This window comes from Balearica regulorum, chromosome 21 (genome assembly GCF_011004875.1).
Source record: "Balearica regulorum gibbericeps isolate bBalReg1 chromosome 21, bBalReg1.pri, whole genome shotgun sequence".
In the NCBI taxonomy this organism is placed as follows: domain Eukaryota; kingdom Metazoa; phylum Chordata; class Aves; order Gruiformes; family Gruidae; genus Balearica; species Balearica regulorum.
In genome coordinates, this window is record NC_046204.1 from 9,049,465 (window position 1) to 9,334,416 (window position 284,952).

The 284,952-nt window shown below is 50.1% G+C and overlaps 5 protein-coding genes across 10 annotated transcripts in view; all 5 read left to right on the forward strand.

Annotated features, from left to right (window-relative positions):
- C1QA (complement C1q A chain) overlaps positions 1-453 on the forward strand; it is a 2,282-nt gene extending 1,829 nt beyond the window's left edge. The window contains exon 3 of the mRNA XM_010310733.2: positions 1-453. This exon is cut by the window's left edge and continues 551 nt beyond it. Coding sequence (XP_010309035.2) covers positions 1-18 — 18 coding nt within the window. The 3' untranslated portion in view covers positions 19-453.
- A 1,122-nt stretch (positions 454-1,575) lies between these two features.
- Positions 1,576-3,792, forward strand: C1QC (complement C1q C chain). The gene is made up of 3 exons (XM_010310735.2): positions 1,576-1,712; positions 2,374-2,563; positions 2,792-3,792. Exons 2-3 carry the CDS (start codon positions 2,383-2,385, stop codon positions 3,346-3,348), a joined length of 738 nt encoding a protein of 245 aa, XP_010309037.2. The 5' UTR covers positions 1,576-1,712; positions 2,374-2,382; the 3' UTR covers positions 3,349-3,792.
- A 1,031-nt stretch (positions 3,793-4,823) lies between these two features.
- Positions 4,824-7,385, forward strand: C1QB (complement C1q B chain). Of its 2 annotated transcripts, none has more exons than XM_010310734.2 (3): positions 4,824-4,948; positions 6,196-6,355; positions 6,657-7,385. In XM_010310734.2, exons 2-3 carry the CDS (start codon positions 6,196-6,198, stop codon positions 7,229-7,231), a joined length of 735 nt encoding a protein of 244 aa, XP_010309036.2. In that variant the 5' UTR covers positions 4,824-4,948; the 3' UTR covers positions 7,232-7,385. The 2 variants fall into 2 exon arrangements, with proteins under 2 accessions (XP_010309036.2, XP_075629116.1); XM_075773001.1 differs by having other exon boundaries at positions 4,888-4,948; positions 6,193-6,355.
- Positions 7,386-33,891: 26,506 nt separating this feature from the next.
- On the forward strand, positions 33,892-164,487 carry EPHB2 (EPH receptor B2). Of its 5 annotated transcripts, none has more exons than XM_075773062.1 (16): positions 33,892-34,132; positions 71,633-71,697; positions 75,812-76,496; positions 114,638-114,793; positions 115,443-115,778; positions 137,480-137,604; positions 146,830-146,992; positions 147,662-147,770; positions 147,961-148,076; positions 150,519-150,641; positions 151,063-151,310; positions 151,997-152,212; positions 155,108-155,257; positions 160,125-160,318; positions 161,013-161,168; positions 164,174-164,415. In XM_075773062.1, exons 1-16 carry the CDS (start codon positions 34,048-34,050, stop codon positions 164,280-164,282), a joined length of 3,036 nt encoding a protein of 1,011 aa, XP_075629177.1. In that variant the 5' UTR covers positions 33,892-34,047; the 3' UTR covers positions 164,283-164,415. The 5 variants fall into 5 exon arrangements, with proteins under 5 accessions (XP_075629177.1, XP_075629174.1, XP_075629175.1 ...); XM_075773059.1 differs by having other exon boundaries at positions 33,900-34,132; positions 147,961-148,028; positions 164,174-164,487; XM_075773060.1 differs by having other exon boundaries at positions 33,900-34,132; positions 147,964-148,028; positions 164,174-164,487.
- A 76,269-nt stretch (positions 164,488-240,756) lies between these two features.
- LACTBL1 (lactamase beta like 1) lies at positions 240,757-257,034 on the forward strand. Its single transcript, XM_075773276.1, is given in 7 exon segments — positions 240,757-240,801; positions 244,052-244,196; positions 245,614-245,723; positions 248,485-248,642; positions 250,044-250,291; positions 254,171-254,276; positions 256,055-257,034. Coding segments are annotated over 7 exon segments (1,791 nt in total). The 3' UTR covers position 257,034.
- Positions 257,035-284,952: the final 27,918 nt, after the last annotated feature.

A 284,952-nucleotide genomic window follows, 5' to 3' on the forward strand; every position in this document is an offset into this window, starting at 1 on the left:
TTCCCACAAACGGGCTGATGGACCACCAGTCCAGACCTGCTTAGCACCAGAGCATTGCAGTGTGCGTCTCTGCATGTGTTTTCACCCTGCGAATGCATGGGGTGGCCTTATATTGCATCAAACTGGGACAGCCCCAAACTGAGCCACCAGCTGGATCCTGCACTTCCACCACTGTCACACAGTGGCCAGGTGCTGAGCCTGCCCACTCCGTCCTGGAGGCAGAGGACTCAGCCACGGCAGCCCTTTCTGCTGCTGGGTGCTCAGACCCCACACTGGAGGGGACCAGCTGTCACTGGGGCCGTTCACCAGTTGTTGGTCTTTATTCCTGAGTGGGAAATCACTGCGTGCCACTGCTGCTGCTGCACTAACCATTGCAAACGCCTGTCTTGCGCCAGGCCACTTTGGCCTCTCACATCCTCCCCATCAGTATAAATAAACCCTTCTTCCACAACAGCCGCTTGGGTTTTCTTTCCTATCCATATGTCTTCCCCAAACCATCAATGTCCTGGGACTCTTCCCAAGCTGCCCATGGAAAGAAGTGACCCCAGCTTGACCCTGGCCAAGCACAGACCCCAACTGCAAAGGCAGAAGGACAGGAAGGAACTGAGTGTACAAGCAGAGCTGGCACTTACAGGGAGGAATGGGAAATTGCTGGGACTAGCCTATGTGTGTCCTTTCTCTGATGAGTCCCAGCTAGCTGCCCTGTGTGAGGGTAAACACAGGCGATGGCTCATGCACCTCACCCACACAGTCCTCTGTTGGTGCCCAAACTCTCCCAGGAAGAGGAAAGGCAGCTGTGGTTCTCCAGCCTTTCAGCAAGGAGCGACAGGGACATCAGGGTGGCTGATGGGGTTGTGGGGTGATGGTGGTGGAGTTGTGAGGCGATGCTCTACTCTCTTTGGCTTGGGGTGAGACTAGTGGGCAGTACGGCAGGCTGGGCAGCTGTCAGGCAGCCAGAAAGCATCACGGAAGCCACATAGGTGCCATATCCTGGGACTGCTGCTCGGAGGAGCTGCTACACACATGTTGGGCAGTCAAATGTCTCCATTCCTGGAGCAGTGAGGAGGAGGCCAGGTCACCTGCAAGGAGCAACACCCCAACCAGGGATGCTGGGGCCCCAGCAAATCCAGCACCCAGCAGAGCTGGTGGAACACAGGGCCAGGTGCAGAGAGGACAGCCAGCCAGCAGGTCAGAAACCCTGAAGGAGAAACGTCCTCCAGTCCCATTGCCTAGGGGTGCAGCATCTCCCATCAGAACCAGGAAATGACTTGGCTCCACGGAGCTGGCATGAAGCTCTGCTCCCCATCCACTCCCTGCCTTTCTGCTCAGAAATGAGTTAAGGATGAGAGAAAGGCAGGTGATTTGCAGAGGGCTAGCTCCCATGGTGGTTGGAAGGTTTGCGGCACATCTCTTTGGCAGAGGCTTATCCCACCTCTGTCCTTTCAGCCCCTGCTGCTGCAGTGGCCCAAGTACAGGTCTCGCTGGACAGCCAGGAAAGTGCTTGCTCAGAGGAAACAGGCAGGAGGATGTGAAACTCATCTGGGGGCCAGATGAGGGTTCTGGGTCCCCAAGGGCCCTTTCCTAACTCTGTGACTTCCTCTGGGAGGGTGTCACGGAGAGTCACCCGCACCAGGCTGTGCCGGCAGGCAGTGCCAACAGCAGCCTGAGGGCTCAGCAGCGCAGGGTCCCGTGCCCTGATCCCCTCAACAGAGGTAAGAGGTGCTTCAGGGTCCATGTCTTTGAGGTGGGCTGCATGGGGACTAGGGATCCAGCAGCATGGCGCAGCACTTGGCTACGTGAGAGGAGGAGGAGAAGGAGACAGAGGCACTGCCAAGCTGCACATATGTCATGGGGTGGGGGATGCATGCTTCTCTATGCTGGGGGAAGACCCAGTCCTCTGGGCCAGGCACTGTCCTGGGAGATCCCCACCTGGTGTGGGGCTTGATCCTGATGGTCAGAGCCAGGAAAGTCAGTCTGCTGCTGGAGGAGGGGTGGGATCAGCTGGGTCCAGGGAGCTCCAGCGTCAGTGCAGCATGGTGCAAAGGTCTGCAGCAGCGTATGTGTCTGCAGGGGGTTCAGGACACTGGACTGGGAGAGCTTGGGGATGGCCGTGGGTACTGCAAGACCGCATGGCTGAATCCAGACAGAAAGTCAAACTTCCCTTGTGCCATCAGGGGCTGCCCATGGTCCACATATCCACCTCCCCTCTGCCTGGCAATTAATATGTGGGGGATACTGAGGGCACAGTCATCACAGCCAGGTGCTCCTGGTGCAGTCAGCCTCATAGCACAGGACCTCCTTTGCCCCATTGCCTGGAAGCCTCCCTGCCGTGCCCCCTCACCTCAGCACTTTCTTTCCCTTTCCATGCTCCAGAGCACCAAAATGGGGCAGAGCTTCTGGGAGCAGCTTCATCTGGTCCTCGCCCTCCTACTCCTGATTCAGGGGTCTGCTGTGACTGGAGATGCCCCCAAAAGCTGCTATGGGGTTCCAGGCCTGCCAGGCATGCCGGGTGTGCCAGGCAAGGATGGCCGGGATGGGCTGAAGGGAGCCAAAGGCGAGCCAGGTGAGTGAGCAGGGAGGGGAACCATGTTGAAGGGGGGCCATCGAGTCCTCTGTGGCCAGTCTGCCTTGGTTTGCAGGCCATGGAGAGCATCCTCTGTGGACAGGGCAGGAGGAAAGGAGGCTGGAGAGAGGCAACAACCCTTTTCTGCCCAAGGGAAGGGGCTGGAGGAGCCTCTCCCCATGTCCTGCTGTTGATGCTGAGTCCCTTTCACTCCCCACCGCCCCACAGGCATCCCGGCCACTCCTGCAACACGAGGGCCTAAGGGCATGAAAGGGGAACCGGGCAGCCCAGGCTTGCCAGGCAAGACTGGCCCCATCGGTCCCCCTGGTCCCCCCGGAGACCCTGGGATGATGGGCACGGCTGGAGAGCCAGGTATGCCAGGCAGCTACAAGCAGAAACACCAGTCAGCGTTTTCAGTGACGAGGCAGACGGGCGAGTATCCCTTCAAGAACGTCCCTGTGGTGTTCAACCATGTCATCACCAACACCAACCATGACTACAACACCACCACGGGCAAGTTCACCTGCAAGCTCCCCGGCCTCTACTACTTCATCTTCCACACCTCGCAGACCGCCAACCTCTGCATCATCCTGTACAAGGACGGGAACAAGATGGCCAGCTTCTGTGACCACAAGACCAACGCCATGCAAGTCAGCTCTGGTGGGATCCTCCTCCGCCTGGGTGCTGGGAACCAGGTCTGGCTGGCGGTGAATGACTACAATGGCATGGTGGGCATTGGCAACTCCGACAGCATCTTCTCAGGCTTCCTGCTCTTCCTGGACTAGAGGACCACCAGACCCCACCCCAGCGCGCTGACCTCTTCACTCTGCTCTGCAAACACTGCTGCTCACTGCCAGGCTGTTGCTGATGCTCCAGGTTTCTCTGCTGGATTGGAAGCCCCTGCAAGGGGGTCAGTCCCAACCACCAGACACAACCCCCTGGCCTGCGGTCCGCACACAGGCAGCTGCTGAATGGGGGGAACAAGCACTTCTGGATGCATCTGCGCCCAGAGTGATGGTGCCGAGCCCCTGGGGTCCTGCTGGCACTGCCACGTGCATTCACCCTGATAGACCCACATTATGTGCTGCCAGAGCCAGAGGTCTCTCTGCATCTCTCCCCTTCCCACCTGGGTTGCACCAGGGACAGCCAGGTGTCCTGGAGCAGGCTTGCAGCAGCCCCTTTGCCATAACCCAGCCGTGGAAAGTGTCAATAAAACCTTCCCCATTGTGCATGGCCTCATTTGTTTTTTCCTCTACAACTTGCCTTTCTGCAGGTGGAGCCCAAATGTAGCCGGATGGATGTGGTGTGCATGTGTGGGCTCCACCTGGGTGTCAGCATGGCATCAGAACATCCCCGAGCCCTCGCTGGCTTGGCTGTGCTCAGCATCAGTGAGCATTACACACCATTCACAACCCCGGCTTTGCTTGGTGGGGCAGGACCCCCAGCTGCACTGACTGCAGGAAGGGGACAGTTCCCGTGCCCATGCACAAGGGTCCAACCTTGTAGGGGAGACCAAGACTCCTCCAAGCAGGGGTCCTGATATTCCCCTTCTCCAAGTGGATGGAATTTAGTTGGAGAGGGCTACCGACCACCCAGCAAACCTCATAGCCATGCGTCTGGTGTCTGGCACATCCGCACCTCACCAGGGACAAGGCAGGCAAAGCACTGGCTTCCCAGAGTCAGACCAAAGGAGCTCATGGCTGTGGAGGCTACAGAGCCCACCAAAACCCAGTGGTTCTACATTGTACAGTGAAAAAAGAGGTCATCTCCCCTGAACATCCTGTGCTTCACCTCCACAAGGCATCAGCAGAAAGCAGGACTGGAAATGCTTTTATCGCAGAGTGAAATCATTTCCCACCCACAACATTTAGGAGATCCTGGGGACAGATTCAAGGTTATGGATGCTGAGACCCTGTAGCATCCTCTGGACCTGCCAATACCTCCCAGCAGAGCTGGGTATGTGCGGAGAACCCTGAGGGATGCTAGCTAAGTGCATGCACATTTCTGCAGCCCTGAGGGGTTACCCCATACTTGTCTGGAGCCCACAGCAGCATTTCCCATAGCAAGCACACCTGGGCAGGACCCGGGGTCCCTGCAGGGCAGAGCAGACATCCCTCTGCTCCCCGGGGCCAGAGCTGTATGCTTGAGGGGGCCCTGAGTGCCGTTTGGGGACGGCATGTCCTGCTGACCTGGCAGACAGCATTCATGGTGGATGTGGAAGTGCTACTGAGGAAAGGGCAGGAGCTAAAGATAAAAAAGGGATGTGGCCTAGATCCTTTCACAACAGCCCTTGCAGCAAACTTCTGCTTCCCCCCGTGGTCATTTCCAATCAGGACGCTGGTGTGTCCTGCTCCATCTCCTGGTCCGTGCAACGAGACGTTCAAGGTAAGAGCAAGCTATTGGCAAGGCTGAGACCCAGCTGTCCCCTGCAGGCAGGAGCACACGGGGAACCCAGCAGCACCAGGGTCACAGTCACCCCCTGCATCCCTGGCACTTCACTGTGGCAGAAGAGAAAGGGGGCCGCTGGGCTGGGGGTGGTGGAGATCCCTGGTGGGACCCTGACCCCTCCTGCCCCCCCAGGGGAGGCTGGGGAGGGAAAGGAGAGATGGCAAAGGCCCAGAGGGGTGAACAGGGACTGAGTGTCAGTCTGACAGGTGCCCTGGGGGTGCTTTCCTGCCCGGAGAAGCTTTTGTCATCTGCCTGGGCCTGGGCTGGGAGCCTGTGGATCAGTCCTTGTACCTGACGCATCTGAATCAGAGATGCTGCAGTTGAAGGATCCGGCTCACCGGCCTCTTTTCCTGCTGACACCAGAGTTTCAGTGCTGGGAAAGTCCACCTGAGGCCAGAGAATGTGGCTGGGGTGATGTGATGTCCAGATACAGCCCACAAATGCCCAGTGCTTACCCCACATGCACCTACACCAGGAGGTGGGGGAACGAGCTGAGCCGTGGGATGCAGGGAGGGCAGAAGGAAGATGGGACCCCAGGGACTGGAAGCCCATATGACTGTCCCAGTAAGGCTGGTCAGATACAGAAATGCTCCTGGGATGAAGCAGGCACGCGGCAGGACACAACGAGAAGCCACAGGAGTTAGGAGGGCAAGTTTGGGGATTTCTTTGCCACCTGCAAGGACAAAAGCTGTCCCTCAGATATGCTGGTGGAAAGCAAGAGCTATCCCCTTGCAGATGATGAAACTTCTTTGGCCTGGGGAAGGATTTTACTCTACAGTTGTGGTCCTAAGATGGGATGGAGAATTTCTCCTCCGAGGGCGCAGTGGGGACTCAGAACAGCAGGGGCCAGCAGCACATGTCCGTGGCAGCAGTACAGCCAGGCTGGATATCAGACCTTTGGGACAGGCTAACCTGTCCCCCAACATTCATGTAGCTGAAGCTCTGAGCACTTGTAAACCAGTAATTTAAGAGTGAGAAGAGATTAGCAAGCTCTCCCATGCCCAAAGGGGCTGGTCCCTCCACGGCCATCAGGAAGGTGGATTTGGCTTTGCAGCAGGATGTTTTCCCTCACTGATGGTATTACCCAGAAGTGTTTCTAGGCGTCATCTTCCAGAGCTGCACAGAGTGCCCTCCCCATCCCTCCCACTGCCCAAGTCCCTCAACATCCTTCTGTGCTCCAGCAGATGCAGATCGTGTGGGCAATGCTGATCTGCCTGGCTGGAGGGCAGCTTGCAAGTGCCACGCTTTGCAGGACCTATGGCACCATCCCAGGCATCCCAGGGTCACCAGGACAGCCTGGCAGCAATGGCAGAGACGGGGAGAATGGCCCAAAGGGTGAACAAGGTAAGGAGGAGGCTGCAGGCATATGATTCTGGGAAAGCAATCCATTTTCCACCAGTCCCTTTGGGGTGTTACCAGGTGGGGGTGATGCTCGTGGACAGAAGAGGTTGGACAGACCAGAACACCCCAAGGAAGCTGGGGAGGGAGGGTGCATGAGAGCAAGGGGTGTCATGCCTGCCAGGTGGGCAGGGGTCTCCTCTGACCCACACCCCAGCACAGGTACCAGTGCTTTCCTTCCCAGTGCCCCCCTGCAGACCTGTGGGGCTCAGCTGTAACTGCAATGACTCCTTCTCCTACTTTCTAGGTCCCCCTGGCCAGGTGGAGCACGAAGGAGACATGGGGGAGAAGGGAGAGCCAGGAATGCCGGGGCACCCCGGGAAGATCGGCCCAAGGGGTCCCCCAGGCTCAAAGGGATTACCAGGTCCCATGGGACCCCCTGGTCCTCAGGGGGACTCCGGTGACTACAAGGCCACCCTCAAGTCCGCCTTCTCTGCCGCCAGGACCGTCAGCTCCTACCCACGCCGGGACCTGCCCATCCGCTTCGACCGCATCATCACCAACGAGAAGGGCCACTACGAGAACCGGTACGGCCGCTTCACCTGCCGGGTCCCGGGCATCTACTACTTCACCTACCACGTCACATCCAGGGGCAACCTCTGCCTCAGTGTGAAAAAGGGCCGGGGTGGCAGCAGGGGCGAGAAGATGGTGACCTTCTGTGACTATGTGCACGGCACCTACCAGGTCACCACGGGTGGTGTGGTCCTCAAGATGGCAGTGAACGAGTCCGTCTGGCTGGAGCCAACGGAGAAGAACTCCCTGGTGGGGATTGAAGGGTCTGACAGCATCTTCTCCGGTTTCCTCATCTTCCCTGAGGCTTAGGTGTCTCTCTGCAGCCCTTCTCCTGCTACTGGCTGCCCCTGCAGGGCTGAGGACTCCCCTGGAAATGACTCTTTGCTACAGATTTGGTGCTCTAAGCATGTTGCTGCCAGTCTTGTGCATTAAATGACAGCTCCTTGTGCTGCTGGTTCCTTCCTGCCTAGGATTTGCCTCCTTCCCCTCAAATAATGCTCAGATACCCAGGGCATTGCCTCCCGCACCCCTGGGTGCAATCTGGGCTCATCAGCTCCTCATTACTGCTGAGCAGAGCCCTACAATGCATGCAGTTTTTGCTGCAGACCATGCTGAGTATCTCCTTCCAGAGCCACCTAGAGAAAGTGCCAGCCCAGGGTTAGAAAAACACAGAGATGAAGCCTGGTCTCTAGCAGGGAGTGAGAAACATGATATAGTGGGAAAATTTGGGCCACTGGGTACTGGTGGGAGATGGGGAGATGCTGGAGATGGTGCTGTCCTGGAGAGTCTTGAGGCCGATAGATCTGGGGACACCAACCTCTCTTAGACTTTTTTTTGGAGTGGTGGTGACAGTAATATCCACAGAAGCTTGCCAAAGCTTGTGAAAAGATGAGCCAGGTGTATGTGGGGAAGCCGTGGGGACGCCATGATGGAAGAGGTGTGGGGCACACAGCTATCCCCTGGTCTGGCTGGGCAGGGTCCAGAGCAGCCCATAACCTCAGCAGAGGACACATGTGAGTCCTACACCACAGCCAAGCCCCCCTGGAGATGCAAGGACCCAAGGACCTACAGATGAATAGGAGCTGAGGACCCCAAGGATGTCCCTGCCCCTAGAGCAGGTAACAATCCAGCATTGTACCTGGGTGGGGGTTTGCCTACAGCCCCCAGCCCAGCCGTGGCAGGTGGTACCAAGGGCTGTGGGGTGTGAAGCCGCGAGGAGGTACATGGGGTGCTCAGGATGTAGGAGAGTTTTAGTGGGGATTTGGGGTTTGAAAGGGGCTGGCTGAAGGGGAAGATGATAAAGGGTCTGGGGGGAGGGGGGGAGTTGGATATGGGCTGGCGTTTATGAAGCATCGTTGCTGAGCTCTTAGGGGCTGCTTATGGGTCCAGGGCCCCCCAGCTCTGGGCTGCACAGGATGGTGCCTCCCAGCCTTGCCCGGCACCGGGGCGGCCGGGTCGGAGGCTCCAGCATCTGTCCGGGATGATTTGCCGGCAGGTGGCACTGGAGACTGGGTCAGCCCGAGCATCCTCCTCCCGCAGCCCGGGAGGGCAAAGCTGGCGGGGACCGGGCAGGAGTGCGAGCCTCAGCCCTGCCGTGCCCGTGCGGTCTGGGAGGAGGCACCGGGCAGGATTAGTGCCGCCTGTTGCAGCCCTGCGTTGATGCTTTGTCCTCGTCACCTCACCACTTGGTCCTTCCCCAAGCAAAATCTGTGGCTCCTGTCCCCAGGAGTGCAGCAACGCCATGTCCCCAGGCCTCTACCACCTGTCAGAAAGTCTGTCAGGGCAGAGATGTTCAGTGTTCCATCACTGAACATCAGTTCCATCAGTGCACAGGAGCACTGGGTTGCCTTTAAAAAGCAGCTGCAACGCTCCTGTCACTTTGCAGCTGGACACACAGCATCTCAAGAAAACTCGGGTGGCGGAAGAGAGTAGGTATTTAACCCCCAAACAGGGGCCGGACAGCATACACCAGGTAAGTCTCCTGAACGCTCAGCAGGTCTGCAGGAGACACCGAACCGAGGAGCTGTCGATACACTGGAGGACAGGGCTGCCATTCAAAGAGCCCTGACAGGCTGGAGAAATGAGCTGGCAGGAACCCACTGACATTTAATGGAGACAAATGCAAAGTCCTTCCTCTGGCACAGGATAACCTCAGGCAATAGGACAGGCGGGGGGCAGGAGGAAGCTTTGCAGGAACAGATCTGGGATGCTGGTGGACAGCAAGTTGAAACTTTCTGCCTTTCCCAGTAATTGATATAATCATTTTGGACTTTTAAAAAGGTCTTTGTCAGGACCCCCTCTGGAGTGGAGCTGGTTTTATTTTTAAAACTAATGTCTGACTTAACACCGGCACAAGCCAGAAGGTTTCTAGGGTATTGGCTGTATCTGGAGAGAGTCAGAGGGCAGTGCAGGTACCAACTGTCTCTAAAGTGCAGCTCACTGTGCTCACGCAGCTGGAAAACAGAGGTGCACAGGGCAACACTCCCTCCCGTGGGCCTCAGCCAGCACCCAGCAATGCCACCTCAGGCATTAGCTCCATGGGACGGCAGCTGCCTGCTCCCCTGAAGCTGCCACTGCACAGGCCATGGAGTAGCACACCCGTCAGGTATCCAAAATGGATGAGAAAAGGGGGCCAGAGGGCCATGAGTGGCTGGGGCGGGTGGTGGTCCATGCAGCATCACCATTCCGTTCTTCCAGGGCTGCTCAGCGCGGGTGGTGAGTTCCTGAGCCTGCAGGAAGCCCCGAAGCCCCAGACCTCCAAAGAGAGAGGCACCACCCCAGGGCAGCTGGAGAGGACCCCCTCCTCTTGAGTTATTACAGTACTCCCTGAGGCCAGAGCCAAAATGCAGGTGCCCCCTCCCATGGGACCACCCAAGCCTGGATTGCTGCCCCGCGGGACAAACCCTCTGCAAGATCCTCAGTGGTGCCCAGGGCCACAGCAAGAAAAATTCAAACTGATCTGGGTAGCCAGGTGCTGTGCTGCAAGTCACACATCGCCTGCTTGATGTTTATGCGGGAAAGGCAGGACTGGCGCAGCCCTGCTCTCACCCCACCCTCACCCCGCCCTGCACTGTGGTGCATAATTAATTATTCCATGCAAAACAAAGCGATCTCTGAACAACACAACCATTAACAGGAGAGTTGGCGAGAAACCTGTTGCAGGGTCAGGTGCAGCCTGGTGGTGAGGATGCCAGACAGGGGAAGCTCCACATTTATTCTCAGGGAAAGGACCAATTTGCATCTTTAATTAATTCTTTACATCTTACCCATGAGCACTTGTCACCACCAAATTTTAACCTGGCCGCATCTGAACCATTTGAACAGATTTGCAGGTTTTGTTCTCACCTGGGACCTGACAGAGCTGTCCCAGTGCTCTGTGCACGCTCGCTCTGCACTGCATGTGTTCTCCTGTGCTCACTCACACCAGTCTGTGCATGCTCACACTGTGCACACCTGCATGCTAACCCTGCTCTGTGCATATACTTGCTGCTCTGTACGTGCTCGCACTGTGCACACGTGCACATTCACCCCACCGTGCACATACTTGCTGCTCTGTGCACGCCGGCACTGGGTACACATCCACATTCACCCTGCTCTGTGCACATACTTGCTGCTCTGTGTGCACTCACCCTGCACACTCACCCCACTCTGTGCACACTCACGCTGCTCTGTGGGTACTCTCTGCAGATCTGCCCTGACATGCATGTTCTACTCCTCTTCTCTCCTTTTTCATTTTTATTTTAATGGCATCACAGGTGAAACTGGAGCAGCAGCACTTCCTCGTGGCCAAGCCAGAGCTAAGCCGCAGAGCTTCACCAGGTGATGCTGTGACCCTCGTCTCTGGAGTCAGGCCCCCACCAAGGTCTGGGATATGCCCAGACAGGGGCCCCCAGATGCTCAGCAGATGCTGAGGTGGTGCAGCTAAGAAGCTGTGTGGTGCTTTGGTGTCTCAGTGCTGGAGGTGGCATGGACTCGGTGAGCGGAGTGGGACAGAGCTGTGTCACTCTGCCCCATCATGTACCAGATGAAGGTGTCCCGTGACACCAAAAAGCAGCAGGTGGGAAAGTCATCTTCTGGGGACTTCCTGCACCCAGGAACTGCTTTGGTCCAGCTCAATTGGAGCAAATCCACTGATGTGCAAAGACATTGGTAGAGAGCTGCCAGGATTTTAAAATATAATCTATTTCAAGGCACATAGCATCAGGGATCACAAGAATATCACATGGAGGTTTCCCCTGCATTATCTAGCTGGGGTTTTGGGAGTATTCTCTGTGCTGAAGCTCCAGTCCAGGTGTAAGCAGGAACTCTGGCAGGATTTGATGTGGTGGAGCATGCTAGATGCCTATTCACGGAAAGTGAAGCTGAACTGGAACATCAAAGCATGGTCGTGCTGTTTGTCAGTAAGATCAAGCCAGGGATGTCAGTCCCACAGTCTGGTCTAACACCACTAGCAAATGCCATGGCACTGTCAAAGATGTTGATCCATCAGTGCTGAGCCCAGTGAGTCCCCAGTACCTGCTACCCAAGGAAGAGCCCTTCCTGAGCTGTCCTTGGCTGGACTCGATCCTTGCTGGCATCACACAGCGACAGCCATGCTGCCCAGAGGGTCTTCTAGAGGCCCTGTAGTGCACCCTCCCCTGCAAGCCCCGCTAACAGCCATTCTCCCATGTAGCTCATGACGTTGCTCCTAGACACAGGGATGCTTTTCCCCTGCCAGCAGCTCCCTCCTGAACAGCCTGCGAGCGTTTCCTTCCCTTCAGCCTCCCAGCACCACGGCACAGTCGCTGCTGCCAAGCTGGTGGCTGCTCTCCACCTTCTCCTCTGCCCTTGGGCAGGGCTGTGCAGTGAGAGGTGGCATTTTTTTGGTGTTCTTCCTTCCCTCCCCTTCCCCAAACCGTAATATCAAGCAGGAGACATATGGGAAACCCCGCGTGGGTTCAGTGCTGTGCCGCGGTGCTGGTGTGCTGCGGGCAGAGGTGTCACTGGGGCAGTGTGCTGGGCTGTGCTCGCTGTGACAGTTGTGGACACCCATGGGGCACAGCGGGACCAACTCAGGTGCAGACTGAGGCCACACGGAGCTTCTTCATTGTCAGCAAAGCAGGAGCTCCCTCACGGATCCCCTGGGCACGCTGGTTTTGCTGGAGGGTAGGACTGGTTGCAGCCTCAGTGGGACTCAGGGGGAGTTGGATACAGCAGGAACCAGTCTGAGATGGGGAAATACCGAACCTCAGGGCTTCTGATAAGTTTGTTTCCCCCATCCTCACTCAGGCTCGGATTTGAATTTGAATGGGAAGGAGCAATTGCTCCTTTTGCCTGGAGCAACACAGACTGGCTTGTCTCCCACTTTGAGCTGCACAGGGAATTCCTGCTTCTCCTGGCCCCTCTGCAAGGACTGGGAGCTGCGGAGGCTCTGCTCTGGGCTGGCCACCAAGGGGTTAAGTCCCAGCCCTTTCTTTTCTGCTCTGCCTCCTTATGAGGAACAGCCTTTGCGGGGCTGCAGAAAGGCTCTTTCTTTCCCCAGCAGATCTCTGGGAATGAAAAGTCTGTGTTCCAGATATTAAATTACTCATAAAATAGTTGGCCTGTCCCCGAGGCGGCTCTGCAACCCCCCCAGCCCCCGCCGCCCGCTCTGACGGGCTGCTGATGTGCATCTGCATGTCACCTCCTGCTACAAGGTCAATCTCTCCAATTTAAAGCAGCAACGTTGGAAAGCAAACCAGATTTCAGCCAGAATTAGCTTCAAATGGAGCATTCAGGGGACTCGTGCTGGGAAGGGAGCACAGGAGGGGCAGGACCAGCAGAGCGGGGGTTGTGGGGTGGTGCGACCCTGCTGCTGCAGCACCCCGTGGTGGGGCACCCCACGGAACCGCGGGGCTGACCGAGGAGGCAGTGATGCTGCCAGTGAAGAGGATGCTCCGGCATCCCCAACCCTGCAGTGCGGAGTGCGTGGGGGTAGGGGGCTGGGAAGGGCTCACCCCCTTGCCCCTTTGGGGCTTTTGCAGCCCTGACCCATGGCCCTGGGTGGCGGAGAGCCGCTTCGTCCCCGTGGGAGGTCGCTCGGACCAGCACAGCCATCGCTGACCTACAGTTCGGTGCGGGTGCAAGGCGGGGCGGCGGGGCCGAGGTTTCCATGGGAATGCGCGGGGATGGGGAGCCTGGCCAGCGTTCAGCTCCAGGCACAGCTCGCCTCGACGTCGGGCCTGGCTCCTTCCGCTCCGTTTCCCGCTACCTCCCGCCCTCCTGCCGACCGGCGCCTACCGGCAGTGGAGCAGCATGTCCCCCAGCCTCCGCCCGTGCGTGGAGCCGCAGCGGAAGGGGATGCAGGAGAACCCGGTGGGAGCGTAGCTTGGTCCTGCCTGTCCCAGTGCATGTCCTTAACCCCATGGGGGATGCATCTCAATGAGCTTGGGTTTGCCCCCTCACCCTGTGCACGCAGGCTCCCCTGTGCTCCCAGAGCAGTGAGACCAGCTGCCATGCTGGCATCCTCTCTGACGTGATACAGGACCTGGCTGCTGGCAAAACCCCAAAACCGACACTGGAGATGTGAGTTTGCAGGTCTGGGAGAGCCCCACATAGCCCTGCTCTCCTCTCCAGGGGTTTTCTGTGTTTTGCAAGAAAAAGAAAAAACAGACCTTTTGTTTTTCTTCCACTACTGGCTCCTGGGAGTGACTGGGGACAAATTGGTGACCCCCCCGAATGCCTCAGTTTCCCCACAGGGAGGAACAGACCCTGCTATGTCGCATACCCTGTCCTACCAGCCTCGCTGGAGAGGTATGTGGGTTTCAGCCCTCGTTTTCCCATACACACTGGGAAGACGAGCCGTGATCGCAGCCTGTGTGAGGCTGCGGGACCCCAAGCCCCATCCTTGTCACACATGTAGCCATGTGCCTCACATGACGTGAGCCAGAGGCTCACGGGAATTAATACACAGGGCACGTAGCAGGCATACGCACTGAACGCAAACCACACAAACATCAGGCAAAGCACAACACACTTACAGCATGCAGCGCGAGAGCAACGTACAGGCAGGCTGGGCAGTCAGTACTGAGATGGAAGAGTCCAGGATTGCTCTCGACAGCCTCCCGCTGCCCTGAATCTTGCATTTACATGTAGAGATTAAAAAAAAAAAAAGCAAGCAAGACAGCTCGGAGCCCACAGCACGGCAAGACACAGCCATGTGCAGCCTCGCGAGGGCTGCTGCACTACAGAAGGGTCCCCGGGGAAATGTGTGCAACGCACACGGACACATACCTGAAATACCCATCTGGTTTTTGAACAGGGATTATCTGCGAGTGTGCAGGCTGACTCGGAAAGAGCAGCGGTGGGAGCCCTGGGGTGGGGGCTCAGAGAGCAGCCCCCCAAGGGCTGAATGCCGCTGCCCAGCACTCCCTTCTGTTCCCATTATGTGCCAGGAGAGCTTTTGTCTGGGGATGCTGGCATGTGCAGTCACCAAGGAGACGGGAACAGCAGCGGGTCATCAGCGGCACTTCCAGACGAGCGGGAGGGAGCTGGACAGCCCCGCGCATCCCCGAGCCTGTCGCGCGGGGCTGGGGCTCACACCCGCCATGGCTGCACGGCCTGGTGTCCTCTGCTGTGCGAGGTGACCCGTGTCATGGATCCAGCCCTGCAGCCCGGGGATGCCATGAGGGCTGGGTGGAGAGGCAGACCCTGGGAACATGAGGGATTTGCACAGAGTTTTGGATCCTGGAGACACCCCCCCCCCAGCTAACAGTACCATGCACCAGCAGTGGGAAGCCTCCAGCATCCACCGAGACCTGGACTCTGCTCCTGCGGTGATACCTGAGCTCTGCCCAGCACTAGGGTGGTCCTGCCGCTGCCACCAGCTGCCTGCAGTGGAGCACGGTCCCTTGGGATGCGGGGGGAGAGCATGGACCACTCTGGGTCAGTGCTCTGTGCCTCCTGCCCACTCTGGGTGCTGGCCCTGCAGGTAGAAGAGCTCCCTGGAGAAAGGAGATCCATGGATCAGCTGGCCCTTCCCAGTCCTGGATGGTCTCCTGGGGCAGGCTAGGCGGCCAGGAGTAGGTGGTCTTCTCTCTTTCTAACACCGTGTGAATCTACTACAACTGCTCCAACTCTGTCCCCATGCTCAGGATGAGTCCTGTCAGGTCTTCGGTCCTTCAGTCTCCACCTCCTTCAGACTTGCTGAAAAGCTCAAGCTATAGGCCAGTGTTTTGCTAACAGTATTTCATGCCTATTTTGTTTTGATTCAGAGTAGGACCTGTGTTCTCACTGAGCAGACAAAGAGGGCAAAGAAAAACCTTTTTGAAGGAAAACCAATGCCAGGGGAGTTTGTGAATTGGTGTAGCACCCTTCTGCCTTCACAGCCCCAACATGCAGCCACCAGCGATTGCCCCAGAAGGCAATGGAGACAGATGCTCCTGTCATTTGCCAGGCTGGGACCTCAGGGCAGGATGCAGAGCATGAGTTAGAAGGGAAAAGTGGGGTGGGGGTTGTCCTCCTCCTCCAGGCAGACCTCCTCTTCATCCTGTGGCTCCTATCATTGTTTTGTGTCATTCATTCTCCATTTTCAGCCTTTTCCCTTGTTTTCTTTTTCTCATAGTACAATGGAGGAACATTGGATGTGTCTGAATACTGTGTGTTCATGACCCCAAGGACTTCCACTAGAGCATCCAAGCACCCTGAGCCCAGGCGGACAGAAGCATCACCCATTTATTATTAACGCATTTTGGTTTCTGAATCTGGATCCAACGTATTTAATTTTTAAAGGCAGCTTGTGTTGTTCCGGGTTTTGCTCTTTTTTTTTTTTCCCTGCCGGCATTAAAATGTGGGTGCTGTCAAATAACCACTATTTCTCCAAGTTACATTTCTTATAAAGTGTCCAAGTTTTTTCCTTGACCGTAGTTTTGCTGCAACATCGCTTGTGTCTAGGAGTGCTCAGAGGGACTGAAGTAAATGTCACAGGAGACAGGCAGTGCCCTCCCAGGTTTCCTCTTGCAATTTTCAGCTGTGGAAGAGCAGCCTCCAGAACCATAAGCCGGGTTCAGCTGCATGTCTGGCTGCTCGCAGTGTGGCACAACTACTTGGCATAGCTCCCCAGCATAGCCTGTGAGCTTCAGCAGAGGTTACAGCTGCTCTGCCTCTGTGCAGGACCACCAAAGCACCCTCCTTCATCCTTATAACTGCAGGCGCGTCCTTCCTGCATGCCCTGTTTGCCAAGTCAAGGTGATCTGCTGCAGGAGATAGGCTGTGCGAAAGAGGGCTTAGGCTCCGTGGTCCCTTTTGGCCTGGGACAATGTCCATCAGCTATGGGCACCTGCTCGTGGTCCAGCAATGTGGATCCTCTGGTGTGTAGTAAGTAGTCAGAAATTGCACCGAAACCCTGCAGTGGAGACATTAATGATTAACCTCCTCAGTGTGTGCTCTCCGGAGTGGATTTTCCAGTGTCTGGTGAGGTACTGAAGCTCTTGCCGACACCTTTACACAGTCTGGTTACAGTGAGCAGCCCAGGCTGTTACTGAGCCTCAGCCAGCTCACCACCACGCTGCCAGGACCACGCAACCTCAAGGCCACCTTGGCTGGGGCGAGATGCCCTGTGAGCATCCTTAGAGCCACTGTTCGTGGTGCACGGTCGCTTCGCCTCTGGCTGCTGCAAACGTTTTGCTGCTCTGCAAGACACGGTGCGTGCACTGCACTTGCACTGGAAATTTTCCCGGGCCTGACATATATGTCATATAACTGCCTTTGAGCAGCTGGCAAGCAAACAAGGGGACGTGTTGGAGCACAGACCGGAGTGAGAAGGGCGATAGGTATGCTTGTACGTACTTCCATTTCCAGCCCAGGCATATGCTTCGGGGCCCTGTGGTATGCCCTGAAAATACAAGACAAGGCACAGGGGCAAGCGCACGTTTCAGGGTGGACTGTTTGACATCTCTGAGCTGCTGAGGCTATTGTGCAGCTTGTTTTTGCTTCCCTCTTAACTGGGGACTGTCTGCTGCAATACAAAGGGCAAAATGCCGCAGCAGGAGACGGCTGTGCTCGGGCCAGGAAAATCCAGCCGACATTTTCCTCCTTCCCGGGCTTTACCACTAGATGTCATAGGAAAAGCAACATTGCGGGCCCTGTTCGGCTCTCCCGGATGGGATTTTGGGGGGCTAGCAGGTCCTCCTCCCACCGCTGGACACGCAGCATCTTCCCAGCCTCCGCCTTGGTGGCTTTGTCTGTCTGCACAGTCCCTGGAAAAACTGTCGCCGGAGATTCAGGGTTCAATGGACATTGAAATGCAACTGAAACCTTTTTTCCCAGCGCCTGGCTAAGCCGCCCGCTCGGACCCTCCCAGGAGGGAGCCGCACGTCACCCTTTCTCAAAAGGGTGACGTTGTCACGCTGGGACCCGCGGCACCTACAGCAATATGGTCCCCTCAAACAAGTCGGACAAACAAGGCCTTTATAGGCACTTTCTTTTCTTCTGGAGTGGAAGGGAGAGAAGCCGGGGGAGAACTCGGGGGCGTCCCACCGCAGCGGAGCAGCACACAAAGGCTCGCAATGAAAGGGTCGCCAGCAAATCCTCTTAGGAGCTTCGCTGTGTGCACATTCATATCCCGGCCCCATCTGCCGGGGGGGATCCCCGGGAGCGAGGAGGGGGAGAGGGGCTCTCCCTGCCCCGTGCTGCCAAAGCAAGCAAAGCGCATTCAGGGAGTGAGAAAGGGATGAAAAGGAAGAAAGGCCGTGCCACGCTGGTGCAGAGCCCAGCGGTAAATGCAGCTCTGCCGATGCTGCGGGGAGGGGGTCTCGCTTACGGGGGGGGAGGGGGAGGCAGCTTGGGTGGGGGCTGTGTGAGTGCTGGCTCCCCCCTTGGCCCCCAGGGATGAGAAAGGAGCCGGGGAGCAGGATGGTCAGGCGAGAGCCTGGTGCCTCTGGGCAGAAGAGCGACGCTGGCTCCCCGGGCACAGAGGGACACCCTCCGTGGGTTTAATGGTGCCTTGACTGGTGGGGACCTTGTGGGAACTGGTGTGGCTGCAGGAGGGAGTAGGTGACCTGGCCCCCTCGGAAGCCAACGTGCTCATGATGGTGCTCGGTCCCACGCAAGCTGAGCTGTGCTGTGGCATTGCAGCCCTGCTGCACAACTCCCGGGGAACTGGGGAGGCTCGTGGGGCTCTGGGCAGGCTCACGGGAACCCAGCATCACACAGCCCTCGGAGGCCAGAGTAATGGCACGGTTCATGCAGACACGGTTAGAAGGATGCGATCCTATCCGCCATCCTACCATCAGAGTGCGAGCAGCTGCCTGACATTTCTTTGAAGCCAGCAGTTGTCAGGACCGGAGGAACCACGCGTGGGGCCACAGCAGACGGCAGGCAGCAGCTTCCAGTGCCTGGAGCCAGGCACCCAGGCAGGGGAAGGAAATCCCCATGTCTGTCAAGGCAGCACTTGAGCTCACTGGGGATTTCAGCTCCTATGGAGATTGAGCAAAGCTAACAGGACTTGAGTTTCTCACCAAGACAGGGGAAAGTCAGGGATACTTTTGTTCCGGTCTGGAGAAACCATCTGTCACCCCTCTAGAAGCAGACGATGAAGGTGATTCAGTAAATAACACACATTGACACCCACTTCTAGGTGCTGGGTTTGCACTCATTGGACCTCTTCTTTTTCCTGTCTGTCCTGCAGCCTCAACTCTCTTTGCATTGTGCATTCGTGAGTACAAGAATGTATCTAAACCAGGTCAGTCTACATCAGGGATTTGCCTTCTGCTTCCCCAGGCTCAGGGCAGCCACTCTGTGGTGCTCAGACATGGGTGAGCAGATCAGAAAGGTTAGGCCAACACGGGTGTTTTTGGAAAGCCAAACCGGAGGAGCTGGGAGCCCTGCCTAGGCTTGGACACGGCAAGGAACGGAGCCCAAGCGACCTAAGCCCAGCCTAAGTCTTCCGCCTCTCTTGGGGACAACTGATGTGCTGGTCTAGTGATGCCAGTGACTTGCACATACTGCAGCAGCACAGAGAGATTGGGGAAGATGTGATGTTCTCTCTCGTACGGGCTGAGGATTTGCTTACTGCAGCTAAGACAGCTTGTGTCTCTTTCTAGCCTGGCGCCAGTCCAGTCCAGGGAGTGGTCCTTCCTCGCTGGTGGCCTGGAGCCAGTGCTCCAGGAGCCCTTCCAATTCTGCTGTGATGTGGTTGGGTCATGCACTGGGAGAACATCTCTTTCCTGCAGCTGGGTGGGGATGTCAGGGAAGGAGGACAAAGTGCTGGAGAAGCAAAGAGGACCAGGGTGCCCCAGGCTGGGTTACGTCTCGTTGGGAGGCAGTGGATCAGAGACATGAGCAAGAGTGGGGCTGAGGTTGGGATGTGGCTGCTTTGGGCAGTCCCTCAGCGTCCCCGAGGCTTTCAAGCATGTGGCTGAGGAAAGTGTGCAGGGGTGAAACGGTGGCAGCTACTTCCCACCTGGGGAACTCCAAATCCCTGTGATCAGAGGTGGATAGCAATGGGTATGTCCGTCACCTGGAGGATGCTGTTCTCTACTGCATGCAGAGATGACTCATGAGCAAGTCAGGTAACTCCTACTGCCAAGCTGGTGATGAAGGTCAGACAGTCTGTGTGTGGCTCTCCAGGGTGAGACAGTACGAGACACAAACAGTGACGGACTGAAGGAGATAAGGAAGATGAAGGATAAACAGCCTCTCTGGAGGGCATCACATGCCACCCACACTGGTCTGATGAGTGATGCTGATGCGAAGGGCTGCACAACGCATAACCTGAGTTTGTAGTGTAACCGCTCAGACCCTGGGGACTACCTATGTGTCCATACAGCTGTCCAGCTGGTTCACTGGCACAGCCTGTTCCATTCAAATTGTGGAAGGAAAGGTCTGTGAGAAGGAGTCATGGGTAGGCTCAATTTAGCTGCTGAACATGACCATCAGATAACTTTTTGCTGTGGCTGGCCTGGATGCATTTGGAAGAGCCAGCTGGAGCAGTTCTACCACAGGTGGGAGAACGAGTTGCGTTTGTCCCGCCTGGCTATTCCAAAAATTGTGTGAGGTGTGTGGGAGGAAGGAAGGGTGCAAGAACATCGTTGGTGACTCTACTGGGGATCCAGCGTCAGTGCAATGGGACCAGTAAAGTGAAGTGGGTGAAGTCAGAGAGCAAAACCCTCAGCTTGTGCACAACGTCTCCTCCCCACGCACCAAACACGACCTGTGGAAGGTGTCCACCTGGCTGGGGATGCTGTCTGAACACACAACAACACTGCTCACCCAAAGGAAGAGGCTGGAGCCTCCCAGCTTGCTCCCCGGCCATTGCTCTCGGAAAGGAGCTGACTTAGCCCTAGGCGGTTCCTCTTGTCCCAGCTAAACCTGCACTCTGCAAGGCTAAATAAGCCAGCGAAGGCTGTACATTCCCATCTATGGCACCAGACCTCCTTTCTCCCCACAAGTGGCCCAAAAGCCCCTAAAGCTGAGAAACACACAGGCTATTTCACTTCAGCTCAACTTGCTTAACTTCCCATGCATTTCATTCCTCCTGCAGACGAGACTGTCTTCTGGCAGTGGAAGAGTGCTTCCCCAGTCATACAGCAATGCATCTCCTCTCCAAGAGCTGGCTTCACTACGTTTCTCCCCCTGCCCTGCACACACCCCGTTCTGCTCTATCCCATGGAGATGTGGCTATGACCGATGCGTTCAACCATAACAAGGTCACTGAGAGCTGCAGACAGAGAAAGGAAGTGTTTTCTCTTTGCCAGCTCTCGGAGAAGATGAGAGAGACCTAGCAGATAAATGTCCATTGAACCAGGAGTCCTGGGGGATGAACAGGGAGGGAAAGCCTCCACTGCCTCTGCTGCCCTTTTGCATTCCCATCGCTCTGCTGAAGCTCAGGCAGCTTATGCGAGTGGAGAACCGTGCTGAAAGACTGAGGAGGACAGAGCTCTGGATATCATGCAGCTGCTGTTTAAGTGCCAGCAAGTGGCTTTAGAGCCCTCCATGTGCACATACCACAGCACCCAGCTCTGATGTTAATGAACTGTTGGGCTGCGCTAACCCCTTGATGGTCAGACAGTTCATGAGGGTTCAAGATAGGTCGGCACTGGCCACCCCACAGCTCTACACTCCTCCTCCTTCCCCCACTGCTGCTGTCCAGCCCCTGGGCTTCCCTCTGTATTTACAACTGCTTCTCCTGATCCCCTGGCCAGTACAGGAGGGACTTTCTCCACCCCACCTGCTGAGCCTGCACTTGCCTTAAGTTCAAGAACATTTAGGCAGACCACCTTGACTTGCTGGTCTGCATGGTGCAAGCAGGTCTTGGAGGGGAGCTCTTCTTTGATGACCAGAGCTGCTGGAAGTCACTGAACATGAGGGAAAATTTATGATTCCTCAAGATTTAGGCTCAAAGTGAGGAAACCAGGTCCGCAGGCAGGGGCCGCATCATCCCATGGGCTCACAAACGCCAACACTTGTGACCACTGCCCAGGCAAGGTTCATGTGAAGGTGCTGACCGTCTGCTGGACCAGGTCAACAAATGTTGATCAGGGACGGAATGTTGAAAAAAGAGAAGAGGAACATGTGGATGTGGCTCTACCTCACTGTGTCTGACTGACCATTTCTGCCTTCAGTGATCTACCACCCTTGTCCCCTTCACCACTGCCTCCTCAGCAGGAAGGACTTGTGATGCCCCATGAAATGCAACCAACACGCTCATGAAAAGTGCTGTCAGGACTTATTTTCCAACACACGTAGGTGTCTACCTGCATCATGCCCTCAGCTTCCAGGGAAGCTTCCTCATAGCAGAGCTGCAGGACTGTGAGTACTTTGCTGGTGCTCATCCCCTGGAGAACATGTTGGTCAGATGCAGGAGTGCCTAATGCACACTGGAGCAGTGCTTTATGCACCAGGAGACCCTCTCTGAGAAGGACAGTGTTAGGTACTTCACAGTGAGATACAGTTTTTGGCATAATGCATTGCCAAGGAAAGTTTCCTGCCCATCAGCCTAGGTAGGAGCCCTTAAGACATGGGAAAAAGGGTTCAACACTCATCAAGAGTCAGGGTTGGGTTTTTTTGCCTGAGGTAGAAGGCAGCATATGGTTGTGGTTTTTTACTTCTGTTATTCTGAATAGAGCGCTTTGACTGTCTTCAGCCTCCACCAATGCAGACACACTTTTGTAGATCCTATGGAGCTCATATCCCATGGCAGCAAGCTCTCTGGGCAATCGCACAGGGTGTGAAGGTATATCCCTGACAAACAGGATCAGAGATTGCATCAGAAGGCCTGCAAACGTCCCCTCCTGGAGGCCAGCAAAGCCTCTACGAGAGCAAAAAACACTGCTGATTTTTTGCTGTATTTGATTCCAGCAGGACGTGGGAGGTTGAGCAAGGGACGGCGTGCCAGGTGCTGTGCTTGCTGACACACACGTGGCAGGCACCGCTTCCCCCGGTCAGGATCCGAGCAGGACGTTTAAATCTGCGCCAGCTGCTGAATATGAAGTGCCTCATGTTTTTCGACAGCCCTCCTTGCTCCTCTCGTTGTTGCAGGAAGTCTCTGGCTCACCCTTCACTCGGCAGCTCTTGCAGCCTCGTTTCTCGCAGTTGCATGTATTTCTCTTCCTGGCTCTCCTCCCCTTCCTCCTCCAGGCCTGGATCTGCTGGGAGGAGCAGCTCCTTCCCGGAGCCCCTGGAAGGCCGGTGGGCTGCGCTTCTGCAAGCAAGCACCAGGATCTCTCGGGGCTGAGTGATGTTCTCTTTCCACTCATGCACGTGTGCAGAGCTGGGGTGACAAGCGACAGGACCCACCAACCTGCCCGCTGCACGACCGGAGCCCTGACCAGGGGCTGGGAGGGTTGCAATTGCAATCCCACTGGTTTCCACGCCGCATTCGCACTGGACTCGCAGCAGCTCCTGGAGATTTCTGGCACCGGCCAACTCCCTCTTGGCACTCCTCCCCGCTCCGGGGCTGTGCTGTTTGCTTATCTAGTGCCGTGATTTAACACAGACACAGGAACTCACACACTCTCTCCCAGTCTCCTTCAAATTACTTTATTGCTTCCTGTCAACTAGCCGAGCATATCCTGTTAATATACAATCCCCAACGAGCAGTTTTCACAGCATAATCCCCCTTCACCAGATAACATAGCTCAACTCCTGAAGGATGCCCAGTTCTGTCAGTTAGGCACCTAGGGATGCAGGATCCGAGCAGTGGGCAGGTATTTTCCAGAAAAGCGGGGTTGCTGTGGTTGTTATTTTTAAAGATAAACCCCAGTGCTGCAAGAGACGCTGGCTTTCTGCCAGTTCTGTGCTATTTCCAGGGCTCCATCCACTGGCGACCTCTCTCAACCGATGCCAAGTGCTCTCCCGTGCCGCAGTGAGGATCCTGCTGCTGGAGCCTTTTTCCCAGCTCTTGTCTCCCTGCTGCACGGGGGCACTGCCCTGCCTGGGGGAAATGTCTTCATCCACCTGCAGCAGCTGGACAGCAATAGCTTCAAGCACCATGAGAATAGCTGTTCCCTTTCCTGCTGCAAAGCCGGCATCTGTGTCCCAGAGAGGGTTCATGTTTATGTTGGTACACATAAATCCTAGAGGTGGTGGTGTGAACCCATGCGGGGGCTCTGGTCCAGCCTCCCACTTGCAGCAGATCTATTGTCAATGCTAGATCAGGACAGACATGGCTGTGTCTGGCCAAGTCTTGGAAACCCTCCAGGGTATTTCCTGCAACCCTCAGTTTCCTTACGTTGCTGCAGCCCTTGAGCAAGTCTTGGACCTGACAGTGTCCCACCATCTGCCCTGAGGTTACTGTGGACCTCTCAGCATCACTCAGTGATGTCCAGCCAGCAGGATATCTGCCAAAGGTTGTTCTTTTGAGGGAACCTGCTGTGTTTCTCCCACACATTTCTGATCTTCCATCCACCATGCTTGGGTCCCATGCTAAGACATCCCCGTGTCCTGACGTTGCATTTGTAGGACATTCACACTGCTCTGCCCCACCTGGTGTTCTTCAGCCTCCTTGTGGGCTTTCTCCCTAACCTTGATGGCCAGCTGACATGCCAGCTGACTGTCTCCATGATGTAAGACTAAGGAGATCCCTTTCTCAAAATACCCTTGTAATTTTTGATTGATGTGGAAGTGTCTTGAAGACCAGGTCACTGCAAAGCCCAGCGTGTCACATCTGCATTCCCCTTGCCTGTGCATCCCCCTGTCCTTGGGTCAGGTTCTGTGTCCTGCTGCTCCTGGGCTGCCCATTCTGCACAGAGGTGAACAAACAGCTCTGTTGCAACATGGAGAGGACAGATGGCGATGCTGGGCCCTCCGCTGTTGAGGGACAAAGTACAGTGCTATTGAGCGTGGGTACGGGTACAGCTGAGCTTTTGGGTTGCTCCAAAGGCAAACAAAGTGGGCAGATGATAAATTTGGCTTCAAGGCTAGCCCTGAAGGTATTCCTCTGTGGCATTGCAGACACTGCTAAGGACTCCTGGTTAAGGACAAAGCAAGCTATGTAGCTCAAGCCCAAACAGCGTCTCTTCTCCCTGGGGAGCAGATATCTGTGCTAAAGCTCCCTGACATAATCCACTACAACTTCTGTGGCCATTTCTTCAGCAAGCTGTGGTATTTCAGGGCTCTGGAGGCTGCTCCCAGTAGGTCTCTTGTGCTCTGCAAGCTAAAAGCTGCTGTTTGTGTCTGTTCCAAGCATGCCCCTTGTCATCAGACTCCTCTGTTGGCCTGAGCAAGCGGAACATATGTAGCCACATAATGCAGCTGTAGCATGACATACAGCCATATTTTTGGGGTTGTATTTCCCAATTTTTTATTGATCCTGCCCCTAGGACAGTTTCTTTGTCTGAAGTTGTTCCTCCAAGTTGAGGACAATCTTGGTGTTGGTTGTTGGTTTTACTTGCAGCTGGATCTGCCCTCAAGTACTTGTGATTTTCTCTACACTTATCACCTCATTAGCTGGAACATCCACTTACAGAGCACAATTTTTGCTGGTCTGAAAAGAAGGAAAATCCTGTTTGACTCAAGACCAGCACAGATCACTTATCTCAGAGACATCTGAACAGCCGGTCCTGGAAATTGACTCCAAATTAAAAACCAGTTGAGAAGAAGTATCTGTCCTCCCAAGGTAAATCAGGGGCTGATTTACTTCCTCTCCAGCATGCCTGCTGAGCAATGTATTTAGCACAGACTCAGCCTGACACATCCCTGCCTTTGTATCCCAAGGTTGGAGGCCTCTGTGATTGCTGTGCCTCCTGGGGATGGAGCAGCCATGGTGCCCTTAGAGCTGCCTGCTGCTCCCCTCCTTCTGCTCCCTTGCTCCAGTGCCCTGCACTCACGATCCTGCTAAAGTTCCCAGCCCAGTGCTGACACGGCAGCACTGGCTTTTGGCAATCTCAGCTGTCCAGACAGAATGAAAACCATCTCAAGAAAGGAAAAAACAAAGAATTGTTTTAATTAAAATCAAATCAAAGACCTCTCTGACAGCAGCCTGGAGATGAGTAAGGGGATACAGCAGCCTTTGTCTCAGGAGCGGAGCTTGGCGTGAATGGGGCTGACAGCTGGTCAGCAAGGATGTGCTGGAGGTCCCCATCCATGCACCGGTGCCGTGTTGATGCCAGGGAGCATCTGCAGTGGCTCAGTCCGGAGGTCAGTGTAGCCCATGGGACAAACCTCCAGCATCCACAACAGTTCCCGTGGGCCCAGGAAGGGTTTTAATGGCAGAAAGGAGACAGGCTAGGGGGCTGCATGAGCCCGGAAAGATCTGTATTGAAGACTTCTCAACTATTTTCATTTCCACACGCTTCCCTGTGGGTTATGTATTCCTGGTTCTTTCTTCCAAGAACTTACCCAGTCTCCACTTGAATCTCCCTGAGTTTCGCTTTGCCAAGGAGCTCCACAGTTCACCTCCCATCCATGTGAAGAACCACCTCCTTTACTCATGAACCCCAATCTTTTTGAACCTGGCGCTGAACTTCACACAATTTTTGTTTGATGGCCTTAGTTCATTTATGGGAAAAGACAGAGAGTGGCCAGCTTGTCACTGTGCAAGTGAGGTTATGGTTGTTTTCCCCATGTGCATTGCTTATCCTCTGTCACCCCCTTGCTCATCCCTATTCCTGCCACTTCCTGGGTCTCTTGAAGAAAATGGGCTCCAGTTCAGAGCCTGCAGGACTGACTGGTGAGCTCCCTCTCCTTACAGTGCCTGCTGCTTACTCCTCCCTGCTACCGTCTCTTAAGTGATTAAAAAGACAAGGAACTTCGCTGGTACCCCAGGCTGCTTGCTTTCCTTAAAAAACTTTTGGCAAGGGACTTAATGGGAAGCCTTTGGAAACCCCGGCAGATGATATGAACAGATTGCACTGGTCTGCATGTGTCTGGCCGCTCTGAAGGTCTCCAAGGGGTTGTGGAGCCTGACCGCCCTTTGCAGAAGCCCCATGGACTCTCCCCTAGCAGATAGCACTTACCCAGTTGCCTTTAACTCTGTCCAAAACAGAGTTGTTGTGGTGTTTCTAACTCCACACCCTCTGCCTTGTAGAAGCAGCCTCAGGCTGCAGCTCTGTGGTGCTCTGTGTCTTCCTGGGACAAGAGTCCCCCCAAGGAGCACTTGAGAAGGAGAAGTCTCAGAGACCAGCCAGGATGCTGATGCCAATGGGCCAAGGGTGTCCCAGCAGCTGCAAGGACCAAATCTTGTGCGGAAAAATGCAAAGAGCCCCCTCCATCGGCAACACAAGGGCTCAATGCGAGGACGAAACCATGATCTTTCTGACCATTGTGGCCCCTGTGCATGGTGGGGACCCGTGCAACAGCCTCTCTGCCAGCTCTGCTTCGTCCCAGCAGTGCCGTGGCAGCATGTCAAGGGGACGGGAGTCGCAGGTCGCTTGTATCGCCAGGGCAGCAACCCAGAGAGCAGATGGACAGGCTGTTCCAGGGGCAGCCGTGCTCCATCCGTCTTGGCTAATTGGGCAGCGTTTCCTCCCACCGCCTGCCAGCCCCATCTCCTGCCGGTGGACAAACACGGAGCAGGTCTCTGCTCCTGCACCATGGCCAACACTCCTCAAGCCCTGCAGGGATGCCTCCCCTCCCTCTGCCCAGCCCCAGACTGACCCCCCGGCTCCTGCTCACATTTTCATTGCAAGCCCCTGCCTTGAAGACGTGCTCTGTGTGCCCACCACCTCCTTGGTGCTTGTGCATCGTTAATGCTTCCCTGTCCCATCCTGACACTCTCCTGCCTCTGCACGCTGTGTGCTTCTCCCTGCACACACCTCACGTTCATCCCCCTCTGATCAGTCTTCAACAAAAAAAAGGTAGGTAAGTAAGTATTAGCGTGAAGAGCTTGGGCATGCATTTGCCAGCATCCAGCAGCTCTCGCATTTTGCAGGACTTGTTCCAGCTCAGTCACGTTTAAGCAAAAACCTTGACAGAGTGAATATTCCCACAACCAAAGAGAAAATGTGAAATGCCTATCATACAGCATGCGGCACTGTTCCCACTGGCTCCTGACCTTTTATCTCCAGACCTTGGAGGGTTTTTGTCCGTGCACCACTCTGCTTTCTCCATGCTACCCATCTCCCTTAGCTTGCTCCTCTTTGGAAAGACCCAGACAACCTGTCTCTTTTCCATCCTTCTGCTGTGGAAGGAGATGTGGTTGTCTCCTTCAGGTCTGTCTTTTTATAGTAATCACCTCTTAGGAGAAAAAAGCAATTTCACAACATGCCATTGCCTTTGATCCTATATTTGCCTTCTTGTAAACCTACACCGTCTCAGGGCACTGCAGGATTTTGCTCATGAGTGCTTTGAACATAACACATAATGTTGCGTTTTTTCATAGTGTTCATAAGCATTTGCAAAACTCCTATTTTTAACACCAGCGATGAGAAAAAACAGGTAGTTTTCTCCCCAGTTTCCTATTAAATGCCATTTCAGCATTCTCAATTTCAAGGATGCCACCCTGTAATTTTATAGTATTAAACAAAACTGAGTTTGACTTTTCAGCTTTTCTGGCTTCCTTTGAACAACTTTAAAACTATTTTCCAGAAGACTTCTGGACTGTGGATACCCTGCCACAGAATAGCCTTTTCTTTTACAAATCTTTAAAAATGACAGCAATTAAATTGTGCGTCCTGTTATGTCATTACCTCTGTCCGTATGTAATGCCTGGCGGTTTTTCATCAGAGGTTACCTACTGAGCAGTTTTATTCTCTTACCTTGCTGTTTTCTGGCTAACTGTAAAATAATCAAGGACTAAACCGAAAATATTTTCCAGAATACAAAACCCACCTTCTGCCAGTCATGCCTCACATTTGTAAATTCTTCTGGATTAGATTTACATACATAACATGATATTCTGGTGATCAGTCCACCTATTCTTTGCTGTGTATCTAAATCTTTTTTTTTAAATTTATGTATTTTTTTAAAGCATAGAGTAATAACTTATATTCTTGATTGCTGCATTTCTCTACATTATAGGAAATTGTGAGTTCTTTGTTATTTATATGCTTTTATTTAATTTGGCCTTCTGTTTATCTATTTTTTTTCTTCCTATCTCTGTAAGGTCCTGCTTATTTATATGAACTTTTTCAAGAAAACCTGATACGTTTGCAGACCCAAAGGAGAGACCTTTATAAACTTTACTTTTCCAAAAGTTTCTTTTAACTCCACAGCCAGTTAACACACATCCACAACTAGATAATTTCTGCAGTGTCTAATCTAAGGTTTACCTGTTTCATCTAGGATTTACCTGCCTGAGTTCATCTCCGACTGTCATCATAAGATGGGCTCAAATTAGCTGTTGAAGAAAGTATCCAAAAATTCCTGCCCAATTCTACAGTTCTGAATCTATTTTAAATGCTTCAAAAGTGCCTCTTCTCTTTAATTTGTTCCCATGGATACCATTCAAAAGTTTCATTCATTTTAGGAGTGCGATACTCTTCAAGTCTTTAATGCAATCTACCAGTTGACTTCTGCTTCCTAATTTAGCTGAAGGCTCTAACACCCAAGACTTCAGACATTGCAACAGCAACAGAAATGCAGCTACCTTCCACTCCTCGCTCCTCTCTGCAGCCACCCTTGTCTCCCCGAAGAGATTAAATCCTCTCCTGAAGCTTTTCTGGGGCTCTGCTGTGTTCCTGGGGGTCCCAGCACAGGACGATGCTCGGTCGACCTGTGACATCCTCTTACCTTCCTCCTTTCCTCTCTGTCTCATCCCCACTTCTGGTACCAGGTAGTGTCAGAGTTCATAACACACACGAATCTTTCACTTAGCAATAGACAGCTCAGAAATGCTGGAGGAAAGAGCTGAAGGGGAGAGGGAGCTGCTGGTCCTCTCCTCTGTTAGCTTCCTCCCCCCCTCCCCCCGGCAGGACCCTGCAACAAGCTAAACAGGTTGAGTGAGGACTGCTCTCCAAGTGTCACATTTCAGCACAAGCCATCCAGGGCCAGGTACCCTCACAAAGCGTAAAGGGATGTAAAAGCTTTATCTCGATTTAACTCTGCAGGGAGAGACCTCACCACAACGTCCCCAGTGGGGTGGGCAGGGCAGTGGGTGGCAGCCAGCGCCTGGATGGTGGCTGGAGACCAGTACAACTGGTAAAGATGCTGGTCTGCTCCGGGAGGGGGTGGGGGTGGGATGGAGGGAGAAGTCTGAAGTCCCTGAATAATATCTCTTTACTATATAGATCAGGAACTGGGGATCCTGAGCTGTGATGTGCTGGGCAGAACCCAGGGCTCGGCCCCTGCTCCCACCCTTCCTCTGGAAGGACCAGACCTGCTTCTCCACCAGACTGCAGAGCATTTGGGGTGCGGAGAAAGGCAAGGACGGACAGAGGGAGGCTGCTCTCGGTGACAGGCTGCAATCACATGTATCCATGGGGTCTCTGGCTGTTCACACACCCTCCACAGAGGTTAGAAAAACCTACCATTGGGAACAGTTCCTCCATCCCTGCTGAGCTCGGGAACATTAAGTAGGTGATAATAAGCGGTCCCTGAGCAGGAGGGCCTGCTCTCCTTTGGAAAGTGCTACTCAAGACAATTTATCATTCAGACAAAGAGGGGAAAAAGGGTTAAACGCTGCCCGGCCTCCCCAACCAGCGGTGGCTTTGGTTATCTGCAGCATGGCTGCAGGGCTACATGGTGCCTGTACATGTTCGGGGATCAAGAGTTAAGTGTTTAAATGATAAGTGATATCTTAAAAACATAAGTTTAGCAATGAATCTTTGCCGACAATACTATACTATTAGTTAATAGGCAGAATTAACTCACTGGCCTGGGGCCAAGCCCGTCACAGCCAGAGCCAGAACAGCTGAAGCTGCTTTTCACTTGGGTTTTGCTTTTACGGGATTTGCTGCTGCAGGGAGACTCCGATTTCTGTAAAAATATGCTCATGTTTTACTCCTCCCAACCTGCCCCTGGAAGCTCAAGGCTCCTCGGAGCCTGAGGGATTCAGCCAGGAGCTGAAAAGCTTTCCTTTTGCATGCAGAGATGTGAGCAAGGGTGCCAATTTCCCGCAGGGCATCCCTCCGTAGCCCCAGATCAGCTGCATGCCTGCTCTCCATGGGTCTTCACAGGCTCGAGGTGCCACCAAGGGACTCACTCCCCATCCCTCCCATCCAAAATTAACTGCCCTCTCCCTCGATTTGGGGGATTGAGCTTGACCAAGTAGCTCCAGGGGATGGAGCTGCCCTGGACGCGAAGAAGCAGCAGCCTCTCCTGGACCCTTCTGGTAGCTGGGGCTCCTTGGGTGACGCTCCCTCTCACTCCTGGTCCCGGGGTGGCTGCACTGAGCCTTGAGTCCGCGCACGACAGTTCGATATCCCAAATTGCACGGATGCTGCTTCGTTCATGCTGCTTCCCTTTGTGTCTCCCTTGACTCCTGGCTGTCGCCCGCTGCACCTCTTTAACCTTGCAGAGACAGGAAGCCACCTCCTCCAGGTGTGATGAGCCAAGAGCTTCATGTGCAAATGAAACCTGTTCTTCCTGCACCAGGAACTGAAAATGCTACATTAAATGCATCACCATCAAACCCGTTTTAATGTCCCTGAGATGTCATCTCTCTTGGCTCTGTCTGCCTGGGAACCATCTTTTGATATAAACATGTAGGTGCAACTGAAGTGGTGGCTGTCCCATCTTTTGTAATCCCAGTGATGCTACTTTTCCCAGACAAGGCTTTATCTAACACTCTTTGCAGCAGGGTTTAAGCATCGTCCCAAGACACTGCTGCCCAAGGGTTAGAAGTGGGCAGCAGCTACCAGTATAACCAATATACCTTGCTCCCAAGGTGGGACCAGCTGCCTGATGGTGGTCAGGTCCGTGTGACATAGTGGTGTGGTCACTTGTCACCAGATGGCAGCAAGGAGAGCATCTGCTCACATTCTCATGGCTGGCTGAGGACAGCAGTGAGGATGGTGCTCCCTGGTCCACCACCGTCCTCCACAAAGGCCATTAATTCTGGTGCAGAATGAGAGGAAGGTGCAGAAAAGGACACTGGAGGAGGTTCAGCATCACTCGTCATGGCATGGTGCTTCCTGGCACTTGCTAGTCTGCTTGGAGCTGCTGGTTTGGTGACCAGAGAAGCTTGTGTGCTGCAGGACAGAGGGTGAAGGCTGGTTGCATCCCCTGCACCGACAAGACCAAGCTTGTGTGGGTAGCTGAGGGACCTTGGCAGACCTTCCCGTGGATGCCGAAGGGATGCAACAGCCTTTCCTGGGAGGAAAGTGAAGGTGTGAGGTGGGACCAGTGCTCACAGATCATGACTGACTCTGAAGAGCATCTTCAGGGGGCAAACTGGACTCCAGGAAGTACATAAGATCTTCAAAGTCACTGAGGCAGTCAGACAATAAGTCTCTGTAATCCAAGGTCCCATCTCCAGCAGCAACAGCCTAAGGGGATGCTCAAAGGAGCTGAAGAAGAGGGAAGGTCTCAGTGACAGTTCCCTTGGGAAAAAATCCCTACTGCCTCTGGCAGTGCAGCCCTGGAGAGCTGCAAGAAAATCCTGAGGGTCTGGGTGGACTCTGTCAAACAGACAGGGCTGCTGCTTCTTCCTGGACTCTAGGCTCTCACTTTGGACAACTGGGTGGATCCTCTGGGATATAGCTGTCCAGGGCACTGCAGAACACAAAAAACATCACAATCCCAGAAGGATTGAGATGATGGTTTGAGGAGTTTGGAAATGGTGAGTGCTTTCTAACATCTGATGGGAAGTGCTGGGTGCTCCAGAGCAGCAAGGAGCGAGGGGTCTGTTACAGATCCTGGGAAATGGGGGAGCCCTGGGAGAGCACTGGGATGGTGGGTAACTGCAGGGATGCTTGGGCTCCTTGCCCTGCAGAGGAACACATTTGAAGGCAGGAGCAGCAAGAGCACTGGCTGTCCCTGGCCCTTCTGCCTCCTTCTGTAATGAACTGAGCACTCTCCATGCCAAGAGTGAACCTAATGAGGCACTAAAGGTGAAAGCTTCTCCACGCACTATGGAGGCGGGCCACAGGATTCTCTGGAGGCTGCTGCGTTTAATGTGGAGCCAACCTGTATGACCAGTAACATCTGCAGTGATAGGAGCTCCCAAAGGGGATCAGAGCCTGCAGTTGGCCACACTGAGTTGGGGAAGCCCATTTGTCTCATGCATATGTCAACACCATCAGGGAGCCTTGACCTCCTCCAAACACACCTGTGGTTGGCAAGAAATGAGTCATTTGCGATGGGTCAAGGCAGAGAACCCAAGATGTTCAAGCTGCTGGTGCAGCAGAGGGACAAGGAAGAGCGCAGTGACCCAAGCCTGTTTTTTCAGTGTCTTAGACACTTTGATGAGTTGAGGGGCAGGGATCCATCCTGGCAGCCCAGCGGCTCTTCAGCTCTTGGCCTATGATGAGCCTTGCAAAGCTCGCATACAGCCCCCGTGCAGGGTGTGACCTTCCCTGAGAAGATCCTCCAGGACACACGCGTGCTTTCTGCCGGGATGCATTTGACCCCCCTCCTGGCCAGAAGAAATAGGGGCACAGCTACAGGAGGTGAGCAGAGGGGCACTGCTGGGTACAAAGTGGACGCTAGCAGGCTGGAAGGGGTGAGGAGGAGACGTCAGGGTGGGGGCAGAGGGGCCCCCTGGGGCAAACAGTCCTGGTAACAGTCACACATGTACTGAAGAGGGTTTGGCTCATGAGCGGAGTTGGGCTTCTGCCACCACCCTGCCAAAGGGCAGATTTGGATCCCAGGCATGTGGGGAAGTCGGGCTGTTGGGTGGCGTGATGGAGAGGTGGAGCTGGTCTCAGCTTGCATCTTCTGTGAAAGTCCTGCTTGACCCAATCTGGTGTGAATGGGGCTTGTAACCAGCTCACAACTGCTCCACACGGGAAATGAGGGAACTCCTGCTCCTGCCCGACCTGGGTTGACTCCAGGGGGTCCGGGGGGTGTGGGGTGTGTGCGGGGGTGGGGTGGTCAGGGCTGCCGCAGCCTGCCAGCAACAAGCCACGGATTTTGCCACCCCCCCCCTTTGTTTTTTTTTTTTGGTGGCGCTGGACACGTCCCTTTCTCCTGCCGGGCCCTGCCCGCAGCCCGCACACTCCCCTCCGCCACCTTCGGTCCCCCCCGGGGCTCCCCACGCCCGCCCCGGCGGGCAGCGGCGGGGGGCGAGGGCCGGGCGGGCGCACCCCCGGTCGGAGGGATGCTCAGCCAGGGGCCGCCGGGCCTGAGCGGGGCTGCGGGCGGCGGGAAGGGCGGAGGCGGGGGCATCCCTGCGGGAAACCCCCCCCCTCCCCGGTTTTTGCGGCGCGCAGTCAACCCCGGCGAGGAAGATTTGGGCTGAAATCACGGCTTTCTCTGGATGATCGACAGCTCCGGGAGAAACCATCGGCTGGGCGGGGGGAGCCGCCGCCCGCCGCCCGCCCGTCGCCCCCCGCCGCGCCGCCGGCCCCCCGCCGCCCCCCGCCCCGCCGCCGCCCGCCCCGCTGCCGCCGCCCGCCGCCCGCCGCCCCCGCCGGCAGCACGGCGCCCCGGGGCGGGGCGGGCGGCGCGGGGCGCTCCCCTGCGCGGCGGCGGCGGTGGCTCGGCCCGGCCGCGGCGGCGGGGCCGGCGGTGCGCTCCGTGCCCGCGGCCGTGCCCGCGCCGGCGGCGGCCCCAGCGAGGGGGCTCGGCTCTGCGCTCCGCCGCCGCCGCTCCCCCGCCGCCTCCATGGAGCGCCGGCCGCGCCGCCTCTGATGCCCGGCCCGGCGCGCACCATGGGGCCGCTGTGGCTCTGCTGCGTGCCCCTCGCCCTCCTGCCCCTGCTCGCCGCCGTGGAAGGTAAGGGGGGGGGGGCCGCGGGGGGCGGGGGCCCTTCTGGAGTAGGGCGAGCCCCCCTTCGGGATTTTTTTGCCTTTTTTCTTGGGGGGGGGCGGGGGAGGATGGCACTTTGTCCCCCTTCCCCCCCTCCCCGCCGCACCCCCTCCGCAGCGCTGGAGGGGAGGCGAAGTTTTGGGGAAGTGCTGCCCCAGCTGGAGGTGTTGCCGCCGGAGCCCGGTGCGGAGCTGGGGGCCCCTCATGTGTCGTCTCGCCCCCCCCCCCGCCCTCCGCTCCGTCCCTTCCCCCCCCAGACCCTCCCGATCGCTGCGTTGCCCTTCTCTCCGCCATCCCTTCGCCAAGGTGGGCATCCCCCGCCGGCACCCCGGCACCCCCGCAGCAGGTCCCCGGTGCTGGCTGGGTACCGCGCAGCCTCTCTCCTAGGGATGCCCGGGCTGTGCCACGCCGTGCCCGCTGCTGGGGGCTGGGAGAGGCTTTGGGGCGCACCTCAGCAAGGCCTTGTCGGCATCCTGGAACTCACGGCCGGCTCCCCGCTGACGGCGTGGCTTTCCCGGCGTCCCCGGGAGGAGCTGGGCTCCCCGCCGAGTTCCCCCGGTGCTCAGACAAAGCAGAGCCGGGCGGCAGGTGGGGAGCTCCTGCGGGCTGGGTGTGCGGGGAAGGTGCAGGGCGGGAGCCCGGTGGTGGGGTCTAGGCAAGGGGGGAACTCGTCTTCCCCCTCCCGAGCCCATCCCGGCCATGCCTGCCTGCCGCCAGCCCGCCCGCTGCTCGGGCGCCCCGGGAAGCGCCGGAGAACTGGGCTGGGCAGGGGCGAGAGCAAGGTGTCGGCCCGAAAACTGGCTCATCCCTGCGCGGCGCGGTCCACGGGTGTCTGCCCATCGCGGGAGGGCTGTGTCCGAGCCAGCAAGGGGCCGGGTGGCTCCGTTGTCCCCCCAGCTTCGCCGGGCTGGTGGGCAGGCTGGGCGGCCGGCCTTGGGCGTGGAGGCGCCGGGCGGTGGGAGCTGCACGGACGGTGTTTGTCTGGAACATGGATGAGGCACCGTTTATTAAGTTGGAGTTTTGGGAGATGACTCATGGGTTGGCCAGCTATACATCGTGATATTTACAATATGGGAGCTTGGCATAAATAGGACTATTTACGTTGCAGTGGAGAGCGCTAGCCAGCTATGCTATTCAAATGAGCCCAGTATGTTTTTAATTATGGGGGGGGTTGGGGTGATGAGCGTGTTTGTGGGAGCATATGTGTCCACGTGGGACGTCTGGCCTGAGCAGCCCGCAGCGTTGACACTTGCAACGGGGTTTGTGCTTGGCCCGAGCGGGCTTGGCCGTGCAGAGCCGACGCTGCTGACTACGGCAGGGGAGGGAGCCGGGCACCTTGTGCAGGAGCAGGGTGACACCTCCACCGTGCCCTGCCCTTCCTGCACGCCGAGAGGAGCTGCCGGGCGCTGCTGGGTGGTCGGTGACCAGCTCCCGGGGCTCTTCCATGCTGGCTTGAAGACATGGGTGACCTTCCCACTGTCACGGCAGGAGCAGTGGGGACTGGATGCATGAGTGCCTGGGCTCATGCCGAGGGTTGGGAAATACACATCTGGGGATGAGGGGGCAGCCAGTGCTGGCGGGGGGTTTCGCTTGCCGAAGATGAGATGATCGCCGTGTGGTGTGCTCCTCCATGGATGGGGATGCTCCCGAGGAGATGGTTGATGGGGGCCCTGCACTGTGCTTCCAGCAACTGTCCCCATCTGGGGCTGCATGCATTGATTTGGGTTCAGTGGGGTCCCCCCCGCACTCCCGCTGCTGCCTGCTGCCTTGTCGTGTGCGCGTCGTGGGGCTGCGATGGTGGGTCACACTGCTGGTGTGGGCAGCTGGCTGCCATGTCCCAGCCTTTCCCTCCTTGCAAAGGCTTCTGGAGAGCTGGTGAGGCGAAAGCGTGCAGGACGCAGCTCCCCAGGCGCCTCTGCTCCTTCCTCCCCTTTGGGAGCTGCCTCTTCCCAGGGCTCCTTGGGATGCTTGGACACGGCGTCCCTCTGCGTCTGCAGACGCTCTGGACCCCGTTGGTGTGGGCAGACTGACCCGACAGCGGCCGCTGGCCAAGGAGATGGCGGCCGGACCACACTGCATCCCCGCCAGCCACAGGGCACCTCCGTGGTGGCGGTGCCCCCTGCCCTGCCGTCACCAGCTCCGGCAAATTCCCAGGGCCAACATCGGGGCAAAAAAAGGCTTGTTCAGGGGAAAAACATGTTCTGGTTATTTGTCCAGGGATCCCGCCTCTTGAGTCCTGTTTTCAGCTCTGCTACAGAGCTTTTCTCTAATGCTGGTAATTTCACTTGTCTCCTCTGTGCCTCAGTTTTCCTAATTACAAGGCGTAAAATAATACAATCGTCTTTCCCAAGGGAGCCGCGAGGTTTTGTTAATGAACATGACAAAGTGCTTTGGGATCCGTGGTTGAAAGCGCAGCCTTAGTCAGTGCGTGTGTGTGTGGGGTGTTTATTTATCTACATGCTTTATATTTCTCTGTACGCTATATATTCACTTGCATTTAACAAACCTTAATTAGAAACAAAGCCGATAGGGAAGGAAATATAAACAGGAGTGTGCATGAAAATTGGAAGTTGATTACTCACTGGCCAGCAGAATGCGTGTCTCGGGCTCGGGAGGAAAGGCTGTTTGGTTAAAACCGGCTCTGTTAAAAGGAAATGTGAAAAGAACGTAAAACATAAATCAATATGGAAAACAGGGAGGTGGATGACAACGTACATAAAGCAGAGGTTAAGAATTGCGTACAGTTGTTAAGGCAGTTGCAAGGTAATGTATCTGCAGCTGAGAAAGTTCAGGCTTATAAAAGGAAAGTTTTTTTGTGGGTGTTTTTTTAAAAAAAAAACCCAAACCAGAAAGTCAAGAACAAAGGAGTCCTGGAAGAGTCTGGATCCCACACCGGTTGGTAACAGTGCCGCTATCACTAACGGCTCCTCTTTGTATTCCTGCTGGTGTATGCTGCACGCGTATCTGGAGTACTGATACTTCCAAGGTATTTTTGGGGGGAGCTGGGAAGGGCACTTAGGTATTTTAAAGTCAACAGCCTGGCTAACTCGCATGCGAGGGGGAAAAAAACCCTGAAGGTGCTCTTTACCCCGTTGGAGTTAACTTTTCATAAACCTTACGGCGTTGGCAAGTTTCCCAAGGGCTGGAGGAAAGCCAGCCGTGTGCCAAAAAATGCAAAAGGAGAAACGAGATGGCCCTAATTTCTGTGAGCGTGCAGGCAGCGCCAGAGCCGGCAGCGTGGAGGCAGTGGCGGGCTCCGATGGGCGAGGGAGAATCGCCCGACATGAATTTTGCTGGGAAGCAGCATCACAGGTGGGCAAGGGGACGTGATGTTGAGCATCCTTCTGTGCTGGGCAGCCGTGATCCTGAGCCCGGCCTTGGGCTTGGAGAGGGATGCTGGGATGGGAGGGCCCTTTCCTCTCGCGGGGCATGCCGTGGCCGAGGTGCTGGACACGAACACCCATGCCCATCATGTTTCTGCATAGTTAGTAATGTATTATAATTTACACAATATACTTTATGCATTCATTATCTTGCATACATGTGCATAACATACAGTATATTGTATTTTCTGTATGCTATCATGAATTTCAGTGTTAAAATATGGTCACCTCTCTTGTACACATGGTCGTGATCCGCTGCTGAGCATCTCCGCAGCCTCCTCCAGGCCCGGGGTGGTGCGGGGGGATGCCAGCAAACACGGGGCTCAGTCTGTGCCTTGTTGTGTCTGGCTTCGTGTTCTCAGTGGAGGGAGGCTTTAGCCATCTCACCAAGGTTACGGGTCACACCAGGGCAGTTGCTTTGACCTTGGTGCTCCGGGGCGGTGGCGTGTGCCTGGGGTGTGCCAGGACCGTGAGAGCTGCGGAGCGTCCCAGCGAGCCCAGCACGCTCTGGAGGGATGCGGCAGAGCAGCAGGTCCAGGAAAAATCACAGGATCTGTCAAGGAGCTGATCCATCCTGTGTGTTTGAACTTCAGAGCTGCAAATGCTGTCCCGAGTCCAGGCTGGAAACAAATTCTTGACAAATGGGACTAGAGACCGTGGTTTCAGGTCAGCCCTGTGCTGGCCATCTCACTGCTGCTGCCTGCCCTCCTCATCCCCATTTCCTGGGTTAATTTTTGACACGGTGCATTCCTTGCACCCGCCTGCCCTTTGCATTACTGGGGCAGCAGCAGGGAAAACTCCTTCTGGAGACCAAATAAATCGGTGCCCAATTTAAATGTCCATGTAGCTGCTGTTGCAGCTCTGCTCCTCTGCTTTTCCCAGGTGGAAGCAGCAGTTACTCCTGATCCCTGTTGTATTTCCAGCTTCCCTGGCCGAGAAGAGCTGAGGGAGCAGATGCTGGAGGGAGATGCCAAGGGGACAGGGCTGTAAGAAGCCGGCGGTGACGAGGGCTTGGGGCTGTTGAGGCCACTGATGTCCCCCAGCTCCTCGGGACACCCTGCAGGGGATCTGGGGGTGCGAAGGGGACGTGGCTGTGCCTTGAGGGTGATGTTTGGGGGCTGCCCCCTGCGGATGGGAGCAGCGGTCCCCTTTGCAGACGGACTAAGGATCTGCCTGCACTAGTCGGCGGCCATTTGTGTACACATACCTGAGCTGGCTGTAAAGAGGGGTGGGCACCCGCGGGGCTGCGGAACCTGCCTGAGGAGCTGGGTAAACACTGGGTGCTGAGATACCTCCAGAGGCAGGAGTCCTTTGGAGCGAACCGCTCGTGCCCCAACACGTGCTCTCTCCCGACAGACCGAGATGGTGCTTGTGCGTGGGTCTGTCCGAGAGCAGGTGCGGGTCCCCCATCCCGCAGAAAGTCCTTTTTTTACCGAGAAAGACCCCCGTCAGCTCCCATCCTGGTTTGCAGTCCCTCCCAAATCTGGCTTCTGGTTTGCAGAGACGCCGGAGCGAAGCACGGCTGCCCGCTGGGGATGGGGGTAGCGGGGAGATCCTCGGAGGCAAAAGTTCAGCTGTCAGATAAGGGGGTAACGACGGGGCCTCCTGCGATAAGGCGCTGACATGCGGCGCGGGCAGGAGGGAGAGGCAGCGCCCCGGGGGGCTGGGGAGGGGGCTCTGCCCTGGCCGGTACCCGGGGATGCAGGGAGCACGGGCGGGGGTGTCGCTGGGATGCTGGAGGCAGGCAAGGACCCTCGGGGCTGGGAGGCGGCAGCGAGGAGGGTGCGAGGAAGGAGAGGTGCCGCAGGGTGTTGGGCAGGGATATATCGATGCCGACTTTATATCGATGTTGGGTGTCTCGGGAACGTGCTGGATGGATGGCAGTGTGTGCCAGGTCACAGGCGCAGGGGTGTGCTGGCCCCCCACCCCTGAGAAAAGCTGGATGGAGGCAAAGGAATAAGGGAGGATCGTGCTGTGCCGCCCGCCCGTCTCTGAGTTTCCATGCTCAAGGATGAAGGGAGCAGCGCTGGGTCTCTGCTACCCCTCCGACCCGACTCGCGGCACCAATTGCCAAGCGTTGAGGGAGATGAAATGGGCCGGGAGGGTAGGAAACACAGCTGTAATTGTGGATGGTCTGTGCCTCCATAAATGTCACATAGGGGCGTTATTCAGAAATTACAGTTTGAGCGATGGTGAATAATCGCAGCTCTTTGGAGAGCCCATGAGAGGAGGATCTCTAGATTTAGACCTGAGCATCACGCACGATGCAGTGCAAGGTGTGGGGCTGGCTCCGTGGGAGCAGGTTCAGTCTCCTGGTGGGCACGGGAAGGGGCTGGTGAGCTCCAAAAGTTGGTGAAGCTTTGTCAATTGGTCTGATAAATTAAATAAATTCTTTCCACCTTACCTGTCTTAGAGGCAGACCATCGCATCTGTCAAATGACCAGCACTGGAAAATACTACACAGTATCATTTTGTAAGTCAGGGAAGATGAAGGAGCTAGCTGAAGGGAGCAGCTAAAATGGGGAAATACTTGCATGTGATGTGGGAAATGATATTAAAGCTCAGGATAAATTCACACAGCAGTCTGAGTTTTAAAAAAGAAAATAAATCTTGATTAAATGGCAAATTGAAGGAGGTCACCGGAGGTAAAAAGATGTTCTTCAGAAAGTGGAAGTGGTGTCTAAAAGGGGAAAATAGAAAAAAATCAGAAACTGTGGCATGATGAACATAAAGCCATATATGGCGGGCTGAGAGGAGTTTGAAAAACAACTTGTGGGAAGAAATGAATTATCCTCCCCCCAAACAAATGAGAATCGGGAGGTTAAACCTGACCAGGATGGAGCACTTGGGGAGATGAGGAGCAACTTCAGTGTCCCCCCCACATGGCTGCGGCCAAGGGGACCCTGCCAAGGAGCTTTCCTTCCCAGGGCAGGGCTGAGAGACTGCCCCGAAGTGATGGCAGAAGAGCTTGTATTTTAGAATAAATTCATAAAACAAATATTGGAGCCAGAGCAAATGGGACGAGCATCCTTTAAGAAGAGCTCCCTGGGTGATCCAGCAGACTCCAGACCAGTAATTTTAGAGGAAGGGCTCTCTTATGTATTAAAATCTGCTTAAAGAAGGTGAAACAAAGAGTCAGTTTTCCCACTGGATGGGGGTCAGCGTGAGGCTTGCTTGTGCAACGTATTTATAAACGTGCTAGAAAGGGGTGGGAACTCATAGGCTAGAAAGTTTGCAGATTATACAAAATTATTCAGGAAGATAAAAACAACAGTTGTCTTCAAAATACTGTAAAAGGATCTCATGACACTGGATAACCAGGCTATAAAGTGGCAGATTAAATGTAGTCAGTGATGAATGAAAAGGGATTCACATGGAAAAAATTACCCTAAACCCATGCATGCACAGTGGCAGTCTTTAAATTACTTATTAGCATTTTAAGAAAGAGATCTTAAAGTCATTGTGGATGGCTCTTTGAAAGCATCAACTCAGAACTGGGAAAGGCTGGGAAAGGAGGGTGAAGACACTTGTACAGGAGAGATACAGGAACGGGGGGGCTTCAGGAAAGATGCAGTCTGAGGGGGGCACAGAGGTGCGTCGGGCCGTGGGAGGTGTGAAGAAGAGGGTGATGAAGGGGTGGCGATTCATTATTTTATATTTTTTCACTCACTCTTGAGTTCTCAAGCAGCAGGTTTAAAACCAGGAGCGATGGCGGGTGGAGGCAGGAGTGCGTTGGGCAGGATGAAGCCCGTCCCTGCCCGCCCTGGGGGCATCAAGAAGCCCTTGATGCTGGGCACCCCGCTTTCTGCATCCCCCCGGTGCACTGCTGGAGGTGGGAGGGAAACCAGGAATCCCTTCAGCTCAGCGTCCTGTGGTGGATGCAGTATTTGAGGTCTGTCCCAAAGGAAAAGGTGTCCTCTCCAGGCTCTGATGCTGGATGCCCGTGCTCGGTGGGGGCCCCATTGCCCCCCCCAGCTTCCAGCGGGGCTTTCAAGACCATCTGCAGCTTCTGAGGGGAAGCACCGGGGGGGTCCACGCCGGTCTGGGTGCTCATCGCCTTGGCCGTGACGGTGGACTCTGGGGGTGCAGGAACGCCCTCCAGCCTTACGCAGGCTCCCGGTTTTGGCAGGGTGCGGGTGAGGGTGAGGTTCCCTGGAAAATGCCTGTTGGCAGTCGGCGTTGCCCTGCTCGGCGTTTTGGAGGGTGAGAGCAACTGGCTGGAGCTGGGGGAGGAGAGGAGCCACCCTCAGCCCTGGGTTATTCTGGGGGGCAAAGGCTGGGTTTAGGGGAGGTGCTGGGCCCCTCGCCTGCCGGCTGAGCGGGTCGGGGGGTGGCAAGGGCGGCCGAGCGTGTGAACGTCCCCGCGGCGGAGGGGACGCCTTGAGCCGTGCAGGCTCGTGCTCAAAAGGCCAGACAAAGGGAACAATGGGCTCCGCGGCCGGGCTCCTGGGCAGCCTGCGGCTGGCTGCCGAGCCCCCGGCATGGGAGAGGAGGGGGAGGCGGTTGGGCTGGCCACGAAGGGCTTGGTTCCCCTCTGCTCCCACCCAAGCTTTGGGGGTCATGGGGACACCTGGTTCACAGCGGACTGAAGGACGAACCGTGTCCCAGGCGATGGTTATCACACATTGAGCAGCTCGCTGCCTGCGCTCAGCTGGGCCAGGCTTATTGGGGGTCCGTCTGCCCGGCAGCAGGCTGAAACGAGCCCTACTCTGTGGGAAGCTCAGAGTCACCCTGACTCCCAAAACACATCCCCAAAGTGCGGGGGGTGCTACCAGAGCCTGGTGAGCTCTGGTTGCACATCCTTGCCATGGCTTGCAGGGACTCTTGTTGGGCTGCTGGTGCTGTGCTGCTCTGCTGCGGTCAGGCAGGGGAGGGGGAGAGCCAGGGAGGGCGAGGAGGGTCAAACGGGGTCTGGACCCTCTTTCCAGACCCTCTGTGAGCCTGGACAACTTCAGCAGAGGGATGCAGGAGAAAGAAGGCATCTCCACTCCATCCTCCGCAGCCCCGGTGCACAGGGGTCGAGGGATGCTGTGGATGAGAAGCACCACGTGCATCACGGCATGGCGGTGCAGGTTCTTCCTATCCCAGAGTCTCTCAGGGCAGGGGAGGACCAACTGGAGCACTTTGTCTTGGGACAGGGGACAGGGAGTCCTCGGATGCTCTTCGGTCTCCAGAGCAGATCCTGCTTTTGGGACCCTGCTCCCCATCTGCCTTCCCGAGCCGCCCCCAATGCCACTTGCTCGTACGGGGTGGCCACTGAACCCAAGTGCTTTGGCTTGCGTTGCTCGCTGAGACTAGAGGGTTGGGCATGATGTGTCTGAGGACAAACTGGGCAGGAACAGGCTGTTCAGGTGTGTGGTTTCTTTCACCCCAGAGACTGGTGTGCGTGTCCTACCAGGATCTGTATCTGCTTGCATCCGCTGTTCTCAGTTCTCTCCAGGCACAGGCCGGTGGCCATGGCTGCTACTTCTGGAGGGAGCTGGCAGCATCCTTCCCTGCCACTGGCTCCCGTGAGTCTGCAGCTCATTCTCCCCGGGTATGGACAAGGTGCTACCTCCTGGAGTTTGGCTTCAAGCCTTTCTCTCATGAGTTGCATCTCTTTTTTGCAAGCTCAGCTTTTTTATGTGGCCAGCATTTGAGCTCTTGGGTAGGGGTGATGGGACTCATCAGTCTGACCGAGGAGGAAGGCTTGGTCCGAGGACATACATGGGGATGATGCCTTTATCCCATATCTACCACCTGTTCTGAGGATGTGTCTGAAGAAGCTGTTTGGGGTCTTGAACAAGAGCTAGGAGCGCTCTCGAATGACATACACGTGCAGCTGGTTTGAGGCAAGGTATGCAGAAAGTCTGCTGAAGATCAGGATTGGGCCACCTGAACAAGTTGGGTGCAGCAGAGGGGAGGTTGAAGGAGCCCCGGACCATCGCGGAGCGGTTCGTGCGGTGGCAAGTGGCTGCGAGCTGGCGGGGCGGCTGTCCCAGCCGGTGCACGCCACATGGTTGGGTGTGAGATGGGCTGGAGCACGTGAGGGGTCACGTCTCGCCGTGCAGAGGTTACGGTCGCGTTTCATGATTTGCTTTGCTTGTAATCCTGTTTCCAGGCTCCACAACTGCAACTCGGAAACCTTTACGGTGAGCCTCACTTAATAAATCTTTGCCTTGTTTTACTTTTAAGCCTGTCTGGTATCAGGGGACAAAGCGAGCAGGAGAAATGCATGAACTGGGGGCAGCGTGGATGAAATAAAACAAGGTGTACGAGCTGGCTGGAGTGCATTGCCTGCAGGGAGGGGGCTGGCCAGGCTGCAGAGAGTTAATTGCGGCATGCCAGCTTTGGGGAAAGCATTTCCTGCGGATCTCTCCTGCAGGATCCCCGCCACCTCCAAGGTTGCTTGCGGAGCGCCCTTGCAGGTGGCTGAGTGCTGGTTTTGTGTGCTCGTCCCCAGCCTTTGTATGCACGCCCCGGCGTGCAAGCTGCCTGCGTGCGCACAGAGAGAGCACCTGCGTGTTAAATGCGAGCAGGCACGTGGCTTCCTTGCTGCTCTGGCGTAGAAATGGGCCCAGCTCTGGGAGGGAAAGCAAGCCGGTCATGTTTTTTTTTTTTTCTTTCCCTGGGGAGCAGAGAGCGGCTGGTGCCTGGATGTGGGGAATGGCTGGTGGCAGGGTGTTAATTGCCCGATGCTGGCACATGCCGGGTGGTGGGACGGAGATGTCTGCCCCTCCGAGCTTGCTCCTGCCTGGCACGGGGCGCGATGGTGCGGCAGCGAGGCAGTGGATGGAGGCAGGCTCTAGAGGAGCCCCACCAGCGACAGTTTCCAACCAGGTTGGGCAAATGCATTCCCCGGGCAGAGCCTGGAGCCACCCTGTCCATGCTGAAACTGGGACAAAGCCCTGCTCCTTTTACCGCATTGCAGAAGGATGGGTAGTCCCCCTGTAACAAGGACCCTCCTGGGCTTCGCCAGTCCTCAGCACATGTTAGCACCGCTCCAGAGGCTCGGAAAGGTTAAGCACAGAAGTGTGCATGATGCTGTGTGGAAATCCCCTGACAGCAGACACGTAGCAGAGCAGCGGGGCGCTGGCGTGGGCTGGAGGAGCAGGCTGTGCCAGCTGCTCTGGAGGGGACGGGGTGCTGAGCGACTCTGGGACTTGCCCCCGTTCATCTGCTCTACCTTTGGGGAACCTCACAGAGGGGTGCTTGGACAGATGCAGAGCAGTCGGGAGCAGGGCAGGCACAGGAAAGGTGCTAATTAGGATGTTGGCAGCATTAGTAGGGGTTGGTGTCTGGCTGGTGGGAAGTGTTGAACAGGCAGCGCAGGGTCTGCTCTGTGTCGCGCTCGGTGTAAATCTCCAGGCAGCAGGCAGCTAGCGAGTCTGCGGGTGGGATGAGGCCAGCTCGGGTGTGCCGTAGAGCCGTCCTGGGGCAGGTGGGTGCTGCTGTGGGTCTAGCCATGGCAGCTGGGTGATGGTCGGTGATGTGGCTCTGTCATGGGAGAGGCAGACCCGCTCTGAGCATCGCCTGGTGATGGGGAGATGCCGGCTTCAGCTGGCTGCACTGCTGCTGCACAGAGCCAGCGCCTGCTACGCCTGGTTTCCTCCTCCTTTTGGCTCTTCACCTTTCTTTTTCCAAGGCTGCAGGTGAGATGGAGAGCAGAGAAGTTGCTAACGATGCTTTTTTTTCTTTTTTTTTGGGGGCTGATGTCAAACTCTCGTGCCTTCAGATTGAATCACTGCCACCAGATTTTGCTGTGACTGACACCTGTTCTGGCTGCAGAGCGACAGCTTTTGATAAACACAGATCCTCTGGAAACGCTGAACTTACTGGCAGCTGCTCCCATTTTTTGTCTGGTCTCTGTTCCCGGGTTTGGCTAAACCTTGCACCGCTCCGGGAGGTTGCTGATGCTCCTCCTCGGGTTGAGCAGTGGCTGGGGAGGTCTCCTGGGCTCTGCTGGTTTATGGCGAGGCACAGGACAGGCAGGAGGTGCAGACACGCAAGTAAGGCTTTGCTGGGGAGTGCATCCAGGCTGGTCTCTCTGAGCCGAGCACTGGGGCTGAACAAGTGGCTGTCCCCATCCTGGTGGGACTCGCCTCACGGATGCGTGCCAAGAGCTGAGTGGGCCAGCTTGTCCCCGGCGATTGCTTTCATCCCTCGGCATTGCAGAAGCCCATCCTTGCTTACCTGCAGGGCTGAGGGTGAGGTACAGCCTCTCTGGGCTGGGTCCTGCAGCGCTGCTTTGCTGCTCCCTGTATCCATATGTCTCTATGTAAGAAAAGGTGGGGCTGCGCGGGGCGGGGGGTGGATTGAATTTTGGACTGGAAAGTAAGCGATGTGCAGGGGACGCTGCCAAGGGCTGCGGTAGGTTTGGGAGCGGCACGTTTGGGGACCAAGAGGAGGGACCGGTGGAGCACCCGTGTCCCTGCGGTGTGCTGGACCGGGTGGCAAGGGGCTGCCCACGTGGCCTCATGCTGGGGGAAGCGAAGCAGGTCACCCTCAAGGAGAAGTCTTGCCCTGTAATTTGGGTGGCCTAAATATGACCTGTGCTCCCACTTGTGGGTGCTGAGCCCTTGGAAAGCTGACCCAGTATTTTACCGTGCTGTTGGGAGGTCCTCAGTGTGTGGGCTACAGAGGGAAAAGGGAAAAAAACCTGGGATTTGCGAGGTCAGCCCTGGGTGTGTCGTCCCCCAGCCTGGAATTGCTCGGTGGCCAGCGGGGTGGAGAAGTGCTTGGCCCCTGCTGTGGGTCTCCGGGCGTGCTGGCAGCTCACTGAGCCATGGCGGCGTGCCCGCCCCGTTGTGATTCCATCGCGGTGCCCATCGCCCTCTGCATCGGGGTCTGTGCTACGTGTGCTGGAAGGAGAAACCCCACGGGTGCAGGGGCTCGGGTGATAGCATCCGCTGCGGGGTCTCCATCCCTTCGGTGGCAGGAATGTGCTGTACGCTTGCGCAGGGCTAAAATAAAACTGCTGGCAAAGTCCCATCCCACGTAGAGATCCTGGCTGTGCTCTGAGGGACACATCCCTCTCCTGGCCTCTGTGGCTGGGGATGCTCAGTGCAGGGTTTCTGAGGTGGTGGTGTCTTTTATTTGATGCAGAAGAAGGATTTGAAATCGAAGTAGGCTCTTGTGCTTGATGTGCTCCAGAACTTTAACTCTGAGAGGCCACCTCGCATGGCTGTGGGCTAACGTGAGCGTTGGGAGCCCACCTGGAATGGGCGTGTGGTGGCCATGAAGGAGATGATGCATCATGCCAGGGAGTATCACGAAGGCGACCAAACAAGCTGATGGATGAGTCAACAAAGAAAAAAAAAAAGCAAAAAAAAAAAAAGAAAAGCCTTGGTTCTGTTCCAATTCTGTAACAATAAAATGAAACAAACGTCATATTCAAATTGCCTGGAGAAATCCCACCCACCAGTGGTGCCGAGGGAGACCCCACCAGTCTGACATCGAGCACTCCCTCTCCGAGGATGGGTATCCCACATACAGCCTCCATCGGTGCGTTGCAGCAGAGGGGGTTCCTGCCCCCCAGCCCTCCCACTATTCCCCTTTCCAGCTAAGCTGAGGGTCTGGAGGGGGGGCTTGGCTTTGCTGCACAAGCCTGTCCTCCAGCGTGGGTTTGGTGTGACCCTGTGCCAGGCCTGGGCTTGGAGGTGCCCACTCTTCCGACGTCTCCCCCTCCAAATCTTTATTTCCTTCTCAGACAGTCAAGTTAGAGCACCCTGGGGTGGTTTGTCCCAGTGGGAATGGTTTCCTGGGTCAATTTCTGCTTGGGCCAGGTGGCTGTGTTCGGGTGTCCTCTCCCTGGAGGCTGGCTCCTGGGAGGGCTTTGCCCATGCCAGGGACCACGGTCTCTACTCCAGCCATGGAGCAGCAGTGTGGTAGAGACAGCGGGGACACACAACTTGGATCATCTCAGTGTAGTGAGGTTGGCTCAGAATTAAGTGTTTTAACTGCTTAGAAAATGTTGCCGTGAGATTTATCCAGTGTCTTAGGAGGGTGGCGAAGGGCCCTGTGCTGGTCCTGGGACTGCTTCTAGGAGAGAAGGACATTGGAGCCCACTGCTGAGACCACATTTTTCAAGAGCAGTTCCATCTCCTGCACCCAGGTTCTGGGACCCAGAACAAGTCCTGGAGGAGTGATTGTCCTTTGCCCTGGGCTGCCGCGGGAGTAAATATTCACTGGAGATCAGCACAGCAGCGACTGCTGAGTCGCTTTTATTTCGGTCTCAAGATAGCGAGGCCCGTTGGAGGTGCGAGCGGGGATGGCCCGTGGCGGGGCTCGCCGGCCTTTAATGCTTGGAATAGTTTTGCCGCTTGCATTTGCAGGGCTCTGGCGGGGATGAGACTTGCTGGTCTCCATGGTTTTATGTGCCGTGGGACTGTGCCAGCAGTTTAATCACAGCTGAACCCTCATAGAGCAGCATAAAAAATGTTGTAGTTGGGATTAGGTTACCCATCCTTCCTATAAAAGACTCTATAAACAGTCCATCAAGCCCAAGCATTCCTCTGTTGGCTGTGAGGTCCTTTGCTCTTAATGGGTCTGGCATTTGCTTTGACTAAGTCTTTTTTTTGGGGGGGAGGCACTGCTTTAAAGGAGCCCCCAAAGGATGGCTTTTCTGCTTGCATTAGTGGGGGAACCCAACTGGGCTGGCTTGGCAGAGGCGGTGTTGGATGTCAGAGGATCTGGCTGGGGAGGCAGGGGCTGAGAGCAGCCGTGACAAGCCCAGAAGGCACTGACAACAGCAGCTGCTCCCTCCCCATTGCTGAGGGCTTTTTCCGTATGGATTTGCCGTTTGCTGGGGAGCTGGAGAGTTTTCCCTAACCTTGGGCAGGCGAGGACCTGGACTCTTCCTCTCCCATCTCCTGGCATGCCTCAGACCTGTCTTGTCTCTGCTGCAGCTTGAGCAAGTCCCCAAAAGCTGTTGAAAATCCTAAAGCTTGGGCTGGGCACCAAGTGGTCTCTTTCTAGCTGTGGGTGTGCTCCTGCCTTCATCTTCAGGTGTGATGCCTGCTGTGGAAGAGCCCCTGGTTTAATACTGTCTGTAGGACTTTCTTGGGGTGCTTTGAGTTTTGTTGTTCAGCCTTTGGGGAGCCCCAGGGCAGGGAATGGAGGGATGCGGGTGGTGCTGGGGATGTTCCCTGTCCTGGATGCAGATCCCTGAGGCAGGTCTGCGCACACCTCGGTCGTATCTTGGGACAGCTCATCTACGGGACCTCGCAGATGCTCTTGCCCAGGACGATCATCTCTCTCCTGGAAACCTTAAAACCTTGGTTACGTTCCTGCTCTCCCAGCAATGGAAGGGGAGGAGGAGCAAAGTCAGCATTTGTTTGCACACCCAGACTTAGCCCTAATCCTCCTGGCTCCCCAGGAGGTCCCCAGCTGTGACGGCAGTCCCGTGGTCGACACCTGCCTCCTTAGAAGGGGACTGAAGCTGTCCTGTTGTTTCAGGCACAGGGAGTGTCTGTCGGGTGGGAGCAGCATCCCTGCTGTGGTGCCAGAGCCGGGTGCAGGGGTCTGGCCCCGACCAGTGCCACCGTGTCGCTGGGACCATCTGGAGTTTTTCCTGGCTGGCGCTTACATCTGTGGAGCCACACCAGCTCAGGGGTGTTTGCTGGAGGAGACCAGGCTTTCCAGAGCTTTTCCCAACACAGTTCAAATTATTTTAAGGATTGTGCCCTCCCCCCAACTTCCCTTTGAAGATTATTTGGTCAATTTAATCACCAGCACAAAAGTGAGGTTTCTAATGTAAGCTGTTAGCAAGACCCCCTCCCTTAGTATCCTGCAGAGGGCAATTCAGTCCACCTGCCTGGGATGGCTGGTTTAGATCATCTGCCTTGTCCTCGGAGGCCCTTTTCTCTCTGTCATTACTCTCTGTAGAAAATTAACAACTGCATTAAAGTGGAAGCATTATTTTTTCATATGGCGAACGCCAAGGGAGGTGAATCCCATGTCCTTTACCTGAGGATGCTCTGTGAGCTTGAAGAGCGTTAGGTACCTCAGCATCGGTGTCCTTCATCTCTCTCCATCATGCTAACTGTGAGACAAAAATGAATCGGGCGGGTTCCTGCAGAGCCTGCTGAGGTCCAAGGCTGGGAACTATTACTAGGAACCTGCCAGCTAATCAGCTCTTAATCCCTTTAGCATGTTTTTGGCAATACGGAGTTGTATGCCCAGGCAACGGCTCGGCTGTCGCTGGCACGGCTGGCTCTGCTCCCCCGTGCTGCCGTCACGCCTCCTGGTTTCGGTAGTCGGAAAGCCTCCTGCCTCGTACACGGTTCCTCTCACCAATCAAACTTGTAATCTCAGTGAAGAATGAAATCAGATTTGTTTGACAAGACCTGTTTCCTGTAGAAGTATGTTGACTGGTGCTAATTATACTCCGGTTCTTTAATTCTTTATGATTTGAATTACATCAGCATTTTCATTATTTTCCCAGAAGTGATTTCAGGCTGAGCGAGACCTTGAATGCCGACCATTTCATCGCGTTATAATCCTAGTGCATCTACGAAACGTGATCCTTCTGCACTGAGATGCTTCTGCATTAGTGTCTTCAAGGACTTACCAGCTTTCTTCTTCTCCCAGGCATCCCCTCATGGGCTCTTGCTTGCTAATTCTTGAAGTCTGTTGAGTCTGTCAGTGTGGAATGTGTTTAATTTTCTTAGCTCTCCCTCTCCCCATCCCAGTCCCTGAAGTGTTATGAGCTCTGATACTTCTCAGTCAGAAGTTGTCCCCTGCCTTGTGCTCTCCACTGGTTGCTGGGGCTCATGGATCTGCACCGTCTTTTCCTCAGGCGGCTGTTGGAAGTGATAAAGAACTTTCTGAAGTCTCCTCCTGCCTTCCAAAGTGCTTCTGCCCTCATGCCTCCCCCTTTGGCAAAGGAGATGGGGATACTGTCTAGGAACACGGTGCTGTAAGAGCTACGTAGGTTTGCTCCGCTGCCCAGTTATTCATGCAAACATTGACCAGTACTGGAACCGGGCTGTGGAGCTTTCTTCTGGTTTTCTTCCAATTTGATGTTAATGGTTAGTCCCGGAATTTGATTTTTCAACCTATTGTGGAGGTGTTGTACAAGAATTTCATGTGGTCATGGTTCCTTGGGCTTGTTTATGAAAGTGTCATAACTGAAAGGCCCATAAATGAAGATAAACGATGGCAGTGGCTTCTCCCACCTCCACGAGGCCATTGTCCGTGTAGAAAAGCATCAAGTTGTTCGGTCACCGCGTGGTCTTGACTCATCCGTTCCAGCTGTGGCCAAAGTCTTAGTTATTTGCTAGATGCTTGCAAATGGTGTGTGTGATTTTTAGAGAGAATTACAGCCAGACGGTCCCTGGGTCGTTAGTTATGTATGAGCTAAGGAATCCTGCGTTACTAACAGGAGGAAGCAGCCCTGTCCTCCTGAGGGCTATGGAAATAACATTCTGCTTTCCTAATAAAGACAGAGGCTGGCTGGCCCTGGCCATCCTTCACAAACTGTTACAAAGAACCGCAGCGAGGGAAGCTCTGATTGCATGTAGGGAAAAAAAAAAAAAAAATTAATCACCCTGAAAGTGGTACAGTGATGAAGCAGGGCTCAGAAAGGTGACAGCATCTCCATCCCTGGGCATGTTTCTATGTTTCTATGTTTCTATGAATTTTAATATTTTTACTTAGCATTTTCTCTATGTGCTTTAAAGAACACCACCACCATAACATTTTTTTTTGTCTTCAGGCATGCCAGGCATGGTTTTTCCATAGGTTTCCCTTATTAAGTTGCTTCACTTCATGCCAGTCACAATAAAATATGAGTTGCCTGCTTATTCTTCTGTTTCTCATGTAATGCCTTGGTATGTGCGGTTGTCACCAGCACTTTGTAACTCTGAGGTTGGTTTTATTTGAAGCTGTTTTCTTCCTAAATTGTCAAATTGTAGCCTTTTTTTTAAAAAAAAAAAAGGTGTTTAAACTTTTCTTTGAGTCATGGAATCATAGAATGGCTTGCGTTGGAAGGGACCTCCAAAGATCTTCTAGTCCAAAATCCCTCTGTTTTTCATTTGTACTTTTTGTTCCTGTTTCCTGGTTGACTCTGCTTGCAAATTTTATAAGATTTGGGAAATTAATGTGTTTGGAGCAATGGGTAAAGGCATTTCAGGTTTGGCCTGTCCTCCCTTTAACCAACACAGGCTGTGATCATCAGCGCTGGGACAATTACATGTTTCCAGTCTGGTGATTCAGCCCTCTTTCTGTGTCATTATGAGGTCCAAAATTGTAGACCTCGGGGTCTTTAATGCACTTTGTGCATTAAAATTATGTAACGAGCCTGTCCTCACTGATCGCAGGGTATGTTATAGCATAATGGTGACAGATATTGACAGGTACAAGGCACCAGTGTTTCCAGGCAGTGCGAGAAGCAGAAATCTGGTGGTGAGGGCTGGGCTGTTGGGTCTGTGTCCATCACGTGTTGGCTTTCCATCATGTGTGTCGTTGTACATTTTCATATCCCAAGCAGGTTTGTGATTTGTGTTGGTGCAATCGTGGCTTAGCTGAACTGGTGTAAACTGAAGTGTCTTCTCCAGCATCCTCTTTGGCTTAACTGCCCTGTGATGATTTTATAGTGTAGGCTAGTCCTAGTCCCAGTTCTGGTGGATTGACATGCGAATGATGGCATGGTTGGACCCCCTCCATTGTAGACAAGACAGAAGCTGGAGGAGACATGGTTTGGGGAGGTGACAGAGGGGTCTGCTGGGGCAGCTCGGTTTGGGCACATGGTCACCTTGCAATCACCTCTCCCTGGCTCTCACCGTCCTCCTCCTCAGGAGCCCTGGCCAGATTTCTTGCTGAAATGGAGAGTGGAGTCCAAGACTGCCTCAGCCTCGGGTTAGGCACAGTGTCAGATGAGTTCCTTGGATGGAAGAAAGACCACTGATGGCTGGATTTGAAGGGATGTGCAATGACAATAGCCTTTGTGAGCCGGTGACGTGCCCTGCTTTGCAGATGGGGAAGGACCTACTGCCCTGCCAAAACCAGCTTTCACCTGAGAAGGTGGCTCCTGCAAGACCTTTGCTGATATCTCTGTTGGTGCAAGTTGAGCTGACTTGATGCATTGCTGCTGATTAAGGAAGAAGAGTCCTTTTGGCATGCACTGAAGGGTGGATGAGCCTCTAAATTTGCGGGATGGATGCCAAGGTGCAGACACTCATATTGATGAGCCTGGTGGTAGACCAGGGAGATCTTGCCTTACTGTGCCTTGCTGTCTTTGTGCATCTGCAGGATTTTTGCTCTAAAACACCATAAAGAGAAAGCAATGCTATTTTCCCCCCACCAAGTAAGTTCTAATACTGAACAGATTGACATCTTGGAGTAGGCTGAAGGGGTTGTGTTGTCAGTGGGACTGAGTGGCTCCCAGTTCCTTGGATGGTTAATGTGGAGATGGGTCTGGATGATGTACGAGAGTGTTTCCCAGACTGTGTTTCCAACCATCCCTCCTGTGGGCAAAATTCAGAGCAGCGTGTTGTAGCTCCGCTTGCCAGAAGAAGGGAGCATTGGGGTGGCAGACGGGGGTCTGGATGAGATGGTGGTTTGCATCATGATACAGGAGACATTGTACTGGGGAAGTGATTTGGGGTCCTGCTATGTCTGCTCAACTTCTAGGAGAACAAGATTTTTCAACTCCATCAGTAAAACAAGGCACCTCCATCTTTGATCAGAGTAGATGTCCAGCTCTGGTATCCCAGTCCCTAAGGTGCCCTCACCCCAGTCATAGCAGTGATCAGAGTGGCTGAGGATTTGCTCGGTCAAGTCCTGGAAACCCCCAGTGCTGGAGATCCCCCACCTCTCTGGTGGCCTGCCTCAGGGCTGTACGGCCTTCCCGAGGAAGCAATGTCCTAAATAATCTTTTGATATCCAACTTGAACCTCCCAAGTCACAGTTTATGTTTTGAAAAGGTCTCTCCTGGGCCAAGATGCCCATCCTGGAGTCACTTGCTGTCCTTGTTTTGTGGGATGAGATGCTTTCTTCTTAGCTGGGGCATGGGTGAAAGCTGTGTTTTCCCCTCATGCCTTTCATCCTTTTCTTTAGGAAATTGCATCTTTCTGGGAATGGCCGGGTTCACGGTTTAAACCATGCTTTGTTTTTTGTTCTCTACTTACTCTGCCCCAAATATTGGTGGTACGCAAACAGCATTGCCCCGATGGCGACGATCCCATTTGGCCATGGATTCCCACTGCCCCAGAGATCCTGTCCTGGAGGTCTGGGGAACGAAGCATCTAGGGGGAGGTGGGTGAAGAGCTAATCCGTGAGCTGATTTATCTCTAAGGCATGGTTCACAACACTCCCGCTGTGCACGAACTAGAAATGCCTGCAGACATCCAGAATACCTTGCAGAAGTGATGCTAAACTAAATGCTGGACCGCTTCAGAGTTTCTTTTTCCTTGGAGTAATAATTTGCAATCATAACCCAGCTTCAAAAAGCACCTGAGTCAGATGGGGGTGAATTATTTGCAGACAGCAGAGCTTCCTTCTCCTGCACGCCAACAGCATCTTGCAAGTGGAGGATGCGGTGGGAGAGGCTGTGGCTGTGAAAGATGTCCAGAGATGGGAGCAGGTCCATCCCTGACCGGGAAATGCTCCTTCCATTCCCACTCCCGCCTGGCACACCGGTTCCTTCCCATCTGTCGCAGTGGGGTTTTTAATAGCCGTTTCCCTGTGAAATCAGAAAGATTGCCGGCTGTGAAATACAAATGATACGTACTAAATGCTGTGTAATAGATTCCGCTTGCAACGTTTCGTGACTGTGTGTTTCTAATAAAAGCCTCCGGGAGCGAGGCAGAGGCTCGCCCGCTGGTGGGTGGTCGGGATGCTGGGGAGGGCTGGGTCCCGCCGCCGGCGTGCGCGGTCCCCACGAGGCTCACGGGCAGCCGGGGCCGCTCTTGTAAGATGAAACAGCCAGCTATGAAACCCCACGGAGGATGCGTACCAAGGAAAAAAAGCTCACAATGATGCTCTTCAAGGGGGGTTGTCTGTTCTCTGCCGATGGGGATGTGGGGTGAAAATGTGGGGTTCGGGGGAACAGGGCAGCAGCAGGACTTGCTTTGCATTATTGTGGGACACAAAGCTGCTCCTGAGGCCATACCCTCTTGCTCAGGCTGGCCGTGACGATGGGCAGATCACGGAGATGTGTGCTATACGGTGCTTTAGCATGGAGAAAAGCTCGTGGGCAGCACTTGGTGTTTTCAAACTGGGGGACAGATGAGTCACCTTGAGAGTTGTTGCAGAGGTAAGCAGGGGTTTCAAACCTTTTACGTGCAATTCAGCAGCATTAGGAGTATGGGGGGTTCCTGTGGTGCTCCAGCAAGAAACGGATTTACAGGCATGTGCTGAAGGGGCATAAAATTGGCTGGTCACAGGAAAATACCCTAAGTGGGTCACCACCACTTTTTGGGCAGCATTGCTAAAGAGATCCCTGTCTGTGGCAAGTACCGGTTTTGGGAGAGTAATAAAGATGGGAGAGGATGGGTTGGTGATACCTGAGACAATTTGGTGCATCAGGGGAATAAAAGTGTGTCTGAGTGTGGCCACGGTATATCTGGGAGCAGAAAGTGTGGTCCACAGCTTTGGGACAGGAGATGCCAACTGGGAAATCTCTGGCCCTGAAAACAGGTTTGAAGTGCATTTCCCCGGAATGAAGGAGCTCATCAGGTCCTTGCCTGGTGAGCCAGGACATACCAGTTTATCCTTTCCTTCTGAAGATGGGTCCTGGGTGCTGGCTCCATTTCTGTTGTCCACAGCCAAAGGAGAATCAAAACAGATGTCATGACTCAAGGTGTGGAAGGCCTGCCCATCGTTTGCTTTATCCAGCAGATGAAGGAGTGTCTTCGGCCCCGTCAGCTGGAACGGGCCTGGAGGAAGGGTTGTTAGTCGCGAAGGTCTGTTTAATTTAGCAGGGCAGGACTCTGTGGCTTGGAAGCTGGACTAATTCAGACTGGTTGTGGAGCATGTTTTTAATAACGTGTCTAATTAACTGTGCAGCAGCTCACCCAGGGAAGTAGTCGAATCGCTATTGCTCGTAATCTGCAGATCAAAGGTGACTGATTTCTCATAAACTGGTTTTGACCCCCGGGGCTCTTCCCCCCAGCTAATACCCCTCTGTCTCCAGCCGTCCTCGGGCACGTGCTGGGCCGGCGGGATGGCCGGGCAGCCCAGCCAGGCTGTTTGCCGGCTTAGTGACGTGCCAGCCTGTGTTCGACTGTGGCGGATGCCAACGCCTGGTGCTGAAGCCCTGCTCACGCTGCCCCGTGCGGGGGCGTGCTGGGCTGGCTGCGCTCCCCCCACCCCATCCTCCGCGGGTATCACGGAGCAAACATCTCCCTGATAATACGCATCTGACTGACCCTTCGGTTTCAAGGGGCATGCTCGTGAATACAAAGATGCCCGGACACCAGCTGCTGATCAGGGTTACCTGCTGCGTGCTGGCATCTCCCAGCGGCGTGCACTGCTGCGGCGTCGGCTGGCACTTACCCTGTGCTGCTCGAGGTCCTTCCCCACGGGCACAGACCGGGACTGAGAAATTTAACAGCAATATTGGATGCTTCCTTCTGAAAGACTCGCCCTTGTCTAAATAAACCCGGGGAAGTCCTTCGGCCGGCGCTGGGCAGAGTGTCGGACCAGATGTTTGCGCTTCACCCGTCTGACCTCCCGATCGATGGAGCCGTGAACTGTCCTTTGTTCACCCGTCCTTGCGGTTGGACACCCGCTGCCACCTCCACGACAACCGGCCCCGCTGCAGACAGCCGCCGGCTGCAGGGCTTGGGTGGGGGGGGTCCCCTCTGCCCCCCGGCTGGTGGGGCTGTCAGCGCACAGGGCGCTTCGCTGCCCCCTCCCCTGCAGCAAAAAGGGGTCGAAGCCATTTTGCTCCTGCCGTTGTTTTGTGGGTGCTCAGTGTTGTGTTTTGCAGGGTCTGATGTTTCACTGCACTTTTTTTAAAGGGGGGTGGCCGAAGCAGGCGCTGCCCCCGAGTGAGCGTTTGCAAGCCTTGTGCCATCCCTGTAGCGAGTGCTGGCGAGGCCTCTGCTGCCCTGAACGTCTCCGCCTGCTCTGCCCGTCCCAGGTGCCACCTCAGAGGACCCGCATGTCTGGTGGGGGCTGAGCTGTGTGGGTGTCCCCTCCTGTCACCTGTGCCTCTGCAATGCAACATTTCGCTTTTGGGGGCTTTTTCATGTGAGTGACCCCGTCGGGAAAATCCACGGTATCGGAAGGAAGAAAAGTTATCGGAAATGAAAGGCACTGGAGGTCTGATCGATGGTCTTGTTTCACACTTGCCCAGCTCCTCCGCAGTGGAAACCATCTGGGTATCGGCAGCTGTCACCTCCTCAGCTGCATGGCTGGTCCCTGCAGGGATGCTGCCCCTGGCCCCCAACCTCTCTCACCTCTCCGTGTCCGCTCTCCCACACTCCCCAGCGCAGGGCTTTGCTCCCTGCGGACCGTCCCTGGGCATCCGTCCTGGCCCGGGGACATCGTGGCCTGGGGACAGGTGGGTGTGCGGAGCTGGCACTGCCTTGGCATGGTGCGTGGTGCTTTCGCCCATGCTTGGAGGTTTTACCAAGTTAAGTCCATGTCCTGTGAGTCAGAACTGCATCAAGAGTTAAATTTTCTCTGAAAGGAGCAAACAAAGGCTCAGCCAAGGGGTTTTTATTCATCTATAAGCCCGTGGCTGTGTGAGCAGATAGATGGGGCCAGCAGCCCTGGGCATCCCACCAGCATCTCTGCCAGGGGCGGCTGTGCCAAGGGCCCCGGCACCTCTGCTCTCTGGGCAGGATAAATCAGGAGTCATGGAGGAGTGCTGCATCCTCCACAGTGTTGGAGGTACCTCCCACAAATTGAGGAGGGTTTTTTCATGCCAAGGAGATGTTTTGTGCTGCCTGGACTGCTGGGGTGCGATGAGGCGCTGACGTGCTCCTGGTGGGGCTGGGACCGGCTGGTCCTCCCCTTCGCTGCCCGCCAGGATGTGGGTTTTGGGGAGACTTCGGGGCGAGCAGCTTGGGGGTGTAGCGTTCTTTGCAGCTGCTGAGATCCAGTCGTGCTCCAGCTCCCCGTGCCGGAGGAGCCGTGCTGCTGCCAGTCCCAAGCTGCGCTCACCCCCTGCCCCAGAGCAGCTCTGCCCACCTGGGGGGGGGCAGCCGGAGGGTCACGTCTGGGCTGCCGTGGCATCACAGCCTCTGGGCTCTCCGTGCCACCGGTAGCTTGGCAAGCTTGCCAGGGCGTGCCAGGGTTGCAGGGGCTTTGGAGGACGAGTGCTGGCCACGCACGAGGCTGCACGTGCAAGCTCACGCTCTGCCCATGGGCAGGTCTGGTCTTGAGAATGCCGATGTGGCCGCCTTCGGCCCACGCTGCAGGCATGTCCGCTGAGATGTGTTGCCCACCATAAATACCCTGTGCATCCCAGAGGCAGCATCCCGTCTGCTCCATTGTCCCTGACGGCGGCGCAGGGTGCTGGGGGTTTCCTGTGGCTCGGCCACCGTGGCCGCGGGCTGCCCCAGGCTCTTGTGTGGTGGCAGCAAGACCTGCCAGGATGCTCTTGGGGAGCAGCACCTCCTGAAAGAGCTTTTCAGATGGGCGAGGAGGGGTGCTGTGGTGGCAGAGGACCAAGCGTGGCTTTGGGAAGTGGGAGAAGAGCAGAGCCCTCTTCTTTTAGTGTTCCTGGGGGTCTGGGCACATCCCTGGGTGCTCAAGCACATCCTGTAGGTCAGAGTCCCTCCCTGAGCAGGAGAAGGGCCTTGAGCCCTCCGGAGATCCCTTCCCATCACACTCATGGGTTTCAAGGATCATCGGGAGTGCAGCAGAAAGGGGAGGATGAATTTGCTGCTCCCTCACGTGTTTTCCTCCTGCAGACATTGATTTATAAAGGCTGTTTCATGCTGAGTAGGGAATTTGGGGGATGGTGCATTCCCTGCACAAGACTTTTCGCCTGATTTCCCATGTCAAGGCTGAGGAGGCTGTCAGGTAACGCCTTGGTCACTCTGTACACTAGATTTTGGAAGCGTGGAACTTTTATGAGGCTCAGACAGCAAGCCCTAAACCCTGCAAAGCTGTTGGTGTTTGTCTGCTCGGAGGATGTGGGGCTGCTCTCTGCTTGGCAGGGTGGTTGTTCACGGGAGGAGGGAGCAGGGATGCAGCCAGTGGATCCTTCCATGGTCCCCACCATGGAGAGGAGGCCTGGGGTGCTGGGGAGGGGTGCAGACACAGCCTGTCCCAAGGACACGTCATCCCCGCGGGGGCCTGTGGGTGAGTTTGCTGCCGGCCGTGAGTCTCTGGGCAGTGTCACTTTGATGTCATGTGCTGGAAGGGTCTGGGGGTGCTGATCAGCACCAAGCCAAGACTGTGCATTGCAAGGGGCCAGGGTGCTCCATCTGCACCGATTTCCTCAGCCTCTCCTGGGGCAGGCTGTGGGGATGGCTCTCTGCCTCAGTTTCCCTCCCAGCCAGTAGAGAAGAGCGGTACCTCCTCCTTGCACAGGCACGCTCTGGAAGAGCTGGGCATTCCTGAGACAGATGCAAGAGGCTTTTACCCACAGTGAGAAAAGACAGTGAAACAGGGGCCTTCCCCACTGCAGAAACACGGTGGCAGCGGTGTGTCCTTCCCCATGTCGACAGCTGCCTGTGGGCACTCCAGATGGCTCCTGCCCAACATCCACGCGGATACCTCTGCCGCTTTTATCCTCAAAGCTTGCTCGGCGGGTGTCCTGGTTGCTGCACCTCCTTGACAGAGCATCTGAGATGCAGAGCAAGCATCGGCATGGGGCTGAACTGCCTGGTTCTCAGCCTGGAGAGCCCTTGACACTGGATTCGCCCTCACTGATTCTCACCGTGTTGTCCTACATCCCGACCACTCAGCTAACACCCGGGTATCTCTCTGGTTAGACTCCTGTCAGGATGTTGGTTGAGTTGTCTGGGTGACTCTTGTGGCTTTTGCAGAGCTGACGTGTTGTTTCTCCTGGGTTTTGGTGGTCAGCCCGGTGGGGCCAGGACAGATCCTGCATCGGTACTTGTAGAGCCACTGTGGCCTCTGCAGGCAGCACTTGGACCACGTGCTTTGGCATCCTCCTGGTCTGGGAAGGGTTTGCTGAGCAGCTGGGAATTTCTGCATCGCTTTGCAGTGGCTCCCCGGGTTATCTCCATCCCTGGAGCTCTCCCAGGCTCAGCTAGGCAAAGCCCTGGCTGCCCCGGTCTCATGGTGGGGATGGGGTTGGACTGAGCCGGCTGAGCTCCTCTCCACCAGCCCTGGGGGATGCTGTGAAATTATTCCTCATCCTCGGACTGCCCCGTCCCTGCTTGGTGCACAGCAAAAGCTGTTGGCAGGGGAGAGGAGAGCTGCTGGTCCTGGGGCTGTCCTCACCCCACAGGTCTGTCCGGGCTCTGCTGACGACACGAAGGAGCTGCTTGAGAGCAAATAGTTGTCTTGAGCATGATGATGCTACCGGGAAACAACTCTAAAGTCGCTAACGTGGCCCCGACACCACTCACTCCTGGATGGGGCAGGGTGAGCAGCTGCCCGGGGCGGTGGGATGCTGCCGGCCAGAGGTCTCAGGCATGTCCATGGCTCTTGGCATCCCCTGGTCGCTGCTGGTCCCAGCCTGGAGCCACCACGTCTGCTCGTCCCTCCTGGCTTTGCCCTTGGTTTGGTATGGTGGGATGGGGCGTCTGCCTTTGCTGCCTGACTTCACACTCGAGTGTCCCTGTGGACTCGCCTTTCCACAGCTCTGGTTGTGTTTGCTTTTTGTATTTAAGAATTCCTCTTTTTCTCTCCTTTATGTTTGCTGGCAGTTGATTTTTTTCATTGATACATCCTTTTGCAACTGTCTGCATCTTATGACTGCTAATTTACTGCTGCCAACTTCCCCTGGTTTTAATTTATACAATATGTTTATTTTTACTGCAATTTTTTTCTTTTATTCAAAGCCAAGATAATTTTTAGCTAAAGATGCCTTCTTTTATGATCGCAGATTTATGAGATTTTGGCAAAGCTTTCTTAAGCTAGCTGTAATTACTCTTCATTGGTTTTGTTTACATTTCCCCCCTAATCAATTTTTGCTAATAATCCCTTTCAACTTTTGGAAATTGCCCCTTTTCCACCTCCGGGTGTGTTTCTTTTCGGTGGATGCAAAAATCTCTTCCCGCGTATGTGTAAGCAGATTATGGTTGTCTCTACCTTTGCAACGGCTCATCCTTCGTTCACTGATGCCCTCGCCTTCAGCTCTCAAAATGAGGTTTGCTCTGCGATTACCCACATCAGTTGTATTACTTTGTGATGCAGATGAGTCTCCACAGGTGCTGGGGTCTCCAGGACCCCATCCCAGGGGGGCCCTGCACCCCAGCGTGTGCTCTCTGCCAGCCCCGTGAGCAGCAGAGCTGGTTCATATGCTGCCGCCACCTTCTCCAGGTGGGTCTGCAGACCAGCAGATACGTCCCAGCATGGACGTTCCCCACCCCTGTGCCCGTCCCGGGTCCCCCAGGTCCTCGACGCAGCCCTTGCTGGTGATGGCAGCTGTGGAGCAGAGGCGAGTCGTACCTGAGATTTCGGCCCTGGAGGGGTTTCTCTCTCCTTGCGGTCCTGCAGCCCATCTCTGCCTGCTTCGAGGATGCTCTTTCCCGATGGAGGGCAGCTGGCTGGTTCCTGCTTGATGGGCAGTGCCATGATGGATGGATGGATGGAGCACATCCCTCACCCAGGCAGGGCCACCAGCGAGCAGGAGCCTCGCGGCATCCACCAGTGGAGCATCCCCTGGGTTCAGCCTGCTGCCTGGGGCGGTGGTATTAGCGTGTAATGAATTACCCGGGCGTGAAAGAGGAATCTCCGTGGTGAGGTATTGAAGATGGGATTTTCCCAAGGAAGGAAACGTTTGCAGCTTCCTAAAAATACCCACTGCCAGCAGCTGCCGGCTTGGCTGTGGCTGTATCTGCAGTGGGGGGACCCGGAGGGGATGTAGGGTTTGCGTTCCTGGTGTGGCTGCGAGCAAACCCCTGGAGATACCAAAGGGATGGCGGTGGAGAGATGCTCTGGCCTCGGGAGCTGCTAGACAGAAGCCAAGATCCTTGTAGGGATTTTGGGATTTCCTGTGTCTCTCCCGGGCAGAAGCTTCCTGTGGTCAGGAGCCTGATCCGGAGCCCCCCACTGCTACGGCCAGCCCAGGGCATGGGGGCATCCCTCTGTGGCTTGGCAAAAACAAGCCGGCAGCTGGCCCTGCGGTTCCTCCCAAGCCATTCCCGCTTGGAGCTGCCAACCAGAAGCAAATTTACAGCCTGTCAGTAAAAACAGTGAAAAGCAGGAATACTTGGCTGTCAGGTAGATGCACAGAGCCAGACGTGCGCGGCGGAGGGCATCCCCGCTCAGCCACGTGCTCTGCGCGCTCGGCAGTGGGGGGGCCTGACAGGGGGTCCGGAGCTCTGTGCGGCAGCACCGGCAGTGCCGGAGGAGCAGGAGCATCCACAGACACTGGCGTTTAGGTGCCCGGGTGCATGCGGTGCAAGTCAAGGGCTGCTCGATGCTTATTCTTTGCTGGGGGACTCCCCAGCCCGGCGTGCCGGTTCTGGTGCAGCCTGGCTGCCAGTGCAGCACTGCCTGCCTTTCCCTGCCTCTGCCTGCGCTGCCGTCACCTCCCTGCAGCCGCCCTGAGCTCTGACATGAACTTGTTGCAGGGGACTGGCTGGAGCCAGGGATGCTCGGAGCAGCTGGCCAGGCTGCAGGCAGGGGCCGGCTCTGGTCGGGGGGACACTGGTGCAGCCGCTTTGGGCGTCCCTCCGCCCCGGGCAGCTCCCCATGTTGCTTTGCAAAGACCCAGTCAGGGAAGAAGTTAACCAGGTTAATCTGCCAGGCTTGCTTGGCTGCACCAAGGGCTAGTCCTGGTCTTTAATTCTCCTTCGCTGGACCCTGGTCCTGCCTCCCCTGGCCCCCGCCGTGCCGGTGGCTCTGTGTGGCCCTGCCTTTATGAGCCAGGCACAGCGCTGTGCGGCGCAGCTGCATGTCGCTGCGTGGTGGTGGGGCTTTTGCTGGAGCTTTGGCTGTGTTTGGAGATAATATCTTTCCCCCATAAATGTTATTACCCTGTATATGTTTGAGCGGGGGGGAGGGGGGGTCACCATCTGTGTTTTCCAATAAAAGCAAATTAAAATTGAAGCCCATTAAGGATAGCTCAATTGGGATGCTGAGCAGGGCTCCGGAGCCTGCTGGGAACAAGTTGCTTGCAGCCCGCGCCACCACGCTGGGTGACAAAACCTCATTTAGAGCCAGCGGTGCTGGGAGGTGGGACGGGGCTCACTGCATGCACAGTCCCCACGCTGGGTGGGGGTGGCCGGTGGCACTGGCCCCAGGGCAAGGGGAGGCAGAACTGGCCAAAACCCCATGCCCTGGGCTCATGTCGCTCTTCCTGGTGCCCTCAACGCTCATCGCATCGGATGATGGGGAGGGGTTAGCGGGGAGGAGGGATGGACATCGGGCAAGAGCCGAGCACGTGCTCCTTACCCGGTGATGCTCTGCAGCCTCTGAGCTTCCTGCTGCATCCCAAAGCTCCTAAGGTCACCTCGCCCCCGCGCCCAGGGATACAGGAGAGTGGGTCTGGGGTATCGAAGGGAATGAGGCGGCGCAGCCCTGCACCCTTGGCATTACACCTTGTACCAGTGGGCCCCGGGCACGGTGGTGGGAGCACGTTATTATGTTACAAAACAACTCTTTCCCCCAGATGCTGCAGCCAGGAGCCATACGTGGCATCCGCTGCTGCACGCCAGCGGTAGCGGCTCTGTGTTTGGGCTCCAGCGGTGACAGCCATGTGTCCATCCGTGCCGCGGGGTCAGCCCTGTACGTGGCTGTGCCATGCTAACAGCTGGACCGGGGCAGCGCTTGGTGGAGGCTGCCGGCTCCTCGGGGCCTGGAGCATCTGCAGAAGGAGCTCATGGGCATGGGGTCTCCAACCTCCCAGGGTGCTCCTGTGGCCCCCAGAGAGGAAGAAGGACCTGGAGGCTGTCGGGAGGGACATGGACCCGCTCCATCCTCCTGGGAGGTGGCTCGGTGGGGAATTTAGTCTTTGATGGCGTGGATGAGGCTGGATGCGGGTGAGGACAACACTTGCTTAACCCTGGGATTCCCTCCCGCAAGGTGTCTCGCAGACGACAGGGTCAGTGCCGCCGCAGGGACCGAGTCATTAGCACTGACAGTAGCAATGGCTGTTAAACGTCTGCATCTGTGGCTTCTCTGTGTGGCTACCGCGTTCCCAGCAGCAGCAGGAGGGCCCCTGCTCGCTGGCATTTAGCATCTGCATTGTCTCTTCCCAGCAGCCTGCCCTCGGCTGAACTCGGACCACCTACAAGTCCCGGTGCCTTTTGGGACAGATGCTGCCAGCAAGGACCGTGGGTCCCTGGTGCTGCTGGAGCAGCTTTCTGGGCTCTCCGATGGGGTTGCCAGGTTTCTGCTGACCTCTGGGGCAGACGGTGTTAGGGAACTGGTGCCAGAGAGGGTGCCCCTGCAGCCATGGCTGGGGGCGAAGCGTGGTCCTCCCTCACATCCAGCCTAATGTGCTTCTTCAGCAGAGGCCCCAGGATGAAAGATCCCAAAATCTGAATTCCCAGCCCCTCTCAGCTGAGAGCCAGCGCTGGGCTGTACCGCTCTCGGCTGGGCAGGTGAGAGGGGCAATCCTTAGCGCTTGTCTGCCTGGCAGCGACGTCTGGATGGGCTGATGGTTGGTTGGGTGCTTAGAAAGCAGGACACGCTTGGATGACCTGCAGGACTCCTGGGGCTGTTGAGTTGGGCTTTTCCCCTTGGTTTTGAGCTTTCCAGCAGCGGAGCAGCCAGCACCGGGAACGCCTGTGATGGCTGACAGCTTCGGGGTAGGGAGAGGAGGGGCTGTGACGCTGCTCCTCACAGTGTGCTGGCTTTGGGTCGTGGCCGTGCTCAGCCCTGGCTCCTGGCTCACCCCTTGGCGTGCCATTTGCCCGATGCCGGGCACAGCTCTACTCCGAGCCCTGCTTTCCTTATTTCCCAAGGGCCTCCGTGCCCCCCCTTGTGCAGAGCAGCATCAGCCCGGAGTTTGGTCCCCTGAGGACGGCTCCAGTGGTGCATGTGGTCAGACAAGGCGTGGAGGATCAGGAGAATGGGGGGATCTAACGGGAATGGGGAAAGCATGGCCGCCCCCCAGCAAGGTGCAGGGGGAGTTTCCAGTGGAACTGCTGTGCTAAGGACAGGGTGTTTTGGGGACATCCCTTCGTTTGACACCAGTCCTGTCTCCCGAGTGTCACAAGCAGCTGAGCATCACCCAGTAGACGGGTGAAGGTGTCCCAGCGAGCATGCTGAGCCCCACCAGCTTCCAGCACCGTCCCCTGCTCCCCCGCTGGCTCTGGGGCTGGCTCCTGTTCTGCAGGGCTTGCAGGCAGCTGTGGGTGATGTCCTGGTGAACTGAGGGGCCAGGAAGGCTCCATGGCTCCCCAAAAGTGATGACATCTTTCCCTTGCCAGTGCTGTGTGGCATCTCTGGGGTCAGGCCTCCCCGCTGTGTGCCTTGCTACCCCCTGGACTATCAGCCTAGGGGGGTGGCTGGCAGGTCAGAAGCCCTCTGGATGATGGAGATGCTGAACATCACCCTTGTTCTTAGGTCCCTGAGTCTGGCTAGACCTAATTTCTCAGGGAAGGTTGTTGACTGACCAGGTACCTGTCTGCTGGGTCCATAGCACCAGGACCACTGGCACGACCCGGTACGGCTGCCCTTGGGGTGGCCTTTGGGGCTCTGGGCGTGGGATGGGATGCTGGCGGTCCCCATCCCAGCTCAGTCAACTGCCTCTTCTCGCTCCCTATCAATCACTCTCCCTCTTGGAGTTTAAGTGGATCCCTGAGTGAAGTATCCAAAATATCCTGTAGCCGCCGGCTCACAATGCAGCGTGCTGTTCCCGCGCCAAGCGGGTCGGCTGGGGGAGGATTGGGTTTCAGTTTGTTCCGCTGGCCATCGGCCAGGCAAAGCAAAGCTCAGGGCTGCAGAGAAGGGCCACTGGGTTTGCTCAGCCCCTCTCAGCTCTCGCTGGCAAAAATATTATAATAAGGCTCCAGTAAAGCGCAGGAGGCAGAGAGGGGCCTTTCAACTTCTGGAAGGGTAAATAGATCTGCAGCAAGGGCTCCTCGGGGCGGGGGACAGACGGGTTTCTCATTAGCTGCCCCCCCAGCACGGGGATGCGGTGGCTGTGCCTGAGGCCAGGCTGGAAACGCAGTTTGAGGAGCACGTGTGCCTGCACAGAGGAGTTTGTCCCAAGCTGCGGTGTCTCTGGTGCACATCGCGGTCTTGCTCTGCCCGGCTGGGCTCCGGCACTGAGCCCGCTCTGCAGCATCCCTCCAGCCCGGGCTGATCTGATGAGGAGCGTTCGGTGGGCTTCCAGGTCCCGTCTGGGAGGTGGTGGTGATGAGGCATGGTGTCCCTCCATCTCTGCCATGGGATGACTTTGCTCCCAGCCCATCATAGAGGTCTGGGCAACTTCTTGCCTGCTTTGCACACGCAGCACTGGCCACAGCTCCTGTGATCCTGGGTCAACCTAGAAGCTCGCTCCCTGTGTTAATAATATTGTACCAGGATTAAAATGCTGGCAAGTTTCCTACCCGGAGGGAGGAGCTGGCATGAGAAGTAAAAGGGGAAGGGAAAAAGTTGTGGGTGGAAAAATGAGGGTGGAGACTCCAGCTATCTGTGGGGCTATTTATTTGTCCAGCTGTTTCTTTATCTGGATGAGTTTGGAGCCTGTGAATGTGAAGGATTTGCCAGGACTTCTGAGAAACCAGGGGCCAGATGCTCTAAACTGGTCTAGATTGGCAAAACTCCATGGAAGTTATTCTTCCGGACACAGAGAAGTGTGTCTGCAATGTGCACAGCTCCTCTGTTAATCCCTTGCCCCTCCACCCTCTCTGCCACTGTCCCTTGGTCCTGTCACTCTCCATCCCCAGCCCTGGCCTTCCCATGCTGGTGTCCACTGTCACCGCCAGCACCCAGCGTGATCCCAGTCTTGTCCTGCCCTCCCAGGTCTGCCCACCAGTCTCAGTCCTCACCTGGCCAGATGGGAAAAGCTGGTGCAGCTGAGATCCCCACACTCATCTCACTTGTGGCTGAGCAGCAAGAAGACCACGCAGAAGCGTAGAAGCCCCCCATCCAGGTTGTTGGCATAGCAGATTGTCAGCTTGACGGCATCTTAGCATGGCTGTTGAGCATCTGGAGGTGGTGGCATGGTGGTGATGATGTGTCTTTAGATGCAGAGTGCTTGAGCCAGAGCCCTGGCACGCCATCGTAGCAAGCGGCAGTGCCGGCCACGGGCCCCAGTGCTGGCAGAAAGTTGCTTATTGAAAGCATCTTCAAAGTGAAAAGGACAGGCACTTATCTCCTAACCGTCCCGTGGGGAGCAGCGTGGTTTCTGGTGGGAAGCAGGCCAGAGTTGCGTCTGCTGGTTTTGAGCAGCTGCAGATTTATTTATAATGCCGTGGGTAGCATGTGAATCTGCAGATAAACACGCAGGAGGGAAGAACACAAACAACAATATTGAGAAAATGCTGCTCCGGAGAGAGCATTTCACTGAGCTGCAGCTATCGCCAGCCACCAGAGATGGGCCAGGGGCCAGGCACCCCCCTGCCGCTCCCGCACGGCTTTGCTCCGTGTCATCACCATCGCTGCCGGCGGGTTGCTCTGTCCTGGATGCCGGGGGGTCTTTACGGGGCTACCGAGGCATCAGCCCCTCACCCTGTTATTTGGCACTGCCAAACCGGCAGGATGGCACTGTGAAGGCGCTGGCTGTGGCAGCGAGTGAAGCTGCTGAGTTTGCTGGTTGAAGCAGGGACCTTCTCCTCTCCGTGGCTGGTGGGGCGCTAACACTTGGGCTTGGGGTTGCCCATCCAGAAGTTGGTCTGTCTCTGTTGTCCCCAGCCCAGGAGTCGGTCTTTTTGGATGCCTGGAGCAGGGTATGAGCATGAGGCAGCCCACAGGTAGGATCAGAGACCTGCTGGGTGAGATGGGGCCATGGCAGCCCACCGTGTGTCACCATGGGTGCAGAAGCTGCAAGGGACTGAGTGCGCTGAGGGCAGCCCCGTTGGGACTGCTGCGCGTGGAGGACAGTGGGTTCCCGTTCCTTGGGGCTTATCGTGGCTCGTGCGGGGCTTGCACCTGTAGCAGAACTCTGTACGACTGGTGTCTCAGTGCCTGGAGTCACCCATCCACTCAGAGATGTCCACGAGTATCTCCTCGGTTATCATACCTTGATGGCCAGAAGGAACCACGGTGACCTCCTGCAGCACGTGCTTCTCCAGCTCCTGGCTCCCCGGCATGGGGAAGGATGCAAACAGTGCACGATCTGCATCTCTTGGCAATTACTCTTCAGGGGCGATTACCGTCCCTGGTAAAATTGAATCTTGTTTTCCACGTGTCTTACTGGGTTCAGCTCCCAGGCAAAGCTGTAGCTGCAATTTCCCTCACGGGCTAAGCTGCTCTGTTTGCTACTACTTTCTCCCGGTGTAGATCCTTGCACACCACAATCAATCATCTTGCGAACTCCTCTTTGATGAGCTTCTGCAGTCCCCCTGCAGCAATAAAAACCCATCCAGCTGAAGGAGGAATAGACCCTGGGGGGATCTCAGCCTTTCTCTTGTGCGGCTGAGGTGGGTGGTACGGCCTTGTCTTGCTTTCTTAAACCTTCCTGGTTTATTGGTTGCTAGTTCGGACTCCGTGCCAGCACTTTCAGGATGGGATGTCAGAGCAGGGCTTGGCTGCATCTTCATGGGGCCTTCCTCCCACCGCAGTCTGCCCACCGCTGCCTCTTGCTGTGGAGATCTGAGTAGGTCTGAGGCTGGGAGAGAAGCAGAGAGAAGCCCCTGCAGATGTTGGGTTCATTGGATATCACTCCTGATTTTTTTTTTTTTCTGAAGAAATGAATTAATGTGCTGCTTTCGTCTGGAAATAAGAAACTTCTCAGGGATGACAGTGATCTTCCCTGGAGGACCACGTGGCCTCCTTGCCCTCAGGTGGAGGGTGAGGACTGCTCCTGGCCAGGGATATGGGCTGTTATTTGGGCAATAAGGTGTTTTGAATTCAGCCATCAATGGAGGATGGAGCAAACCCACCACCACCATTGAAACCCATCCTGCCTTCACATCCACTTTTGCCGTCAGTGCGGGTAACCACATTCACCCTGATTCACGAGGTTATTCACAATTTTCTGTAAACTCAGGTGACTCTGTGAAGTGCTAACATGCCAACCAAATGGGCTTCAGACAGGGCAGTTAATTTGGTCGAAAAGCTGTGCAAAAAGGGGCATGCTGGGATGTTACAGCTTTGTGCAGCGGGAACCGCAGTCTTGGGGTCCACCCTACACAGAGAGGGTTGATAAACAGGAGCCTCAAAGAAAGGAACCTGTTTTAGGGTGGAAGAATAAGGAAGCTCACCTTATTTAGTTATCTTGGAGATGATTCATTTGCCACCCTGAAGCACCAGAAGAAGGAAAGGAGGTTTTGGACAGCAGCGTCTTTGTACAAGTAATAGTAAATCTAATAGATGGCAGCTGAACAGTGTAAATTCGGACTAAAATTAATGGATTTTTTTTTTTTAATAGGAAGATAACTGACCATTGGAGAAACATGCTTAAAACTTGCAAATTTCTACAACTCCTTGATTTGCATCAAAACGAGATGCCCTGGGGCCAGCTGAGGTGGATGCACAGCCCCAGGGAGATGTGCAGTTCTTCAGCTGAGGACAAGGGGCAGCGGTGAGGGCTGTGGGCAGCGAGCTCTACTGCATTTCCATTGCACTGAGTTTTCGTTAAATAAAAGGCTTTTAAAAATGCAAAATCTGGCCATGCTTCAAAATATTATTTTTATTTGGGGAATTATTTATACTGGTTTAGAATATATCTTCTTTTACATTATAGTCACTGCTAGTAATATGTCTGCTATGCACCACTGTCATTGATAGTTAAGGTAAAGTAACACATTTAAGGTTTTCTTCAAAGTAATGCAGCTAGCTAGCACTGGGTGAAAAATGTTGTTTTCCTTTCAGATCAAAGTGCCACTGGTGTTTTAATGAAAAAGCCAGATACTCTGATAAAATAAACACTATTATGGAACTATGTAAACAAATATTCAGTTTAAAAAGAAATTTCATAAATCTGAATGACAACATTTCTGGACTAGCTGCTTTCCAGAGCTCTTCCTAGTGGGAAAATTTGAAAAGAACTATTTTTGCTTTTTACTCTTGGAATAAAACCAAATTTTGAAATCCTGGTTTCCTGTGAACTGGAAACTGCTGGCTCTGACCAGGAGTAACGAACAACCCACAGCCTGAAAATGATTTACTGCCAGAAGTAGGTGCAAGGAGCATATCTGTGCCGAGGCACTTTTTGGCTTGCTGATGGGAAACGGGGAGTTCACGTGTGCTGTTGGGCAGGCTGAACAACTGCCATTTCTGCATCCAGGCTTGTCTCTTAAATGATGGATCTGCTCAAGGCTGAGCTTTTCTTCCTTTGTTTTTGTTCAGTGTAGTGAAAGTGGAGAAGGCGGTGATGCTTTTTTGGGGATTCGTGGTAGGATGCTTGGTTTTTTGGTGATGAGGAGCAGCAACAGGACACTGTTGCAGCCAGTAACTTTCCATCCCTGTTGTGGCCGTGGGAACTGGGTTATAGGATGGTGGCTGGACATCTCGGCGGTATTGGGGTTCTCCTGGTTGAGCGCTTTCAGTGAGCTGACGTGTGGGTGGGTTGTACATCTTGTGCATAAGATGCTTTTTCTTGAGAGCTGCAGAGCCCTAAAGCTGGACTCTTTCCTTGCCTGTCCTGCATTAACTGGGAGGGCAAGGAAAGTGAAGCTGCAAGCCAAATTTCGTGTTCGTGTCTTGCGTGTGTGTGCGATGGATGCTTTCCAGCATCCCTGCAAATGCGGTTGGCATCCTGAGTACACGCGCTGAAATCAAGGGCAGATTTACTTTCTCCCTACAGAGCAGAAGGATATCATCTCTTCTGTGGGCATCGCCTTGGCCTCAGGCACAGAATCACTGGCCGTACGCTGACCTGTAGGTCTGTCCCACCAGCATCAGGCTTTTCCCTTGCCCAGCCTCGGTGTGCTGAAACCTTTGGGCGTGATTTCTAAACTCCATTTCTTAAGCATCAGAATATTGTCCTGTTTTCTTAAAATGTCGGCATTGAGGATGGTGCAGAAAAATCCCCATGTTGCAATGAGCATGGGACCGCAGACCTGGAGGATGGACGCTTACGCAGACTGTGGAAATCACTCATGGAAGTGTCTGTGCAGGGTATTTCTGATGGGACCGTCCGGCCCGTTCCCGTGCTGGATGGGGAACACCTACACACGTTAGCCCAAGTATTGGGGTGCCATAACCTGAGCATCCCTTTTCATGCCATCAGTGTGGTTAGGCCAACTTACAGCTGTTTGAGATGAAAAAAACTTCAGTGCTGGAAGCATGACTAGCTGTAGAAAAGACGAGGAGGCTTTGCTGCCTGTGTGGCTTAGGGAGACTTCTCCTCTGTGCTGGTCGGCAGTAGCATTGCCTGACCTATTTCAGCCCAAATTGCCTGGAAAACCAGCTTTAACGTTGGTTTAATTTTTTAGTACTCTTAAGTCCTAAAAGTGCTGTTCCTTCCCATGTGCTACCACATCACCAAGGATTCTGCCTACCATGCAAAATGCTGAGAAAAAAATATCCCGCTTTTGCAAAAGAAACTGGAAGGTGATGGAAAAAACTCGCTCAGGCAGTGCTTCTTGTCTGCAGCATCAGAGTTTCTCTGGGGCCGGGGGTACCCAGATCCTGGATTTTGAGGAGGAAAGTCCATCTGGGCTGGTGGGTGGAAGAGCATGTCCCCCTCTGTGTTGCAGGAGATGAGGGGGCCAGGGAGGAATGGGCAATGGACGGGGAGGCAAATCTGGTGGAGAGGGACTGATGCTGGGCTCTTCCCCGGCTGAGAGCTGGCCAGAGGGCTCAGCGCAGGCTGGGCTCGATGGCTGCAGTCCTGGGCTCGATGGCTGCAGTCCTGGGCCGACTCCTCTCCACCTCTTTCCCCTTCGCCAGCCTCAGGCCATTGACTGGATGGCCACTGACTCCTTGTTTCACCTTCCTCCTGCAGAAACACTGATGGACTCCACAACGGCGACGGCAGAGCTGGGCTGGACGGTGCATCCTCCCTCAGGGGTGAGTTATCCTCTCCCTTCCCGGGGGCCCGGAGCCCTGTGTGGGGTCTCCTGCTGCATGTGAACGTAGGTGGGATGGCTCAGCAAAGGTCACCCACTGAAGAAAAGTGCCTTGGCCACGTGAAAAGGTCTAGTGGGAAGAGCACAAAAGAGGATGACAGTTGAGATTTCCGGTAGTTTTCTAGGAGGTGACGCTTCCAAAAAATACCCCAACACTGGAAGAGTGTAATTCACACCCTACAGCATCAGGCCGACCTGATGTTGGAGGAATCACACTCTCCATAAAGCTGGCCTGCAGTCACTTAAAAATCAGGGAAGGGGGGAAACGAAATGCCAAGGCCACCGCCGTTTATCCCTGATATCATCTCACTTGTTATCCCATTGTCTGTCACTTGTAGCAGAAAAGGATGACGGCATCGGCCTGAAAAGTTGCACCCACAGCAGCCATTTGATCAAGCCCTGAGATGACTGTCCAGCATCCCTGGCATCTCATGGAGGGATGTTTGCTGGCTCAGCAGTGACTGTCTCTCTGCTTTACCGGTGCCAGAAGTCCCCTGAGCCGTATCCCGAGACCACCTAGAACAAGCTCCTTTAAAGAAGAGCTTGGACAGGGCAGTGCATCTCTGCATCCTTCCCCTCATGACACTGAACCAGAGTGGTCCCAGCCACCTCTGTGTCCCATGGGGTTTGCGTGGGGCATCGAGGTGCTTCGGAGCATCCCGCCCAGCTCTGGCCGTGGTAGCCAGCAGCAGCATGGAGCCCCAGTGCCCAACACCCCCAGACCTGCTCCCTTGGGCTCGGCTGGCCCAATCCAGCCCGGCCAAAGCCTGGAGATGCTTCCCATCCCCGTGTGCGGAGGTGGTGGCTCAGGCTCCATCCTGCCCTCTATCCACCCTCCGCAGGGGCTGGATGAAGATGTTTCTGTGGACCTCACCCCAGGGCTGACAGCAAGCCCCCTCCCCGAGCTGACTTGGCAGAAGAAAAGAAACGGCCAAGAAAAGCCTCCGTCGGGGAGATTAAACCCGGCTCCCGAGCAGCTCGGCTGCCCTGCTGCGCTGGGGCGCGGGCGCTGCCGGCACTGGTCCCCCATCACCATGATAAAGCCCCGTGCCCGCCCGCAAGCCCACCCGCCCCGCCAGCGCCGGCCCGGCCGCCGAAGGGGGATGACGGGCGCACAATAGGTGGGAGCAGAGGTCAAGTCTTTTTCTCTCCTCGCCCAGCCTTTCTTGTTTGCGGTGTTTCCATATGTAAAGCACGCCTTGCTCCTGGCTCCCCAGCCCCGCGGTAATGAGGCCTGGGCCTGCTGGAAGCCGTCTCCCCTTATTATTGTGCTGCCTTCTTCTTTTGAGCTCCCGGCATGTTAATTAGAGAGCGAGGAGAAAGGGAGAGGCTTCTAATTAAATGTTGAGGAAGCTCAGGGGCTGGTGCACAGGGGTGACTTTCTCTCTCAGCTGAGAAAAGGGAGCTCAGGAGCCCCCCGCTCGCTGCTGCAGGGATGTGGGAGGATGCTGGGGGTCCTGAACCTGGCCCCCGCAGTGCGCCCAGGTCCCTTGTCCGCAGCAGGATGGAGATGACCATCTGGAAAGTCCAGTGCAGCCCCAGCATTGCTGGTGGGAATCGCCTCCTGTCCCCACCTGTGGGCAGGTCGCTGTGGGGGATGTGGCACGCGTTGTGCCCCGTGCCGTACATGTCACGGGTGCTGATGCTGCGGCACCTTCACGGCTTCTCCCAGTGTGGGCTTGTGCCCACTGGCAGGACGAGGCAGAGCATCCTGTCCTCGGGTGGCTTGGCTTCGGCAAGGTTGGGTGCAGCCAGCATCACCTGGAAGACAAAAGCTGCTGGGTGCTCCACTCATTTATTGCCTCTGGTGATTATTAATGAGCTGAAAGGCCAAACAGTTGCTTTTTACCTGGCTGTGGAGCTCCTGAGCTGCTCGTAGGTCTCCCCATGCCCTACCTCCACCATCTACTGTTCATACCCAAGCCGTAGAGACTCTCCTTCCACCACGTGCTGCTCCTGCCTGGCCAGGCTGAGCTGTTCAGGTTCATGTCCTGAGCCCTCCCTGGGGGCTGTGCAGGTGTGGATGGGGCCGGCGCGGGTGCTGGGCGTCCCTGGTCTTGGTGGCTGACACGTGATTGTGGAGCATGTCGGGAGAGGTTCAGGCGAGGAAGAGCCACGTCAGAGGCAGGGCAGGGGAATGGATTGCTTCCCTGTGCCTTGTCCTTGATTCCTTCACCCCCCCCCGCAAGCGGTGCCCTAAAAAAATGGGGAGATCCTGCAATTTCTGCTACCATGCCAAGTTTATTTCTGGAAAATAAAGCAAATGCTCCCCCTGTGTTTTGCGAGGATGCTCTCCTCCCCCAGCGATGGCAGCAGATTTGCAGCCACTGCCAATCAGAAGTGGTTGGAGCTGTTTGGGGATCTTCCCTGACAGCCTTCTGTTGGGCTGTTAGCCTTGATGTACGAGGAGCAATCTGTCTCCCACCTCATGACCCTCCCTCTGCAGTCCTAAATGCCCTTGTGAGGCCATTTGCAAGCCGAGGGGGGCAGGGGGTGCTCAGCTCCCGCAGGATTTTCCATGCAGACCTTGGTCCTGGTGCTGGTGCTGGATCCGGGCTGTGCTGCTGCCCTTCCCTGGGTGTCATGATCCTGCATCCTGGGCAGGGTTGTGCTCAGGGTTTCACGTCTGTGGGAAACAGCTTGACTTCCACTTGAGCAGGTTTACAAACAAGTTCATGAGAAGCCATTCCAGCCGGCTGGGACTGTGTCACACACTAGCTGGACCCTGGTCCCTACTGCCAGCATCACGAGGGTGGGGAGGGGACAGCACAGGGGGAGTGCTCTGCCCTCCAGAAAGGTCTGGGCTGGGGGAGATGCTCTGATGAGCTCAGTGAAAGGTTCTGCTCCCCCAAGGACCCTCTCCCGTCGGCGCTCACTGCAGAGGAGTGGTGGCTGGTTACAGGCTGCAGCTCTGCCCTTACCGGGCGCATCACCCACTCTGAAGTCTCCCCATCCTACGAAGGATGGAGACAACAACAAGTGCTGATGGGCTTGGAAAAAACCAGCCTGGGGGAAGGGCAGGGAGCTGGACAGGGCCAGGAGGTGTCACAGCAGCCCTGAGCTCTGCAGAGACTCCTCCAGAGCTGGCACAGTCAGCTGTCAGTCGGCTGGAGGGAGCCGGGCTGAGCTTCCCATGGAGAAATATGTCAGCTCCGAGCTGTCCTGCCGAGAAGGATGTTACTGTCGTGCCACGGCTCATAGGACATCCCATAGGTCCAGTTTAGGACAGCTGGGGCTGGGACCTGTGCATACCTGCAGGAGGGACCCCAAAGCATGTTGGCCCTTGAAGGGGCAGGGATGAGGGCTACCTGCGGGATCTCACCCAGCATCTCCCCTTCTGGGTACACAGCGGGGTCAGCCAGGCTCCCACGAACCTTCCCTCCTGCCTTTGGGGAGAGGCTGCTGGCTACTGGCCCGTCGTGCAGCCAGCCGCCCGTGCCGGTGCTCGGGCTGCAGCCAGCGAGGAGGTTTTATGGCTGCGTTACGTGCTCCTGAGAAAGCAGGTCCTGTCTGCCACGTCTGTAACCGTAGCAGCACCGGTGGGAATACATCTGCTAAAGGCATCGTGTTACTTTGCCGGGAGGCTCTGCCGCACGGTGCAGCCCACGGGCAGGAGCCCCTGCTAAAGACATTACTGCCTGCAGAGGAGGGGCACGGCCCCACTGTGCCCTGCCGCCCGGCAGAGAGGCTTTACCATAAATCCGGGCACGGAGCACGGTGCTGCTGGCAGCGTGATGGCCCCGAGCTCTGCTGAGGGCTTGGACCACCTTGTCGCCGCGGCGCAGAGCCTGCCCGGTGTGCGGTGTGGGTCCAACCCTGCCGGAGCGGGACGGAGGCGCGTAGGTACGGGGTGCTCACAGGGTGGTGCTGGAGCTGCACTGGGGTGAGGTGCTGGGCGCCCGTGGGGCTGCCTGTGGGGTGGGGTGGGCATGGTGTGGGGCAGCTGGTACCGGCAGAGCCTGCCCGCTTGGCATGTGGCGGGCTTGGGAGGAGGCGAGCTGGGTGGGGAGCGGCAGCTGGGTGCAGCCCCTTGACTTTCTGTGTCCTGTCTGCAGTGGGAAGAGGTGAGCGGGTATGATGAGAACATGAACACGATTCGCACCTACCAGGTGTGCAACGTCTTTGAATCCAGCCAAAACAACTGGCTCCGGACCAAGTACATCCGGAGGCGAGGAGCGCATCGCATCCACGTGGAGATGAAATTTTCTGTCCGGGACTGCAGCAGCATCCCTAATGTCCCAGGCTCCTGTAAGGAGACTTTTAACCTGTACTATTTCGAGTCGGACTTTGACTCGGCCACCAAGACTTTTCCTAACTGGATGGAGAATCCTTGGATGAAGGTGGACACAATTGCAGCCGATGAGAGCTTCTCACAGGTGGACCTAGGTGGACGGGTGATGAAGATTAACACCGAGGTGCGCAGTTTTGGGCCTGTCTCCAAGAATGGTTTCTACCTGGCCTTCCAGGACTACGGAGGCTGCATGTCCTTGATTGCCGTCCGTGTCTTCTACCGCAAGTGTCCCCGTGTGATCCAGAACGGGGCCGTCTTCCAAGAAACCCTCTCAGGAGCGGAGAGCACCTCGCTGGTGGCAGCCCGGGGGACGTGCATCACCAACGCAGAGGAGGTGGACGTGCCGATCAAGCTGTACTGCAACGGGGATGGCGAGTGGCTGGTGCCCATCGGCCGCTGCATGTGCCGGGCGGGCTATGAGTCGGTGGAAAACGGGACCATCTGCAGAGGTAACCGCTTGCCTTCCGGTCTCGCTCCGCGCACTCGCCTTGCTGCCGGTGGGCTGTGCTGGTGGTGGCAGTCGGGATTTGCAGCTGGGATCTGCATGAGCTACCTGGGAGTGACCTCCTTGGGCAGGGGTGGGAGAGGAGCACGTGTGTGGACGCTGACTCCTTCCCCAGCTCCTCACTTCCTGCCCCAGTCTCATCCATCCACTGCAGAGGCTTTGTGTTATGTCTGCATCCTCAGAGCCATCGGGTCCGGGGTGCTGGCCTGTTGCTGGTGCCCTCCATGCTCTCCGTGTCTTGGAGGGACACATGCGTGTGTAGCCGTGGTGCGTGTCACTGATCTGCAGTCACCTCCCAAAATACTGGGGCTGTTTTCACTTCAGTTTGCACCCTGTGCCTTGGCTGAAATGCCTCTGGGGTGAAGGGAGTGGGCGTGCAGGTGATGCAGTGGGAGGGAGCAAGTTGTCTGCAGCATGTTCCTGGTGAGGTGCAAATGGCCCAGGGTGGTCATGGGCTGTTCAGGGCCCGGCTCACCTCTCCAGCCTGGGCACCTCCAAGCCTGGCCCCTGAGCTCCCTCAGCAGCCAGAGGTGTCTCTCCTGCCCCTGCAGATGTTCTCCTGCCCCGGTGGGTGTTCAAAGCAGACTCCAGGAGTGCCTGCTCAGCTCATCTGAGCACTGTGGACCCAGCGTTGGTCCTGGGCAAGCGAAAGGCTCTGCACCACCCTCCTATGTCCAAACCCATCTCCATGCTCCTCCCCAGTAACACATGGACTTGGGGAGGTTGAGAAATGAGCTGCTGGGATTATCGGGAGAGAGATGGGGACCCAAGAGCTGCATGTTTATTGGGCAGTATGTGGCTGTATGTACCATGCATAGAGCAAACCACCTGTTTGGCAAATGGCCTCTTCTCCCACCTGTCCTGGCTGAACATCGAAATCCCATTACAGTTCCGATAGCATTGGCACACTCCGAGCAGAGCTGGGGTTTCTCTGAGATCAATTATAGATAGGTCGGTGGGCACTGAACAGTGTAAGGAAGGAGCTGCGTCTCCTCTCTTCTTCCTGCAGGAAGGGGTGGCGGGTAGCACCAAGCGGGCATGGGGATGGCGCTGGTAGTGCGGAGGTGGACACGCCGGAGAGGGGGACAGACTTGGTTGGGACTGCAGGTTGGATAGTCCCCTTGGAGAGGGCACCGCGTCTTCTGCTGGTGGCTGGGCTGCTCATGTGTCAAGCACCCTGATGTGCTGGGGGTGTTATTTAAGATTCGTGCTTCAGAGCCCCTGAACGTCTCTTCACATCAAGCTTGGGGTGATCAAGTGTCCTCCACCTGTAGCAGGGATGGTGCTGGGGATGGGGACAGCAAGGAAGTACTGCTGCAGCGCAGTATGGGATGGGAGCCTGGCTGATCCCAGCCGTGAAGGGAGGACGGGTGTTTCACGACACCCAAGTGAAGCATTCTAGCAACACCAGAAAGCCAAAATGATTCATATCAGCTTTTCCATCTCAGCCTCTTTTTTTTGCCCGAGCAGACCCAGCCCTGCACAGCGCTTTGCTCTGATGCAGCCATGATTTCTTGAGGCTGCCCGGTCCTGCTGCCAGCCCAGCCAAGGGACGGTCCCTTCACATGCCCCGGGGCTCCCAGGATGCCTTATGAATAGCCAGGTCCCTGCAGCCTGGCCCGGGGGGCCGGGAGGGAGGCGGAGCGGGGGGCCAAGGTGGAGGGAGCGAGCTGGAGGGAGAGGCCGGGTCTCCTCTTTGTCTGCGCAGCAGTAGGATTTTGGGAGGTCCAGTACCTCCGCAGCTGTTTCTCCAGCCGGTGCTGGCGTGCGCCCGGCCCTGTGCTCCCTGCCGTCATTAATCATATGGTGGCCGGCAGCCCGCCGTCTCCATGGGGCAGCTGGCTCCAGGGCTGCCTTCCCCTTCCCCTTCCCCTTCCCCTTCCCCTTCCCCTTCCCCTTCCCCTTCCCCTTCCCCTTCCCTTCTCCTTCTCCTTCCCCTTCCCTTTCTCTTTCCCTTTTCCCATCCCCTTTCCCCTTCCCCTTCCCTTTCTCTTTCCCTTTTTCCACCCCCTTTGCCCTTCCCCTTCCCTTCCCTTCCCCTTCCCCTTCCCTTTCCCCGTTGGGCTGTGTGGTTGGGGCTGGATGGGACCCCAGGGGTGTCTCAGACTGGGACAGACTCTCTGTTTTCCCCCAGCAGCCCCCAGAAGAAGACTGTGGACTGGGAGGAGAGCCAGCCACAGAGCTGGCAGGACACCGTAGCATCCCCATCCTCTCCCAGCCCCCCAGTGAGCCCCCCCAAGGGTGGGGCTGGTCACCCCGGCTCGGGCGGGCAAAGGGCTCTCCTCCCCAGCTCCGCTCGGGAGGGCCCTGTGGGATTCAGTCCTGCATCCCTGCCCGCATCCCGTCGTGTCCCAACCCCCGGTCCCCACAGAGCCAGCGTACGAGCTGCCTGGCTTGGGGGACTCGCTCGTACATGTGGCCGGCAGGTTTTCTTGTGTTTCGAGGGGTGGGAGGGAATCTGGGCCCCTTTCCAGGAGCAAAACAAAAGCAAATCCGAGCTGGCTTTCGGGGAGAAGTGCTCTCACACGGTTCGGTCGCCCAAACGGGACATGGCAGGGAGCGTGGGGGACGTGGCTCACGGGTCCTGCCCCACCAAGGGGTCCCGGTGGAAAAGGGCATCCCGAGCAATGGACGGCCCCTTGGTGCGGCTGCATGGCGCTGGGAGGAGTTGTTCATTTTCTCCGCTGGGCTTTTCATCTGGCTAATACAGCGCAAGCCTGCTTACGGCAGTGTACACAAGGGATATTTATGGAGGAAGTTCATGCATCTAACAGCTTAAGCTCTTCTAAGCTTGCAGCCCCAGCACAAAAGGATTTGGGGGCAGTTAACAATTCTGTGTGGTTAAGAGATTTTCATTTTGCTGGGCCTTGCTCGCCAATCCCGCAGGGCCCTGCGAGGGGCTGGCTGCCCACTCCTCTTCGCTCCGCTCCTCCGCTCGCTTCCCGGCTCCTTTCCGCTGCGCTGGCGAGGGGCTCCGTGCACTCGCCTCCCCGCACCGCCCCCCCCCCCCCCCAACTGATACGCCCAGCCCCGTCCTCCCCGCTTCACCTTCCCCTGCTCCCTGCCTGCGTCTTTTTTCTCCATCTCCCTGTTCTTTGTCTGCCGCCTCCCCCCTCCCCCCCATCCCTCCCATGCAGCATATTAAGCGCATTTCTCTCTCTGCCTCCCTCGTTCATTGGCTCCGCTCTGCAACGGCGGAGGCAGAGCTATTGTGCTGCCTGCTCTCTCTGCTTGGGCTGGACGCTGGACGAGCGCTGCCTGCAAGAAAGGGTCTCTGCCTGCTCAGGGATGGCAGCCGCTGGCCGCTGGTCCTAGCTATTGAACTCTGTGTCCATCTCCAGCTCCTCTCCGGCTTTGGAGGATGTCTGCCCATGCGTCTGATCACTGCGTTCACAGCGGGCAGCCTCTTCTTTGTTGCACTCGTACAGTGCCGAGCGCGGGTTGTCCTGGTCTTGCCATGGTAACAAGGGATGGTTTTGCCCTGCAGAAGCTGGTGGTGACACTTTCTCGCTGTCAGAGACATGTGGTGTCATCCCTTGGGGTCACAGGCGTTTCTGAGGAGGAGAGGAGCTGGTGACGTGCTGGGAAGAGGAGAAATCTGGTCAGCTAGATGGTCTGTAGAAGATTCAGGCTGCCACCTGTCTTCTCCAGCTCAAGGTGGAGCCAGGCCACCCCTGTGGGGAGCCTGGGGGCTCAGCAGTGTGTCCCCTTTGGAGCCTGCACTGCCTCCCTCCTGCTCCTTCCCTGGGGGGCAGAGCCAGGAGGGGGATGTGGGGGTCCTGACCCAGCTCCAGCACCCAGCTTGGTGCCCGTCCTGTCGAGCCCCACCGACACGACAGCCCAGTTCCACCACCAACCCAGCTGGATACTCCCCGGTCAGCTCTAGCGCTGGCCCAGCGCACGTCCAGCTCTGAAGGGAGAAGCGTGACCTCTGGGGTTGTTGCTATGGTGGGCCGGTACAGGGGTTGTCCCCGTGGGGGCCGTACGGGGTGTTAGGGTTTGGTAGGGCTGTGCCCTTGCAGATGTGTGTCCTACAGGTGGGATCCATGATGGGCTTCCCTGCCTATGCTTGCATCTTATTTTGAGGTCCAACGCAGCCGATCTGCCACCACCCCACCGCATGCTGGGGATGCGGGTGCAGAGGCGGTGGTGTGCATGCACATGTGTCAGGGACCCAGAGCCATTCCCCCATCACAGGGGGAAGCAGTGGGGGTCTGTCCCTGCTGTGCTGCGCTTGGGTTTTGGAGTGGGGCACGAATGTGCTAAGGGCTTGGAGGGGTGTGCGGCTTTCTGATATGCCGGAGAAGGGTATGTCCTAGCTGTCTTACAGTCACGTCCCATAAGTACGTGATGTTTTGAATATAAGAGGCTATTTATGGCTCCATGCCTGTTTTGGGTCTGGGCCTCCACTGATAATGCTGGACCCAGCCAATAAATTGTAAGGCCCTAGGGGTAATTAAGTTCTTACAGGAAGCATTCCTGGTTGAGCTGGAGCAGATACAGCGAATCGTGATGTAAATGTTTCCAGAGATGGAGAATCGCCCGTTAAATGCTTCCAGCGGTCACTCCTGCCTTCGTACCCCTGGCTGCGCCTGGCACTCGGTGAACTTTGTCCATCACCACACCTCTGCTTTCCTTGTGCCTGTTTAAAAGTAATCCTGGGCCCCCGGTCCTCTGGTGAGGTTTTTGGCCAGTTTTTTTGGCTCTTCCTGGCCCTTGGCACTGCCTTAGCCTTTCTGTTGGCAGATCCACCATCCCACGTACAGGATGCTCATAGCGACCGGTTGAGTGCTGGGGGGATGCTGAGGTTTCCCTCTTCCACGTACAGGATGCTCATAGTGCCGGGGGGATGCTGAGTTTTTCCTCTTCCTACATCCACCCTTAGCTTTAACCATTTTGGCAATGGCATTCCTCTGGGTGCTTTCGAAGGCTCCTTGTCCTTCCTGGTGGGACTGGGAGCAGATAATGGCTGTGGCCTGCATCCTTGTCCCTGGAGGCGTGATTTGACATGCGTTTGTACTGGAATCCACATTCCTTGCTTGACCCGGCTCACCGAGGCGTCCGGATTGCTGTGTGTCAGGAACCCATCATCTTCAGAATTTACCACACTACAACTGTCATCAGCTAACTTTATTGGGAATGCTTTGGGCTTTCTCCTGGGTCATTGATAAAAATATTAATAGCCCAGAGGCCAAATTTGTTGTCTCTAGGAGAAACAGACCTGCTCTCTGCACATTCCCTGCTTAGATCTCAGACCGTAGCACTATCAGCTCGGCAAGTTCTAATGCATTGAATATGTCCCACAGTGTCGGTGGACCTTCTAATTTCTGAATCAAAATATCATGTGTTACCAAGGGAAATGCTCTGCGGAAGTTTGGGTGCATTGCATTAACGCTGTTACCTCTCCCAGCCAATCTTGTAATTGCATCAAAAAACCTTACGAGGCTAATTTGCTATAATCTGTTTTCCATAAATGTATGTAGGTTGGCACTACTATTACTACCTCCCTTTAATCCTTCGCTGACCGAATCCTGTAACTGGCACATCCTTATTTGACTGGTACTGACGTTGCAGTGGCAGTCCTAAAATAGCCAAGACTGCCTCATTTAACAAATTGCTTTTTCCTACATCTCTGATACATCCTACTACTTCATGGTGTGTGGAAAGTGAACATTAACTGTCCGCTGGTTCATCAGCCATCTCTTTAAAAACTCTTAGGTGATGCTGTCCTGACATACTGATTTAACAATGTTTAACTTTAGTAGCTGCTATTTAACATCTTGAGTTACTGCTGGAATGGAAAGTATTTCACCATCATCCTATAAGATGATTACATCACCTGGCTTCTTCCCAAGTACAAAACAGGAATTTGTCTGCCTTTTCTACAGGGTTGTTGACAATTTGAATGCTCCCAGCCGGCCATGGCTCGGTGTCATTGTGGATACTGCTCTTTGGGCTTCTCCCTCTCCTCCCTCGCCGTCTGGGAAGCAAGAATACAGCGTCTTTCTTTCCATTGCTTTGATTCTTCTCCCTCCTGCTTCTTGCTGACCTCTCCATGTTGTGAATCCAATTAGAGCTGTGGTGGGGACTGCAGCTGCTCGACATTAACCACTCCAAGCCTGCTTGGTGCACCCTGGAGTCAGAGGAGATGCCAGCTTGTCCTCTGTACGTTGCTGGGTACTGTTTGGGCTTCCGGAGGCTGGAGTAGAACCAGGGGGGGTCTGGTGGAGCAAGGGGGTGTCAGATGGGGAGGTTGAGGCATTTTTTTCCTGGCAGTTCGAAGTCCCAGGAGATGCTGACCAGGGCCACAGGTGGTCCAGGAATGGGGCAAGACATCTGCTGCTGAAGGAGGGAGATGGATGACTCGCCTCAGAGTAGGAAATGCTGTTTCTGAGGGACTAGACCTTTGTGGCTAAAAGCAGGCAAAGGAAATGAGAACTGCTTTCTCATTTTGCTTTCAAGACAAGGGATGGGCTGAGACCTTCCACAAGTCATTTCTCTATAGAGAAAGGGAGGAGACGAGGTTTTCCAGGACATGAGTGTGATTTTTGAACAGCAGGAGCGTTGCAGCCCTGTTGTGAAGGTGTAGGAAAGACCCCAGCAGGCTGCAGAAGATAACCTGAGAGCAGCGCACTGGAAGCATGGAGGGGAACAGAATATTCTCATTTATTAGTGTGGGGAGGGGATGGAGATCTCAGGTCCAGCAAAACCCACTGGGAGTTTCCTGATGGAAATGGCAGCCATCCCCAGGATTTCTCACAAAGACGTGGACTTTTGCATTGCAGCTGTCTGCCACAGCTGGTGCTTCCCAGTCCCTTTGCACGAGCCCTTTCTTCTCTCTGCTCGAGGTCTTCCCCAGCAAAGCCGTGGGGAAGGTCTCTGCTCCCCTTCCCGCTTTGGGACAGGTTGCTCCCCCATCCTTACTCCCCAGGCGTGACGTCATGCTGGGATCAGTGAGAAGATGGGAGGAGGTCAGTGAGAGCAGAGCCGGAGGGTCTGCACCGGAGAACGTGTGATGTCCCCCCTGAGCCTCCGTGTGCTCTGACTGTGCCCGGGGTGCAGGGATGGGAGCCCCGTTGTAACGTGGCTGCTTTCGTGGGGCTGACATCTGCACCGATAAGAAAATCTCCCCCTGACTTAATTTTATAGATGAAACAGCATTTTGGATCGAATACCACATTCCTGGTGTTGCTACACCCATGTGCGCAGGGAATAGCGGCTCTGGCAGCATCCCGTGCCGACGCTGGCGGGAGAGCAGCGTGTATTCCTGTTTTTCCTCTTGCTCCTTCATAGGCCTCCCTTCCCCCCCCCCCCTTTTTTTTTTTTCTGAGAAAAGTGGTAAACATTAATAGAACTGGAATGAATAGCTGGGATCCAGGCCCAGGCTTCCAGGATTTTAACTCATTATTGCCATAAAATAAAAGGAACGTGGTTTTTACCAGTAGTTTTTCCCTTGAATCAAGGTGCTTAGAGATCTGGGGGCCAAGGAGGGCTTTTCCCTGAATTCATCAGAGTGCTGAATCTTTACAGGTCAAGAGGAGAATATTCTTCATCCTATGTAACTTGAGGAAAAGTGGAGAAAATGCTGCTTTTGAGGATTTTTCTTTTTTCATTTGAGATTTTTCTGTAAGTCAGGCCAAACCCAAGAGATTATTTTGAACGTTTAATTTTGGGAAATACCCTCAGACATTCTCTGCGGAGAGAGATGCTGATTTAAAGTTAGTCTGATGTCAGACGATCCCTTTGTAAGAGTACAGTTATTTTATTTTAGTGATACAAGGTAAAAATCTTACAGAAAATTTAATCTAGAAGCCATGATTAGCTTAATTAGCTCCAGGGAAACTCTTTATTGTTCCACATATGCCTTAGAAACATAGTATATCACTGGAAAGTATACATAAAAGTCCCCATAAAGGTTAGGAAGTGGAGTCAAAGTGTTTCATAGCTCACACAATGGCTGTGCTTTCATAGACCAAACTTCAAACAATGTTAAATTAGGTTTGGCCAAGCAGAATACACAACATTTTCACATTTTGAAGGAGAGCTGAAGCTCAGTGACACCGATCTGCAATATGCAGTCCTTGCGTGGGCGGGTGTTGTAACTTACACACTGTAAGGAAGGAGTTGAAGGATGCAGAGCAAAACCAGGCAGAAGTGTGGTGAGTGCCATCCGGTGAGTCTGAGCCATCCCTGCGTCACCTTCATCTCTCGGCATTTGAGGGACTGGTGTCTAAGAAAAGGAAAAAAAATAATTTCGATAGATATTAAAAAGAGAAGAGACATGAAATAAGGGGCAGAGCCCAACAGACTGTGGGTCATAGAATCATAGAATGATTTGAGTTGGAAGGGACCTCAAAGCCCATCCTGTTCCAACCCCCCTGCCATGGGCAGGGACACCCTCCACTAGACCACATTGCCCAAAGCCCCATCCAACCTGGCCTTGAACACTGCCAGGGAGCCAGGGGCAGCCACAGCTTCTCTGGGCAACCTCTGCCAGGGCCTCAGCACCCTCACAGGGAAGGATTTCTGCCTCACATCCCATCTCCATCTCCCCTCCTGCAGCTTAAACCCCTTACCCCTTGTCCTGTCACTACACTCCCTCATAAACAGTCCCTCACCATCTTTCCTGTAGGCTCCCTTCAGGTACTGGTAAGCTGCAATTAGATCTCCCCGGAGCCACCTTTTCTCCAGGCTGAACAATCCCAACTCTCTCAGCCTGTCCTCACAGGAGAGGTGCTCCATCCCTCCGATCAGCTTCGTGGCCTCCTCTGGACTCTCTCCAACAGCTCCATGTCTCTCCTGTACTGGGGCCCCCAGAGCTGGACACAGTACTCCAGGTGGGGTCTCATGAGAGCGGAGTAGAGGGGCAGGATCACCTCCCTCGACCTGCTGGTCACACGTCTCTTTTGATGCAGCCCAGGACACGGTTGGCTTTCTGGGCTGCAAGCGCACACTGCCGGCTCATGTTGAGCTTCTCATCAATCAATACCCCCAAGTCCTTCTCCTCAGAGCTGCTTTCAATCCATTCCCCACCCAGCCTATAGTCGCGCTTGGGATTGCGCTGACCCATGTGCAGGACCTTGCACTTGGCCTTGTTGAATTTCATGCGGTTCGCATGGTCCCACCTCTCCAGCCTGTCCAGGTCCCTCTGGATGGCATCCCTTCCCTCCAGCGTGTCGACCACACAGCTTGGTGTCATTGCCAAACTTGCTGAGGGAGCACTCAATGGCCAGCAGCTGGTTTAAGGCAGGGCTGCAGAGCGCTGCTGTGCTTTGGGTGGGCTGTGGCCACACTGGAAATACATTTACAAGCTGAAGAGGCTCGGAACCAGCATCTTTGACTTCCTTCCTGCTGGGGAGCTTCAGCAGGAGTCTTCCTCTGAGTGAGCGGCAGCCCCATGCCTGCCTAGCTTGGATGCCTTTGCTGGAGTCTGGCATCTGCCCAAGAAGTGGGGAAGCTGCTTGTAGTACATGAGAAACCAGTAACTTGCAGAATGGCAGGTCTTACAGGCTGGAAATTGGGGAACAAGGTATAGCATGAGCAGGAAACTGTAAGTCACTGGATCTTCGAAAGCATCCCCTGTTAAGGGGAGACAGAAAACATCATACCGAGACCAGGAGGTACCAACTCAGTGCATCCTTTTCTCAGAAGGGCACCCAGAAGGGGGACCTGTGTGAACACAATATGTTCTGCAGGTGGGTGACCCCTGCAAAGCCTTTCCATGTCTCTGAAGCAAGGTCTTCAAAGACTGAGAGCTCTTCTTCGCTTCAGCAGGTTGAAATGACACCCACCGAGGTGTTATCATCTTCCCAGAGTCCTTGGATGTAAACTGGGGCTTTGCTCCTTGTGTCAGAAACTAGAGAGACCTTTGCAAAAACCCATCTCATGGTTTCAGTCAGCCAATGGGGCTCTTGACGCTTGAGGTTCTGCGCTCAAGCACATCCCAAGCCCTTGGGCTGGCTCACCCCTTGGCCACGGGCTGTGGGTACCGCGGAGGTGCCGCAGCAGCAGCCGGGGAGGCGATGGACATGTCTGCACTGCGAGGTGAGGGTCCCGGTGGACGTCCCCAGGTTTGGAGGGCAATGGCTTGAAATAACTCCTATGGCTAATGGGGCAAGTTCAGAATGCATTTTGGGGGAATATCTGGTTCTTCAGTATTTGGGCGCTGACAGTTTTCAAGGACGACAAGCTCCTACTTGCAAAGTCTTTTTGCACTCTCAGACTACTGTCATGTTCAGAGCTCGCGGAGACCCTGTGTTCAAGAAGACAATTTTAAAGTCTGAAACCAAAGCTAGCAATTTCCTTTCAAAACATTATGATCCCGGGAGTACCACGGTTGTTACACCTGCAGCTGTGACAGGAGACAGGAGCAGAGTGAACAATAAACGGACATGTGATAAAGGCTTTATTCATTTCAAACTATCAAAATGCCCAAACCCTCAAGATTAGTAAGAATTAAAGTGCAGCCTGAAGTGGAGCCCATAAAGTAAAGTAACGTGGATGCTTTGCTCCAAATGACGTTTCTCCCAGCCTGGATGGCTTTTAAAAAGATCGTAGTGACTTCTGAAGCGGCTGTAGTAACAGATAATATTTGTCAAACAGCAAACAGCACACTCCATTAAATGCACGATATCTGCCTTTTTGCAGCACGGGCTCTCCAGGAGGCTTTCTGCAGAGACACGGGAAGGGTCTGTGCAGTGTCAGGGGCATGTTTGCTCTCAGACATCCGCGGGTGGTTTCCATCATGCTGTTCCACCTTTCTCCCTGCCCTTCGCGAGAGCTGTTCCTGAGCTCGGTGCCTGCACCCTCCTGGGGTGCACGGAGCCAACGGATCGGCTGGTGCCCCATGCTGCGGCCCCAAGCCCATGGGGCATTGAGGTGGGATGCAGGACATCGCTGGGCACCAGAGCTTTAACTGGGGATTTCTAAGGTGCTGATCTCTCTCTTGAGGCATTCCAGGGGAAACCAACTGGTTTTTCATGAGCCTTCCTCTGCCCCTTTCCCCCATTCTTCCTTATCCCTCCAATCTCTTGTGCCAGTGATGATTCTCCAGACGTCCGTATTGCTGTAACCACAATCAAGAGCATTATTCTGGCAGATAACCTCCCCGTTCATCCCCACCTGAGTGGCTCAGGACCCTGCAGCACTGTCTTTGGCTTGCAGGGAGCTGTGATGGAGGAAGCGATGCCTTGGGCTGCCCAGGCAGCGGATGCTGGAGCATCACCCAGAGGATTCCCGTAGCTGAAGGTATGAAGCTTAGGCAGGTTTACTGCAGTGGAAATGCTTCTGCTGGAGGCCTTCCCCTGCAACACGGTGAGCAAAATTAATTCTCAGTCTTTCACTGTATGCGAGCAGCCCTCATTAATAAAAGAGTAAAAGCGGGGAAGACGGGATTATGAGAAACATTTGGGGAATGACTCACACCCTGAGAAGCTTCTTGCTCACCTGTCCCTGCTGTGCACCCCAATGATGGATTAAAAATTGCTGCATTTGCCATTGCATTGCTAGTAGCAGTCCGCAGCGCGCTTCCCGGCGTGTGGTGCCTCGCATTTGGAGGAGGCGAGCGATGCTGTAATTTTCAGTCACCTTCACAAGTACAGTGGTTATGCTGTTACCGTCACCTGCGTCAGCTCGGACATTGATCCAAGCAATAAGGTTGGTGTTTTACTCTCAATTTACACCCTAGGAGTGGACCTGTGGCACCGACTGATGAATAGGAGGTGGGGTAGCTGTTGTAGGAAAAATAATCTCCAGGCTTTCTCAAACTGTCTTGCAGCTGTGGCTGTGCAAATCCTGGCCTTAGGACCTGCAGAAGGTCTGCGGCGCTGGAAATGGCAGGGTGCACTGGTTCGCCCGCGGTTACCGCTCACGCTGGATGCTCTGCTTTCTGAAGAGGATTAGGAAGCCACAAGAGGAACTTTAACATGCCCACTGCTTACTTGTGTTGCCACCATGAGTGTAGTTAATTTGCAAATAGAGTGACAAATCTAAGTGTGTGTATCTTCAGGATACCCTATAATTAGAACTGGTCTTTTTTTTTGCTTCTGGAAAGGTTTTTGCTGTCTGGCTCAGATGGAAGCGATCCCAGTTTGTTTTTGTTTCTCTTGAAATAGAGCGTGGCTGCTCTTTCCAGGATTTCCCAGGCAAAAATATGCGCATGGGGACCTGCCCAACATGCACGGTGGTTCCTCTAGGACGTGTCGAGCCCAATGCACGTGCGCTTCACACGCAGCCTGTGCACGCTCGACATCTTTAATGATTTTGGGTGCATTTGGCTCTTTGCACCTCTGCAGAGGCCACGACAGGGATTTGCCTGTGCGCAAGGACCGATTTCGTGGCGCTTCCAGCTGCAAGGCAGATACTGAGCGGAGTGTGGGAAGAGGGGGTACGCGTGGGAAAGCAGTAAAAGCATAATGTGCAAAGCTGAGCGGAGCATTCAGACTGGACGCAAGTGCAGTTTTGCTTCTCAGGCCTGCCTAAAGGGGGGAGATGGGTGCAACACATTTCTCTGGCAGCAGAAGTCCTCCCTCCAGAGCGGGTGCCTGACGCCAGGGCTGCCTTGGCCGCTGCCATGGGAAGGGGTCGGAACGGCCTTGGGGGAAACCAGGAGGAGGTTCCCGAGCTGGGGATGGGGCAGCAGGGCACGCGGGACCACCGCTGCTGTGTTGCATATGTTTGCCCTCCCCCCTCCCCCCACGATGGGGTTTCCATGGAAACCAGAGCCGTGATTTCCTGCACTCTGATGTGCTGGAAGGCCACAAGCAAACACGGGTGTGAGGGAGGGAGGAAGCGTATGGAGGGCAGTACACCCTCCCTGGGGACCTTCATCCCTGAGTGCAGAGGACAGGAGGGCAGGGGCACGTTTCGGTACCCTGAGCTCACTCACCATCTCCCTGAAGCCCAGAGTGTGGCAGGGAGCGAGGGCCAGCCCTGGCAGAGGGCTCCGGGGGGGGCAGCGTCCATACATGCGGGTGTCCGTAACGGTGTGTGCTCCTGCAGGGGCAAGGCTGCTTAGCCCAGCGTGAGCTTGCCAGGATGCAGCATCATGGAGCTCCACACCAGCCCAGGTTGCTTGATAACGAGTCAGATTAATTAATTAGCCTGGGAGGAGCTGCAGCAATAGTGCTCTTGGTGTTTGGTCTGTAGCCTCTGCCTGTGTGCATCACCTCTGTGCACATCGTGGCTTCCCCGGCGAGGTGCCGCGGGGTGTGGGTGCTGCAGCAGGAGGGTGGTGAGGGCAGATCGGCACGGGGCGAGACAGCCCAGGGCAGAGGTGACACCCCCTGGACGGACACACGTGCAGCCAGGTGAAGCAGGAGGGGGGACGCCTTCAGACAGCTGCTGTGTCCTGGCACAGGCACATCTGGCTCAGATCTGGTGCAAAGTGCGAGGCTTGCAGGGGTCGCAGGTATTTTGTCCTGCTGTGAGCTGACTCGCTAGATCCTCCTTGGGCTGCAGGTGTGCGTGTCTCTCGTGCCCTGCGGGTGCGTGGCATTGCCCTGGCACTGCCGCATCCGCACCCTTGGGCTGGCGTGCCTGCGTCTCTGCTGTCACACGCTGCCTTCGAACCTGCGGGCCGGGTTGTGGCTGCAGCAGCGATGAGTGCTGGAGCTGCTAGCAGACTGGAAATGTCTTTTGTCAAAGCTTGAGATGCCTCCAACCTCCTTTAATTAAAGACAATTACTGCTTTCAGCCCCTCTTCACAGCTCAGCTGGGTTGTTTGCAAACACACAGCTGCAGGAGTCTTTGTGCCCCTCTCCGAGTCCCGCTTCCCTGGAGACGCACAGAGGTTTCTTTATTATCAGCATTACGGCTAGCGAGCAGCTGAGGAGGAGGAGGGGGCGTCCCGGGCTCCCGGGGTGTTTTGAGGTGCAGCACTGACTCTGCAAGGCAGCCTGGAGCAGCCCTGCCTGCCCGTGCCCAGCCTTGCCTGTGAAACCTTCGGCATGGTAAAGCAGCACGGGGAGAGCGGCTGTTGCCGGAGGCGTGAAGAGAAACAAAGGGGGGTGAATGGCAATGGAGGTGTTTGGGCTGCAGAGAAGGTGGCTCTTGTCCCGGCTGCAGAGATGGGACTGGGCAGACATGGGCTGCGAGCTCTGAATATGTCCTTTTAAATAACGCTCTGCTGAGTTAGCCGTGACTTTGCACGCTCGTGAAAAGAGGCTGCTTTGCCTTGCTAGAGGAGCCGCACCAGGTAGGCCAAATCTGTGCTTTCTCGACCGAACCATGCTCAGAAAAAAAAAAATATCTGAACCTCCTGTAACCAATGAGCCCCCTTTCTGTGCTTGAATAACTCGGAGGCAGCCAAATGGAGCTTAACCAAACTTTCCAAAACAGTCAGGGCTGGCACGAGAACAAGCAGCATCCACTGCAGCCCTCTGGGATGCTGTTTCCAAAAATACGAGCCCCGGCGCAGCGGCGGTGTGTGAAGCTGTCTCACAGCCCTGGCTCGCGCATGGATCCAGCCTTGCTCTGCAGTGCCGCGTCCAACCCCAGATGCTGGGCCAAGGCCGTGGCTTCTCCGTTTTCAGGTGCTAATGGTCTCCCCAGGGAGGAGTCGGGGCAGGAGAGCCGAGCAGGCAGGCCATGGACTGCCTTGGAAACCTTTGGTTGTTAAATCTATCGCGGAGGCCTGAATGGTAAGTGCTCGGCCTCCAGGCTCAGGGGAGCCAAGATCCTTTTTGAGCTACTAACAGCCTGACACTGCTCTGTCTTCTCAAATTCGTTTTGCAGCTCCGATTCCCTGGCGAGCACTAATCACTGGGCTGAGCATGAAGGGAAACATACCCCTCAAATGGGAAGCCCAGAAGCTCTTTCCCCTTAAACAGCCTCTCTGTGGACATCTTTGATCTGTTTTGGGGTGGTTTCTTATTCCACAGAAGGCTCTTGGAGGCCAGCAGAAGAGTTGGAGCAGCTTCCTAGAACAGGTTTAAATGCTTGCGCAGGCGCCGTGCTGTGGATTTAGCACAGATGGCAAATGGGCAGGGTCGGTCGGACACCCACTGCAAGGGCAAAGACAGGGGCTTCAGAGACCCTGTTGCTGCAGCGTTCATGTCTGTGGGATGCTGGGGCTCTGGGGACACGGTCCACGGTCCTTAGTGCAACATCATGCTGCAGGTCCTTCTGGTCTCATGGGAGACGGTGACTGTCCTTAGCCCATAGACTAGGGCACTCTGCTCAGTAGAGCAAGGTACCTTTGTCTGGCAGCCCCTCCAGCTTCTGTTCCAGCTGTTGGCGTTGTTACCTTGGCTCGCCAAAAGGTAGGAATTTGAGGCTGGAGCATGCTTTAGAAATGGACATCCTCCAGGTGATGTCCCCTGGGAAACTCTGAGCTGCAGCTCTTGGTAGCGGGAGGTCCCATGGGTGCTGACCAGTTGGTGCAGGCACCCAGAAACACATCCAGGAGGTGTCCGAGAGAGAGAGTTTCCCACGGGTTGAGCACGACTGTGTGTGTGCGCGATGGAAAAAAAAACGACCTTTCCAGAAACACCCTGGTCCTTATCGGTTTGCAAATGTCTGTACTGGTCAGACAGTAGGAGGAATAAGGGATGAATAAAAAAAAAGGGATGAGTGCTGATTCCTCCCGTCTTCTGGCATGCTGTTTGTATTTTCGGTGGCGGTAAGTTATGCAATTTAATTATGCACCATGTTAAAAAATATGTCCTTGCATACTGTAAGAAATTGCAAGCAATCTATTCCCATGCATGTCTCCTTTATTCCTGATGGCTTTATGTACCTCCCTGAGTGGTCTCTTTTCGAATGGAAGGTCCGGAGTTGATTGACTCTCCATATGGAAACCGCTCTGTATCCCAAATCATTTTTATCATCCCCCTCATGACCTTGTCTAAGGGTGACCACCATTGCAAACACTGTTCAGAACGTGGCACCGTGCAATGGCTTAATAACATTCCTGCTTTGCACTGGGTTCCTTTCTTAATAATTCCTTACATTTTCTCATTTTTTTTGATGATGGATGAGCTTTGAACTGATGTTTTCAGAGAATTATCTCTAGTGCTGCCGAGATCTCCTCCCTGCATGTTAATAGCTAATTTAGTGCCCATCATTGTGTTTGTATAATTAGGGCTCTTTTTCCCCAAGTGCATTAGTTTCCTTTTGTCACCACTGAATTTCATTTGCCGTGTTATTGCCCAGTCACTCAGCACCCTGAGATCTTGCTGTCACTCTTTGGCTTTAGTTCTGGTAAACCCAGCTAATTTGGGGACATCAGGAGGCTACGCCATGTCACTCGTCACCCCCTGCACCAGCCTGCAGGTGGGTGCTCAGGGTGGCTCCTCGTTCCGGCACCATGATGATCGACATCCTCAGCATCTGCATGAATATGCGTGTTCACGGGGATGTTATTCATGTGTTATACAGCGGCTGGTCACCCTTGGCGGCCTGAACTCTGGATGCCACTAAGAAAGACATGTTGCTGGGATTTTCTGTCTTAAGGGTGCTTTTTTGGATATGCCAAGCTCTGTTCCAGATATCAGTGCAGTTTCTTCAGCCACTGTTAGATTAGCAGAACCGCCTTATGTCTTGCCTCAGGAGGCTCTCTCCCAGTGCTGAGCAGCCGGCAGAGGAGGATTGCACCACGTGCTGTGCAGAGCGATGGAGGGATGCGGCTTTGGCTTAGCTGGGTTGCTCAGCCCTTGGCTGGAGCTTGGCACAAGGAGATCTCAGTGAGGTGGATGGAACCTGGTGAAGGAGAACCCGAGAAGGGATCTGAGCAGAGCTACAGCTCTGCGTGGGGCAATTAAAAGAAAATGGAGCCAAGCCCCCATCAGTGGTGCCAGAGCATATAGGAAGAGACAGACAGCAACCACAAGCTGCAGCTTGAGAAGCTCAGGATGGGCGTTGGAAAAGCTGTTCCCAAGAGAGGTTGAGCATCACCATCCTCCGGGGTTTCCAAGGCTTGGCTGCACACAGCTGTGACTGCCTTGATTTAGGGCTGGGCATAGCCAGACTGTGAGGAAGACCCCAGAGGTCTCTTCCCACCAGCCCTGCTGGGATGCCGTGAAAAATGGTGTGCCAGGACCATGCAGCCAGCTTGACCCAAGCACCACCTCTGCACTGGAGATGGATAGAGAAACCTTGGTTTGGTGCTGAAGCCAGCTTGGGGTCTAAATACGTTCCTCAGGTGGTAGCGTGGCATGGGGGGACAGGAGACCCCACCACTGGTCATCAGCGCTCAGAGCCAAAGCTGCTGTTGCTGCATCTAGCAGGGAGTTGAAAAATCTCTGCTGAGAAAACCTGTGAAACTGTGAGCAGTGAGGAGGTGTGGGAAGGCATGCTAAGCTGCATCTCGTACGAAGAAGTTAAATGCAAAATTTGCATGTCCTGCAGACTGAGGTCAGAAAAATGCCTCCACATGAGCTGACCTGGGCAATAGAGGTGGCATCCAGCATGGGGACACCCAGGTGCTGCAGGCTGTGACGGCTGCCCTGCTCTCCACCATTCAAGAGGGATATGAGAAATAAAGCTCGAGGGTGCTGCAGGAAACACAAACATGGTCCCAAGAGCCATGGAAAATGCCCTTCCACAGGGGACTGAAAGAACTCAATATGCTTAGCTTCTCAAAAAGAAGATTAAGAGGTGAGATGATTGCCAAGAGGAAACACCAGCCTCTAAAGGGCTTTTTAATCTGGCAAAGAAAGGGATAACAAGAAGCAGAGGGTTAAACTGAAGCTAGACAAATTAAAAAAATTAGGCATGTGTTTCAAAGTGATTAACCACTAGAGCAAGCTAATGAGATAAGAGGGACTTCTCCACGTTTTGGAGTATGTAAAACAAGATGGTTCGTTGCTGGGCGCGGGGCTTTAGCCGAGGGTTCAGCAGAGGGCACCTGGATGGAGCACGGGACCCCGGGGTCCAGAGTCCCCAAATCTGTGCAAGGCTGCGGAGGGACCAGCCAGCCCAGGGGGCTGAGAAGACCCCGCAGTGCTTGTGGGAGCGGTGGGCAGTGTCAGCGCGGCAGCTGGACCCTGGTCCCCGCAGGCAGCACCCACCGAGGTGACAGTCGCGCGGGTGTTGCGTGCAGCCCTTCCTGTGCCTTCTGTCCTGTGCCGGCATCGTGGGCATTGGACACCAGAGCCGCGACCACTGGGCTGCCCAGGTGGAGATACCGGTAGTCAAAGGGGCATGCAACCTGTGCAATGGCTGAGTCCAGCAGCTCTGCAGTTCCTCCTTCCAGTGTCAGCAGCGAGGAGACTCCCCTTCCCCTGCCTCCTGGGTTGCAGAAGGGCCCAAAGGATAGCAAGTCTTGGGCACACCTCCTTTGGATGAGCTGTGTGTAACAGATTGTCCCAAGACAAGACCGCAGCATCCACTGGAGCACCCTGAGACGCCCCTCGCTGCCCCCCCTGAGTCCCCCTGCTGCCCCCCGCTCCCTTCCAGCTGACCCTGCTGCCCCTGGACCAATTTTCCATGTCCTGCATCCCGCACCGGGGCCGGCGTGACGAACCTGGCTGATTGCCTCTTGGATGAGGTGAGGGCAGAGGCCGAAGGCTCCCGCTGAGTCCCAGGTGCCTCCTTGCATGCCTGCTCGCCTTGCACACCTGCCGGGGAGGTGAAAAGCCTGGCCTTGCACACCAGGTTGCTGCAGCAGCAGTGGCTCAGCATCCTCACCAGGAGCTCCAGGCACTGCGCGGGGGTGCAGGCCTTCACTCCGGGTCACCTGCCGCCCTGCTGCAGGGGAGAGCGGCTCGCTTGGGCTGATTCACTTTCATTAACTAGATTAGTTGCTTTAATCTGCTGAAAGCGAGAGGCAGTTGGTCCCGCTTGGGAATGCCGCAGAGGGGGCTGTTCCTGGGGAGGGCAAGCTGCGGGGGGGAGGTGGAGGCAGTGGGGAGCCTGCTGCCTGCTGCGTCCCCTTTGTATGGGCAGATGTACCCCCCTCTCCTCCCACCCCTTCTCCATCCCTTTTCTTTGTAAAGATGGAAGAGCGTGCAAAGGATCACGCTGTTCCTGTGCTGTCCCCTCACCGATCGCCCCCATGCAGGTGCACGTGACCATACGTATACTCTTAGCCTGAACACATTTGCATACACGTATGGGCACCCTCAACTTTTTTACATCTGACAAAGAAATGTGGCAGAATTGCTCCATCGCTGCATCAATTATTTCAACCTTCCTACCAAAAAGTGTAGTTTGTTGCCCAGCTGCGTTTGTCCAGCTCCAGCAAATGGGTCTGTGGTCACCAGGGGTGATGCCCTCAAGGCAGCGTGTCTTGCAGGGCATGGTCTGTGCCTGCACACAGCTCCTGTCCCCCAGCCGTGCAGGAACCCATGCCAGGACTAGTGGGTTCTGTGCTTTAACTCCGTCCTCAGCTGGAGACAGATGTAGTCTTCACCATGATACAAAACACTGATGGACCAAGCGTGCTCCATCTTGAAGGATGACAGCTCCTCCCTACATCTGTTTCCAACTGAAAGTAAAAATCATCTTTCCTACATGTGTCTTTGCTCTGTGTGCTCTGCTGTTAGCCCTGCGTGGCCCAGGGACACGAGGAGTCAGGGGCAGAGCTGGGATGCAAAAGCCAAAATCCCAGCCCTGAGCTCTGACCGCTCCACCTGCTGCCTCCATTCTGCATCAGTGCTTTTTATTTCTTGGTGCACTCCAGCTTTTTTTGCCCAAGGAGAAAAGGATCATGCAAATGATTTGCCCCAAGGGATTTCTGGAAGCTGTTTAAGCCAGCAAATGCTGCCTTCTCCCCAGCTGTGCCATGCAACTCAGTATGCTCATGAATTTCCCCTCCCCTAAGTGCAGGAAGGGGCTGACAGATGTTAACACACGATCAGTGTCTCAGGAGAGAGAAATTAAAGCCACACTGGACCCTTCGAAGACACACATTAGTGTCAGAAATTTCTAATCAATCAGCTCAGAGCCTCCTGGGGTCAGAAGACTCTTTGAAACTCAAATGGGGAATGGCTCCTAATGGGTTTTATTTTGATTGCTATAAATTGATTAGTGTTAAGATAAACAAGTTTTGTTTCCTTCTGAAAGCTCTAAATATGCTCTGGGGGAGGAGAAGCAGTGTAGTCTGATTGCTTCCCATTAGAACGTCCTCACTTAGCTCCCACCCCATCACCAGTTTGCACCAGACATGCGAGACACCTTTTTTCTCCATAGCTGGCTAAAGGCGATGGGTGCATCATACAAAGAGGCTTTTGCAGTGCTGGAGCAGGATACAGGTTAGAGGAGAAGGTGTGAGCGCCCTTGCTGGGTTTCCAGGGTGGGATGTTCAGGGCTCGCAGGTGGGCTGTGTGTGAGCCGGGGCGAGTGTTGTCTGACGATCGAGCTGGGGTCTGTGCATGGTACCAGGGGCTCGGGGCATGGTCCTGTGTGGGACAGCCCGAGAGCCACAGATGGGCTCCCTACAGCCCCGTCCCTGCTCCCTGCAGCCCCGTGCACGTCCTCGGCAGAGCCCCTCTGTGCTCCCTGTACCCCTGTGTGCGCTCCCAACAGCTTGTGTTACTCCCTACCGCTTGTGTTTATACAGTCCATGTGTACACCCTACAGCCACGTGCATGCACTGTACGCCTGTGTGTGCTCCCTGCACCCTACGGGTACTGCTGCATCCGTGTGTTCTCACTGTGCCCGTGTGTGCTCCTGACAGCCTGCATGTGGTCCCAGCGACGTGTGGTGCGTACAGCCCCATGTGCAGTCCGTACAGCTGGTGTGTGCTCCTACAGCCTGTGTGTGCTCTCTACAACCCCCTGTAGCCGGTGTGTGCTCCCTACAGTCTGTGTTTGCTCCCCATGGTCCATGTGTGCTCCCTCTACCCCTGTTCTCCCTGTAGCCCCTGAGTGTGCTCATACAGCCGCATGGGTGCTCCCTACAGCCTGTGTGTGCTCATACAGCCCTGTGTGTGTGCTTTGTACAGCTGGTGTATGCTACCTACAGATCTGAGTGTGCTCCCTACAGCCCCCGTGTGTGTACTCACCTGTCTGTGTGCTCCCTACAACGCCATGTGTGCTGCCTACACCCCGTGTGTCGTCCATATAGCTGGTCTGTACTCCCTACAGCCGGTGTGTGCTCCTTACAGACCATGTGTGCTCCCTACAGCCAAATGTGTGTGCTGTACTCTGTGCGTGCTCCGTACAGCCGCCCCCTGTATCCTCCTACAGCCCTGTGTGTTCTCCCTACAGCCTGCCTGTGCTCCCTGGGGCACCATATGTGACGCCTACAGCCCCGTGCATGGTCCCTACAGCCGGCGTGTGCTCCTCCCCCAGCCTGTGTGTGCTGCCTACAGCCCTGTGTGTTCCCACGGCAGCCCTTTGTGTAGTCCCTACAGTCTGTGTGTGCTCTGTACAACCCGTCTGTGCTCCGCACAGCTCCATGTGTGCTCCCTACAGTCTGTGTGTGCTCCCTACAGCCCGTTTGTCTCAGTACAGTTCGTTTGTGCTCCCTGCAGCCCCTGTGTGCTCTCTACAGCACCATCTGTACACCCTAATGTCCCTGCGTGAGATTCCTACAGCCTGTGTGTGCTTCCTACAACCTGTGTGTGCTTCCTACAGCCTGCGTCTGCTCCCTGCAGCCGGTGTGTGTGTGCCGTATAACCCTGTGTGTGCTTCATACGGTCGCTGTTTGGGCTCCCGTGTATGAGCTTCCTACAGACGTTGTGTGCTCCCTGCAACTCTTGTGTGTGCTCCCTACAACCTTTGTTTGTGCTCCACATAGCTCCACATGTGCTCCGTACAACCCTGTGTCTGCTTCCACCACCCACGTTTTCCTCCCTGCAGCCCTCGTGCGCTCTGTACAGCCTGTGTGTCCTCACAACAGCCACTGTGCCTGTTCCCTGCAGCCCGTCCGTGCTCCCAGAGCACCATGTGTGATGCCTACAGCCCCATGTGTGGTCCATACAGCTGGTGCCTGCTCCCTACAGCCCGTGTGCAGACCCTTCAGCTTGTGTGTGCTGCCTGCAGCCCCTTGTGTGCTGCCTACAGCCGGTGTACCCTCCTTACAGCCCCGTGTGCTTCCTACGGTCGCTGTGCGCTCCCTGCACACCTGTGTGTGCTCTTGGCCTCCTGAGGTACAGCTGTTTGGTTTTTCTTTTTTGTTTTTGCCTTTCCCAGACTGGCCAGGACAGAGGTTTTGTGGTGATGGAAAGTCACACCAAGGTGCCTGGTGGAATTCCTTTCTTTTGGTTTTGTGTCTCCAGAGTCCTCCAGCGTTCTTTTTTGTGTCCCAACTATGGGCACGATGGTGGGATCGGAGCATGTCCAAAGACAAGCAATGAAGTGGTGAAGGGTCTGGAGCACAAGTCCTGTGAGGAGCAGCCAAGGGAACTGCGGTTGTTTAGCCTGGAGAAAAGGAGGCTGAGGGGAGACCTGATTGCTCTCTACAACTACCTGAAAGGAGGTCGTAGCCAGATGGGGGTCGGTCTCTTCTCCCCAGTAACAAGTGACAGGACAAGAGGAAATGCCCTCAGGTTGCACCAGGGGAGGTTTAGATTGGATATTAGGAAATATTTCTTCACTGAAAGGGTTGTCAAGCACTGGAACAGGCTGCCCAGAGAAGTGGTTGAGTCACCATCCCTGGAGAGGACATGTAGATGTGGTGCTTAAGGACATGGTTTAGTGGTGGACTTGGCAGTGCTAGGTTAATGGTTGGACTTGATGATCTTAAAGGTCTTTTCCAATCTAAATGATTCTGTGATTCTAGAGTTCTATCTCCTAGTACCTTTTCAAGACTGAGGAAGAGGGGAAATGAGGACAGTCCATCTTGTGGAAGTCTGTGGGTGCCAGTTTTAGGGTGGGTGCTGGGCACCAATCAACTCCCTGACAGTGGCATGGGGCATGGTGTCCAGTAATGAGGGACATAGCAGATGCTCACAGGTGGTGCTGGTGTGTCATGCTGTTCATGATGGCATGGTCTTGCTGCTGGGTGGGGATGGGGACCTCCTGGCTGTTGGCAGCTGTAGTGGTTCAGGGTGGTGACAGCATATTGCTGTCAGTGGTGGCCATGTCTCTGTGCTGGGTGATGGTGAGGATCTCGCTGTTGGTGGTGACGGTGTCTCTGCTGGGAGGTGATGGGAGACTGGGTGTGCCCTCGGAGGAGATGACCGAGTGGTGCTGTGCGCTCTGCTGTGGATGAAGCCCAGGAGATAGGCAGTTCATATTTCTGTACTGAACAGGGAGCTGACATTAATGAACAGCTAATTAACATCGCAGGGCTTGATGGTTGCAGTGTCAGCGTCCCTAATTAGTCTCGCACTAATCTGCTTTAATTAACTGTCCCTGTCGCGGTTTTAATTTAATTTTCAGCTCTAGACCAGAGAGAGCAGTCCTGTGAGCATCTGGGTTCCAGTACCACGACACTGTCTGTACTAGGATGGACTGGCAGGGCAGTGGTGGCCAGCACTGGGGAGCAGCAAGGTGATGCGCGCCATCAGCCTGTGCTTTGCAGGGATGAGTAACCAGCCCTGCACGACCCCAGCCCTATGGGTCCAAAGGCATGTTCTGCCTCCAAGACAGGCTGTGTGGGCTGGGCAGGGGACCACAGACGAGCTGAGGGTCATGCCACTAGCTGCCCTCGTGCTCTTTCATACTGCTGCTTTGCCACCATCAACCGTGTTTTGTGGTGTACTGAGCTGCCATCCCATCCCTGTTTTGGTGCAGGGGGAGAGCGCAGGGTTGTCCGTGATGTCTGTGCCTGCTCAGGTTTACCCTTCATTGCATGGAGGAGTCCATAACGAGGGATGTACTGCGTTGTGCGAGATCTCCTTGAGACAGGGGCACAAGAAACTGGTCACAGCTCCTCGCCTGGCCAACAGGTTTGGAGGGTCCGTGGCCTTCATGCTTCTGGGTACCTCTTCATTTGGCTTCAGGCATTTCCATACCAGGAGCTCTGGGTGCAGAGCAACCACTGAGCACTTCCCTCCTCATCACTCTTTTGGTACCTCCTTCCCACAGGAGATATCTCCTGCGTCTTGCGTTAGACCAGGCAGAGACCCGAGAGCTGGGCAGCAGCGCCAGCAGCAGAGTGCTGGGGACCAGCACAGGAGGAGAGCAGGCTCCATGTCCTGCTGTGATGAGTGTGAGGGTTGCTGAGGTCCTTGTGTGGGAGGATGGGCAGAGAACCAGCTGGGGAGACACTTAATGGTGGTTTCCCATGGGAGCAGATGAAATCACAGGAACAAAAGCAGTGGGGAGAGGTACTCCAGAGAGAGCGGAGGAGGAGAAGTCACCAGGCAGGAAAAGCTTTAGCATCCTAGAGGTGCTGTGAGCGGCTTGTATTTAGTCCCATCAGAGCTGCTGTTTGCACAAGAGGGTCTATTGCTCCTTGTCCTGCCAAGCAGAGCTTTGCCTTGCCAGCCAACTACCTGCCCTTGCCCTCAGTGTTGCCTTTCCGTGGAAAACCAGGGTCTGTGTTGCGGATGGAGCCAAAAGGAGCAAGAGAGGAGAAGACAAAGACTTCACCTCGAGGAGCATGGCAGCTCAAATTTTGCTCATGCAGCCCTAATAATAAGGCAATTCCTTGTTAGCATCCCAACACTGCAGCATGTGCCCTGCCAGGATGAGGGATGCAGACGTGTCGGGATGGGAAGTTTGGGGTTTTGCACTCCATTAGTGAGGACTGCAGCAGGAGCATGCTGGGACATGCACCCCGTGCTCCTGCCCGGCTCTGCTTTCCCCTCTCTGCTCCGGTACGGCATCCTTCCTCAGGCAGGGCACAAACCTTCTCAAACACAAGCATCTCCCCGCGGGACCTTCCCGGGGGGCCATGTTAATCTGTAAGAGCAAGCGGGGCCTTTAAAGTGGGAGCTCACGCTTGGCAGCGTCCCAGGGAGCGGCACAGTCCTGGGCCTGGCTTGCCCGTCTGGATGAGCGGGGCTCTGCTGTCTGTCCTGCTCCCAGCCCTGCCTGGAACTGCTCCAGGTGCCTCGTGCTTTGAAGAAAACCCTTCTCCGACCACGGCCCTGGCTCTGAATAACCCAGCTGCTTCCCACCTAGGCAAGCGTGGTTGCTTTCCCCGTCTCCTCTGCAGGTGGAGGAGATCCTTGTGTCAGCCGCAGCCATGCTGTGGGCCTCAGGAATGGCTAATGTTGGGGAAAATGCAGTGGAAGTCCCTGGAGAAGGACCTTTGGGACCCTTTGCAGCCAAATGACCTTGATGCTTGGGCAGTCTGTGGATTAAGAAGCCCGAATCTATCTATATTTTTACATGGCTGCTGAGGGACCGGGAAATCGGTGGTTGTACCCATGAACAATTCTCATGTCACCTCCAAGTCCAACCCAACGTGTTGGGTACTTTCCGCTCCTTCACCTGAGGATCCCGCTGATTCGTTGCTGCAGCTTCGTGCCGGGCTGTCGCGCTCAGCCCACTCTCTGCAGGAACCTCTCTGCTGAGGACCACTTTGTGCAGAATGGGGCTGGGAGGATGGTCAACCTCACCAGCGCACCGAGTGTCTCTGATCCCACTGCAAAGTGACCAGTAAACCAAGCCTCCCCCAGATGAAACCCCACAACACAAAATCTGTCAGAGGACCTTTTATGATGTCACTTGTTCCACTGTTTGCCCCTTGCTGTGGTGCCATCATCTTGGCCGAGAGAGCTAAGCTTCTCTTACGCTTGAAAATCATGCGCTGCGGTGTTATCAGTGTGTCTGGTCCCCTGAAACAGTCTCACTACAGCTGATTTCATGAACACCAGCATTCGCATCACAGTTTTCTTTGGCTGACGCTTAAAGCTCTTGCGAACGAGTTATCTAATCCTGCCTGGCGCTGGGAGCTGACCGCTGATATTCTTCCTGCTTTCAGGGGGAATGGAAAATTTTAGGGAAGTGTAGGTTATGAAACAATCCTTCTCTATGCATACGCTATATTGTTATATATCCCTCTCCATGTCACGATGGACATGGAGTTTTGCCATATTTTGGGGGCAGGCACATATCTTTACTATGGCTTCATTTTTCTTGTGTTCTTGATTTCCATCCTGTTGCTGTTAATCTTACGGGCCCTGTTTTTTCCACTGCCCAGTTTAGCTGCTCTTATCAACCACTTGTATTTTGTATTACTAATTTAAAGCCTCTGCTGACAGTTCATGACTTTTTAAGATGCGTTTTTACTCCTTCACTGTAATTTCTTGGCCAGAATTAATTTTTACTGCAAAATAGGAATTGCATTTTCCTGGGGGGCAACACCAACTTTCTTTGAGGCAATTTTGTTTGTTATTTACGGTGTTTTATTTGTACTTTCTGCCCTTGGTGGCTTTGCTGGCATCTCTGGGAACCTGCTCAGTGCTCATGCCCCATGCCTGGTGCTGGCAGCAAGCCCTTGAGCATGGTGGGAGAGCCCCAGCAATCTGGGAAGCTGGGGAAGACCCCTGATTTATTGACAGTTACTTTTAAATGCACAGAGGCAGGAACTCAGTTCAACTTTCATGCAGCTGAAACCAGCCATCATACTCCCAACCTCGTGTTTGAGCAACCTCACATTTTTTCTGTCTGAAGTTGCTTGCGACACCTTTCCATGGCCTCGCTACTTTCCAGCTGGAGTATGAAAATCTGGGAGTATGGAAGCATGAAATCTGGTGGAAGAAAGCTTTCAGGTGTGGAAGGTGTATTTTGATGGATGCAGGCAAAACCTGCATAATAATAAAATAAGGGGAATTACAAGCTGTTGGAAATTGCCTCTTCCCATCTGTGTTTTCTGACAGTGCATGTTGGCTCTCGGGTCCTGCCATACAGCACTGCTCCTGATGGATATAGACAGATAATTATTGCTGCTGCTTTTCCCTCAGCGGAGCATCCTTTCAGAGAAAGTTATCAGTGAAATGAGAAACAGAGGACCTAGGGTTCAACCTTCTCCTTCTGATGTTGATCCCTTGCAACCCTCGATACCGCACAAACATCACTGCCGAATTGATGCATTGAGCGTAGAGGGAATGGCGATGGTGGAAATTGCTCCTGGGTATTTATTCAGCCACAAATTGCAAAAGTCATTACAGTTGTGCAAAATAGGGATGCTTTATAAGAGATTTCCTATAAAATAATATATAAAATCCCTACTTTAACTCTCCTTACATGCACGTCCCTGGCACATGGTGATCTTGGCATGGCCACACTGCTGTTTCTCAGCGTGCAGGATGGTCGGACCTGCTGTTTGGAAAGAGCTGGGGGTTTTGGTAGCTTTCTGTACTGATACTTCATCGTACAGCCCCGCATCATATTCCCTGCTCGCTGTCAAAAATACATGTGTTGATTACAGAGCTGTGACTTCCTTCCTTGGACTTCTGTGCTCTCTGCCCAGCCTCCAAGTGCCTGGCTCGTGTCAGTAGAAAGGTTGAACGTGTCTGGGGTGAAGCTGTAGCAGACTCAGGTTAAGATCTAGCTGTCCCCTGGACTGGTGATGCCATGGGACAGGTTGACCTCAGATGGGACTGTGAACATGCAGCAGTCTGGATGTCCAGATCAGATCCTGGGCATCCAGGGATGCTGAATGCGGGGGCAATGCCAGAAAGGGATGACAGTACCACGCAGCCACCCACGTTTTCCAAAAAAGTCTGTCGAATATGGGAAAGATGAGCTCTTCTAGAGAGGTTTCATTTGCCTTTTATCTTTCTTCCTGCTTCCCTCTCTCCTGCTGTTCGCTCAGTGATAGCCCGTGTGTGCACAGTGACCTGTTACTGCAGAAGCCAGCGTGCTCCCAGGTCCTGTCTGTCCCTGGGGGGGGGCAATGGCACATGGTTGTGTACTGCAAACGCCAAGAACACACAAACACACACACGAGAGCTTGGGGGCTGGGGAGGGTGAGGAGAGGGCCGCTCAAATGCTTTATTGCTGTCATTTCCAAATTTTCTAGCACTCAGGTCAGCATGCTTAAAAAAAAACCTCTCCCCATTGCGAATCCTTCCAATTGCAATACTTTGTGCGTTTCCTGTCATCAGCAGTGCTTAGTTAGCAAGCTGAGCGCTCCTGAATAACGCTGCAGACAGACAGACCACATAAATGAGGATGGGTGCAGCGACAGACACTGGTGCTCTAGCTGTGCCCTCTCTAGTGTGGGAGATGTGGCTCACAGTCAGCTTTGCTGTCCCAACACTCCTTCTCCAACCCTGGCTTAAACCTGATGTTGCCCCTGCAGGGATGGACTTCTCAGAGGTACATCCTCCTCTGGAGCAGGGGGTTTCAAAGGAGCCCCAGCTTTTTGGCAGATCACCTGGCTGCAGGCACAGTGATTTTGGTTTCTTCTTGAGTTCCCTTTGCAAGCTCAAAAGCCAGCAGTTTGAAGTCCATCACGGTGGCTTGTTGCCACATGAAGCTGCTTCAGCTCAGGGTGTTGGGGAAGCCTCGAAGACATTTGCCTGTCCAGACGTGAGTGAATCAGAGGTGGCAGGGACAGATGGACTTCTGAAACGGAGCTGGAGTCACAGGCTGGCACCATGGTGACGGCACCAAGGGACTCTGCTTTGGGGAAGGGAACTGTCGCTTTCATGTGTGATTGATTTAGCAAAGTCCACGAATTTAAGCAAAGTAAAAAAGTGAGGTTTTTTTTCCCCAGGCTGCTCCTACAAACAACTACTTGACCTTGGCGCTCCTGGTGTAAGTGGCTTTTTTTTGCCTTCAGGCCAACATCGTGTCTGTGTAACCGTGTTCACTGTGCTTGTACCCCCGCAGCTGGGAAGTGATGGTTCATTGCGCAGGGAGCAGGCTGGGCATCCAGAAGCTTGAGAAGTAGAAGGTCTGTTGGTGACAGGCATCCAGAGCGACCAGAATGTGTGTCAGTCCGTTGGGAAAGGTTTTGACTGTCTCCTTCCAATACTTGACCTCCCTCGTGGTGAAAAACATTCTCCTTGTGTCATGCTGGACTTTCGCCTGTGCCACCTTGAGCCTGTCCTACCTCTCAGGGCCTGGCTCCATCTTCCTTACATCCTCTCATGGGTCGCTGAGGGCAGCAGTAAGGTTTCTTCTTTGCCTTCTCTTCTCTAGGCTAACATCTGACCCTCAGCCTCTCCTTGCCCACCATGAGCTCCAGCCCCCAGCCATCCCGGTGGCTTCCCCTGGAGTCGCCCCAGTATCTTCCTTGCACTGGGGAACCCCAAACTGGAACAGTGCTCCACGCAGATCTCACAAGTGCCAGAGCACTTGGGAGCTTGTTTTGGAGGAAGGCTGGTTCTCCTTGGGTTTTGCTGTTCCTAAGTACGTAAGCAGACTTCAGGGCATTTTGGAAAGTGGAGGTGGGCAGTGTGCACCCACCCTGGGCGGTGTGAGACCTCCCTTCCCATGCGGTGCTGCCTGCCTACAGCTTCTCTGCTCACTGCAGGCTGGGAAGGAAAGTTACTGTGCAACTACACCCCCGGTGATTTAAACCACCATAACTAACCATTTTTAATCAGCCTTTATGCCAGCTCCACTCAGCACCTAGTGCTGACAAAGAACAATGTTGTCATCTGGAAAGCGGCTGCTGGCACTTAACCAGCTGGCGTGTTTTAAACTTGTCTAAACTGGGTGCTAAGCAGCGTTAAAATGTAATGATTAAACATGCCCACTCCAAGTTTTCCTGGCCATCCCCACCTCCACCTGGAAAAGCTGCTTGTGCCCTGGAAAGGCTCCCTGGGACCTGCACCTAGAGGGGGTCTGCAAGGTGCCTGCTGGAGATGGGGAGGAGAGCACAGGTGGGAGGGCACTGGGATCCTCACGCTATGGGAAGTCGTGGCAGGGCAATTTGGGAATAGTGCCCGTCAAGACTTCTGCATGCTGGCTGTAGGGCTTTGGGCTCCTGGGTCAGGTAGGGATGTCCCTCAGAGACCCCATCTCAGACTCTACGCCCCTGACCCTGAAACCTGCTCCTCCAACATCTGGGATAAGGGAGCTGGGTAGAGACAGGCGATTCGCAGATGAAAACATGGAGCAGCCACAGACGCAGTCGGAGTCCCTGGAGGTGGAGGCACGAGTCCACTTGGGGGCCTGATCCTGGCTCTGCTCGCTCCTGGAGACATGCAGATGTTGGATGGTCCCTGGCTGCTCTGGTCCCCTGACTCTGGTCTCCATGGACGTGCACGGATGTCCCCAGCAGCCCTGCGGTGCTGGAGGAGTGACTCCAGATTTGCACCGGGACCAAGAGAGCTGGGGAGGCCACTTGAAGGCTCTTGTCCAGGGAAAGCTCCCTTTTTACTTTCATGTTTCCTTTAGGATTAAAGCCATTCTCCTCTGCTCAAAACATGGAATGTTTGTCAAGTTTATGAGGGCTTTTAGAGAGGCTTTTAGAGAGTACATCCTATCCCTTCTTTTATAGGGCTGAGATAAGATTATCTTTGTTTTAACACCAATTAAAGCAGGAAGGGTTTATAGGATTAGGGGTTTTCCATGAGTGCAACTTTGATGTCACCACTTGCTTGCTTGGTTTGCTTCTTTCCCTGCGTTTAAAGGTTGGGAACCATTCCCGTAATGGTTAACATACCACCCTCCGGAGGCAGAGCTCTCCCAGGCAGAAGCTTTGGGAAACATTTAAACAAGACCAAACAAAGTAACAAAATGTGAAAGTCCTAAATTCTTCTGGAGACCACTTGGAGAAAGCTGGCTCACCGTTTAAACAACCGCTCTTGTGGTATGAAGTGCTGCAGTGTTTACATCTATTGAAAAAGGACATGCTGCTTGCCCGAAAAGCATTTTTTAGAATATCAAAATAAAATAAATTACTATAATGTAAGGAATCTAAAGCAGAAACAGCAAAACCCTACAGCGTTACCGTCAGAGGCTGGAAAACACATCAGTCCATCCTCTGCACCAGATGAGATGCTGAATAAGGAGAGTGTGACATTTGGTGCATCTGCCTGCACATCGCTCCACAGAAATAACCTCGTGGCTCGGCACCTCGGCTGGTGCAGCTGGCATCGCTCCGTGCCAGTCGCCCCAGGGCTGCTGGGGCAATGCCGTTTTCCAGCACCTGAAACTCTAGGTCCTTACATGTGTGCCAAGCCGCCGTGACAAGGTTTTGGGGTTGAAACTGCGCAGGTGCTGGCAGCGTCCTGGTCACCCCGTGTGCTGGGACTGGGGTTGCTCCGGGACTGGCAGCGCCGACGTCCCCGGGGTGGTGGATGTCACGCTCCAGGAGAGCACCACTGGCTGCTGAGCTTGGTCTTGGAGCTGCATCCTAGAGTGCCCTTTGGGTGTCTGCAGGAGCGAGGAGGTCCAAAGCATTGCTGCCACCAGAGCTGTGCTCCTCACCGGTAAACTCGCCGTCTGGTTTTGGGACCCAGGGACTCTGGGAGTGAGCTCTGAACCTTTGGGGCTGCAGTCACTTGTGGACTACAGGAGCGTGATGAACATACAGCTCTGTGTCTGCTTTGGACAGGGAAGTCCTCTCCCCTTGGGTGTTGCTGAACGGCTCTGCCAGGAGAAATGCTGGATTATGGTCCTCTCTGACCGTGCTCTGAGGATGCTGGCAGCCCCCCATGCTCAGGCAGGGACAGAAGTCTTTCCATTTCTCTTTAAGAGCCCCCGTGACGGCTCCGGGAGGCTGAACCAGGCTGACTGGGCGGGTTAGACATTCCAGGCGTTTCTCCCTGACAGCCCAATCCAGTCACGGCTGATGGATGTGCCGCCCAGAGCAGGTCGGTGGGGGGGGGGGGGCTCGCAGGTGTGCGTGCCCACAGGTGCGGCGGTCTCACCAGATGCTTGAGCTTCTGAGGGGTGCTAGCAGGGAGATGACCTCGTGAACCCCGTGGAAGCCGCAGGAGGGATTTGCTGGCCAGCCCCCCGGCACAGAGCCTCTCCCAGGCTTGGGCTCAGCACCGCTGCCGGTGTGTGGGCACCGGGAGAGAGCTGCGAGGGTTTGGGTGAGGGTGCTTGCTGCCTAAGGTAGTCCTGGCCAGCAGGCTGGGGATGCTCCTGCAGGAGAGCAGGGGACCGTAACTGCCGGGCTTTGGCCCAGGCTGTGCCGCAGAGTTGGTGTGTGATGGCTGCTGTTGGTTTGTCCCATGGTGGAACCCCTGGCCCATGAAGTTTTCCTGGTCTTTGGAGCTTGTTTGGGCTGGGCTGAGGGACAGCCTGGCTAGATGGCCAGGGACTATTTGTCCATTGCAGGACAAATTGGGGAGCTCCCACAACAGGGCATCGCTCTGCCCTGGCCCGTCCTCTGCAAACCTCGGCCCCACGCTGACCCAGTGCTGCCCCTCTGCGCCTGCCCATGGACCAAGTGCAAGGGTGGATGATGGTAAGAGCAGGTCGTAACCTCTGTAAGCAGCCAGTGGTGAGATGCAGACAGGCAGGGTGCAGCGTGGAAATCCTTGCCAGGGGTTTTGATGAAGGAGCCCTGGGCTGAAGCTAGGAGGCAGATGAGGTGGCTTGAGGGACACCTCTGGGGAGCACTATTGTAGGGGATGTGGGTTTTGGAGTCCTGGCACCTCCAGCTGTGAGGCTGGAGCAGGGGTGCCTGTGTGCTGGGGGAGATGATGTGACCCAGTTGATCTCCTGAAGTTGCTGGTGATGTGCAGGATGCTGGTCCAGTCAATGGCGTGGGGACCTGTCTACAAGCCGCTAGCAACGGGAAGATGCTTTTGCAGGTCTGTGCCGTCTGCTTCTGTTTCTGTCCTGTGGTGAATGACGGGGTGAAACAGGAACATTTGCATTGTGACTTCTTCCTTTATTGACAATTCTTTAATCCACATCACAGAAGTCGGCTGAGCACCCCATTCCCCTTCAGTTAATCTCATTTAACCCTGTTTTCCCTTCTGTATTTCTATCCTCTGCTCTCCAAATGCTGTCAGAGTTGTTGGCAGTGACAGCACCTGGCAATGGGATTAATTGCTTATCTCAAGTATGAGGTAACAGTGTAGGCTGCTAATTAAATTTATCAGGAGGGAAACTGGATGACCTGTGTGGCCCCAGGAAGGATGAGTGCAGAGAGCTGGCACCTAGAGGTCCAAGATCTTCTCTCTTTCAGAGCTAGCAGACAACTCCAATGCCAAGTCCAAGGGGCTTGGGTGTTACCCTGCACCGCAGCCCTGCAAGGCAGGATTGGGTCCTCTTCCCTCCAGCACTAGAATGTCCAGGCTGGAGAGGCCGTGGCAGAAGGGTAGGCAGATCCATAGGCAATAGGCAGCATTTCTCCTTTGTGTTGTCTGGAGGCCAGCCTTTTGCTAAGGTGACAAACACCATCATGTGAGGGTCTGGGAACAGGAACAGGCAGAGAATGGGCAACTTTTGCAGGTGGAACAAAGTGAGACCCATTTGTGTGCAGAACTAAAAGCAAGGGTTAAGGCAGAATGGGGAAGAATATGGGAAAAGTGGCAATGTCATTACAACACCCACCTCATCTTGCAAGAAGAAGGGCACGGTTGATGAAAAGAAAAAGGGCTAAATCTGGAGCTGGTTGTACATAATAGTCTTCTGCACAGGGCAACATTGTACATACCCCCACATGCCCCGTGAACAGCAGAGACCTAGGAGTGCTGGTGGAGGAGGTGCTGGGGTCTGGGGTCCAGCCTCGCACTTGCAGTGGGAGTGCCACCAGTGTTATCTCAAGGCAGCCACAGCATTTAGCTGAATCTCACCCAAGGAAGGAGATCTACCGCCTCTCTGTGACCTGTCCCAGGGCTGTACCATCCTTTGGAGAAGGAGCTTTTCCTAATGTCCAGTCTCAACTTGTGGTCCTTGTCTCTGGTTACAGAGTCTGCCGCCCTGAGAAGTGTTGGGTCTGTCTTTTTTGCATCTGCCCCCAAATAGTTGCAGCTGCAGTTTGATCCCCCTCCTTACTCTACTTAACCCATCCCATCTCTTTCCACCTCTCCTTGTATGCCCTGTGTCCCAGGGCTGGCCATCTTGGTGACCCTCCACTGGACCTCCCATATTGTCCTTGAACTTGGCAACCCCAAACTAGCTGTGGCAGCATCCCACATGCTTGGCAGGGGAAAACACCTCCTTCGATGTGCTGGCCACGGTCCTCCTGGCATGACCCAGGACATCGTTTTTCATTATTCTCCATAAGAGCAAATCACTGACACCCGCTTGGTGGGGGTACAGTCCCGTTGCATGTGGCCAAGGGAGCCAGAGGCTTGCGTTGGGTTTGTGGGGTGATTAGGATGCCAGTGGGAGTGGGGAGGGCCGTGGGAGAGGGCTCCCAGAAGCATGGGGGAGGGCGAGAGGCAGGATGCAGCCGAGGTGCCCAGCTCCAGCGTCCCGCAGCACCCACGCAGATGCTGATAGCGTGGGGCTGCAGAGCCCGCCTGCCCGCCCCTTGCCTCCGGCCCCGGCGGGAAGAGAGAGGCAGCTGGGAGATAAGGCTGGGGATTTCAGACTCTTGGCGGATCCTCGCTGACAGAGCCAGGGCTGCCTGTGTTCTGTCAGCCGTTAAAAATGCCTCGCTCGAGTGGAAGGAGCCTTGCTGCCAGGAGAAACAAAGGCAGGCGAAGGGAGCCGAGGAGGACCCGTCCTCAGAGCCGTTAGCACAGATTGAAGGTGCTATTTTGGAAACTTCTATTGCAAGAGAGAGCTGTTTGCTCTGAGCTGTTTGCAGAAGTGGTCTGGGGTGGGCTCGGAAGGCCGGGGCAGTTTTTGATACAGAGGAGCCTGTTTGGAGCCTGCTCAGCCCACACTGGATTAATTAAAAAGTTGGTTAGAGAGAGGCAGTGGGACACGGGGCCAGCAAACAGGGAACCGCTCTGCGGCCCCTCGTGCACATTTGGCCAGAGGCTTTTCCTTCGGGCTGAGCCACAGGATGCCTTTCTCCGCCGAGCTGCCCTGGGGATGGAGGGCTGGAAGCACAAATGGCCTCTTCTCCCAGATCCCTGGCGTGGTCCTCCTGCAGGGGAGGGCAGGACCTCTCATGGGTCCTTCTCCATGCTGTTCCCTTCCCAAAACATGTGCCTTCCTGGGCACCACCACCTTTCTGTGCCCTGGGAATGGGTGGATGGGAGACGAGGATGCTCAGTGCTGCTCAGGCATTCCCAGCCTTGTTTGAGAGAGCTGCAGCCAGTACTCTTAGCAAACCCGCTGCTGTCTCGGAGCCATACCCCAGCGAGGCAGCCATCCATGCCTACGTGCAGCAGCGAGGCAATTAAAGGCCCATATGTTTCATGTGAACCCTTATTAGCATCCTCCGATTGGTGCTGGAGATGAGGAAACCCACCATGTGGGAAGCTGCAAACCGCCCCCGCTTCAGTGATGGGGCCAGAGCCACCGTCACGGTAATCGCCCTCCTGGGATGAAGGATGCTTTGATAAAGTAGAAATTTCTGTGCTCTCACTGTTTCGATTCCCTCTTTCCAAGCGCGAGTTTCTAGGGATGCTCTGCCCCTGCCCTCGGTACAAGCCGGAGAGGAAGCAGCGTGTCCCAAAGCTGCTGTCACCACCCAGGGCAGAAAACTGGGGCGTCCTCATGTCTTCCAGCAAGTGGTGAGAACGTCCACGCTGTTCGAACAGGAGGGGGTTTAAACCCCATGTGAAGATTTTGGTTTTGATTTGCTGTTTACCCTGGAAACAAGATATTGGGTGGATTCCAAATTAAAAGCTGTTTTCTCACCCAGAGGAGGACCTGGAGGGAACAAAATGGTTTTGAACACAATGTTCGTTTATTTTACTTCTGGAGGTTGTCATTACTTGAGGAAAAAAATAAGAAAGGGCTTTGCATCAAATTTCAGTGATTTTCCTGTCTTTCAGCATGATTTCAGAACATTTATCTTCAGAGAAGTACTGAATTTCCAGGATTATTTTATCCCGTGTCGGTGTGTGTGACCTCCTGGGGAGGAAGAAAGTTGCCAAAACTTCTGGCAGTGTGCATCCCAGCTTGGTATTTTTGGTGAACAGTCATTCAGTCCCAATTTTTGCCCCGTTCTAAGAGCAGCACATGCAGAAGTATTAACTGCAGCTGTTGGCCTGTGCCAGGCCAAACTTGGGGAATGTTTTTTGTCTCTCGGGGCTGGTAAACCTCAGCAGCATTGGCATTTTTCTGAGGTATCTCTATTTTGATGCAGAAGAAGCCTTATAGGAAAGTTGTTATTTTTGAAATAAGCCTCGGGAAGATGAGAGAGGCCCATGTCTTAAAACATCTTTGATCAAATGACCCCATATCTCACCCTGGATGTCAGACTAGAGCAATTCTGTGTGTGGGTCTTACCATGTTTCAAAAATTGGTATTAGTCTGGGGACCCTGTTACCATTTCAGCTACAGAGCCACCATCACTTCTCTGCAATGGAGAACAATGCAGCCATCACCTCTCCCCACAGCTTAACACCCTCTGAGATGGGTTTGTGCCGAGGGACATGACGGGAATAGGGTCAGAAATGGAGTCAAATGTGTCGGGGGCAGGGGCAGCGAGGGTGGAAAGATCCAGGAACATGAGGAGAAGCCAGTTTTTGAACAGGTCTTTTGACTGTAGGAGGCAGGGGGGACTTTGCAAGCAGGAAGGCTGGTGGTATTTTTCTGTAGAGCTTTTCTCATTGGAAACTCAAGATAGCTTTGAAGGAAGGGAGATGAAAACTGAAACCCCCCCCCCTTTTTTTTAAAAAGAAAAAAGTAGACACATCTCAGTAATAGCTCTTGCTTACAGCAACCTCAAGCGTATGTTTTTCCCAGGCTGCTTTTCTGATCTGCCTCATTCCTGAAAGCCTTGGCAGTGAACTGAAGTAGAAGTTTGTTTAACTCGTTCCAGTGCAGAAACCACCTGCCACCCCCCAGGCTCTTTGTGCTGCACAAGGAATTAACAGCGGCGGAAAGTCGCAACCAAGAGTAATCACTGAAAGCCATGCCCATAAATGCTTATAGCCCAGCTTTTGCTTTGGCATTGGTGATCCCTGACTTGGAAAGGACTTTCTGGTGTTTAAAGCTTTCCAGTGATATTTTTAGCCACCAGTGCCGTATCTATTAATACTGTATTTCACACTGGGCCTTCACCACCCATCTGCTGTAGGACCATGCAACCCCCGTGCTACCCTCGCCCACCCTGCCTGGCTGAACACGCATTTTTTTCAGCAACTGTTGCTAATGGAGCATCTTCTTCATCCGTGAGTGGGTTAGAGATCTGAGGCCCAGCGGAGGTAGACCCCAGGACACGCTGCTGCCAGTTGTGGCAGAAGTGGCAATTTGCTTATGATACTGAGTAGTGAAGGCAAGGACTGGCTGTGGAGGGTTGCAAAAGGACTGTATGAGATGGCGTGACTGGGAAATGAGAAGGCAATTGGAATTCAATAGGCTTGAGGTGATGCAAATGGAAGAAAACAACCCCAGCTTCACGTACAGATGCACAGAGATAAGCTGTGAGTTGGCCTGATGTCTCTCAGGAATGAGACCCTGGGGCTGTAAAAGGTAGTCCAGTTGGTACGTTGGTGGTTAAAAAAATAATGTGGACATTGCTAATCCTGGGAAAAGAGTAAAGAGTAAAATAGTGAATGTTGTTATGCAACTTGCTTGGGGTATGACAGAGGTTTGTGCAACCCTAGGGGTCTGGGAGAAGGTGGACGGCGACGGAGTGTTCATTGCCAAGGCAAGTGTGAGATTGCATCGAATTTAATGGCAGCTGGCAGCTTCAAAGCAGAGGGCGGCAGTTTCTTCATGCAGCATGCAATTACACCGTGGACCTCTGTGCTGCATGATACAATGGGTGCAAAACATTCGCATGCAATAAAAAAAATGACTGGTAACTTAGTGGAAGGAACATCCCACAAGGGATGTTAAACGCAGAGAGCCTGCCTCTTAGAAAGTCCCTGAGCTATGACTTGTTGGAGGGTGGGAAGGTGCTGTGGGCAATGCGTGTGCCTGGCTCGTGCCCTGCTCCTTGGGTGGCCCCTGTTGAGGGGAGGATTCTGGTGACCGTGGTCTGACCTGGTACAGCCATTCGCATCTTCTTCATGACCGTGGCTAAAATCCCCTTTGCATTCGTAAGATTCCCTGAGTGTTCTGGGAAATGGGGGGGAGAGATGTCTGCATGGGGACCCCATCTCTACAGGCGGCGCGAGCAGCAGTGCCTGTCCCCTCAGAGCCTTCAAACCAGCTGCTCCTTCTCCACTTTGTTTACTTAAAATTGTCAGGTTTTGGCTTCGGACTCTGCAAAGCCAAGAAGGGTGTTTTCTGGCAGTGCTGCCAGGCCCTGGGCATCCCCACCAGCCCCCGTCCTCACCACTTACCGCTGCTCTTGGTTCTCTTCCAGGCTGCCCGTCGGGGACGTTCAAGGCCAGCCAAGGGGATGAAGGATGCATCCACTGCCCAATTAACAGCCGGACGACTTCGGAAGGGGCCACTAACTGCGTTTGCCGAAACGGATATTACCGGGCAGATGCCGATCCTGTCGACATGCCGTGCACCAGTACGTGGGCTCTGGGCAACGGGGGAGGGACTGCGTGCATCTGGGAAAGGAGACACGCATCGATCAAAGCACTGAGGGATGGTTAACAAAGGCATCTGTCTCAGTGGGATTTTGGAGGAAGCCAGGGGCTCAGAGCACCTCATCCTTGCAGGCGTGGGTCTGTCTTACCCTGGGCCAGTCTGCGCCTGCAAGCATTGCACAGGCAAAGAGGACAGAAATTTGGGTTGCTCTGTGCTGCTCGAGGCAGTGGGATGACTTCACTCTGGGGCTGTACCCGGACGAGAAGACCTGCGTGTTTGGCACGCAGGAGATTAGTGCAAAGGCCAGGAATCAGAAACACTACAAAAAATAACTGGTGAATTTTGCCAGGGATGCCACGTAATCAAGTGAGCCTGGGTTAAGAGGACAGGTTTTGTTCCCGCTCCTGCCTTTGGCTGTCCAGCTTGCCCCACACATCCCTGACACCAAAGGAAGCACCGGCTCAGTTGTCCTGGCTGCAGAGTCCTGTCTGGGCATGGGGAAAACGATGGTGTGCAGCTGGTCCTTGCAGAGATGGAAGGACTTCATTTGGGGTCTCCAGCTCTGTGCTGGTCTGGGGTTTGCTCCGCTGCACCTGGCTCTTACACGTCTCTATCTGTTCCCTTTACAGCCATCCCGTCTGCCCCCCAGGCCGTCATCTCCAGCGTAAACGAGACCTCTCTGATGCTGGAGTGGACCCCGCCGCGGGACTCGGGTGGCCGGGAGGACCTGGTGTACAACATCATCTGCAAGAGCTGCGGTTCAGGCCGCGGGGCATGCACGCGCTGCGGGGACAACGTGCAGTTCGCCCCCCGCCAGCTGGGCCTGACGGAGCCCCGCATCTACATCAGCGACCTGCTGGCCCACACGCAGTACACCTTCGAGATCCAGGCGGTGAACGGTGTCACCGACCAAAGCCCCTTCTCCCCGCAGTTTGCTTCGGTGAACATCACCACCAACCAGGCTGGTAAGATGCAGAGCCGTGTCTCCCAGCAGACCTCTCCAGGAGGGGGAGGGGGTGGGCAGAGGTCTCCTGGTCAAGAGGTGCTGGGTGAAACCGTGTGGGGTGAGCAGGGCTTGAAGGGGAGAGGAGGTGGGGTGAGATGTGGCATGGCGTCGCTGGCTGCATAACGCTGGTGATAACCGAAGTGCATGGGCCTGGCAATGCCTGGATGAATCCCAGGCCTCAGGTGTGAAAAATATCCCTTATTTCAGTGGAAAGCTGGAGTGTGCCTCGAGGCAGAGCTGCCCTCCCCATCACCGCAGCAGAACACTCATGTCACAGTCACCTGGTGTCTCAGCATCCCTCTCTGGCACTGGGTGCGTGACTGTTTCTGAGGTTGTTGCCTTGGAGCATCAGTTGCACCCACCATCGGTGTGTTGCAGACACAGCAGCAGTGCTCACTGCTGCTGGCAGCCTTGCTGCAGCCCTGCTACTGCTCCTGGTTCCTGAGGAGGGAAGGTAAGATTAGCTCCAGCATTTTGACACAAGCTGCGATCTCTGCCCTGACTGCAGAGGAAGCCAGGACAGGCCGTGAAAGCGAAGGAAAGCTGCACAGAAGAGGGGCTAGGAGATGGATATATGGGATGACCACCTGGAAATCTGCTCCAGGTCCTGTGCCACTGCAGAGTCACCTTGGTGAAGAAGACCAAGCAGCAGAGCTGGAAGGACTTCCTTTGGGGTCTCCAGCTCTGTGCTGGTCTGGGGTTTGCTCCACTCCCCCTGTGCAGGGTGGTTTTGCTGGGGGAAGGGATGTCGGGGTTCCTGGTAGTGCTGCTCCTGGGAAATTCACCAGCAGCCCCCAGGCAGCAGCTGTGCTGGTGGCAGGATGCCTCGCAGAGCTGCTGGTCTGGGGCTGCTCTCCCCAGCCCACCTGGAAGCCATCTGGAGCTGGAGCACAGGCTGTGGCTGGGGTTTTGCTTAATCTGATTGCACGGTGGAAGCATGCCAGTAAGGTACAAGCACATGTGGGAGCAAGCGAGTTTCTGTGGTCCCTCTGAGCACTGCAGCAAATGCGTGGGGTTGTGTGAACATGTCCTGGGCTGCCCTGGACGCTACGTGACCTTCAAGACTGTATTTGGCAGCGGTGGATGATTGCATTTCCACTGAATTGCCTGGAGACCATGATGTGTGCTGGCTGCAGGGGACAGGAGGTGTTTGGTCTAGGGTGGAGTAGCGGTGGTGCAGATGGGCGTCACTTGGTTGTGCACGTGGAGCGCCAAGACAGAGTTAACCTGCAGAAATGTCTTGGTCAGACATGAACCAGCAGACTGACCTCTGATCTTAAGTTAGCTCAGGAGCCATGGGGTCACAGTGTTTTCAATACTGTCTCAGCAGCCCTGAAGGCAGATTTAGCGTAGCGTTGAACCATGTTTGACTGCAAGCAGGAACATGTCTGCACATGATGAGGAGAGAGGAGCTGGCTTGGGACGGTGACCTGTTGCAGCTTCCTTTACAGAGACGGCTGATGGAGTCAGGGTGGGTGTGAAGCTACCTGGGGCTACGAAGGGGCTCTGCACACCCCCAGCATTGTCCTGTGCTATAGATGAGTTATTTAATGCTCGGATTTTGCACTTTGCCGTTATATGGTGTGCTGGTTACCTTCATGTACTGCCTGTGGCTACTTCCACCTTAGCAAAACCAGAAAGCTGAGTTGCAGGCGAATCCTTTCCAGTCCCCTGGATCCTCCTCCTTGTATTTTCCTTGTTTGACACTCCTTTATTATCAGGGCTCACACTTCTCAGCCTGTGTGATGTCTCTCTTAATGTATCTATTCATTAGCACTAAACAGTAACTGTCTGCTTGCTAATTCCTCTGTAATTAGAGGCTCTGAATTCTTCTGCTTACACTCCGCACCGCCTGGCAGCCTTGATGTAGATCATTAGCAGTTGGTAACAGAAGCTGCAGACACAAAGGCAGAGCTGGGACAGCAGAATGGAGGGTGTCCTAGGGAGAGGAGAGCGTGCAGAGGGAGGCGAGGGATGAGGCAGGGAACTGGCGATTGCAGCCCCCCTCTGCCAGCTGGGGCTCCATCTTAGGCAGAGCAGAGGACCGAGTACATGACGGGGTTGTGCCCCTGCCGCAGCTGGGTGATGGCTTCCCTGCAAAGCGCCCGCTGCGCTGGCCTTGGGGACCTCCCAGCCCTGAAGAATCAAGGCAGAATCGCCCTGGTTCACCCAGGGATAAGCGGACCACTGCTGGGGGACAGGCACACCACCTGTGCTTGGTGCTTTCGGGACTGAGGAGAGATGCCACATCACCCCCAGCACCTTTGACCTTCAGGTGTCCTAAATTCTTCAGCATTCCAAGAAAAAGCTGCTGTGAGAGAGTAAGAAAACGATCCCCACAGAGCAGCCAGAGAGCAGGTACTGAGTGTGGCCGGAGGAGTGGCACTGGGGGGGGTGAGGGTATGGTGACCGTCATCGCAAAAGGGAAACTGGAGATCAAATAACTTGGCACCGCATTCACCTTCTTGTTCTCCCAGTGGAAGATGGCTGGGGTCCTCTGCTGTACCCCTTTCCAATGAGGTCTGGATTTCACCAACATTGGCCTTTACATCAACATAACTGATTTTGCTGTTGTCTTGTGGTAGTAGGACATTTCTCCTCGTGTAGACACAGGCGGTGGGTTGGGCTTCTCTCAAAGAAAAGTAAGAGGTAGCAAGACCAAGCGGAATCACACTTTCTTGCTATGAGGTGGCTTTCCAGAATGTGGATCTTCCCATAGCTCTTTGTGGACACTTCTATATTCTTCATCATAATTTTTTGAACTAGATACTGTACCCAGTAGCAGATAAACTACTTTCCCTGCTAGTCTTGCTGTTCCCTTTGCACATCCAAGTGTAAATTGCTACCTCAGTCATCTGTGCAGGCAGCTCTTACCTCCGTGGTGGCTTCTGTCTTGGTCCCTTCAGATGCTGCTTCCCGGGATGCAGTCTCCAAGCAAGACCTGCATTTTAGTTTCCAGACCCAAGCACAACCTTATAATCGCTTTCATGGGCTCAGCCATCAAGTCATGATCATTGCTCTGTAGAGAAGCTGTCATTCCCAATACTGCCATTTTGGACACTTAATGAATGGTTTGCCAGCAATATTTTTATATCATCTCCCAGATTTCTAAAAATTTTAAGGAGAGGTGCTGCCTCCACTGTGCTGGACACAGTGTGAGTCCCTATTGAGTGCTAGTCCTGTTTAAAACTAATTTCACATGTTGCAGATGATGCTGATGCTAAGCCCAGTGTCTCACACACTTTAAGTCTGTGCACTCTGCTGAACTCCTGAGTTCAGGAAAAAAATCAAGACAGTTCGACAGGAGCTACTTCCACAAAGTCGTGCTGCCGTGCCTGATTTGGGCTGTAGGATCTCATCAGGCTTTGTGGAAGGGACATCGGTGGTCTCTGATTTACCCTCCCGTTTGCAGCAGGACTATGACCAAGAGTGGATCTGCTGTGGCTTTTTCTAGCTGAGTCTTGGAAAACTCCACCTCTCTGCTGACTTGTCCCAAGACAGCATCACCCTCCTGGGAAAGATAATTTCCAGCCTGATTTGTGGCTTGTGCCCCTTGTTGCATCACCTACCCCAGCTGGGAAGAGTGAGTCTCCACCCTCTTTTAAAGGAGCTCCAAGCAGTTGTAGCTGCAGTTAAAGTCACCCTTAATAAGCCCTGTGCCCCAGGCTGCCTTGGTCACCCTGGCAGTCCCGGATCCTCTGCAGTTCCTCGTGGACCCACGGCCATTGATGTTGACTGTTCTGCAATGATGTTGGCCTTAGACTACCCAGGTTGACGCTGACCTTAGACTACCCAGATTCACCCTTTGCATTTCACTGTAACATTGTCATCTTTTCAGTCCCACCAACAAAGGCATCAGCAATCCAGACACCACGGTGTAGAGAGGAGCCCCGAGGGACAGGCCACCTCTCTTCTTAGGAGAAGGTTTGTTGAAAGAGAGCATGTGAGAAAGCCAGCGCCAGCCCATGCTCCGAGGTGGTTTCCTGGATCTTCCTCTTGCAGTGAGTGTCCGTAAAAGCTCAAATGTGTTTAACCTCCAGAAAGGCAGGTTTTGCTAGAACAGGAGGTATGATGATTCCCTTTTCAAAATATAGAAAATTAGAAAGAACCAGGACCAGCAGAATAGGAATAAAAAGAACTTGGAATAAACATTCCCTTCCCATGACCTTCTTGCTCCCTGGTCGGTCTTCAGCCAACTCGAACGTACTCCTTCCAGCAAACTCTGCATGACCCCCACTGCCTTCCTAGGAAATACCTTCTGTCACCTCTGAGGCCAGGTTGTGTTTTCCCTCTGCTCTTCTCAGCAGGCTTCTTCTTGATTCCAGCTCCATGCTGTGCTTCTCCCAACAGCCGCTCACGCTCCACTTGCCTGCCTATCGCACCCTGCAGCTGAGTGGCACCTCTCCCCAAAGCTCAGCAGCTCTCCAAGGAGGGAGATCCAGGACTTACCATCTGACACAGCCAGTCCTGTCTGAAAGGACCGTGATGTGGCCAGAGAAAACAAGCCCATCATACAGATAACGGGTACCACCAAAAGCCTTTTCTCAGCCATACCAGAACACAAGATGTGCGCCAAGAGGGTGGTTGAGAGCCATGCCAGCATCCCAAGAGGGAGGGCACGGGAGGGAAGCCAGGGGTCAAGGAGCTGAGCGTGGCCCAGCGCTTAGATAATGACACTTGACTAATTGAGAGCCATGCCAGGCATCAACCCTCTTGCTGGTGACAACATGCTGCCCCTGCGTGCTAATTTGTGGCCATTCTTTGGGGAGGATTGGGGAGGGTGGGAGTCCTGTGCTGCGAGGATTTGCAGGCTCCATCCGTGCGGCGGGCAGGCTGAGTGCCCTGGGGAAGTCGCCGAGGGAAAGGGCTCCTTGGGCAGGGATGACTCAGATAGCACATGGGAAGGGCACCTCTCAATAACAGACTGCGGCTTCTGTGATCTGTCAAGGGAGAAAAAAGCCCTGGGCTCCACCCAGAGACAAATTCAAGACCTCCCAGTGATTTGGGGAAGGAGAACATTCACATTTTTGGGAATGCGTCCCTTTTGTGAGCGACTCTTGTGTCACGTGGTATAAGAAGGGAGGATTAGCTCTGATGTCAGAGGCTCTTGGCTGCAAACAGAGCCAAAAAAAGCCATAAACAGCTAATACAGTGTGAGTACCAGCTAATGTGTGACAGGGGAAACCGATACACTTTCCTGATAAACCCATCAGGAGCAGCACCCGCAGTGGTGGAGTTTGCTGGCACAAATTCTCCCTCCCTATGGATCCAGATAACTTGTTATGATTATTTGCATTGTTATTCTGCGTGGCATTTCACAGCAGTATGTCGCGACATGGGTTGTTTGGCTGGGGAGATGTGGAACTCAATGCCTGTGCACCAGTTTCACACCAAACATCATTAGAGTTTGAATTTCTGCTTCACGGTGGCTGTCACAGCCCAGGCGCTTGCATCCCAGCCAGGCAGTGTCTTTTGGACAGGGCTGTCCTGACGAGACTCAGAGGTGCCTGTGAGCTCCAGGGCAGCTGAATCTCTCAGTGGTCCAAAGCAAGAACGTGGGCCATGGCTCTGCTCTGCTGTGAGTGTCCTGTGGCTGCACGGAGTCCCGTCTGGTCCTTATGCAAAGGCTGGGGAGTTCAGCCGTGAGTGATGAAGCACAGGTGAGACAGATCCTGTGAAGTGCAAAGCACCAAAGGGAGGATTTTTCCTTCACCTTCAACCAAAAAAAAAAAAAATCCCTTGCAGCCTTGGTCCATGGGCTTTACTGCCAAATGCCACAGGGAGTGTGGAGGGGTCAGGCGAGGAAGAGTGAGGAGAGAGAGGAGTGAGCCAGGGTAGCAGACAAGGTGAAGGTGTAAGGTTGGTAGGGACTAGCACTTCTCACCAGCCGTCCAGGTTGCTGTTTGCTTGTCACATTAGTTATGCTGCAGGCTAGACAGAGAGAACTGTGTCACCTGGGTCACATGCACTCCTGATTTTACCTTCTCGCTTTCATTTTGCATCAGAAGATCTGGCTCGCTTCCTCCTTCAGAGGGATGCACAGCAGTGGCCTGTGCTCCTCTAGACACAAGCAGGGAGTCATGGTATCTCCTGTTTTCTCTCGTGCTGCTCTCAGCCTTGCCCTGAGCTGGCTGCAGTCAGAAATTACTTGTCTGTGAAACAACAATGTGGGAAAGTGTATGCAGAAATCACCTCGAAGAGCTGGAATGAGCTTTCCAGACCTTAAAAGCTATGAATGTCTATTTCTTGTTCCCTTCCAGTATAAAAGTAAAAGTATAAAGTATAAAAGTGTAAAAGCATCCCAGCATCTTGGATCTCTCATCCAACCTCCCACCCATGCAGGACTGCTGCCAGCACTACATCAGGGCAGCCATGGTTTGGGCAGACAATTATTGGTAATCCCCAAAGGCAGAGATCTCCCCACATTTCCAGTGACTTGTCCCAGAGCTGCACCACCCCCCTGTTGAGGTAACTTTTCCTGATGTCCAACCTGAACCTCCCAAGCTATGATTTATGGCCATTGCTCTTTGTTACACTAAGTTTCAAAGGTTCAAGCCAAGAGATGTTTTAGATCAGCCTGCATATCAGTTATCCTCACATTCAGTCCTGTCTGTGGCTAAAGCATCTTTCAGAAAGGCAACCGGTCTTGACTTGAGACATGAAGAGACAGAGGGCCCATCAACTTGCGCACAAGTCTGTGTACCGTTTTCTTGCTTTTTTTCCAATGAGATCACTGATTTTCTAAGGAAATGCAGTAGGCTCTGCCTGTCAAGACACTAGTAAAACATTTGTTTTGGAAAACTACTAGTAAAGCTGTAAGTCTGTCCAGGAAATGCGTAAATGGGAGACCACTACCACCCGAATGGGGAAGCATGAGGCTGAACTGAGGTGACTGAGGTCCATGGGAAGTAGTCTCATACTTCTTGATGTTTCAAAATCTGGTATGGTATTTCTTGTGCAGAAATCTGGCACAAACATTGTTAGGATAGAGGAGGACTCTGATACCTCCAGGAAGACACTGAGAGGTGGAATAACAGAGTCAGGGTGAAATTCAACGATGGAAGGCAGCTGAGGAGGACCTGCTGGCAAACCATGAGAGGGACAACTCTCCAGTATAAAACATTGTGGAAGAAAAACGTGCACAACTGTGCTGTATCAAGAAAAGTACGTTCACCAGCTGTAGTGAAGTCTCACCACCATTGCACAAAGCTTGGGTGGAACTTTGCATGGTCATTGTGTGCACACCTGGTTACCCACATTGAAGAGAGCTGAACTGTGATGGTAGCAGGTAGAGATGAACACTGATGAGATGAGCAGAACACAGGAGAGCCCACGTTACAGAGAGGAGACCAAAAAGGCACTGTGTGTTCAGCCTTGCTGAAGGGGATTTATTTGCTGCCTGTAATGATGTGCTGGGCTGGAGGGGCACCAGAAAGGGAGAAGAGTTATTAAAGCAGAAGGACAAGAGCAGATGGCACGGAGTGGCTGGTGATAGCATTTAAGTGGAAAAGCAGAAATTTTCTGATCTGTGGAGCCATCTCCCACGTGGAGGAGCCAGGGCAAAGCCTATTTGCCTGTATGACAGACCAAGCAGGAGTGTGTCTGCTTACTGTAGGACTATGCCTGAGGTCCCTTAAATCCCAGGTTTCTTCTTCTGGGGACTTCACTGGATGTGTTTCTGTAAGAATTTGGCCTGCTCCCAGGTGCCAAAACCTCCTGAAACCTTGACATCCCCATGGCTGCTTCTCCTATCCACCGTTAACAGCCAGGCCTTACCTTCCACATGGACCCAGGTGACCATCTGTAGTAACCCACATAGCCATCGTGGCTCTGCAGCCCTTCTTCTCTCCCTTCTCTTTCCTTCACCCCCAGCTCCCACCTTCACCCTTGGCTGCCTGGTACGCAGGGCTGTTGCCACCAAAACCTGATGTGGCTTGACATTTGCTGCCCCCCTCCTCTCACTTGGTGGCCCAGCCTGTTGCCTTCGCTGCATCCCCCCCGCTTGCAGCAGCTGGCGGTGAGTGCCGAGGAGGGACCCTGCCATGCCCATGTCCCTTCTTCTCTGCCCACTGGAGACCATCCACAGCCAGGGCTCCCAGATGGTAGGAGCTTTGCCAGCTGCTGGCTCTTCAGGACTCCTCTTCCCGCTCCTGTGGTGGGCAGTTGGGGGGATGTTGGCAGAGCAGGACACGGGCTGCACTGCTAGAGCTTTCCTAGCAGATGCTCTTCTCCGCCCGCTACCAGCTCTGTGGGCTCCTCCACCTGCTGCCTCCCAGGCTTCCCTGAAGCATAAATTACTCCGTGAGTTTGAGGATCATTTTTCCCACACCTGCCTGGGGCTTCAGAAACCTGTTCCAAAGCATCTGGAGCTAACTTTCGGCAGAAAACAAAAGCCCATCCATGATGGATGGGGTGGAAAGTCCCTTCTGGTGAACCAGCGCCTCTCCCTCTCCCCACAACATGCCGCCGTCCCTGCTGCATGCGAGTGCTGGGAGCTGACAGAGTGGCTCAGGAGCTCACGTTTTGCTTATGTGTTCAGGAGGGGTGATTTATCTTTACTGCTGCACTTGGCAAACACAGCCCGCAGTGCTAATTGCCTTGCTTGCGCACAAGGCGCAGAGTGCCAGCACTCGGGCAGGTGGAGATGCTGGAGGCAGGTAGGCAAGGCTGCAAACACACGGGGGGCCAGTTTCAGGGTCGCAGTGCTTGAGCAGCTGAGCACACACTGGGGGGTGATGCTGCTCAGTGGTGCGTTTATGTGGACTGTAATAGATGGTTGTAGCAAATCGGGTTAATGCAACTGGCTGGCCAGTTGTCCCCTGGTCCATCTCGGAGTCTCTGTGATTTAGTGGTCCTCTCTGTGTGTAAAAAGATAAGTCCCTGTCTGACTCGGTTCAGGCAGGAAGATCCTCACTGTGCTTGTCTCATCCAGCCTGGTCCATGTTCATCACGTCTGCAGGAGGCTGCTGCTTCAGGAGGGATGGGGAGGAGATGCTCTTTCCAAGAAAAAACATTGATATTTCCAGAATTTCCACACACACAGAGGGAGGGCAGCCTGATGGAGTCTGCCATGAAAGAGAGTGAGGGAACAAGTTCAGTCTCAAATTAGCAAGACTCAGTGGGTCCAAGGCGATGCCCTGCAGCAGGCGTCATTCTTCCAAGAAATACTTCTCTGGTCTAAGTTTTCTGTGTTTGAAATTTCAAAATCAGTACGTTCCTAAGAACAGTTTTGGTTGCAATTAGTTAGCATTTGATGGTAAAGTACTATTTTATTGAAAATGTGGGGGACAAGTTTGGAGGGATGGAGGGCTGGCTGCTGCCAGCGTTCCTGCTTTCCACCAGCCTTTTGCTGATGACATCGCCTTGATCTGGAGCAGATGAGGTTTCCACATGGAGAGGGGGCCAGGAGGTGGGGACGACCTTGGCGCTGAGTGACCCCAAACCCGCTCCAGCGGGCTGTGTGACGGGATGCCGGGATCCTCTGGAGCACCTCCTCTCATTGCTGAGAACAAAGTCCTGCCCTCCTCCGCGGGCGGGATGGCAGCATGCAAATGAAGGCTGCAAACTCAATTAAACAAAGAGCATAAAGACAGCCAAAAGCCTCCGTCTGCCCCGGCCAAGCCGTTGGGCTTGTGGCATTAGGAACTGCTTGAAAGGCTGTAATCTACACCAAAGCCTTCGCTGATTGAAATGGGTCCGGAGCCAGGACCAGCTTTGGACTATACTGCCGTGTTTTTAAGATTTTCCAGCATTCGTAGTTACAAACTCAAGGGGCTGGAGGCTGGACCTGCTGGGAAATTTTCCAGACACTCGACACACACAAACAACATGGGTACCAGCCTGATGGGGCCACCTTGCCAGGAGTCTCGGAAACAAACCACTCACAGGCTGTGAAATACCAGCCTTCTAGAGCTCTACTGAGTCCAGCGAACGTCCCAGACCCGTGGCTTTTGGTGCTTTGAGGGTGATTGCTCTTTATTAACGAGCCCTAGTGCTGTTATCCCTGTGATGGTGTGTTGCTTTCCTCAGCTTCTGCTGGAGGTAATTGATTTCAAAAGTATGTGGCTCCTGAACACGCTATCACAGGGGAGGACACTAAGAAAGAAATTGAGTGGACAAACGTTTTAATAGTCGAAGCAATAGTGAACCCTTTTAGCAGGAGAGAGCCATACACACAGAAGTGCTGGTGGAGGGGCTTCTGGAGGTCTCCAGCCTAACCTCCCGTGCAGACCATGGTCGCCAGGGTTGCCACTGAGGGCAGGTCAGGAAAAGCTTCCTTTCCTCCCTTCCTCATCCAGGTATTCCATACTGTGCTGCTTTCAGTTCCTGCGTTGGAGGAAGGCATCTCAAGTTCAAATCCATTCTCCAGGAGGGCTCATGGAGGGGACATGAAAGCCTTAAACAGCAGGAAAGAGCTTTACCTGGAGAAGCGAAAAGTGGAGAAGGTTTTAACCAAAGAAGTCAATTTTCAGTTAGATACCTAGATGCATTTGGACCCTGAGGATTAACTTTACTAAGAGCACAAAGAAATGGGGCCTTGAGGTCAGTGGTGGGACCTGGACTGGGGACAGCTGGACCACTGTGCAGTGACAGTCACCTGCTGGGGACCGTGTGGAACTGGGATGCCTTGGGGCTGGAAGGGAGGGCTGGTTGGGATGAAGCGTCCCTTGGGTGAGATACTGGTACAAGACATCCAGGTCTGTGGGGAAGAGCAGAGCGAGTTGTCCTGGCTTTCTGCTCTGGCCATGCCTAAGAAGCAGAAATCACCTAAGCCCCGTGTGCCTATTGCACCTGCCCGCAGCCTTGCATGGAGGCCCTGTGTGCTCCTGCCATTTCAAGCCTTGTTTTTTGGGTGCTGCTGGAGCCTGGATCCCAGCCCAGATGTCTCCAGGCCCTGTGGCTTCAAGGTCAGGGAAGCCCGTGCTCCATGAATGATCACAGCACCGTCCTCACCACTGCATGGCATCACCCTTTAGTCTTGCCGGAGCGAGCTGCTGGTGTTGTGCAGGGCTTGAAGTGCAGAAGGAGCTCTGGGACCTCCTGGGAACCCTTGTGCTGAGGAACGCCCCGCCCTGCTCTGGTCCCACGGGGGATCCCGTTCCCCACATAGTTCCCATGTGTTGGAGCAACCTGGGTCACCCACTGAGGCTGAATCCCTGGGTAGATGCACCGGGAGCGAAGCTTGGCCACTTACCCCAAGGTTTTCCAAGTCTCTCTCTGCCACGTTTGCAGGGCAGTTGCAGAAGTTCAGGCATCCTCTGCCAGCTGCTCTGTCAGCAGCTTTCTCCCCTACATCTCCCCATTTACTGCCCTGTCCCGTGGCCTCTGGACTAGCTGGTGCCTTGCAGCATCATGGTGCATTTCCCTGCCACTCTGTCTTCAGCCGGGGGTCACGCAGTTAATCCTGACCCTGGATCACAGCCGCTTCTGCATGCGGGTAATTGAAAATGCCAGAATTCCCTGCTGACCCTCCTATAATAAAAGCAGTTCCTGGTCCGGTAACCTGACACGCCAGGGACCGAGATCTGTCAGGAGGGCTCTGAGGAGATGCTGGAAAACTCCCAGCTGTTCACCTCTTTTTTTTTCCCCTGGGTAATTTCAAAGTGTTTCTGGGGAGAGGCCACAGGCCGGGCTGGCTTTGCTCGCTCTCTGTTGTGAGTGTTTTCCAGAGCAAATGTTGACTCTGTCTGACATGACATGGGTTAGTGGTATTACAGTGATCAGAGATAGGGGCTTTGCTGCCTGTAACCGGACTCTTCCAGCTAAGCCAGCAAAGGAATGGAGATGCTTTGATTATACCGGGATCTCAGTAGCGCTGACCCACTCACAGGCAAGGAGCGAAAGGCTGAGCCTCGCAGGACTGGCAGGTGAGGGAGGCGGGGGGCTATCTGCAAAGTGGGGGGCAGGCTGGTAGCATTTCAAATGGGTATGAAGGTCACGAAAGAGAAGCTGGTGTCCCTCGGCAGGCGGTCCAGAGGCTGGAGCCACACAGTCCTACCAGGCACCCCCATCAAAGGGACAGGGAGCGAAATGCAAGATGCTGCTTGGGGAGTCCGAGACCCTGGGCTGCTCCTGTAGCTTTCCTCTGGCTGGTGGCGGCATCTTGTCCGGTTTTATTCCCTTCGCAGCAGCAGTCCAGGTCCCAGCCTGCGCAGCGTGACCTTCCAGGGCTTCGCTGTGGCTCTAGAGACTCTAAGTGGCCCCGAAGTGCTGTGGACGTTATCTGGTGTGTAGCTGGAGGTGGGCTTGTTTCACAGCATCACGTCACTGGGAGTCAGACCTACTGGAAACCGGTGGCAGCAGCCCCTGGCAGTTGTGGTGGCCCAAGAGTCAGGACCTGAAACAGAAAATTGGCCTCTGCTGTCAAAGCCTATTAGAAATAGGATACCTGTAGCATCCCTTTGGGATGGGATGAACCAGCACACTTGAGGGACCAGACTGCATCACAGGTGACAGGTTACGTTGCTCAATACCTGCAAGGAAGATGCCTGCTTGTTCTCCTGTTGAGTGAGTCCTGATACACTCTCATGTCTCTTATTCTTGGTCTCTGTGCACTGAAAAGGTGAAGGTGGGATAGGAGGGATGTCACCTTAGGATACTGAAAAATCAGGGCTGGGAGAAAGGTAACAGCTTCCAGGTGGAAGCTCTTGCTGTGTGAATAAAAGAGGAAGGTGCCCCAGCAGATGTCCTGAGGACAGATTGAGAAAACCTGGTGTTGTGGAGATAGCCTGCAGAGGGAAACACATGAGTTTCCTAAGGATGCCTCTAAACTGTACAGCTCAGAGACATATAAGCCAAGGAGGAAAATGGGCCTATTTATTTCTCATTCATCCAATACAATTCTTCATTGTTTGATGCCCCCCTGCTGCTTTTTGTCAGTTTTATCGTAATGAATTGCCCCTAAGCTTTACATGGCAGTTTCACCAATTACACTAATTTCGGATGCATCTAGGATCTCTCACCCTGCTCCCAGCAGGGCACGGGGGAGTTATAGGAAACGCAGAAGCAGGCTGGGACCCGAGGCGTTCGGTCAGACCCTGCATCAGAGGGAGGTGCGAGGAGTGAAGGAAGCAGTGGTTGCCCCCTCCCTTCCCTGAGCCAGGGGCACAGTTTAAAAAAAACAGTGAAGGGAGATGGAAGGTGCGCAACGGGGAGGGAACTGCAGCTCTGCACAAGCTGTCGGAGGCCTGGGCTGAGTCAGAGAAGTGTCGTGTTGGGCACACTCAGGGGAATATCAAACCTGAGTGAGGAGGTGGATGCTGTCTCTGTAGTTAAGAGAGACGGTTGCTGGCTACCGAGATCAGTTTTGAGGTTTGTATCTGAAAAGGAGGTTAACACAAAATTGGAAAAGGTGCAGAAGAGAGTCATCAGATTGATATGTGGGCTGATAAATCTGTAAAGCACTCAAGAAACTCAGTCTACTTAGATAATGGAAAATAAGATGAAAATATTTTCATGATCTCCCAGTTCTTCCACGAGAAAAATTCTGTTTCTAGACTCCTCCTTAATTTAGCTAGCAAAACCAGAAAAGTTTCAGCAGTTGGAAGCTGGAGTCCATAAATTTCAGCCTGAAAATAATATGGGCATTTTAGAACAGAGCAAGTAACCATGAGGAAAACCTCCCAAGAGGCACGGTGGGCTTGTCATAATTTGCAGTCCTCAAAAAAACCTGGATGTCTGTCTATAACATATGCACAGGGTCAACCACAAGTGTTCAGCTATATTTAACTCACTGCCTGGGTTCTGTTGCCAGTCTCATGCAGATGTTCAGACCTGGTTGCTACAGTAGCTTTTCCCAATTTTCTGCAAAATAAACATGTTCTTGCGCTGTCTCGTCAAGCTGCCCTGAGTTTTGCGTTTGGCGTGACCTTCTTTCAGGTATTGCTGTGATTAGAAAGTGCCTATTTCTGCTGGAAAACTCAGATTTCTTCCCTTCTTGTCTTCTCTTTCCTTCTCTCCTTAGTATTTTTTTTATCATTTTCAGCAGGGAAGCCAAAAAGAAGTAACTTTGGTATGGAAGTAAAATACTGACTATAGCAAGCCTCAGGCTTAGCAATGCTACCAACCTGCCCCTTTGTCCTACTCGAGATGAAGCAAATCTTTAGTTAAAGAATCCAAAGCCTCTTGTGGAGGGATCAGCAATGGTTAAGCTGCCTCTGCTGTGATGGATCTGTGCCACCTGGGGTTTCAGTTTCTCTTAGCAGAGACTGCTTAAGTAGCCCTTGAGGCTGGTGGGCAGGGGCTCTCTGGTTCCTTGCCCACAGAGGTATTAGCCCACATCTCACAGCATCCTCTCGCAGCAGCAGCCTGAGTCTGCTTTCAGGCAAGGACGTGAGCCTGTGAAGAGAGATTCACAGTCACAAGTAGGTTAAAATAGGATCCCTTTCCTGAACAAATCATCATTTCTTAATTACCTGGAAGTATATGCTGAGCTATGAGAAGCTGCCACCTCTTGTTGTCGGGAGTAGCTGCTCTGCCACCCGCCCGGCTGCACGCCTGGTGCAGAGCTACGAGGGAGGCTCTGCCCTGCTCACCATCCTTGGGGTCTGGCACGGAGACGTTTCCTGGTTCACACATCCGTCAGCAGTAGCTGCAGGTCGGGAAGCAGGGCCAAAGCACCGTCACGGGCTCCAGATGCTGTTCTGTAAGACAGGGAGGCTCTGATGGTGTGCCTGTCGGGGATCGTTAGCAAAAGCTGGGGTGACTTCGGTTTCATAAGCAGGGCCCAGACCAAAAGTTTTAGTCTCGTCTCTTCTTGTGGTTTTGTTTTTTTCTTTAGAAGACATGCTTTTTAAAGTGCTGACTTTGCCTCGGCTAGAATGGCTGGGAGGCAGGACATGGTGGGGCTCATTTAGAGCAATGTGGCAGAGAAAGATTGTGCTTTATGACCCAAACTTGACATTTTATTTCTGGAGCTAGTAAAAAGAACCTAAAGGGTACTAATACAGACAGACTAAAAAGTAGGGAAGCCCTATCCTTGGAGGTTTAAAGATTTGGCTAAGAAAGCTCCACCTTCCCTGATCTGGTGTTGGGATCCTCATAGAGCAAAGTTGGACCAGAGACTCCGGGGGGTCCCATCTCACCAGCACTTGTGGGATTTGGTGCTATTGGGAACTGAAGGGTACAGTGGGAGCAGAGGGATCAATCAGCAGGTGAATGTCTCCCCTGTCAGCCCTCACGGCTCTGCTCTGTGCTTGGTGTGGAGGCACCTGAGCCTCTTGGTTCATTCTTTTCCCCAGCATGATCTCTAGAATAGAATAGAATAGAATAGAATAGAATATTTCAGTTGGAAGGGACCTACATCTAGTCCAACTCCTTCAGCTAGATAGAGATGAATAAGGCACCTAAGCTGATGACCTAGGCCAGAAACACTGACCTGGGAGAGGCCGGAGCACCATCGTGCCTGGGTTATGTCTGTCTCACTGGTAGACTTAGTCCACGACGTGGCTCTGGTACAAAGCACAGACAGAAGAGGACAGATGCCTTTCCTTGCCTGTTACACTTTTGCTAGATGAAAGCATTCATTCAGGATATCTATCAGACCCACCATGACATTGGCAAGACCAACCTTGGGGTACGTGAAGCGTTGTCCTCTGTGCTGTTGAAGCTGCTGCACTGCTTTTGGGTTAAATACCCAACATCTGAAAAACCCTGTGGCTCTGGTGCTTCTCTTACCAAACCCCGTTGTGACTTTATATTTCTGCCCCAGCAGATGTTTGGGTTTTCCTGGGAGATAGTCAAGCAGGACATAGGATCCCAATCTTTCCATGATGTCTCCTGAATACGCTGCGTGGTGGGATTTGAGACCTTCTTGCCTGGACATGTCCACCTCCTGGCATTGAGCCAGCATGGTTTGTGAGGACGCTGCTGTTTTAGCTGTCATTACAGCCTTGGCAAAACTCAGTGTGTCCTTCGGGGAGGTTATGGGTATGCGGCTCTGCTGGCAAGACCCAAGGATAGGGTGCATCTTGAGCCCCATCCTTTCCATGTGTTTCCAGTAGCTGAGCTCAGGCAGGTTCTTGCACCCTGTGTGGGCTGCAGAAAAGCTGGACAAGAAGAGCTGTCGACACCCCCAGAAATTTATCCTGCAGAGCTGCCCCCAAGCCAGGGAAGTCTGCTCAGCTCCTGGTGGATTAAGGTAAACTGCCAAAGCCCCAAGTCCCAGCCTAGACAAGTATCTGGCTGTGATCAGTGTTGTGTGGCCCTGCGGAGGCTTGGACTGATGACCGTGGAAGCATCCCTTGCATCCCTCCTGTGCTTCTGCCCCAGAGAGGGTGTCACATGAGAGATGTCGGCTGCCTCCCCTCCCCGTGCACTGCAGATTTTGTTGCAGCAGGCGACAGGTCATCTGCCTTTTTACATCAGTGGATTTTCATTAAGCTTGTTTTACACTCCAGTGGTGGTTTTGGCTTGGTTTATTTCTCCAGCAATTTGGAGAAGCCACAGGGCTCCACTAAGAGGAATCCGAAGAATCTGAGGCCGTCCCAGATAAAGAGGATGTAGAAAAGTGCCTTTCAAGGGCTCGAATGGTTCATTTTGCCTCCAAGTGACATGGGGCTCGAGGGTTTCAGTCATGAAGAGTAAGTTTCTGTCCACTGTGGAAATGAAGCTCTGTTAATTTTTTGCATCGTTAATGCACATGTGCACCTGGAGATAGGATCAAGATAAATCTGCCTCTGCTCACACACAGGGGTGACATCTCAAAGTGATAGTGGGTCTGAGAGCTGGGATGGTCTGAATCTGATCTCCTTTACGTGTCACAGGGCACATCCCTTTTCTCTCGTGCACAGTAATTCAAACACCTTCCATGAGTAAGAGACAACCGGGTGAGCCAACAGCTGGTGGAGTGTCTTTGGCACTGGCCAGTTTGTGCCCTTGGGCAATTCTCACCAATTTAGTGACCATTTCCAAACTGGAAATGAAAAAAAAAAAGACCATTTTTCCAACCTGGAAATGGTCCCTAAAGTTCTGTTTCTTTTGTCACAAGGGAACAAAGAGGAGTCATGGTTCATGGAACAAGGTGACCGATCCTACGGGGCGAAGTTAAATGCTGCCAGTGGATCTTTGGTGTTAGCAGCCCAGCTGTACTCTGGCTGGTCCTGGAAAGGGCTTGGCACAAAGCAGGCTGGAAGAACAAAGACCCTTTTTTTTTATTATTTTGGTCTGATTTGCAGTTTGTTAAATCTTTGCTTTGAAACACTCAGAAGCTCAATGAAGGGAACCTATGTATAGTTTGTTCAGAAACAACAGTTCAGGAAAGTCAGCTTAGATGTTTTGAGACTTTTACCATCTTTGCTCAGCTGCGTTCATCACTGTGTCAGAAAGTGTACATCTCTCACAGCCTTTTCTGTTGTGTTTGTCACTTCACCACGTCCCATGGCAGAAAAGCTCTTTCTACATCGTAGTTCAGACTGGTCACAAAGCGCTTGATGCTTCTGTCAGAGCTGGAGCACACCTTGCGATGAGAGTATCACCAGATAGCACTACCCCAGATTGGATGCTCTTTGTGTTCACTTTAACTGTTTTCATCTCCTTCCTTTTTTAGCTGTTATATTACATATATTAAATACTGCTGGGGGACCAAGCTCCTAAGCACAGTCTCTGCCTCTGAAAGTGCTCAGTAAAAATAGGTAGGACAGGCAGGGAATGAAAACAAGACCAGGTAGAAAATGGCAGTGCAGAGGGATAATGTGGATTTGTACAAGGTCTCCCACGTGGGCTTAGGGGCAGAGGAGAGAACTGCAACCAGGACCTTCCAGCCTTGGAAGTGGTGAAGAGTCAGAAACTCATGGGTCTTCACTAGCTTTGCAGCTGACTGTGAAGGAACCATTTGCTCCAGGGAATGAGAGCTGCCAGATACCAGCTGCCTCAGCATTTGTGTCACTATCCGGCTAGAAGCTTTTTGCTCTGAAAGTCACTCTGAGGTCTGACTGACTCCACAAAACTGGTTGCAAACTCAGACATCCAGTCCCAGCCCATCCCTGATTCACAGAGTTGGGAGCCTCTCTCTGCACAAGCTGTTGCCCTCACCCGTGCTGAAGATGTGTGGTGAGGACCATGTTTTGTAGCATTGCAGCATGCTGCGCTCCATTAGCAAGAGCACAGGCAAAAATTGAGGAGGGTGATTGTACCCATCTGCTTAGCACTCATGAGGCCACATCTCGGTACTGTGTCCACTTTGGGGCTCCCCAGTGCTCTGGAGACATAAGCAACCTGGAGCAGGTCCAGCAGAAGGATCAGTAGGATGGGCCAGGGGCTGGAGAACAACGCATTTGAGGATAGCTGAGAGAGTTGGGTTTGGCCAGCCTGGAGAGGAGTAGGCTGAGGGGCACCTAGGTACAGTCTTCCACTTCTTCAGAAGGGAGTTTGAAGAGAAGACGGAGCCAGACAATGAGAGGACAGTAGTAATGGCCACAAGGTGCAATGAAGGAAGTTCCAATGGGATGCGAGGAAAAGCTTCTTCCCTACAAGAGCGAGGTAGCTGGGGACTGGTGCTCCAAGAGCCTGTGGAATCCCCATCCCTGAACATATTCAGAGCTCAACTGGACGCGGTCTTGAGCAAAGTGATCTGACTTTGAAATTACTCTGCAAGCCAGTTGGACTAGGAACCTCCAGAGGTCACTTCTGACCTAAAGCTTTCTGTGATTTTATTATTGTGCTTTTCCCCGATGTCTGTGACAAGAGCAGTTACTGAGAAGACGCAATGGTGGAAGTTCCTGCCCATCCAGAGACACTCCTTTGCCCCAGGTGTAGGAAAAGCGCTGAAGTTGCTGTAGTCGTTCATCTCACCTGCCTCCTACCCAACATGCAGCGTATTTGCCTCATTAAGTTTCATTAGATAAGCCCCACCTCATGCATTTGGTTCTTTTTTCTAAGCCAGATGAGGGCAGGTTCACCAAGTACACAGCTGCTTGGGCCATGGCTGGTTCACAAATGAGTCACACAGGCATGGAAGTGGGAGAAGAGCATCCTAGGGACCTCACTCCTACCTGAATGGACCTGGAGCTGAGAAGCTTCTCCAGCTGCAAGGTCAGCCATCGAACCTGTCTAAATCATGGGACGTTGCTACATGCCAGTTTTGTGGTGGGATTGGTCTGGGTATATGCAGCCCCTGTCCTGGAATAGCCTGTATGAGGATGGGATTGGTTCCCAGAGCATGTGCAGCTCAGATGTGCCAGAGAGACCATGGGCTGCGTACTCATCTCACTCCAGTCCCAATCCCTGCTGCAGGGCCATCTGTGGCTCAGTCACATCTTCCTTCCAAGGCCTTTCTCCACAGACGGAGAGATGTTTGGGAAATTCACATCCTATGAAATCTGTGTCAATGAGGAAGCAGTGAGCTCTGGCAACTCCAGAAATGTTACCTGTGTTTTATCTTAACACTAGCATGAGAAACTAATCCCAGGAGTTTGTAAATACGGGCCCTGAAGCAGTGGGACTGGGATGTTAAGGCGGGAGAGAAGCAGTGCTGTATGCCACAGAGCAAGGGAGGGTCTGAGATGATACAGAGAGTATCATACTGGTGGGCAGTGAGGCTTGGCTTAACCAGAAATGGGTGGGGGGACTGGCGTTAGGGAGGAAGTGAGGCTTTGGTCTCAGGATCTGTTAGAATCATAGAATGATTTGGATCTGAAGGAACTTTTAAAGATCATCTAGTCCAACCACCCTGCCATGTACAGGGGCATCTTTCACTAGATCAGGTTGCTCAAAGCCCAATCCAACCTGACCTTGAACACTTCCAATGATGGAAGTTATCGGCCCTCGTTCAGTTTTACCAGGTGCCAAAACCAGAGATCACCAATGCTTTGCTGAGGCTGATCCGCATCGCGCCTTGCTTCAGGGGTGGGGAAGCCCAGGGAGATGAAGGGAAATGGTGCAGCAGTGTGGTGGCAGGTTTTGCTTTACTCATACCTGGCCCCTACTCCCCTTGGCATGCAGGCGTTGAACATCCTGGGAGCTACAGTGCTCTGAATCCAGGAAACCCGTAGTGAACTCAAGAGACAAAGATGGTGGAACAGAAAAATGGCTTTTGTTGGTATACTTTGAGAGGAGTTGCTCAGCTATAGTTCATTAGTGATGTGCAAGAACATGCTGCAGCCACTCTGGTCCAAGTAGTGCAGTCATACCACTGCCATGTCTGCAGTCCTCAGCTGGCACGGCTTCTGTCGCTGCTCATGATGCCAAGGGAAACCAGACTGGAGATGGGTGAAAGGTGCTTTGCTTTGTGTGCCGCTCCTCCAAGCTGTTTCTCAGAGCTGTCAAATGAGTTGTTCTTCCATGAAATATTGAAAGGGTTGGACCTGGTAAAAGCCCTTCTGAGTGCAAGCCTCTCTGCATCCGTTTGTAACCAGGCCTGGCATGCAAGTGACGGGGAAGGTTTCTCGCTACCACTTTGCAGTCCTCTCCCACCCCTGAGGCTTCCCCTCTGCCCTGAAGCTGCTGAAGCAGTGAGTCTGTGCTGGCAGGCGTGCCAGGGCTAACGCTGTGCTGCAGTTAGCACTCTCCGAGGCTGGGCCGGCGCCGGGTGAGGTCTGGGCTGGCCTCCGGACTGACGTCCATGGAGGCTGCGTTGGCAGCAGGCTGGGCGCAGGGTGGGTGAGGACATGTGCTCGGCTCACCGCTCTCAGGGGCGGTGAAGAGGAGGCAGCACGGGCATCTGTGTGTGTTGGCCCCTCCAGCAAGGGTGGGGGCTGTAGGCTGAGACCTGCAATGCTCTGGCATCTCTGCTATCAATACCTGAGCCAACCGGATTAAAAGCAGCCCAGGCTGCTTGCTCGCCTGCCATGGTCCACAGCAAGCAGGATCAGAGCTGGTCAGAGTTTCCCAGGGAGGTGGCAGCTCTGCTCTGTGGTCCCGGCCTCGTGGACTTGTTAGCACAGGTCCCTGGAGGACAGTTTTCCCACGGCGTGGCACCAGCCAAGGCTGCGCTGTTCCTACCTGGCCATGTGTCAAGCCACGTAGGCAACACAGGGCAGTGCAAGGGGTGGACAGCTGCCTGGGTTGTCTGAGGAGCTGCTGGAAGGTCCCATTGTGCTCAGTGGGACAAGTGGCGTCTGTGGGTGTGCTATTTCCAGGGCACTCTGGCGAGGCGGGCGACTCACCATTGTCAGCATGTCAGGTCAGGTTTGCGTTGCATGCTCAGGCTGCTGTATGCACCTCCCTTGATTGGCATGTGCAACTTGCAGACCCAGCACACCAAGGCAGAGAGGAGCTGCCTGCTTCCTGCATCTGCCTGTGCCTTATAAAGCTTCTCTATGCAAATGTCAAAGTACAAAACCCCTTTTATTTCCCCATGGCAAGGAGGGAGGATTGCATGTTGCTGGGCTGGTAGTGCTTTTTCCAGGGCAATAAGGCTGTGTTCGCTCCAACCCAGGGCTCGTTTTGCCTGGGAATGATCTGTTTTCCTGCCCAAGATGCTGCCCTACATGGCTTCTAATTACAAACCCTTAGTGAGCAGTGGAAACATTTTGTTCTCCCCTAACTGCTCTCTACAAACAGCAAAAGCCAGGATGTCCTGAGCCCTGGACAGCCCTGCCACTGCTGGCAGCGAATTCAGTAGCTCCAAATAGCAATAATACACCTGCCTGCCTTCGGCCAGGGGATGCGGGTCCTGCCCCTGCAGGCATTTGACTGAGGCCTCTCTCTCACTCTCTCTTCCAGCTCCTTCAGCTGTGTCCATCATGCACCAGGTCAGCCGCACCGTGGACAGCATTACCCTCTCATGGTCTCAGCCTGACCAACCCAACGGAGTCATCTTGGATTATGAGCTGCAGTATTATGAGAAGGTACTGCGGGACCTTGGCAGGGTTTAGCCACAGGTTTTTGGGAGAGGAGGTGGTGCAAAGCTTCGCTTAAGGGTGTAACATTGGCTACAGCAGTTGGTTGATAAATAGGTTACTTCTCTTGCTGTGGTTGGCCATGTGGGTGGCAGTGGCTGTCAACCCTTTGGAGCCCCGTGGGGGTTCCAGTGACCCTCCATAGACACTACAAGTGTGGAAAATCTGCTGGTCTTTCAGGAGGAGCTTCTCCTCTCTTCACCTCTCCAGCACTTGCGGCAGGTGCACCCATTGCAGGGAGAGCTGGGTGGCCAGGGTTCAGGCTCTAATTTTTCTCTTTCCCCTACTGGGGCATTAGTGCGGAATGGGGATGGTTGGGATGTCACAGAGCATCTAGTCCCAGGCTGGACCACACTAGCTGAGTGTCCAGTCTTTGAGATTTTGTGTAATGCTGTCCATCAGTGCATTTACACCAAAGATGAGTTTGGTGTCTGTGTGCAGCAGCCTGAACCCCTTTACCCAAGTGTAGTACCAAGGAGAAGCTGTCCCAGACTCCCATGGAGGGTACATATTGCACTATGGAGTTGGGGGAGGCTGATGGGAAGGGGTTCTGCAGCTCTGGCTCTTTCATCCCTGAGGAACATGCCCCTTCCACCTCCTCTCTGCCCAGGCAAGCAGAGGGACTGCAAGCCACTGCTGTGCCAGAGTGTCCATCCCACGGGGCTGGAGTTGTGTGGCTGCTGAGATACCTGAAGACCATGTTGATGTTGGTCCCAGGACCTGCCAAGCTCTGCCTGGCTGGTGAACTTCATCCATACCACCTGGGGGAGGTGGGGAGCAGGAGGTTTCTCCTTCCAGGAATCTGCTCCTTTACACAAGAGCTTATAAACTATACATTAAAAATTGCAAACTAACTAATTAAAAAGCTTTATGATTAAATGGAACTGAAAATATTTTTCCCAGCAGTTGCCGGAAGAAATGATTAATCCCCCCCACTGCCTGCCTGTGACCTATTTTCTCATCACCAAGAGCCAGAGGGAGAATGGGGAGGGGGGGAGCTTCTTTGTAAGCTGTTAAATAGGTCCTGACCTATATTGCATAAATCACAGCCATTTGTTTGACCCTTGGAAATGATCCCAGAATACGTGGCAAGATGGATGAGTAGGTAACAAGACAGATCTGGAAAAGCAAGAGGGATCCTTTCCCCAGGGACCCTTGAAGTAGAGACAGAAGATCTCAGGGAGTTCATTCTCCTCCTCTTCTTTCTCTTAATCTCTCCCTTTCTTTCTGTCTTCCCCCACCCCTGTTTTCTGGGGGAGGCTGTAAATAAAGGGAATTTTTTGTCTAAAGGGGAAGCTGCTGTTTATGGCTGGTCTTCGCAGCCAGCCGCAAGGTGAGCATCTGCTTGCCCCATCATCTGAGCTTAGGGCACAACATGTCCCTGATCATGGGGACAAGTGGCCCAAGCCACACTCAGGCAATGCTTTTGATGGCAGTGGGCTGTCAGGTAGACCACTAGCCCCAGCAGAGAGGACAATGTAAGCAGCCCCACATCCTGGTGCTGAGGTGCTCTCTGTCCTGGTATTTGAAATTCTTGGTTTATTTTTTTTTTGCTGGTGCTTTGGTTGAAGAAGAAAGGCAAGTCTTAATCTCCTCCTCAACCAAGATGCATGTCATTCTCAGAAAAGGATTGTAGAATAGTTAGGGTTGGAAGTGACATTTAAAGGTCATCTAGTCCAACCCCCTGCAATGAGCAGGCACATCTTCAACTAGATCAGGTTGCTCAGAGCTTTGTCCAACCTGACCTTGAATGTTTCCAGGGATGGGGCACCCACAGCCTCTCTGGGAAACCTGTTTCAGTATTTCACCACCCTCATTGTAAAAAAATTTCTTCCTTAAATCTCATCTGAATCTATCCTCTTTTAATTTAAAACCATCAGCCCTTGTCCTGTCACTCCATGCCCTTGTAAACAGTCCCTCTTCATCTTTCTTGTAGGCCCCTTTAAGTACTGGAAGGTGATATAAGGTCTCTCCCGCAGCCTTCTCTTCTCCAGCCTGAACAACCCCAACTCTCTCAGCCTGTCTTCACAGGAGAAGTGCTCCAGCCCTCTGATCATCTTTGTGGCCTCCTCTGGACTTGTACTGCATCCACCTCTGGAGTCCTCAGTACAAGAAAGACATAGAGAGTGGAATAGAAGGGGAGAATCATTTGAACCTCTTGGTGTATTTTTTTGTTAGTGCTTTGGTTGAAGGAGAAAGGCACATCTTTATCTCACAGAACCACAGACTGGTTGGGGTTGGAAGGGACCTCTGGAGATCATCTGGTCCAACCCCCCTGCTAGAGCAGGATCACCCAGAGCAGGTTGCACAGGATCGTGTCCAGGCGGGTTTTGAATCTCTCCAGAGACGGAGACTCCACAACCTCTCTGGGCAGCCTGTCCCAGGGCTCGGTCACCCGCAGAGGGAAGAAGTTTTTCCTCATGTTGAGATGGAACTTCCCGTGTTCCAGTTTGTGCCCATTGACCCTTGTCCTGTCACTGGGCACCACAGAGAAGAGTCTGGCCCCTTCCTCTAGACACCCACCCTTTAGATATTGGTAAGTGTTGATCAGATCCCCTCTCAGTCTTCTCTTCTCCAGGCTAACCAGCCCCAGCTCTCTCAGCCTTTCCTCATACAGGAGATGCTCCAGGCCCCTCATCATCCTCGCAGCCCTCCGCTGGACTCTCTCCAGCAGTTCTCTGTCTTTCTTGAACTGGGGAGTCCAACCAAGAAGCTGTCATTCTCAGAAAGGGATCATCAGGTCAAAGCTTAGTCTCACAGCAAGCAAATTTCAGAGGCTTTGAAAACAGGTTAAAAAAGAAGGGGAATAACCAAGAGCTAGAGGCAGGGCCTGGCCAATGGCAGTGGATTTGTCTCTCTCCAAAATCTTCTGTGTGTGTTAGCCTTTACTCCAAAGTCCCATTTGCACACTCAAGGTCTGATCCATCAGTAGTCAAGCCAAGGTCTTCAAATGCTTCAGCTGGTCAGTGTGGTGGGTTGACCCTGGCTGAGGGCCAGGTGCCCCCCAGAGCCACTCTATCACTCCCCTGGTTCACCAGACAGGGGAGAAAAAGTATAAAAAAAAAGCTTATGGGTCGAGATAAGGACAGGGAGAGATCACTCACTAATTATTGTCACGAGCAAAACAGACTGAACTTAGAGAGGGAATTAATCTAATTTATTACTAAGCAAAACAGAGTAGAGGAATGAGAAATAAAATCAACTCTTAAAACACCTCCCCCCACCCCTCCCATCTTCCTGGGCTCAACTTCACTTCTCCAACGTGAGTCTCTCCCACGGGCTACAGTCCTTCACGAACTTCTCCAACGTGAGTCTCTCCCACGGGGTGCAGACCTTCAGGAGCAAACTGCTCCAGCGTGGGTCCCCCACGGGGTCACAAGTCCTGTCAGCAAACCTGCTCTGGCGTGGGCTCCTCTCTCCACGGATCCACAGGTCCTGCCAGGAGCTTGCTCCAGCGTGGGCTTCCCACGGGCCACAGCCTCCTTCAGGTGTCTCCACCTGCTCCGGTGTGGGGTCCTCCACGGGCTGCAGGTGGAATCTCTACACCCCCTCATCCTCCCTCCATGGGCTGCAGGGGGACAGCCTGCTTCACCATGGTCTTCACCACGGGCTGCAGGGGGATCTCTGCTCCGGCGCCTGGAGCACCTCCTGCCCCTCCTTCTGCACTGACCTGGGTGTCTGCAGAGTTTCTCCCATCTCACTCCTCTCTCCAACTGCAAAAGCTCTCTCTGGCTGTTTTTTGTCCTTCTTAAATATGTTATCCCAGAGGCGCTGATTGGCTTGGCCTTGGCCAGCGGCGGGTCCGTCTTCGAGCTGGCTGGCATTGGCTCTGTCAGACACAGGGGAAGCTTCTGGCAGCTTCTCACAGAAGCTACCCCTGTAGCCCCCCCGCTACCAAAACCTTGCCACACAAACCCAACACAGTCAGTCAAGAGCCCTCGGCACTTTCAACAATGCAATGACACTATATCCTCCTCTGCCTGCTTGGCAGACCTGAATCTCATGTTCGTCTAGCCATTGCAGCACTGAGTTTGGCAATTGAAAGCCATTTACTTGATCCCTGGGAACAGTCCCAAAATGCACAGCTTTGGATGTGCCGTGCTCTTCCCCTGCTTCCCATCAATACTGCAATTTGGATGGGGTGTGTGACACATCCCAGGTGTGTTCTCACTCGACTGCCAGTCTGTACAGAGGTGATTTTCTTCCCAAATGTTTCATTGCAAACTGTCCCATGTGCTTCTGAATGCTCAGAAAATATCTCTGGAGCTAGTTAAGTTGTTTCTAGTGGAATTTTTTTTCCCCAGTAGAAAATTATATTTTATTAGCATGAAAACAATTCAAATGTAAGAATAGCAGCATATGCATCTTGTGTAAAAAGTGTTTTGGCTCTTCATTTCGAATTGATTCTCTTCTATATAAAGACATAAATTAAATTTAAAAAATTGGAATGGGTGTTTTAGCATTAGCAGAAAAGAGCTGTTCACGATACCTGAAACAAAGGTATATTTTTGTTTCCATTTCACAGATTATTTATAACATTGCTATTATTAAATGCTATTAAAAATGCCTGTACAGAGGAAGCATGATGATTTTCTTTCACATGTAGTTAGAGCAAATCAGTGCAGATTGTTACGCAAACACTGAATGACGTGTCTGTTCTCTATGGTACTCTCCTTCATGTGTTTCTTTTTTACCTCCAAGAGGCACCTGGCAATGTTTGTCTTATTAAAAAAGTGAGTGTTGTCTTCATTTAGAAAGGGCATAGTAGTTTTTGTCCAACGTTGCCAAATTCATTCCAGAGTGTGGGAACTGGAGACCCACTGCAGTGTCAAGCACTGCTAAGAATAATTAGCTGTCCTATGCAAAAGGATTGGGCTTAGGGTATGCTGTAAGTTAGTTACCCATTTTTAATTGTTTAAAGACATTCAGCCCATCCCTTGTGCCCAGTTCGGTCACCAATGCAAATGTTTTAGGAGGCCCAGGAACCCTTTGATGTCTCCAACCAATGCTTGGGAAAGGGCATGGATTGGCTGGGGGGCTGAAGGTGGGGAGAGGCGACCTGTGGCAGCTGATGGTGGAGGTGGAGGTGGGAGTAAAGCTGGCTGTAGCCTTCGTGGTGCCCAGGAGCTTCTTACAGGAGCCTAGCATCCCCAGAACTGGACGTCACCAGGGCTCGTACCAAGGATGACTGGAAGCACTGCTCCTGGGCTGGCTCAGAGGACTTTCCTGGTCTCCAGCCTGTACTGTTGGACAGTGGCATCCCTGAGCCTAGGGCCAAAGCTGCTCTCTGGTGTTTCCCACCTGCCAGGATGGAGAGAGAGCTGGGATGCCTCTTCCCCCCCCCCATGCTGCCCAAACCCTTGGAGGTGGCTCTGTCTGGGGAAAACAGATCAAGAAGAAGATTAAGAGGAAACCTTGCCAGGGAGCCCTGCGATAGCTTTCCTGCAGTGCCAGTCCTTGCCTGGGGTCCACACTGATTCTGCCTGGGGCTCAGTTTTCTTGTGAGAGGCATCCAGACACACTTACCACAACACACTTGATCAGGTACCTGGTTGGGACGGCAAATGCTCTTGAGATCTCTCCACAAGTGGTGCTCCCCATGAGAGTCCGGGAGCTGTGGACACCACAGATCAACTCCCAGAGTGGCTAGCAGGACCCTGTTACCACGTCTGAGCATCCCTCCTAACATACCGCATCCCATGGGGGCCAGAATTCAGATGTGTGTGATGATTTGGCACACAGCCTTGGACTAGCTTTGTACGTGTGGCTCTGTTTGCTTCAGGAACCACAGCAGATTGCCGCTGTGCAGTCGCACAGAGGAGCTGTCTGCCAAATTAAGTTGGTTGACATTTTTCTTTGGCTTTTTTTTTTGGCTGATAAAACATGACTTTTTAGAAACAATTTTTGCAAATCCTTTGAGCGTTTCACAGGCTATCTATGTGTCTAGAAACTCTGTTGATCAGACTTTGGTTTCAGCTTAAATTTGGCTCAGGGGAAGGGGAGCCAGATAAGGGCTGAAAATCATAACTATGAGAAAATAAGAAGGGTGTTATTTTGAATTAGGATTTCCAAACGCAAACCAAAATCAGCAGGGAAAAAGAAAAAACCAACCACCAAACCCCTGGAAAAAACAAGCTGGGAGAAACAGCAAAGGGATTTGGACTTTAAACCACCTGGGATGCCCTGGACCTACTGGAGAAGCCCAGAGGGGTGAAGGGGGAGAAATGTTTGAAGTGAATTGCTGGAGAGGTGATGGCTGAGCAATATGCCAAGGGGGAAGAGTAGGTCTGATAAGGGAGGGTGGAGAGATGAAAATGCTCTTTCCTGGCAGTCTGGGATTAAAGGAGAGCGCCGGCAGGAGCACGCCTTTCTGAGACAGACAGACATCAGTTTCCCAGGCTATAAACCGACTTGTAAGCATGCCATTGCATTCAGTTTAAAGTCCTCCAGGAGCTGGGATAAGGTTCCCTCAAACAGTTGGACAAATGATTTTAAAACAACTGTGGTGTTAGTGCCATCCAAGGGCCTGGAAGGATTCATCCAAGCCCTTGAGCACTAACACTATAAACATTTCCTGACCTATTTCTCTCCCAGCCTGCCTGGGAAAGGTCCAAGGGGGTGCTGAGGCCTGATCAGACAAATGAGGCAATCAGTTTTCTGTGTGCTCATCTTTTCTTGATCTCTCTTGTCTGTGTATCTGTACTTGAGCTTTTCATTGTCATTAGCCTAATTCCCAAACGCCCCAGTGATACCCAGGCACCTTCAGCACCAAGTCCAGATGGACAAAACTGATGATGTATTTTTTAGAAGAGAAAACTGTTCCTGAATGCTGTTAATACTGGAGGTCTCCCAGGCGTTTGCAGAGCTGCTCTGCGTTACCCTGAAGAATGATGTGCCATCAGCATTTCCAAGCCTCTGAGTTTGCACACTTGGAGAAACACATTCCTGCCAGACCACTCTCTTACCAGCCGTCCACACCAGAGCACTGCTCAATCAAAAGCTTAATACAAGAAGAAATTAACTCCATGAAAGTTGTCTTTCAGCTGTTTTGCAGCTGCAAGGCAAATAGTCTGAACAAACCCAGGTCATGAGTATAATCCATCTTGCAAATGCCAGTGCACTTGCAATTCTGCTCCAGCGTGATGACTAATTGAGAAAGCACCAGGCTCTCCCAGGAACATGAGGAGAACATTGGTTCAACATGGTTTGCTGTATGGAGCCCCATAGTGAATGACTGTTCTTTGTGGGCCTTTCGTGTTGCTGGTACCACGGCTTCTGGCTGTGCAGAGGATCGTCTCACTGAAGGCACCAGCGCTGTTCTTAGAAATGGATGAACATGAAAGCAAAGTCACCAGATGGCTAGCAATGTGGAGAGTGGAAAAGAAAGGAGACCAGCTGCCCCCAGAGGCAAGCTCCACCATTTATTGGTGGGCAAGACAACCTCTGACTCATCCTGTGCTCCAGCAGTGGAGGAGGCTGAGGACATAGCACCCTCTCGGCAAAGAGCGTGCAAAGCTGAGTGGAGACTCTCCCTTGATTCCTGCTTCACTGCTGCGTGCAGGTAGCCAAAGCAGCACAAGAGAGCAACATCCTGCACAACTTGCACCATTGTCTGGGGAAACCTTGGTTCATCACAAGATGGGACCTTCTGCCTGATTGCCCCTTCAATACCCTCTGTCCTTCAGGAGTCCGCTGCAGAAGAAGTTGGTGAGGAGGAGTGGATACTTTGCTCCTTACTGGAAGTTTCACTCTGATCTCATGTTAGCATGGGACAAGAAGAAATCCCTCCATGCCCCCCCAGCGAAGTTTTACAGCTGAGACAAAAGGCCAGACCCTTCATTACACCCTCAGTCCCACTTGATGGGATTGCACAAACTATGTGTCTGACTTCTTTCTGCCAGTCCCTGCTTACTTCTCATGAGGTTATCTCACCTCGCTGGTGAGTCTGTGTGGGGTGGAAGTTCTGGAGCTTGCTGAGCCCTTTGCAGTGGCTTGAAGTTAGCAGATCTCAGGGACTCACTTGTAAACTTGCCAGCTCAGATTTTGAGCTGTCAGCTGCTGATCTGTTCTAACCAGTGATCCTGCCAAGGCAGCCTGACCTGCCATCTTAGAGGTATTACCAGAAAGGATGAACACTTTCAACATAACTACAGAAATTTGAGTCAAAAATTGGTGCCTGTGCATCCTTTTATGGGGGCTCATATTCACAGCTTGGCTTCTCTATGATTATTCTGTTTTCCAGAAACATCCTGCTGTTTGCATATATCACTGCTTTGCACTGACTTTCAGGACTTCATGGCTGCCAGGCACCTGGCCACCTTGCCCTGATCATAAGAAGCACCATATTCAGTACCGTCTTTCATCCTCCTCTGTTGACCTGTTTCTCCATGTCCCTGGGGCAGGGACAGGGACTGTCTGTTCTCTTGTACCATGGCTAGCACAAGGAGATCCTGGCCCATCCGCTCGTGCTTCTGGATGCTCAGCTAGGGGCACAATTACTAACGGCAGCAATGGATGCATCACCTACACAAGCACAATACCGTCTGTACTGTTATGATATGGATGCTCAAGTCCTCAGCTAGAAAAATTGCAGACAAGGGACAGGACAAAAATTTGGAAGTAGTCTCATTGTCACTTTTAAATATGCTCTTTGGTTCCCCAGCTTTGAAAACCTAGCCATGGTCCCTGGTGAAGCAGGCCTTGGGCAGGGGGATGGTAGCAGTACTTCTCCTGAGGTCCAAAGTCCTGTGTTCAGGTGGGCTTTACCTGTGGCATTGGCAAAGGGAGATGGGGAAGAGCAAATGGAGAGGGTGCTGAGGCTGGATCAGGCACAGAAGGAGGAGGTGAGGAAGGAGGACAGTGCTAAGGGAAAATGGGCACAGAAGAGGGAAGCCGTTCCCATCCCCATTGAGCTCAAGGCTTGGAAAAGCAGTCTGAGGTTTCTAGCTAACATCAGAGACTTTCCTGAGAGGTGGTGGAGCCCAGAGATGTCTATACTCCTATTCCTACTTGTGTGTCTCCCTGCTGGGAGTCAGGCTCACAAGAATGACATGTCTCCCCATGGTGGTCTCTCCCCCCCATGCTACCCTGGTCTCCCATGCTTCCTCCTCCTAGAAATGCAGTGCCTGATTCTGGACGTATTTTTCTGATGACAGATTTGTATTTTCTTGGCAGGATCTGAGTGAGTTAAATTCGACAACAGTGAAGAGCCCCACCAACACTGTGGCAGTGCAAAACCTCAAAGCTGGCACCATCTACGTCTTCCAGGTGCGGGCACGTACTGTGGCCGGATATGGCCGGTATAGTGGCAAGATGTATTTCCAGACCATGACTGAAGGTGAGTGTGTCTTCAGCTGCTTCTGCATAAAGGTGACACGGGGTATAGAGAGACTTGAACAAGATGGAGGTGCACTGGCAGCAGTGCTGGTCCCCTTCCTGTTAGTCCCTTCAAGGGTGCATTGACGAGCCACATGTATTTATTCAACCTGGCAAGACCTGGAGAGAGGTGTGGGCACTTGGTGGTCCATGAGGGAATCATGTAATCTAGGCCAATTTCTGCCAAGCTTTTCTGGCATGGGGACATGCCTACTCAGTTGGATTTAAAGGAAATGAAATTTATGATTTTCACATGCACAGCTGTTGATGACAAATGCAGACCTGGGTCTTTATTTTCTAAATTTGTGCTGCTAAATAGAACAGGCCAAGACAGTTTTCTGGCCCTGAGGCCAAGGAGCAAGGCACAGCATGCATCCATGGGACTAAACTTTCTCACCCAAAAGGGATAGCTCCATCCAATCTTCCTAGTGAGTACATCCTTTGTCATAGCCAACCTGAGCCATGCCTCGGATAGCCGTAGTTGTTCTGGACCAAAACCATGCAGGAAGCCCATTAGCAATAGCCATGCAAATGTGGGCAGCGTTCAGGGCCGTGCTCTGACCTTGATGGACTTGTTGGTGTAGACCCGTCCTGTGCAACAGTAACCCGTTCCCTCTTCCTTGCATGCCAGCCGAGTACCAGACCAGTGTCCAGGAGAAGCTGCCGCTCATCATTGGCTCCTCCGCGGCAGGGCTGGTGTTCCTCATTGCTGTCGTCGTCATCGTTATTGTGTGCAACAGGTAGGTCAGTCTGAGCGCACGACCCGGGGCTGGGGCTGTGCAAGGGGGTGGCAGCTGGAGGCAGGAGGTGGCAGAGATAGGGGAGGGACGGGTGGGGACAGGAAGGTGAAGGAGGAAAGAGATGCCCCTGCAGTGTGTCTCTTGGCCCTGACGGACTCATGCTGGTGCTCAGGACTCCCTTTCTTTCCAGAAGACGTGGCTTTGAGCGTGCTGATTCTGAGTACACCGACAAGCTGCAGCACTATACCAGTGGCCACAGTACGTACCGCGGCCCCCCACCAGGCCTGGGGGTCCGCTCTCTTTTCGGTTTGTGTTCCTGTTCACTCATTCCTTGTGGTGTGCGGGGAGGGCTCAGGCCACCAAGCTGGGCAGGCGTGTGCATGTGCAGGCAGGAGGACCTCCGTGCTGTCTAGATGCCCCACCAGTCCCCTATGATCCAGATCCCTGCTCTGCTTCACAGAGTCCATGCTCTCCAGACCTGCTGCTGTCTGGTGCCAGCCATGCAGTGAACACCCATGCGTGCTTTACAAACCCCTGTGACATCCCACACACATCCCTCCACGTGCTCCTGAAGCCTCACCTTCTTCTGCCACCACACTGTCTTGCTACTCCAGCTCCTGAGCTTTACCCAGCTTGTGGGCGGCAGTGAGACCCCTTTCCCCACCTACCACGTCCTGCAGAGTGCTGCCTTTCTGCAGGAACTCACATACCTTGTGGTGCCTTTGCCCATCCCAGTGCTCCCAGAATCATAGTAGATATGAGATATATCTCTATATATAGGTATATAATACAATACATAACATGCCGTCTCTTGCAGCCTCCCTCTTCCAACCTCCCTGTGTGTTGCAAGACACTCCCTCACATCCAGCATTCCTGCTCAGATCTCCTGCGCACCCTGCCTCACCCCAGTGCATCTTCCTTCCCCTCATTAACTCCTGGCTGCATGCCCTCTGAAATGCCTTTCTCCTCCCTCACCAGAGACCTGTTGCTATAATCCTGCTTTGTTCGAATCTCAGTTGTTATTTACCTCGTGTTATACTTGCAGCTTCAGGGTTTCTGTCCTTTTTATACCTTGTTCCTGTGCAGACCTGGGCCTTGTTCAGAAAATGGAAAACATCGGTAGTGTTTCAGCACAGGACTCACTGTTGCTTCTGCATTTACCTGGGAAACATTTCCGAAAGGGCAGGCCATGGAACTGCAGCTCTGTGCCAGAGCAGCAGCATGCTGGCTGCGTTGCTATAACCTCCCAGGAAAAATGACGCTCTTCGAGAAAGATTATGTAAATGCAGCTCTCAGTTGTTTGTCAGTCCGTGCTGCATGTGTAAACATACTTTCACACTTTGTCCCAGGGTCTGGTGCATAACATGACAGCTTCAGGCTGGGATGGCATTAATAGCTGTGCCTGTTGGAACAGGCTCGATGCCACCGGACGCAGATGAACTGGTAACGGGCCTGGGGTGCCTTTTAGCCACATTGTCATGGCAGATGCCAGTTCAAGGCACAGTCCCTGCTCGGCTCCCCAGCAGCGATTGCTGGCGAGAGGCTACAGACTATGCTTAGCAAATTGCCAAGGCGCGGGGAGCCTGTAAGCCCTGTAAGCGTTGCAGCAACTCTCCTGAATCCTACCAGCATACTACATGTGGAACTGGGAGTTGTGCCTCTGGTTCTGTCTTGGGCTCCCTATCTAATGGGCTGTGAGCTCTGCTTTCCAAATACCCCCAATTTTGGGGCAAGCCAGAGGCCAGCGAAAGGAGTATAGAAAGGGGAGAGCTGCAGGAGCGCAAGTAAGAGCTGTCCCACGATGTACGTAGCGTGTGATGCAGCATCAGCAGTCCCATGGCCATTGCCTTTCACATAAGCATATCACTGTGTCTTCTGGTCTGCCTAGCAGGAAGAGCTTGGCTTTTGCAATGTCCCCAGTGTCTCCTACAGCTTGTCTTGACCGTGTTGAGGCTACCAAGAGGGAACCCAGCGCAGGCAGGGTTACCTGTCAGAAGAACAGGGGGCAGACTGGACTGTCTGTCCTGCTTGCACTGCCCCCGGAAGGGTCACAGCCCCCCATGGAGGAGTCAGTCTGGCTTGGTGGCTGCGTCAGTAGTGCCAAGCACCTAGAGCTGCCTCCCCTATAGATCTCCATGTAGAGAGTCAAGAGCAGCATGTGCCTCAGTTTACACCCCAAGGCAGACCTTCACCATCTCCTGTCCTGAGTGCTGCGCCCAGGTCTCCTCCTCCACGTTCCCATGCCTCTGATGGGATGGTGTGCTGAGGTGGAAGCAACACGCAGAGGTGGCCAGTGGGGCAGAGCTGCAGTCTCTACAAATGGTCCTCTTGCAGAGTTGCAGCATGATGAGCTTGGTGTGACATCGGTGTGCCTATGCACCATCTCCCGAGAACAAATGCTTCTCTTGCTTTTCCTCTGGATCTGCTAAAGCCGAATCCTGCTCCAGAGGATGCGTGGTTCTCCGTGGTCACAGTGTGCAGTCCTAGCTAACGATGTAGCCCTCCACTGCCCCAACGATGTCTTATGGGCCAATATTCATTAGAATCCAGTTTCAGTAGTCCTGTACAAATGTGGCTCTGCATGTTCTTTCTCAAACTGCTTTGCTGTGTCTGCTTCATGCCCCTGATTATGCAATTTGCTGAGGTCAAAAAGACCCTCACACAATGGGTTTATCTTTTCCTCGATGTCAGCCATCAGTCGTTCCATTTGCATCTGTCTGTCTGACTCTCTCCTTCACCTTTATGCAGTGACTCCAGGGATGAAGATTTATATTGATCCATTCACCTACGAGGATCCCAATGAGGCCGTCAGGGAATTTGCAAAAGAAATTGATATCTCTTGTGTCAAAATCGAGCAGGTGATCGGGGCGGGTAGGTAAATTGTGAATGTCTGCCTGGCCCTCAGCAGCACAGTTTCCTTTGTGGGTTCAGGCTTTGGTGAGGATTTAGCCTGACATGTACTGGGAAGACTAGTGTCAGGAAGGTCTCACACTTGGCCCCAGCCTGGACTAGCAGGAGCAAGGTTGTCCAGTGCTGGAGGAGTAAATACATCCGGTGCTGGAGACAAGGACTTCCCATGTGCATCTAGTGTCCAGTGATGAGTCCAATGAGGAGTCCACCTGAAGGGAGGTCTTTGGTGTGGAGTGAGGGAGGAAGCACAGAGCAGATGGTGGGTGGTCGGCCCAGGGGCACGCAGGGCGGGCACAGCTGGAGCCCGTGGGAGCGGGGTCCCTTGGGGAGAAAGGCAGAGGTTGGAGCCTGACAATCCCTACCTGTTTCCCTCTGTTCACAGGAGAGTTTGGTGAGGTGTGCAGTGGGCATCTCAAGCTTCCTGGCAAAAGAGAGATCTTTGTGGCCATCAAGACCCTGAAGTCTGGTTACACGGAGAAGCAGAGACGGGACTTCCTGAGCGAAGCCAGCATCATGGGCCAGTTTGACCACCCCAACGTCATCCACCTGGAGGGGGTGGTGACCAAGAGTTCACCAGTCATGATCATTACTGAGTTCATGGAGAATGGCTCACTGGATTCCTTCTTGCGGGTATGAGATCCCAGGAGCATGCAGCCCCAGAAAGTGTGTTGGGCTGGAGGAGAACTGGAGGGAAGGTTCCTTTCCCTGTGCCAGCACAGCAGTGCCCTCCATTGCCCAGCATCCCCGCACTGCGGCAGCTGCTGCATTGTCCAGAGATCTGTGCCTCAAGAACAGAGGTGGCACCAAGGCTGTCATCTGTTACGTGTGTGTGCACTCATGTTAGTGAAAGGCTGTGCCTGCCTGTATGCGTGCCCACAGATGCATTTATGAACTCTGCCTCTGTGGACATGGAGGGACAGTCTGGTGTAGCTTTAACACAGCAGGACTTCACCTCCAGCTGCTCTGCCTATTGGTAGGGCTGAGTTTGAAATGGATGATTCACTTTGTTGAAGGGAGATAACCTGCTTAATAGGAGTAGACTGCCCCTCCTGAACCCTCCTGTGTAAAGTGTGGCAGATCTACCACCTTTGGATGACAGCAGCTATGGTAGTGATGCCACGGGGTGTGTGAGCGTGACTTCCAGCCCCTGTGAGCTCTCCACTTCCACCCTTTTGCTTTGAGAGGGAACGTACGTACTTGGAGCATAGCTGTGTCTTGACATGCAGTGTAGAAAGAGGCTACTGGCTGTTTGCCTGACCATGGTGGGCTGTGAATTTGCTCCTCTCATATGGACTCTTTCCCTCTCTTCCCGTAAGCAAAACGACGGGCAGTTCACAGTGATCCAGCTGGTGGGCATGTTGCGGGGCATCGCAGCAGGCATGAAGTACCTGGCCGATATGAACTACGTGCACCGGGACCTGGCTGCCCGCAACATCCTGGTGAACAGCAATCTGGTCTGCAAAGTGTCTGACTTCGGCCTCTCGCGTTTTCTGGAGGACGACACCTCTGATCCCACCTACACCAGTGCACTGGTAAAGCTGCTCTTCCAGAGCGGGAGGGCTGGGTGATGAAGGAAGGAGTCAGGGAGAGAGAGGAAAGGGGGGAGATACCCCCTTGACGTGGGGAGCGCTTTTTCAGGGTGCCAACAACGGAAATAAGGTGCCAAATGGGAAAGACTAATTAAATGAACCAAGATTTTCTCTTGCAAAGTCCTATCCAATTGTCCAGTGGCTGTTGATGGACCCTACAGTCATTCTTGTGTATAACTGAGCCTTCTTCTAAACATGTCTGCAAACATATTCATGTCCCTGATAAAGCCCTTAGCTGGGATGATGCGTTATACCCACCCAGCTGGGGGTCCTCCAAGATGCTGCCCTGACAGATCTGTTGCCAGTGCAGCAAGTCTCGGGGTGTTTTACCATCCCTGTCCAGTCGTGCTGCCCTGCTCTCCGGGAGTCCATGATCCTTCCTCATGTCATGTCAAGGGCTCAGCCCAGAACAACAGACTGAAGCATGGATACATGCTGGGTGAAGCCCTGCAGCATTAGATACTGATCTCCCAGAGAGTCTGTCTGAATTTGACAGAGAAACAGTCCCAGAAATGGCTTCATGATCATGTAACAGCTTCCCAGGAACGCCACGGTGCCAGTGACACAAGCACTACTGAGACTCGTGGTCCATCTCAGGCTACGGAACATGCACTGGGACTAAAAGATAATTGGAAGACTTTGTCGCAGCCAGGAGTTGTCACAGATACCGTTGTTTGCAAAGGCAGACCGTATTGCCCTACATTGATGCTACAGGATCAATGCCTACAGATAATGCCTATGACAGGACTTCTTGGAAATAAGTGTTGATAAAGCTGGGGCATGATCTGTAGGAAGTCATCTCTCCCAGATCATTTGAAGCTGCCAGTGATGTCTGGCATAACTCTTAGTGAACAGTAGTTGAATACCTAACACCTAAAATTGTGCACTTCTATTCTCATCTGAATTTGCATAGCTTCAGACATCAACCATTCGATCTCGTACAATCATTCTCTGGCTTTTAGAAACACTAGCAATGTGTATTTTTCACAACACGATCCTTACACCCAATTAACTTTCTTTTTGTTAAGTACATGGGAGCTCCTGGTGTTTAATACTGTTTCTGTTCCTGTTATAGTTCCTGTAGGTTTTCTCTCTGTCATCTTTAATTTATTCTTCTTGAACTATGGGCACTGTAGCGGGACGTATACCATCTATACCCATAGAATATGTGCACCTGCTATAACAGAGTACCAGAAGTAATAGTATCTTCCTCTTCAAAATGCACCATCCTCAAATGTCCCAATATGCATGAATGTTTTTAATTATACTTATCCCAGAGGCCTTGTGTCCATGGTTGGACAACAGCCACAAGCTATGGCTTGGGAGATTCATGCTGGACCTTCAGAAAATCTCCTTCTCCAACAGGGTGGTGAAGCTCTGGGTCAGATCACCAGAGAGGTGGGAGGTCTCACTGAAGTGAGTTCCCATGAGGATCCTCCAAATATACCCAGCCTGCAATTTCTGCTTTAGGACTTCTTTTTTATCTATTTTTTACATTCACTGCTTGTCAGGAGCTCTGTTAAGAGTATGCCTGGTGGAGAGGACATCATGTTTGGTATGGAATGCTTCGTCTCCCCCTTTTGTAGAAAACAAAATATTTTGTCTGAGGTTTGTGGCTGTGAGATTAAGGAACATTAACTTTTTTTTCATTCTTCTAGCATGTCTAGGGTCTGAGTGCTATTAAGCCCTAGGAAACCATTAATAAGACATGGTAGTTATTCAGTGACAAAATATAATGTTCCTTAATCTTCTCACAACCACAAAATGCAGACTTTGCTTATTTTCCAGCACAGGGGAAGATTTTTCCTTCAGAAGGTCACTTGAGTTGTGAATGGCTCAAGTCGAAAGACCCTGGTGGAAGATCAGGAGGTTGTAAGGGCTTAAGCAGAGCGTTGTGATCCCTGTGGCCCCATGCTGTGTACGCCACTCTTGTGCACTTCTGTGCATAACTCCTCTATGGGAGTGGAGAGTCCTGATTTCTCCAGAGCTGCTGTTGCCCGGCAGGATCACAGAGACCCCAGTGCCCACCCAGTCCATCTCATTTCCCACCAGTTACCAAGCATGCCACACTAAAGAGGATGTTCACTCCGCCTGTCTCCAGAAATGGGCAGGATCAAAAACTGCTGGATAATGTATATATCAACAAACAGACTGACACACAAGGACTTCAGCTCGAGAGGATGATGTATCACTGACTTCAAAGAGTCTACACGTGTAGAAAGCTGAAGAAGGTGTTCTAATTCCTTTTATTCTGCTCTGGAGATAGCTAGGTGATAGCAAAAGGATAGAGGGAGACTCAGAGGGGATCAGTTTGGATTTTTCTACATTCATAGCCATTCATTTTTCTACAGAAGACCCTACTAGCACAATGGGCGTTTTGTCATGCCGAAGATTGCTGTAGCAGTAGGCAGGTGGAAGGAGCTAGGCTTGTTTAATATGATGAAGAGGAGGCTGAGGGGAGATCTGTAAGTGACCTGCAGTACGTGAAGGGCAGTTATGAAGAAGACAGAGCCAAACCCTTTGCAGTGGTACTAGATGATACAATAAGGGGCAGAAACTGTGCCTTGGGAGGGTCAAGGTGAATACCAGGAAAAGGTGCTTCCCCAAGAGGGTGGTGCAGCCCTGGGACAGGTCACCAAATCAGGGAGGGGATCATCATCCTTGAAGGTTTCCCAGACTTGGCTGGACAAGCCACAGCCTCCCTGATGTTAGGGATTGTCCTGTGGTCCCTTCCTTCTAGGATTTCACCAGCATATTGGAGATGAATATTTTGGACACTTGTCTTTTTCAGTTACTCTTGCTGTCTCTGTTACCATCCTCTCTGGTGTTTTCCTGCAGGGTGGGAAGATCCCAATACGGTGGACAGCACCGGAGGCAATTCAGTACCGAAAATTCACATCGGCCAGTGATGTGTGGAGCTATGGAATAGTCATGTGGGAGGTGATGTCATATGGCGAGCGGCCTTACTGGGATATGACCAATCAAGATGTGAGTGGTTAAGAAACAAGGAGCAGAAACACTGAAATTGGGAGCATTGCAAGGCCAAAGCATGGCTGCAGCTAGACCCAGCCTGTGGCATATCTGGAGCCTTCTCTGTCATAGGAGATGTGTTCAAGGTCAACACATTTGGAAAAAGTAATGGGGATAACTTTGGCTTTTGTTCTGGTCCCATTGTGCTACTGTGGCAGAGCTTAGGGACTGTACAACACCCACTGCAGTAGGACAGGGTTAATGTGAGCACCCTCAGGGATAGACAGATGCCCAGGAGGAAAGGGAGCAGGCGGGTTGAAAACAAAATGCTGACACTGACCAGAGAGCTCTTGGAGAAGCAGGCAGATCTTCATGTGTAGGAGACCACAGGCATTTGGTGAAAGTTTGTTACAGAGTCACGGAATGGTTTGGGTTGGAAGGGACCTTTAAAGACCATGTAGTCTAACCCCCTGCCATGGTCAAGGACATATTCCACTAGATGGTCATTAAGTCTCCCATGGCAAACTTGCACTGTGGTGTGTAAGAATCCAAGCAGCTTGTACGCAGCTAGAAGTCAAAACCACACGGTATTTCAGAACATGCTTAATTTTAAATATTTTATGACTCTTCTCTAATTCAGGTGGAACTGTTATGTGCGCTCCTTGCTCCCTGGGACCCAGGCAGTTTCCGTAAGCCCTTGCCTCCATACAAGGATGACCGTGGCTGTAGTCCACACCTTTCACCATAGCAATGCCATTCTCCCTGTTTCTATTGACCTGGGTGGTCAAAGCTCATCCGTCTAGTGGCACTGAGTGCCATGCAGAGCGCTACACCTGCATTTGTGTATCTACAAGACCCCTTTGGTGTGGGGCTCCCAGGTGTCTTATAATATTGTCTCTCTGAAGAGCTGCCCTTCTTCATAGAATCATAGAATCATTAAGGTTGGAAAAGACCTCTAAGATCATCAAGTCCAACCATCGACCCAACACCACCATGTCTACTAAACCATGTCCTGAAGTGCCATGTCTACATGTTTTTTGAACACCTCTAGGGATGGTGACTCCACCACCCCTCTGGGCAGCCTGTTCCAATGCTTGACTACTCTTTTGGTGGAGAAATTTTTCCTAATATCCAATCTAAACCTCCCCTGACACAACTTGAGGCCATTTCCTCTTGTCCTATCACTTGTTACTTGGGAGAAGAGACCAACACCCACCTCACTACAACCTCCTTTCAGGTAGTTGTAGAGAGCAATAAGGTCTCCCCTCAACCTCCTCTTCTCCAGACTAAACAATCTCAGTTCCCTCAGCTGCTCCTTGTCAGACTTGTTCACCAGATCCTTCACCACTTCATTGCCCTTCTCTGGACATGCTTCAGCAGTTCAATGTCCTTCTTGTACTGAGGGGCCCAAAACTGAACACAATACTCGAGGTGCAGCCTCACAAGTGCCAAGTACAGGGGGACGACCACATCCCTACTCCTGCTGGCCACACTATTCCTGTTCACGCAGTCTTCATCTCGTGAACCCTCAGGATCTAACACCAAGGTCCTGGGTAGACCCTTGGTGTGCAGAAGGCTTGTCCTCCTCCTCTGCTGCAAGCCTGGATCTTGCAAACCTGCATGTTACAGCATCTGCCTGGCTTCCAGCTTGTTTCAGAGCTGCCTCTGGGCAGTCCATTGGAAGCCTTCAGACTGCCACCTCCATCTCCATCATCCTGTGGGTTCCAGAAAAAAAACTGCCTTACAGGGCAGAGCCAAGCTCCCACCTGACTCCCACAACTCCTCCTGCCCCAATGGCAAATCAGACATTTTTCAAGTCAATATAACTCCATCCATTCCATGTCAGGTTTCTCCAGAGTGGGACAATTTGCTCCCTAGTGCCTGGTGTGGAATTTATTCAAGTGAGTCCCCACACCTGGAGCAGATAGATGATATCGTAGCATCTTTGGCTGTTTGTGGCCTTGCCCCAGCTCCTGCCATACCAGAAGAGTCTTTGCATCAACTGTTTGAGCCTAAAGGGAAGGGAGCCCGGGGCATGCCCTTCTCAGACAGGATAATTCCTTTCCATTAAGGCTTCATTATTGCCTGCAGTTTCGAGCATTTCCTACAGCCAGGTGTCAATGTCTTCCTTGCCTCAGCATCCCTCTGTACACATAGCCTTCTGCCATCTCCCTCCCTTGTCCTCCTCCCCTGGCCTTCCTCCCTCACTGGCTTCTCCTGCCACAACCCCTGTGCTGCGGCAGCACGGATCCAGCCAGCGGGGATGGCAGAGCCCGTGCTCGTCCCCAGCCTCTTCCCCTTCTTCTGCTGCAGGACATTGTGCCCCAGAAGCTGTCACCACTTAATTGCAGCTGGTCCTCCCTACAAATGAGCGTGTGGTGGATATTTGCTGCAGATTAGCCTCCTGACCCCGGGGTGTGAGCACCTGGGGAGGCTGGGGGGGGAGAGGAGACGGGGAGTGCTGCCAGTGCTCCCTCGCTGGATGCGTCTGCTGGCAGCAAGGTGGGTGGCTTGTTGGGAAACCATTTGGTCCATGCCAGAGATGAGCACGTGATGCTTTTGTGATGATCCTCCCCAGCCCTGCTCCCCCCGCTGTGCTTCCCCTCCCTTCTGTCTCGGGTAGATCTGCCATCCAGAGAGCTGGGGGAGGGGACAGCTTGCACCTCTTGGGACGATCCCTGAACAGGAGGCAAGAGCTGCACAAAGCACACCAGCCATCAGGTTGGACCTTCACAGGCCTGGTGGGGCACCGTCATGTCCAGCCAGGGGGGCAGAGGGGAGGGAGGACTCCTTCCATCTGGTGCACTTTGGCAGCAGCGGTGCCAGCCCCATCTGTCTCGGGTCAGTCTGCCCAGCACCTTGGCCACACGATTCAGTGTCTAGAGCACCCTCCCAATCCATTCTCTGCCTGAAGCCACAGTCCTTTAGACCCTGTCAGATGCCCCACCTCACACCCTGAACTGCTTGGCATGGATCTGCCACCTACCCTCCCTTGCAGCAGCAGCCTTCTACTGCCACAGCACCTCCGGTGTCTCCTCTCTACCAACCTTCCCTGCTGCTCTCCCAATCCCAACTGCAGTGTCCTCGATTTTCTCTATGCAGCCTTCCTGCTCAGAAGTGTATTCATCATGCTGCGGTATGGGTATGGCTAGTCCTTCCTCAGGAAGGCGGTACAGCCATGGGCTAGCCCACCAGACAGATTTCTGCCCTTGGAAGTATGCAAGACATGGCTGGACAAAGCAATGGCAGCCATGATCACATGGTGAGAATAGCCAGAGACATCGAGGTCCTTCCACCAGATCCCTGAGGGAGGTTCTCTCAATCTCCCTCCCCATTTTTATCATCTCTGTGGAGAGTTGGTCATTTCAAAATGCTGCTCCTGATTTCAGTTACTGCAGTATCCTCAGTTCTGGTTTTGATCCTCACTTCTGGTTTTCACTGCCATGCACAAGCCTGTTTCTAGTTTCCAAGGCTCCTTCTGCTTGCCTTTCATTGCCCGTGCTGTGTGTATGAGCATAGGATGCATAAGGCCAAGAAGGCAGGAGAAGCCTGCCTGTCACATAGGGCCCTGGAAGAAGCCGTGGAGTTCCATGCTCCTTGATTACCCAGGAGAGGATGGAGGGCTACAGGTGCAGAGTGACAGGGAGATGGGGTTCCCCTTGAAGAAGATCCCCTAACCCTTGTGCATGTGCTGTTTCCACTGAACAGTGCAAGACCAGGCATTTTCCCAGGTGGTGTGGTGCAATAAGGAGAGACCAAACAGGCAGCAGCCAAAGCCTTCACGCCCACAGAGCTGCAGCGTGGCTTAGGCAAGGTGTGCTGCAACCCTTCTCTGCATGCTGCAGCAAAGTTCTCCTGTGCCTGGCTCTACTGGCCAAGATCTTGATCCTTCCTGCTCTGTGCTTCAGTTTGCACATACACAGGACTGTAGGGTGATCAGCTCTTACTGCTGGCTCGGCACATCCAGCCCTGTCCTGTGGTGTGACACTGTCACCTGGAAGGGCTAGGTTGCTGGCAGGAGCGGAAAGCACCACTGAAGGAAGGAAGAGTCTCCAGGGAGACCTTAATAGCACCTTCTAGTCCCTAAAGGGGCCTACAGGAAAGCTGGAGAGGGACTGTTTACAAGGGCAGGGAGTGACAGGACAAAGGGGCATGGCTTTAAACTAAAAGAGGGTAGATTTAGATTAGATATTGGGAAGAAATTCTTCCCTATAAGGGTGATGAGGCACTGGAACAGGATGCCCAGAGAAGCCCCATCCCTGGAAGTGTTCAAGGCCAGGCTGGATGGGGCTTTGGGCAACCTGGGCTAGTGGAGGGTGTCCCTGCCCATGGCAGGGGGGTTGGAACTGGATGGGCTGTGAGGTCCTTTCCAACACAAACCATTCTATGATTCTGTGAAAACACAGAGGCATCTTCCCCTGTCTGTAACTCATGAGCAGACCCTTCACTGGAAGGGATGTTCTCCTCTCAGTGAGCTGTTGCATTGTGCTGTGTACCTGTCTGAAAACATGAACCCTTCTTTTTGAGTCACCTTATGCCTAGAGCTGCGGGCTCACACATCCTTGTCAAGGTAGCAGGGATGCTGTCTTTTCCCAGACTGGGAGACTGATGGGCATGACTCATCACAAGTAGTCAGCACGGCTGGGTGTCGGCTGAGCAAGGCTGGCATCGCCTTACAGGACGACGTGCAGGGGGCTGGGAGTTAGAGTGGTGCGTTGCTACAAGAATAGGCGGCTGAGATGACAGGCAGCAGTAAGTGTAGGCAGAGCAGCCCCGTTGTGGTATGGTTGGCCGTGCCAGTCACCCTCAGGATCCAAGAAAAAGAACATTATAAATTAAATAGGTTTTATTGCCACTGCATTGATCTTTGTTTCTCCTCTTGCAGGTGATAAATGCTATTGAGCAGGACTATCGGCTGCCACCGCCGATGGATTGTCCAAACGCCCTGCACCAGCTGATGCTTGACTGTTGGCAGAAGGATCGAAACCATAGACCCAAATTTGGGCAAATTGTCAACACCTTAGATAAAATGATCCGAAATCCTAACAGCCTGAAAGCCATGGCACCTCTTTCCTCTGGGTATGTATCTCTGTCTTACTCTTGTCCTTTGGCTTCTATTTGCAGATCTGCTGTCCTTTGTGTCCTGGTGGGCACCATCCTTGCCTGTCTCTAGGCGAGCTGTTTTAGAGGCAGCTTGGCCCGTGTTATTTGGTCCTTTGTAGGAAGGGCATTAAAAGATGTCAAGGTCACTCTGATCCCTCTCCTTGGACAGGTTAGATCTGGTGAACAGCTCATTGCGTTGGGTGGTGTACTCTGCACAGTTAGAGGAGCTTCTTGGTTTCATGTACACATGATTGCTGGATGGTTGTTGCTGCTTTGGTAGTCCAATCTCATACGCAGTGGAGGCAAATAAAGCCTCGTTAGGCAGTATGATGTTTCCCTGGACTGGGTGGGGATACACCAACTTGTGGGAAGCGCTGGCCCCATGATGAGACTGCACTTTCTTCCCTTGTGCAGCCAGGATTTTAGAGCTGCATCCCATCATTGTTGATGGCTCCTACCTCTCCGTATGGACTGATCCAGAAAGACTTCTCTGATGCTCTGCACAGTCCTTCCATCAGTTGAATAGAGTGCTTTCTGGGTGGTACTTCTTAATACGGTGCAGTGCAGGCACTGTGAATGATGCTGGTCCAGGTCCCTCCAGCTGATGGAGGGTACAGAAATACACATGCTTGCCACCATTTGTTCTGCTCATTCCCCATTTCTGTTTCAGGATGAACCTCCCCCTACTTGACCGCACAATCCCGGATTACACCAGCTTCAACACTGTGGATGAATGGCTGGATGCCATCAAGATGAGCCAGTACAAGGAGAGCTTTGCCAGTGCTGGTTTCACCACCTTTGACGTAGTATCTCAGATGACTGTAGAGTAAGTGCCCAGGCTTCTAGTCCCAAAGCACAAGGAAAAGCCTCAGTAGTTTAACAACAATTGGTTGTTATTGAATTAGTTTTTATTTTCACATGATGTAGTTTTACTTTTTCTAGAATTTCTGCTTTGTGGATTCACTTTTAGTCTGTTCACTTTCTGCAGAACTACTCTGTTCTGCAGGCTCTGTCTTGTCTCCAGACTGTGTGTCTGTCTGTCGTTCTGTATCTGCAGAATTCATTTCCACACTGTCATGCTGCATGCCCCCACTGTGAAAACGAAAACCCCCACAAGGGTCTCCAAAACCCCAACATGGAGCAAATGGAGATTTCAGACCAGCATCAGACAATTCTCCAGCCACTTGAGCACTTTTAGACTCCACAGTCCTCTTGGATGTATGGTGTATTGGCAATGGAGACAAACATGCTGCAAGCAAATTTCTGCCTAAGAAAGGCCTCTGAAAGTCCAGATGGTTTCAAGTTTGTTCTGAATTGTCCTGCATCCACTAAAAACATCCCTCGGTGGCAAAATCTTAGCAAGTTCTTCAGAGAAAGTAGGCAGCTGAGATCCATTTGTGGTAGTTTTTGAAGTCCCTTGGGGCTAGCTGGGGCTTTGATGCCTCTGGTGAAAGAGTTGTGGTTGGTTGCAGTTAGCTTTAGAAACCCTGCCTAAGAAAGCGCCAAGCATTAAAGCCATCTGTAAGTGCTGCAATGTCTGTGCCTGATAACCAGGAAGGTTTTTGGATTTGGTGCCTAATTCCAGACTTTAAATCTACCAGTGAATCAGAATCCTTTCACACAAACAACCAAACTGAGCTTTTCTGGCTTTTTGTTCTTACTTGCTGCCAGGAAATTCACATGGCAATTCTGACTGTTTTAGCATACCTGTGGTACAACCCCAAGGCCCTAGGGATGATTTTGGCACTCTCTAGGCTGTGTTTGTACAACAGAAAGAGGTTCCATAAAATCTGAAGGATAGGGAAGAACTTTGGCCAAAGTGGGACATCACACCTGCACCATAACCAACCCTGCCTAGGTTGTGCTATTTGCAATATATGTAACAGCAAACAGTTCTGCAGGCAGTCCAGCTAATGAAGTCTCTTTTTTCATGGACATGCTCAGTGTCCCTTAAATGCCACTTCTCCCAATTCCTTACCATGTCCCTCACAATGTCTTCCAAATCTTCTCCGAGTGCCTTCATCTCAATCACAAGGGTATTCTCAGCTCATGTCCCCACCAGTTTTGACAAACCTCCCTTCCACGTTTCTCACCTGCTTCAAGTCCTTTTTCCTTGAGAAATCATGCTGCAACATTACTTGAAACCACCTTCTAACGTTCACTGGTCTTTGCAGAAGTAGGTAATCTTATAAGTGGAGCTGAATTGCGATGAGACACTGTTTTCTTCAAATTTGGATAGCCAGCAAAGTGTAAATGTTTACTGAAGACTGCTTCATTTCACCAAATCCACATGGTTTCAATACTGAACTACTTGAAAGGTTTCTCACTGGTTTGTCTGGAGGCCAGGACACCTGGGCCACCGAAGGACCTATGTCCGGGGCAGAAAGCTTAGGAAGCACAAGGCTGTGCAGGACCAGAGTCTTAATCTGGTTTACAGACATGAGTGAAGACTTTGGGCTTTGTTCCCAATCAGAACAAAAGCAAAAGTCAAAATGCCAGTCTCATCCAAGGAGGAAAATTCCTTAGCTCAGTGCATCTGGCTGAGGCAGAGGAGGGAATGGAAAGCCCTCGCACTAAGAAAAACAGTCACTGTGAAGAAGACTGTCCTGGGTGCCAGAGTTGTGCAGTGTGCCAGCAGGTTTCCAGTTGCTTTGCTGTGCAGGAGTCTGGGCGGCAGCAAAACTGTGTCTTGGACGTTTGCTCTCACACCGATCTCAGAGGGTACGGGCTGAAGCCTGCTCCAATGGTGGTCTCCAATCAGTTACCACCAGCTAGAATATGTAAATCTGTGGCATATCCCCATGCTCAGCTTTCCTTCTTCATGCTCATTTTGTTTGACCAGAGAGACAAGGTCAAAGCAAGCTCTAAAGCAAACATACAGGCTCATGTGCCGCTCGTGCTAGAGGATGTTTCTCCACCTTTCCTTGGAGCTCCTGTTTACCCTTCTTTGCCCATTGACTCCCACTCTAAAACAGGCAAGGGTTTTGCCACGCTGCTTCTTAAAACTCTGTTCCTAACACTCAAGGAAGGCAAAAAAGGCAACTAAAAATCCTTAGAGTCAGGTATGGGTCATGTCACATGAATGCCATCCGTTCCCTGATCAGAATTCATGACTGAGGTTTATCCACCAAATGAGAGATGAGTAGCAAACTCAGCTGGAGTGATCACAGATGGGACCAATGCAGAGTCACACTGATGCTCTTGGCATGACCGTTAATTTTCCCAAATGCCTAATAGTTATAAAAAATAGAAGCAATGCAAACACTAGATTGCCGTGATATAGCAAAGAGGATAACTAGCAAAAGTTTATCACTTCATGGCCTCAACAGATCAAAGCAAAAGTAGCAAGAACAGCCATGATCTGCACAGGGGGAGTGAGATTCACGCTGATGAGGGTGTAGCACATCCTGTTCATATATCTCCAGGGATGGAAAAAATGGGTTACTGTGTCACAAAATGAGAGAGATAATGCACACGTGCAATGAAAGAAAAACGATACAAGGGTAGAAAACCTATGGCAAATTCAATTACAAGCAGTGAGCAGAGCCTGTGGTATTCGATTTCACACTCTATTGAGGCTTCCAGTGCTCTGGGGGTGCTGCAGGTAGGTAGTAAATGCAAAGACTGGGAGATGAAGCAGGAGAGAGTCAAAGAGAAACCGTGGAGGTTTCATCAAGTTTGCGTGCATTTGTTGCATTCATGGAATACATCTGTGGAGAGTTCAGCTCCCTACACACCACGGTCCAGGGCGACGCTCATACACAGGCTTGTTCTGCTGTGAGAAAATGTCTTCTGATATTTATGCAGTGTTTGTTTCTTTTCCTCCCAAAGGGACATTCTGCGAGTTGGGGTCACTTTAGCAGGACACCAGAAGAAAATTCTGAACAGTATCCAGGTGATGAGAGCACAGATGAACCAAATTCAGTCTGTGGAGGTTTGATAGGTACGTGTCCTACTCCTCTTCCTTGAGGCCCTGCTCCCCTTTGCCCCTGTATGTCCAAGCTCCAGTTCTTGAGTGTTCTGCATGGACCAGAGACAGGCAGCTGCCCTGAGGATCATGGCAACAGGAAGAAACACCCTGTCATAATAATGAGAAGTCGCCAAGAGCTTCTAGAATTTAAGCAATGGAAAAAGGGAACAAAAAAGACAACTATTTTGAAAAAAAAACACAATGAAATATTTTTAAATAATAATAAAGCAATTGCATTCTTGAAAAGGGCTCCAAGACCAATGGGAGTCTCCAAAGGAAGAGAAAAGAGCAGCTTCATCTATTTCCTCTTGCACAAGGCTGCTGCAGCTGGGCCCAGACACCTCTGGAGCAATGAGACTTTTTCAAGAAGATGAATGCAAAGAAAGGTGTCGAGAAGCACTTCTCCTTCTCATGTGGGATGGTGGCTCTGGGAATGTCCTGCAGCCAGCAGTCCTTCCCGAAAGCCCCTGTTAGCAAATCAAAGGGGAGAGAGAGCTGAAGCTCTTTGGTGCTGTGGAACCAAGTGCATCTCAGAAATTGATGGACTTCTTCAAAAGCCGAAGACTTTTTTTTAAAAAAAACAAACAAACTGAGACTAGAAGAGGCTGTTTCCAACAAATGAGAAGGAATCTGTAACGCTTGGGGGGGGTGGGGATGGGGAAAACCAATCCTTTTTACATCTCTTATTTTCTCTTGTCATGGAACAGTTTTGTGAGTGACAGTTTCCTAAGGGTCCGTCCATCCACCCTCCAATGGCATCATTGTCTCATACATATCATATGCACAAGACTTTTAGTGATGTCCTCACTAGATGCCAATGATCTTTTCCCAGAAGACTTCCCAAGTACAGTATGTAGTAGTTTTTGATTACAAATGCTGATGTGTACCTTTATTTTTCAGTTGTCATTGTTGGGAGATTTGTCCTTTTACCTTGTTTTGTTAACACCAGTTTGTGAGTTTGGGGTTGGAAAATTTTGGTTGGTTGGGGTTTTTTTTAATGAAAAAGAAATGACATCTCCAAGCATCTTATCATTCAAGAACTTAAATCCCTTCCCTGTGGAAGGAAAAATTGCAGCTTACTGACCATATGCCAGGAGAAAAATTTTTTATATGCACATTTCCTCCCGTTTGCTTGTTTGTTATTTTGCAATTTGTCATGGCCCAACAGATGTTTCTAACTGTTGGGTTTCCACTTGTTCACCAAGATGAAATGACCACCTGCTCGATTCAGGGTTGCTGGTGCAGGGGTGAGCAGCATCACAGAAGATTTGAGGAATAGGGGGTTTGCAGGGGGGTGGGAAAGACGGGGGGGGGGGGGGAGGGTGGGTTGTGGGAGGGAATGATGACTCCACAGCTGGCTGTCAGAGCCCTTTGGAAATGTCTGGCTGCTTAGAAAGGTGTCAGGTTGGTGCACGGACCACAGAAAGGCAGGGTAAGCCCGGTCCTCTACGAGGAGCTCGTGGCACGTGGTTTCTTGGAGTCTGAATTGTGTTAGCTGCCAGTTTGTGGATGGTTCACTGCAGTAACCAAACTCTGCGGATGTGTTTCGTCCCTTCGTGGACCTGGTCTCTTCGTTAGACGAAGCGCTGGGGGCTCTGAGGCAGCTTCAGTCTCAGCCAGTCGCCTCGAGGAGAGCTTGGGACAGCAAAGGCAAAAATTCTGATCTAGTAGCCCAGATCTCCGGAGGCAAAATGCTGTGGTTGAAGCCGAATGGTCAATCAGTGGATTTATAAATAACTGAAATAAATACTTTAGTTACTGACCAGGTCTTTGGTATGTGTAAATACCACCAACTAAGTGCAGGGGGGATACGAATGAGAATCGGACTTGTTCTCCCTGTTCAGCACCACCTCATACACTTTAACATGCCTACTGCCACCCACCTCTGGCCAGATATGGCATATTTCCACACATCTCCTGGCCATGGCCAGCATACCTTGTTTTTACAAGCCTTTGTCTGCCATTGCCATGTCATTTGCAGGGTCCTCCACTCATTTTCAGCAGCATGGGATGTTGAAGGCATGTTCATTGGGAGCTGGTTTGCTGTATTTTCCAGGAGCTGAATCCAAGAGGAAATGTGTCTGCTGTGGATGAAACTCCCAAGCTGTCTAGACCTCTGTGGCCTGACATCATCTCCCTAGACTGCTTGTAAAATATGAGGCCATTCATAAAATACTTAGCATTTTCCACTCTCAGACCAGATCTGACAACGAAGCACTTATGAGTGGCAGAAGCCCACTGCCTACAAGTGAGAGTACTTCTGTGCTTGGCTTTTGCACTGTCCCAATGTTTGGTGCACAGCGTCAGCAGCAGGGACCTTCACTGGAGGAATTTTTCCTCCAGCCCCTGTTCATCTGAACTCTAGTTCATGATTGTATTTTCATTTGTATACAGTACTTCCATGCTCTTGAATCCAACAGTACATCTGTAGTCATGCAAACATCCATAGCAGGTGTGTGCTGGGTGCGCAGGGACATACTCTGCGCTCAGTGTCCGCAGCGCATCCCCTCTGACAGCAATGCCATGGCCCTACATCTCTTTCAGATGGCAGAATACCATGCAAAGTGAGGGGTGAGTGGACTGTAGTCATGTTGTGTGCAGGTGGTGCCCAGACAGTCAGCTGTCTGTCCTATATCCAGCCTGGTTTAGCCTGTGTATCTAGTGAAGGGATGCCTTTAATGCCTTTGCATTTAAAAAGCTCTGTTCCTGGTCAGGAAATGGACTCTACTTTTAAAAAGCAGCATGCAAAAAATTGACAGTGTCAACTAAAGCTCACAAAGTGCTTGCTGAGGGCACACAGAGAAACAAGAAGCTTCTCCCTGCACCCTGTCCTGTAGGAGTGCGGAGCAGCAGTAAGAACTGGTCACGTGGTGCCTCTCCATCTCACATTGTAGCTGCTGTATTTTAACAAGGAACAGTTGTCAGTCTTTCCCAAAGGCATGTCTGAAGCTGTTTGGTGGCAGTCCAGGGTGAGGGAAGCATGGTGCTGTGCCAAGTTGTCTAGCCACAGCCAACTGGCTACTTCATGTACAAGAGAGCTTTGCAAGGAGAACTGTCTGTCTAGAAAACTCACCAGCAAATTCCTGTGGGGCAAGCATGTGGAAGGAGCACATGATGCCCTTCAGTTGTCCTTCCCAGACAATTTCTGACTGTTCTCTGCCATCTCTTACATTCCTGCAGACGCTAAGGAGGAGCATTGGCCAGGCAGCATCCCTTCAGAGCCAGTCATTATTAGACAGGGCTTGGAAGGGCACTTCAGGTCTTCTTCATTTGGAGATATTTTGTCTTAATGCACTGAATCTCCTCGCTGGCTAGCATTATACACATCTACCTACCAGACCCAACCCACTGTGAAGGATGGGACCATACCGAGCCCAGTGCCACAACTCACTGAAGCCGTGGCAGCTGTCTACAGGACAGAGAAAGCACATCCTTGTCTCTTCTTCTGACCAAAAATTGCATGGTTTTGGTACTAAAAGTAACACATTCCCAACTGTTTATACCAGGCATCGCTGTGACATCTGTCTGTATTTGTGTAGGACTAATGGAGAACTGGAGCTAAAATAGAAATGATCTGTAAAACACTGCAATTTTCTGCATCCCTCCAGCTCTCCTGGAAGCATGAGGAACCAAGTTCCTGTAAAGTACTTTGGTTGTAAATGCCTCTGGAGCATGCTCCGATGGAGGGCAGTCACTGAAGTGACTTTAACATATTTATTTCATGGGTATCAAATGTACTGCTATGAAATGCGAGTCTAATGGCAGAATTCAACCTCACGGGGAGAATGTGTAACAAGGGGAAAAGGCACTTGCTAACATTGACACTGTGAAATACTGTTGTGCATGTGCATGTGTGCATGTGTGAATACTTAACAATTATCACAATGAGATTTTCAGGCAGCTTGTTGCAATTTTCACATTTCCCCTCCACCTTCCAAGCCACCTCCCAGACCTGCCCTTCTCCTGTTTCCCACTGCCATCTGCTGCTGAGGGTCACCCGTGTCTGGTGATGGCAGCCGGCAGGAGGGCTGAGCAGGATGCTGGGTTGAAAATATTGAGTTGGTTGGCCAGTGGGAGGTTCAAATCATGCAAAGCATCATGGGGCAGAGTGGAGAAAGCAAACTATATGTGGATAGTAAAAAGTTAAAAGAGTCTCCATGATAATATAGTTAGTGGGTAGTTTTCAACCGTTGCCACCAGCCCTTTACCCAGAATTAACAGCACAGGGGTGTGCCAGGCAAAAACAAAACCAAACTTGGAAGATACAGCACTGCCATGAGGAATCACTTGCCCTTGCTGCCTGCGGGGACACAGAAACACGGCACTATGAACTGCACTGCCCCTCCCCAAATTATCTTCCCCCCTCCACAGTAAAATCTCAGAACTACCTTTCATAAACTTAATGGAGATTTGTGGTTTTCAGCAGCTGAGGAGCTGCTTGCTGCAGTCTGGCTTCTCCTCTCCATAGTATCCTCACTACCCAGCAGTAGCTTTCAATGGCAGCAATCCATGCACGGGGCTTCCATGCGATCCGGGTAAATGTGGCTGTCACAGGGTTTACCAGTTATGCAGTATTAATTTAGTATTGTAATTCAGATGTGCAGTTTTATCCCACAACTCCATGCCATCATTATATAGCAGAGTCATCTTAGCATCGTTGGACCAGTATGCACCAGTGTTAGCAAGAAGAAAACCATCTGCAGGGGAGCGTATAAAACCGTACGCCATCCAAGGCTGGGGAGAAAGCAGTGCTGCATCTTCAGGTAGCTCTGGCTTGGGAGATCTGCCATAAAGGGACTGTTGGCCAGCCACTATAGTGGGATCCTGCTCTCTTCACTGGCTGCGTAAGGACTATCCAGTGCAGAGCTGCCTCCTGGTCTGGCATGTCATGAGCTAAGGAGAGAGGATGTTTTATCAGTATTAGGTGCTGGCTGTACTAATAATGCTTTTCCCACACCCTTGAAGTTGTTCTTTGAATTGGTGTTAAAGGAAGCGTTCTTTCCCAGTAATGATCACACGGGCTGCAGATCAGCAGTGGCCTGTAGAGAAAAACTCTTGGTGGGTTTGAGCAGTTGAGAAAACTTCTTGTTATGTTTTCCAGGCTGATTTATATGAAACCTGGAGTCAGGGCTTGAACTCTGCTGCATCATTAACAGTTGTATCCTCTGATGATATAATAAATTTGTGGCTGCCTTGGATGTATGAATCCAGAGTGTCTGGAAGTATCACTGTTGTCTGGTTTGTTTTAGCGGAGTATATATTTTAATGTATTTCATCTTCCTTGCTGCATGTCTATCTTGAGGCTGATTTAATGTAGGTCTTTTTCCATCCTCAAAAATTTTACATACTTGCAAGTTCTTCACATACAGGATTCAGCATTTCCTCCTTCAAAGTTATATGAACAACTAATGTAGTACTGACTTCATTTTTATATTCTGCTGGCAGTTATCCAATGCCATTAAAGGCATCGTAAAAATTATCTTCTTTGCTGTGTTCCCCTCCTTTTACACTGCAGTCTGCTAGTGACCTAGTGTTTGACATGCTTTCAGCTCTAGGACCAATAGTCCTTTATATCAGTCAGTTAAGCAAATGGCATGTCCTCAGAGTTGCATAATCTGAGCTGTACCTGCTCGCAGTCAGCACAACCACATTCTGTCCTGGAGCTCTAGTTTGTGACTTGAGCACTGCTCCCATCTGCTCGTCATGTTGGCTCCACCATGTTCACAGTTCAGTGCAATTCTGCCACTGGCTGTCTCACGAGCAATCTCCACCAAAAAATTATCTTCTCTATTACTGGTTTTGTCTTGTAATTGCTGAGAGCTGCTAGAGTCCTCCTACTATGCAGAATATACTTTTTTTTTTTTTTTTAATCTTCAGACACATTTTGGCTTTGTCTTTAGACTTCTCCAGGATGACTTTGCTTCTTGTAACTATTCAGCCCTTTCCAAAGACAGGACACAACTTCGGTCTGTGTTTGCTTCTATATGTGTTGCAATCTTCCATAGTTCTAGAAAACTCCCTGTACTCTGCAAATATTTCCTGGAATTCATCTTATTGCTCTCCCTCTGTTATTCCTACCAACTCCACTGACAAATGTTACTTGCAGAAATTTGGGACTGGAAGCAAGAAGTCTTCTCTCCCCACAAATCTTTATCTGTCTTAATCTGCATTTTCAGCTGTCTTACAATTGATTCAGCAGTTTCTCTCCTCTTTTTTTCCAAGTCTGTAAGAAATTTCTCTGCAGTCCTGTGCTTTGTAGGAGTGCAGCAGCAGTCCCACTTCTGTAGCACCGTCTGATCACTGACTTGCTCACTCCAGCCACAGACTGTTAGATATTCATAGTGCCCCTCATTGCCATTCCTGCAAACAAGCCATGAGACTTGACCTTGCGTGCCTCATTTTTTTTCAGGAACTCCATTTTGCCTTCGTGAAAAAAGAATAGCAAATGTTTGGTTGGTCCTTTTCCAGTTCTTTCATTCCAGTAAATTTCAGGATTTTTTCAGTTGCCTCAACTGTAGCTTCTACTTCTACCTCTAAGGTCAGTCCTCAGTTCCTGCACAGATGTCATGCTGTATCCTTTGATGATTCCTACTAAGTCTAGGAGGAAAGGATTAAACTTTGTCGAGTCTTTAATAGCCAAACAGCTATGTTAGCAAATGCTAATGGAAGGAGTCCAAGGAGGACTAGGGGGAAGCACGCTATTCTAACCTGAGGTTAGACAGTGAAATCACCCTTTTGCCCCAAATTGCCTTTCTTCTGCACTTCTAGCTCACTGACTCCAGGTTGTGGCGAGTGAGCTGGTGAGTGAGTTTGGGATTTGACTTTGGGTTGACAAAAGCACCAGACCCCAACTGATCAGAGGGCACTGACCCCAGACAGATGGTCCGGCAAATCCACACCCTTGCTTGGCCTTGGCTAGTGGAGAATAAATGTGAAGTCTGTGATTGCTAGCAAGTATTAGCACTCAGTAGCCTTCACACAGAAATGTGGTTATGAGCCAGCAAATCTCTGATGTGCTGGCTTCTCAAATACTGGTTGCACTTTTGTTCTCCTCAATGAAAAGGGATACACAGAAACTAAGAAATATACAGATACGGGCCTCAGGAACTGCCACAAGTCTTTGGGAGGTATAAAAGATAAATAGATTTTGATTCTTGGTCTGGCAGAGGTAAACCATAGTGATAAAAAATTTCATGCCATTAAATCGGGAACGATGTGAGTAAGGTGAATAAGCAGCAGTTACTGTTACACCACTGAGGAACCAGAATATTCTTTGGCACAAAGCACAATGATTAAGGGGTTGAACTTATTGCTGGAGCATGCTGATATCAAGCATTAGATGGATTCAAAAGAGGACTGGACAAATTTATGGAAGAAAAATCTGTGTATGCCTCCTCAACACACAAATACCTCTTACAGTTTTTCTGGGTCACAGATGCCTGGGGGCATGCGATCCTACAGCACTTCTTTTATACCATTGTATTCTTGGCACTCACACATTTTAAATCTATTAAAAGCCCAAACACTCTATCAAGCATCATTGATTTTCCATTCTTCCCTCTTTCTGGTGAAGGATTTCTCTGTGGAGCTAAAGGACTTCCAGTGTCACTTGCTTCCTCCTCCCAATTCCTTGTGTATCCCAAGGCATCCCTGGGACTCAGAACTGCAGCGTGTCATCAGTGCCTCAGACAGCAGTAATGGCACAAAAAGGGAGACTGTCTTGGTGTTCCATCATGCTCTGGATGTGGAAGCTCTCTATGGAAGCATCCTTGCCTCAAACCTTCTGTTACAATTCAGAGAACCTGAAGCACAGAGAGGGCTGCTGGGGTAAGGAGACATCCTTTTCCTTCCCCTGCTATGGTCTGGTTTCTGACAGTGAGACTGTTGTCTGTCTGCATTGGGGGCTGGTTCAGCCTGCATGGGCAGTTGCTGCTGGTTGCTTGGGTATCTGACCATGAATCTAAAGGCACCCGTGAGAGCTGCCTCAAGGATGAAAATGCAGGAAAGGCACCTGGGACAAGCTTCTCAAATGAGCAAAGAGGTCTTGATGCAATGGAGTGATTCAGGGCTGGGCTGGGTGCCTGCGGTGAAATCCCATAGGCACCCCAGAGCAGGCATTGAGTGTTGAGGGCTCCAGAACAAGATTCTGACAGGTATTAAGTGCAAGGTTCATTTGTGAGTGCTGACCCAGCTCTGAAGCTGAATTTATTCTTTATGTCCTGGAGACAACTTAGAACCAGACAAAAAAAACCTCCTGTTGCTTGATGGTGTAAGTGAAAAGCTATTTGGCATGGGCAGTGACTCATTTCCCTCTGCAGAGCAGCCCAGGAACATGGGAGAAGGGCCTGTCTGGGGCAGAAGGGGTCCCTGGCTGTGTAGTCCTCCCCCGCCCGCCCCCCGCCCCCCCCCATTAAGCTGTAGGATACCGGGGCAGGGGCACAATGTCTGGTGTACTTCTGGTTCTTGCTGCCACCCCCGCCCCCCCCGGGATCTGATCACCAGTAGGGACTGGAAGGGAGAGGACCAGTGTATTTCTAGCTGATGATTTTATAAGCTCTCTGATGGTTCTTTTTTTTTTTTGAAAGTCCCAGCTCCTGTGTTTGTGATCGCAGGAGCACTGGGGTCATGTAAGAATCACAGCTTTTATTGTAGGACAGCCCAGCACTCATGTGAGGAAACCAAATTGCAGGGCTATGGGTTTCATGTTGGCCAGCCCAGCTTCTAGTGACCACTGTATCTGTGACCACTGTATCTGTTCCCACCATACCTGAGCACCTCACAGTCTGTAAAGCACATGTCCTAGAGGCAAGGCAAGGCTTTCCACAGGACTGAGGTACAGAGAAATAAAGACTCACAGACACAAAGAAATCAGGGTAGAATTCCTGTTTAAACAGCTGTCTTCAAATTGCAGGAGTTCCCAAAATACTGTGGTGCTTCTGGACTAAGAACTTGCTCAGCGTCAGGCCGTGGTAGGTCCCTCAGGCCAGTGGAAGCACTGACCATGTTGCCTTCAAGCTCCAGAGTTTTTTTCCAAGTTGTTCAACAGTGGAAGGAAGTGAGACACCGCAGCTCACCCTACCCAGGATCAGTTGTGTGCAGAGTGGACAAACAAGTCTGGTCACCCCTGTCCCATCAAACAGTGAGAAGATCTGGGCAGTGAAAAACCTGGCTTGAGCAGGGGTAGAAGGAAAGACGCCCCGGAGCATGAGGGAGTTGGAGAGATGAAACATGAGCTTGGACTCGGACAACTGCAATTTGTGCTTACCCTGACATGTGCCCCTTCTCCAGTGTGCCAGGCTGTGGTCCTTCTCCTAGATCATCCAGATTCTCCTGCTGATGTCCTGGCTTCACTTCTCCCCTCTTCATAATGTCCATCCTGAACCAAGACCACACATCACAGCACACCCCTTGCCATCCTGCTGGAGCTGGAGGGGGAGAAATCAGGGACTGGGGATTTGCATCTCTTCCTTCACTCGTGGATCCAAGCATAGACCCCTGCACGGGGGGTATTCTGTTGGGTGCCATCCTCCAGTGACTTCATCCACCTTTCAGCTGGTGACCCTTGCACCCTTTTCTATTTTCATTGCTTGCCCTCCATCATCAGCTGTCTGTTCTCTGGGTTGTTTCTTTGCCCTCTATCCCTTCCCCAGTATAGGAGGGCTGGATGTTTTGCTTAGGTTTGGGCCATCACCAAGGATTCTCTTCCTTGGAGCTGGCTCAGCGCATCTCTGCAGGGAACCTGGTTTTGCTACATTTCTTCCTGCGAAAAAATCCCCCCTCTGCCTCTCTGTCTTCCTCACTTTTCTCCTTGGAAACATCAGCCACCTCACATCCCAGATCTTCCTGGATAAAGAAGTAGAAAGTTGTATGAAACCAGGGCAGGTGTGTCAGGATCCTTGGTCAATGTTCCCATGGAATAGTTCAGGGAAAAGGGTCCAACCCTGCCTTTTACCCACAGGTAAATGAGCACGCCTGTCAGTCTGAGGACACGATTTCTATTCCAGGTCTCCTTTGGAAAGGCTTTGCCAGCACTGTGTCATTCCCTGCCATGTCATCTGTTTTGGATGGGCTGTGAAGTCAGTCCACTCAGGCCCCATTGCAAGTTTTATGGGAGTGTTCAAGCGGTTGAAGCCAGAGCCAAGCAGTAGCAATTCCTGGGAGAAGGGAGCCTGGTGTTTCAAAGCACTGTCCCAAGTAAAGCTGTGATCCCCACGTGCCCAGCCAAGCTATGGTCTGAGGGTGGTGGGGTGCGGGACACAGGTGAGTTGCAACTAGGAGCTCAGAGGGTGAGCTGGACACAGATGGTCAAACTGCTCTCTGCGGCCCCAGATGCCATGTGTCAGTTGGCTTCTGTGGAACTGAAGAGCCAACATAGCTGTCCATGTTTCCAATTTAAACGAGTCCTTGCAGGGAAGATCAGTCCTAGCTCAGAGACTAAAGCCCAGGTTAGTAACGTAAGGGAGAAAGCAAGAAGGTCCTGGAGGGAAGGAAACTTTATGCTGAGGGCTGAAAGTTGAGACGGGGAGGTGGCAGTAACGTAGCAGGGAAGAGGGTGGTTGAGCACTGTGGCCACAAATCCAGTTGTCTGTCAGGGTGCTGGATTACTGTGGTTTGCTCATACGGCTCCTCCAACGTGACAAGGTGTGAAGCCGTCAGCCTGCACCAGAAGGCTGGTGGAGGAAGGGAAGGTTTGTAGGGAGTGGAGATTTTGCTGGGCTCTGGCCTCCTTGTCATGGCTTTGGAAGGAGCTGGCAGTATAGGATGGGGAAGTTACGTGTGTCCTTCAGCTGCCCAAAGACAAGTGTTTCCGATCAATGCTACATCTTGTCATCCCCCTAACACTAGTCCAAGGATACATCAGCTGGGCTCCAGGGGCATCCCCAACCCTGGCGTCCTACTCTTCGTCATCCTGTATGTTGGCCGTGGCCCTGTGGACAATGTAATGCTTTTCATGACAGTATTTGTATTTTTTTAATTGTGAATGGGGAGATAGTGTGCAGGTCCTTGTTACACAGGGATGTGTCTTCCATTCAGACCAGGGCTTCCCCTGGCTTCGTCAGATGTCTTTCGATGTTACTGAGAAAAATAAAGAAAGAAATAAATCAGATGTATTTATAAAGGAAACAGAAACCCGCTGCTCCAATGCCTTTGTAGGAGTATTTTTAACAAAACATTTTTTCAAAATAAATGTGAATTGTAAAGTTTGAAGCATTTGCTTGTGGCTTTCTTTTCTAGGTGCTTTGTCGAACTTTTGGCCTTCCCAATAATCCTGCTCAGGTGTAAATATTATGTTAGACAAAATGAGGGATAATGATCTCTTAGAGAGAGGAAAACACGCCCAGAACTCGTTTAGTGCCTGGGAAATTACTTCAAGGTAAACAGATATCACTGTTACCTTGCTTAAACCATTTAGTCTGAATAATTAATTGACAAATGTAGCCATTTGCTCCACTTGTAAATTATCCAGAAGAACACGTTATCATTAACTTTTTCTTTAGTTAAAACGATGCTACAAATTTGTATGTGCACATGTGTGAGTATTTGAACTTAGGCCTTCAGTGATAATTTTCCTTGGTCTTCATTATTCATGGAGCAAGAGAGGATAGCTTAGTCCTATGAAATTTCAGCTGGCCAATGCACTATTGTAACCAGGAGAAGGAAACTCAAGGCAATTCAGTGTCTAAGCAACTACTACCTCCCAGCTTGAGCCCCATGTGGGAAGTAAATCATAGCTGTTTTCATGAGAATCTTGCTCCCTTGACAACCCTGCATGTAAAAAAAAAAAAGAAGAAAGGAAAATCACATATGTAAATTATCATTGTAAATCAGTGAAAGGATCAAGTTCTAGGGAAATGAAGTCAATGCTTTTATTTTAATTACTATCCACAAATTATTCTCTGCAGTAATCTTTCAACCCTTAAAGTCATGCACATTGAGAGAACGAGGTGTAGTTTAGATAATTGATATAAATAATATAGCAAATAGACTGTATAGACCATTAGCTGTCATAATCTAACATTCAGCTGCAATAAAGAGTTTGACTCATAATAAGAACATCAATAATTTAGTTCATAATCACAAATCTATGATGTCTGATTCTGTCACCCTCCTACTTCCTTTCCAAAGGAAAAAGTAATTTCTATATGCATTTGTCAGGACATGCTTAGGTTTGCTTGTTTGTAACTGAACTAAATATTTCTGTAGTCATAAGATGCTTCTGTACAGCTACATTTAGAAATACATACATTTAGATGTATGGCTGTGTTGGGTTTGCATGGCAAGGTTTTGGTAGCCGGGGGGCTACAGGGGTGGCTTCTGTGAGAAGCTGCCAGAAGCTTCCCCTGTGTCTGACAGAGCCAATGCCAGCCGGCTCCAAGACGGACCCGCCGCTGGCCAAGGCCAAGCCAATCAGCACCTCTGGGATAACATATTTAAGAAAGAGAAAAACAGCCAGAGAGAGCTTTTGCAGCCAGTGAGAGTAAGAAGATGTAAGAAACTCTGCAGACACCCAGGTCAGTGCAGAAGGAGGGGCAGGAGGTGCTCCAGGCGCCGGAGCAGAGATCCCCCTGCAGCCCATGGTGAAGACCATGGTGAAGCAGGCTGTCCCCCTGCAGCCCATGGAGGGAGGATGAGGGGGTGTAGAGATTCCACCTGCAGCCCGTGGAGGACCCCACACCGGAGCAGGTGGAGACACCTGAAGGAGGCTGCGACCCCGTGGGAAGCCCGCGCTGGAGCAAGCTCCTGGCAGGACCTGTGGCCCCGTGGAGAGAGGAGCCCACGCCAGAGCAGGTTTGCTGACAGGACTTGTGACCCCGTGGGGGACCCACGCTGGAGCAGTTTGCTCCTGAAGTTCTGCACCCCGTGGAGGAGACTCACGTTGGAGAAGCTGGTGAAGGACTGTCTCCCGTGAGAGGGACCCCACGCTGGAGCAGGGGAACAATGAGAGGAGTCCTCCCCCTGAGGAGGAAGAAGCGGCAGAAACACCGCGTGATGAACTGACCGTAACCCCCATTCCCCATCCCCCCTGTGCCGCTGAGGGGGGGCGGAGGTTGAAGCCCAGAATGAAGTTGAGCCCAGGAAGATGGGAGGGGTGGGGGAAGGTGTTTTAAGATTTGATTTTATTTCTCATTCCTCTATTCTGTTTTGCTTAGTCTGTTTGCTAAGTTCAGTCTGTTTTGCTCATGACGATAATTAGTGAGTGATCTCTCCCTGTCCTTATCTCGACCCACAAGCTTTTCGTTGTACTTTTTCTCCCCTGTCTGGAGAAGGAGGGGAGTGACAGAGCGGCTCTGGGGGACACCTGGCCCCCAGCCCGGGTCAACCCACCACAACGTCCGAATCTTTGAGTCGAGACCTGAACCTGCCAAATCCATTCTCTGCACATGATCAATGCACAACAGTTCTGAAATGTCTTGTCAACGAGAAATACTGATGGGAAGCATCAGACTGAAACCAAAGTAGCAAGTCTTTTCTCTGCTGTTAATCAGCATCATTCCTTCTGGCACTACAAATCTGGGAATAGCCAAACAGGGCATAACTTTGCCCCTTTTTCATGGGGTCCTGGAGAGCCCCTAAAGGTGCTTGGGTAGAGAGCCTTGTTTCCTACAGCTCTTCCCAAGAGCCCAGGACTGATGAGCAGCAAGGGGCACAAGCCACAGGAGAAGGAAGATCGTAAAAAACGGGATCCCTGAGAGGGATCATGTTCAGAGCCATATGGAAGTGGGTGCAGCTGATGCTCACCCACCCAGACACTGACCCTCAGCCCACGTGCAGAACAAGCACGGAGGAAGGTCTTGGCAAGGCAGTAAAGGCATTAACTGTCTGGAAAGCTCACCTCCCACCCCACTGTCCACCTCAGTTTTCTAGGGAAGAGTGTTGCCTCCATTTGGGGCAAGACTCAATCTCTGTTGGAAACCTGTTGAACAAATGATGGGGCCAGCATCCCAAGAACTTCTCTGGGCACGCCTGAAATTCTTCCCAAGTAAGACACATTTTCAGCAATATTGGTGCCAGTTTGATGCATCAGTCTGGGACAGACAGTCTGCTCCTGGCTCTTCCATGACCAATTTCTATAACAAGAGCCCTCTCAGCACCCCATTTCTCCTCCCAGCCCTACTTTCTGCATCAGATCACCCACTCTCCCAAAGTATCTTTGTAATGTCCAGTGCTGCGAGGCCCTGGTGACCTGGGTTCTTCCATCTGCGCTGCATGTAGAAAGCACCTGCAAACAATTAAGGGAAGGTCCTGAGCCCATAACCACTTGAAAAACATGAGAGAGGTGCCATTTTGCAGAATACGCTGGAAGGTGGAACGTTTGTACTTGAAGCTGGTAACATATAAGAGCAATGTGTCTTTCTCAGAGCAACAGGCAAAATATCTGGCACTATAGTGGAACACAGGAGGGGAATGCTGTCCAAATATGAAGCTGGTCTTACCTGGGCTTTCAGAGCAAACCATTAAGGAGGAATCTCAGCTGGATAGGCCTCATGTAAAAACTTGACTTTGCCAGGCTATAAGCTTTTCCTTTCCTGACCCAGGAAGGGAAGTCTACAGCATAATGCTGTTTCTGTCCTCTATCATCCATTCCCCAAGTGGTCTGGTTGCTACTTTGAAAGCCAGCTGGTAAACAAACAGCAGCCCAAAATCTCCCTGAAAGCTTCTCTGCTACACTCCATGGAGACACACCACTGATTGCTGAGCGGTTTCGATTTCTGTGCCATCACACTGATGCACGTCAGTCCTAACTCAATGGGCATCAGTAGAAAAACACTGATGGGAAACTGCTGTACAATCAGAATCTATCCTGGATGTGTAGGGTTGCAAATTCCAAAAGTAACAGAGACCTAAAGAGTGACATTAGAGGGAGATCTATTGTTACACCTCAGCTCTCCCTGCAGATGCCACCTGGTTGAGACCCACATGGGAGATCAGGCCCCAAAGGGTTACATCATGATCTCTAGAAATGTGCATAATTATTTAAGCACCTACATTTCTGCCCTAGGAGATGCAGATATCCCTGTGATTTGCTGGACTGCACAGGAGCTGCAGTACAGCTCAAAACCCATCTATTTGCCTCACCTCCCTTTGTCTGCACACTTGTGCGGGCAGTATGACAGCACCACGTATCATATCCTAAATGCCGTCAAGCTCAAGAGAGAAGAGTCACAGGATGCAAAGCTTTAAATTCCCTCCTGTCTCACTTGGAAGGAAGGCTTGACTCCAGCTTCTTCACCAGCTATGAGGCATGATGGCCAGGGACCCATTTGTGGAGTCAGTTTTACCTTTCACAATCAAGTTCACCTTGAAGGACAACCTTCCGCTTCAGAATGGTTTCCCTGTACTCCCAACTGAGTTTCTCTACCCAGACATCAGGATCTGGTTATCTGTCTGCTTTCATCTGCAATGCTAGTAACGAACCCTGAGCATGTCTTAATACTTGTGATAGTCTGAGGCATGGTCCCCTGGAAAGATCACACATGGTGGTTGGTGGGCTTCCTAGGACCTCCTTGTACCTGTGCCACAACTGATGTGGTTGATGCTTTCTGCAACATCAATTTCTGTCAGGTCAAGGTCTTCACAGTCTCATTCATGTCTTCTCTGTGCAAAAGAAAGAGCATAGGAGGTCATTTGTGTCTGAAGCTCAGCACACATTGAAACTGCTAGTTCTGAAGTTGCAACAATATCTGCAATACTGGGTTATCAGAAAGGATTTCTCTTGTGCTAGCAGATGTATTATACTGTCTGCTCTGAATATTTTATGTTTACTTACCCGTTTCACTCCTGTGGTTTTGTATGGATTACTTCTCTCTGATTTCTTGTCCGAATTCCTTTAATTTACTGCTGAAAGCAATGATTCCTGTGTTGTTTGGACGATGAATATCCTTTCTAGTATGTTTGTGTCTTACCCTGCCTTAAAGCCTGCATGAAATTTTAATTTCTTTTTGCTTAGCTCTGGGTTTGCTTTCTCCCTTGGCACAATGCAGTGGAAGTCTTTGTAGCTTTGCTCATTCACAGAAGCATTGATGCCTACTTCCCATTCAATTTCCTGTTGGTTTGTGTGCCTCTGCCAGGTTTTTCCCTTATCTGGTGCTAGTCAGAGCTTTGACAAAAAGATATTTCTGCCATTTTGGAATGTGCAGGTGACATAAATATATAAAATCTGATATTTTGAGACACTGCTGGTAACCCAGGTATTGTGCTTTCTCTCCTTAGCTTCTTCTGGTCTGCACTCTTGCATAATGGTTGATCTTCCTATGATTATTAGATACAGCCCATTGTGAGGCATTTCTCTTACGGCATTTTACCAGTTGCCTGCACTATTCCTCCTTTGCGTATTTATCTCCCCTCTTCCATATTTCTTTATTTGCTTTTCACAGTTTTGATACATTTTTGCCTCATATTTTCATGTTTTCTCCACTTACATCTGGGTCTGCTCCTCTTTGTTTATCTTGTGCTTACCAGGTTTGTTCATACCTCTGCCACCAAGAGAAATAAGTGAGTGCCTTGGCTGTTCTCATCAAGGCTTTTTTATCCTTTATATAACCAGTCAGGGCATTTAGTAGGCAAACCAAATACAATGAGCATCCTTGCTCGTTGTTGGGCCAGTTCCACTGAGATGTCAGCCTTTTTCACAATGTTTTTGCATTCATCTGCTCAGGGACAGGATCTAGTGCACATTTCTGTTTCCTATTTTACACCCTGCAATAGCTTCAGGATCTGTAGCTCCTTTCCAATGCACTTTAAGTAGCAGAGCATGATGAAAGCTTTCACTCTTCAGGTCTTTCCAGGCACAATTGCAATGCAGGTTTCCCTATGTTCCCAGGCACTACAGTATCATGAGAAACGCTGGAATACAAATGGGGACCAAGGACTGAGTTGATACTGAACTCAGAGGAGTGGTCCTCCATCAAAGATGCTATCGAGCAGTCCAAAGTTGCCTGAGTGTGTTTCTGGGGCAATACTGAAAGGACCCTGGAAGTGGTGCTTTCTGTGCATGCAGCAATGCCAGAAAATGTGTCTTGCCATGCACAAGTTCTTGGGCTGCCTGGGGTGATAGACAAGCAGAAGAAACCTCCAGTGGAAAGCCATCCAGTAAGTAAGTGAGGTGGATCTCTGCTCTGCTGTCCCCTCATCTTCCAAGTAGTCCTGTTATTTAGAGATCTCAATGGGGTTAAGGGAAGGAACCTCTGGTGTCTCTGGTCCAACCTCCCACTCACAGCAGACTGTCCCCAACATCAGATCAGGGCTGGCTTTGTCTAGATGAGCCTTGGAAACCCCAGGTGGAGGACATCCCCTACCTCCCTGGTGGCCCATGCCAGGGCTGCACCACCCTCCTTGGAAAGGAGCTTTTCCTAATGTCCAACCAGAGCCTTTGAGGCTTCAGCTTCCTTTGCCACAAGTCTTCAGAAGAAGATAAAAATCTTTCTTTAGAGAGACTCAAATGAAGAATTATAGTGTTATATTAACCCTCTTCTTTCCAAACTTTCATTGATAACTAGAGCTGAATTTGGACTTGTTTAAAATTCATATCCGAGCTGTTTCCCACTTCTAAGTACTGGATGATTAATTTTTTTGTGGTGTATCCAACTTCTTTTTGTCATTGTTGATGTGTATCTATTTTAATAAGACTTTAAGCAATGTGGTTTTGCATTTTGCTGTCTTACTCCTTCATGCCATATTTTGGTTAACATTTTAATATATACATAAGGTGCTTTGTTGTGATCTTGATGGAGAAATTTGACAAAGTACAAAATGCAGTGCAACCTAAGTGAATATCCAGGCTGACTACAAGCACCGTAAAAAAATCAAACTGCAGCTCTTTGGGTTTGTCTGTAAAAAATCAATTAAAAGTGTATTTAAGGTCAATCATATATATATAAACTGACAGGATGAAATAACATAGATCATACGATGTTGTGGGTCTCAGTTAATCAGATCAGGACACATGAAAGTGTCACATTTATGCTAGTTAGTACATTATTCATGAGAAGTTATGGAGCTGTGAATGCTCTGAATGGGAAGATTTGCAGAGAGGTAAATAAATGCAGTGTCAGTAGTCTTACAGTGGAAGCTGAATAATCAATTGTTAATTTACCAAACCAAGGAAACAGGGCAGTATGCTCAAATCAAAATGAAATTATTTTTGCTGTGTTTTGTTGTTTTTCATTAAATAAAACACAACACACACACACACACAAAACCTCTGAGGAATTTAATGAGACTAGAAATGACACTTTTTTCTTCCTCTTTGGTTCCACAAACTCTCCAAGTGTCATTTCTTCTTTTTATTTTACAAATGTAAATGTTTACAGATGTTATTCTGAATCAAAGATAGGATTGTTTCATTTTGAAAATGTCAGAAGTAAACAGTCTGATTGGTCAGGCAGATGATTCTCTATGCAAGGGTCTAAGGAGAAATGTCTGGACTTCAAAAAAAATTCCATTCTTTCTGGTTGAAAAGATTTGCCAAATGCAACACAATTTTTTACTCATTTCCACTCTTCCTGAACTATTCCTGCTTTGCAAGTTTGTTATTAGCAACAAATGTACACGTATATGTATACGTGTATGCTTGTGTGTGTGTATGTGTGTATATAACTGTTCCTTTCCACTGGCAATTAGCACTCAGTAAATGTACGCCCAACAGCTAGCAATTGTGAGCAACTGTTGGAGGAAGACAAAGGATAAAATTGCAGTTAGAAAAAAAGCAATGTGAATTTATAGAGAATAAATGATGCCATAAATCCAGGTATGTTTTAGGAAATTGCAATGGATTATTACACAGAAAACATGCTCAGACCACTGATAACAACCAGCAAGTCTCGGTGAGCTGTACCATGACAATAAATACATATGGACAGCACAGCCTAGTGGAGTGAAAATGGGAGGATGAATCAAAATTGAAAACCCTTTTTGTAAAGGTTGAGATATCTTTTTTTCAATATTTAGTGGGGAGAGAAGGGGGTGAAGAGAATAAAGATTAATCAATAATTAATTTCTTTCACTGAAAAGATGTAAACTTAATTCATTTGTTTCACTGGTACATGGAAAGAAAGTTTGCATTTGCACTTGGTTTTCAATAAACAAAAGATGTATGAAAAACCTGAAGATAGAAAATAATTACTTGCATACATTTCCTCCTGTTCTTTCCTGCTGACTTGGTGGCTGGAGGAGGTACTGCTCTGACTTTATTTCCTCTCTGGCTTTAACTCTGGAACTTTTCAAAACACCAAAAAAAAAGGTGTCTCTGTCTATATCGCTCAGAAAGGAACTGTTTTCCTCTCTTGGAAATCTCCTGCTCAATTGTTTTGCCACCAGGCATAATGCTTTAAGGTCTCTTTGTCACCCTTTTTCTTTATACCATTCACCAATGTTAAGTTTATTCAACGATCTCTGTCCCTGCCCTCTCCTGTGTCATGTGCCATATATCCCTATCTCAGACTCTCTAAGGACAGCATCTCCATTTGTTTACCTTGCTTGTTGAATATCTGCCAAATAATTCTCAAATAATTTACAGTTTTCCACACTGAGCCTCAGTTTTCTTTCTCCTGTATTTGTATCCTCTTATAATTCCCTCTTTCTCATTATCTATCATTATTATGATTCTCTGAATGTCAGCTAGGTATCACAGGCTGATTTCATGAATGTGCTATTTGCCCTTCTCCCGCAGCAGATTATTGTAATAGCTGTTTGGTCTAGCACTACTGACACAATGCTCAGGCTAAAGAGAGTCTCTTAATGACCCAACATTATTTCTGATCACATCCTCAAATCAACACATTGATACTCCTGCTGGTAGCTACTCCCTGCCTCCTTTACAGATACTGTCCCACTGAAAGCCATAGAAATGCTTGTTGACTCACTCAGAGTGGAATATTCATACCTTGTGGGTAAGGTTTCCACAGTCATGTTGTCTTGTTCATGTTCCCGTACAACCCGGTTAGATTTCGACAACACTTAGTGTTGGGTCTGACAACAAGGCATATGTTAGCACCAGTGAGTGCTTCACCAACTGTGACAGTCTCTTTCCTCTCCACCTGTATTTCCGGAAAGGTTAACGTGAGGAAAGTTGGTGTACAAAGAGGAAATGTGCATCTTCACTGGCAAGAGTAGAAGCTGTTGGTTGGCAATATTATGCAATGAGTACATAGAAGTAGTGAAGGGATCCCCTGCCAAGCAATCAGAGCAGTGGTACAGAAAGGAGAGGATGCAGTAACTTTAGCTTTCTTTGAGTTTCAGATGACAGTGCCTTACTCTTATTATTTAATGGATTGATGTTAGAAAGGAATATAAGAGCCTCTCTAGGGATTACAGACTAGAAAATCTTAATTTTTCTTGAAATTAGCATCTCCCACAGTCCATTTTGACTTGAGGCTGTCAACATCATCTCTTCCTTAGTCAAGACGAGTCCATGGTCTACATCCCCCTTTATTTCTTTAGCCTCACTGGCATTGCCTCTGGTAACTGGGATCTCTGCTGGGCTGGGTTGTCTATGTCCTTGTGGACTATGTTGCTGCAGCATTTTCATCGGAGAGTCTTCAGAAAGTCTCCCACCAGCAGGCAACTTTGTGACTGTGTAGCCTGACCTTCTTCACAGCATGTTGTGGGTCATCCCTGACCAAATTTCTGCTTATATAAATGAAGGTGCTCCAGGGAATTTTATTTGCATAAGCATTGGTAACAGCAACTGCTCGACAGCCCTGGGTTCCCATTAGATGGACTACCTGTGCAAGACAGATGCTTGCTTTCTTCTGCCAGTCCTATCAGAAGGCTTTTTTCATCAGCATTTGCCTTACACAAAGAGTACGCACCTGCTGTTCTGCTTAAAGGATAGGAAAAGCCAATGCTTGGTGATTCCAGTGGAGAGATTTTTCCATCCAACTTGTGTTGGAAAAAAAATTTCAGGAAAATAAAACCACAACAAATCAAGGTCACAGGAGAGCTCGCCAATTCAAACTGCTCAGTGGCCTGGATTTATGATTTTTTTCTTTTCCAATTAACTTCACCTTCTCTAAGTGGGGTTTTCACACCCCTCGTGTTAAGTAAATTGGTGTTTGGATTTTTATGAGCTTTGGCAGGAAAATGTAGCCAGTGAACCAAGAAAAATCCAGAGCTTTTGGATGGGGGCACCCAGGATTTCAGGCTCATATCTGAACCAAAGGAATAGTTGTAAGAAGACCTTTGATGAGTAAAGACAATCATTTTGATGCAATTTATAATTAAATATTGTTGTGTATCTCCGTTCTTCCAGAACCTCCTCCTGCCACTGGAGTTTCATTTGGGTTATTTATGCATCGGTGATGTATTCTGAATGCCTCACTAACATTGATGGATATTACACTTGATGTTTTTCCTTATGTCCCTTTGGTGGTGCAAATGTGAGAAAGGGCAATGAACTTTCAATGACTCTCTTGTATAACTAAAAAAAAAGATTTTTTCATCGGGTTCAAAAGTTCAACGCGTCAAGAGAAATCATCTTCTTGGCGCCATTGCGCAAGGGACGGGAGAATTTTGGGGACAGTTTTATCCTATAGCGAAAGATAATTACTCTGGGATGCAAATTTGGTAATTGTCACCAACATTGGCTTTCAAACCACCATGTTGATAAATTATTTGTTGTGGTTTTATTAGCCTCTGTGACCCAATGGAGTGGGTTTGCCATGCTGCGAGCTGCTTACATTGAAGGACAAAAAGCTCTTGGCGTGCCATTCATTGCGGTAATAGCGCCTCAGGGTCTCTTCAGTCTCCGCTTCGCTGAGGTTGGTAGAGTCAAAAAACCAAGGTCTTTCACTTGACAACAGGGGGAATGGTGGGAAGGGAACATGGAGAAAAAGCAAAGCAAAAAATCCCAACAATTTCTTCCCTCTCCACAAGTTCTTGCTGAACTTGGGGCTTGGGCCTTTCCAAATGCAATGTTTCATCAAAGCCCACTCATCAGGAGGAATCTGAAAGGCAATTAAGTCTAAAAATAAATGTGTTGGCAAGAAATATCCATTCTGGAAAAGGGCCATCATTTTGGGTGGCCAAGAAAAACCTAACCAGCTTCTGCACATGGGGAAAAAAAAAACCCCACCAAAAAACCCTCAAACACCAACTTCACTGTAGTTAATAAGAACAGCGTTTTATAGTAAATGGCTTCTCTGGATGATGGGCCATGGACTGAAATGGAGCATCAGGTTGCTTAACTAGTGGGCAGAGAACCACTGATGGCCACCTTGATCATCACACAGCCTTTCCTGAGCACGATTACAGGACCGCAGGGGCACAAAAGTCAAACAAACCTAACAGGCTCCTCAACAGAGAATGGCATTTTCTCCATGAATCAGGCCATGTCCAGGGTGTAGCACTGTGTTTTCAACCAATGGTTTCTCTCACAGGAAAACTGCCCTGCCATGGAGCACCTGTTGGACAATGTGGAGGTCAATGGTGGGGCAGAAGTGCTCTTCTCACTCCATCCTGTTCTCCTCCAGGCTGATCCTGGCTTTTGACACCCCTGCCACTGACTTTTTTATGAGTCCTGACTGAAATGTCTGGCAGCAGGACTGTGTACATGACAGGAGCATCCTGGGAAGCTCTTGGCAGCAATCGCATTGCACTGTCTGCACAACAGCTCCAAAGCCACTCAGTTTCCTGTTCAAATAGAACATGTGGCTAATGCATCCTTCTGAAGAGTCTCAAAGCCTTGAACTAACTTATAGATACAACCATCTGCCCCTGCAGCAAGTAGCTTGAAGTGAGACTTATCCCCACATCATCACAGACACATACACACATGCTCATGTGTATGTATACAGACATGCATGCATTCATATGCATGTACATATATTTTAAAGAGAAGGGTTTAGCAAGATGCACTTGACTAGCCTTCTCCACTTGTTCAGGTCTATCCATGCACCATAACATCCCAGAGCCAGTGTGAATCAGCCCAGATCCCTTGTCTGACAGCACTGGATGCTTTCAGTGTTGTTGAAAAGTCTCAGGTCCTGCTGCAGTAAATTGTGGAAGCGAGGTTGAATGCCTGCCAAGAGCTTGTTCTCATTGCAGATAAGGCAAACCATGTCCTGGGCAACATTGGGAGGATTGTGGCAAGCAGATTAAGGGAAAGCAGTTTCCTGTCTGGTCAGTGCTGGTGAGGACCAACATGACTTATTGTGGCCAGTTTGGGGGACCCTCTGTCCTGCTTCAAGAAGGATGTGGATAAAGAGGAGAGAGGCCAGCAGATGGTGACAAAAATGGTCAGATCCAGGTTTCAGGCCCACAAGCAGGCATGAAGAGAGTTGGGTTGCATTATCCAGGTGAAGAGGGACTTGAAGGAGGATCTAATAGTAGCTGCAACTACTTGAAAGCAGTTGCAAAGAGGATGGAACCCAAACTCTCAGTGGTGTAATGCAATATAACATGGGGCCATAGACAAAAATTGCTGATGAGGTGATTCAGTTTGGACACCAGCAGAAGCGCAGCTCTGCGACTGCTCATTTCATTGCACTGTAGGTGGGGAGTCACACTACCTCTATGACAGACAATGACTTTATTTGATCATAAAAGTCTTCCCTTGACTGCTCATAGATAGGGATAGTAAGATCTGGTGTGACAAAGCATCTCCTTGTCCTAGCACTCACTTCTAATAGTTTGACTCCCATTCTGTTGACCACCTCTTTGTCCCCTCCATAATGCCACATTTGTGCCCAATTTACCATTTCATCACATGTTCTCTTTTGCACTCCTTTTTCTAACTACCCAGGTGCTACTTAGATACCCAGATCCTACTTAGATACCCAGACCTGGTTGTTTCTCTAACCTTTCTATCTCTGCAGCCTGTGACCCATTTTTCCAATCAGATCTTCTTTAATGTACTAACAGTACACTCCAGACGCAGGGTAAATATATCTTAGCCACTGCACTAGAAATAGTGATTTCTATTCAGCTGTCTGCAATGCCACCCACATCTTCCTGTCACAACTGTTCTCACTGTGAAGCCAAAAGCTTCCTTGTGGTAGTCTAACTCATTCTTCCTACTGTGAGTGTTCTTCTCTGTGTATGAATAGACAGTGCAATTGCTTAGAGGTAATGCATTGCTAAATTTCTACAAGAACTTCCAGGTTCCATATGTCCGTATGTGCAAACAAGCTCTCATTCAGTGACAGTAACATTCATTGAGGGACACTAACATCACAGCAACATGAATGTTGTGTGGGCTACATCTCAGTTCCTGTCAGCTCACAGTCCTGCCTGGAAAGATAAAGAACCTTTCTGCAGCCAGGTAGACCCAAAGAGTGGTTCCCTGCATCCTTCTCTATATTTGTACTCTTTGTGATGTGCCTTAGACTACCCTCACATTCCGTTCTGTGCTCTAGGGTTGGTTCTCGCACAGATTGTGGGCTGAAGCACAGGTACATGTATGACTGGCCAGAGATCCTGTACTCCTCAGCAGTCTTCATGACTCCCCTTAATATTAATCTTTTCTCAACAATGTCCAGTGGTCAGTCTGGAGCTGCTGCTAGGCAGATGTTTCAGGATAAAAAAGGTAGTATGTAGGTACTTGAGTGTGTCCAAAGAAGGGAACGAAGCTGGTCAAGGGCCTAGAGCACAAGTCCTGTGAGGAGCAGCTGAGGGAACTGGGGTTGTTTAGCCTGGAGAAAAGGAGGCTGAGGGGAGACCTGACTGCTCTCTACAACTACCTGAAAGGAGGTTGTAGCCAAGTGGGGGTTGGTCTCTTCTCCCCAGTAACAAGTGATAGGGCAAGAGGAAACAGCATCAAGTTGCACCAGGGGAAGTTTAGATTAGATTGGGTATTAGGAAAAAATTCTTCACTAAAAGTGTTGTCAAGCACTGGAACAGGCTGCCCAGGGAAGTGGTTGAGTCACCATCCCTGGAGGTGTTTAAAAGATGCGTAGATGTGGCACTTAGGCACGTGGTTTAGTGGTCAACTTGGCAGTCCTAGGTTAATGGTCAGACTTGATGATCTTAAAGGTCTTTTCCAACCTAAATGATTCTGTGTTGCTTCTGTGTTTTCTGGTGCTGCACCTCTTGGAAAAGAACTGGAACATCTGACTTCTGCAATGACTCTCCTTACCTAAGTTGGAGATAAGGCATGCTGAGACATACTTCAGGAAAGCTCAAACACATGATTCTAGCAGGATTGTCCTTACCACCATTAGCCACCAAAACTCAGATTGAATGTGTGCATATTAGTGGCCCTGGGATACATGTACCCCATTGGACTGCTCCGCCTGGTTTGACTTGGGCAGACGAGTCTCTTCTAGCTGAGCACATTGCCATGGCACTCCTATGGTGAGATCCATCCCACTTGCACCCTTTCAAGTGAGACAGCTCCTGTACACAAATCCTCACACCCACTTCTGGGAGAACCACTTGTCCCAGTTCTTTGCCATGTCAGAAAAACTTACCTTCTCATACCACCAGCCAAAACCACTTGCTGCTTCATCTAGGATTGCATGAAATACATGGAAAAATTAGATGGGGATGGAAGAAAACTTTGGATTTCAGGAAACAATATTTCTCTGGGATTCTCTCTGTTAAGGTTGAAAGAGGCATTTCATGAATGCATCAACAAGTGCTATGTGGAGACAATTGTCTGCTTGGATCCCTGGCACATTTGGAAAAGTTTTTTCCTGGAGAATAGGTTGAGCTGCTGACAGCAATGCACTGGTTCAGCAGAGCAGCAGATTGCCTCTCTTTGGAAAATGGTAAAGTCACTCCCAACACTTGCTCAGACATTTGCAAAATGATTGTGCTCCTCTTTATAAACGGAGCTTTGGAGTGTTTTTGGCTAGAATATGAGTCAGTTGCATGGGATGTGAGTGCCAGTGCCAGACATGAAGTTTAAATTTTCAAGAGGGTGACTGTGGCAACTGACTGATTGGGCGAAATAAAAAAAAGATTTTGTGAACTGTGTTTGCTATCTCCAGCATAGAAGTTTAGCGGTTTTAGAGCAACCTTTGTTGCTTGTTGTTCAGGGGTCAGCTCTGTCTCTGGTCATTTTTTTCTTCTTGGTTAGTGCTCCGTGACTGATGAGGATCTCAGTAAAACACAAATTGATTTGCTTGGCTTTCATGGTCACCTCTGGACTGTAATTACTCAGGCAGGAAAAATTAATTAGTCCAGTGTGGGCCGACTGCTGCTCTCCAAGCACTGCTGAATCTTAATTGGAGAGCTCCAGAGAAAGGTGCTGATTCACACCATGGCACGATGGGGTGGGGATTTTTCCAGGGACAGGGAGTGGAGGAGTAAAGGGGGCTGAAGGTCAAGATGAGATCTGTTGGCTGTTCCTACATTAGCAGCTGTACCTTCTTTCCTCTCTTGTGATAATGAGCCCATCAAAACCTGTTTGTCTTTTCCAAACAACAACAAATCCCAAAAAGACTATGCATTCGACCATACATGTATCTACACAAATCTTTCGGGGGTATGCAGTGTTCTCTAGAAAAAAACTCAGAGGCAATTGTTCTCTAAGGCACCCATTAGTGATTATTGTCTTATTGCTTTCCATGATGCTGTTTGCAATAACGGTATAGCACTGACATTTCACACTGCTGTATTTGGGGCTGTAGATGTGACCTGCTGGGACAGGCCTCTTTGGCAGGAAAATTTCTAGTGGTTAGAGGTGAGCTCATGACAATGTGAATTGCTTTGCTGAGAAGACATGCCTCTGCTGTTGCTGCATTTGCTGAATTATTTTCATTTTGGCATTTCCCCTCCATTCGCCCAGTTATATGATTATTGGGTGCAAACTGCATGCAACAAGTTTGCTTTTAGTTGTGCAATGAAAGAAATACTGAACATACTGGTTGTTGAGGATCAAACAGTGGAATATTACTCAGCCCTCACTCGAAAATTGGTCTGGATGATTGCCTGAGAAAAAGATGAGGAAATGAAATTCAGCAGAGAATGTTTTTCAGACAGTTCCTAGAGATTATTGCAGCTTGGCTGTGGGTTTGTTTCACTTCCCATGTGTTCCTACCCAACAGCAAGTACTGACACAGCGAGAGCTGAACAGGATTTTCTCATAGCAGATCAGCCCTGCTCACAGATTTGCTAATTAAATGAAGTCTTGTTAGCAAAAACGCTTTTACTGAGCTCAAAATATTTTCATTTTGTGGTTTGGTTTTTTGGTTGTGTTTTTTTAAAAACATCTGAGATACTTACACTAAATCTATAGTGGAGATGTGGTGCACTCCTGCCTGGGTTCATGATGGTGGCACAGAGCCTGGGAAGTTGCTCATTAGTGAAGCAGACACCTACGTCACCTTTACTATTGCTATTCTCTCAGAAATTTATTGTCTCAGAAGCACAGATAGAAATCCTGTTTTTCTGTCGAGCTCCACATCTAATGTATTTCTTCCAAGTTGGCTGCTAATGTTGAAATAGGTAATGCATCTCATGTCCTGTCTACATTAAAGTAATTGCCAGGTAGAAGAAGGAGGTTAATCGTGGTTAGTCATTCACAACATTTCTGAACTACAAATCTTATTGTTTTGACCTGAAGACCAAATCTACCTCTGGATCCCCATTTTAATGACTGCAGTTCAAAACTTCCACCAAAGCTTCACATCTTGCAAATCGCTGCTGCTATTTTCATCTAACAAATTTCACCATATCTTCTTCCTCTGTCCACTCCACTTGAGGGTGGACAGTCATAAGGACAAAAGCTTAAAATTCAGCATAATCCTGACAATATGGAGAAATGCACTGAGGAAATTTAGTACTGTTTGATACACACCAACACAACATGCTGTTCCTTCCAGGTAAGAATAAATTTTCCAGCAAGTATTGGGAAGGAAAAGTCTAGCTTGGCAATGACAGTGCAGAAGAGAACCTGGGAGGCAATAATGGGTCACAAGCTGAGCATGAGTCAGGCATAACACATTGTTGTTGAAAGAGAAAATAGAAAAGAAAAAACAAAAAGCATATTTGTATATATATTTGCCATTGTTTAAGCATGTGGAGTAAACATTTTGTTGTACTCAGAATGGGTAGGGTCACGGTGGAAGTACTGCTGCCAGTTTAGGGAACTACATTTTGAGAAAGAGGTAGACCAATTGGGTAGAGATCTCTGAGGGAAAAAATGGATTTGACATGATTGTCCTGAGGAAGAGCTGATTTAGGGGATGTATGAAAAGAATGAGGGAACAACCTTGCTTCCATATCTATCACAAATAGGCTAGAAACTACTGGGTTTAATTTGCATGACAGGATTTAGATCTGAATCACCAGGGAGATTGTGGAATATTTTGAAGTACAGATTTGATTAATTTTTATCAGAAGTGATAAATGTATAATTCCTCATGTGTAGAGGTGGAACAATGGACTAGGGAACCTCCAAAAGTCCTTCCTATGATTTTGGGACTGATTGCTACCTTGTAGCCTGAAACAAGGAACCCTGGGGCTGGCTTTGAGCTTGGTGGTTCATATGGATTTCTTATGTTGGCATTGTCTTTTGCCAATGACCATCAGCTTCATTCCTGACCAAAGTTTTGTCAGTCCTACAGGACAATTTTCCAGGCAAGTTGGAGTTACTTGGGCATCACCTACACAATAAAACTATTCTTTAGTGGAGGTGGATTCATCCATATTTCATCTGACAGAGATGTGCCCCTTGTCTGTTTTATGATGCATTTGGGTCATCATATTGACCTCAGTTCTGCACCAGCTCCATTGTTTGAGTGAGTATCTGAAATTTTTATATGAAAAGGGCTTTTCATACAAAATCATTTGTGCAAAATTAAACTTTTTCTTGGAAAAAAATCATTATCATTTAAACATTCTTCACAAACTTACTGGTATCTAAAATTGATATTTTAATCAAAGCATTACTAAACATCTATCAAACTAATTTAAATAATTACTGCTTTGCTGTCTTTACAGTAGACACAATTTTCTGTAAGCAAATGCAAATGAGCAAAGAGTGAATATTTTGAAAATGGTTTTATAAGCTTTAGAAGAAATCTTCCTTAGAATCAGATAGATTGTGTAGAACAAAGAATATATGTTGGATCCAGTTAATGGAAAACATTTCATAATCTTGGTACTTTAAAAAATAATTTTCTCATTTTTACCAGTTTGCCTCTATGTATAGCATTTTTTACATTAAAAACTTGATAATGACTTAACCACATTGTACCTCTTTCTAGTAGATAAAATGCCTCTCTATTATTGTGAGCATTTTCACTCAAGCATTTGCTCCTGCTTCGTGACACCAAATGTAACTGAAGATGGGAATGCATTTTCTCCAGGCCTATGGGTTGAGCATAATGGGTCCAGTATTAGTTTTATTGGGATGGTGGATTTTTAAGGCTTCAGAAAATGCTCCAGTATCAATACCAATATTTTTATACCACCTCTGTCAGCAGCTTCACCAATAGTTCTGCTTCCCTGGCTGAAACTTTGCATCATGTGTTTTGCAGATGACTACTTAGCCACAGGACTATTCTACATAAAAAAGCTGCTAATTGTTCCACGCAACGCAGATGGGGCAGAAGGATGCAGGTGGATGGGGCAACCAAACCATCTATAGTCCAGAAGACACAGTGATTTCACGTTTACTGCCAGGTTCCCTAAAAGAGGAACTTATAAAGATGTTTTAGCCACAATAATGAAGACTATGGTGCAAGAATATCCATGTACTCGACTGATGGGATGTTATTATTCTGGTTTTGTCTGTCAGACCACCTGCAGGTCCTGGGAGAGTTAGGCACTAGACCCCAACATGTTTTCTACTGTTGTGACTTGTCATCTGCTTGCCTGTGTGGGACACAAGGAGTTGGCCACTGTTTTTTAGGTGAATGCTGACTTGATACCCATGGTGCACTTTATTCTTGAAATGGAAAGTTTCTACTAATTTCCAGTCCAAACTTGCTCATGATCCACCTTCAGCCATCATTACAGACCTATCTCCCAACTTACCCAGTTCCTGCTTCTCCTTGTTATTTCGACAGGAAATACATTCCTTCTGTTACATGAATGTTTCCTCCTAAAGTAATTATGAACACAAATGGCAGAACTGTGCAACATATCTCAAATGAGTGTCAGGACTGGCCAATCCAGTGTATTCATGGTGGAAAAAATTAATAGCCATATGGCTCCTATAAACACTTCAATCTTTTTCCACCCTCCTTATGCTAACAGTTCATGCATTTTTATTTCTTAACTCCTGATCCCCTCTGTTTTATAGTAAACATGAAAAAAGACAGCCTTCATTGACTCTGCTTTGTGTTATCCAATGTTTCCCCATCTGAACCATTTCAATCAACAGGGTGATCCAATTCTGGCAGGCTTGGTAGTACTTCGCAGTTTTGTGTCACCTGCAAATCGTGAAGCTCATACCTAATTTTTAGTCTTTGGCCACCGTGTCCACATTGAACAGATCTAACTTTGAAGTCAGCTCTGCTCTAAGCAGGAGGTTGGATCTCCAGAGGTCCCTTCCGGCCTATGTTTCTGCATGAGTCTATGCTTCTGTCACAGCGGCAGTTTCAGAACTGTCTCTGAGCATCACCATAGGTAACCTCTCCTTTTCTGGTAATTGCCTCTTCAGTGTGAACAGTTGCAGACTCCTCTTACTCACTTTCAGCTCCAGAGCCCAAATCCATGGCTAATTTATCAGAAGTTCATGGAAGGTGAGATGGATCTAGTTCATGTATGTCTCTGTGCAAGGGAGCACTGGTCCTACCAAGAAATTCTGCTAAATTATCCTGAACAAAATTAGCTTTGGTAATCTTGTAATTTATACATTTCTCCCTACTTCCCTGGCTTTATCTATTCTTGTTCCAAAACTTTGATGTCAAACTAACAGGCCTACACTTGTCTGGATCATTCTTCATCCTCTTCTGGATAGAAGTGTTATATTTGTTACCCTCCCATTCTTGGGACTACCCCTGATTTGCATAATTATTATATATCATCCCTACTTGATTTGTCATTCTGCCTGCCAGGGCTGTTAATGGCCTAGGTAGAAATCAGCTTTTCATTTTTCACTTGAATCAGGCTAGATACTGGCTTCACCTCAGACAATGTCATGCCTAGTGCCCTACCCCTGTTTACACTGAGAGATCTGTTAATGCCCTTGATATCACATTGTTGCTGCTGTTAACTGCAGGAAGTAAGATTTTCAGTATTAGTGATTAGTAACTTTTCATCTATTTTTGCCTCAAGTGTGCAACTGTCCTAATTTTCTCTTTGTTCCCCTTGGTTTCTGTGGCTTAAGTACCATTTACTATTATTAGCTTTAATTTCCTATGTGAGGTAGGTTTTCAGTCATTCTTACCTTCTTTTTGCAGTTTGTAACCTCTCAAACACACTTCTCATTGCTCTCTCTCCCTTTTGAAATTTGAATTCTAAGTACCTATGCCTTCTCTGCACACAGATCCCAGAGCTGCTTAGTCAGACTCAATAATTAATTTCCTTAGATTTCAAAGTTTGCCTTTCTAAGCTTTCAGACCTTCACTCTAGACCTACTTTTGTCCATTTTGAAATTTAAAGTGTGAAAAGTAAGCTCATGATTGCACTCTATTCAAATTTTACTACATTTAAACCCATATAGGAGCTAGGTCTAAAATGGTCTTATACTTACTTTTGTGAAGAAATCCATCACCTAAAATATCTGAGCCAACATAAGCAGTAATTATCTTTCAATCCAGTTTTTTAGACGTTAAAGTCTCCCATAGTTCCCATTAATGCTTATGCATTTGATAACTGTATGGAGACTAACCATGATGAGGCTGGAGCTGGGGGCACAGAGGAGGCTAGTGAGACTTTGTCTCTCCAGCTACCCCTCCTGGCAGGGGTTTGCACCAAAACACTCTTTTGCCCCTGCCACAACATTTCATTTCTCTACCCTCTGCATCTTGCTAACACAAAGCTCCATCTCGTTGCACCATCCACGCTGGTTTCCAGCATCCCTGAGGTTTCTCAGTACCCGTGTGACTTCCATGCCTCTCTTTCACCCTTCCACGTGCCTTAACTGGTTTTGTTCCTGTACATGAGCATCTCAAAGTTTGCTTGACAGTCTGGTCTTTCTCACAGTGTCACCAAGTGTCAGGTCTCTGTCACTTTTAATAGACATTGTGTATTGGGTTAGCTTCTTGGCATTGTCTCTTGTGCTGGTAGTCCAATATCTTCTCAGTCCATACAGCTGGTCACTGTCTGAAGTGATGAGGCCTCATCCTGCCCATTTACCTTTCTGGAAAGCAGCCATCCTCTCTGAAAGGCAGCTTGCCTATCCCACACCCCAATTGTATGTCTTTATAACATAATATAAAATTGGGGTGCTTTTGGTTTTTCTGACTCTGCTTGCTTGGAACAGGGGAGGATTTTCCCCAGCTTTCTTCAAAAGCTCTGAAGTCTTCTGCGAACTTTGGAATTTCATGCTATGCTATGCTTTTGCTTCCAGTGTAGGGTAGAAGAAGTCATTATGAATAGTGTCAAAAAAACCAGAAACATGACAATGAAAATGATATTTTGATGTTGAATGGACAATAAAATGTTCACCTTTTCCAGTCACAACTAGGAAAAAAGATCTAAGCCCTAAAATGTCAGAATTGTGGCCAAAGAATTGGGAGAAACACCATTTTTTCAAAGCTGGGATGTTCTCTATTCACCCAGCTGTGCGGGCAGAGCACTGGAGACCTGGATGGCTTCAGCTCATGGCTGATACCCTAAATGATCTATAGGAAGCTCTTCTTATCTCTGTGCCTCTGTTTCTCCTCCCACTCTCTGTCTTGTCTGTTTATGTTACTATCTCTCAAATTGCTTCTGATATGTGTCCGTGCAGCTTCCAGCACAACGTGGTTCCAGGCTCCAGCAGGACCCCTAGGCATTACCATCCTGCAAACAAATAACAGCGATAGTGAGTATAATTACAATAGTCAAACTACTCTAGCTCTGCATCATTACCCATGCCCTGAGAAAAATAACCTTTTAATCAGCCTGATATGTCAAGTGTGGCTTCCTTCACTGTCACTCTAGCAAAATCCCTCCATCATGTTTCTCAATTCGAAACACGATGGCAGGTATCCATTGCCCTGTGCAGAAAGTACTGAGACCTTTCATCTTTTCACAGGAGGCAGCCCCATAATGCCACATAGTTAGCTGCTGTCCAAGCATCATGAGACACAGCGTCTATGTCTCCTAGGTCCATGCCACAAGAGCAGAACGTTTACCGTATGTGAGATGAGCAGGGGCTAATGCAGTGGCAACGCAAGACACTCAATGTCAAAGCCGTGTCTGGATCAACAATAAGGTCAGATCACAAACTGCCTGATATAAGGAGGAAATTAAAATCTACCATCCATAAGAAGATGCATTCTCTGATTATTGGTTTCCAGATTGCTCTCTCCTTTGGGTTTCTCCTCAATTTAAGCTTAGTTTGGAATGTCTTTGGTTCTGTAATACAGAAGTATTACTTTCTGAAGTATTATTTTCTGAAGTAATACTACTTCTCCCAAGGGCTTCTCGGTAAATTGCTAGTCTGTCCTCTTTGTTGTCTAATACTGGGATGTATCTGGTATCAGTTATGCTGTGTGCCAGGCCGAACTTCCCGATGAATTTCAGACGTGATACTTGAAGTAAAAACCACTGTTGCAATGGGGCAGGAACGATGGTACTTCAGGTAGTCATGTAAGCTTATGTTTTTGCAAAACCTGTGTCATTTCAGCCCACCAAGACCAACGGGGAAGCAAGTCTGCCACCAGCACAGTGGCTCAACGAAGACATGGGATCTCCATCACTGGGGATGTTCAAAACTTGACTGAACAAGTCCCTGAGCAATATGATGGGTCTTTAAAGACGGACCTGTTTGGAGTATGTGGGTGATTGAGAGATCTCCAGAGGTCCTTTCCAACCTTAAATTTTTCTATTATTATATGAAATCACCTGCAATAGATTGACCCTTTCCCATCATTCCTGTCTCAGGAAATAACTGTGACACCTGGGTAATGGTTATTGCTGTGCTGACAGCCTTCATGAAGAAGGCAGGGGCCCCCATATTTACACCATTTCTAATAAAGCATTTCTCAAATATGCAGCTTTTTTTTTTTATTTTTTCAATAATTCAGTAAGTAAGTTGCACAATACCTCTCTGAATGGGACACATGAAATCAGTCACATTTGTCTTTCATCATTTGCCATAAAAGATGCCGTACTTCAACATCTCCCTATCTCTTGTGAAGGTAAAAGGAAACATTAATGTACACGCTCCTCAGTGAATCTTGTTTTTTTTCATGAGTGTCTGGATTGCAGATAATTACAAATGTCTCCTTTCCTCTTTTCCACACAATTTTAGCAGTGCACAGCTGGCCAGGGCTCTCCAACTGACAAGAACATATTGCAACAGAATAAGAGGACTACTCCCAGCAGGATATGTCCCTATGCTTGAGGAGCAAATACTGTGAGGAGCAGTACATGAGGTAGAAGGTGGCTACTAAAGGAAACTCTCACTAATGTAATACAGAACCGATTTTAATAGATTTCCAGTAGGCTAGAAAGGACCTGATGGCAGGTGTAGGCTGGCAGTTTGAAGAGGAGGATGAAGGTGACTAGGAGCAGACCAGGTAGGTCTGAGCTCAGTTAGGGCAAGATCTGCGTGAGGGAACAGGAAGGGCAGAGGCAATGAGACAAGTGGGAGCCCAAGGGCAGGTGCAGAGATCAGATGATGTTTTTCTCTGACTCTAACTGCACCTTGGCCCTTACAGGAGTTCGAACAAGCTCCAGAGAGCTCACCATCATGCTACCTCCATGAGCCCAGCCTGCATAGTAACTCTTCTACGGTTCCCCAAGAGCATCACTGACTGTTTCTCCCTGTATGTGGGTGCTACACAACCTCAATGAACCTCCTATAGACAGTTTGTGAAAATATCACAAAAGTCACTGCCTCCCTCAGGGCCTGGTCACTATTGCACCATTTGCACCACCAAAGGCACTTTTCTGCCTCAGGCAGTTGGTGCTCCAAGCTGTTGGGACAATTTCTCAATGCTCTGGGGAGTATATAGAGCAATGCCTCATACACATGCACATAAATAATTTCTGGGTCCAGAACTGGGCCACATGGGCTTTCTATCACAGACCCAATGTTGGTAGTTTGCTGAGAGCAGGCAGGAAGACCAACTCGACCATCCAAAACACTACCAGGGGTACATCTGAATCTCTGCCATGAAGATTTTTGCAGGCTCTGGTGAACACCATCACAATACCTGTGTGAAGCCCTCAGAATCACTATAACACACCACTCTCTCATCCTCGTCTGACCTTAGCTCACATTTCAACCTTGGATGCTCTGACAGTGACTAACTTCTTCATAAGCCTCCCTTACAGCAATCTGAGGTGTCAAACTCCAAGGAGCATTTCTCTTCCAAATCATCTTACCTCCAGAGGGGCTATGGACACATCAGAGGTTGGGATATTGGTGAAGTCCTCCAGGAGCTTTGAGGAGGAGGGACATGATATGGCAGCACTGGTACTGGCCTGAAGGACCACAAGAGATCAGTTTCTTTGGATGTTTATGGAAGAGGATAAAGAAAATCCATTTGAAAGTTATGGACAGAGTCCTGTCACAAGAGATCAACATCTCATATTTCCTATATTTTAAATGTATGTTTTGCATTGACAATATAATTATCATAGTTTTTAATATTTAATTAGAGACTATAAAAAAACAACAGTGGCTCCCTGAGAAAACACTTTTCTACCTCTGCTACTCTAGGGAAAAAACTTCTATTATATTTCTTTGTTTTGCATCTTTTAATGAAATCAGTTACTAATCCACTGAATCATTTTCCTTTATCCTATACCTATTTATTTTCCTTAACAGTCTTTTATGAGGAACCTTATAAAAAGTGTTTCAACAATCCAAGTAAATTACATGCACTTAGGTCACCTTGCTCTCCAATTTTATTAACTTTTTCAGGTTAACAAGGCATACTTTTCCCTTCAGAAGCTGTGATAGTTTGACCCAATCAAGCTACACTGCATTTATCGAAATGCTGTATTATTTGATTCTTAATTAGACAGTTTCTTTGGGACTAGTGTTCCTGACACCAATGGGCAACTTTCTAATCTTCTTGGTAATTGCTGTTAGTACAGATATAAGGACTGATGCAAGGTCCACTGAAGACATTGGAAAAACAGCCTCAGGAACTCCTTTAAAACCTGTGCAGAAATATCTTTTGGCCCTTGTTAGCTAACTCCTCTATCAGCTCCATAGCTTTGTTTTTAATGATTTCAGTTTCTTTCAAAGCCATAATCTTCTTTTCTGAAAAAAAAACCAAAACCCTCCAAACAAACCAACAAACAAATCAAACCAAAACCAAGCAACACAAAGCCTCCCCCCCCCCCCCCAAAAAAAAAAAAAGGCTTCTGCTTGCAAAGTACAATTACTTTGTGTATTATTCTTCCTGTAGACTGGGTGACTGGCTTTTATGTGTTCTTCTTCCCCTCCTTATCTCCAGCTGCAGCTTTTGTTAGCAGACATCTCTCCCTAGTCTTATTTTTCAAAATGCACAGGGCTTGTAGGACAAAATTACCAAAAAAAAATCGGTAGACCAAACCCACTACACACCCAACTAGTCAGTGGATGGGACATGGCTTTCTGTGTGCAGTTTTTCTGTCTGGAAGGTTTGTTATCCTGTACATTTGCTGGCTTCTGTATTTTATAGTGCCTCCTCTACTTGAGAAAGGAGACTGGAGTGATATGTGAAGCACCCAGACAGTACCTGAACCAAATGATAACTTTCCCTTTGCATTCAAATAGTTTTATGCTTATAGCTGTGTATAAACAATCTGCAAACATGAAAAAAGTAGCTTAAGGTAGTATTTGCATAATAATAACTGTGCGGAGCTGTGCAGGACCTAGCACAGCAACCTGTATGTTCAGCTAACACAACTTCTAACCCACCGTTTTTGGCTCCAAGTTCCAGCTTCTGGCTCAGTTTTCTGTATACCACTTTCCAAGCAGGATTTCCTGGCCAGAGGTGTCTGTTGCTTTGCTAGATCAGAGGCTCACCACTCCCCCTGCCAGGCATGGACATTGGTCTTCTTATAATCTCTTGTAAGGAAAATTGCAAATGCAATTATGGTAGCAGTCAGTGGTGGAAAAGGGCATGGGGCACATTGCCTTTATATCAGATTATGGGTACAACATCACCAAAGAGCTCAGCCAGGTCCACCACGGAAGGGGAGCTATGCAGGAGAGAGTAGCAGGAGAAGGAGGAGAATGCAGGACCTTAGGGAAGAAGGCAGCCAGTGGCTTTAGAGTATAAAAAATAACTTTCACTAGGGGGACATGGTGGATTGGAGCTCTAGGGACTACGAGGATGTTTTTTACGTCTTGTATAAAGTTATGCAAATGGCTTCTCTGGCTTTGGGCTGTGGCTTCTCATGATCTGCAATGGGCTCCCAAGAAGATTCCTCTATTGGGCAAAGAACGGAGGAGATGTGTTCCAGAAACTCAGTGGGGACAAGGGGATTGTAGAGCAGTCCCCCACCTCATTCTTCCATCAGCTGGAAACATTCATTATTCTTAATTTGAACTAGTTTTGAGGAGTGGGAAAGACGCCATCGATTTCTCCTAGACCTTAGCATACCACATCATGACACTTGTCTTTTGCTTTATGTTCTTTAACCTTTGGATATTTCTCATTTTTATGAGTGCTTCTTCCTTCCTGTCTTCTCTCTTTGTGTCCAGCACTGATTTTATTGCTCCTTGTGTGTATCCAGGGCTGAGCAACTTTCTCCATTCCCTCTGCTTCTTCCCTGTGTCTTGCCTCCCTTCCCTGCGGCTGGACAGTGTTGCCTTGATCAGTGAAGTGGCAACATGTCACTTACACCGTAAACTGCTGAGATTCCTGCGTGGCCAGAATAGCAATGGAGCACAGCTGCAGACCAACAGGAGACCAGCAATTGTTCACATTTCTAAACTGCTTGTCGCAGTTCCTCAATATGTAGGCTGTGATGCTGCCAAGAGCAATCTCATCTCTTAGGCACCCATCCATTTCTCCTCTTCCCAGACCCTCAAGGTATCCTAGTCAAACCACCCCCCTCCATCTTGCCCCATCTGTTTGCCCCACATTCCTCTTTCCTCGGGGCCCATCTTTTTTTTTCAGCAACAGTAGCTCCTGCTGCTTCACTCCCCACCTCCCAGTTGACTAGGGCTCAAATATTGAAAAAAGGAAAAGCTGTAAATAACTGTAAGAGAGGGGAGATATCTAACAATCTCTGAAAAGAAGGCATTTAAGAGAACAGAAAATTGATAAAGGAAGTTAAGATCAGCAGAGAAAAAAATCCACAACTGCAATCAATAGAGTTAAGAAGTTTTTCAAGTACATTAGAAACAAAAATTCTAGTAATGACACAGATCCAATATAAGATGGGTATTGCTTCACTGAGAATACTGATGCAAGAACTAAGTGTGTATGTGTGTAAGTTTTGTTGTACGTTTGTGAAAAACAGATTAATGAACACTATATTGCCTATGAGATTACTTTTTTGTTGATAAAGAGAATTGTGTGTATGTAATAGAGAGTTCTGATTTTGAATGAATAGCTTAGGTGGTAGAAACATTTACAGCACGTGATATTACTAAAAATCTAAATAACATTGGATTTAAACTAATTTAAACTCTAATCAAAGTCTAATTCTCCAATGAAGATTGTGTAAGAGTTCGTACTGGACGTATGTGTGGCTCAGCTCTAGGAGCAGAGATCTGAAGGTAAGTCTGGCATTACAGCTGAGACCTGCTGTGGGTGAAACATGGATTGGAGTGGTAATGATGTAATGATGAGCAGACACAAGCAGAAGGGAGTGTAGAACATTTGGCAAAGGAAGTCTGGTAAAAACATTTTTTGATGTAGGCAGACTTACCCACCTGGTAACAACGAGTGGACACTGGTGCACTGGTCCCAGCTAGCAGCCAAAGTCCTACTCAGCTGCTCGCTCACTCCTCCCCTTAGCAGGAGACAGATTTGGAAGGTCAAGAATGAGAAAACTTGTGAGTTGAGATAAAGACAGGAGATCACCTACCAAATAACATCGTGGGCAAAACAGACTCAACGTGGGGAAATTAATTTAGTGCCAAATAATATACTTATATTTAATTATTGATTCAGGTATTGGGAAGCAAAAAGACAAGTACTGAACCACACAGGGAAAACACTTTTCCTCCCCCCTTTCCCAGGGCTAACCACTCCAAGCACCTCTCCTCCCCCGTTGTTATCACCAAAGTTTACACCCAATTAGCGAAACAGCACAGGACGGGGTTCCAGTCAGTACGTAGTGGCTGCTTTCTTCTCATTCTTTTCCTCTGCTCCAGCGTGGGTCCTCCATATGCTGCAGCTGCTGACAGAAATATCCATCTGTTCCAGTGCAGGTCGTCCGCAGGCTGCAGGGAACACCTGCTCAGCCATGGAGCACGTCCTCCTCTGATCCTAATGTTCCCTCTGTTGTTTCTCACACTTTCTGTTCGCCTGCTCTCTCCATCCAACATTTTTTGCCTTTTCTTAAATATGTTTTCACAGAGGTACCACACACTTAGTGTATTGGCTCAGCTTTGGCCTAGGGTGGGTACATTGCTGTGTCCACCACAGTGGCCATCCCTGCATTCCCCCTTGCAACCAAAATCTTGTCACAAATACCCAGTACAGACATGTTAAAAGAGATTATGTCTTTCCAAACAGTGATTTGGCATCAGAGTGGATAAAAAATTCCTTTGTGTGCTTCCTCAGTGCTGTTTTGCAGGCACAGAGAAACGTAAAGGTTCATTGGGTTGATGCCAATTCACAAATTTTCCGAGGCCCGGTCTAAAATTGTTTAGATTTTCTAGTACTAGAACCATCCATCAACACAGAAGAGTTTTCTCCCCTTCTTACTCCATACTCCTCCCTCATCATGACAATGTTCTTCTGGCTAAATTCTTGATGGACTCTAGCTCTGCGGTGTGCAGCACTACCAAACACAAGGAGCAACAAACCAATTCCAGGAATGGAATTTGTAATGCTGAATTTGAGGGATCTGCATAAACTAGAGTGAATATTGACAAAATAGGATCAGACACCAGGATTTATGACAATGATGATGCTGAGCACAGGAATGTCCACAGCCCTACACTGGAGACAACAACGACACAGGTTGTGTGGAGTTTCTTCCACATGAGCTCATGTGTCTATCCAAGAGCAGCACTTAGGCAACTTGTGAAATTGGGATTTGGAGCATGAAACTTATTCCTATGTTTAGATGCTTAGCCCTCTGTCTTCTTATAAAACACTTATGGCTGTCACGTATCCTGCAATCAGAGCACCTGCCCAGCTGAAATCTGTAGGTATAACTGCAGTTATTTGGGGAAGGGAGAACAGATGTACCCTCCACAACCACCCTCACTCACTGCACTTATTTTGAAACTGGAAAAGGAGCATAAAACCCATAGGTGTGTGGAACAAGCAGGTGAGAAGTCTCTTGTGTGGCACCTGATGGAAAAACCTTGAGGTTCTGCTCTGACTGCTTAGGCACTTTATATTTGACATTTATTGGATAAGGAAAAAAAATGTCCAAAGAGCAGGGACTAGACGGCATATTTCTGGGATGGTCTTGGCTCAGGCCATTGCTGTAGGGTGACAGCAAGACACGTTCTGCATTGTCCAGACCTGTGCCTAGCAGCACCAATTTCCCAGCTTAGGTCTGGGCAAGCTGGGATTTGAATATATGCCATACGATCTCTATGTCTCTGGCATGTGGCTGCTCACTTGTTCAGTGCTGGGCTGCTGCTGAAGTACAGCGTGACCCTAGATCACTGGCTGTGTCCAGCAAATGCTGTGAACAATACCAGGGTGTGGGCTTCAGGGAACTCAACACCTGATCCCTCTGGGAGAGAAGGAGAAATGTAAACATCGTAAGTACATTAAGGTATCACCTTCTGTTAACAGAAAGAAATGCCACTGCTCAGCTGTCTTTAGTAAGGCTTATCCTAAAGGTTAATCTTGTGCTACGTCATGACGTGAATTTAAAATATAAGATTGTGGTTTGGATCCATTTTTTGCCTTTTGAACTTCCCTACCTCTCCCCATACCACATGGAATAACAATGGAGAATACCAACTTTCAGGAAACTTTCTCTTCTCTGCAGAAGCTCTGTTGCCACCTCTGCCCAGAAATAAGCACCATCGCAGTCAGCAGCACCATTCCCTGCTCCCTCAGTTGGTTCTTTCCCATCAGACTTAGACGTTGTCCCCACAAGCAGGAAAGAAAAGCCACCCAAAGCCCTGCTCAGGCAGACTGTGGGAAGCCTGGGTTCATATCCATCTTCTGCCTGAGCCTCTGGACCTATCTCACCACAGGCTGGCTGTTACCAGATGGCAGCTACCGGGGGAGAGAGAACGTTTCTCTTGCTCTTTCCATTTACCTACAATGCTGGCATACAATGCTGTATAGCCTCAGTCACCGAGATACACGGTTCTTCTCTCATTGTCACCATGCTCTAAGGGGAAGAACTTCAATTTGAGAGCTCTCTCACCACAAAATCAGGAGCAGCCCACTTTGTGGGTCAAGTCCCTTCCTACAGGTGAGGGATTTGCCCCATCACCCCTGTAAACTGGTGCTCTAATCAGCTAGGGAATGAATGGGAGTCTGCTAGCCAGCTTAACAAATCTGGTCTGAATACAGTGCTGAGGCAAAATAATTCCACAATTTTTGCCTTAGAGAGTTAGGGTGAAATTGCAATCTCTTTAATTTGTCATTAATAAATAGATTTTTAAAAAATGTGTTTTGCACAAACTTGCTTCCACTGAGTGCATGGGAGGGAGATAATTGAGGCTGGGCAGTGTTGCTTGAATCCTCCAAGTAGGTGAGGTCCTATGGGGCTGGAGACATTTCCCTTTGGAAATGAAGGCCAACCCTGAGGCTACTCTGTACTTGCAGAAGAATCATGACAGCCAGAAGCACAGAGGACCTTGTCATTCCTATACAAGCTCCCCCTGTGCAACACTTCTACCATCTTCCAAACAGCATCCTTATCTGAACCTGGTGCATCTATGTATGCAGCTCTGCTCCAGCAATGGCCAGGCTCTGGCTGGGATGTGGACCTGTCCATGATATATGGGGCCAGGTCAAATGGACTCGGTCCCTGCCATCTGCAGGGTCCTTCAATGCGACCTTGCATCATATAAAGACAGTTTCTCATGACGGAAGGGCAAAGTCCATGGGAATTATTAGATGTCCACACCCTCCATCATGTGGATCCCTGAGATTTGGGCACCATTCACAAAATGAGCATAAAGGATCTGCCCCAATATGAAGGAAATCACTGCTCCTTAAGATCAGATCAGTGGTGATTTCATCAGTTTTTGTACTGTTTTGAATGCATCGGATGGGAAGGGCTGGCTGCTGCTGTGACCTGCCCCAGGCACAGTGTGATTTGGTGGCAGAGCTCTGGTGGTAGCTCAGAACATCACTTGTGTTTATGTGTGAGAATTGCACTCCCCTGCCAAAGTACAAAACATCAGCCCACGCGCTTTCTAGCAGACCAGCTGTCGTGCATCCAGAGGGAACCAAACCCAGGAACAGCAACAGCCCAGCCCTGTGTGTCCCTCCTGGCTGCAAACACACCCGCAAGCACAACTGTGCCCACATGCAGGAAATCAGTGCACGCTCCCCAGCATGCCCCAGTGCAACACGCATGTCTGTGCATACACCCCAGCACCACCTGGCAGCAGGAGGTCAGCCCCAGCCCCGGCTCGTTCTCTGCTCCATCTTGGGTTTGCTTTAACGGCTCCTCCGAGATGCTGCCTCAGCGCAGTGAGTTTATGAATGTGACATATCATTCAATATCATCTACCATAAGCCACTCTGTTACCATGGCAACTGCCTCCTTAGCCCAATTCCTGGGGCGCCTCAGGTCTGCTTGATATTCACCTTGACACCTTTGCTGGAGACCTTGGGGAAATGCATTAAGTGTGAAAACACCTTGCACTTATTGGACCAAGGTAATTCCTCCCCACATGTATGTGCACATCATATCATCTCCAAGAGAGGGGCTCTCACCTCCCTGACTCCCGTCCATCCTCTACTTCCCTCTCTCCCTGCACAGCTAACGAGCTGCAAAGCCAAACCTGGGCAAGAGCCTGGGGTCCTCTATAATCAGAAATGCTGAATTTTCAGTGCTCTGGCCCGGGCTCCTGCTGAAAGAGCCAGGCAGATGTGATTGGGAGAATATGTGAAATATTGACCCTATCTAACATGACTTCTCTGTATTTCTAATCCCCTGCATGTGGTTAGCTTTCCTTACTTTCAGACTTTCTTCTTTCACTTCCAATTATTCTTTTTTTCCCCCTTGTTTTCTGTTCCAGATATTAAGTTTTCTAGCTGAGTCTCATGATTTGCGTCCCTTCCCAGGGATTTCTTCCTAGGGACTTTGCCTTATGCATTCTTTTGCTCTGACCCTGTGTTTCACCACCGGTTGATCCATTGCCCACACTGTCCCAGTTCCCTAATTCCTGCCAGGTTATGGGAATGGCATTTTTGTACATCACTACCAGATTCTGTCCCCAGCTCATTACACCCACCAGACTGAAGCATCACAGGGCATCATCAGGGTAAAGAATGAGGTTTAATAGCAGATGAGATGCCCAGGCAGGCAAATTTTCAGGAGATATGGTAAGTGATAATGGTGAATAAATTTGTTTCCAGTCATTCCCCAGCCTTTCACAATAGCTATTGGTGATGGCACCATGGGTTCTTCTGCTCTATCCCGGCATGTCAGATGTCTCTCCAGTACTCCTACCTATGGGCAATTTTGGTTTGCTTAATGACGTGTCCCCACTGGAGATTGTCACAGGTCTGTTTCAAAAGCCAGTCACAGAGTGAGTGAGGGGCAAAGATTTAGTCACACTGGAAAGCAGTGATAGTCTGGAAGGAGGAAGAGTTTGTGCTGTTAGAAATGTCTTCTTTTCTCCAACATGCCTGGACAGATCTCATCTGATTTCCTGTTTACACTTCATTTGATTCTTTGTTAGATGGGAGGCCTTCATGGAAAGGATGCAAACTGCACAGAATCTATAACAGGTGACAGAAAGGCAGGGGAAGATTTATGTTCCCTCATTTGGAGCACAGTTCCATGTTTGATTATGCCTTGTTTGGAGACCGCGTGCCAAGCAAGCACTTCTTTTTTATCTTCTGGAGCAGAAGGATGTTATCCCATTTGTTTCCTAGCATGCAAGAAATTGGGAAACTGAAGCACCGTGACCATAACAATACCATAAAATATCGCTGTGTTGCTCACACTGCATGTGTTGTCCACACTGCCTGCGGCAGCAGGAGAAACTGGATGTGATGGGGGACCATGGGAGGAGTGCAGAGGATGTTTGGTAATTTGCAAGTGCTTGATACGGCTGCCACAGAGCACACATGCTCTAGCCCATGCTCAGCCACAGCGGTAGCTTCGGCTAGCAAGAGGACTGGTGCTGGGAGAGGAACAATTTAAGCTAAGCATCTAGGAGATGGGGCTGCCCTGTGCTGTCCTCTCAGTCATTCCCTCTGTCTCCTCCTGTGATGTTTGGGCTACTGCAAAGGGTTTCAGTTAGCTGGGAAATAATCAAGGAAATCTTTTTGATAGGAAATGCTATTTGAGCCCTACAAAAATCTCGTGCTTTTGATAGCACTCTCACCAGGAAGATGTCTCAGGGCAGGAGAGCCTCCTCTGCTCTGCAGTTGTCTCTGCTTAACCAGCAGGGGAGAGACCAGGCTGAAGCATGTTTTCCAGCTTTGGAGAAGGGAATTATACCTGAGCTTCACTCACAGGCAGCCCCCTCCACCGTCCCGTCTTGCTGCCAGCACACTGCTATTTCCTCTTCTTTCTGCTTCTGAAAGGTTTCAAGCCATGCTGGCTTTTACCCATACTTCACCCATCCCAGGACTGTGTTCCTGTATCAGTGATGGCTCATCCTGCATACCGGGACTGCAAATTCCCCAGCCTGCCAGAAAGGGACTCACAAGGGAGCTTTGCTGGCCAGACCCATGATCAGTTCAGACTTGTGGTCCCTGTGTCTCTAACTCTGCTCAGTGTTTACTTGACACCTGACAACCAGTGGGCAGCAAAGAAACCTCAGTTTCCTCCACTTCCTAGTTGAAATCCCTAAAGTCAGGGTTCCACAGTCCGGCCACATCTTGCCCCTTCTCCTTTTGTACTTATGTTATTTACCTTCCTGGGAACGCTGTGGCCACCTTCATAGCAGAGTGGTTGGCTACATTCCCCTTGCCCCCATCAGAGCACCCTCCTAGTAGCTGTCTGGAGGAAGGGTTGCTCTGGATTTGGGGATCACAAGCAGTCTTTAGGTGGCTTTTCAGAGGACTGTGTTCTGCCCATTAGGCTTTTCTACAAGACCCTGATGCTGTCTCAACCTTCAGCTAAACTTTAATGGCCCACAGAGCCAACCCCACAAGAGCCCGGCATCTGTGAGCTCTAGCTTCAGAGAGATGTCATAAATCCAGACAAGCAAGAATTTCAGACACGTTTGTGCTTACCACTGGCTGGCTGTGCCACCCCTACACCCATCATGCAGCTACTGTGAATCCCATGCCACATGACTTGCTTTCTCTGAGGTGCTGGATGGAAAAGTGCCTGTCCTTGCTCCATGCTGTGCATGGTGGCCCGGAGCTGGATGTCAGCACTCAGCACTCGCAGGGCTCAGCCTAAGCCTAAGGAAACACTTTGCATGGACATTGTAAGCTGCACCCATAGGTAAGAGTACCTTGAAATGGCGACAAATGTGGGACCACAACAGCCGAAGGCAGGACTGGGGAAGTAGTGCTTTGCTTCTCACCTGGAGAAGGGAAGGTCTGGGTGGGCTGGGGAATTCCTGCTGAACCATTCTCTAGTGGCTTATTACTTTTGAAATACTTTGTGTACATCTGAGAACATTTGATCTTCTCTGATACCAAAAGATTATCAAGAGAAGTTGTCAGCTTTTATGGTAGGGATTGAATGGGGAAGGGAAGCAGGTTGATAATGCTAAGATATCTTTCCTGTCTGGACCGGTTTAACCTGTGATAAGATGTAAGGTTATGTCACAGTGCTTGATCCCAGTCCAAGACAAGTTTTGAGCAATTGCTCAAGGGTACGTTTGAGCAAACAGAGCCATTCTGGATTCAGGCCAGTCTCTGTGCTGGACTTGGAGAGCCAGAGGCCGTGTACCTGCAGATGAGAACACTGGTAGGCTGGAGGCAGTTTGTGATGGTAGGACGATCAGAAAAGACAATAACACCCTCCCCACCCTCTGCAAGCTTCTGGACACTGTTCTGCTCTCATAACTCTACGTCCAGCAACATCTCACTGCTTTGGAGATATTCCTGATTTTAAACCCAGAGCGTTCACACAGAGTCTGCTGAGGATCCCCTTCACCCCACTCACCCTGATAACTCCACAGCCCTACACTCCCAGCAGCTGTCTTCATGCATGCAGATCCAAAACCTGATCTGACAGATAGTTCTCTAATGATGCGGTGGCATAGAAAGACAGTAAATTCTTGTCATCTCACCTTCCAACTTTTGTTCTTCACCACTCTGTCTGCTCCTTCTCTGGGACTACATTTCTATAAAGGCGTGCCTATAGGAACCAGACGAAGAAATAGATGCTCTTCCCAGCATGACCTCCTCTATCAGGTAAGAAAAGAGGGTCAGGCAGAGCCCCTGGGAGATAAGGTGTGTAGACAGAACTGGGGATGGTCCCTGCATGATATGGCAGTTCCTGCTGGCACAGCACTGGCATTCTTGGCATCTTTGGTGGGAACAGCTGGGTGCCATTCAGGAGAGGAATACAAACAGCACATCTTGCAGGAAATATGGGAATCATGCTCCTAGAGGGCGATCACCTGGTGCTTACATTTGGCTGAATTTGTATGAGAAATGACCATGAAAGATGGGTGTGATCCTTACAATGTGTAATAGGAAGCATTTCCTGTCAACCCAGGGAAGTATGCATGTAATGAACTAGAAACCTCTCAAGCAGTATGACGTTACAGCTCCAGCCTGGCATGCTCTGGGTGATGAATGTAGCTGAAACAGCTACAAAGAAGAAATGTGAAGATAGCATCTGCGTGGGTTAATGTCTGCAGTCTGCCTACACCTTGGCTTTTACTTTCATGGAGTCACAGAAAGGTGGAAAAGCCCTCTGGGGTCCTCTAGCCTATCCTCCTGATCCCTTCTGGGGGTAACTTCAAAGTCAAATCAGATTCCCATGACCTTGTCCAGTCAAGTTTTGAAAATTGCAAGGGCCAGAGATTTTTGACCATGCCTTTGCTATAGATCCCTCCCCAGTCAGACCACAGAGACCCAGTTCCCTTATACATAATGGGTATTTTAGTGACCCTCCACTAGACTCTGCAGGCTTTCTTGGCATGCCTCTTGTACTAGAGTGCCCCCAAACTGTCCACAGTTCTCCAGATGCAGCCCCAAGAGTCCTGAGCAGAGGAGAATTACCCACGTGCACCATACCTCCAGGTGTGCTCTTGCCCCTGTCAGGGCTGGGGATGTGCTGCCATTTGGGGCACAGGAGGAAGAGTTAGCGTTGGTGCATGTCCATCTGTCTTTTTGATCTACATTGATGTGTGGTCGACAACAAGCTCTCTCTGACCAGCAGTGTGCCCTCGTGGCCAAGAAGACCAATGGTGTCCTGGGGTGCATTAAGAAGAGTGTGGCCAGCAGGTTGAGGGAGGTTCTCCTCCCCCTCTGCTCTGCCTTGGTGAGGCCACATCTGGAGTTCTGTGTCCAGTTCTGGGCTCCCCAGTTCAAGACAGACAGGGAACTACTGGGGAGAGTCCAGCGGAGGGCTGCGAGGATGATGAGGGGCCTGGAGCATCTCTGGTATGAGGAAAGGCTGAGAGAGCTGGGGCTGGTTAGCCTGGAGAAGAGAAGACTGAGAGGGGATCCGATCAACACTTATCAATATCTAAAGGGTGGGTGTCAAGAGGAAGGGGCCAGACTGTTCTCTGTGGTGCCCAGTGACAGGACAAGGGTCAACGGGCACAAACTGGAACACGGGAAGTTCCATCTCAACATGAGGAAAAACTTCTTCCCTCTGAGGGTAACCGAGCACTGGGACAGGCTGCCCAGAGAGGTTGTGGAGTCTCCTTCTCTGGAGAGATTCAAACCCCGCCTGGACACGATCCTGTGCAACCTGCTCTGGGTGATCCTGCTCTAGCAGGGGGTTGGACCAGATGATCTCCAGAGGTCCCTTCCAACCCCCACCGGTCTGGGATTCTGTGATTCTGTGTGGTGAGGACACCCACCCAGTGCATCAGCACACCTACTGCATGTTCCACCCAAGATGCATTCCCTAGGAGGGCTATCACAGAAGGACTGTTAGGAGAGCAGACTAGAAGACATGCTTCACCCAGAAACAAAATGATGGCATGGAGGAGATAGGACCACTATCTGTAAATACTGGGGGGGACTCAGACTGCCTGGGAAAGAGATGTTTTAAGCAATTGGATAGTGGTGGCTCAAGGAAAGACAGGGATGAATTCACAGGCCATCTAAGTTTAGGCTGGAAACTTAAGGCAGTATAAGGTGCAGTGGCAGTGGTGATCTGGAAAAATCTTCCAGTTTCACGGCAGGAGGGAGGAAACTTCAGAGGGGGTAAGCCAAATGAAAAAGGATGGCAAATTCAGAAGAAAGCTGCCTGGAAGTAGGTGGTACCCTGGAGAAGATGCCCTGGGCTGGGTTGCCGTGGGTGGGTAGGAGCTGACAGGCACCGAGATGACTTAATACAACACAACGTGCCCAGTTTGGGCCAAATTACTTTCGGACAAAAATGTGAGCCCTAGGGTAGTTTGGCTGCCTTTAGAGCTGCATCAGGTTTCTGTGGGCTCAAGGGGACCTGGCACAAATATGGGAAAATTTTGGTTTTAGCAGTTTTCCCTGAGCCTACTAGCTGGGAGTTTGAGGCAAGATAAATGAAAGGGATATTCCATGGGCGATGGGCAATTCTGGTCAGTTCCCCAGCTACAGATTTGAAGATTGAAGTTTGGGGCAAATAGCAGGAGAGCGAGAAAATCAAAGGCACATCTCCAAAGCTACATAAAAAAAAAAAAAAAGAAAAAAAAAGAAAAAAAGAAAAGAAAAGCATTTCATCCATCTGCTTGCATTTTCCTTGGTGTTTCTTTTCTATTGCTTTGATAAGCAAGACACTAAAGAAATATTATGGAAGAAATTTCCTTCCCCCAAGAACTACTTTCCCTTATCTATTTCCCTCCAAATAAAAAGATTATTAAAAAAAAAAAAAAAGAGAGAAAGGAAGAAAAGAAAGGGAAAAAACTGAAAAGATTTCTGTGATTTAACAAGGCCATTGTAGGATATATTAAAGAAAAAGAGGAAACCAAGGGCTAGCTTTGATGTAGAGCCTTTGAAAAACCTGAGCAGTGAGAAACAGCCCTGACCCATGCACGTCCTGATGAAAGGGAAGAGCAGGACTTGTCACACTGAAGCCAGGTCTCTGTCTGTCAAAATCAAATGAAGATGCCAGGTCCAAACATGGTTTTGCTGACACTCAGTGTCAGATTGGCTGCATGCAGTCCAGCTGTTTCAATCCAGCCAGAGGCCTGGAGCAAGCAGGGAGGATGGGCTGGAGGAAAGGCTGCTGCATGGCTGCTGCTCTGCACACCAAGGTGTGTGAGGAGCAGAGAGCTGCAGGAGTCACCTCCCCGCTTCATATCATACATTTCTGACCAGGAAGCGCGATGGGATTACTGGTGTGCATGAGAGCAGAGAAGAGCTGCTTGACTTTGCAAGGATGCAGTCTGCCTCCACTAATGATGGAGCAGCTGAGAATGCTCCTGTTTCATCTGAAGACCGCTGCAGGCTCGCAGGATGCATTGCACACAGCAAGATGCATTGCTCATAGGATGCATTGCATGCAGTGAGAGGGCAGAAACCCACTGTGGGTGACACTGGGGCTCTGAAAGGTGGTGGCCAGGTCCCTTGAAACCAGTGCCAGCTGTGGTACGAAACCTTTGTCTGGGGTCTGTGGCAGGAGCAAGGAATGACAGAGGTCACTATCATATCCTATGGTGAGCACTGTCCCTTCTTCACATCAGCTCAGCCCCTCTACTCACTGGCAAACTCAAAAGAGACATGGACATTCTGGAGAAAGTCCAGTAAAGGGCCATGAAGATGAAGGGACCAGAGCATCTCTTGTGTGAAGAAAGGCTGAGAGAGCTGGGACCGCTCAGACTGGAGAAGAGAAGGCTCTTGGGGGGATCTTATCAGTATATATAAATACCTGAAGGGAGGGTGCAAAGAGGACATAGCCAAGCTCTTCTCAGTGGTGCCCAGTGTCAGAATAAGAGGCAATGGGAAAAAAAAAAAACAAAACAAGGAGGCTCTGTCTGAATATCAGGACACACTTTTTCACTGTGAGGGTTACTGAACAGTGGAACAGATTGCCCAGAGAGGTTGTGGAGTCTCCATCCTTGGATATCCAAAAGTCACCTGGACATGGTCCTGGGCAGCCAGCCCTACGTGGCCCTGCTTGAGCAGAGGAGTTGGACAAGATGACCTCCAGAGGTCCCTGTCAACCTCAACCAGCCTGTGATTCTGTGATTCTGTGATTCCATGATTATGATACATCAGCTTTAGGTCATACTATTCCAATAAGCTCTGGGCACAGAGTCGGGGAAGATGTACAAAGTCTCTGAAGCCTTCTTTGCTCTGACACATCACAGCAGGAATTTGTGACAGCTTCACCTACATGAGAGGTGGGAACATTTCCAGAAAGTAAATGTAATCCTTCCAGTAAGGGGTTCATGACAAAATGTCTGAAAGACCATTTGGGAGAGCATTTTTCTTGGCTTGAGTCCTCATTCATGAATCTTTGAAGACTAAACTAACCACATACTCTGCTAGTGGCTAATAGTGCAGGAAACCAGGACTCAGAGAGAACGTACCGGTAAGACAGATAAGACAGTATCCACAAGCCCAATACAAAATTAACTGATAGCCTTGTGGCAGCCAGAGATTAATCTAATTGCAATCTTAGAGGCAGCTTATTCCATCAGAGGAGGGATCTGTGAGCTTTATGAGGATTAGTTTGTGTGGCAGTGTGTGCTTTACAGGAGTGGAGGTAGGGCAAGTCTGCCCAGGGCAGGAGTGGTTGGAGAACAGTGACAGATCTCAACCCCCATTCAGCACATCCCGGTCCCTCACAACACCCCACCCTCACGACCTCCCTTCATTGCTCCCCTTCCTCCCACTGCTGACTCAGACCCCCAGACCCCACAAGGACATCCTCACTCTGCGAACCACACTGACGGCCCCTGCCCAGCAGGAAACCCGGCGGCACCTCCCACCTTCCACCATCACAGCTGGTCACTGCTTTTCACTTGCGTGATCCCAGGCAGAGCTCTTGAGCCTGGTCTGTCTCCAGTCACAGCCATAGCTGAGAAATCATCAGGAACAGAGCGTAACAGAGTGTGCAGTGACTAAGAACAGGGAGGTGGGCACAGAAGCTTGCACTGCTATGTGGCAAAGGAGCGATCCCAGGAATAAGAGAACTGCAGGAGTCAGTGACCTGTGACACCCCCCATGACCACCTCCTCCCACACTAGAGGAAGGCCACCACTTCTCCCGGCACGGGTCAGGGGCAGCTGAAGCCATTTCTGGTTCACAGGCTCTTGTATTCCACCTCAGTGCTTAGATTGAAGGTCACCTGCAGGTAATTCCATCTGAAACAGAATAGGTGAACCCCAGTATGCTGTGCAGACCTGGATGGGGCCTCAGTCTGTCTGCCCATTCAGGTGACATGTCCTCTGGACCACTGTCTGGTTGTATTTCTTACTGTTCTAAATCATCATGCGAATTTGGTGTTTCCAATCTTGTTTTGGATCTGTGATGAAGGGAAAGCACTGCTTGATGTTTGATTTAAGCCCTGAATCAGCAGAGATAATTTTCCAGAAAGGGCTTCAATTCCTGGGATTTTTTGCATGCAAATCAGTGCACCTGATCTTAAAAGGTGGAGGTGGGTGGAAGAAGATCCAGAAAATGGAAGAAATTAACTGTGAGCATCCTGCTTGAGCAGTGCTCCAAGCATGAGACTAGATCAAAGAACAGAAGTGTCCAAAAAGACACCTAGGAAAGCAGTGGAGTGCTAGTAATCTCAACAAAACCTGCAGGTTTCAGCCTGCTCTGCTGGAGCTTGTCTTGACTTGGAAGGTAATCTTTTCTTTCTACCCTTTCGTGAGGAGTTTAATTTTAATATGAATGATATATGCATAGTATCATAGAATCATAGAGTCATAGAATGGTTTGGGTTGGAAGGGACCTTAAAGATCATCTAGTTCCAAGCCCCCTGCCATGGGCAGGGACACCCTCCACTAGACCACATTGCCCAAAGCCTTGTCCAACCTGGCCTTGAACACTACCAGGGATGGGGCATCCACAGCCTCTCTGGGCAACCTGTGCCAGTGCCTCACCACTCTAACAGTAAGCCTTCAGCTTAAACCCATTCCCCCTTGTCCTGTCACTCCACTCCCTCATAAACAGTCCCTCACCATCTTTCCTGTAGCCCCTTCAGGTACTGGTAAGCCGCAATTAGATCTCCCCGGAGCCACCTTTTCTCCAGGCTGAACAATCCCAACTCTCTCAGCCTGTCTCCATAGCAGAGGTGCTCCATCCCTCCGATCAGCTTCGTGGCCCTCCTCTGGAGTCTCTCCAACAGCTCCATGTCTCTCCTGTACTGGGGCCCCCAGAGCTGGATGCAGTACTCCAGGTGGGGTCTCACAAGAGTAGAGGATGCAGATAGCCTTCAGTTTGGCTTCCAACCATGGTGTCCTGCAGGAACACTCCAGCTGGCCACACAACTCACGCCAAGACTAGTGGTGGATACCTTAAGGTGGATGCAAGAACAGAACAAAACTATTCTTGAAACTTCCACGGTGTATTCTCTCAGCATCTGTAGCTTATGGATTTTTTAAAAATAGAGGTGGTATTTTTTCTTTTATTAATCCCTCTAATCGCTTTTTGAACCTATGACAACTTTCAGCATCAAAGGCACCCTGTGGTGATGAGTTCTGCAGCTTAATTACATGTTGCACTGGGCCATTCAGGTATACTGATGTCTCAACTAGCACACCTGTACACTGGGCTGGGCTGACGTATCTTCAGTGAACCCATCAGAAAAGCACAGAATCACAGACTGGTTGAAGCTGGAAGGGACCTCTGGAGGTCATTTGGTCCAACCCCCGCTGCTAAGGCAGGACCACCTTGAGTTGGTTGCCCAGGATGATGTCCAGATGACTTGGATATCACCAACGATGGAGACTCCACAACCTCCCTGGGCAACCTGTGCCAGTGTTCAGTCAAAAGTGCGAAGTCCTTGTCACTGGCAGTGAAAACCATGTTTAGGAACGTCAGGTGTACACAGGGATAGCTCTACCATCTGTGTGATGGGGGCTTTTAAATTGATGGATGAAGTACAGTGTGTTAGATTGAACGTCTATCACTATCACGTAGGTACTTACAGCTGAGGGTAGCCCCCATAATATGAAGTCATAGGCACAGCGATCCAATCACAGTCAGCTCCAGGAATCTGTGTGTGACATCAGGGTCGGAGCTTCCATCTCACGGCCCAAAGCTGTGAGCTGTGGGGTTTGGGTATCCATTAGCACCAAGGTGATGGGGATAAGTGGACACAACAGCAGGATTGACAATGTAGCAGAAAGGCGTCCCCAGGAGTCTCAGCCCATTGACAGGGAAGTTCAAAAGTTCAGGAGCACGCCTGACAGTGAAACATGTTGGAAAATAAAGACCTTAATTACAATGACCATTTCTGACCCTGCCACACTGTTAGTGACTCAGTTGCTAAAATGCCACATGGAGCAGAGGCTGGCGCTGGTGACTGCGAGCAAGCTTGGCAGCAGGGCAGCGAGCAGGAGCAGCCAGCGGGGGCTGTAAGGCACATCTCTCCAGTAAAAAGCCCCTATTCAGTCATTTTGGGCTGCAAGTCCCATGGGCCTGCAGGCATAGCTCTAGAGGAAGAGCGTGTGGCAGGGGCTGTGCAAGCAAGCATTTCAGAGAAATGCAGACATAGAAAGTTTCACTGGCAGACAAGGAGCGGGAATCCACAAGGGAAATTCGTTAAGTGCCTGATTTGCAGGTACTTATGCAGACCTTTAGTGATGCCTCTAGCAGTGACTTTAACTTACAGTCTGATTATGTGAGGGCCAGCAAGGCTGGAAACAAGGTACTGTGAAGTCTGGCTGTATTTCTTGCATATGACTTGGGAGGCAGATCTGAGACTTATTACACTTACGTGGTGAATTGTGTGTCCCAGTCGAGGAGTTAACACAATGGGCCAGAGTTACACTGAAGAGTTAACGGCAGGTTCATCAAATCGAGCATAAGTTGCATGAACCAATTAAAAGGAATCCTTTTTATGAAACTCACCTTCCACAGGTTTATTGCATTTTTGTTCACATTCTTGTGCTGTTAAGTGCTTAATTCAGGTGCCAGCCCTACTCATCACTACTCCTATGTGAGTGAACAAGGTGAATCTATTCCTTCCTGTAAAAGTAAAACCAAAGAAATGATCTGTGCCAAATAGAGTATTGTCCTGCGCTTCACCATTGAACATTTATGAGAAGCACTGGTACCAACCGAGCAGAGCCAGGACCTTTATTCTGTACCACGAGAAGGACCACAGGGTGGTCTGATGGAGCGGTCTCTCCACTCACAGAAAGCTGTGGTGCTTCAGTAAGCACTAATTTTGATTACCAGTTTACAGACTACCAGAGGACATGGGCTGAAGGCCAGTCCTGGCAAAATCTGCACTTCTCAGCTACCGTAGCTCCGTCATGTTCCCTGTGAGGTCATCACTTCCCTCACCCACTCTGTCCTTATTGTCTTCAGTGCTTCTCAGGGGAAATGGATGTCTTGGGCAGCTTCAGGCTCTGTACACATGTTGAATTATTTGTGAGGTGCCATGCACATCTTCACTGAGTACCTTTTAGAGAGTGTGCTTATAAATATATTAACTCTTCACAGCTCTGAGACACCTGACACCAAATCCCTCCCCTTTTCTGTGCTGTTTAGTACTCAGTAAGCCAGGACAAAACTTTATTTCCTCAACAAATAATTTTGTATGTTCTAAGGTAACCTGGGTCTTAAATTTGCCTGTCACAAGAAGAAAACCCAGAGTTATGTCATCCTACTGTCCACAGTATGCAATTTATCCAAAAAATTAATCTACTTTTGTCTTAACCTACTGCTTGCAAACATGGATTTGGAACTGGTTTCCTATGGGAAATGGCTGGATGAGTTTGTTGGGTGCTTTAGAAGGACAGTTTCCTCTGCTGTGTGAGCTGACTCCTGTCTGAATTTTCTCCCTTGACTGACACAGATTTTATTAAGCCATAAGGCACTTCTAAGCTCTGTGATGAATATGCTTTGTGATGTTCATGCAGGACAGGTATACAGCTGGGATGAGACGGACTCTACGGAAGCAGAGTCAGGTCCGAAAGAGTATTTAAGATTAAATGAAGGTTAAAAAGGGCCTGTACAGGAGGAAGGGTATCTCAAACTAAAGCCGTTCCTGTTGAAAGACAATATAGCCTTACAATGAACCAAAAGGTGGTAAGGAGGAGCAGAGGCAGTAGCAAACGGTGGAGGCTCTGTGGATGCACATCAGTGCAGCTCCACTGATGTCATTAGTGGTGCTGTTAAAATTCACACAGGTTTCAAGCTGACCTAGGGTCTTCAATGACTTACTTGAAACGTAACTGAGAACATGTCTAAATGTTTCCAAGAAGCTCCCCAGGCTGGCTAAGAACCAAATAGCCTGTGCCTGAGCAATCAGCTGGTCCAAGTGGAGCATTTGGGGTAAGCCATGGTGTGGGTGGATGCAGTTCCTTTCTCAGCACAGAACTCTTTATTGCTGTATGTAGGGATGATTTTTCTCCTCTGTTCTCTGCTTCTGAGCCCTCTCTGGTAGTAGTGATGGCAGGGTGGTAAGATGTGCCTCTGTTCTCAATTGCAGGTCATCATTGCGAGTCTCCTCATCTTTGGTAACTGCTGAAATTTGGGATTTGTTGTCCCTGCTGCAGCAGCTCACCATGTCAGTTTTTACTCTGGAGGGAACTGTATCGTGTTTTTTTTTTTTTCCCCCACAGCTGCTGAATTGAAGGATCAGGATTTTCTGATGGGAACTTGTTTAGACAAACTAGTTTACACCCTTTTTTCCCCCTTTGTCTTCCTATGGCTCTTGCAGGATTATCTTGGCTGAGTCTGCAGTGTTGGGCAAGAGTTAAGTATTTCACAATAAACAGCATCTGTGTCAGTAGGGAAAGGCTGAGGTGGCATTATCAGAGTATTCTGACCTGTCCTGAAAATGCAGCTCCCAGATCCCTCAGGCCGAGATGAAAACACTGATCTCCACGTGGCACCGAAAAGCTGTGCTTTCCTGTATCAGTGGTGACGCTCAGCATGAAGACAAATGTCAGTGTTAGCTCCCCAGTAAACTGGGGTAGCAGTTGGTGACCAGCTATGGTCAACCATCACTGTATGCCAAAGACAACATTACCCAGCAGTGAGAAAAAGCATATCATCTTCATGCTGAAGCACGAGGGGTGACATTCAAGGCGACACTCACTGCATAGGGGTGCAGCCAGAACTAAAGTGACTGACCATGTCTGATTATCTCCTCCAGCCTCCTCAGAGCTCTGCATCCTTCGCACAACTGTGGGAGGATTTAGTGGCAGAGGGTCTGACAAGATAAATGGTCCTCAGCTGTTTTAATTACTATCGTCCCCTATGAGGGGTGACTTTTGGGCTTTGGACAGCAGCTTCTTTCTCATTCGCAGAGCACTGTGTACCTGGCTCTGGCTTCTGGCCTTACTCTATAAACCAGTGCTACCACAGTGAGTGAGGGAAGGACTTCCTTGCAATCAGTGTTGATTTGATGAAGTTATTTCCCTGCCAGGTCCTCATGGGCTACCTCTTGCCATGGAGCCACTGCATTCAACCAGGAATGTCTCTCTTAGTTATGGTCTGCTGTAATGAGGCCTGGTTGTTGGTTGCACATTGGTTTCTGCCCCTCACTATCTGTGGTGCACAGAAGTTTGCTCTCTGGAGAAGACAAGGCATAGTTGAAGCCTCTAGGCATGATATTTGGGTGAAATGCAATAGTCTGTACTAGTACTAAGCTCAGCTACATAGACTCATTAGTTTCCTCTGGCCTTGAAGCATGTGGTGGGCTGAAGGAAGGTAGAGGAGAGCAGGAACCAAACCTGGTTTTGACCAGTAATTTAACGATATCACTGCTGTTGACTTTTCCTACTATGTAACAGGTCCCATGCCCTTTCTGTATCAGTAAAACGAAAATACAACATGCATGACCTTGCAGGAAGGAGAGTCCAAATGTCCAGAGGCATGTGCTCAAGGGTGCAGATGGAGTGGTTGTGTGGATCCCCTCAGCCCCAGTTATCATCATGGAATCCCAAGAACAGGTCTTCACCAGTGGTGGACACTATGTGTGCAGCTTGTGTAAGGGCACACACCCCCCCCCTAGTGCTAGGTGACCTGGGGTAAGCAGACCAAGCTCTCTGATGGACTGAGCACTGCAGGTGCTTTGGGAAATGCAATTAAATACCACTGGGTCTGCCACTTACGGTGTTTGGTCCCCTGACAATCTGCCAACTTAACATGGAAAAATATGTGTCTTAGGCCTAAACTTCTCCCTTCCTGCTGCCTGGAGAAACAGATTTTTGGCAGTGTCTCTGACCCTGCCCAAGCCCTCTGTCTCTCTCTCTGCTCTCCAGGTCCTTGACTCTCATCTTTCCCATCAGATGCTTGCTGTCTGCAGGCAGAGAAAGGCAAATAGGAGTTCAGAAGCAGGAGGCTTTATTTTTTTTCCCCTGTAGACCTAGCACTTCACCCTGTGCTGTCAGGTATCTTCAGACTAGACAGCCTGGCCTTCTTCTAACCCCCTGGGAGGTGCTGGGCTGCTCACCTCTCGGCTGTTCACAGAAAACATCTGGAGAAATACATCTTTCTTGAGATTTGCATGCAAGCTGGAACAAGCACCCTGTGGTTCAGGGAAGAGGGACAGAGCCCTTTGTGGAGAAAATATCTCCATTCAGCCATGCAAACTAGCCCCAAGGAGCATCATACCTTTGCAGGAATGTGAAAGAAAGGCTTTGTCCTGCAAGCTAATGCAGAGGCCGGGAAGGAGCTCGGCACTGACTGTATGTTGTGAGTGTACCAGAACTCTATGAGAGATTGTAAGGAAGCGGAAAAGGATTTTATTTAACTCTCTGTGTTGGGTTTGTGTGGCAAGGTTTGGGTAGCGGGTGGGGGCATGGGCTATAGGGGTGGCTCCTGTGAGGAGCTTCTAGAAGCTTCCACAGTGTCTGGTAGAGCCAATGCCAGCCAGCTCCAAGATGGGCCCGCCCCTGGCCAAGGCCAAGCCAATCAGCACCTCTGTGATAACATATTTAAGAAGGGGGGAATTTTTTTTTTTAAATGGCTGGAAGGGGAAGTGTGGAGATGTAACATCAAGGTCAGTGCAGGAGGAAGGGGGAGGAGGAGGCGCTCCAGACACCGGAGCAAGATCCCCCTGCAGCCCATGGTGAAGACCATGGTGAAGCAGGCTGTTCCCCTGCAGCCCATGGAGGGAGGATGAGGGGGTGTAGAGATTCCACCTGCAGCCCGTGGAGGACCCTACGCTGGAGCAGGTGGAGGCACCCGAGGGAGGCTGTGGCCTGTGGGAAGCCTGGGCTGAAGCAAGTCCCTGGCCAGACCGGTAGACCCGTGGAGAGGGGAGCCCATGCCAGGGCAGGTTTTGGTGGCAGGACTTGTGACCCCTTGGGGGACCCACGCTGGAGCAGTTTTCTCCTAAAGGTCTGCACCCCATGGAGGAGACCACGCTGGAGCAGTTTGGGAAGGACTGTAGCCCGTGGGAGAGACTCCATTTTGGAGCAGGGGAGCGATGAGAGGAGTCCTCCCCCCGAGGACAACGAAGCGGCAGAAACAATGTGCGCTGCACTGACCGCAACCCCCATCCCCCTCCCCCCATTCCCCCCCCCCCCGCCCCGTCGCCGCTGAGGGGGGGTGGAGGTTGAAGCCGGGAGTGAAGTTGAGCCCGGGAAGGTGGGAGGGGTGGGGGGAGGTGTTTTAAGGCTTGATGTTATTTGGTTTTTTTCATTGCTCTATTCTGTTTAGTAATAAATTAGATGAATCCCTTTTTCTAAGTTCAGTTTGTTTTGCTCGTGATGATAATTAGCTCTCCCTGTCCTTATCTCAACCCGAGCCTTTTGTTAACTTCTCCTCCCCATCATGCTGGGGAAGGAGTGAGTGAGCGGCCGCGTGGCGCTCAGCTGCTGGCTGGGCCTAAACCACATCACTCTCCAAGGAAGTTGATTCTGACCACTTGCATTCTCACATAGATATTTACAAACACCAGGACTTGTATGCCCAGGTGGCCTCAACAAGATCTCTTGTGCGCAGTGTGGAGGACCAAGGGTGTCAGCCACTGTGTCCTTACAATACCTCCCTGAGTGCTCTTCATTGGCAAGGAAAAGGATTTTTTGGACAGTAGTCTTGACCCAGGCGTTAACATTTATTGCAATATGATCTTTTGCTTTAGAATTTTGCTTATTTCACCCTCTGTAAGTCTTAAGTGAGATTGTTTAATGTTGCCTGGATTTCCTCGTTTTGGGCCCCTTTGTGGTCCAGTCTCTTTGTTGGGAGAGGAGGAGGAGAAATGGTACATAGATGGTGATGTATGGCTGCCAGAGCACAGGTCTTCTGCTGACAAGTCACCTAAGCATTGGTCTTTGTGCGAGCAACACTCTTCTCTATTACTCTTGTCAGTCATGTCCTTTTAATCAGCCCGTGCTTACCCGAAGACAACTCATACAATTCTGTGAGCAAAGGCAAGATGGATACCAGGGATGGTGGCACTTGGACAAAGTATTTAATTTGAAGAGCAGGCTCTCATTTTCGAGGTTCACACGAGTCTGTAGCACCATGTCAGGGGAGTCCCTGATTGTAGCCCCTGGCTGGCTGGAGTTTGTCATATGACTGAGTTTTGTGAGATGTGTTCAGTTCTCTGGAGCTTTAGTGAGGAACTTTGACAAAGGCTTTTGAAAGACTAAGTAAATTGCATCCCTCACAACCAGTTTGCTGACACGCTTAAAGTAGGCCGAGGAACAAAATTTTCCTCTAAAGAGGACGTGCTGGGTTCTCTGTCTTATGTGCCATAACCAGTAATGAAAATCGAGCGTGTTCCCTGCACGCTTGCAGGCTTGTTTAACCCTTCTCGGTACACTGCCTGCTGTGAGATGCACGAGGGAAGACACCAGATTGCTAATAACCTGAGCAATTCTGCAGGCAAAACAGGTAAAAAGGCAGTGAACTGACCTAAACCAAAAAAGTCTGTTTCCAAACAAGGAGGAGGAAGGGATTTTGAGGGGTCAGTAGGGCTATAAATAATGTTTTTTTCTTAGATAGAGATCACATTTACGGTTTGCCCTCCTAGAGTTTTAAAAAGTTAGCTGAGCAAATTGCTAATTAAAAGGTACATAGCTTGACAAACTAACTCTAAACATCTGTTAAATATTGTTTGTAGCTAAAGCTTGCATAGATAAGTATAGCTGCACTTACCTGCTAACAGAAATTTCTGGTTTTGTCAATTCAGTTGGTTTAATTAAAGCCAAAGATATTTCTTCATCACATGGGTGGCTGATGCTGGGCTTCCTAAACATCATGTCCTCACTGATTCCTTCACTGTTCCCCTTGTTTGGATCTTACCCCATAAGAGAGAGGGTGACAATAATGAATTTTAACTTCAAGAATATCCTCCTCATTCTTTAATCACAGGTGAAATGCACATGCTCACTCCCTTCCATGAGGGCTGGCTAAAGAGGTCCTCTTCCAACTTTATATCCTTCAGGATCATCCCCAATCCATCCTCCCTCTGTGGCAATGAAATAACTTGACTTCTGCTAGATTCTGAGCTCCCCAAATGACTCCTTTTGCAGATCTCCCTGTGCAAAATCCCCTGCATCAGAAGGAAGTCCCATCTTAGGGGGGGGTCACCTGTTTCTGTTGGCATCTATTTATATGCCAATCTTGGAGTAATCTTTAGGTTTTTCTTAGGGGTTCGATTATACAATTTAGGTTTTTGGTTAGATTTGTGCTTTATAGTTAATAGTGAGTATATGTACAAATAAGAATGTATTTCATCTGTGACTTAAAAACAGGGAAAGACTGTTTCTTAGCATAAGAATCTTATATAAAGGGGAAAGTCTGAGAATATTACCACCTCTTTTTCCTCTGTCCCACCGACTATAAATAGTACCTTCCTGGTCACTGAAGTAGATTTTCCCTCTTATTGTTTATCATGATTAGCTAAATAAGCCCTGTACAGATACTTCTGTAAAGGCCTTGCCCCTGAAGCATGTGAATCGGGCTACAGGCACAGTGCAAGACACATGCTAACCTGAGCTGAGATGGCAAGTAACTGGGATAATGCCTGGCCAGAGAAAACAGACCCACATGGAAATGCATTCAGGCTTCCCAAACCTTGGCTGTGCACACTAGAACATGGCTGGGCAACACACGTCTCACCAAGCCTGACTGTACCTGGGGGCTCCTAGGAGGGAAGGCTATGGGGGGTGCTTATCAAGCCCATCTCCTGCCAGGAAAAACAATCACAAATCGCAGGAAGAGGCAGGGATCCCGGAGCCGCAGACAATGTGGCACTGATCCCAGGATGGGAAGTGTCAGACTCAAGCCAAGAGGTGTATCCCACAGCTGAGGTGGTAAGTGGAAGGAGTGGGATGGGAGACACTGTAGGAGCATGAAAGTGGTAGAATAGAAGACTAGTTTCAGGAAAGATTGGACACCATTGAGCCAATACAATTAAATAAATCTTGAGTTAAATGCTGCAGTAATGGGCCATCCATATCAAAGGGCAGTAATCAATGGGTACAGTCAGACTGCGTAGCAATCAAAGTATCCCAGGGCCAAGCAGTGGACTGATATAGTTCAATATCTTCATATGCTTTCTGGATGATAACTCAGATGCACCCTCACCAAATTTGTAGAGAACACTAAATATGAGGTGTAGAGGGCACATGAATGGCAGAGCTTCACTCCAGAGGGACCTCACAAACTTCAGGCTTGGGCCAACAGGAACCTTGCAAAGCTCAGCTGCTAGGAGAGCCAAGCTCCTTGCCCAGGGCCAGAAAACCCTGGCATCAGTGCAGGCTGGGACACAACCGATCAGCCCTGCTAAGGACCGAGGAGGACAGATTGAACATGAGTCAACAGTGCACTCTCATGGCAAATGAGGGAAACCACAAACTACATTAGGCTACATTAGGACTGTGACCAGTGGGGAGGAGTTAGCATATCCTTCCACTCAGTGCTTCTGTTGTTGCATCTTGAATACTCTGTGTTTGTCCATCCCGAGCCCCCTCCCGCCACCCATAACAAGGAGGGTACGAAAAAAAGAACAGAGGAGGTCTGGCAGAGGGGACTGACAATTCAGGGGTCTGGACACATGGCCTGAGGACAGGTAGAAGCAGCTGTTTTGTGTTGTCAGACAAAGAGGATGCGGAGGGGCTGGTAATCACAGCACACAGATGCTTGAAGAGCAGTTACAACAAACACTTCTCAGTGATACCAAACAATAAAACAAGGGCCACAGAGACAACAAAGGATCAGGTAGGATATTAGGAAAAAATGTCAACATAGCACTAGCTTTTGCTCAGTCGGGTCCCAGAGTGACCTTGAAAACATTTCCCAAAACAGCTGCTTTTGCCCAGACGGACACTGCTCCCTGTGGAATAGACATTCCCAGTCTATGATCTTGCATAGAGCTCTCTCATCTGCACAGTAAATTCCCATTAGAATCGTTTTTCTTCAGTATTTGTTTGTACGGAATTCTACTAACCTGAAACTTTTCACCAAGCAAATTTCAGACACGTACTTGAGACCTGTTTCCAGGAAAGGAAATGAAAAATGAAGCAGTATATTAAAATTAGTCTGTGAACAATCAGTGCTGTGTAAATCGGATGTCAATGCCACCATTTGGGATGCTACCTACTTTGTGAACAACTGATAGAATAAGTTTTTCTAAAAATATTCATAGAATGTAAGAAAAGAATAGATCACTGTGGTAGCTAAGGGTGGAAGGGAGGTGGAAAATGCAGTAGAAAAGGAACAAAATAAATCAACTAGTAGCTGAAAAATGAGTATCATCAGCAAAAGAGAAAACATAAGAAAAGTAGGAAACTTTGACTCATTGACACTACACAATATTTTACTTGTTCTCAAATGCATCACAGGGAATGAATGCAAACTGAGAGGGAGATATATGCAAATTCATGTAAATTTATATGAAAATCAGCACATACCATCAGTCTCTTGGCAAGTTACCCAATGTCTCTGTGCCTTAGTGACTGTATATGACTAAGTAGGAGGTTAAAAGTGAGTGACGATATAAATATTGCAGTACATTATGGCGACGATCCACAGCCCTGGGACAGGAGCCGATAGACTGAATTTACACAGAAAAGGCTGGGGCTGTATTTCTGCTGCCTTTTTCTCACTCCAAAATTAACAGCATATCCTCACTGTGTCCACAACAGCATGGGAAAGCCGAGTATACAGGGCAGAGGAAAAAGTCAAGGGACTTACGCAGTTGAATTGGCAGTCGTTGCAATTCCTTCTTCTAATTTTAACACTGAATAGAAATGTTCTTCTATATTTTGGCTTCTGCAAGACCCGTTCAGAAATCCCTGTGTATGTATCCCCTCACGTGCATGTTGCTCCTGTATTTTAGACTCTCTGTGTTTAATGATTAAACTCTTCTGTTTCTCAATATCATTCCTTACACCCACATAAGAAATGCTAATAGTTGTTTATTCTTTGCTTTACTTTCCAGATCACTTTTTAAAAAATATCATCTCAGAATGAAACATTTATGGATGTTCCTTGCTATGGGCTTAATCTTTATCTCCTGAGACCAGTGGTCCTTGCATGTGACATCCAAACAATAGGGCTGAATTCTCTCCTTTTCTTGTAATGGAGTATAGCAATTTATTGTGGGGTTTGGGTTTTTTTTTTGTTTGGTTGGGGTTTTTCGCCCCCCTCATTCTGATTTGCTGAAACAGCTTTGTATGAATTGTTCTGTCAGACCAAAGTATTAAAATGTCTAAATTTACTCATCTGAGGATAGCAATAACTCCACCAGGACACATCTGCTTGGGAAGTGTACGTGAGTACCAACACCCAGCTTTGAAGACTGAGCAACCCTCTGAACTTCTTCCTGATTCCTTTCACCATCCTATCCTTACCTCTTGTGATGCTCACCTGTAGATTTTTGTCTTTTAGGATAGGAAAGTGGATTGATATTTAGTATTTATAATTGCCTGTAAAATAGTAAGCACATTTATTAGGGCTATTTTTTTATTAAATAGATTTGCATGCATTTAAAAGTTCCACAGATAAAGGAATAATGTGCACTTGTTTTTATGTATACAGTCCAGTCTTGAAAGAGGCTGTCCAGAGACGTGGTGTAGTCTCTGTCCTTGGTGGTTTCCCCCTCCCTCTCCTTAATCTGAGGGAACTCGCCTCACCTTCTGAGTTTATTCTCTGCTCCTTTCATTTTGTAACCTGCTGACTGAATGTGTCTCTGATCTGAGACACAGATCTGAGTTAACTGTATTGATCCTGCCAAGAGAGTAAAAGCAGCGTCTGGAAATTACATATGAGGTACTGGAGCAGGTTGCCCAGAGAAGTTGTGGATGCCCAGACCCTGGAAGTGTTCAAGGTCAATGGTGAATGATGTCCCTCTGTAAAGGTCCCTCCCAACCCAAACCATTCTGTGATTCAATGATCCCAGGCCAGACCCCGTAGTAAGTCCCAGCTCTAAGCTTTGTACAGGGCTGTCAGAAAACCTGTGAAGGCTGCAGCTTTAAAGGATGCAGTGATGTGACAGCTCAGCACAAGGGGGAGGTCTTGCTTTACCTTCCACTTCTCCAGAGGTGCTCAGCAGACACCCCAGAGGTTCTGAACTCTCCTAGAGCACGTTTGAGAGTTTAACCCTTTGCGTAAATGTTGACAAGCACATGAGCTACTGCAAGAGAGGGAACAGCAACTGGGGTCAAGAAAGCGGGGAGGGGGGAGGCAGGAAGAGGAACAATTGGAGAGGATGCCTCCCCTTTTCAGCGACAGGAGCCACTAGACTGGCTGAACTGTCCCTGTTAGAGCCTCTTCTGTCTCTGCCCAATGGGCCAACTATTGGGATCTGGGAGTGTCCCAATTTCAGAAGCAGGTGGTGGACTGTCCCAGCACTTCTGCTCTTATGGTCTGGTCTGGCACTGGGGCCATCTCGGCTGAAGGCAACCCAATGAGAGGAGCAATTCAGCACCGCATGCTGGAGGGTGACAAAAATGTCAGTTAACGCTTCTAATTGCCAGTTGCTGGCCCAGACATTGTCATTCCCAGTGTCTTCAGGCCAAACCAGCTGATTCTGACCTGTCCAGAAGAGACCACTTCTCCTACAGGGTCACTTCTGCATGCCAAATAGTTTGGCTTTATCTTCAACAATAACAGTGCTATTTGGTCACCTTTCAGTCAGCTCAGCCTCCTGTGTCCAGGCGTGTGCAAGGACAGCTGTACTGTGTCTCCAAGTACCTCGCCTGGGACAGCTTCTGACATGGTGAACTCAATTTTTTGGATGTCATAACTCTCCTCTCCAGATCTGCCCATCCCAGAGGCTGTCTCCTGCCTCTTTGCCACACGTGCTATTCCAGGGTCCCTTGTGTTGCTGTCTGCTGGAAATCCTACATGTTCACTGCAGAGAGAAAGAGAGAGTTTTTTCAGCATTTATTGACTGCGCTTACCAAGGCCAAGCATTCAGTCTTCAGACTTTTACAGGCCCGTTCACTCCTGAAATGGAGAAATGCACGAGAGTTGCATGAATCCTAGCCTCAACAATGCTCAACAGTGGGCAGTATGAGAGGCTGGAGACCCTGCCTGGGAATTTCACTTAAGTTGGTTTTGACTTGCAAAACCAAAGGTAAAAACTGGAGCTGATGGTTCAAGGCATTGCCACTGCTGTCCTCAGGAGTACTTACCACCCTTCCTCGTAGGCACTGTGGGACATGGAGAACCACAGGTCCCTCCTCTTCATCTTCCAGCTAATACAGATTTTTGAGACCGTTCCATTCAGTACTATGGCCAGTCATAGGGTACCACTCCGATGTCTGCTAAAATGTCTACCTTAAACGACAGAAATGGTGCTCTGGGCTCTCCTGGGTTTCCTTATTTGATCTCTGCTGGCTGATAAAGGAGCTTTGGGTGATGAGACCATGTGGAAACAACTGGGTGCTGATATCTGGAAGGAACTGCATGGAGTCTTCCCCATTTACTCCATTCTTCTCAGTCATTACCATCACCTGGTCTACTGGTAAAGCAAAGGAAAGAGGTTCCCACTGGAGTATTAGCTCCTGTAGGAGCAGAACTGATCACAGCCAAGACCACAGCCAGATGGAGATCATTCCCAGCAGCGCTGTTCAGGGCTACGTCTCATCTCAGGTGGGATGTCAGACCCGCTTCTCCTAGAGATTTGCTGGAGACTGGGAAAATAAGAAGGGAGATTTAACATCAGAACACAGGGGATAAAGACAAGTCAATCCTCTCTGATTCACACTATCATATTTACTGTCTTTCTGTCCCATGCAGCTCACTGAGCACTTAACACCACAAACCTGCTCTGGGCTCATTCTTAGCCCTTATCCTGCTCTTTTTCCCAGGTGAGGCATCCCTGCCCTCATGTTCACCCACCACCACACCTAATTTTGTCCACCAGTCAATCCCTACCCTGCCTCCCCTGGTGTCCTGCTGCCCCCGCAGTGTCCATACCCTGATGCTCAAGTCATGCCCTTTACTGTGACTCCACTTGCTCTCTGCCATGATGAAAGTCCACTGGCACCCAGTGATGCATGAGGACCAGTGTTACTGTATGTTTACCTCCAGAAATGGAGAAATTTTGATCTCCAGGCTAAACTGGCACTTCACTGTTACAGACCTCCACACTGGCTGCTGGTCTCTGCAGTGAGTCGAGTGTGCACACAGAAAGGCTTGTCACCGGCTCCCCAGTGATGGGTTTGTACCGCTGTGGCCCACAATGATGTTTGGGACATGTCCCTGTGCACATTTACAAGCAGTAATAACATCCTCCTGACCTGGCTGGTGGTACTTCAGAGCAAGGCTGAACCGGTACAGGCACACGGCACGTGAGGAGTTAATAAAAACTGCTGGATTAAAATCATTACATTGTCACTGAAAAACCCTGCTGTTAGCCACAAGGACGGACCTCGTCTGCAGCTCCCTTACAATAAAATGAAGGGTAATTTCATCCAGTCACCTGCTGCTGACCTATTTAAAGTACTCGGAGGCAGGGCAGAGCGGGTTGCTGCCGGTTCAGCCCACAGCAGCCAGGGTCAGGGTGCAGGTGAGGCATCCTGGTGCCACCTCTTTGGGGAATGGGGTGCCCACACCCTCTTCTCAGTGCAAGCAGGCAAGCTGGTGCTGCCAGCGGCATCGCTCTGTGCCGTGGGTGCACTGCTTGGCAGAGAATGGGGTGCCTGGTGAGTGATGGGGCTGCGCAAGCCCAGCCACCACCAGCTGCACCCATGCTGACGGAGGTTGCTCCCCAGCACAGAGAGCCCAGCCTGTGCACCCAGGCTTCGGGAAGCCCTGCGCATCCTTCCTCAGCACCTGCCCAAGTACCCCCACAGTCCTTCGGGCTGGGGAAGGGGAAGCTTCCCTGCATTAGCTGCCACTGGATCTACAGCATTTCAAGCTGTGCTTTTAAGACTTGAATAAACTCTAGATACTTGCAGTGACTTGGTTTGCACAACCATGGAAATTGGGTGTATTGGTTAACTGTACGCTGGTATCTAATTGGCTTGAAAGTCAGTCTTGGAGGCATTCAGACACCAGCTCCAGCACCCTGCAATATGCCACGGAATATTGCTCTGTTGAGAAGGGGTGCACAGCTGCTATGAAACCCCTCCCTGGGGTCATGCTGGTACCTAGCAGGAACTGCCTGCCCGGGTTAGGTGGCTCTTCAGGGAAACGTAGAACTCAAGCCTTCCATCCACTCTACAGAGGATATACAAGGATATTAAAAGATTATTCTGACTCTTATAATATTCAGTGTTCCCCAGCTCTTGAAGTCCCATGATGACTGTGGAAGAAATGCTGCTTTCATTAAAAAATTTGGAAAGCTTTTGCAGTCCCATTGGTAGGGGAAAAAGGCAGGCAATGCAATCTTGAGAGCTCCAAAAACCAACTGCAGAGAGAAACACTCTTAGAAACCTCGTATTTCTAATACTCCAAGCTGCATATTTCTTAGGACATGCAGTGCCATCAGTCGTGGTGAGTGCAGGTGGACACAGGGCTCATGCACCACGGCTGTGCATCCTGCCCTCTCTGCCAGAGAGGTGCACCCCAGGACAAGTGTGTCACAAAGCTGCTTCCACAGTCAGCTGTTCCCCCATCCACACATGCATCCAGCCCTGCACAGGGCATCACAGATACACAAACACTCATGTGTGCAAGTCCTCCCTGTGCAGGCCCAGCCTGCAGGATGATAGTGCTTTCACAGGTGGAGTTGCGCTTGGGAAAAAGGATGACCCTGGGGTGTTATGATTTTCCTGGTGATGAAGAAGGTTGGTTAGAGAGTGTAACACTGGATACTGCATCCAGCCAGTATCTTCTCTGCTGGTTGCTCTCAGTCCTCTCCAGGGCTGCTGCTTACCCATGCACATGTTCAGTTCAGGCTGCCAGCTCTCTCCCACCCTGTAGCCTCTCTAAACCCTTTCACTCCACTCAAGCAAGCTGATATTTCCATTTTACCAGCCCTCTCCATAGCTCCAAACCATTCTGATTTCTCTCCCCATTGTTGACAGGGTAGGGGAAGGTGCCCCATGGGAGGCAGGGAAGGTGAGTAACAGGGTGGTCCTGGGCAGGTGCAGGGTGAGGCCACTACCTGTCATAGGGACATCTGGGACCACCTGTAGTTTTAACTCATTCTGGCTGGAGCCAGTTAGGGTATTCATCTTGCCAAGCTCAGTCTTACTGTGTCTGTGGAAGCTAAAAACCCTGCTGGCCATGCCAGGGGTGACGGAGCTGCTGCGTGGGTAGAAATTGATGGGGAAGGAATTTATCTGTGAGAGCCGGTGGCATGGAGATCATGGGGACAGGGCTAAGCAGAGCTGCACCAGGGCTCCCTGCAGTATGGGAGGATGGTCTGTGTGGCTGTCTTGTGGAGAGGGAAGTTGTCAGCTTGGACTTATGGAGGTCAGAAAAACAGCCCGAGTGCCTGATGAGGCCCAGAGCCCCTCAGGATGCCTTGAAGCATCTTTGTCACTGTCATGCATGCTGCCTGCCCATCACTGCCTGCCTGCATGAGGACAGTGCGAAAGAGCTGTACATGAACTTCCCAGCTTTTCCTGCCCTTGCCTTGAATGCATCCCTCCGTCACTGAAGGCTAACTTCGTGCTGGGCTGTATTAACACAGGCATAGCTGGCAAGTCAAAGGAGTGAGTGACTCTTCCCATTTACTCGACACTCATGAGGGAACATCTGAAGTACCACGTCCACTTTTGGGACACCCTGGTATGGGAGAGATGTTGATGAACTGTAATGGATCCAGAGGAGGGTCGCTGAGATGGTTGGAGCTGCAGCACAGGACATAGGGGAGCCAAGAGCTAGGTTTGGTCTGACGGAAGGAGAAGAGGCTGAGGGGAATCTAATAGCATCTTGCCCTGCCTGAAGGAGAAAGGACAGAGCCAGAGTCAGGTGCACAGAGAAAGGACAGTGGCAATGGACACGTGTTGCCGTATGATGGGACATAGAGGAAAAATTCTTCATCTTGAAAGTGGACAAGCTCTGGAACAGGCTCCCAAAAGTCTCTGTTGGAAATCAGGTGAAATGAGTCCTAACCTTCAAATCATGTTTCCTGTTGTTTCTTGTAAGGAAGATTAGAACCTTTCAATTTTCAAAATGCATACAAGATTCCCATATCTTAAAAGCAGTATTTTGAAATGTTAAAAATGGCACTGCCAGGTCAGGCTGTGTCTTTTTAACATATATGTGATTGTGTGTATTTTTCTGCCTTACCTGTGAAGGGAAATCATCATTTCTAAGGGACTTTGCTAGAGGCAAGAGGTGGATTACTAGAGCTGTGTCCTTCATTTAGGAATAATAGCCATTAAACTCCTTGTTGCTATGGGGCTGCAATTTCCAGAGGCGATACCCATTATCAGAGAACTGGCTGCTGGCAAGCAGTTAATGAGAGAGCTTTAAAACGGCTCAGTAAAAATCCAGCTTCCCTGCAGACTTCTGAGACATGTATGAAAGAGGAAAGGGAGCTGAAGCTGGATCCAGCTGTGATCTGCACAGACGTGGGGTGGTGGCAGCTTCACTATTGCTCCATGAACTGGGGGAAGCCCCTTTCAGACCCAGCACAGAAGTTTTTTTGCAGAGCTTTAGGGGCTCCGCTGTCCTGTGGCAGGTCAGAGCTCTCTGCCCTGAGCCCAGACCCCCTCCCTGTGGCCTGAGCCAACACCAGCATCCTGCTGACACAAGAAAATACAAAGGTGTCTTTAAACAGAGACAGGTGTCTTTAAATGAGAGAGCACACAAGAGCCGGGCCATGGGGTGTGAAGGAGTTCTTATAGAGTCATTCTTCTACTTGTGCTGGGTTTTGGTCTCTTCAATGTGTCTTCCCAGCAGAGAGGAGCTGGGAGAGCAGCAAATCCAGCTGGATGCAGCTGCTGCTTGGCTGGAGGAGCTGCACACCCACACACCAATCCAGCATCTCTGGGCAGCACAAAACACCTCAGCAGACTGCAAAAAGGAAGCTCAAGACCTGAGCCTTTAGTCCTTGCCTGAGATATGTTGTAAGACTGCTGGTCCATCATCAGGGGAGTTGGTGTTGATGAGACAGGTCCAATGTCAATCCACACGTCAGGGTCAGGGTCAGTGGAGTCCACGGCCAGGCATGGGATGGGCACGCCTGCACTGGGGACCAGCAGTGTTACAACCTATCTACCTCAGGCAAGGACTAAAGGCTCGGGTCTTGAGCTTAAATGCATCCCTTTGGGCCAACAGGCAGGGTATGTAGGTGGAGGGTCCAGGTGAGCCTGGTCTGGGCCATTATTGCTCTCAGGGCCCTAACAAATCCTCACCGAACATAATATAGTATGTCCCATACTGTAGTATGGGACAGCATTCTCCATTTCTATGGACTTTTACTTGATTTTATCGCAAATCTGTTGATAAACAGTTTTTCAATAAACTCCCAAATCCTAGGGTCATGGCATCATGACATGTTAAACAAAAGAGTAAAAATATCGTGCCTCTGTACTACTTATTTTGGAGAAACCTTTAAAAATATGTCCCAGCTGTGTCCAATATTGAATATTTCTTCTGAGGCTTCTGACCCTTGCTTTCTGAATTGCTGAGTTGGGCAATGCCAGCAAATGACAATGATGGCCACCCCCTCCATCGCCATCCAAGTCTTCGTGGTTGCTAGCGTGCCTGGATACAGGAACGTGCAGCCGGAGCCCATTTGGCACTCTGCTCTATCTTTTGACTTTCAAAGCTCACTTCAACCATACAAAACTATCAGGAAAATGAACCAGATGGTAATGGGACAAAAAGACTGACAATGGTGCCCAGTAGGACACAAAGGACAGTCAGAGGGACAACAGAGTCCCTGGCTGAGCTCTGCAATATGGGACTGTGGAAGGGGGAAAATCCCCCTTCACCCCCACGCTGGTTCAAAGGCTGGTGTCCAGAGGAGGGCAATTAGAGCCACCAATTTCTTTTCCTGCTGCAGCTTCCCCTTTGTAGTGACAGCCCAGTAACGAGATGACAGTGCGGCTGAGCCCCTGCCCTGAAACATGCTCACTATTCTCCCTGGCAGATACAAAGTGCCTGGACTGATCATTCAAGAGCCTGCCTCAGTTCATTTTCTAATTCCTTCTTTCTCTTTAAGCTACTCATACATCAGGACCCGATTCATCCACTCAGGCTGTTTCGTTTGAGATTGTTCAGGTATTTTGGGTAAGATTTCACCCAGATGGCTTCTGTTGGTTTTGAATCATCAAAAGCAGGAAAAAAGGCATTCCCACAGTGGGATAAGCCCAAGCTTCTGTGTGCATTTCACTGCCATACTTCACAGAGACGTGATTATTCACTGCTTAGTCACTGGGCATGTTTACTTTGTAGATAAAGGAAGAATTCAGAGGTGCTTTTCTCCCCGTCTGGGAGCCAGCACACCTCTGAGCACAAAAATTCACATCAGTTCCTACTAGCTAGCAAAACCAAACCTTGACAAGTTCTCTGTATAGGGATCTGCTCTGAACAGTGGCCTGGGCAACAGGTGAGACCTTAGGATCACAGAATCATAGAATGGTTTGGGTTGGAAGGGACCTCAAAGCCCATCCAGTTCCACCCCCCTGTCATGGGCAGGGACACCCTCCACTAGCCCAGGTTGCCCAAAGCCCCATCCAACCTGGCCTTGAACACTGCCAGGGAGCCAGGGGCAGCCACAGCTTCTCTGAGCAACCTCTGCCAGGGCCTCAGCACCCTCACAGGGAAGGATTTCTGCCTCACATCTCATCTCCATCTCCCCTCCTGCAGCTTAAACCCATTACCCCTTGTCCTGTCACTCCACTCCCTGATAAACAGTCCCTCACCATCTTTCCTGTAGGCTCCCTTCAGGTACTGGTAAGCCGCAATTAGATCTCCCCGGAGCCGCCTCTTCTCCAGGCTGAACAATCCCAACTCTCTCAGCCTGTCCTCACAGGAGAGGCGCTCCATCCCTCCGATCAGCTTCATGGCCTCCTCTGGACTTGCTCCAACAGCTCCATGTCTTCCTTGTACCTTCCTGAAGACCTCCAGGTGCATCATTTTTTTCCTGCCTGTGGCAGGAAAATGGCAGCAATGCCCTTCAAGGCAGAGATCTTGCAGAACAGTACTGGGAAAAAGCCATATGGGAGAGCTTTTTCTTGTGCACACATGGTGAGTTAGCCTTGGCTAACAGCAAAACTCCCACCCAGCTGCCCTCTCATTCTCCTCCCTCAGCAGGAAAGGGGGAGAAAATAGGAAAAAAACAGGAGCGAGAAAGCTTGTGGGTTGAGATAAAGACAGGAAAGTCACTTATCAATTGCTGTTGCAAGCAAAACCGACACAATTTGGGGAAACGTAACTTCATTTATTGCCAATTAAAATATAATGTAATTACAAATTTGGGTAGTGGGAAACAAAAAGACAAACATTAAACCAACACCTTTCCTCCCCCTCTATCCCATACTCAATGTCCCTCTACTCCAGACTCCCCTGCCCTCCTCCCTGCCCCAAGTGGTGCAGGGGGGATTGGGGGCAGGGGGTCAAGGTCAGTACAAACTGGTTTCCCTCTGCCGCTCCTTCCTCCTCACCTCTCCTGTGCAGCAGCACGGGATCCCCACAGGCTGCAGTCCTTCAGGAAAATCTGCTCCAGTGTGGGTCCTTCGTGAGCTGCATTTTCTTCAGAAATATTCATTTGCCCTGTAGTGGTTCCCCCATGGTCTGCTGTGTGAGTATATGCTCCAGCGTGGTCCCTTCCACAGGCTGTAGGGAACATCTACCCTGGCATGAGTCCTCCATGGGCTACAGAGAATATCTGCACCACTATGGAGCATCTCCTCCTCCTCTGACCTTGCTGTTCCTCTTTTGTTTCTCATTTTGTTCCTTCCTTCTCCCTCCATCTGGTGTTTTCTGCCCTTTATTAAATATTTTCTCACAGAAGCACCACCACCTTCTCTGATGATGCCTCAGCTTTGGCCCATGGTCTGTTATGGAGCTGACTGCAACAGCACAAGGCAGACCCTCACCTCTCCCCAAGGGCCACCCCCACTACCAAATCCTTTGTGCATATACCCCATACCATATGGCGAGCTATATCCCCTAAATGCAGCTAGGGAAATGGGGGTGGGAGAGGAACTCAAGGAGGAGACGATTGAGAGTCTGGAAGAACAAAATGCATGGGGTGCCCAGCAGGATGCTGCAGGTGGGAATGGGGTGTGTGGGGGGAGTGGTATCTCACACTGTTGACTTCCAGTGTCTCTGCGTTAACCCTGCTAGTGTCAATGACAAAGACTGTTTCTGGGCTGGGCTGGCCAACTAATTTAGGTGCCGAGAGCCTGCCTGTGTTCTGGCTCACTGCCCCACGAACAGCCTGTCCTGCACAAAGTGCCTGCCACGGTGGTGGCGCGTGGCTGGCTCCAAACGAGTTGGAAACGGAGACAGCCAGCCTGTCTGCCAGGGCAGTCCGGAACCTGTGCAAGCCTTTGCATCGATCTGCAGCTGAGGGGGGTAGACAAGCCTAAAAAGCCCTCTGACAGCTGTCTGGTTTGGTCGTTCCCTATGCCACTGGACTCCTGGGTGCTTCCAGGTCAAAGCTATTTCACAGATTGACCTTTGCAGCCTGAGGCGATGTCACTTTGCTGTAACAGCCATTATGAAACACAAATTCTTTTGTGCGCATTCACTTCTGTGCAGTGTATGTTTGATCAGGCAGCAGGGAAGACAACTGCTCTTAACCTTCCTGGTTGTGCTTCTCCGGGCCAGAGGGATGCTCTGAGAGAGCAGCCCAGGAAGGAGAGACTGCCCTGAAAACCCGCTCAGGATGAAGTGGGCACAAGCTCTTCTTAACCCCCTGCTGCCATGTTTTGAGGTTTCTCTAAGGTGGGACCCTTCTCTGAGCCAGTCAGTTGCAAGGAAGGACTGAAAAACATGAAAGTGAAACTTAGGAAACACTGCTGAGCCAGGAAGGACTGAGACTCTGTTATAGTTGTGGGTATGCAGGTCCTTTTTTGGGGAAAGCCCAGAGCCAACAGCTCTTGGACAGGTCAAGAAATATGGGGATGATGAGTGAATTGCTGCAAATCACACTGAGTTGGAGAATGAAAACCACAATTTTTTTAAATGAACTCTGCAATAATGGAGTGAAAATTAAGAAGGAATGGGATGTAAAAGTAATATGTAAAAAGCATGAGTTAGCTACATATGCACTTCTCTTTGTCTTTGAATGAAGATTGCTGTACAGCCTGTGAAGGAAAGCCTGGGGAGGTTGATAGCAGGGACAGAAGGAAATAGGAGTTCCCAGAAATGAGGATCAACAAAACTGTGAGGAACTTGAGCCACTCAGATTAGTAAGAAGGTCATCTGCAGCCCCGTTCAGCAAAATTTGGGCACAACTCTGAGGCACAGGCACATTGCTGCATAGGTTCCACTTGAGTATTTTGAGCTCTGTCAGAGCCTGGGCTGCTACTGGAGATACTGAAAAGAAGAAATGGCACTGAAGAGAATATCCTTACCTGTGAACATCTGAAGAAGGCAACAGGATGGCAGGATCCCTGAAGTGCATAATCCCTCTGGATTTGGTGCCTAACTGGGGGCATGACTGTGCCCTCCTCTTTGGAGAGCATTTATAAAGTACTTTACATGATAATGGCAGTTCATTATTAACATTTACAGTTGACTCTGTTAAGGAAACCCTCCTCCCCAGCTCCCCATCTTCCACTCTGCTATATTGTTTGAGCCATGAAATCACCAGCAATACTCCCTTTTGACTGCATCCCTGGACAGATGCTGCATTGCTTGAGGAGGGGTGAGGCATGGTGGATTAATCTGTGCTCAGGGAGGCTGACTGTTGGGATTAGTGCTTCAGATGCTCTTAACATCTGCAGCTCCAGGACAGCCCCAAATTCATCAGCACTGGAAGCAGGAGGGTAGCAGCAAGGCTGGTAAGAACTCTTATGGGGGGGTGGGGTGTGCCTATTGAATTGCTGCTGCCAGGTAGCAAGACAAGAGGGAGATATTATGGGAGGGGTGGCAGCCATGCCATTATCTTGGTACTTCCAAATCTGTCATACAGTTTCTTGGCTGTGTCTGTGATTCCAGACTAAGGAGGGTGATGTTGTCTGTGTAGAGGGAGCAAGGCTGAGAGGCCAGGGAGAGTGCTGGAAGGACTCTGCAGAGCAGGCACAATGGAAACGTGTCAGCCTGAAAGGTCTCGAAGCTCCAGTTCCTTGTGCTTGGGAGGTGGTGTGAGGATGGCTGTGGGCTCTGGCAAGTCCCAGAGCTTGGGTCCAGCCCTTACCATAAACATAAGGTGCTGCTAAACCAGAGTAGAGAGAGGGAAGGTGTAACTGGGGACTTACATGGTTACTGTGGTTTATCTCCCTATCCAAAACCAGTCCCTCCCTGCTGCTCTGCTTATCCGGGCTGAGCTTTGTTAGTCTGGGCTTCCATTGATTTTTTTCCCGCACTAACTTTTTGTTTCTCGTCACAATAGGGTTTTGTGAGCCTTTCGTTTGTGGAGACAGGCAGCACAGGGGATGAGAAGAGCCTTGTGAGCAGCCATGGATGGGTTACAGCTGCGGGTAAGGCTCACCTTGTGCAAATCACAACCTTCCACCATCCTTCAGAGTCCCCAGCAGCTAAGGGGAAAGAAAATACTGGCTCCATCAATGTCTGGTGAGCCTGTTAGCTGGGAATGACTCTTTTGTCTATCACTGCAGGGGATCTCCAGGAGGCTGTTCAGGATTAAGCCCAGAGAGTGCCTGAGCTCCTGGTTTAAGCTCCCCCACCTCCCCTTCCTGCAAACAGCCCAGTCTGCCCCCTCGCAGGCCCGCCCAGCGACAGACGGATGGACGGAGGCACGCAGGGGCTGTCCATCTCATGAGTTAATCGCCTCCTGTTCAGATGTCAGGAAGAGATGAAGCTGCTATAAATAGATTGTGAAGCCCTCATGGTTTCAGCTGTGATTCACACACATGGCAGAGAAGCATTAGGAAGAATTAACATTCAATCTCTCAGGCACTTTCCTGAGAGCAAATGCCATTCTGTTCCTGTCACTTAATCTCCTTGCCCAGGGGAGGTCAGCAGCACTTTGTGGAGGGTCTGAATGGGTCAAACAGACAGGGAAACCCGGAGCAGGACTGTGAGGGAGCTAAAAACAGCCACTTCAGCCAGAGTGACTGAGCAGCAGCTGCGTTTGGGAGCATGGCAAGGTGCTCTGCTCCCCCCTCACCGGGGCTGACACCAGACAGTGTGGTTTTGTTACGGTACGCACACGCTGAGATGCCTGGCAACAGCCTCTGGGACTGAGACGGCTCCTGGTGATGGTATGTGCAGGGGACTGGGGCTCACTCTGGCTCTCCCTCACTGGTGTTAAGATGTGCCTCTGCCTGGGCAGCTCGCAGGGTCTGTGGCAGTCTGCCTAGATGAGCGTAGCAGGGCAGGACAGTGTACCTGGGTGGTCTATCTGAAATCCCCATTTCTCCTCCCCCCATCCTAATTTTTCAAAGCTCAAGGGGAAAAAAAGTACGATACAGCTAACACACCTATGGGCAGTTGTGTGCACTTGTTCCTGCATGTGTTTGCATTCATTTGCATGTGTCTAAGTGCTTGGTAGCCTCCCTCCCCCTCCCTTGCTGTGTTTGTGCTGTTAGTTAGCAGTGACAGTCACTGAGCAATGTACGTGAGATGGAGAAACCAGCTGGAAGGGAGGTAAGACCAGAGAGGTCCTGGAGTGGGAGGTTTGAGGAGTCTGTTTGTAGGTGTCTGTCCATCTGTTTGTCTGACAGTTTCCCAGTTACAGGGGAAAAGTGGTATTTTTCCTGAAAGGTAGCTTAGAGGGTAGAGCATCTCCACAGGGTGATAAATATTCTTCACACTTTTGCCTATTTGGTGCCCCATCAATAAAAGAGAGAGATCCATGTCTCTAGTTTCGTAGCATTGCCATGGTTTTATTGCATTGCCACTAGATTATGGGTCAAAGAACAAAAGAGACATTCAGGGCACTCATCATCCACAAGAGATAAAGGGGAGTTTGGACTAAAGGATGAGAGTTAAGTATTGGTGTTTTGCGTGCTCAATTAGTGGTCTATGGAGTCTGGAGTTCACGAGATGAGGCATATACCAAAAAATCTTTTCCTTTCACCTTGCTCTTAGGGACCCAGGAATCAGGGTTTCTCAGTGAAGCAAGGAAAGAGGCAGAAAAATCATCAAAGGAACTGCAGATTGGTGGGACCACCTTATTATGATGAGACTAAATCTAAGAAAGTCACCCCATGACTACTCCAGGGCAAAGAGGGCCCTGTCCCACTCCTTGGTGCAGGAAAACAACATCTCGTTGCAGCTGTAGGCAACATCCTTCAGCATAAACTGAAGCCTGCCAGCATGGGGGTGATTAAAGAGATCTCAGTACACAAGTTTCTCCTTGTGTGGATATGATCTCCTGCCTACTAAGGCACTGTATGAGGTTGCATATATCTAAACCAAGCTGGTTTTGTTGTCAAAATGGCATTCCCCTATTTAGGAACACATGTTACTTTGATAGCTGGAATATGGACTGCATGTGTGTGCTGGCAGGCTCAGATCTGAGTGGGTCTCAGGCACCTGTATGGTCTTAAGCCATCCTTGAAGACTTAATTATGTTAGGGAAGAACCTAAAGTAAGCAGCCTTCGGAAATTTATGTGGGAATGCCCGAGCAGGCTAAAGGGCTTCAGAAATAATTGTGACATATTTCTGTTGCTGTACAGAAAGGGGAATTGCAACCTAGAGTTTCAGCAGGGGCTAGATTCCCCAACTGGATCCTTACGGAGCCACAGAGCCGTGTGCAAGTCTGGAAGTGGCTTTGCAGATTCCCTTGTTGTGAGTGACAAGGCTCAGTTGACTTGCAGAAGCTTTGCATGAACTGTCCTGTATCTCAAAAAATAAAAAAAGGGCCATGTGGAAATCTAAAGGGAGTATTTTAGTCTGTCTATCCTACAAGTGAGTCCAGACAACCTGAAACAGCTTTGGAATGTGGACCATATTGGATGCAAATGGCAGGCCATATGGTTTATAACATTAATTGCTAAACTTTCCAAAGCATCCTATTGACCTCCTACAGTCAGTGAAAGAGCACAGCTCATGCTTAGGTACCTAGTCATTTGTCATCTGTTCCTTGTTTTTCTTCAATATTTATATGGTAGTATCACCAATCTGGATGGTCTCCAGTGTTGTGAGAGCTGCACAAACCCAAAATATTAGCCAGTTTTCCAAAACATGGCATCTATAAATGCCAAGCTTACAGATGGTACATGATATAATGGGAATTACAGGCACAGAATAGAAGGGTAAGGGCAGTACATGGTGAAAAATTCTATCATTCATCTATAACAGCTGTATCTGCTCAGATGATCTGGATGATGGCTGCCATGAACAGACGCTGGACTCTGGAAAAAAGGGGTTGGAAAGATATCCAGGAATAAGTCATGACAGTTGAGGATGGAGGAAAATGAGAGCTGTAACAAAGAATCCTACCAGCCTGGGCTGATGAGGTTCACCTGCAGGGAGGGGAAAAGGCAAAAGGAGTGGATGGTTTTCTTCTACAAGAACCAACAAGGCCAACAAGCTAAGGAGAGTAATGTCTTGCAAACATCATTGGAAGACAAGAAGTCATCTCTGTTTCCAGTTATTTCAGTGTGGTCAGGTATGCCCAGCTCTGATGTCACAATAGTACTGGAACTAGTCCATCTCTCTGCAGGAGCTTTATTCTCCGATGTAGTGTGCCTCTCTCACCTAGCTGGTATGCATGAGAGGCAGTTTTTCTTTCTCTGAGATCATGTCTTTTCTGCTTACAGCAAGCATCCAGCAGCCGGAGCCTCCTCAAGCTCACTGTTATGGAGGTGAAGTGGATTCACGTGTTGGTCATCTTCTTCTTCCTGTTGTCTGTTGCAATGACGGGCTGCTTTCTGTGGCAGTACACCCTCCCCAAGGTGGACCCCAGTGAGTGATCTTTAAGCTTGGCCATGGTTTGGTACAGATATTTGTGAGACCAGTAAACGCCTTTCTCCCCATGTGGACATTTTTCCCCAAAGAGCGCTTCCCCGAACAGCACACAAATTTACCTCCTCCTAGCTGGTGCAAGGACACAGAGGAGATGAACATTGGGTTGGTGGAGTACCAGGTAACTCTTCTCATGTCCAGGGAAGCTCCATTACTTCTGGTGCTAACCTACATTAATTGATATACCAAGGACACATTTTGTTTTACATTCTGTTGTAAAAGTCACTCCAGTTTAGAACAGGTTTTGTTTTACACCTCACCATGTGCTTCAGTTTATGGATTTTCTTCCCTTCCTATTCCCCTAATCTTAGACCTTTGAACCGTCTCAAGGCCCCAGTTCACACCAGAATTCCCTTATGTTGCTTATAGAAAACTCAACAGGTAGACTCAACGCACTGTATGTGCAAGGATGAAATATGCACAGTGTAACTGGATCAGAGTTTTAAGTAGCCCAAAGGTGTTATAAAATCCACAGCAAAGGTGCCAGAGGTACTTCATAGGTCAATGTCTGAACAGATTTCAGACCCTACATTTTTATCACAGAATATCAGAGGCTGCCTGTAGGCTCTTGTGTATCCATCCCCATTCATTTCAAAGTTTTCATAGTGCCATTTCTCTTCTCATCTGTATTTCTAATGCTTCATGCTCAGTTGGTAAGCAAAAAGATAAATAAGCATTTTGTTTACAGCTTAGAAAGCAGAGGAGCTGTGTTTAGGAACACCTTGGGATCAACTGGGAAAATAGTGCTTCCAAGTAAGAGAATTTCCATCTCTCACTGAGTTTAAAGATCTTTGCTTGCCACAAAAATTTAAGACGTGTCTCTGGTATACGCAGGATACAGCTAATTCAGAAGACAGCTAATATACTAGATATGCAGCCTATCAATTGTTGTTATAGTATCAGATTTCAGGTGACACTCAGAATTCACTTCTACATCTATTTTCTGAGGTTACAATACACATGGGACAACTCTGTCCTCCTGAACCCAAACTCAAACTTTCCCCTAGACATGAACACTTTCACAGGGTCTAACCCACTGTCAGGTACCCTACAGAGTCTTCTGTAGTCCCAGTTCCTTACTCTTCCAAGTTGCAGAGTCAGTTGAAGCCTATTGCAGCTCCTGTCCATCCCGTGTCCATCCCAAGTTGGAATAAGAAATAACAGAGCACAGTGCCCTCTTCAAGTCGTGTTTTATGTGAGATATAGAAAGAATTCAAGATTGCCTCTTTCCTATGCAGAAGTGTCCTTCAGCTTTGGACAACACAAGCAAGAAAGCTAGTGCTGGCTATTGGATGAGGTTAGAGCTTGTCAGTGTGTCTATTGAAGTCACATACACTATCTTTGAAATGTTTTCCAGGCCCATCTGTGATGGAAGTGAGATCAGAAGCTGTGCAGATGTGCCCCCGCTATCCTGAACCAGTACCACTGGACCACCCAATCCCCATTCTGAAGGACGCATTGGAGAAGGTCTGTGAGGAGAAGGGAACAGAGGGAAACAGCTCATGACTGCTTTTCTGAAGGTGTAAAGGGGACGATATGTATTTTGCCCAGAGGATCTCTGAGGAAGGAGATCAAGGAGGTGGATAACATGTGAACCTAGAAATGGGCATAGAAAACACCTTCACTGAACATACAGAACAGGTCAATAAGCAGTTACTTATCCAAAGGGTAAGCTATGATGAAGAAACATTATTACTTGTCCATCAGAAGGCCTGGTGAGCACCCATCAGCATAAAATGATAGCTCTTGGCATCTTGTCTACTACCAGGCAGCCCTCATGTCCTGGAAAGTAGATGACTCATGTAACTAGTTCCTATTCATTGGTGACTGCCAATTCCTTATTTTATTGCTTTTCTGGCTTTCCCCATGCCACCATTTCAAAATTAAAAAACTACTTGTAGGTAACTTCAAGGAAAGGAATACAGGGGAAGGGGAAGAGGAAGGGGACCTGCATCTGAATGAAAGAGAGACCTGCTTTTCTGCAGTATGCTATGCTGTCTCTGAAATTTTGGCACTGTCTGAAATTCTGGTAGCTCCGTTTGCAATGAGGAAACACTGCAGCGTTGCCTTGACTGCATGGACCATAAGGACAGCCATGCTATGACAGGACACTCCTGATATTGTAGACCCCTATCATATAATATACCCTCTCATTTGTCTCTTTCTCATGCGTAGCTTAATTAGTCATAATAAAAACTGTCCCACAGCTCTGATCATTCTTTTTACCCTTCTTTCAATCTTTTCCAGCTCTAGCATTCTCTTGTATGTGGGAAATCAGTACTGTATACAGTATTCAAGGTGCAAGTGGATCAGGGATTTATACAGTGATCAAAGGGTGTTTTCTGTTACTTGTCTAACAGTCCCTCATATTTGATTTACCTTTTTCTTTTTGCTATAGGGCACCAAGCAAATGTTTACATAGGAGCATCCAGCATAGCCCCAAGGTCTTGTTCCTCAGTGCTAATGACCAGCTCACTGCCCATCTGTGTGTATGTGTTGTGAAGTTAGGGTTGTTTTCCCGCATGCACATCGCTTTATCTACACTGAATTTCAATTGCTATCACTTCACATTCACTTTTATGAAGTCTCTGCCGCTGTCTCTGGGGTTACTATGGAGAGGTATTTTATTATTCAATTAGGATTAGTCAGAGAAGTGGGGGAATGTGCAGAACATTGAGTGTTCATTAGAGAGTCATCTAACCTCCCTTCTTTGTGCTCCTCAGAAACGAAGTATCCAAGCACTTCTTTGAAGTAGGCTGGTGAAACTATTCCTATTTTGCAGATGGAATAAGACACAGAGAATCTGAACACCAGATGCATAGGAAAATATAGGTATTTCAAGGGGGCTTAGCCACCTGCACCTCTAAAGTGTATCTTCAGATGCCCTTACGTTCTGCCTAAGTCTGTGGACACTTGAACCCACACTAAAGATCTTGCACTACCTGAGACAAACTGCCATCCTGTTCCAGGCCAGGGACCCTGGAACTGGGACTCTGGACAGTACCAGATGCAATTATATTGCTCACAGGGGAGGACTTTTTCCTAGCCCACGACAGCTTGAAACAGGAGAGTGACATTCACTCATGCATGAGGCTTAAGGAAACATTTCTCTTCTAAGGGTAAATGCTTTTGCTTCTCAGAAAGCCCTGCATTTTCCTCAGAAGAGTCTTGCTAGTGGCCAAATCCAAATGCTGAGTATTGGATTCAATGACACTCGAGTCTAGAAGAGCATCGTGTATTTCTGTGAATTTTTTGCAGGCTTAAGCAAGTCTACATGCTAGACTCTGTCTGAGAAAACTCTAAGGAGGACCATGCTTGCTGACACGAGGCCAGTCTGTTCTCTGGAGGTGCTGGTGTACCTAACCATACTAGGATGGGCCACTGGCACATGGGGAGGGAAGGGCAAAAACCACTCCAGAAGGATTTGGCACAAGTTGCATGTTTCCACTGCTGGCTGTCAGTGCACCTCACCCATCCATCCAGTGAAGAGGTCCTGAGGACATGACTCGTCTTGGCCTTTCTTGTCTCAAATGCTGGGCTTGGAAGGCCATTTCTTATGTCTCAGCCTTTCTGTGCAAAAGATAACTTATGCAGGATGATACCATAGCTTTGAAAAAGTTATAAAAGAGCAAGACCAATGTATTCTGCTTGCAGGAGGTGAGTGGAGCACAGCTGACTGATTGGGTCTACACAACCCTGGCAGAACAGGGAACAAAGAGCAATCACAGCCAGTTGCTCACTGCTGTTTCTCAGATTGCAGTTTAAACAGGAGTCCTAGCTGTAGCATGTTTCATGGCATGAAAAGTATCACAGAATATTTGAAAAGTCTGGATTGTTTTCTCATACATCTATGAACCTAAAATACTAGTGCAAAGAATAGATGTGCACAGTACAGTTTAAAAAAGGAAGAAATTACAATTATTAGGTTTTAGCATTTGTTTTTAATCGTATAAGCATCATAGGTATTATAAGGATGAGCACCGCATTCTTCTACACGGTGGACATGTAGACTGAAACAAAGATACTGGATAATTCAGCATAAGCAATTCAAAGAAACAGTACAGCTGTTATTTTTCTTTTGCCAAAACACACCTGAAAAAATTACTCTCAAGTGCTTGGAAGTAAGGAGGGCTGATGGTCTGGGTCTTCTACCCCTGTTACAGACTAGATGCATTACAAGTCTCTTCATTTGGAAATTCATAATTTCCCATCATTCTTCATTCTCCAGGTAGATATGATGCTGCGCCAAAAGATTCATATCTCTGGTCTCCCTGCCATGTCTGCCATTGTTATCTACAACGACACTGTGCTCTGGACAGGCAACTTTGGGAAGAAGAATGGTTCGGACCCCTCCTCAGTGGTGCCCAATGAGTACACTATTTACAGGTGAGACAGATGAATCACAGGCATGAGAGCTAGAAAAAGAGCAGATACACATATGGAGATCTGATATCTGGGAATAGAGCCATTGTCAGAAACCGCATTTTCTACTAGCTCAGGTCGACTGCAGAAACTTTGTGAGAGAATGCTTCACCTAGTCCCTAAATTATCATATGTTTATGACTTCCTGAGTTGTTTAATTTGGATTTTATTTTTATTTTTAATTTGGTCTGAGAATATTTTAAATTGGAATAGCAGTGACCACGCTGAAGAACCTGAAAACATACTACTCCTTATGTAGGAATGTCTCCATGCTTTGAGGAGGCCTACAGCACAAATCTGAAGACTGAGAGACAGATTTTGTGAACAGTGAGGAGACAGTGCCATAGGATTTAAAAAAAAAAAAAGTTCAGTCTAGCAAAAATAGTATTGGGAATAGTATTTACTGAAAAAATAAAGTAGACCTGTACGCTTATTCATTCTCCTAGTGAAGTCAAAGCCATATTGGACATTTTTTTCAGATGAAGATAGAATCAAGCTCTTAGTGTGTGTTAAAAAAAACAAAACCACAAATACAAAGGAAGTGTTTACTTTCTTTAAAGCTCTATATTCAGTAATTTATAACTGTGCTATATATAAAACATATGGGCTGCACTCTGACTATCTAATGTTGTCCTCAGAATAAACAATTTTGTAAAGTTTCAGCAGCTCTGATTACCTGTTTTTATCCCCTCTGTATCATGGTAAAATCCCTGCGAAGATGACCTCATGCTATTTTTCCCAGAATCATAGAATGGTTTGGGTTGGAAGGAACCTTAGGGGTCCCTGCCATAGACAGGGAAACAGGAATGCATCCCTCAGTGGGCTTGAACCACTAACCTTTCGGTTAACAGCTGAAAGCACTAACCCATTGCACCACAGAGACTTCCCTGTTTCCAAAATCCAACAAAGTAGAAGCAAAGTCCTATTCCAAAAGACCTTTTGTAAATTTTACTCTGTTCTGAAGCTGCCTAAATATCAACTCTGAATATGAAATGTAAAACTTTATGGCATTTTAACCTTAAAATTCCAATAAACTGATTTTAACTTGTTATGGTATTTACTAAATAACAATTTACAAAATATGTCATCTTACGAATACTAAGTGAACAGAGAAAGTTCTGTAGCCTACAGCACTATTGGAGAGATACTACTGAGGTTATGTTGTGGTCCATAAAGGCTAGAGTTAAGGATATTAGTTCAAGCTTCTTACTTGCATTTTAGCTATTTTCATCTGAATTAGCAAAGGTATTGCATGTAAAGCTACAGACAGCGGGTCAGTTGGGTGATCTCATGTACTGACCATTTTTCCTCTTGATTCATGGGCTTCTTAATGCTTAATTTCCATAAATGTTTGCTCATTAACAGAATTGCCAGTGTCTCCAAGATCTTTCCCACCATTATGTTGTACAAGCTGTGGGAGGAAGGAAAAGTCACATCTCTTGATGACCCATTGGAACGTTACGCCCAGAACTTTGTTATTAAGAACCCTCTGGGAAGGCTCAAGGAATCAGAACAGAGATACACAGCAGATGGGCTGATTTTTTTGGAAAAAGGCTCAATGCCGTTTAAGCCATCACCTGTTACCTTGCGCAGAATGGCCAGCCAGCTCTCAGGTGAGACACCACTGCTACCTGCTTGCCCTCTGCCCACCACCATGCCACTTGAAAGAGACCACAGAGAGAACAGACTGTGCCAGGGATAAAAAAGGTTGCTGTTGAGGCCATTTCCCAGTATGGACCCTGCACCTTTGCACTTCCCAGAGGCCAGGCAGGACCTTTGGAAGCAAGCTGTAGCCAGCTTCATGAAGTGCTAAAAGGAAACTCTTGTCCAGGCCACCTGCTAGGAAAGGGGCCAAGCTGCACTGTACACTGGGGAATTCTTTCAACACAGTAGCATGACCTGAAATCAGGCTCTCATTGCATAACAGCTTTTTGTACTCCAGCCCAGACTGCTCTCATTTTTCTGAGATGTAGAGTTGAGGGTCAAAGTGGCACCAAACCTCTTTGCTTTGAACAGATTGACCTTGATTGCTGAGCTAAATTTAGCTGTCAGTGTGGTTCCTGATCTGGGATTCCTGAGCTATTAATAGCTTGGTACTTGCTAGCAGAAGACTATTAATCTGCTGCTACTTTCATAATTGGGTAACTCTTACATGAAGGTAGAAGGAGTTCACAAGACTCAGGAGAACTTTAGCCTTTCTCAGAAATAAAGCTGCTAATACTTGACTCAGAGATTCCAGAACCTAATGGCCAAAGAGACTGTGCTAATAACTCATGTGGTGTTTTAATTAAACTCTGTAGCATCTACATTATTCTGAATTGGAATAAATACCCTAATATTAGGACCTAAGATCAAAATTGCATGTAGGCAAATTGCAGTACCTCAGGACAGGGTACAGCACCACCTGAAGCAAGCCAATATCAAAATAAGGGTTCCCCAAAAAGGAATGATGTAACTGAAATCTGAAAACAGACAGATAACCCAAAATGGCCAGTGGCAGCAGGAGGCAGAAAGAAAGATGTGTGCACAGTGCTGCCCAGCCCCTCTCACAGCAGGCAAGATCTTGCTCTAGGCAGTCTGATGATGTCCTCAGGGCACCAACTCTGCCTAGTCCCCTCTGACTCTCAGGAGCACCTGAAGCTGGTCTGGCTGCTCCTTGCAGAGCAGCGTGTGCTGCAGCTGCAGCTCACAGCCCTGCTGCAGTTCCCCGTCACCTAGTGAGGTATGAGGTATGCCCTAGAAATACTTGTAGGAAGCACATGTCAAAAATGGATCTGCTCATAGCATAATTGCTTGTAATGTGCAGCCATTCCATTGCTTCCATCTCTGTGCTGGATTTGTGCCCCCGCTTAGCTCCTTTTATGGTCCTGTGTCATTTTTTTTTTTTAGAATGTGGCTGAAATTTCCCAGACCGCACCAGCAGGGCACACCAAACAGCTTGGACTCCAACAATTTAGTAGAAGGAGAAGCACGGTTTCAAAATCCTAATTGAAAATCAAATGAATGTTGAGGTTGTGTTACATTTCCTGTCTGTCAAAAACCAAAAAGGAATAGGTTCTGCTTAGCTTCAAAGCCACTGTATGACATATTGTAAAGTGTTTTTAATCTAAATTCTTCCAGTGGAAACTGATCTATAATATATCCTCATTATCTGGGCTTTTCTACATTGTGTATTACAGAAGTAACTCCAAAGATTTTTCTTCTCAGCTCTTGGTGGGAACATTGCTAGAGGGAAGTTCCAGCTTGTTAAGACTGTGATTTTCAAATATATATATGAATGACAGTACGAGATGCTATTGTAAATTATTAACAGCATGCTTGTCACATCAATTAGCAGCCCATGAGGTATAAATCAATGACTGTGGATTCTGTTACCCTCACGCATTCTCTAGTTTATCATTTCTAGTGAACTTCACGAGAGACACTGCACTGGTGGCATGGTGCTGGTGAGCTCTCCCAATGGTGCAACATTTTCTTTGCTGCCATTGTTGCAAGTAGGAGATGAAAGACCCCATTGTCTGCTGGAAGATGCTCAGTGCATCTTTTATCTGGTCATTAAGCTGCACAAATAACCACAGACCAGAACCAGAAAAAGTGCTCTTGTTCATTTTCAAATCCCAAGGTCATGCCAATTGAGAAAAACATGTTTTGCTGCTACAAAAGAATAGGGCCTCATTTACCTTCGCCATGATTAAGCACATGCTCACTGAGCAGATGATTGCAAGTCATTTTTTTGTCATGTACCCTTCCTGATTTTCTCCTAACCTCTAAGTCAAAGCCTGCAATGAGGATTTCATTCCAGATTGTGGTGGGTTGACCCTGGCTGGGGCCAGGTGCCCACCAGAGCCACTCTATCACTCCCCTCGTTCACCAGACAGGGGAGAAAAAGTACAACGAAAAAAGCTTATGGGTCGAGATAATGACAGGGAGAGATCACTCACTAATTATCGTCACGAGCAAAACAGACCGAACTTAGAGAGGAAAATCATCTAATTTATTACTAAGCGAAACAGAGTAGAGGAATGAGAAATAAAATCAACTCTTAAAACACCTCCCCCCACCCCTCCCATCTTCCCAGGCTCAACTTCATTCCCGGCTTCAACCTCCGCCCCCCCCGAGCGGCACAGGGGGACGGGGAATGGGGGTTACGGTCAGTTCATCACACGGTGTATCTGCCGCTTCTTCCTCCTCAGGGGGAGGACTCCTCTCATTGTTCCCCTGCTCCAGCGTGGGGTCCCTCTCACGGGAGACAGTCCTTCACGAACTGCTCCAGTGTGGGTCTCTCCCACGGGGTGCAGACCTTCAGGAGCAAACTGCTCCAGCATGGGTCCCCCACGGGGTCACAAGTCCTGTCAGCAAACCTGCTCTGGCGTGGGCTCCTCTCTCCACGGGTCGACAGGTCCTGCCAGGAGCTTGCTCCAGCGCGGGCTTCCCACGGGCCACAGCCTCCTTCAGGTGTCTCCACCTGCTCCGGTGTGGGGTCCTCCACGGGCTGCAGGTGGAATCTCTACACCCCCTCATCCTCCCTCCATGGGCTGCAGGGGGACAGCCTGCTTCACCATGGTCTTCACCACGGGCTGCAGGGGGATCTCTGCTCCGGCGCCTGGAGCACCTCCTGCCCCTCCTTCTGCACTGACCTGGGTGTCTGCAGAGTTTCTTACATCTTCTCACTCCTCCCTCTGGCTGCAAAAGTGCTCTCTAACTGGTTTTTTTCCTTCTTAAATATGTTATCCCAGAGGCGCTGATTGGCTTGGCCTTGGCCAGCGGCAGGTCCGTCTTGGAGCTGGCTGGCATTGGCTCTATCAGACACAGGGGAAGCTTCTGGCACCTTCTCACAGAAGCCACCCCTGTAGCCCCCCCACTACCAAAACCTTGCCACACAAACCCAACACACAGATGCGATCCAAGTTCTGAACTTGGTGAGCCATAGATCCTGTGCAAAGGAGCTGTTGCATTTTAAGAAGTCCTGGGCCTGAAGTTTTTAGGGAATCCATGTTCAGTGTTGTGAAATTAAAAGTGAAAAGAACTTCAGCTTTTCTACATGAAACCCTGAATAAATGTTGCTAAAGATGAAAAAAAAAAAAGCTAAAAATACTTTAGGCCAAGCCTGAAATGGTTCAGAGAAGTTCAAGCCCTGTGTAGCGAGGTGTAAAGAACAAAAATCTGTTTAAAGGGGCTGTTTCACACCTTTGTAGTCAAGGGAATAACTCACATGGAAATATGGACAGGGATTTCCCCAACACCCAATAAGCCCTTCTCTTCCAAAATACACTTGGGGATGCATTACTTGGTCCATGACTTGAACACTGACCTGCAGTCCAGTATGAACAGGTCCTTGCAGCACATTTACTATGTGTATAAAGCACAAGTGTACATCACTGTTGTTTCCATCTTGCCATTGAATCTTTCCTTTTGCTTACTCTTCCCTAGACTCAAAGTTCCCTGGACGATGATTTGTCTCAAATTGTTAACTTCTCTTCTCCATGGCACAGGTCTGCCCAGGAGGCTGCGATCTACCAGCCTGCTGTGGAAGGGCAATACACAAGATGCTCTAGCTCTCCTAAAAGATGATGTCTTGGTTGCTGATCCAGGAACCAGGTCAGATATATTCACCTACGAGCTTTTGTTCTGGGTTTGTGTTCTCCAGTGATATTAGCCCCAGCAGCAGTCTCCATGGCCAATGGATAAAAGAAAGCCATTCCTAAAGGGAGCTTCAGCCATCTACCCATACACCTGTCTTAGGCTGGAAAGAGTGACTGTTGGAGGTGCCAGGGTTTTTTTAAATGTGTATAGAGCCTGAGTGACAAGCCTAGATGAGGCAAATTAAAACTGTTATAGTTAGGTCCAATGAGCCTTAAATTGTGAAATATGCAGTTTTTTGAAAGAGGAAAAGCATGTTAATTTAATCAGTTTAAATCATCATAGATTGCACTTAAAATCATGCTATGTCTGTAGTGATTTTCATGTCTTTATCTAAAGTTCTATTAATTTTTGTTATAATTTATATAGCTTGTTAAAAGTCTATTAAGTTAGTTGCAAACACTCAAAAATATGAACAGAATCCAGAGGATAAGAGGTGGGGGAAAGGATTCAGACTAACTGGGAAAAACTTTCTAAGTCTGCAAAATTTTTAGGGAATACAATTACATTCTGAAATAATTTGCCTAGGGTTGCTAAGGATTCACCATGACTTGAAGTCTGCAAGCTTAGAAGACTCAATGGCTTGATCCTGGCAACCTTGTATAGGTCTGTCCCATGTCATGAAGGAGGTTACAATAGATGTTCCTTAAAGGATTTTTAAGACTTTAATACCATCATCTTCTTTGGTATTTATATTATGTTCAACATTAAGATACATAAGGACACCCACTCATAGTCTCTCAACCCATTATTACTTGACAGCTAACAGATGATTCTTCCTAAAGGAAATTTCCATTCATTGATACAGAAATTTTAAAATATTTTTCTGAGTATGTTGAAATTCAGCTCCATTTCAGTTATAGAATTTTAGATCCAGAATGTATTTATTCTTTAAGTAGAAATATATATGCTCATCCTGCTTTTATTCAGCTAGGAGGGCTGGAAATGGTTGATGTGGTACTAAACTTACAATCTAAATAGGCCTCAGTGAGATGTGTGGCTTCACATAATTAAAAAACAAACAAACAAACAAACAAAAGCCACACCACTACCCCCCGCCCCCCCCAAGGTTGAAAACATCATGAATTTTGAAAATGTGTTTGGAAAAAAGTTGCCCATTCATCTCTTCATGTCATTAAACTTCATTCAAGCATAAAGACTTAAATCACTTTATGCATATTAAAGACTGAAGGACTCAGGTGTCTTTAATGACTCAACATTGCTGGATGCTGCTTTGCAGACTTTTAAGTGCTTTTACCATCTTAAGGTAGCTCAGGCACTTAAGTGATTGTACCATGTTAAATCTCCAAAGAGGCTTACCTGGGATTTTTAGACCTTAAAGGTAAGCACCTGTAACTCTCAACTCTGCTCTTAAAAAGAATGGATATATTCTTCAATGAACAATTATAAACAATAAGTCAGGATATGCAAATATATAGGTTTTTGCATAAAGCTTTTTTTTTTTCAGTTTTCCATCTCCAGCTCTCTTTCTGTTCATAGTGGTTACATAGCTCTACTGATGTTCCCATAAGAAATTTCTTCTTGGCTTAACACAAACCAAGGCAAGAACATTCCATTCTTCTCTGTCCTTCCTTCATCTCTCTCTTTAGCTTGTCATCTGATAAAATGAGAATTTTTTCCCCAGAGCAGAGACCTTGCCACTGTTTTTGCGTAGTCATACCCACACTGTATCACTGAGGTGAGGCTGATCCAGATACATTCCTCTTCCTTTTCAGATGCCACTACAGCAATTTGGCCTTCTCACTGATGGCACACGTGCTAGCCGACCATGCAGCTGAGGGGCAATACCAGCGCTGGATCTCAGAGAACATCCTGGACCGCTTGGGCATGGAGGACACTGGCTTCGACATCACACCACCAATCCGCTCCCAGATGGCTGTGGGTTTCTACGGCAGCCGGCAGCTGGCCCCTCTCTATGACCTCGGGTGGTACAGACCTTCTGGCCAGATGTACTCCACAGCTGCCGACCTTGCCAAGCTGGCAATGGTCTTCTTAGGCACCTACCACCGTCGTCTCCTAGAGCCTGACACAGTCAAGACAATGCTGACCCCTCTGTTTAAGTGCTCCACTGAATACTTTGCTAACAAGACCGGCACACCCTGGGAGATTAATGAGCAATTGGGATACGATGTCATTAGGAAGGATGGAGACCTTGACGGTTATTCAGCTACCTTCTCTCTTATCCCCAAGCTCCGCCTGAGCTTCATTGTGCTGATGGCAGGGCCCAGGCCTCAGGGTGAAGATATTGTGACTCAGACATATGAGTATCTTATTCCTGCCATGGAGACGGCATTCAGAGAGGCAGAGAAAAGCTTGATTCCTCCTCCAAGTCCAGGCCCTTATGTTGGCTACTACACCTATTCCAACCTGACTTTCTATGAGATTAAAGTTGGACCTGGTGGGGTGCTGGTCATGCAGCAGTTTGGGCCTCACGTGGAAGAGCTGATTCCTGAAAAGTACCGGACAATCAAGCTCCACCACCTGGAAGATCGCGTTTTCCAAGTTGTTTTTGACAAGGAGTTCCCATGTGTTCTGCACCTGGGCTCTGCCTCCATCTCACTGGAGACCCAAAATGGGCAGCTTTTTAACTTTTATCCATTCGATCGCAAGGGTTTGTCACCTGGCTTTGATGCACCAGGGCTGAACACATACAATGTGGTGCGTGTACTTCGTAAACCTGTATTCTATAGCTAAGTGTCTCGTGACTTTTCTGACCACTTCTGGGAGGTGGGTCCAAATCTGTGTCTTACCAGACTCTCCTGTCTGTGTGGCTTTATGGATTCCATTGAAAAGGGAAAGATAGTGGCAAATGACTTTTGTGCCCAACAAATATGTCATGTCCTACTTCTGAAATTACTTCAACGGCTTGCAGTCCCTGGCAGTGCATGACAGGACAGCTAGCAACTAGGGGTGGCTGCAGAAAAAAGAGGTGGGAATGTGCTGGATGGATGGTGTTTGAATGCCATGAAAAAATCCCAGCATTTAAGTCTCCACGCTTACATTGTCTGTTTGATGACTATTCTGGTTATTGACTGGTATCATCAAAGGGCTGAGAATTTCCTGTGTCTCTCAGAAAATATCTCTTCTTCAGTCCAGGGGTTTTTCCAGGGCTCTTCAGGAGCCCACCTACCATGAACAAGATTTCTCACCTGGGTTTGCCAAAAGCATTACGTGCTTTGTGATACCTGGGAAGTGAGGGTTCATTTCTTTCCTGGGTCACAGCAAGGAAACTGTGAAAAGAGCAAACAGCAATGTGGTTGTGTCTTGGCTCCATGGATTTCTGCACAAGCGGTGGTGACAAAGGATGTTGTAACAACTATATAAGCTGAAGCTTACTCCTGTGAGTAGGGCCATACAAGCATATACTGGTATATTGCAGCTGGACTCAGGTTTGTGACTATCTCAGTGTATAGGAAAGTGTGTAAGTGTGGTGTTGTTTAAGAACAGGAATGTGTGGGAATCTTTATGTGTGTTTTGGGCAGGGTGTGTGTATAGATATATACACACTGTGTTTATGCAGGGATGAGGGAGGATGCTAAGGGAAATGCATTAGTCCAGGGAGCACTACATTTAGGACAGGTGCACCTGCAAGCAATCTGCAAAGCCACGGGTGCATTTTCTTCTCCCTTCTTGTGCCCTCTCAATGCCGAGGCAGGCAGGACAGATGATATGTCATTAGTGGCCAACATCATATCACTGTGATGGGAACAGCATCAGGCAGGAGTGCAAGAGGGGAAATACCACCAACTGAGGAGTCTTGGCTCCTGCAATGCCCCTCCAAGTTTAGGAGAGTATTATGATTGCAGCCCTAACTGGGCAAACAGAGGGTTAGGGCAAGATAACTCTTACCTTAAAATGAATAGTATAGCCATAACTGGTATGAGGTTGGATACTCAACAGAGTTACCTCCTTTTGCTGCTTGTCCACACAGAATCTTGAAAGTGGACATGTCTCAGAGAGGGTGAGAAAATAAATCTCCCTGCCTCCCTTCTCTCTTGTTGTCTCTCGCTTTCACTCTGTGTGTGGTTCTTCAGCTTCAGTTTTGAGTAGAGAGACCATCACTGAAGGCCTAGAAATCTATGATTCACAAACTTGGTTCCCTGCCAATAACATAAAGCTTGCCTTACAAGCAGTGATGGTTGCTGCTGTATTGGTTTCCTCTGGACTTTGTAGGTGATTACATTTCATACCTTGTACAACCTTGTATGTTTAAGTATTTAATCTGAGGTATAGCAACAGCAATAAACTCTATGCAAATTCTTGCTGCTGTCATGTGTGATCATGCCGAGAGGTATGTGTGCAGGCAGATAGGTTGCACCATGGTTGATTTCCTGTTGAGGTGCCTACACTCTGTCAAGACATGCCTGACACAACAGTGCTCTTGGGCTTTGAGTTAACAAGATGTAACGTCTGGTTGCAAGATATTTGAGCGGTCAAACCCTGATCTTTTTGAGTGAGGACTAAGTGCCAGTTTGGGGCAGTTCTTGCTTTGGAACAAAAGAAGCGATTGTTTACCCATTAGCTACATTTAAAAGCTTCCGAGAAAAAATAGGATTTATATCCCATGTCACTCACTGGTCAGGATGAACCACCACACCGAACTGCCTCCATGTGTCTGATGGAGAGATTAAGAAGTTTTACTTTTCCAGCACTGATGCAGACATGACCAAGTCTTTCCTTTCCTAGTGAGTCACCCTCAAACCTGTACGCTGACACTTTTTGGTGCTCTTGTTCGTTCCCATAACAGCAAAGTACACCTTTTTGATATTCATGGTGTGAACCCACACATACGGTACAGCTCATCTCACCAAACCTTGGGTCACACTGGGAGGGTGAACAAGAGCTTCTTACACTGCCCACTGTGGGCAGAAGAGCACCCTTACCTGGTATGGAGAGGAGAAAAGAGACCTTGGGACACCTGTACAGAGGGTTTGGGAGAGGCTGGTGCGGCAGGCAGGTTAAGGTGGAGTTTTGGAGACTTATACACGGAGAGCAGCCAGAGTCACAATGCTGAGTCAATGCTACAAACACAAATGTCCAATTTTTTTTTAATGTTTTTATAATTACTCATCAGGGAACCAAACAAATAGAATATGCTTCATTAACATTCCCAGCATCAAAAAGAGACAAGAACAAAATTTACTCATTGGTTCAGGAGGCCAAATTCTGCTCTAAGGAGCACTGGTGAAACCACATAATATTGTAATAGTGTTCCTGAAAACTGTATGAAGTCTACAAGTTAAAAGGCTCTGAGCCACTAAGAATGAGATTAATCTGGCAAAATATAAACAGCTACATCTGAGCTAGCCCCTTTAAACTCCTTTCTACTCAGTGACATTTAATGACTCTAGTCAGTAGAATGGATTTATCTCATCTTAATGCACATATTTAGAATAAGCTGATGAATCACACTCTATGAATCCCCAGCCTTCAGTTGGTTGAGATGGACCCAATCCTTGATATCACAAGCAGCTCTTCAGTTAGAAGTGAAACGCTTTCATAATCTGCATGCCAGGTAAGGGCAAGTTCCTAACCTGCTGCATCAACATTGCCCTGAAGACCTGAAGTTCACTGATTAGCAGGCCCAAAGCAGAACATGGTGATGTTTTTTGTGGTCCCATGCTAACATAACATTAGTTAAGGCAATTTTTTCCCTTTCAGAAGAACTCTACCTTCAGCAATATTAGGTCAAGCGAGGATGATACCAAGCTTCAAGCTGCAATCTACATTTTGAAAACAGCAGTTTATGCCTACATGCTTCATTTCTTCATACTTCTCCTTAACCAGAGCAATGTGGCCCAGTTGTTTACTGGACAGCACAGAGCTTTTCTGTTTCGATGACAGGAGTAAGATGATGTGTCTATCTGCCTGCAACCACTACCAGAGCAGGACTCAGAAAACAAGGATGAAGTCAGGCTAGCAAGGACTGGGCCTTGGTGTCAGAGTCTGAAAATCTATTAAATACTAACTCCAGGGTCCCTGTTTTGCCCCTCAGAAATGTATTGATGTTCTTGTCACAAAGGGATGTGTTAAGCCCCTGTGATGTGAAGCACAAACTTTTTGACTTTGCAGTCCGCAGGAGCTTACAGGAGTTGTTTATAATAAAATGTCAGCATCCACACTTCAAGAGAGAGAGAAGAGATTAAGAAGGGTGCTGGGTCAAAGCCAGTCACTGTCTCCTTTTCACCCATGAAGTGAATACCAACAAATGTTTAAGTACTTCATGGTTAGCAGGGAAGCTTCAGTATATATTGCTATTAGGTGCGATTCTCACTCTAGATAAGGTCATGTATGCTTCAAAATGCAAAGGCTAGAAGCCTGTTTTCAAGTTTAATCCTTTCTTGTCCATTCACGTCTGCCTTTATAAAGAGCCTGACATCTCATGACTTGGTTTACAGAGCTGCAGATCAGCAGTCGCAAAGAAAATAGATGCCAGAAAATCTCTAACCCTGTCTCCAGAGAAGTGGGACAATCTTCATTTACATTTAATAGGCATTTGTGCAGCCCAGATGAGCATGAGCTGTTGGCTTGTTGTGACAACAGCTCTCTGTAGGGCTCAACCTTGCAGACATAACAGTAGTACATCACCAGCAAGGACAACCCCTACTTTAGTTCACCAGGTAAAATCCCATGTTTGCATGAAAGAACTCTTAGTTTCAGGCCTGTCTTATTTTTGGGATCCTGATCTGACAGAGGAGGTGACACTCTATGGGCAGTTTCTCTATGGCCTTGCGTTGAATCCCAGGGGAGGGGGAACCTGCACACCCAGCTCAGCAGCATTCCAGATCTCGGCATTAGCTATTGAAATGAGAGGAGAAGAGGCTTTAGATGACGGCATTGATGTCAGAACTCAATATGAAGATCCTTAGCAGGATGTGGACACCCTGGAAGACTATGTGCAGCAGGTCTGCCCAGTGGACACCAGAGCTCCACAGCAACCTCTCTGCCTAAAACACCACCCAGCATGTCATGAACATCACTACCATGACACATACAGACAAGAGGAATCAGGGAATGAGAGCGAGACAAATTGTTAAACAAAAACAGAGCTCAGAAGCTGAGAGAACTGGCTAAGAAACACTGTTAACAGTGTCCCTCTGGACTGCCAGGGACCCTGGGCAAAAAAGCTGCATGCTGTTAGGTGAGGGATTGCTCCAGTGGGACATGCTGAAGTGTGGCTCAAACCATCTGATGCTATTTAATCAGGCATTTGGCTTGGTGAATATAATGACTGAAAAGTGTAACAAATTGGCCACAAAAGACTATTACCCATCAGGGACAGGAAAGCTTGGAGGAGGAGGGAGCAAAACAAAGGACTCCACATTCCCTAGAAAGAAAGATCTGCTATCCTGATGCTAGCATCAGGTCTCAATATAGGGATAAAGGAAGACAGGTCTCAGGGTCTTCGGGTTTGAAGTAAAAGTGCAAAATGAGCAAAGAGACCAAAGAAAGGCTGTGCTTTTTGCTTCCAGTGGCACTTTTCCATGTGTCACTACAGTACGGATGAGGTAGTATGGCAAGAGCCAAGCCCTAGTCCTCTGAAAGCAGTGAAGGGCTGCCTAGATTCGGGCTCGGTACGATTCATCCTGGTTTGGGTGTCCTTAGGGAACTGAGGGAAAGTGTTTCAGGTCACTGTGAGCCTGACAGTCAATGCTTCTAGGTAATATGAACCAAGCATTTCCATATTATTCTCTTAACAGGCTATAATTGATGCCTATTTTCATAAATTGGGGCATTGATATTCATAACTTCTGCAGTAGGCAGGATTCCCAGCCATAGTCAGTCAAGGCAGTCAAGCCCCATAGTGGGTAGCCTATTTTATGTTTTTCTGTTTGTTGTTTAGCATGAGACAGGGTTTTCGGTATTTGAGTGTGCAATTTGCTTTCTCCTGGTAATCACTGCCAGACAGAGGAGTGGCTTACAGCTCCCAGACTGTGTGTCTGCCCCAGTACAGTACTTGTTTAGGTTGTTATAATGATGATGTCTAATGTTCCAAAAGTGAAAGCTAGCATAGGTAGCAATTTTGAGGACAAAGGAGATAAAAAATGGGTATGGGTTGAATATGGCAGTTGAGGTAGCCCTTGGTTAAAATCTCAGAATTAGGATATTGTTATTAAAAACCAGCTACCATTTTGTCCAATTACCAGATGATCTTTAGATGCCAGAAATAATTAGACCAGCCTCAGCATACAGAGCATATGTGGAGTGCTGCAGAATGCAGAGAAAATGCTTGTAGAGGCACAAAACCAGTGGGCAGATAGTTGTGCTGTAGAAAAGACTGCAGGCATGTGGCCTCTCACTGAGTTATCCAGTTACCTCGGGATGAAACAACAGGACTGAGACTGATTAGATATGGTTATAGAAGGGGATATAATAAAAGCTGATCACATCAGGCCCTGATAGCTCCATAGATCTTCTCTCCCTATTAATATACAAACAAGACAGAGAAAACCAGAAGACATTTTGCAATAGTAAGTCAAAATTCAAATTAAGAAAGGGCATAATAACAGTGAGAGATACCAAAATATTTTGAAAAGTTGTTTACATTTGCTCTTTAAATATCTTACTTAAAGCTGCTGTCACTGTGAAATGCAAGATCTCAACATACCCAAGAGATCATGCAGGTTCATGTATCTTCTCTTGAATGCTTACACAACATTTTGTTGGTCTTTTTTGCCTTCTTCTGTTCCTGTGAGTATCTCCACTGAGCTTGATATCTTCTTATCTTCCTCTGCTTCTGTTTGGCTTCCTCAAAGACAGCTGCCCCTTGGTGACATGGCAGTCAATTATCAGGAAGAGCACTGCGATAATGATCATGGGGACAAAGAAGTCAATGGCAGTGGTCTGAGTAAGCAGTCTATAGATCTTTGTTTTCATAGTTTGGTATTCATCACAATGCATATAACAGATTCCTCTGTCTTCCTTAGAGAAGGAAAACAGAGTTAAGAAATACCTTTAAGAGAGATGATGGGGATGGCACAGATTAGATGTAATATTCGATGTGCACTAATGGGCCAGCTGGCGTGGACACTGATCATAACATATCTGGTCTATCCCCAACCCTGTATCAGGATGGCAATGGCTTTGTCCTGGAAATCACCAAGGACAAAGATTCCCTACTGGTCCACTGACCAGCACTTTGATCACCTCAGCTAGAGCCTCTCCAGTCTCACTACATCCTTTTTGAAATGGGTCCTCACATCTTGATGTCAGTAAGTGCAGTTCCAGAAGAAAAGCCTGGGGTATCAGTGAGGATGATTTGACCAGTCTTATAATAAGTGTGTGGAAAGATGCCTCCATCTTAAAACTTTGTAAACAACTCTAATTGGCAAAACTGGGTTCATGGAGGAAAGGAGACGAATTACAGAGTGAAGCACTTCTCAGTTTTATTTGCTGACACTTCTTAGGAGGAAAGGATTCATGATTACCACAGTGTCCCCTAAATAGAGGAAAAAAAAATCAGTTATCAGAAAAATGCATGTTTTGGTTTGTTTGAGGATTACCGTAAGAAAAAACAAAGGATCGGATCCAAAAAGAGCTGGAGGTACTGTGATGTTCACAGCAACAAAGCTGAAATGCTGTGTCATGTCCTGAAGCCCATGCCCAAATTATGCATCCTCCAACTGAAGCCGAGAGGTTCCAAAATTCTCGTTCTCAGTCTGGACAACTGTCTATCAGCATCTCTCTGTAACTTCGTTTCCACACTGAGGTGCAATGGCACAGTTTTCCTTTGAAACAAGGTGTCTTTTTCTCATTACAGCAATGAGTTCAAGAAGCCTGAATGCACTTTTCTCAGGTCAGTTCCCTGTTCAGAAAGAGTGACTTTTTTGCCTGTCCTGGTCAATGCTGGACCTCTGGTAGCCAGGCGAATGGCTCGCTACCAGCCAGAAGCTGAAGAATCATCAGTACAGAAAGAGACTAGAAAGTCCCTAGCTCAGGCAGTTCACTTTTTTACCCAGTGACCACCTAGCACGTCCCAGCTGGGAACAAACAATTTACTCGACTTTCCAGCTATTTGTCTGCTCATTGCCCTCAACTTTCTGTCAGATTTCTCACTCCTTTTCAGACTCGGTGTAGTTGCTTTAGCTTCTCTTCACAACTGCCACCTCTGCACACAGGAATGACTTTTCTCCCATTCTCTTTTGCAGCTATGGCTCATTTAACCCCAGCACTCACTTCTCAATCTTGTGTGTCTTCTGGTTACTCCAGTACACAGACTACTCACCTTCCATCCCTTTCTTCTCAGAGCCTAAGATGGAGCATATCCCCTGAGCTCACATTATCCACACATCCTGGAAAGCACTTTTTTCGCAACTTGCTGTACTCTGGCACACCCAGTCCATCCCCTCACGGCTAACAAGCAGACATAATTTTAATGGTAAAGTAGAATTATTGCACAGACAGTGCTGGCATTGCCAGGCTGAAATACAGTAACAGTACAGTCTCCTAGCATCAGCCATGTTGAAAAATTATTAAAAAATATTTAAAAATAAATGGATCTTTCATGCCCAAATACACTCAAGGACATCTCAGAACAAAAAAAAAAAAAAAAAAAAAAAAACTTTCCTAACTGAACAGGAGGATTCAAGGCCCTTTGGCAGACACAGAAGCAGGAATTGCAGGATTGCAAGAATGCAACAATAGTTCAAGTATATGATGCAGTCACCAGCCAACACTGAAATGGTGTGCTTACCTGTAATTAAGAGTCTAGTTATTTACTGTGGCCATTTAGGAAACTCACAGACCTGTGTCCTGACAGCCTGCAAGCTCCTGTTTTCTCATCCCACTGGCAGCCCAGTACATACCCCCACTTACCGATCTTCGCAGCATTTGGCCACTGAGAATGAATTTCAGCATTCATCCCAAATCAAAACACAAAGATAATATGAGAGAGTGAAAGACTTACATATCAGGACAGTCCTCTTGCCTGTTGCTCCTGGCAAACCACTTTTACTAGGCCCTTGGTAGGAAATTGGGTGGAGCTTGCAAGCCTGGACTGACCTGTGGTGTGCAGCCTCTCACAGAGATATCATGCATCCTTCCCTTTGCTTCGATTCTCAGCTTGGTAGTCTTTCTTGGCGTGGTCCGTCTCTCCCAATTTCTACACTTCTCCCTTGTTCCCATGCTGTCCTCTTTACCACAGGTTCTGCATTGCACAGTGCCACAGCAGAGAAAGCAGGAGGGAGATAGCGAGGGGAATGCCTCCATCCTGCCCACTCGTGGTCTGGTAACAACTGCTCTCAGGCAGATGCCGAGCCCCCCCAACAGCCGACAGCCGTTCCTCTTTCAGAACCCAATTATCAGACTCATGGTTTGATGCCAGCTCTTCCTGGAAGCTGCTCTGTCTGCTTTCATTTAGCTCACAATTTATTCCTCTAAGGAGTGATATTTCTGCTGGAGATGGGCAAGCACAATTTGTTTAATTTCAGTTCCACCTGAGCACCGTGGGTTAGATGGCCTGATGCAATAGCATCCTGCTAACAAAAGGGTGTGGAAAAACATGGGAAGAGAGAAGTCAGCAGCAGGATGAAATGAGCACAAGAGGGAGCCGAATGTAAAGGGCTTCTGAAATGCTGCCTGGAATAAAAATGTCCAGTCACAATTTCCAATCACATTTAGCTAATTATTTAATATACTGATGAAGATGTAACAAAAGCAGTTGCTCAAACAGAAAATCTGAAAGATAGGAGCAACGTGCTTCCAAACAGGCAATTGAACACGTTGTGGTCTGCATTCACCCAAACTGTGGGTGAAACGATTTCTTGCTGAAAATGGTAGCCCAATTCCAGAATGAAAAATGCACTGTTTCTCATAACTTGTGTGAGAAACAGCTCCCAAGCTGCCATACCTCCTCTGGTGATAGCTAGTGTCGTGGTTTTACCCCAGCCGGCAGCTGAGCACCACGCAGCCGCTCGTTCACTCCCCCCCATCGGGATGGGGGAGAGAACTGGAAAAGTTAAAGTGAGAAAACTCGTGGGTTGAGAGTTAAACTAAAGACAGTTTAATAGGTAAACCAAAAGCCATGTGCACAAGCAAAGCAAGACAAGGAATTCATTCACCCCTTCCCATGGGCAGGCAGGTGTTCAGCCATCTCCAGGAAAGCAGGGCTCTGTTATGCATAATGGTTACTTGGGAAGACAAACGCCATCACTCCGAATGCCGCCGACCCCCCCCCCCCCCTTCCCCCAAGCTCCTTATAAACTGAGCATGACGTCATATAGTATGGAATATCCCTTTGGTCAGTTTGGGTCACCTGTCTTGTCTGTGTCTCCTCCCAACTTCTTGTGCACCCCCAGCCATCCCGCTGGCAGGGCAGTGCAAGAAGCAGAAAGGGCCTTGGCCCCGCCTAAACACTGCTCAACAATAGGTCCATAGAACAAAAACATCTCTAATTATCAATGCTGTCTCCAGCACAAATCCAAAACATATCCCCACACTAGCTACTATGAAGAAAAATCAATCCTCTCAGCTGAAACCAGGACAGCTAGTAAACTCTTCAATGTGATAGTGTGCAATGCAGATTCTCCTAGGCCAGCACGTTTGACTGCAGTTGTTTTGGGATCAGTCTCATCATCCCTGAAAGTCTGTCAGCTTTCTGCTATTGTAAGAGATAAACTCCCTCAGGGGTGTTGTTCTGGTTCCCCCACCTGCTGTTGCACTTCTGTGCCCCTTCCTTGTGAGTGTGCTGAAAAGGCTTTTATCACATAACTTAACACTGTCCATGTGAGTATGCCAGGAAAGCTGGGACAAACTTGGACAAAAAATGGCACTCTCTCTCTGGATCACCTTACAGACCTTACAGACTGAGGGGACTCACTGGCTGGGGGCATCGGACACACTATAGGACACAGGGGAAGAGCATCTGAGGATTGCACAAGACTTACTATGGCATATTTAGGGGACGTGGGGAAAAGTTGGAGCAAGTCCAGAGAAGGCCAAAAGATGATCAGAGGACTGGAGCACCTCTCCTGTGAAGACAGGCTGAAAGAGTTGGGGTTGTTCAGTCTGGAGAAGAGAAGGCTCCGGGGAGACCTTATAGCACAGTCCAGTACCTGAAGAGGCTACAGGGAAGCTGGAGAGGGACTGTTGACAAGGACAGGGAGTGACAGGACAAGGGCTAATGGTCTGAAGCTGAAGGAGGGGAGATTTAGATGAGATATTAGGAAGAAATTCTTTACTGTGAAGGTGATGAGGCACTGGAACAGGATGCCCAGAGAAGCCCCATCCCTGGAAGTGTTTAAGACCAGGTTGGATGGGGCTTTGGGCAACCTGGTCTAGTGGAGGGTGTCCCTGCCCATGACAGGGGGGTTGGAACTACATGATTTTTAAGGTCCCTTCCAACCCAAACCATTCTATGATTCTATGAAAAGGAGGAATCAAGGGCATTTGGAGAAGAACAAACATGGGAAAAGAAAGAGATAAGGGAATAAAAGAGGCCTCCATCTTCCCTTTCTCTTGTCCAATCTGGAAGATGTCAGCCCACAGTCTGGCCCCATCCCAGTGTCATCTGATGCCACAGAAAGTCCTGTATCTATACTGAGTGGTTTTCTGACTGATCTGTATGAGTCAGGAGGGGCCAGACTTCATTGGGATAATGGTCAATTTTTGCCATGGCAATGCATCTAAAAATGGGAGATGCCTACAAATAAGTGTGTGCACAGTCTCCTGCATGGCTCCTAGGATGGAAGGCTTCCTAGAGTTTTACAGCCAACATTTGTTGATCTGTATTTGGAGGGTAATTTAATTCTTCCAGGAGGCAGTGGTTTCAGCAACAGGATTATTGTCCTCAGCCTTTTCTTGTATGTGCTTGAAGGGAGGAAGCACAGGTAACATGCTATTGTCCTGACAGCCTTACTTCTGAGACAAAGAGTGAGGTCCTTGCAAGATATTTGGGGGATTTCCCAAGAGTGATCCTCTTCAGTGGAAGCTGTGGTGCTGTTGGCAGCGATCAGGAGCTTATCTGCGATGTGAGTTCAAGCAGACCATGAGCATGTTCACAAAGTGCACATGACACTGATGAACTGGGAAGAGAATGAACATGAAAGAACACCTGTGGTGGAGCTTCACAGGTTTCTGGGGTAGCTAAGGCATCACAGTGTGCTCCTGCTGATGTGCAGCTGGGATTTAATCGTCACTCCAATAGCCTGGAACATGAGCTGTATGGAAGTAAGCCAGTCCACACTGCATGTCCTGGAAACCACCCAGAGCTCCCTGGTGCAGCAAAGAAATACTCAAGATAGTCATGGGTACAATCACCGATTACCCCCCCCACAAGGGCAAGACACATCAGTTGCTTGCATGTAACTGGAGTAACTATGTGCTGACGTGTTGGTTTTACACTATGTACCATCTGCAAGCATGTCCCCTGGAACCCACTCAGAACAGGCAAAGCAATGCTTAAAAAGAACATACTTGCAGCACCTTCTTTTTCATCTAATTAAAAATGTATCATTGAGTTTTCCACTAACTTAAGAGCACCTGAGAGTGAAAGGGAGTAGAAAGAAGAAGAATAGATATATATTTGTACAAGAAGCTAAGAAAAAATAGGTGACAAAGGGATGGCAGTGAAAGCAGACTTGGGAGAAGCAGAGTCTGACGTGGTGAGCATACAGAGTTGCCTGTGAGGACAGTAAAGATCCTGAAGACCCTTGCAGAGAGGACCCGGTGAGTGCAAAGTGCTCATGCCATGACAGTTTTCTTTTTTGACATTGCTAGTGCTCTGCTGAGGGGGCTCCTGTTAACACACACCAAAAAAAAAAAAGTGATTAGATTTGGGGCAAGCTTGCAGAGAATACTCTTTTTAGATACCGTTGCTTGTGTTGGTCCCTCAGTGCATTCAGAAACTTTTTGGTGACCTCTGGAAGTCAATAAAAATCTTTTAAGGGCCTCAACAGCACAATAATATAACACAATCCCTGTGCAAAATCTTCGCTCAGTCCCACAGACTCTATTCGCCCAACAAGAAGTTGAAGACTAATCTCTTCTCTGCCTCTCTCCCATTTCCATCCTGTCCTCAGAAGTTCTTCAGAACTGCATCCCCTCTCTAGAATGTTCTTTTCAAGGTAAGAGACCATACAAATTCCTGTTCTCCTGGGGTAGTATTAGCTGCTTGTTAGGAGTTCTCTGCCCAGCTTTGGTGTAGACATTGAGATCATCTAGAGAGACAAAACATTGCTTGTGTCATACAACAGCTGAAGACTCTGGGATGTGAAGTTGTCCCAGTCCCAGCAGAGAATGTCAGGGTGATCTTGCACCATCTAGCAACGTAGGGTTGATATGTAGGTAGGATTCATGTGTACGTTGAAGACCTGCTTTTCTGCCATCCACAGCTGTCTGCAGCTTCTCCCTAAGAAATTGCTTACTATTTCAGTTACTATGAATCATAACCTCATAATGCTCCGGTTTAGCCTTGACTGATTATTTTGTAATCTTTGCATATCAGCACTGAAGTGTTACATCAGGGAATCCACTGGGCCCAGTAGTTATGTTTTTACAAAGACCTTTTCCTGACAAATAACATAACTTAGTATCTCAGGAAACTACTAAGCAAATTAAAATCTGGTGCACAATAAACAATTCAGCTTTAAAGAATACACATCATAATAAATGAACCAGAACAGGCCCCATTCCAATCAACAAAGGAAGATTACTAGAAGCAATGAGACCTTTGTATAGCATCAACATGTCCAGAAGTGCTGTATAAAAATGTCCAGCCAGCTTAAGAGAAGCACTGCTATTTTGCCTTGATTGAACAATATCAGATGATTTCTGAAAAGGACCATAGACCTCCTATATATTTTGTTGCAGAGAAATAGCAAATCCATTCCTGTAAGGCCCTAAGCATTCATTATGTTCAGTGCACAGCAACTTGGTTCTTGTGTGAGAAGAGATTAAGGCTACAAGGTAGGCCATGGATTCAGCCTCCTGCTCAGAGTTGAAGTGCACTTGGGTCAAGTCTCCCAGGTGAACAGGGTCATAATTTCTCAGCGGTTTGACAAGACTTCTCTAATTCATTGCTCTACCATGCATCACCCCAGGCTCCTTCCCAACTTCCCAGGAAGATGCTGAAATGCTGAAAAACTGGAGGATTCAGTGGAGGGTGATCAGGATGATCACGCCTGGCTCACAGGAACTATAAGGAGAGGTGGTTGGATCTGAGCTGGGTGAGTCAGATGAAGAGAGGGTTGAAGGACTGATTTACTAGCAGCTACAGCTACTTAGAGGACAATTACAAAGAGGAAACTAAGTGGCACCAGACAGTACAAAAAGGGGCAACAGCCACAAATTGTACCTTGGGAAAAGCTCTTTCCCAAAATGTTTCTGCAGCCTTTGGACAGGTCACCAAAGACGTGAAGTATTTCCAGCCTTTCAGGTCTTCTATCCAAGATTTGGATTGACAAACACTCAGCCACCCTGATCAAGTGTAGGGGGGACTCCCCTGCTGTGAGTGGGAGGTCCATCATCCACAGAAATTTCTGTCAGCCCAGTGGCCAGGTTGGATCAACCTAATACTTAGAATTGAAACAAACATGTGGTGGGTTGACCCTGGCTGGGGGCCAGGTGCCCACCAGAGCCGCTCTATCACTGCCCTCATTCACTAGACAGGGGAGAAAAAGTACAACGAAAAGCTTGTGGGTCGAGATAAGGACAGGGAGAGATCACTCACTAATTATCGTCACGAGCAAAACAGACTGAACTTAGAGAGGAAAATCATCTAATTTATTACTAAGCGAAACAAAGTAGAGAAATGAGAAATAAAATCAACTCTTAAAACACCTCCCCCCACCCCTCCCATCTTCCCAGGCTCAACTTCATTCCCGGCTTCAACCTCCGCCCCCCCTCAGCGGCACAGGGGGACGGGGAATGGGGGTTACGGTCAGTTCATCACGCGGTGTTTCTGCCGCTTCTTCCTCCTCAGGGGGAGGACTCCTCTCATCGTTCCCCTGCTCCAGCGTGGGGTCCCTCTCACGGGAGACAGTCCTTCACCAACTGCTCCAACGTGGGTCTCTCCCATGGGGTGCAGACCTTCAGGAGCAAACTGCTCCAGCGTGGGTCCCCCACGGGGTCACAAGTCCTGCCAGCAAACCTGCTCTGGCGTGGGCTCCTCTCTCCACGGGTCCACAGGTCCTGCCAGGAGCTTGCTCCAGCGCGGGCTTCCCACGGGCCACAGCCTCCTTCAGGTGTCTCCACCTGCTCCGGTGTGGGGTCCTCCACGGGCTGCAGGTGGAATCTCTACACCCCCTCATCCTCCCTCCATGGGCTGCAGGGGGACAGCCTGCTTCACCATGGTCTTCACCACGGGCTGCAGGGGGATCTCTGCTCCAGTGCCTGGAACACCTCCTGCCCCTCCTTCTGCACTGACCTAGGTGTCTGCAGAGTTTCTTACATCTTCTCATTCCTCTCTCCGGCTGGAAAAGCTCTCTCTAACTGTTTTTTTTTCTTCTTGAATATGTTATCACAGAGGTGCTGATTGGCTTGGCCTTGGTCCGTCTTGGAGCCGGCTGGCATTGGCTCTATCAGACACAGGGGAAGCTTCTGGCAGCTTCTCACAGAAGCTACCCCTGTAGCCCCCCCGCTACCAAAACCTTGCCACGCAAACCCAACACAAAACAGTAGGAGTATTTCTAAAACACTGGGACTTGAACTTTTATGACAAGTGTAGATGTGGTACAGGTAGATAAGGACTGTGATCCTCTGCTCAACTCTTCCACTAATCTGTATTTTAGCTTTGGAGAATTTATTCACACTACATAAGTATTTCTTCCTGTGGAAAGGAAGGTCACGGAGTACATCTGACCAATGCTACTCATATCACACCAGTATGAAAAATTAATGTCCAATACTTAGGTACACAGTATTTTGGCACCGCTCAGGACACGATCTCATAAACCTTCCTGGAAACAGAACAAACACTGCCCATGTGTTTTGCATTCTGCAAGTCAAGTTCAGCCTCTTTACTTAAAAAAAAAGCCAGACACATCTGGGGTTAGTGCTTGGAGGCCTTCCAGTTGTTCTTGGTTGAAGATCTAGCTCCATATTTCAGGCAGCGTTGAAAGAGGTCTCACTATGCTCATGTCTTTACGCTGGGAATCAAGGTCATCAGTGCAGTTTGGAATACAAAACTGCAGCAGAAGGAAGAGCTTTCTCCTGACACTGCCAGGAAAACAGTTTCTTCACTAATAGATAGGCTTATGCTTTGTCAGGTACTTGCTTCCCCATCCTTTTCTCTTTGTAATTCATGTGATGTTGTGAAATGCCAGTCAGACAGTAACTGGAATGGAACCACACTGGGCTCATGGCAGAATAGTCAGCTTTATTGGATGAATTTTATATGAAAGAGTTTAAAAAATAAACTATTTTGATCGATCTGAGGCAATTTTACTAGCTCTTTACTATTTTTTTTCTATTATTCATTGTGGATATAGGGTAAATTTTGACATTTCTGGTAAAGACAGACATTTCCCTAAAATTTTTTAATTAAAATTCAGCAGGTAAAATACAGGATTCCTCAGTAATAGAACAGATTTGTTATCACTCCCTGTACCTGAAATATTGGCAAAATAATTTCTACAGTTCAGATTTCTGCCAAAGCAGCTGTGCAGTCACCATAAATACAGTAGTGTTGTGAGTTAATCATCCCACATTAGGCAATCTTGATTTTGGAACTGCATCCATGATCATAGTAAGTACAACATCTTCATCTGTCAGTTATCTTTCATACAGAATATTTTTTACAGATTTCATTCATGCCTTTCTAAAGATTTATAACTCAGCATCTAGGAAGGTATTCACAAGCCAGTTTGCTTTTTTTTTTTTTTTAACCTGACAAACCTTGACAAGCTCACTTTTTCCATCAGAAAGTATTGCACATTTGAAGCATATTATTCTACAAAATGTCACGAGGTAGGAGTGGCATTGCACAAGGCACAGATATCCTCAGAGACATCACTTAGATGGCTAAAGGTCTCTTCATATTTTTATGACAAGCATAAATCTGGGGAGTTAGAGAGGCTGTCAACAGTGAGCTTCCCACAAACCATCTCCTGAGCTCCCGGCCCCAGGCGGGTAGCTGCCCACAGTACTTCACGATCAGGTTGGAGGTCCATGGGACAGAAGCGAGGAAGAGGAAGAGAGAGGAAGAGTGTGTGCTCCCATGGAACACCAAACAAATTACAGGAGTAAGCTTTATTGTGTGAAGTCCTTTGATTATATGTCTGGCAAGGCTCAATTCTTGTGTTTTGCACATGCAAAAAAAAACCCCAAACATGAAAGGTTTTACAGTAATGTCTTTCCTATTATACATTAGAATAGAAGGTCATGTGCCATCTGTGCTAATTTTTTAGCAATATTAGAAAAGAGTAGGTACTGAGGCAATGAAGCCACACCTACTAACATGGGAAGTATCACATTGCTTAAAGATGTAGTTTGCTAATGCTCATTTTATTTGAACAGCTGGGAAGCAGTTCCTGATAAATCAACGATCCTTATTTTTTATTTGGAAGCTGAGAACAAACCTAGTTTCTTCCTACACTGTGAGATACTGTAGTAATTATATTTTAAAAAATATTTTGTATGTGGATGTAAATGCATATAAAAATCTGTAAATTCATGTAAATAGACACAATATAGTCTCTTGAAGACAAAGAAATTGCCTATTAAGGTGTTTGGAGTTTGGGGTTTTTTTGATGAATATGGTATAAGCATCTCTCTGCTGTTGCTTGCATTGCTCACTACAGAGATAATACAGCAGCTAGTTATGTCTGGAATTCCCAGAATTTTCTGCTTGTGATTTCACTCCTGATCTCATGATCACAATTTCAGAGATCCTTGTAAACTCACTATGGGAACTACCGCTCAGACTGCAGGTCGACAAGAAAAGCAGTGTTATCTCCAGGCTTAATCCCTCCTGTCCTTACACAGAAACTGACAAGAAAGCGGAACATAGTCCTGCCTACGGCAGACTGTGCTACACATGCTGTGGGCTGTGGGCCCTCCATGGTGTCCCACACTCCTGTGTCCATCCCCATTGTGCATTTTACATGAGCAAGAATTTGTTCCTCTGTGGTCTTCCCTCATCTGGTCTTCTGCCGGGGAATTAGCAGGATGTGGTGCTCTCCCTATCTGTGCTAGAAACCAAAACAACATAGAAAGCACTGCTTAATGGGTTTAAGAACTTTTCACCCCATCAGGAAAGGGAAAATTCACTGAGAAAAAGACAGACTTCTGCTTTAAAAGACGTTATAGCATTTGGGTTCCCATTCAGGCTCATCATTTTGCCCCAGGAAAAAAGTTCCTTGTTGAAAGAGGGAGAAATCCCATTTGACCCACATCTTAGAGTTCTCCAAGTCAGCAGCACTTCATCTCTGTCAAGGAGACTTGATTAGTGTGCAAAACATAGGGGGAAAGGTAAGGTCTGGAGCTCTTTGCCAGAACGTGAGCCTGCGTCAAAGAAACTCCCAACTCCATAAACTCCGGCCATAAAACGCAAGGTCAAGGGAGGAGGAAAAGGTTGTAAAGCATACACTATTAACTGTTAATCTGGCTGGAGGCCATGAAGAAAGGCTCCTTTGAGATGAAGCAAAGTTGCATGTCTCCAGGGATCAATGGAGAAGTCTTGGTGTCAGACAAAAGGAGGTTGGGGATTTGCAGAGAGATTTCCCTTTTCCCAGGCAACTTGAGCAGACAGTAAAACTGATCCCAAGCCATCAGCCTTGAAAGCCTTTGTATGATGCCACACTTTGCAAGGAAAGACTGGTTAAGTGTGTCTGTCAACTCAGGGAGATATATGTGGCCTGCTGTGGTTTAAAGGAGACCTGTGGGTTAACTGCTTTACATACCAGTGGCTAAAACATACACCTGGGCATATACCTGGGCATGTACATATCTTCCCTTGCCTACTGTAACTTGTTTCTGTAGTAGTATCCTACATTACCTTAATGGTTTACCCACTAGCTTTTCAATACAGCATTTCTCATTTCCCCCTGCAAAATGAGGTTAGCCATGTGTCTTTTTTTATATTCACTGACGTTTTGAGAACATTTGGCCGAGAAGATTTGGAGTTATCAGGGATGCTGATATACCTGATGCATTCTTCAGTGTGTGCAGCAACCCACCCTGGCCCAACTCTGCTCTGAACTGATACTTCTGAGGATGTGAAAGCCCCAGTGGTCTATGGGTGACCTTCACTTTCCCAAGGAAAGATCACTTTTTTGATCTTCTGTGGCATATCACATTAGATAGTCAAGAACCTACATGATACCTGTCCCTCACATTGCTCCTGGCCTCAAAATTAGGATTAATACTTCTCCTGAATGGTGTGCTCCACTGCTCTCAGAAGATGCCCCTTGTGTAACCCCACAAAGGATTAATTAAAATTTCAGCCCAACCTTCATTGAGCAAGAGCTTTACAGAACCTGAACTTGGAACAGATCATGGTGACTGTGACTCGCAGGTCCATCTTTTGGGAAAAAAACATTAAATAACTTTTCAAAGTCCAAAACTACTGAGAGAGTGCTATTCCACTTTGGAGGGTCATACAGGCTGGGAGCTATGGGGACCATTACGTACGATGTCAAGGAATTTCAACTCACAGAATTAGGACTTGCAGGAGGGGGATGATATTACAAGCCTCTCTCTCTGAGGATTATATTTACATCAGACCATTTGTGGGTCCAGATTCCTCTGGGAATTACCAGAGCGGCAACAGCTTCCAAATGGGGTGACAGAAGGTGACACAAATCACTATGTGGAGAGCTGGATTTGGAGTGCTGTCCCTGTTAATCCCTGCAGTGCTGTAGCTCTGGGATTTTGCACAGACAACCCCAGTAAAAGCTGCAGACGTGCAAGCACTGTGTTCCTCCTGTGAGTGGTGACATGTACTAAAGATGGCTCCATGGAGTATAGCAAAGGTCACAGAGATGGGAGTCCAGAAAGCTTGCTCCTGTCACTACAGGTTCATGGGAAATATCATCTGCTGCTGTGTCAACATTAGTTATAGCTTTGTGGGCACAGTCAAAAAGTGATCCCCAGTGTGCAAGGTGCTTTTCTCTGCTATGAATCATTCTCGATTTTGTTCTAAGGTATTTGGGTACATTCTCTGAATATCCAGGCAGTTAAGTCCCATGAAGTCTATTGAGCTGTACCAGTTTTGTACAGCTGTGAATCTGAATTCAGTCACAGGTTCCCATCCGATCCTTCCTTGTTCTTGAAAACAAACCTGAAAATAGGGTCTTCTAAGAACACTCCTGTTTCCCAAACTGTTCCCTATCACCAAAGAAACCAGAAAAGGTTATTCACTACTCAGTCCTTTGTACACCACATCTGTGTGCAATTGCTTTGCAGCTCACATGCGTGTCGAATCTCAGCCAATTCACTCTTATTCTACAGACATTTTCTGCACTGAAAAATAAGACCAAGAGTTTCCTTTCTCATTGAACATTTCAATCAGGTAAAATATAAACTAGGAATATTCCCCCTTGCCTCAGCTTGTTTCTAAGAGCACCAGACTCCATCTTCCTGTCTTTGCTGTCAGTCCAGGCCAAGTGTCGCAGAGGACCTCATATCCACGCTGTCATACTTAGGGCCTGTGGAGATGAGCACACTTTAGGCATGTTGCAGGAACACCCTGTCCTGCAAGACCCATCCCATGCTTTGACAATAGGGATGTACGCAGCAAGAATTTTGCTCCCAACTCCCTTATTTCATGTACCCCCTATGACTACAAGGAGCTCTGAGAGAGCTTGGATTCTTTAGCCTAAAAAAAAGAGAGAAGATTCAAGGGAATTCTCATCAATGTACATAAATATCTGATGGGAGGGAGTTCAGAAGATGAAGCCAGACTCTTTTCAGTGGTACCAGTGAAAAGAGGCAATGGGCACAAACCCAAATATGGAAAGTTCCACTTAAACGTAAGGTATTTCTTACTATGAAGTTGGTCAAACATTGGCACAGGATACCCAGAGAGGTTGTAGAGTTCCCATCCTTGGAGATACTCAAAACCTGAGTAGATGCAGTCCTGGCCTACTTGCACTAGCTGACTCTGTCCTGAGTGCGGAGATTGAACTAGAAAATCTGCAGAGGTGCCTTCCAATCTCAGCAGAGGCCACCTCTGTGGCTCTGTGACATAGTCCTGGAAGTACAGTAACCTCAAAGAACACAATCACAGAATCCCAACAGGGCTTGTGAGAAAAGATCACTGGAGTCTCCTCCTCACCCAATACTAGATAGGAATAGCCATTGCTTGGGTACATGCCTTCAGTAAGTAAGTGCTCACGGGACAGCCTGGCCTGCCCGTTCACCTGTTACTGGACTGTCCTCCTTCCTCTCCCTGGCCAAGGAAATGCTATTTCCTCTGCAGCTCTTGGTTATGCTATTTGCCTTGTTAGGTTTTTTTTTGTTGTTGTTGTTTTTAATTTTTTTTTTTTTAATCAATTTCACGTCTCACATCAAATTTGAAATCCAAACTAATCCTCCAGGTTTGCAAAACTGCTCCATGGCCAGTAGTTCCCATGTGGTTAATGCAACCAAGTACTCCTGCTGAAGTTACATGTCATGTACCTGCCTGTGTCCAACAGTATTCATTAAAAAATAAAGGACTGTATCTCCAGGCTGCCAGGAAAGATCACTGTTATTGTGAAGTGTCTCCCTGTACAAGTCATCCTTCACAGTTTGGTTTCATCTGCAAATGTAAGCAAAATATGTTCAATACAAGGTGTTAAATGGAAATATTGAACAGTGCTGGCTCACGCAGACTCCTGCAGAATCACACTTGATACAACACCCTAGTTTGACAGTGAGCCATTCATAACTCCTCTCTGGTGTGTCTTTCTCCAATCAGTCTTACAAGGATGTTGTAATTACTCCATGATGAGATAATTGTCTCAAAACAAGCACAATAAACTCAAATTATTCAGTTAAGGTTACACTTGAAAGACATTCAAATATGGATAAGTGGGAAGTACGCAATCTACACAACCAGATAAGGCTTTTTTCACAGCTGAGTTACTTTCTTAGGCACAAAATATTGCAGAACATGTGGGTTTGTTTTTAAAGATAGCATGACTTGGCAGCAGAGCCACAAAAATACTTCTCATCACTGTTGGCAAGATTTAGGGCAATCTGAAGTGCTTTAACATCTTTTCTTCTCTAACGATGGGTGGATTATTTTGATGTGTAGTATTCACTTGGAATTTCGTGAATTTATCATACATGCAACAACAACATCCCTGTGGTGGTTTTTAACCCTCCCCTATTGGTCTGTTCTTTCAGTTTGAGCTCTGCTTTAATATAGATTTAATGCAATCTTCTGTTGGAAAATTCTGTCTATACCCAGGATATCAACTGACAAGCACTGCAGTCTGCTGTACAAATAAAATGCCTCCCAACCAGAATGCCTAAGAGGAGAGTAAGAGCCTACTCATTCTTTGCTAGTTTCCCAATAAGCAGAATTCATATTTTAATTATTTAAGAGTCCCCTTTCAGAAGGACTCAGGGTCCTGTGAGAAGCACTGTGGAAGCAGGTGCTTGAAGCATGAAGCCCATGATGGCTGCCTGTCCCTTCCCACCTCCATCTCATGTCACACCTCTTCAGAAAAAACGCACATTCTCCTTCCCCCTTCTACTCTGTAGCTGGTTTAATAGCTCCATTGTTTAAACAATGCCACTACAGAGATTTAAATAATAATGCTGTCATCTAGAATGATTTTCTGCAAGCCTCACCACAGGTCTGAGCAAAGACTCCCTCAGATGCTCTTCCTAATTTCCCTTTAATTTTCTACCTCAACCAAAATAAAAAGAATGAAAACAGTTAAATTTCTAATATTACTTGCTTTTTTTTTTTTTTTTAACACAAGGTCTTCTCCTTTCAGGAGGTCATCTCAGGGACCCATCGGGAAAATATAATGATATTCATTTTCTCACTAGATGCCCAGGTGAAATTTCAGTTTGTAAGTTTAGCAGAAAAACAAAAACACAACCTTGCTGATGTAGAGCATGTGTGATTGTAGGTGCTGGGTTTGTCAACTCCCAGCCTGTATAATCTTGCCAAGAGGAAGACATGAAAAGTCTTCCCACAGCTGCCATCAGCAGTGAGCATTGACTAGCTCTTTCACAATAAATCTCCATCAGGAATAACAGAATTGGTAATGTTCATCACCTAGCTGGGTAAAAAAAAAAAAAAAAAAGACAAAACCAGAAAACAGAAGTCATCTCCACTTTTGTAGTGAAGATGCCATCTGTGCAAAAAGAGGCAGATAGTGTTGTTTGCTTTTCTGCATATTTCTTTTGCAGACTTGCTGTTCCAGTCATGTAAAGTGATCTGCAGATGTTCACACTCGGGGCCAAGTATAAGGTATCAGATTCTGTCTTCTGGAAGGTGATTAGCCAGTTGAATCCAATATCCCATTAACAATCACCTTTATAAAAATGTGAGAAATCAAAGGATAATGTCCAGAGTTTCTCAGCTCATTGCCCACCACCAAGAGCAGAAGCCAAATGGGTCTGGTCCATGCCACAGGCTATGCCAGTGATCAGTTTTGGTTTTGCTTGCTAGCACAAGACTCCCCAATGGGGGAATCTTCTGATGCTGAAAGGGAGATCTGCTGCTGCTGCAGCTCTGGGCTGTAGAAAAAGAACAAGATCTGTAGTCAAGGTCCCTAGGTCAGTGCTGCCTGCCAGCCCGTGATGCAGAGTCTCAGCATCTCACCTGCTTCATGTCCTCCTGCTCCAGGCATAGCTGGCTGGCGCCTTGCAGAGCACATAGAGGTCTGGATCAGGGTAGCAGGTTTATGTCTGTGCTGCCTGGGCTATGGGCCTGGCTGCAGACAAATCAGGGAGAGATCAGCCCCTGAGGTTTGGCAACTTTGCACCAGAGAGGCTGGATGTGGTACATTTAGGTTGGAAATGTGGAAGGCAAGATCTTTATTGATAGCGCATGGCTAATTAAGAAGAAGATGAGTTGGATCCATGAAGAAAGTACATTTCATTAGCTAGATCACAGGAAGACTTAACTGCCATTTGAGTTTGTTGGATCATTATTTCATTGTTCTTGCAGGACATGCTTTGAAATGTTTTCTTTACATCCACTTCCTTGATGAGAAATGGCCATTAATTGCTAAAAGGTTTCTGTTCATTTGTTTTTCTTTCAGCAGGTGACAGGATGCTTTTGGCAAAGGTCTACTGAATAGCAGACGCATTATGCATTAAGGGAAAAAAGCATTATTTGTATTCTGCAAGATTTTGATGTGAAATAATGAAAAATCCACAGTGGAGTTAAAAAAACCCCACATTTTCCCAAAGACAGAGCAACAACAAAATTAGTTGTTTTCAACTTAATTTAATTTTAAGTGGTCCCACTGAAAATTAAAAATAGATTAATTTTTCCCTTTAAAAAAGTCATTTTCAACTTATGTGGGACAGGTAGAACAAATAATGCTGCTTTCATTTGTCTACTCATGAAGAGAGACTGGAGCAACCAGTGCAAAACCATGGAAGGTAAACAGATTGGGTAGCATTGTTCTCCTCACTGCTATTTACTGGTGAGTTGAAATGATTTTCTCTTACCCCATTTTCAGTTCCCCACTCACCTATACATTGCATAGGGTGCTAGGATCTCATTTTGCATTATGGTGTCCTGGACAGCATGAGAGTTTGCATATCAAAGTCTCCTTGCTGATCTATCCACAACCACTCTATCCATGATCCACTGCCTATATTTGTGCATCTCATGTATATATTACAAGAACAGGCTAGCAATCTTGCTAGGCAATCTTTTATCTGAGAGATGCCTAATAAAAATAATAATAAATTATTCCAATAATCAATGAATAATCAATAATCAATGAATAATCAAAACCATCCAGTGGAGCATATTGTACATCTTGAAAGTGTGTTTATATTTGAATGTCAAAGCGCTCAGCCAAGTCAAGTATGAAAGTAACTTTCACAGTACTGGTGACAATAGGCATGCAGTTCCCAGGCTTCTGATAACTTGAAGAACAGCTTCTATCCACAGATAGAAGCTGGTGTACGTGCATACACATACACACAAAGGGAACAATTTTCTCTGCATCAGTTTTTCAGAATAACTAATTCCAAGTGAACTAGGACAAAGATCTTAGGGAATACTTCAGAAGCTTTGGTCATTCCTTGAAAAAATAGTGACATGGTAATTAAGAATTCTGTATTATGGCAAAATGAGTCTATTTTTAAATAGTGAGATAAACGAGCTTCTTTTGCAAATGTGGTTTCCTGTATTGCTGTGATCCCAGAACTGGTGAAAGGCAGGTTGTATCCAAGATCCCCGCTGTGGGGAGAAGGCCATTAATCTCATTTCCAGCAGAGACCAATTTCTGCAGAAGAAAGAGGGAAGGCAAATGCCATTCCAGGCTGCTAATTGTTTAGTGCTGTTCAACCTTTTTTCTGACCTTTGTTCGATATATTCCCCTTATACAACATCATCATCTTAGTTCTGACATCTTCAAGTGTTAACATGCAAACTATTATCTCCTCCTGAAGGGAAGCCACTCTTCTGCTCCAAGATGAATTACATGGAGACTCAGAGCAACCAGTGGCACGTCCTCCCACTGGCCACAGCTTTGACCTCTTACTCCAAGAAGATGGGAAGGCTTTTAAGCTAAAACCAGACAAAAAAAAATAAATGTCCAGCTCAAATAAAAATCTAGAAATTTATCTTCCTAAGCAGAAAACCCAAGTGACCAGTGGCAGCAAGAGACAGAAAGGTCTGTGCTCCACCCTGCCCTGCCCTATCCCTTTAGTAGAGCTGAGATTAAAGTGCAAGGATCTGACAGCAGAAAATACGTCTCTCTTTTGGTGTCTGAGCACCCCTTTCTGCTCCCCTCTGAGCTGTTTGCAGAGAAAATCTACTCTGACTGGGAGAGTAGCCAGGGGAAAAAAAAAAAAAAAAAGGCAAAAAACCCACAGAAATTAATCAAAAGATGTTTTAAAAGGGACTATATGTATATACAGGAAGCCTGCAAGAACACAGAAGACATTGTGAAGTGGAGAGGATGTGTAAAGCATGGGCCACCTACCTCTGCTTGCATGGACCTATGTTGAGGGATCCCTCTAGCCATAGGCCACAGCCAAAGCAAGCAAGGACAGAAGAAGATGCTTTCTCGTTGGAGTCATGGGGAGTTTTGCTTGCTGCCTGCATTGCTGATGAGAACAGATCCCTCTGCAGAGAGGGCATGCAGCATGCTGCGAGAGCCAGCCTGGAGTGACATGGCCAGGTCCATGCAGCTCGGATGGTGCCTTCTGCCCCACAGGAGCTGGACCAGAGCCCTTGGTCTTGCGGTTCCCAGCGAGGGGTGACTGCCCCAGGGGGACAGCAGTCTGAGGGACTAGGGGCTGCCTCATCAAAATGCCAGAGGAAACAGCCAAGCAGTGTTACTTTTAAAAGAGAACTGTTATTTTTTTATATATTAAGCAGGTTATCCTTCTGTTGTCCCTGTCCCCCACTCAAAAGATGGTCTTCGTTGAGTTGTTTGGTTTATCGTTTCTCAGTAGGGAGGCTGAGCCAGGTGAACACCAGTTTAATTTAAATTTCTTTAAACTTAACATCCTTCTTAGCAGATATCAATCCAATGGTTGCTAAATTTTGGACTTGGTGCTTGTGGCTGCCAGTCAGGTTCTAGCAGAAATATTTCCAAGCAAAAGCCAGATTCAATTGTACATGCATCATGCAAATTGCAGCTTGAAAATACTGAAAAATACCTTTTTTCTTTCAGTTTTGTGTGTTGGTTTGATATGCAAGAAGGTTTGTGGAGGTAACTTCGTGGCTTATTCACCATCAGAGGCAAGGAGTGTTGAATTCCTAAATGCTTTAAGAAATTCCTGGGCAGAGCTAATGTGTAACAACAAAAATCCTTCACTACAGCATTTCAGGGTCATAGACAGATTAATGTCCTTTTTGAGTATTAATTCAGTTTCAATGGTAATCTTGGAAACAGTTAAATAGTTTAGATTCTTGATCCAGTGAGTGAGATTTTTTCACATATGATTTCTGTTTGCAATAGTGTTATACTTATCTATGAAAAATGAGCTGGAAGGTCTTTGTTAAAAGGAAAGGGCAGCTATTTATATACCTTGAAAGCAAAGAAGATTTTCGTATCATTCAGTATGTGCCTTTTGCCTCTGATGTTCTGGAAAACTCTTGAATTAATCAAATTTAGACTACAAGATAAGTAAGGTGTGCATCAGTAAATGCAAAGACCTTACAGACAAAACAAAACAAAAAGAACACTTAAAAAAAAATAATGCAGCATGACTAAATAACCTAGTTAAACCTTAACACTTTCCTACAAAGAAACTGCAGAACAACTACTGCCTATGACTGCAGATTTTATAGTTTTAGATAACGTGTTTTTTAAAAACATACAGAAGATGATTGGTTTTACTTTTCCTCCATCATGGTATCATTAGAGGGCAGAGGTAAGGCAATGGTTGCTTTATGAACTCTGCATTTGTCTCAAATATGCTCTTAGTGTTTAGTTTCCTTGTTTTTGTTGGGTGGATCTGTAATATCTGTAATATCTGCAGTATCAGTCTTAGCTTACTTTTGAAACCATAGATTTCAACAGCTGATTGATAGCTAAGAGCAGAAGACAATTAAGTTGTTCAGAATCAGTCTTTGCTCCCCTACGTGAACAACCTTGAACAGCAGATCTAAGATATCTTACAAGAAGGCTTTACCTTTCCTGCCTGTTAAAGATACTCAGCTTCCTATGAAGTAGTTAAATATTCATGGAGCTATGGAGAGACTTCTGTCTGGTAGATCAAGAGCAACTTGCTGGAAAACAGCCTATAACTTGCTGATGAAGGCGCGTGACCAGGAGGTGGAACATTTGGCTCAGGATGAGAGGGTTTGAACCAGGTCTCTTGTGCAGCAGAAAAGCACTCCAGCTATGAAACCACTAGGGTGAGGTCGATGCCCTTTACATTGGCCATGTAAAACACCCTTTGGTTTGCTGGCTGTGTCACACACCTCCTTGGGATGGGTGCGTCTTACATGATGCACTGCCACTCTTGCTTGGTGGATGACCCGGCAGCCTGATGCCTGCAAGATACCTCAACATCTTACTGTGACATTTTAGCAGAGGTCAGTCCTGAGCTGGAGCAGCTCTCAGCCAGTCCAATGCACTTTGTGCCAATGCAGCCCTGTTCCTGATGTACACAGTCCCACTTCACATGCAGTTAGGTGCAGGAGCTTTGTGTGAACTATGCAGCACTGTGGCTCCCTCAGTCCCAGTTTCTGCCATCTCCCACCCACAGACTTGTAAAATGTGATTATTGTGACCTCATTTTGAGGAATTCAGTCCTGCAGTCTGAGTTCTAAGCTAAAAACTGACACTGTCATCCCATCATTCCTGACCCAAGATCTTCCTGACAGACAGCCCAGCCCTTTACAACCTCCTTTGCTCCCAGCTGATGCATTATAACTGACTTTTCACTTTGCTTCAGCCAGGGGAACATATGACATGAAATAAAGCCATAACACATCACTATATGCAAAACACGAGGGCATAAATTTAGAGAGATCATGAAAAGCCTTGGTTGTAAATCTGTAAGGTTTTGATCATTTGTATCGTACCTCAAC

Coding starts and splice junctions, on each gene's coding strand:
- C1QC (XM_010310735.2), top strand. CDS start 2,383: ATGGGGCAGAGCTTCTGGGAGCAGCTTCATCTGGTCCTCGCCCTCCTA. Junction 2,564..2,791: donor GGGAGCCAAAGGCGAGCCAG/GTGAGTGAGCAG, acceptor ACCGCCCCACAG/GCATCCCGGCCACTCCTGCA.
- C1QB (XM_010310734.2), top strand. CDS start 6,196: ATGCAGATCGTGTGGGCAATGCTGATCTGCCTGGCTGGAGGGCAGCTT. Junction 6,356..6,656: donor TGGCCCAAAGGGTGAACAAG/GTAAGGAGGAGG, acceptor CCTACTTTCTAG/GTCCCCCTGGCCAGGTGGAG.
- EPHB2 (XM_075773062.1), top strand. CDS start 34,048: ATGCCCGGCCCGGCGCGCACCATGGGGCCGCTGTGGCTCTGCTGCGTG. Junction 71,698..75,811: donor CGGTGCATCCTCCCTCAGGG/GTGAGTTATCCT, acceptor TCCTGTCTGCAG/TGGGAAGAGGTGAGCGGGTA. Junction 115,779..137,479: donor CATCACCACCAACCAGGCTG/GTAAGATGCAGA, acceptor TCTCTCTTCCAG/CTCCTTCAGCTGTGTCCATC.